At 42.9% G+C, this 287,380-nt stretch overlaps 8 protein-coding genes and 1 long non-coding RNA gene across 21 annotated transcripts; 2 read left to right on the top strand and 7 right to left on the bottom strand.

Annotated features, from left to right (window-relative positions):
• Window positions 1-14,432: 14,432 nt before the first annotated feature.
• Window positions 14,433-40,750, bottom strand: CDH17 (cadherin 17). 3 transcript variants are annotated; one of them, XM_083824776.1, is made up of 18 exons: window positions 40,045-40,750; window positions 37,247-37,316; window positions 34,624-34,722; window positions 33,924-34,058; window positions 32,514-32,652; window positions 31,142-31,300; window positions 30,366-30,565; window positions 28,995-29,126; window positions 28,061-28,211; window positions 27,119-27,334; window positions 25,632-25,708; window positions 24,198-24,389; window positions 22,791-23,035; window positions 20,781-20,911; window positions 19,341-19,577; window positions 18,457-18,573; window positions 18,220-18,336; window positions 14,433-15,282 (listed from the first exon to the last, which is right to left on the bottom strand). In XM_083824776.1, the coding sequence occupies exons 2-18, from the start codon at window positions 37,289-37,291 to the stop codon at window positions 15,170-15,172; spliced, it is 2,505 nt and encodes an 834-aa protein (XP_083680902.1). In that variant the 5' UTR covers window positions 37,292-37,316; window positions 40,045-40,750; the 3' UTR covers window positions 14,433-15,169. The 3 variants fall into 3 exon arrangements, with proteins under 3 accessions (XP_083680902.1, XP_083680903.1, XP_083680901.1); XM_083824777.1 differs by lacking the exon at window positions 40,045-40,750 and adding an exon at window positions 37,451-38,882; XM_083824775.1 differs by lacking the exons at window positions 37,247-37,316; window positions 40,045-40,750 and having other exon boundaries at window positions 34,624-35,866.
• Window positions 40,751-59,540: 18,790 nt separating this feature from the next.
• Window positions 59,541-68,424, bottom strand: GEM (GTP binding protein overexpressed in skeletal muscle). Its single transcript, XM_083821811.1, has 5 exons — window positions 68,262-68,424; window positions 66,325-66,668; window positions 63,165-63,241; window positions 62,478-62,682; window positions 59,541-60,813 (listed from the first exon to the last, which is right to left on the bottom strand). The coding sequence occupies exons 2-5, from the start codon at window positions 66,656-66,658 to the stop codon at window positions 60,536-60,538; spliced, it is 894 nt and encodes a 297-aa protein (XP_083677937.1). The 5' UTR covers window positions 66,659-66,668; window positions 68,262-68,424; the 3' UTR covers window positions 59,541-60,535.
• A 10,239-nt stretch (window positions 68,425-78,663) lies between these two features.
• LOC310894986 lies at window positions 78,664-89,217 on the bottom strand. Of its 2 annotated transcripts, none has more exons than XR_014580333.1 (3): window positions 88,409-89,217; window positions 82,201-87,059; window positions 78,664-81,263 (listed from the first exon to the last, which is right to left on the bottom strand). It is a non-coding gene; the product is annotated as an uncharacterized lncRNA (long non-coding RNA). The 2 variants fall into 2 exon arrangements; XR_014580334.1 differs by having other exon boundaries at window positions 78,664-85,360; window positions 86,193-87,059.
• Window positions 89,218-89,926: 709 nt separating this feature from the next.
• On the bottom strand, window positions 89,927-164,892 carry RAD54B (RAD54 homolog B). Of its 6 annotated transcripts, none has more exons than XR_014580287.1 (17): window positions 164,671-164,892; window positions 161,734-161,887; window positions 160,891-161,065; window positions 125,480-125,680; window positions 122,587-122,874; window positions 119,448-119,610; window positions 118,544-118,769; window positions 113,096-113,303; window positions 112,406-112,545; window positions 111,516-111,806; window positions 109,962-110,137; window positions 107,463-107,724; window positions 106,060-106,126; window positions 105,552-105,752; window positions 101,748-102,012; window positions 96,517-100,742; window positions 89,927-95,749 (listed from the first exon to the last, which is right to left on the bottom strand). XR_014580287.1 is itself a non-coding variant. In XM_083825596.1 (16 exons), the coding sequence occupies exons 1-15, from the start codon at window positions 164,757-164,759 to the stop codon at window positions 101,792-101,794; spliced, it is 2,862 nt and encodes a 953-aa protein (XP_083681722.1). In that variant the 5' UTR covers window positions 164,760-164,892; the 3' UTR covers window positions 89,927-95,749; window positions 101,748-101,791. The 6 variants fall into 6 exon arrangements, 3 of the variants coding, with proteins under 3 accessions (XP_083681722.1, XP_083681721.1, XP_083681723.1); XR_014580288.1 differs by lacking the exon at window positions 96,517-100,742 and having other exon boundaries at window positions 89,927-93,558; window positions 93,813-95,749; XR_014580289.1 differs by lacking the exon at window positions 96,517-100,742 and having other exon boundaries at window positions 89,927-93,143; window positions 93,813-95,749.
• On the bottom strand, window positions 140,752-160,402 carry FSBP (fibrinogen silencer binding protein). The gene is made up of 2 exons (XM_083825601.1): window positions 146,577-160,402; window positions 140,752-142,261 (listed from the first exon to the last, which is right to left on the bottom strand). The coding sequence occupies exons 1-2, from the start codon at window positions 146,945-146,947 to the stop codon at window positions 141,736-141,738; spliced, it is 897 nt and encodes a 298-aa protein (XP_083681727.1). The 5' UTR covers window positions 146,948-160,402; the 3' UTR covers window positions 140,752-141,735.
• LOC310894924 (RING finger protein 151-like) lies at window positions 164,780-180,768 on the top strand. The gene is made up of 8 exons (XM_083825602.1): window positions 164,780-164,911; window positions 166,501-166,597; window positions 168,402-168,518; window positions 169,535-169,760; window positions 170,815-170,954; window positions 172,780-172,942; window positions 174,286-174,406; window positions 175,378-180,768. Exons 4-8 carry the CDS (start codon window positions 169,555-169,557, stop codon window positions 175,612-175,614), a joined length of 867 nt encoding a protein of 288 aa, XP_083681728.1. The 5' UTR covers window positions 164,780-164,911; window positions 166,501-166,597; window positions 168,402-168,518; window positions 169,535-169,554; the 3' UTR covers window positions 175,615-180,768.
• Window positions 180,769-183,964: 3,196 nt separating this feature from the next.
• VIRMA (vir like m6A methyltransferase associated) lies at window positions 183,965-208,518 on the bottom strand. The gene is made up of 24 exons (XM_083825594.1): window positions 207,815-208,518; window positions 205,256-205,371; window positions 204,929-205,015; window positions 204,501-204,549; window positions 203,674-203,842; window positions 202,674-202,796; window positions 201,857-202,141; window positions 199,984-201,136; window positions 198,519-199,010; window positions 197,633-197,787; window positions 196,142-196,224; window positions 195,133-195,226; window positions 194,442-194,986; window positions 193,627-193,862; window positions 192,612-192,864; window positions 191,123-191,340; window positions 189,422-189,554; window positions 188,451-188,603; window positions 187,901-188,061; window positions 187,543-187,639; window positions 186,302-186,468; window positions 185,808-186,139; window positions 184,758-184,901; window positions 183,965-184,309 (listed from the first exon to the last, which is right to left on the bottom strand). Exons 1-24 carry the CDS (start codon window positions 207,875-207,877, stop codon window positions 184,152-184,154), a joined length of 5,466 nt encoding a protein of 1,821 aa, XP_083681720.1. The 5' UTR covers window positions 207,878-208,518; the 3' UTR covers window positions 183,965-184,151.
• Window positions 208,519-211,162: 2,644 nt separating this feature from the next.
• ESRP1 (epithelial splicing regulatory protein 1) lies at window positions 211,163-244,499 on the top strand. Of its 5 annotated transcripts, none has more exons than XM_083825599.1 (15): window positions 211,165-211,711; window positions 211,933-212,061; window positions 212,888-213,001; window positions 215,533-215,647; window positions 223,151-223,249; window positions 223,354-223,408; window positions 225,170-225,280; window positions 225,367-225,499; window positions 225,588-225,630; window positions 226,977-227,278; window positions 228,850-229,068; window positions 230,887-231,085; window positions 232,945-233,113; window positions 242,280-242,385; window positions 243,878-244,499. In XM_083825599.1, exons 1-14 carry the CDS (start codon window positions 211,580-211,582, stop codon window positions 242,368-242,370), a joined length of 1,911 nt encoding a protein of 636 aa, XP_083681725.1. In that variant the 5' UTR covers window positions 211,165-211,579; the 3' UTR covers window positions 242,371-242,385; window positions 243,878-244,499. The 5 variants fall into 5 exon arrangements, 3 of the variants coding, with proteins under 3 accessions (XP_083681726.1, XP_083681725.1, XP_083681724.1); XR_014580290.1 differs by having other exon boundaries at window positions 211,166-211,711; window positions 232,945-241,854; XM_083825600.1 differs by having other exon boundaries at window positions 211,163-211,711; window positions 230,887-231,073; window positions 242,280-244,499.
• Window positions 244,500-265,656: 21,157 nt separating this feature from the next.
• Window positions 265,657-267,047, bottom strand: LOC310893391 (GSK-3-binding protein-like). Its single transcript, XM_083822325.1, has 2 exons — window positions 266,224-267,047; window positions 265,657-265,973 (listed from the first exon to the last, which is right to left on the bottom strand). The coding sequence occupies exon 1, from the start codon at window positions 266,872-266,874 to the stop codon at window positions 266,299-266,301; it is 576 nt and encodes a 191-aa protein (XP_083678451.1). The 5' UTR covers window positions 266,875-267,047; the 3' UTR covers window positions 265,657-265,973; window positions 266,224-266,298.
• Window positions 267,048-287,380: the final 20,333 nt, after the last annotated feature.

Genomic DNA, 287,380 nt, shown 5'->3' with positions numbered 1-287,380 from the left:
GTATTTTTCTGTGTGCACCGAGGTGTGTTTTAAGTTTAGTCCCTTCTTTGCACAGTTAGCAAGCTACCTTTTGAAATTTCTGTAACTTTGTGCCTTCTTGTTTCTCTTCCCATCGTGGTCCTGTGGGCGAGCACTTGTCACCTCAAAAAATGACACCACCTCCTCCTGTATTCACAAACCTTTGTACCTCTGCTTCCTCTGCTTCTTTTCCCTTCTCCAGCTGCTTTCTCTTTTGATTGCTCTCCAAGCTTTCTTTACCAGTTGCAACTTGCCTGCTTCCCCTCTTGCCCTATGATGTTCTCTCCCACGAGCATTGATTCCCCTCTCTACTCCATCTCCCCCCTTTTTTTTCCCCTAAGTCCTGGGCCCAGTGAATCCCAAGCTGCTCGCATACTTGCAGTGAACAAGAAATTCCCCTCAGCACCCGGTGGTGTGGTGAGAGAAGGCAAAGCCCCGTGGACACATCTCCTGTGCAGTGGGAACGGGGCTGATGTGGGGAAGGGCAGTCCAGGCTGCAGCCAGTTCCTGACACTGTTTCTCCAGGAAAGCCCAGAAAGGCCCCGGTTTTGTCTCAAAGTGAAGTGGAAGAGTTTCAGATTGTGAAGAATATCCACAGCCAGGACCGCAGCTCTCTGATCCCCCCAGCACAGCACCTGACCGTGGGGTCATTGAATTTGCAATGAAGTGATGTGCACTTCATGAGGCTACCTCAAACCCTGAACACCTGACCTGTGACGTCTTGTGCTCTGAACAAGAGAGTAAATCCAGGCTTTTGGACGCACCCACTGCTGTGCAAGACGAGGGATTTGCAGCCAACCCATTCCCCAATTCCCATCCGCATCTTTGCTTAAAAAGGCACAAGAGAGCCGAAATGTTAAGGACAACAGTTACAGAGAAAGAGAGAAAAATGATTGCTTCCTGTGCAGATTAGCTCCATCCAAGCTGGGACTTCAAAAAGATTTTGTAACTTTTAAACAAAGCAGTTCTCCTAATCACGTCTGTGATGGAGTGATGGTAGCACTTAATCCCCTTCATGTTTTGTTTCATTTACTCACCAACTGTAGCTGGTATTTGTTATACATCACCAACTGTACTACTGAAGACTCTTCTTGCTACAAGCAAAATAGATAGCAAAACCTTGCAGCTTATAGCTTTATTATATAATGTGTGGCCTGTGGAAATCTGTTTGTTTTTTTTCTGCAACTTGAACAGAGATAACCTTCCACTGCAAGAAGTCGGTACTGTATAGTCCATGAGGGGATACATGTTTCTGGCAGTCAAGAGTAATGGCAATCCCTTAAAAGGGAGCAGACTATAGGGAATGTGTTGCTCCACTAGTGAATGGTATCAATGGTTCATGACTGGCAGTGATATAGCGTAATTGTATAATGTATATAGTAGTGCATGAAGTGTAACGCCCAGCCTGATGTGGAGAGCTTCTCATTCAAACGGGAGGAATGAATTACACTGCTAAAGCGGAACTGGAGTTAGGCTGGAGGCAGACTCCAGTGTGTGGTCCAACTGCACTGTTGGCTGCAGGAGATCGCAGAACCACAGGATGGTTTGGGTTGGAAGGGATCTTAAAGCCCACCTAGCCCCAGTCCTGCTGCCATGGGCAGGGACACCTCCCACCAGACCAGGTTGCTCAAAGCCCCATCCAGCCTGGCCTTGAACGCTTCCTGGTTGCCTCTTGAACACACAGGCTGCCCAGAGAAGCTGTGGATGCCCCATCCCTGGAGGTGCTCAAGGCCAGGCTGGATGGGGCTTTGGGCAACCTGGGCTGGTGGGAGGTGTCCCTGCCCATGGCAGGGGGCTGGAACTGGGTGGGATTTAGGGTCCCTTCCAACCCAAACCATTCTGTAATTTTATGATTGTATGATAATTCAAGGACAGGGCAGAACCGCAGAGCTCCACCAAAAGCAGGCTACCTGCTCGGACACAGGGACTGCGCAGGAACCGGGCCCTGGCACGCCACCAGAAGCAGGGACCTCCTGCCTCCTCCTGCAGCAGCAGCACATGGGAGCACCAAGCGCAGTCTCCTCCTGCTCATCCCACCCTGGCAGGTGTAGTCCTGCACAGGGATCCTGCTGTACCTTGATACCAGGCAAATTTCCTGTTTCACCGCTTCTCCTGGAAGGCTGCGCTACAGTTTTGCTCTTCTGAGTCATAAAAACCATATTCTATCTTCTATACAAATGCTTTTTGTAGCTAGTTTAGATTCCCATCTTATGCCACTTTCCCTTATATAGCTATTTTTCTTCCACTGGTGTTTACTTCTTCTTGAAGTATTTATAGAAACCCTTTGTATTCCTCCTCTCTCCCCTGCTAGGCAGGCTCAGCTCCCTCCTGCAGGGCAGTGCCCATTCTCCTCATCGCTGTCTCCATCTGCTCCCATTTTAATTAATTTTTCCTGTCGGAGAATGACCGGGGATTTCCACAGTGTTTCAGGTGAGGTCTCACCGTGTCTTGGAGACCTGTGTTCACAGTTTGCTGTCTGCAGTGGAAGTTGTTTCCTCTGATACACGCCGGCCACATATTTGCTTTTCCCACGGCTGTGTTGCAACAGGCTCCTGCCCATCCAACACCGTGGTGATATGCTGCACCTTTCCCCCTGCCACTCCCATCTACTGTTTCAGATACAGCAGATTTTTTTTTGTTCCCCAAGTGATGGCACCCTTCATATTATTAATTTTCAACCCGCTTCTATTACTAATTTCTCAAGATCACCTTTTATTCCTTTGTGATACTCTACTTCTGCACTGTATTGACCATTACTGACTATTTTGTGTCTCTAGCAAATGTCGTTGGTGAAACTACACTTCTTGCTGAAGTCCCACAGGAAAATATTTAATTAGATGAAACCGAGACTGATATTTGACAAACTCTGCTGACAATGTATTTCAGCTCGGCAATTTCTCTTTCAGCATGGTCTGGTTTTGTCTCCCTTCTGTGAAACCCTTGTATGATTTTTAATCATTTCCTATTTGACAGATTATCAAAATATTGGCTGACATTCGGTGGCATTAGATCTGTTCTATTTCTTTTTCAGGGAAAATTCAGTCAGTCTGAAATAATTAAACTTCATAAACCCATGTCGTCTTTTATTCCATTCTGCATTTATTTCCATGTCTTTAATTATTCTTTCTTTTAAACAGTGCTTTTTCTTTAAAGCCATGCCTACTCCTGAAGTCAGAGTACTGGTCCCGGCCTCTATCACTATTGTTTTCTTCCTGAAACAGAGTCCTCATATTTGCTGTTCTCCACTCATAATTGCACCATTTCTGACTAGCTACCAAAAATGTGGCTACCAAAACTGTGTTTGCATGCACTTAATTATTTGAAAATTTAGGGCAAAGAAGCCCTTTATTAGAGTACCTGAAATTTTGTTTATGCCTCAGATGCAATATTTTCCCGTAGCTGCCTTGCTTTTTTCAATGTTTTACTTTTCTTTTCTTCTTTTTTTTAAAGAAGGATGAGGTTTGAATCAAATCTTTCAACCATCTAGTCCTTGCTCTGTTGCAGCTTCACTTTTTTCTCTGTTATTTTCTTCTTTATTATACTATTGATTTATTATTATTATTTTTTAATTTCCCTTGCAGCATCTAAATCTGTTCTGAATTTTGGCCTTTTCTTACTTTACCTCTGCACATCCTAATGTGCAAAACAGTTTTATTCTCTCATAAGAATGTGTTTTCGTTCTTTAAGGACTCTGCTTATTCCTAATATCTGCTTTGAGAGGATACTCAGCTAATTAAGTCCGAAGTGCTTCTCCATAAGTTATTCTCTGTGTACAAATAGATTTTGCATCTTTGAAATAAAGACATTCCAAGATTATTCCTCATCCAGTTCTCTGAGTTCTTCGGTTTGGTTCTTCGGCTTCACCATTTTTATTTTTGTATTTCAATAAAGCTTGTGCTTTAGGACTTTAAAGCTTTGTTTGTAGGCCTATCTTTGACAGTCTTTTCAGAAAACTTAAATTTTGAATGTTATTTCTAAAATTATATTTTATAATCGTGCATTCTATAGTTTCCTCCTAGTTACTGAAGTCCAGTCTAAAAAAGTACCGCTTATTTTTGTTTAGTAACTTTTTGAAGGCATCTTCCACTTAGAACATCTAGGCTCTAGTAGAATTTGTTCTCCAAGTTGAGCTGGGAGAATATGAGTATGTTCACATCATTACACCCGTCTGAGTCATTGTATCCTAAACCTTTATGTTCTGCTGCAGTCTGATGACTAAGATTGTACATGTGGTCTGCTACCAGATCTCAGCCTAACTTCTTGAGATCCTAACAAACACACAGCATGCCTCCCATGTTTGTATCATTGCTGATTTGCATCATTGCTGACGATATTTCAGTCGTTAACAATAGAGATCATTATCCAAATCTAAACTTAATTCTGGAGACCTAAGACATGTTCCCAGCTGTAACCATTTTTTTTTTTAACCCTTCCTGAATGGCTTTCACATTAATAGATTGCTTTATCCCTTCTATGTCTTCTTGTTTCAGTAGTCTCAAACATCACTAGTGCACAATGACATACCTCTGTGTCAGTAATATGCCTTTATTTATACCCTTATTATAAGTGCGTGCCCCTCGATATCCATGATATATTGCCATTTCACCATGCTTCTGCTATATCAGGCTTGATGCCTTACCTGGCTAGGTCAAATTCCTCCAGGCTGTTGTTTGGCTCCTGAGGATCTTATACTATCCCTGTATTTCTTGGTCAAATTAGCCAATCTTCTAATTTTTCTTCCTAAATTATTTTTCACCTTAGAATTACTGGTTTCTTTTTTTTTTTTTTTTTTTTTTTTTATGGCGATCCTTTTACTATTCTTTACTGTTTGTCCTCTGGTACATCTAATTTTATCATCTATTCTCAAACTTGTCATGAAGTGTGCACTTTCTCCCAAACCTTGTAGCTTTTTTTTTAGTTGAAACACTTGTATTTCAGATGCTAGTATTACTTGATACTAGCTACTGAGACAGCATTCGTAATCTTTCCACAAATGTCAGTGATTCAGCGTGTCAAAAGCTTTCTCATAAGCATTCATTTATCAATGACCTGTTACCTTCTTTATCTTCTTGTATCTTTTTATCTTCCTTTATCTTTGGTGGAAATAGGTGCTCTTCTATTAAGTGCAATGATACCCTCTTTATTGCTTTATTTCCTCTCTACTCCAGAATAATTTTGCTCTTTCTCTCTTACTTCCTCGCTGACAGTATTTCTCTCGTTAGGACTAGAGATCATTAGCCAAATCCAAACTGTTGTTTTCTTCTAGTGCTAACACACTTTTCCTGCTCCTCTTCTCACACTGGTGTCTGCCATTTTGCATGTCACCTCCAGGGTCACCACTTGCCATCTGCACTCTGTGCCATGAGCTGCATCAGGTGGGGTTTCACGCGTAAGGAGGTGCTCTCAGGAAACCCCTCAGGTAGCCCCTCCTGCAACTATTGTCATCTTTGTTGTCACATCCATTCCTGGAGTTATCTTCACCTCTGCTCTAAAAGTGATGAGGGTATTCTCTTTGAATTGCTATCATTAAATATTTAAAAGCAGCAGAAGTCTTTAACTTAAAGCTGGCTTTCAGGGAACATACCATCATCTATCAAGGCAGTGAATGGAAGACCATATTCCACATCTGATATGGACATTTTGGTATCTTGAAATACCCAGATGTCTTTAATGTCCAGTAACGTTCCATGATTTTATCCATAAAATTTTAGCATTAGATCTATTTATAGTGACATAACACAATAATCACTTATTTTGCTAGAAACAGAATAATCTTCACATTTCCTGAGCTCTGGGACATTTTTGTCAAGATATTCTGTCTATCTAATCAGAAGAAAGAGACATAGTATTTTTGAGCTGCATAACATCTTCCAAGGGACCATAGACGTTCCTCTTCTGGATCACAGTTACAAAACTGTGCTCTTGGCTACCGCTCCTAATAATTAAAAAATAATTAAATTCCTTGTTGACTTATATTACGGGTCCATCAAAGGCTTTTAAAGTGAGTGACCCCTCTAACTGCACGCTCCAAAATGTGACTGATTCAGTGCTCCAAGCAAACGTGTTTTGCTTTGGAGCAGCTGAAGCAGATGGTCACCTCCTCCCTGTGTGGACACACAGAAACCCAGCAGAGCTCTTCTTTGTGGGGGGCGGACGCCTCGAACCGCAGTTAAGGCTGTGCTATCAAAGCAACGGGCGGCATGGTCCTTGTTCTCCTCGCTGTTTAGATTCCTGTAGCTTGCTTATCAGCCAAGTAATCAAAACAGCAAGGCAAACACCCCGCAAGGGGAAAATGCGAGTTGTACTGTTCTGAGACCTCCCAGTTACCACGCTGAAAAAAATGTACAATTTATAGAAGTCGTTCCATTGGAATTATCCGAGAAAGACAGTTCTAGTAAAAATCCTTGTACAGATCTGCCCCACCTTGACAGACAAAAATAGCTGTCTTGGATTTAAATTAAGATTGCTTTATCATAAAAAGGGGAGATTTCCTTCTGAAGGAACAATTTAGGTTGGAAATACTGGAACAGGGGCAACTTCTGGCAGCCAGACATACAAACCCAGTCCTGGGAACTGGGTGGCTCCGTGCAAGGATCCTCTACTGCCCACTGCTCTGTAGAGCATCTGCTTCCCTGTGGTGTCAGTCAGAGTAATTTCAGGCTGACACATTCATTTCTTAGCACTAAATCCTTAGTCTTCTAAATATGATTTTCAAATTCGTCTACACAGCTCTGTCAGTTAGCCCCCTGCAATGGAAATCCAGTAACAACACTGCCCTCTCGAACTTTCACTGAAGTGATGTGGTGGACACCTAGCCCCTGGCCACACTTGCTCTGGATGATGCCCTCAGTGCTGTCACTTTCTGAGGTGCTTCTTCATCAACTGAGGGTTTCCTCTCTGCCTGCACCCTACTCTCAGTGTACCTGGTGTACCTGTTTGAATCCCCAGGGTGGCAAAGCTGATCGGCCACCATGCCAAGACAGTTTGGCAAGAACTTCTGAACTCCTCCTCCTTGAAAGCTCCTAATTTCCCAGCAGACACATAAGTGTTAGAAGTCCCCAAAGCACAGATGTACTTGCCCATGTTACCTGAACCCATTTTGAGCTAAAGCAGTGAGGCTCATTGTGTTTTCTTGACCAACTCCTGTCACTCTCCTTCAGTCCAGGAAAGACTGTCTTGTTTCACTGCTTAACCCTTTCTCTTTGCTCACACCCTCCTCACTTCCCTCCCCCATTAGTCATTATCCATGGTCATGAAGGGTTAGTAATTAAACCCATCCTGAACCCCGGAAGGTCCTGTCACAAACTCCCACATACACAGACTAGGAAGGCTTATGGCGTTGTGGGCTGTTTCTGGACATGAGCAGAAGACATCCCCTTCCCTGATGTGATGCAGGCCCTCTTCCAGGAGCAAAGGGACAAGAGTGGGCAGGGGGTACCTAATGCAGCTACCACAGGTCTCACTGCAGGGGCTGAGTGCCAGAAAGTCTGGGCTCATGAGGTTCAGCTGCCTAAATGTGATGGTGATTCAATTTCATGTGCCATGCTCAAGGCTCATTGATTTTTCAAATCATGACCAGGCCCTCAACCACAGGCCTTTCCGCCGGACAGACGCTTCCACCCTGGCGTTGAACCCAAACTTCTACTTCCTTTTAATTCTGCTTTCCTCCAGTTTTGGCTGCTCCACCCTACATCGCTGGTAACGCACATCGGTTTCAACACATTTGCCTGCCTTTTCACGTCACCACCCTCTGAAGGCACGGTGGTACACCCTGATAAACAGTAATGCCCCTGGCGGGTTAGTTATAGTAATTCTGCTGTGAGCATCATATAAAGACAAACAAGGGCACAAGTAGAGGTGGCACAGGGAACAGCACGATGCCTGAGAACGGCTTCTTCTCCCATTCATGTCATCTTTTCTTGTAAAAGTGTTTTATGGGAACACTTCTTTGTTAAGGCTAACTCCAGGTAACATTGCTGCATACAAATATATGTGGCTTAAGAGCATCTTCAGAATATATTTGAGTTGTGCTTATACCTCATTTTGTTTCTCCTTGCTGTGCTTTGGTGGCACACTTTTGGAGATGGAAGCCCTGTTTTATACTATACTGTTAGAAAGCGGGACTCCACGGGAGGTGTTGCCAAGGACTCGATTTTCAGGCAGATATTTTGGATGGTTGCAGTGGTGATGGTGGGTGATTTCTGAAGAGAAGCCGTAGCTCGTACTGTGGGAATTTAAAATTCTCTGACCGTGGTAAAAGGCTGGTATGCAGAGCAGAAGAAAACTAGCAGAGTTTGTTTAAGACTCTCAGTGATAGGAAAACTACTGACACTGTTTGAATAGCCACAGGCCCATCTGAGAGGCCTAGAGGCTTTCTAGCAGCAAAGGAAAACACTGCAAAAGGAAATGAATGTGCTTCGTGCGTATGCAGGAATGCACATCAAAGGCAGGCTGGGTCTGGGTTATAGGCCCGTGCAAATTAAACAAGCTCTGGAGGCTGCTGGTATCAATATCAATAATATTTAAATGTCCAGGGTATCTCACGCTCCAAATAGTCTGCGAAAGTGGCTATCGTCACAGCTCTGCTGTGATAACACCTCCCTGGCCTGTGGGAGAGCAGCTTTCCCCAGCTCCCTGCAAACCAAACACCTTCTGCATGGTCACGGAGCTGCTCAGCACCTCGTGGCTCCGGCCAAGCTCCCTCCCCAGCATCATCGCCTCTGCGGGCAGAGCTCTTGGGTGCTCCAGGTCCTCTGCTGTGGGTTGGCCGCCCCTTGGGCCACCCTCGTACCACTTCAGCTCATTGCTGGCTGTGTCTGGAGTTTGCTTGGGCCATGCAGAGTTTGCATCGTTGTCAGAGCTGGGAATATCATCACACAAACAGCGTGAGAGGAGCCTCCTGGGGGCTTCAGCCCAGCAGGTGAGGAGGAGTCGGGGTCTGCAGGTGATGAAACTCCACAGATTGACTTAAAAAACATTTCCCTGCTGGTCTTGCTTTTGCAGGTGGGGCAGAGAAGACACCTGCCTTTGTAACTACATCTTGCAGCTTTCAGGATCTAGGCCTTAAAAAAACACTAAGCAAGCATGTGGACCGATGTGGAAGAGACCTGGGGAGGGGGCATTTTGGCAAGCTCTCACACAGTGGTGTTCAGAGCTCCTCTGCCCCAGGGGTCATCATCGCCCACCCTGTCACAGAGCTCAGGAAATGTAAGAGAGATGAGTCCCTGACCAATCTGCAGGCAACCAGGGAGCTCCTAAAATACACTGTATTTTTAACTAAATGACTTGTGGGTATAAAATGTTTTACTAGTACTTGATCCCACATACCCATAAGCATGAGCTGTCACTGCCTAGTGTTTCCTGTGTGTCCCCTTCTCGTTTCTATCTAATCACAACTAATTAAGCATCATTCAGCTTTCTCCTGGCCTCAGCCCCTCTGATGTAAGCATGTAGGAAGTTGCCCTATCTGTTGCTCATTCACCCTGTCTGCTAGACCACACTGCCAGCCTGGCTTACACAGAAATCACAAGCTGCTCCCAGCCATGCCTCGCTTGGAAGAAGTGCACTGTGCATCGTGGAAAAAAAAAAGAAAGGAGCCCAGCAAAACACTTCATGACTGGGGCCTAAGACAATAAACGTAAGGCTCTAAAAATTAGACTTGGCAAAATGCGTAGCAGATAAAGTCAATAAGAATATATTAACACAAAATATTTCCTGGGGAAATGGAAAAAGTTTCACAAGAGTAGATTTTAACATCAACAGAGTTATCCAAAGGGCAGGAAAAAAAAAATCCATAGCCTTTTAGACGTTGGCCAAAAGTGAAAGAAAACCAGGCCCCTTCCCAGTCAGGTCTGGCAGCAGCAGGCACCAGCGAAAGGAGCTTCAGAGAGGTGGCACTTGGAAATGCCACAGCTCCCGAAGCCACTGCACTTGCTGCCTCTAGCTCTTTGGCAGCCAGCAGACCCCGAAGGATGTATCTGTGTCCTGAAGTTCAGCGACCTCCTTCCAGGTAGGAAAGACAGTGGTGGTTCAGGAAGGACATGTGGTTCAGCTTCACAGCCTTCAGGTGCAGTCACACAAGTCTGCAGCCAAGGCTCTGAGCACACCTCTGCTCTTATTTTTCAGTATACTTTTCTCGGTGCCACCTTCGTGTTTCCTCTTCCACTTGATGTTCCCCCACCATCACCTCTTCTGGTAATCCTTCACTAGACTGAACAGTGTGGCACAACCCAGTGCCAGCTATACCAGTGCCTAGCAGTTGTTAGTCTGCTCAGCTGGCTGGGAGAAGAAGGTTATTGCTCTTACAAACTCACTGAGAAGTTTTCTTGAGTTGTAACTCAGGTGATGTCCCAGACCTACACTTCCCTAGAGTACTTGCAAGTTAGATGTTAGTCCTGAGGAACAATGTGCTGGAATAGGAAGTTGTGGAAATGCATTTGTTGGCTGTATTCCCTTTTCAGCATTGACATGGGTCTTATGGAATGGCTTAGGAATGGTGAGAGGAGTCCACTTAGGATACTCAGACCATAACTGAATGAGCTGGATGTACGCATACATGCAGCTCATAGCAGTAATAGTTGTCATCTCCCCAGCTGCAAATGCATGAGATTTCATCTCCTTGTGTTCATCTATGGCATGACATCCTTCTGCAACTGTACTCGTGGCCTATCTCTGGCCCCCAAGCTGTAAACAGAGCAGGCTCAGCTAGTTCATCTCCCTGCGCTGTACGATCTTCTGCTATCAGCGGAGGAACATACTGTTCAGCAGGGAGTTCAAAGTTCTGCTGCTGTTTTCCTTTTAATCTTCTGTTTAGCTTTTGGAATATGTAATTAAAAATCTGGAAGTGTTTTTCCTGGCTTAGGGTCCTTGACACTATACTGTTGTCCATTTTTTCTGAATGTTTTTCTTTTATTTCTCCTGCACTGATGGATGCTCATGTACATCATTGTAGCCCTTTGGTCAAAAGCTCTGGTGCCTCCCTTTTCTGAGCTCCATCCCCAGAGGATGTTCCCCTGCTGTGGCAGTGACCTGTAGCTCTGGGACATTGTCTTGCAGTTTAAGCTGCACATTTCCTCTGCTCAAAGCCCCAGGTCAACCAACAGGAAAGGAAGACATGTCTGGAAGGTAAATGTCATTGGAATAATGTTTTGAGACTGTACAAGATCTCTGGTGTTTAGAAGGAGCGGTAACTATGAATTTTGTGGTTTCTTGTTCTTGTTTGCACAAGCAATTCCCTAATTTCAGCTCCCAGTTCTGGTAAATCTGGAGGAAATAACACCAGAATAAAGGCATGTTTTTTTCTGTTAATGTAAAGTCTTCTCAAACTCCTGGAGAGGTTCATATCTCAGCCTACCTGCGCCACAGAGAGCACGGGAGAGCCTCCAGCCTCCTTCAGCCAAAGCCAGCTCCCTTCACATGTCAGCTTCCTAGCTCCACCTAAATGTCCTCTGTGCTATCCACATGACAATTGCCTTTCTAACAGTCCAGCTCACTACAGAGCTGTTTTACAAGCAAAAAGACACGCTTCTCCTTGCATTTCTCATATACTGATGTGCCACAGGGTCTGTCTCTCCACTAGCGCCAGTGGCTCACTGGGGGCTGCCCTATCTTCAGCCCCACTGATAGGCACCGCAGTAGCTGCGTGGGGTGGATTCACCCCAGTTTGATCGTGTGAGCAGAACTGATGAACTGTTCTTCAAAACATGGATTTAAAACAGCTTTTTTTTTTTTTTGAGTATATTTTTTTCCCAAGAGTTGCTGCTCTGTGGCATTCATTCTGTAAATCCAGATAAAATTCCTCTTTGTACTTTTCAAGTTTGTGTTTACCAAAGGGTTGAAAAATAGGCCTAACGACAGTTTAATTAATGTATGCCATTAAGCCTGGAGATAATCAAAACCCTGATAAGTCTCTAATCTTGTAGAAAAGAATTAGAATGCATTGAAACATCTCTTCCTATCTTTGAACCCTGTAATGAGATGTTGCATACTTAAAGGAGGAGCCATGGGAAGGAACAGTGCCAGAAGACATGTTCTCAGCAGATTTCATCACTGGACTTCTTGTGTGATATTGTTCTTGGCAGGAGGGTTGTAACTGAAGTCCAAAGTGATCAAAATGTGTTCTTCTGCTATCAATGTATAAAGTTGTCCTAATAATTTGTGGATATGAAGTAAGAGAGCTTTAGCTTCTCTACTGTTTTCTTTCAAGTATCACACATTTAAACTGATCCAGTTTTGATGCTTGCAGAATTTACAAGTTTCTTTGTAGTGGATCTTATATTTGTGCAAGTCATGGAGGGATGTTATACATATTATTCAAGCATTAAAAATAAATGTAGGCCAATATTTCAAAGTTGTTTTTAAAAATAAAAAAAAAAAAAAGAATGTGGCCAACTTCAGAAAACTATCCTTTAGAGGTTTGTCCTAAATTTTGTTTTCTGTGCTGTCTGCATCTTTACATATTTACACGTAAAGTACAGCTTATGTGTTGTTAATCCTTACTGAGTGGATTCAGTGAAATTGTAGTTTGGAGGATGCAGTGACCAACAGCCATTGACAGGAACTTGAGGAACTCAGAAAGAAGTTCTTGTCCCTTAAATCTTGAGTTAAGAGCAAACTGTAATCCACAAGGGCAAAGCACCCCAGTATATGCTGCTCCTGCAGGGACTTGGGAACCAGCTGGGGCTGGTGGAGAAGCATGGTGGGAAGGAACAGTAACAAACATTGCTTCTCTCCCTCTCCAGAGACCCAAAGAAAACTGAATTTGTCCCCTGGAAAGGAGGCCAGGGACAGCAGCCTACTGCAGGGGAAGGTTAAGGCTGGGTGAGAGCTTTTGTCTGGCTCCCAAAAGAGACTGAAAAATGGAGGAGCCAGAGCAGGAGTGGGTTAAATAAACCCTCAGAGGACTGGGAATGAAGTCCTGGCAGGCAGGCAGGGTGAAGGAAATGAGACTACTTGGGCACAGCTGGAAATTTTTTTCTTTTTGTTGTTTGTTTTTTTGTTTGAGGGTAGGGCTAATATGTGCTACAAGAAGCACTAAGAAGTGCCCTGTGCCCCCTGCCCCAGCTACAGGCTAGCAAGCTGTCACAGCAGTCAGCTGGTGCCCCTGCAAGCATGGATGTGACACGTCCCTTGGCGGCAGGGGGCTTCAGGTGCAGGTTGGTGGTGGGGTGAGGTGGCCAGGACGGTGTGGGGCCCAGCTGTGCTCTGCTGCAGGCAGAAAAAAGTACACCAAAGCCTTCAGGACTGAAGGTGTGGTCAAGATCCTGAGGAAAGGGGACTTTTCTGTTTGTCCTGGAAGCTCTGCTGTCCATGGATCTTGGGGCAAAGGCTATGGGGATTTACCCCCTGAGATACGGAAACTGCTGCAATGCCTCCATAGGCTAAGGGCAGGGGTGAGGTCCTGCAATAAATTTCTTGCCTGATTTACCTGCATTCCTTTCACCATCCCACAGTGATGTGTTTCGGTGACAGGAATGCAGGTAAGTTAGGCAAGAGATTTTCTGACTATTTATCAGAAAAGAAACTGATGAAAATAGGAGGTTCTGTTTGGTAAAATAAGCAAACGGGACAGGTCAGGGAAATAAAACAAAGAGGAAAGCTGCACATTTTCCCCATCTTCAGATAAAGCCGTATTGATATACACAAGTACAATGGTTCCTGAACTTTGGCTCCTTTATTTATAAAACAATATACTAATCCCAGTCCCTGGACACACTGACGTAATTGAATGTCATACTTTCCAAATATAATGGATTGCATTCCCATCATAAAATAAATACATTCCAGCAGCGAGCCCCACAGCAAATAACAGAGCTCTGACAGCTGGGGAAGCTGGGGTAAGAGATACAACAATTGGGTTGTGTCGCTGAAGCCCAAAAGCACAGTTTTTGCTGGCAGCATTCTAGGAAAACCTATTATAATGCAATGCTACCAAAAAAGCGCTCTTTTCTTTCTAGTTCTGTGCTGCATGCAAAAGTTATTAAAAAAACCAACAAACTGCATAAACAAGCATACTCTTTTCCATATGACCTTTTCTACAATGCTTTCAAAAGTATATTGTCTTTTCAGTTTAGCACAATATTTGTCAGCTTTTATTTATAGCTTAAAAGAAAAGTCTCCCTCAAATTGTCACCAGAAATGCCCTTCTATAGGCATGCTGTCAGGAGGAAGGCTTTCCTTCCCTGAGTGTCATCCTGGGCCCAAATACATTTACTAAAACCAATATACACGTGCCTCCAGCAATCATTGCATCTAGAATCAGACAGCCATATACCACTCCGGCCTGAGAGCCATTTTGCATCTGTATGATGTGAAAGTAAAGGTTAAATACAATAGATAATCAAGCAGCCACGGTTTGCTCTCATGCACTGTCTCTCTCTCTCTTCTTAAAAATAAATAGACTCTAAAACCTTTAAAGAAGATTTTTATTCTTATCAAGTATGTAGGGGGCAAGCAAAATATTGGCAGCAGTACGATAAAACAGCACATCACCCAATTTCCACAAGTCAACATGTGTTTTTTAACCTCAAAACTGTAATGACAAGCCATGGCACTTCACAGGTTATCCAGGTTATACTCTGGATATCATAGCTGAAATGTCACATTGCTAGTGAATATTGCTAGCAAAAAGTCACCAGAATAACGTAAGCAGGCGTTACCCAGGGCAGATTACAGACTACAATGCTTGGGAGCAACTTTGCTGACAGTCAGAGACTCTTGTCACTTCATGGGACATCTTCAAATGTAGCACAGGACCTTATTCCCTGTTCTGCTATTCAGTTACTTACTGAGATATAAAGAGCCATAGATATGCAGTCAGATAAAGTGTAGTCCTCTGGAAAGCCCATGCTTACTTTAGCTGCCGAACAAAGACTGGTTCCATGCATTTGATCCTTGCAGGAGCTCAGCATTTGGTGGTGTCATGAGTTAGCACTTGTCAAAGCTGATGAGTAATGGCTGCTGCTGAAGTGTATCTTTGGTTTTGGTTATGTGACTGAATAGTATTACTTATGAAAGTGAGGACCAAACCCTGGGAGCCTGCTTTTGCATGCTTGTATCCTCAGTGGATGATAACACACTTCAAGGCTTTGGGAGATACAAAGGCCACTTCTTCCCAACCCAAAGGGCATTTTTCTCTTGATGAAACATACAGTCATTTATTCAGTACTTCACATTCAGTCTGATCCTTTACATCTTTCTGTTGGCTCTTCTTTTCATTTTTCTGTTTGTACTTCATGTGAAAAAATACCCCCCCTATAACAGCACCTAGAAAAAAAGAGAGCACTCATCAGTAAAGCAAAGAACATTCTGAGAAGGTATTTCAACAAAGGGTCTGACACTCATACTGTAATATACACACTGCTTTACATCCTGAATGGAACCAAATGGCTCTGGACAATGACCACGTAGTGTTGGGTCAACAGCACGTTCAGGGACCTGAGGCACTGGTGAGGAAAATGAGATGCCTCAGCACTCAGGAGACTTCCCCTGGAGGAGAACTTCTCCTCTGGTACCTGACCAGATGTTTCTTTCAGCCTCCCTTCCTTTGAGCAGCGATTTGTTGTCATGAATCGTAGTCCCTGTTTGTTTGTTTGTTTGTTTTTTCCCCCAATGGAATGGCAATTCTGTTACAGCAAAGCTAAGACTACTGACAGTGAAATTTCTCTCCTTAAGGAACGCTTTTATATCTCTTAATAATAACTGATGGATCTCAGAGATCTCTTCACCTATGGCTGAGAATGAGTGGGATTTGCTTCTGGCCTGAATTAGAAGTATTTATACCCTTTATCATCACTTGTCATATCCAATCTAAGGTGTCTGTGAATGTCTTCATTAATCATATATATGTGTGTGTATATATGCACAGAAAATATGCATATTATGTACATAATACATATATATATTTGATCCTTTTAAAATCAAAATGAACTCGTTGCACTGAACGTAAATTTATCTCCTCTTTATCAGTCTTAGATTATCTTTCACTTTCAACATCCCGTTTGTCCTGTACTGAATTATGGAGAAGTGCCCTGCTGCTCCCCTTCCCCCCCTTCATTGCTCTGAATATCTCTTCTGTAGTTGTTCATATTTGTATATTGTAGTATCTGAGCAGTCGATCAAAGAACACACCTAGTTTCTGCCGAGTTGGATGTGGTCCCGGGCACAGGACCCTGTGCTGTAGGTGTCTCTGCTTGAGCAGGGGGTTGGACCAGATGACCTCCTGAGGTCCCTTCCAACCTCAACAATTCTGTAATTCTGTCATTCTCCCACCATCTTCTCAAAGGGAGAAACGCCTTCCAAGAGCAAGGAATTTTGTTTTAATGAAAGTCCCATCAGACTGGATTGGCTGAGGGTTTGTGGTTCATTTTTTGGTTTGTTGTATCTTGGTTTCCAATGTCTATGCTTTGTGTTTCTTTTAAAGAAAGTAAAACTACAGAGGATCCTTGTGCATGTCACAACAGGTGCTGAGGTCTGAGACAACCTTCAGCTCATGCAAGAATTCATTCTTGTGTCAGACAGGCCTCCAAGATATGATTGTTTTTACAGTCATATCTTCTGAGCTTCAAGGTCAAACTCAACATTTGTAATATCCCCGGGTTTCAAAAAGTTTTTAGATACCTCCTTCATTCTTTTCTCTTTGCCCATATCTGATCCCAGATCCCTGTTAAGTCCACCCCAGAGACTATCATCTGATTTTGCTTTTAAAGTGGAAAAATTTATGTTGAAAAATAAACCCTGTATACTCATTTCAGGAATTCTTTTAAAAATCCTTTATGAGCTACATACACTGCATTTTTCTTTCTTAGTTACAATGCAGAAAAAATTTTCAATGTGCTCTTTAAAGCTGGCCAGCTCTCTTGCAATGAAAATAACTTTAGTCAATTACCCAACATAATTTTCACTATTATATGACTCCATGCTAAGCAAGGGATCAGACTAAGGCATTGTGAGAAAACAAGTGATTTGAGAAGCTTGAACAGAAATGATAAAGATGCATATTGAGGGTTTTCTCTGTCAATTGCTTGGTCTGCGAATGGCTTCTTCTGTTTTAGGTTCTTTGAATCAATTTTTTTCTCCTTTTATCTTCCAAAGATGAACACATATCAAATATGCATGAGCACCTTCCCTGGCTTTAGGGGTTTATGTATTACAAAAGAAAAGTTAGCACAGAGGTTTGTCTTTGTCTTTTTAGGTGTTGAATAGGAACTTGTTCTCAGGGACTCATTCTCTTTTCTTCTCAAACTGGATTAATTATTATTTACATAAGTTATTGGGGTTTTTGTTTTTTTTTGTTTGTTCCCCTTTATGCTCTAATTTCACCCTACTCTTTTGAATATGAGGTCTGTAAAGTGTTTAATTTCTTTGCTTTGATTTTCTCCATGGGTCTTTCACACTCCCTTCCCTCTCCACGGCTCATTGTCAGTCCCCCAGTCTAGAGCTTGTGATCTTCACAGTCAAAAATCACATGGCATTATGCACTGAATTCTTTTTGCTTTTCATTTCCTAGGGAACTGGATCCCATCAACAGTGCTCACTACTTTTGCACATATGTTCATAAAAAGAATACCAAAAAGAGATTTTGTCTTGTTTTGGAAAAAAGTTTTAAACCTTTTGTCAAAGTTGTATCAGCTCATGCCTATAAGAACATAACACTGTTCGGTACTGCTTAACAATATAATCGTACTTTGTTAACGTAAATGCCAGTTTCCCACAGCTCAAAGCAATTCTCCCACTGGCATGTGTAAACCTGCAAAGCTGAAGTAGGTGAAAGAAAGCATAATTATAAGCTATGGGTAGCAATTGATTGGAAATCTACAGACAGTAAATAGCATGACATTCTTGGATGCTTTGCTATTTTCATGATACTCTGAAAGCCCACGATGGGGTTCCAATCCATTCTCTGACAGGAAAAAGGTGGTACTTAGCAGTGAAATCACAGTGTACTACAAGTGCAGCATTTTCTTTTGTCTTTTTGTTATAACTGCTTGCTGTTATATGCAGAAGCAAAGTCCAAAGAAAGGTATCCCTATGACCAAAACCTTTGAAGTTTGCACCAATCGTGATCTCAGATATGAGATCTTTGCTTTTTTGCTCATTCTGCAACATTCACAAAATCTGTTCACCGAAGGAGTGAATCAGTGTCAGAAAAGCAGCAGCACCATCTCAGAGACCTGGCTTCATACCAGCTAAGAAGTCACCTACCAATAATTAGCAGGACACCAAGAAGAATCCCAACTGCCTGGCCGACGCTTGGCTTGGAGTTCTCATGCTCTAGTTTTATAAAACATGACTTTTCACTTGAACACTGGCAGACTTTTACTGCAAAAAGAAATGCCATGAAGTTAACAAGAAGTTTAGTAGTGCAGCTTGGTTGTTTTTATGTATTACAGTTGTCTTGAAATAATATTTTGCATATTGAAATAGCTGTGCATAGCATACCTTCAAGATTCACTTTGTTTTCCAAAGGTGGTTTTCCATTGTCATTAATTATCACTGGAACAATGTACACCTTCTCTTCAAAGTTACTATGTTTTGGAGAGAGGTGAGCGTATGTATCTGTAAGTAAAAAATGGGATATTTGTGTCAGCTCAAGCACAAAATTTAGGTCGACATTCATTACAGCTGCAAGTGTTCTTTCTTAAGGCTGCTTTCCTCTCGATGGTAGTTCCTTGTTTCCCTCCTTGTCTTCTGAGATCTCACTGGTTTGCAGACTTCAAGTCAAAACGGACTGCCTGAATGCTTAGTCTAGCCTTCTGTGTCATATGCTCAAAGAATTTCCTGTTTAATTTCTGGAGTGGGCCAAATCTAATCTTGGGCAGTACTACAGTGGTATGATCACATCTAAACCAAGAGAATCATCACATACTTTTATAAGCCATAACCAACTTAAACTGTTCCCAAGATAGTTTAGTAGGAGAGACCACTTTTCTAGTGCGCTTATACCACATCTAAGATGCTTTAAAACTTGGAAATGTAAGAGTATAACATCCATTGGGGTCAGTCCAAAGGTCCCTTTAAGCCAGCATCTTGTATTCTTTTAAGCATGCAGTACATTTCATTCTTACATCTTTCTTCTCTCCTAAGTACTAGAAAAATTTTAGCTTGCAGCATACTAAATGTTATCTCTTGAAGAAAAAAAATGACTTAAGTGTTCCAATAAATACATGCTAAAATGTATGGAATTTCTTAATAACTTACATTTTTTTCTACCTGAAATATTAGATATGCAAAAGTATGAATAGAAAGGAATTCAACATTTCTATGGGTTTCCCAGATTACGTAGAGAATCCCATATCATTACAAGAATAGCTTTATTAACTTACAATTGACTTTTGAGATTTCCCAATTATTTCTTGTATCCATATCATCCCCGAGAGAAAAAGTAATTCTGGGGGTATATAAATATTCATCAACATCAGTAGCTTGAATTAGTGCTTTCTCTCCTCCATGAAGCGGGTGGCAAAAGAAAGTAGGATAATCCGTAACTAGCTGCGGAGGGTTGTCATTCACATCCTTTAAGTGTAATACGAAGGGTATTTTGGATCTCTGAGCAGCATTATCTGTAGAGTTTAACAGAATGCAAAGTTAAAAGTCACAGGTTGGACTTACAGGCTGGATTGTGGCATTTGCAGCTATCGTATATGTATCACCTATATGATACACCATCGTATCGCTTGGTACACCATCGGGCAGGGGTGGGAGGTGGTATTTTTTCTGCAGGACACAGAAGTAAGGTCTCAGGAGGTCCTGAGAGACTCCTGTTAGCTACTTCCACTTTCTAAAAAGTATGGTTTATTTTTCCCCAGCTATCTACAGAACAGTAGCAAGCAAAAGGAGACAGCTAGACTATCATATCTGGTAAGTGGTCATATCCAAGGTCCGAGCATTCACTCTTTGGAACACTTTTTTAAGAGTGAAACTCCAAAAGTTTCCCATCTCTCTTCTGTATATAGGAAATTCAAGTCAATATTCTGCCCCAGGGCCATGACAAGAGACCCAAGAGAAGCTCTCAGAGCCCTGTCATTTCTCCTGCCCATTCCTGCAGGACCAGCCCCACACCAGCTCAATGTTTGAGGAAACATGCCTTCTTCCTGACATACAGTATCTGCATCTTTACCCAGGTCCCTCAAAACAGTGGCCAGCATTACTGTTTATCTGTATTTAGTAAGGGAAACCAATATTTACACCTCATTCAGTCAAATGTAGTCCAGACTTTTAGCCCCTATTTTATGTAAAATACACAATGAAATCTCCCCAGGTGGACTGTATGAAATATCCAAATGGCTGGAACCAGGAGCCTTAATGTATTTCAGACTAACTAAGGTATTAGATTTGTTTATAATAAAAGGTTACAAATTACTCTTCATATATATTTTCAGGAAGCCTAAACATACCTACAAGAAAGATTAAATCTTTATATGTGTAGAGGAAAAAATGGTAAAAAACTGTTGATGCTGAAAACACTGAAGAAATTAAGGCCTTCACCTTATGCCATGTTGCTCAAGCAAATATAATGGCATATGATAGCTAACTGCATGAAAGCTGTTTTAATCTTCATTATCTGCAAGACCAAAATGTCTTTTAAGAAAGTGAAATTCTTAAGGAATGTATCTTCTAAAGATACATCACATATTCCTCTACTTTCCATGCACTCAGTTTTGCTGCCCTGTCCTCCTGAAGTCATGGGAAGTATAATAATTCCTCAAAAAGAAGTAAGGGCAGAGGATTCCTCTGTGTGTGTGTGTAGCCATTGCATTACTTACTTGTCTCTGATGCAACAACATCAACTTTGTACACTTCTTTGTATTCTCGATCCAAAGTGGAAGCAGTGTATATATTCCCAGTGGTTGAATCAATCTTCAGCCATTTCTTCACGTCACCTTCTAAAGAGTATCTTTGGAAGGAAATAGGAAAAAATCACATATATTATTCCAAACCAGGAAAAAATGTTGACAAAGCATATACTTTATTGATTATATGCAAGTAGCTAGATTGCTATTGTACTTGAAGAGAGGGTTCTTGGAAGAGTCCTAATAGTACAGCCACCCAGGAGGGACAGACAGAAGAAGGGAGGCCAAACCCATCAATTTCTGGTGGGGATTAAGTTCAGACACTAGAGGGTGAGAGCAGAACTATGGGAATGCCACGGCTCCTCCAGCTTATATATGCTACATCTCTACCTGCCTTGTAACTGCAAAACCCATGGCATTCCTGAGCTGTTGGTCCAGAGGGATGCTCTGTCCTAACCCTGTGTCTCACCCTCCCCATCACGTCTGCCATGCCTTGGTTTTGATGGGGATACAAGCCAAAGTGTGTGGGGTGGGAGGAGCAGTGCAGCCAGGCACCCTTTTTTGCATAAATGAGGGACCAAGCACCCTGAGATAGACTGCAGAGGTCACCTGCTGCCAGTCTGGAGCAGACTGTGATTACCATAGGAACTTGGGAGTGTTTTAAACATCACCACATAATTGCCTGTATATTATTGTTTAAAAAATATAAAAATAAAAAGGCAGAAAAAGCACAGGGTCTGTGGGTATTTACTTATACAAATTTAACCATGAACATATGACCCAGTTAAAACAAAGCCATTTATTGACTATATGTGACCTTTTTCATTCTTTTGCTCTTTCAGTACCCATTGCATTAAAACAGCATGCTGACATGCTTGTAAATTTTTACTTTTTATAATTTTTATTATACTTCTTTTAACCTATTTTTTAGCATAGATGTGGTTTATGTAAACATGAATTTCTGTCATCTGTCTCTGTCATCATCTCCCAGAGCTTCTGGACTATGTGGCTCACTGTTTAACCAGCTTGACAGAAGGCCAAACATGCTAAGTTCCCAAAAGTTAGGGGGAAGTAGATGAGAAACCTCTGGGAATAAAAATCCACAGGCGGCCTAATGGTCATATTCTGCAACTCCATTAACTACTTGGTGTTTTGTTGAATTTTAGTTAAATCTCAAGGACGGTTTGCTTTGGATTGATCTGTTCAGCATTCTAGCTGGGAATCATGCAGCAAGAACCACAAACAATTCTGTCTGACACTACTGGGAAAGATACATTTATACCATGCTGCACAACTTCCTGCATGGATCAGTGCTCTGGCAGAGGCTCATGGTGACCTTATGACAAAGTGTTGGTCCACCTAATGAGCCAGTTTGAGGTTTTGTATCCCGCTCACAAGCACATGAGTTGGCTTGCACAGCGCTTTGCATCCATGGTGGAGGTAGACCTTTAGTCTCTGACAGAAAAGTAACTGAATGAATTATCTGTCACGAACTTGAGCTTCGCTATTAGTTGTGTGTTTTGGTGGATAAAAGCCCTTTGCGGTGTCCTGAATGATGTGAAAGTTGGCTACTGCTCTATTGGTTCCTGAGAGCATTTCAGTACATGCTTAATTTCTTAAAGGCATTTGGTAAGATGTATTTGGAAACCTTGTTATTCTCAAACCTGCTCTGACTTTTTCCTGGAGACATACATTGGGCTTTCTCACTTTTAGATTCCTTGTTCAAGGGCCCCACTGGTGATGCTTGTCACGACACAGACAGAAAGATGATTAGAAAGGCACTGCCCAGCAGTCGGCTGTGGGTAAGTCACCAGCCACCACCCAACCACACCAGATTTTCTACCAGAAGTTGAGTATAGGCAAGCTTTTCTAAAAAAAACTTTTCCTCTATGCCAAATATTGTGTACGTTTTCCTTGTACCCCTATTAGGAAAAAATTCTAAATCTTAAATACAATAAATAAATCTTGGTCACTCTCTTTTACCTTACATTATTCCCCTCAGGATCATAGGCCTCCACTTTTACTAGCAGAGTGTTTACAGGAATGTCTTCAGATGCGTTTGCTGTGTAAACTTGCTTTTGAAAGACAGGTGGCTCATCCTCGTTGGTTACAAAAACTTTGAAGAGGGTACGGGAGCTGGCATTGTACTGCACTCCTGACACCAGAGGCTCGGGGTTTGTGGCGTTGATCACCAGGTTATGCACTTCAGCTGTTTCAAAATCAAGAGCCTGGGTAAATCAGAAAAAAAAAAAAAAAAGAAAGAAAAAAAAAAGTGTTTTAAGCAATGGTACCGCTGTCTGCTTCAGCAAGCACCAGGCAGATGTGAGGGTGTTCTCATTTCCCATCTGTAGCCCACCTGAGCGTGCCTGACCCGTGATGGGGCAGCAACCCACAGGCAGAGACCCCAGTGTCCCTGCTGGATGGCAGAGGAGAGCATCCCTGCCTTTCTGGCCATGAGAAATGGCAAAATCCTCTTCTTCCCAAGGAAGATATAGAGGAAATAGGAGAGAGCTGTCAAGAGTAAAATGACACTGAGAACAGTCAGTGTAAGTGAAACCATATGCCCATTTGGAGGCTTCCTCAGCAACTGCATTTCCTAATAATGTTGCCACCTGCCTAAGTTTAATAACTATATCCTGTTTACAGCAATAGTATTTATAGTTCTGTACTAGAAGGCCTTGGATGATCTCTGGCTGACAGAATTGCTTGCAAGGCTTGTTACACCACGGAGTTTCTCACAATTGCATCTTCAGGAAAAAATGATGTTGAGGTTGAGCCCAAAGATAATCCACTGATCACTACCCATGGCCTGGCTAGTGGCACGTGAACTTGATGCAAACTATGTGTAACTCCTTGGAAAATGAGTGATCATTTTTCCAGACCCATAGTTCACGTGCCTCCAAGAATGCTAATTTCAAAGGGAGGACCCTTTTTATACTGAAACGCATGGATGCAACGGAAAACGTTCCTTGTGTTTCTGATTCCAACGCTCAGCATGTGGGATTTGTCACCCACCTCAGCACACATTGACCTTGGCTTTGTCACAGTCAATGTTGGCCTCAGCAGGAACAAACTTCCTCACTGTGCTGGCACTGAGACAAGTTAGTTTCACTTGCACTTGGTGGCAAAAACCACCAGTGGCCCAGATCACCAGCAGGAAGGAAAATCTACATCACTCAAGTAAAACTCAGTAATGCCATTTTTCCCCATGGTGCATAAAGAGCTCCTTCATCGGCCGGAGCCCAGAGCAGGGGCCAGCAGCAGAAGGCAGGTGGGGGACAACAAAGGCAGGAGGATAGGTGTGCCTGAGCACTGCACCAATGAAGTACTGTATATGGCAAATTATGTACATGTAGAGGGAGAGAGAAGAGAATAAACCCATCTACTCACCTTGTTAATCTTGACAAACCCTCGGTTTGTTCCAGGGTCTGTCTCTATGATGAACTTGTTGTCTGGATCTCCTTCCTCCACTTGGTAAATGATGTAGGAGCTCCCTGTGGCAGGCTCATCCATATCAGTAGCTTGAATTTCTAATATCACTGTTCCTACTGGGATACTTTCTGCAACAGTCACATTGTGATACTGAGGAGAGAGAGATCATTGAAACATAACACACCTAGCACCATCTGCAGATAAAAAGCTGAGTGCTACAAGCTCAGCAGTAGAGGCGAGCTACCTCGCTGCACGGGGGAACCTAGAGCTGCAAGAAGGGCACTAGAGCAAAACTATATCCCCTTTCTTAGCTGTACATTTAGCGAAGGTGACAGGATCTCTGTCAGTGGGTAAGCTACTAGTACAGCAGCAGTCACAGACCATTTGGAGCAGCTTTTACCTCTTCTGGTGGAACCACTCCATGTACGTGCAATGCTCACAGCAGCAGGGACAGCACAGAGGTCACCTCTGTCCCCACCGAGCACCCCAGGCACTGAGACTCTTAAATATCTAATTGCTCCATGCACTGTGGGATATTGCCATATTAGCAGACCTAATTTACGCTATTTGATGTATGCCTTAACCCAGCAATCTCATTTTGAGACCAGGTCCTGAACTGAGACCTTCTGATGAGAAAGTCAACAGCCCCAAAACCAATACAGCTTCCCCAAGAGGCCACCTACGCCTGACGGGCTGGACAGCTTTTCTGAGCTCAGTGGGAGCTTAAGCACCTAAATGTAGGCATGACAGCCGCTGCAGTGAGATTTGGGCCAGCTGACAGAAGTCAGGGAGGGTCTGCAGATCTCTGCCAGGCTTCAGCACCTACACCAGAGCAGGAGGCAAGAGCCTGACACCTGCTCTTGAACCAAGGGCTAGCAGGTCTGTGTTTGGGCATGGATGGCTGGACAACTGTTTCTGGTTAAAGAAAATACTGTTATATTTCCATTCAGCTAAAAGTACATTTCATCTTTGGGGTTTTCTGGGTGCATTAGTACTATAATTGGAAGTGAACTTGGGAGTTGTTAGCTTTTGCCCATTTAGCTATTTTAATTAATTTTAAACCTCTTCTTTCCCCTTTTCCCTCCAGAATGTACACTTCTGGAATAAACTGCTTTAACAGAATAATTTATTTCTATACACGTCGTTTTTTGCACAGCAAATTATCTTGCATTTCATAATTAACTTTGAATTAATCCCACTGTTTATTGTCTAGACAGAACTCATAAGCAGGCTTTCCAGCAATACCTTGCCCTTAGTTTCACTAGCGGTTTGCTCTGTTACCTGTTCTGTAAATGGTTAGTTTTCCATTGACTTCTGTAGACATTGAGTGCATGCTCAAACATTTGTCAAAAGTTTGTTAGGAACATCAAAGACAGTGTTAAAAATACTCACATCTGATTTTTCAAAGATGGGAATCTGGTCGTTGATGTCAATGACATGTACTTGCACTTCACAGATTGTCTGGAAATCTGCATGGTAAAAGAACAAGCAATGTCACAGCAGCCCTTCTGCCAAAAATAACTTTGCTTCAGAAGGGTTCACTATGTGCAAAAGTGAGCCCTGTCAAATTGCTTGAATCAAGCAAAGCCCTGCTACTGTAAGAATGACTCAATTTCCAGTATCTTGTAACCAGTGAAAAGCTCACTCTCTCTTACTATTCACTTTCCCAGTTTTCTGAACATTGAACCATCCTCTTTCGTTTCATTTCCCTCACTTTTTTTTAACCACATCCTGGCTATGAACTGTGTTATCTTTCTCAACATCACTTTTACGTATAAAAACTAACACTCTGGATGTTACTCTACTGTGTCCTCTCAGTGGGCCATCAGACAGCACCTTCATTTTCATTGTAGCCAAACTTAAACCTCAGATCTGCATAAATCTATTCACTCCCTGAGCAGGGGCACCATAGCAAGGGAATTGTGATTTTGAAACCATACTCTCTCTGTCTGTGTGATATTGCAATGTAGATGGATTTTAGTGTTTTAGTTTTAGTGTTTTCCATGTGTGCTCCATAAGCTGAAAGTTAAAAACATTTGGATGGAATTCAAACAAGCATCCCAAACAATTCACTGGCTTCTCCCCCAGCGAGGTTTTCATATCTAAGTGATGCTGTTTCATTAAGGGATACATCACACTGCTTTATGTACTAGCAAGTTCCTCCAAGCACAAATTTTGCCTGACTGAGGACTCCAGCACAAAGCTCTAAGCTTTAATAAGGAGTTTGATTTCCTTTCCATTCAGTGAACGACAAAGGACTCCTGGGAACTTGCCTAATGGACAAGACTGTTTTTTGAAGATAAAGTTCAGCTCTTAATCTTTTTAAATGCATCATCTAGACTCTCTAGGCAGCTGCGTTTAATAACTTCAGCTATTTCAGTGAGTCTCTTTGAGAGATTTTAGGGGGGAAAATGCAATATCTAAACAATCAATCATATGATCTCTTTATTTTTTCCCCTGTGAAAGGAAATATCTTACCAGAGAGATCTGCTTGTTAACGAACAAGCCCAGTTGAACCATGCACTGCCCTAGAGCTGGTTTCCTTCCATACTTGCATTATGAATCACAATTAATGTCTCTGCACCTTGAGAACAAGGAAGGGCAATTCTAGAACAAGCCAGATCCCTGTGCTGCTTCCAGTGAATTCACAGAATCACAGAATTGTAGGGGTTGGAAGGGACCTCAGGAGATCATCAGGTCCAACCCCCCTGACAAAGCACATTCCCTAGAGCAGGTTGCCCAGGTAAGCGTCCAGACGGGCCTTGAATATCTCCAGATACTAGAATTCCCTAGGACTCCTCTTGTCCCTTGGACACTGAGCATCAGAGATGTCAGCATGAACAAAACTACTTCAACATATAACTTCAGGCATTACGTACCTGCATCTGTCACCATCACCTTCAAGGAATAGTTGGCTGCAATTCGCTTGTTTAACGAATGACCCCTTAACTGCAAAATCCCAGTGTCTTGCTGAACAAAGAACATATTACTTGCAGGAACAGCAGGAACCTGACTCTCAATATTGAACTTCAGGCGAGAATTAAGGGTGTCCTTCTCATCCATGTCTGTAGCATGCAGGGTGCCAATAGTACTGCCTGTGGCAGAGGAGAAATCAGAGTCAGCCGGATAATGCAGGGTACCCATTTATTTCTCCACAGAGGTGCACAGTGATGACAGTGACACCGATGCAAGTAGGGTGGTGATTAGAACACAGCTGTGTGGAAAGCACTGTGATGGACACAATCATTTGACTTCTTAGAGTTTTTTCCTTTAACATCCCAAACAGATGGTTTGGACTTGGGGCAGTGCAAGAGGACTGTGCTTTTGAAGAAGGCACTTTCATCTTTGAAACCAAATAACTGATGTGAAGACATAGGGATAGGTTTCAGTAATGGCCGACTGAAGTCAAAGGCGTTACACTGGAGAAGCACGGGCATGGGTAGAAAAGGGCTCAAGCCACTTTTAGAATGGTATTTCTTGAAATGATAGCAACTGAAATGATAATAAAAGTTTTTTTTTGTTTGTTTGTTTTTTTTACATTCTAAGCATTAGTCCAATTACGGGAAAATGCAAATCTATGTTTTAAATTGAACACCATTTTATTAAATACTGGTTTGGGGTCTGTCCTCCTCAGTTTACTGATATCATTTCCACATGAATTCTCAGAACAAAAACAACAGGGCTGTTGGCACAGAAGAATGTTCCTCCAGGATAGCTGTATTTTACCCTTTGGGTTAAGAAATTCTAGCTGTTTGCACCCAGCTGGAAACAGTAAGAGGACTAGAATGATGTGTATAAATGAGTAGAAGCTGTTTTCTTACCTCCACCTTCATTTTCTTGAACTTCAATTATAGTAAGGGCATTCTCGCACACAGGGGGATTGTCATTAATGTCTGTCACAATAACGTGAATTTGCAGAGGCTTGTCCACCAGTTCTCCCACTGTATCTTTTGTGACCGCAAAGAATGAATACTGCAAAGAGGGTAGCAAGATTAGGTGTGTTGAATGTCCACAGTGACATTTTTGCATTTAAATGGATAACCATGGGAGCCTTCCATGCAAATGAAATATTCTCATTCGTCTGCTCAGTATTTTCCCTCTGTTTATGTCAGAGATTTTCCATGATGCCTTTGTGCCTGAGGTCTGAGTTCTCAAAAGAACTGAAAAGTCCTGAACAAACCTCTGTCCTGTGAACTTACTCTCTCAAAACATCACGAAAAGCAGGAACATTTCATTTTTGTCACTTTGCAAACGAATCTGTCACATACAAAGATGCGATTCCTCCAGCATAGCTGATTCTTGGCCTTCCTGTCCCCAAATTTCCTCCAAGAAAAAAACGACAGAGGGTTTTCTGCATAGAAGCCCCCAGCATGGAGGGCTTCAATGTAACTTTAAAATTCCAGCTGCAACTTGAACTCCTCCTCTGCCGCAGTCCCTGGGATCTGAACTAGGTTTAAAATGTGCAAAGTTCCTGCCCTCTGCTTATGCACCTACAACCCCGGCACGGTGTGTTCTGTGTTGCACGTTATGCATAACATTATGGGTGGTGATTGCTACACCAGACCCGTGGAGAAATATTTTAGGGTAGCAAACTGAAAACTGTTTACATTTATGAATGTACTTTCATATCTATTAAGAAACAAAACTTTTCTTTTTTCCCCCCCTCTATCCTCTATAGCTTTCTTGTGTTTACTCCCACAGCAGTAATCAGCTGGCTGCTCCCTCCCATCGGTTAGGGTGTACATGTTTACTTACAGCATCCTTTTCTTCCCTGTCCAATGGCTCAGTCACATAAATAACCCCATTCTGATCAATGGAAAATGGGAATCTGGCCAGCTTTTCTTTTTCAAGAAGCTCATAAATTACATCTGCCTCATTTGAGTGCACCTAAAAAACACAAAAATAAGTCAGGATAGGAAGTCACAAGTGTGGACTGAGATTTAACAGGGATCATTTCTGGGCCACAAACAGAAAAGACTGCATTCCTGTTAGCTTCATAAACCAGAAAATTAACAGTTTGGCAGACTCTTGGGATAAACCTCAGAAAACCAGACCAATAATCCATCCCTGCTCTCTGAACCGTTGTGGTGAAGCCGTTTTATCTCAGTTTCTCCAGCTGTCAAGGATGGGCTATTATGCCTATCTTTTTGTGGAAGGGTTTTGTGAAGGTAAATGGTGGTAAAGGAGAAGGAATTACTATTTGAATGTCCTGACACTAACTTATTCCATCTCCTTACACTGCCTATCCCTCTTTTCTTTTTTTCTTTATCTAATTCTGTGATGTGGAACAGCAAAACAAAAATCCAGAACCTATGTGCACATATATGTGTGGAAGCTCTTTATATGCCCCAAAGTCTGTGACAGGGAATCTTCAGTGGGATACTTGAGACATAAAATTAAGTGTAGTACAGGCTGCCGAATTAATGAAGGAACCCCGCCATGCTCAGGGGATCACAGCACTGGGGGTGCCAGTGCCAAGGTGGTTTTCAAAGTCAAACATTTCTGAAAGGCTGTTGGCCTGTTGGTTAATATTTACTGGTACATACATCACTCCCACTCTGCAGTTACAGGCAAAACGTTTCGTGTTTGCCCAATGAAATAACAGAGGAAGAGAAATACCATGGGAAAGCAGGAAGCTGCAGGAGGCTATTCAAATCTTTCCTAGGTACTTTTGACATGACAGGTTCACTGTGCCACACAAAACTGGCCACAGAAGATGTTTCTGAGTAAGGGGAGCTACTCACAACAGGGTTGCAGTGGAGCTGGACACCTGACAAGCTCTTCTGTAGACAGAAGAAGCTAACCTAAATGACCTTTTCCAAAATTTCCTCTGTCCATGGAATATTATTGTACACAGGTGATGCCACCAGCCTCTCCAAACTGAAAGGCAAAGTCTAGTCACTCTATGCTTATATTGGCTCAATCTATTCCCGTCAAACTGTTTATTTCATCCTAACAATATGTTAATGAGGCCTGTCCTAAAAATCATTTCCCAAGGATACCATACGGAAAATAACTGGGAGGTGCCAAAGTCCTTCTGGAGAATCCATTGCTGAATGCCGTGAGAAAAGAGAAAATAACTGCGGCACTGAGGAGCATTGCAGGGACTGTGGCCAAGGGCCCTACCTGGCTGATGTTCACAGGGTGGGTTTTGGTCGAGTTTTCCTGAATGTAGACAGTGGCGGGAGCCTTCCACAGGCTCTCCTTCACATTGATGATCACATCGGCGCTGCTGGTGAAAGCGTTTGTTGTCATCCCTGCCATATCCTTCACGGTGACAACAAGTGTGAAGGTGTCCTGCTTTTGGGGGTCTAAGTAATAGGAGCCTAGAGACAGAGCAAAGAGCTGTGAGAAAATGAAGCAGAGCCTGGGGAGATGTTTCACCTGCCCATTGCCTCCTACATGTATCTTGCTTCTACATCTGCTCCGGGATCACTCCTTAGATAGACCTCTGTGCCAAATCTCAACAATCTGGTTTCTCTGAACAATGCAGCACAACATAGTAGGCCTAGCAGAAGCTATATATATATATTTTTAAAATTATTGCAGTTTATGTGGGATTATGCAGCTGGCTGACCTTTCTCTATGTTTTTCACATTAATGCTTCTGGTTTTCTAGATTTCAAGGAAGAGAACTAACCCCAGGATCTAACTCAGTGTAGTCCAGAGCGTCAGAGGATCTATCTGTCTTCTCAACATATTTTCAGATCCTGGTCTCCATTTCTTCTAACTCCTCTTGAATTTGATGGGAAACATAAAGAAACTTCACCAAAACCAGGGTCTCTGTGGAGTATGTCCCACTGACTGAGTTTATTTAGGATTTAACATCAGAGTTGTTGTTTCTTTCTTATGTATACCCCCAAACTCATGTTTGTTTTTTGACAGATGAGTAATTTGACTTACCTGTCCTACTTGGTGAGATTGCTCCAGTTACACTATCAATCTGGAAAAGCATTTCTGGATAAGGGTTGGGAAAATGGTGGAGAATGCTGTATGTCAGCTGTGCGTGGGGGGTTGTAGGATCATCTAGGTCAGTGGCGTGGACATACATGAAGGGTTTGCCTGTTTGGATTAGAGAAGAAACAGTTGTAAGAAATGACTGAAACCTCAACACATAGCCCATTTGAGCAGAGCTCACAAGCAGGGAAGTCATCTTACAGTGAGCTGCTGTTGTTTCATAACACAGCTCTTGTGGTAAGACATACTTGTGCAAAGGGGTTACATAGCCTGTGTGCCATCCCACGGGTCCATTTTCTCTGTTTAATAGGATCACAATAGGGGTGAAAAACAGTAGATGCAGGAGTGGCAGAGCTAACTCAGAGAGCAGCTACCTACTAGCCAGACTGCCCACACCTGGTGTTTCTTACTACTTTAAAGACACTTCACAGTCCTTATACAAGGCAGTTCAACACAGAGCACCTTGAGAAAAATGCACAGTTGTGGCACACTTGTAAATAAAGGAACAGTCACACAATGAAAAAAAAAAATAGAGATGCACGGTAAAATAACCACATTTTTGTCTTTTCAGCACCCATGCAACATTCAAAATCTTTTCAACTTGGATGCATTTGAAGTACATGGCAAAATATTGCAGAATGATTTTCTGGCCTCAAGGAGCCTTATATGCACATTTTTTAGTGAAAGTTTCTTCTTGATTCCATGGTCACAGTGATAACATCTGGCTGAGTTCTTCATTTCACTTCCAAGATGTAGGTCTCAAACTGCTTTTTGATACTTCCTTATGTCTGGAATGGATTACTGCGATCCATAACCCAGGCCTCTCTGGTAAATACTAATGTTCACCCCAGGTTCTGAGAACCATCGGTCATAAACACATAGCCCACTTATGCACTGGCTTTTTATTTCACTGATGTGCAAGGACTTACATGTTCTTGATATTGTCTGTCTGTATTATCTTTGGCAACCTTTAAATTTTAAACTTCTTCAAGCATGTTTTTTTTTTTTGTTTGTTTGTTTGTTGTTTTCTGTGCAATGGAGAGGGCAGCTATATTTCTCTATTAAGCAGTACTTCCTAAGCAAGAAGTACTATGAAATATTTCTAAATATAGTCATCCCTTTACACCACACAGTGGTCACCTGTTTGCACTTTCATTTCTGTTGTACATGTTTGTACCTTTATTTAGAACAATCCTGTGGGAGGGAAAACTGTTCTTTTTTTTCAGCTTGTTGAAGTATAGCATCCAATTTATCTTACTGTTTAACTAATCTATCTAACTTCCTGTTAACTAAAGAATTTAATTATTGCAATGATTACCTGCACGGGAGTTTTGCCTCACCACTCCAGTGTAAGTTGGCTGGTCAAATTTTGGTGGGTTGTCATTGATATCCTCAACATATATTGTCACAGTATACGGACCTTTCACTACGTCTCCATTTTCATCCAGACATTCCACCTTGATTTGAAAAAAGAAGGAACAACAAATAATTATTTTCTCATAGATAAATTTGAGATGTAAAGACCTAAATGAAAATGACAATCAAATAATTGTCAAGTACAAAGTAATTTCTACTGTCATACAAATCTGGTGAGAGCCATCACTGGGTGGCTCCATCTACAAGAACAAATTTACCACAGTAGCTCACTGATGATGATTCACCATAGTATGTAACGTCAACAAAGCAGAATAACCTATTCCTGCATTTACTGACATTTTTCAGAGGGCAATTTCTAACTTCCAGCCTCAGCAGACTACCTGTACTCTTGCACAGCTTAGGCCTCAAGATCTCCTTTAAATAGAAATAGATACTTTCTAAAGAAAAAGGAGAAAACCCGACATGATATAGAGGACTCAAGCGTACTGTTGTTAACATCAACCAGAAGAGCAGGCTGATCCAAAGGTTTGTTAATAAAACTTAATCCTTAGTTCTGATGACATTTTTGTTCCGAATAATGAGACTTCTCATTTTTCAGTTGATTGACTTTAAAGCATCAAGTATATACTATGTCTGTTGGACTTTCTTTAGTTTGCACACAATAGATCAAATCATGATTATTTATGCCTAACCAAGGATCATTTTTCAGTTCTGTCATTGTTTCTTCTTGTCTGTAAAGGACTCACAAGTTTAGAGTTAACTTCTGGGGCTAGGAAATTGTCCTCTCTAATACTTCACCAATCCAAGTGTGTTTTAGAGCTGAGAACGTGAAACTACTAAACCTGAAGCGCTAGACATCTTGTTCTTTAGAAAGATAACTAAGGCTAACTAAAACATTATCGTGTCCTTTGTCTGTTCAGACACTGATCCTCTCATGATCATTTCCTTCTCAGTTGGTGGTGCCTCAGAAAAAAAGGCAATGCCGTTCTTGACATAGAAGAAGAGCACAAGGCTGTACTGAGGCAAAAATACTGCGTACCTGCTGTCCCACTCCCAGCAGTGCTCATGCTAAGATCTTCATTGAAAGAATATAGTAACAGGACAAGCACATAGTCCCTGATATCTCCAAACAGCTTTCTGCTGCTATCTAACAGAGGCTAGGTCTGTACTTCTGTGTCTAAATGTCATCTAGTTACATCATTTGTCACTAAATAGATTATAACCTTTCTAAATAGATGACAATAGTTTATTTTCACATTCTAGCCATGGAATTCACCCTACCAGTCTTCAGGAATAACTAGCAAGATGAATATGAAAAACCTTTCCTTTCTATTCACCGTTGAGTTTTTACCTGCAGCCTGTGCACAGCTTTAGTCTCCCAGTCCAGAGATCCATTGAGATACAGCATTCCTGTCTTTGGCACAATGTCAATTATTCCATCTTTTTCACCAGTTGCTCTGAAAATCACAGGTGACTCAGATATGAACTAGTATAGGGAAAAATCAGAGGGAAAAATCATTATTTTTTTTTTCAGCATTATCACCATAATCTAAAGAATTTTTTTGCTTTTGTGTCTTTTAAAGCCTGTTGCCAACAGTGCATTTGGCTGGAGGAATGATATTGCAAGAGCCTGCTGAAACAATTCTGCTGTCTTCTGATCTGCAACAGAGAACTTTTCACATTATTTCCTGAATGCTGCAGGAAATCCCAACTGCGGTTTCTTTCCAAAGAAAACGTCTGCTTAGGACAAGACTTTGTCTGAGCATGGGAACGGAAAAAAAATGACACACATCCTCCATTTGCCTAGGAGCTGGATCTGTCCTTCTGTGGTTAAGGTTTTGGGAAGAAAACCTCAGAGACTAAGGAAAATGATGACACAAGTTGCATGGAAACCCATTCTCAAGGAATGCTGTTATTAATCTCTGTTTTACCCCTAAACTATTAATCTCTGTTTTGCCCCTAAACTGTGTTTGAGAGATGGGCTTGTCTCCTGTTTTTCGCATGTAGAGACTTGAATTTGAATGGAGTGGATACCAAGAGATGCTGATTACCTGGTAAATGGGGCGTACTCCTGCACCTTCTGGAATAGAGAAATTCATGTCTTTCAGAGGCCCAGCTAAATTCAGGTCCCCAAGATTCTGGCACATAGCCTGTGAGAGAGGAAGAGAGAGAACAGTGGAGAAGAGCAGCTGAGAAATGTCTGTTGTCATCACACACACAGAGCAACTCTCCATCAGTGAGCCTCTTGCAAGTTATTTTGCTCTGGTGTAACGGTAGAGGCACTTGCACTGAACATCTCATAGTTCTTTAACATGCATCCATTTTTAAAGGCAGTGTTATTTTTAGGTTAATTTAAAAAAAACACATTTGTGTCCTGCCCTTTTCTAACCACTATGTTTTGATCTACTTTCAAGAGCAGACAGACACACCGAAGAGCTGAAGGTAGACTAAGAGCAAGAGGAAATTCACAGAAGCGTTTCTGGACCACTCCCACATCCCATCCAGGAGCTGTGCAATCCTGTGGCCACCAGTGGGACACCCAGCACCCCACCTGGAGAAGGGGAGGACTTGCAGATGCACCCCTTGTAATTTCTACTACTGTCCTACTGATCTCCAGCTGGCACTGCCTTCACAGGCTGTTTTTTCTGGCAAATTTTTCATGTGTTTTATAGCCAACCCCTCCCTAGGGCCCGAAGACCTCCAGACACACTCTTAAAAGCCCTGGTGTTTCAGGGCAGTTCTTGCTTCCAAATGAAAAAAGAAAGGCAAAAATAAGTTTCCTAGAGCAGCTCTTGCATACAAGACAATTCAGCCTACAGTTCAAACAATCTGCCTGCTTCTGAAACGGCAAAACCAAAATCCCTCAAACATCTACTGTTCTCTCCTGGTCCCTGATGTCTTGGAAATGCTGAAGAGCCACCTGCCAGAATTAGGGCTCCGTCATTAGGCAGCAGAGATAAAACCCTCTGCTGAGAGTCTTACAGGGTTTTCCTCCCTTTCTTCCAGAGGAAAAATGAGTTTATTCTGCTGTATGGATCCCGAGAGCCATTGTCACACTGTCCACTACTCTATGGAGTCAGGCTCTGGAAGTGCCTGTTCTCTGCTGCATGACTTTTCCCCTGGATTTGGTCCTGCTGCTGCTGAGACAGTTATTTGGCCTCTCGCAGAAAAGCACAGCTTACATATCACCAAGGGAAAACTTAATTCCAGCTATGACAAAAACATAGCTAAGTTCAGCACAATTTACCCTAAAGCACTGCTCTGTGTGTGTGTGTGTGTCACAAGCTGCGTTTGAATAATGCCAGATTTTGCTTATTAATAGCCAGAGATTTTGCCCTCTTCGCCTGCAAGGGTTTGTGATTCTTTCTGCAAACGGGAAAACTAGAACATTGTGAGAACTGGGGAAAGAGCTGCAAGGGGAGGGGGAAGGATGCTAGTGAATGCTAATGACAGTAGAAGCATACCCCCAAAAGCCCTGTAATAGCTATGCGTACCAGAAAAGTGTACTTTATGGCTACCCTTTGCTTTTTCGCTAAATGTTGACAGCTCATCTCTGCCAGGGTCAAGATACAAGGTTAGCAGGACCCTGGATCTGACCCACGTGGCACTGGTGGGCACAGCCTGGCTCCTGGAGGAGGACAAATCTCCTGGAGTTTTTTCCCAGGGCCATTTTGTGGAGAGGTTTTTCTTGGTCATGTTTGACAGGGGGAGTTGCCCCGCCATGGAGGAACAAAGGCTGACACCGTAAAACCAGGTTCAAAGTGCAGGCTGTGAAGCAAGTAAAAGATATCTCTTCCTGTCAATTAAAATTACTTTATGTGGACCATAAATATTTCCAAACGTATGTCTACAGCATGAATCACTCCTCAGGGGCCTGAAGGGGAATTAAGGTTTACTCCTTGGCCTGTATCTGGCTGACAGCTCAGTTGAAGACAGCTGTAATGGCTGTGGTGTGGCTTCATGGGGACTGGCACTGCCAGGCACGGAGGTGCTCGCTGCTGCCCATCAGCCCCAGTCCCAGCTCCTCTGTATTTTAAGGCATTCTTTCCATAGAATTGAATTTGACTCATTTTTTATCTTTGCTGTTGATTTCAATTATAAAGCAGGAGCTGTCACTGAAGCCTTTAGAAACATCTGTAAATCTACTGAATTTAATAGACGAGGTCCATAAATAGCATAATTAATACATTCCAGTTTGAGAAAATCCTCTGAGAAGGGATTCACATACATGGAATAATGAGGTTAAATAATTAATATGCATGGTTTAAGCCATATGCCATTATATGTTCTAGAATGTATTTAATATGGCAGCACATGTATGGATCATAAAGCAGAACAATGCACTAGGATGATGCAGATGTCCTCATTTTTTGGTGATTTGTTGCATTATTTTAAAATTTTAACTGGCGTGAAACATATCTATTGAAAAAAAGTAGTGTCTAAGGAGGGACTACAGGAGTCAAAATAGATAAATTGGTTTCTTCTTATTTTTTTTTCTAATGATTGACATGGCTGCCTAACTTTTGGCCGTGGGACCATGCACATGGCTGGGATGTCCTCCTGCACCCAGGGTTACAGCCGCTTTGCCAGGCACCTTCAAGGTTGGAGCTCAGAGGCTCCTGGGCAACCTTTGCTGTTTGCTCCTAGATAAATGAAGGAAAAACTGCAACTTACCCACTGAATGACAAGCAGAAACTGAAGTCCACGCAGCTTGAACATACTGGAATATGCTTTGCTTTAGCACCTGCAAAGAAGATGTGAAAGTCAAGTTAACCCTTATAGAGTTGGCCAACTCCATGCGCAGAGGTTACAGCTAAATTTTCCCAAAATTGGAGAACCGGCTGCCCTTTGCTAGGGCAGCAGGAGTGGGCACAGAACTGGCGTCCTGGGTGGCTGTGCCCATCAGGCCTGTCCCCTAGGCTGCCAGAGGTCCCGTGAGAGCCTCAGCTGCTGTCAAAAAGAAGTTAAAGCCGGCACGAAACTTCAAGTCATGCGGCCTCGCTGCTTAGCTGACCAGTGTCACACAAGCCCTGCTTTCATTTCTGCTTTACTGAAAGCAACGACACTTTCACAGGGAACATTATAACCACAGGAAGCTGAAGGTCTTGTGGAAGCCATCCTGAAGCCCCCATCTTCTGATTATGAAAAATATCCCTTCTGTGAGGCTTGCAGAGGCAGAGGGAGTAGGCCTCTGCACCCCTTACAACAATCCAGCTACTGGAAATGAAATTTCCAAGTCCAAGGGGCACTGCCTACCTCAAGGGAACCTGATTTTCAGAAAAAAAAAAAAAAGGCTAAGCACACAGTGCAGTGACTGATATTGCATCCTCCTGCAAACAAAATGGGTTCCTCAGAAATTAAGTCTTGCTTTCTCGTTACTTCTATATTTTAACAAAAAGGTTGAGGCAGGTTCTGGAGAGAGGTGAGGTTGGTGTACAGTGCTGATGTCTTCCATGGTGCTCCGTGCTAGCTGGCTCACACCTACAGGTATCCTTCAGCCACCAAAGCCCCTGGAGCCCATGGAGGCACTCACAGAGAAAAAAAACAACAGTGTGAACAGTGTGGAGGCACAGCTCTCTCTAGATGCCCACCTGCTTGGGCTTTCCAGCATATCTTTTCTTTTTAACTTTTCTTTCCTCAATGGCTGACCAAAAATAGGACCTGCAAATATAAAAAAATGTTGCCCATATTGCTGTTTTCTCTAGCACTCGTTTTAGTATGTGACACGGGACCTTCTCTTGCAAATCCCATTCCGAGCAGGTCTTCATCAAGGGCAATCAAGCCCTTTGAAATTACATGGGCAGCAGCTACCTGAGTGGGTACCGGAGGAAAATAAAATGGCACTCCTTTGAAACCAGCGGGGATGAGGAAGATTGTTATATTTGTCTGGACAGTAGGGCTGAAGGGGAAATCCTTGCATTTGCCTGGCACTGCTGCTGTTGGTCAGGTCCCTCACCACCCTGCCTGCAGCCAGAGGAACTGGGATCTGGCAGAAACAGGACTGAGAGGTAGAGAAGACATTTTGAACCACCTGAGATGACACTTTGAACTGTTGCTGATATTGAAGTTAGATAGCGTATGGAGGTTTGTTCTTTTCCTGTCTGTCTCACAACCTCCCCTCTCCTCCTGGCACCTTCTGAATACATTGGCCAGTTTCAACTACCTTTGATAGCGGGCAGAAACCTTGAAAAACTAATTCTTTGTTGATCTGGGGTGGCAGGTGGGACAGAAGACCCAAAGCCATGCCTTCTTTGCGTAAGGCTGCAGTATGCACCCAGAGATTAGCTGAGTAGTTTCATCTGACCCTCTGGGAGATACATATCCATATGTGCCCCTTGGCCAGCTAGCAGTGGTGGGACACATGGGAATTGAGAGTAGTGGGGGAAGAAGGGCAAGAGGCTAGCAAAAAGGGTATGGGGAGGTCTGGGGATACCATAGTCCAGATTTCGGGAAAACAGGAGCAGTAAGACCTACTGTGGTTAGGAGAAAATTTATAGATGGGACATGTCCGGCCCTAGTGCAGGGGACAGAAAATGTTGGAAAATGCACTCCTTCATGTGGCTGTCCATCTGTGCTGTGTCTTGGCCAGGAGTCTCCGCCCAAAACTGACTACAAAGCGCAGCAGTGGAAATACAGCCATTTCTTGGGTTGTGGGTGAAGTGCCTTTACAGTTCCACTTTGAATATAAATATCATGCCCTAATATTGTGCCCTTTACAGTGCCTATTGTATGGCCATGATGAGTGGCTTGATCAGCCCTTGAGCTGAACCCCAAATGTCTGGGGTGTTTTCAGTGCCCACTGCTGTACGGCTGGAAGCTTCCACCGAGTCATGGCACTGCCAAGGACCAGAGCCCTGAACTGCATACTCCTCCGTCACTCAGAATAGAGTTTCAGTATATATAAACTCATACAAAAGTTTTCAACAATAGAGAGTTTCAGGATTAGAATAGGCTTCACTTAACTAAAAGCAGCCTGAGATCTGGCTGAGGACGGGACCCATATTTTCCCCTTCATCTCTCTGTTTCATTTCACTGCTATATCCCAATAATCCCTTCTGATTCCTCTGCCTGAACAGAAATCTCTAGCATAGCCAGCATACACATATCCCAGCGACTTTCAATAATAAATTTTCAGAGAACAAAGAATATTCCCAGAGGTTGAAGATCAGGAACAATCAAAAGTATTTGGTTCCATGGGAAAAAAAAAAAAAAGAAAAAAAAAAGTAAAAAAAAAAAGTAAAAAAAAAAAGTTAATTTTCTTTAAATGATTGATTTCAGATGTTAAAATTCAGTAAAGCGAAAACAGAGGAAATTGATCCAAATGAAATACAAACCAGACTAAGCCTTAGCACAGCAGTCATCCATTTTACAAGGACAGCTGAGTTTCTAACATTGCCAGCAAAGCCTTCAGCAAACCCCTTGCTTCAGCTTTTACAATTTTGCAGTGAAATGACAGCTAGATCATCCCTTACCTGTAACACGAAAAGCTTGTTTTGGTCTAAAAAATACTTCTTTCTTTCATCTGTGGGGTTCACCTTTGTGCAGGTTGGCAGTGTCTGTCTGTGCTTCTCCACACAGTTTATAGTTTCTGAGACTCGCCCTAGAGGTTCAGTGGCTCAAACATTAACAGCATGGAGAATTATTGATTCTTAATGACTAGGTGTGGTATGAAATGGCAGCCACGGAAGGAAGCAGTGTAGCTCTGAGATAATTTACAGCCTTCAGTATTTTTTACGTCCTTTGGGGTTTTCTCTCTGAATCCAGTTTTTCAGCGGGGTTTCAAGGAACAAACACGCAGGGTGCAGGTTGGAGCCGCAGGGCGAAAGTTGTCCTTTTGGACAGGAGGTGGCAAGGAGACGGCATGGGCCTCAGGTGGAGATGTCTGCTGCTTGCCAGTCACAGGGATAGTTTGCATGTGGAAGACAAGGTTTTGGACATAAACGTGACTTGTTTTCACAGCAGACCTGTGCGTGGGGAGGACTCGGCCTGTTTGTAAGAATAATTCTTCAGTCGTGGTCTCAGAGAGCTCAAATTCTGCCTGAGCTCTGCAGCAAATCTACTTTAGGTAACTTTGGGCAAATCACTCTGTTTTCCCATTTCCAGATGCTCCTCTATTAAGGATGTAATAATACCTTTCCCTCGTGTGTCATCTTTCATGTCTGTTTAGGTTTTCAGCCCTTCAGGGTAACCAATGCCTGCTACTCTGTGCATTACAGTACCTATAGTAAGGGGAACTGAAATCAATTGGATTGTAAAGGGCTATGGTAAAAATTAAATTAAATTAAATTAAATTAAATTAAAATAAAATAAATAAAATACATTACACTTAAATCATATTTGGAAATAAATAGAAGTTTTTTAAAAATAGTAATCCTTATGATGCTTTGCTTTCTACTAACTCACTTTGTAATATCATGCTTATTTCAAATGCTTTGAACAGACCTATTCTCTCATCAAATGTTAATTTTTATCCAGGTTCTAACTTCTGCCTTCAATTTCCTAAGTATGTTAAATTACTCTTGAACATTGTTTAATTATCTGTGCAGTGCATTAAGCGTTTTCTGGATTATGCATCCAAAGAAAGAAGCGGTTAGAGTCAATTACAGCTGGAAGGTGTAAATTCTGGGAAGGGTGAGCTTTCTGTTTCTACTACAGATCACACTTTTCTGTTGAAAACAGTATTTGTTTCTGTAGGAAAAAAAAAAAAAAACAAAACATCTAGACAGTGCTTTCAGCATGCTTTCAAACACAACTGTTCTCCATTTGCTCACGTACTCAGAGTGATTCAGACATTCTCAAAAGCTGCCTGAAAGCAGTGAGTTATCTTTGGAGCACAGCTCAAAAACAACAGTTTCCATTAAAGCAGTAGAAGTCATTGTTAATGATTTCAAAGCAAATATAATAAGTGGGAGGGAATTGGACTTTCTTGGAAATATGTTGACTATAAGTGACTTACATGCAGATTAATTGTATATTATTTGAACATGAATGACCAATCATTTCAAAATTAAGCCTAAAGTAAAAAAAAATCACATAAACAGGTTCTGAACATCATTTTTAGCCCTCTTTTTCATTAAAAAATGCTGAGTCAAGTCACATATATTAAGTCAGAGTCACATAAACAAGTTTAACGTTTGTCTTTAAAATGTTAGAGTCTACTTGGATGTGCTGTTATTGAGAAGTGCAGTGAGGTACTTTAAATACAGATTTAAGATACCTAATATGCTTAATTGAATGCATACATTTTTTAAAGCTCCTGGAAGAGGTGAGCCTGCTCTCCCTGAGCATCCTTCTCTGGGTGAAATAATTTCCCAGCTGCGGAGCAACTGCTTACAGGTTGTAGCCACACAGAAAAGAAAAATCTCCTATGTCAAAAGCATTACAAAGTCCAGAAGCACTTAAGGCTTTACAACAGTCATAACATGGTGCCACAGATAAAATCACAAGAAGAAACTGAGCACTGAGATTGGTTCCTTGAGCCAGCTGCTTCTCTGAGTAAATCTGATGAAAAGAAGGCAAGTGTCCAGGTGTTTATTGTGTGAATCATTGTTCAACGAGTCAGTTTTTCCAGAAACAACTCTTCCCATTTCATTAGTCACATCCTTTTTACTCTTCCCATTTATCAGCATTGACATCCCTCCTTCTTTCCTTTTTCATTTTGCCTTCCTTTTACTTTTACTCTTTGTTTTGATTCACCTCATGTCTCTCCATGTACTTCAGTTTCCAAAACGAGAACTCCCTGACCTCAGCTGCTTTCCCTTCCTGCTTGTTTAGAAAATGTGTGGTTTTTTTATTAATCTTTTAGGGCATGATAATTTCACATCATCATCAATACGTGTCAAAATGCACTAGTGTAGGAAAAAGAAGTGTAGAAAAATAATGCTTGAAAGGATCTCAAGTTTCTAGTCATCTAGTTCCTTCACTTCTCTAGAAGCAGAACCAGCTACACCCAGAACCTCCCTGATTGTAAAAAATGCAAACAATAGCCACGCCTAGTCTCTATAGGTAATCCACTGAGGCACTTCCAGATATCTGCTTATGCATATCATTGTCCTCTGCTCAATCCTCTCCACCTTTCCTGATGAGCTGTGCCCCAGATTGTCCAGGCAAGACTTCCCGATGCTGCTGAGGACAGGCTCCTACAAACAATATTCCCTGAGCAATGCAACTCTCACCGAAGCACTTATGTTTTGGTTATAACACTTTTAATGGTATATTCACTGCACTGGTAGTTGCACCTCAGTAATTCCAATTTTGCCTGCATTTGCTTGTGCTATCTGCTCACTTTTAGTAGTGTAACCTTCTTATGACTGTCTTTGTGCTTCCTTTGAGAGCTTGAGGTCACTGAAGATCTCTGGTTTAACCGAGTAGGTTATTCTTACTTCCCTTCCTAATACTATTTCTTCTTTGGAACATATTATGCCCTTTATTTCATTTATACAGAGACATAGTCATTCCTACTAATGCTCTTCATAGACTTGTTTCCTATGAAATCCTTCTTATCAATAATCTTATTTTATAGAAATCTTATTTTTTCAAGTTCATTGTTATTTTTTCCTGTTCCCTCTCTCCGTTTACAAGGATTGTGGACTCTCATCATGTTATAATTACCAGACACTTACATCACCCCTATCTTCTGTACTCTGGACTTCAAAATAAATATATTCATCCCCATGAACATTTCACTTCTTTTCCTAACAGTTCTTTCTGAAGCACTTTACCCTTCTATACAAACAGTCCAGTCTCATATTATTCAGCCAAGTCTCCATGCTTTTCATAATCCTCAGAACATATTAAGAGTTCCGGGGCTGTGCATTACTTGCATTTAAGATGCTCTTCAGGCCTTCCTTTTATATCCCTCACTCTGTTTGCACAGCCTTGCCCTTTCTACTGTTTAGATCCCTGTCTACATAGTGATAATTTATGTTTATAAGATGGTACAGGATACAACGCTGAGGAAAGGGAACTTGGACAAAAAACACTAACTGGGAAGATCAGATGGACAGTATTGTAAGCAATGAGCTAAGTCATCCGCAGAATCACACAGCATCACCGAATGGTTTGGGTTGGAAGGGACCTTAAAGCCCACCCAGTTCCAGCCCCCTGCCATGGGCAGGGACACCTCCCACCAGACCAGGTTGCCCAAAGCCCCATCCAGCCTGGCCTTGAGCACCTCCAGGGATGGGGCATCCACAGCTTCTCTGGGCAGCCTGTGCCAGGGCCTCACCACCCTCTGAGTGAGACTTTTCTAACATCTAATCTCTAACAAGAGGCAACATGGTAAAGGAAATAAGGGGGGCTAACTATGTAGGCACATGTCGGGATAGGAACAAAGGACAGCACTGACTGTTCAGCAAGTTTTCAGTGTAGTTTTTGTACTGTGAGGTTTCACTATCACCTCAGTTTCATCCTAGTTTAAGTTCTTCTTGCTAGCTTAGCCAACAAAAACACAGAAATATGTATTTATTGAGATTTTCAACTGCAGTTTATGAGTAACTTGATCTAATGTACTAGTAAAAGGTTCAGTATACACTATGAAAAATGTCACATGAGATTCACAGTTACAAAGTACTTGATAACTGAGAAAGAGACTGCTGACTTGATTTAAGTGATAAAGTATGCCTTTCAGCAAACTGCAAATTACTGAATAAACATTTTTTAAAAAATCCTGCAATGTTCTCATCAGTTGAGGATGCTTTCCATAAACTTTTTCAATTTAGAATTTCAGAGAGTGTGTAGTAACCACTTTTCACTGAAATGAATGAAAAGAACCAAAACGACAGGCCGTGTAGGTATATCCTTCTGACTAGCCCTTGAATAATGCCTGTGCCTCAGATGATGAAAACCTTACCTGGATCATCCCTATTCCCTGAAGTCAGTAGTCAGTTCTGAACTGCGCCCCGTAGCTCTTGGCCAGACCCTTAGTGCCTGTTTGGGACAGCTGGTAACCGACCACCTGGAGCTCAGGTGAGGTACCTAAAAGGGTCGTGTCCCCACCCCTCCAAGCCCTCCCATCTCAGAAACAGAGATGTCTTCTGCTTTCCTTCTTCTTTGGAGCTGTCTACGTGAATTGCCCATCTTCTGGGAAATGTAGGCTTTGTCCTTCCTTCATAAGGGAGCTGGCAGCCTGTTTCTACCACACTGAGGGGCTTGTTCTGTCCTCGCTGATGCTGCTGTATGTCTCCAACACCTTCATTTGCCTGTCCTTGGAGGACTCCATGGCTGCTACTTTGGTTAAATTCTCCTGGCCACCATTGTGTCTCAGCCTAACCACCTCCTCCTGCAGCCCTTCACCCATGCAGTGTCTTGTTCCCAGCTCACCCTGATACTGATGATACACTGCAGTTGAGTAAATCCCAGCCATGACATGGGTGGAGATATCTGAAGCTGGTTTCATTTATAAGTACATGTGGCCACCAATAAAGTAGGTGGAAGCCGAATCAGCAGCATGCCCGTCTCTGATGAGGCAGCACATCCCCACCTTTGTTCCTGGAGTGTCCCCTTGAAGGTATCAGTCAGCCCAAGCTCTGCAGCTGTTGCCCCGGACGTGTTGTGATCCCAGCTACATCCCCACCTCACCAGGCACAGATGTCTGACCTCTCCCTCAGCACACAGACCGAGCACATGAGCTTGACATCTTCACCGCTAACAGGGGGCCCATTGTGAAATTCTGTTTGTTGCTGTCAGGCCCTGGCCCCTGTTAGTTGCTGAGCTAATGCTGTTAAACTCCTGGGCTATTAAACTTGCCCAGGTCAAGATGATAGATTTTAGTTTCCCTTTTTCTTCATGCAAGCAATGACATAATGGAACCAAATAGCTCTTCTGGAATAAACAATGCATATTCTAGAGATTACTTGTGTTTACACTACTCATTGCAAGACCTCCAAAGGAGTTTAAAACTTGCACTCCATACTGAAGCACAGGGAAATTCATGTTTTTCCAGAATGATGGTGTCCTCTTTCAAGGGGACTTGGAGTGGCATGTACATTCGAAGTTATGACCTGCATTTTTCAAAATTAGATTTTTTTGCTATAAATGTTGAAGAAAGAATTTTTAAAAAAATCTTTTGGTCATTACTCAATACATACAAAGACACATCCACAATTTGCAAGGCTCAAAATGTAATACAAAGCATAACATTGTGTCAAAAACAAGTAGGAAACCAGAGTCCTTTCTCAGCTATACTCTGTTTAGAAAACAGCAAGACAATATTATGACAAGAAACAACCACTAAACTGGCAGGCTGACAAAATTTTTTGCTTATTCAAACACATATGTGAATGCAGGTGGCCTTAGGACCCATGAAGCAGAAGGTCTGAGAGCACTCAGTCACCTGAATGAATATGCCCACCTGTAGGACACTGAAATGAGCACGATAAAACAATCTAGTCTCTAGGGCTGTGTTTATCACTGTGATCACATACACTGCTGTCTGGATGTTACAGATAGCAACCACTTCATAAAAAACAGAAATAAATCCGGGAGCAGAGCCCAGATGCCAAGACTCCACTCTGCAAACTGAAGCAGGACCTAGGTGCTCTTCAGCTCCCTTTTCAGGTCCTCAGAAATGTTATGTCTGGTTCTCAACCTCTTGAAAAAACCACTATCACCATATCCTGTGCTGACTGATGTACGAAGCTAAACCAAACCGAAATACACTCTACTACACACACACGTCTGCAGTGGCCGGACAGCCACATGTTCCACAGCTCATCTGGAAGCCTGAAAACCTGTCCTTTGAATGAAAACATCTTTCAAACACCAGCACAAGCAACCGGGCCCTGGTTCTGCAGCTGGAAGCTGATGTCGTTTTTCTCTCTTTCCTCCACCTGCACACCCTTGAATACAAAATGAGTTTCTGCCTCCCAGACTTCACAGATTCTCACCTTGCCCAGGCTGTATAAGCAGCAAGGGGATCAGTCCGACACCCTCACCTCAAGTTTGATGGGTCATCTAACTGGTGGGTTTTATTGTTGCCATGCTAATACAAATGTAAGAAACTGACTGTTTGACCAGTGAAAACAGAACTGCTTCAGCTTTATTCTTTATAACCAGCTTTGTTCTTCTGGGATGGGTTAAAAAAATCACACTCTTTCCCTAAACATGGATCAGGTAATCCTGGCTCATTTTCCCTTGGTTTTAGCCCTTCTTTCCTCTGTGTATGCAGTATTCAGAAAGACACTGCTTTACATTACTGGGTGGGACTTTTACAGCCTGATAAGATGCTAGTTGGTACCTTGAGCACAGTATCTCTCATACATATTAGTACCAGCAACTGTAACAGGGAGAAAAGCAGCAAACTTCAGCTCATCAAGAGCTAGTGATGTTGAGCTCCCAGAGTATGTTTCCCTAAATAATATCAGCATTTCTAATGCTAAATTGGCTTCCATAAAGACTTTGAAAAGAGCAGGAGTTTGTAGCTAGGGATTGAATATTTGCATTGATTTTGAGTAGCAGTGAAGGTACGTTATGTCTAAATTCAAGGTTCATTTTAGTGCACATCTCTCAGTAGGAATTGCCAGATGGGCATAAATGTAATTCCTGCTGGAAAAAATGCCACAAATAAGTTCTTTTACTCTCATTTCAGCAGGACCACAAGGTCTAGCCGCATCAGTGCCTTCCACTAAAAGTATTATGAACTCCCAAAAAGGTGCTAGAAGGAGACGAGCCTTTTAGGGATCTGACAATTTCATTTCAGAGTCAAAATATATGGCACAGATCACCAACCTGAATCAATGCTGAAACTCGCTTGTATCCATTGGAAATTTTACATGCATTAGAGGCCAAGCCAAACATACATAATCTCATTTATTTCAGTTGCCTACTTTTGTGATCAAGGCCAAGTCACATGGATGAGCCACCAGAAGATAAGGCCTACTGTCTGCAAAAGAGGACCGTGCACATTTTGTGTTGCAGCCACCTACGATGAACATTATTTAAAGTACTAATTCCTCTGCTTAGAATAGAAAATGCCATAAATACCACATAATTTTTACTTCTGCCAGCAGTGGATAACTAGCTTTCCTTGGCACGCCATACGCAAGCTGGGACCCCAGGGGACTACTTCTGTGACTAAATAGCTGCGGTATTGGGCTATCAGTTTATGTACTTCATGTTCAGTTCTTCCATAATTTTGAAGATTGCAGTGCAACCATTTTAGCTCTTTCCCTACCTCATTTGTGACTTATATGGAAATGCCTCCCTGAATATACACCTCTGCTTGCTTGACTCTTCTACGAAATAGTATGACTTAATGCTCTTCCCCAGTCTCAAACTTGCACGTCTCATTAACTTTCAAGTTAAAAGGGCAGTCAGTAGGATAAATCCATGAGTTTAGAGCTATATCTGGCTTTATTGCATCTCAAGCTTAGCACAGCCACACGATAAACCATACTTTTAACATTGCAATGCGTGTGAGCAGAGTTGAAATGGTGCTGGCCTAGGGTGCCAGTGTCAACATACAACCCAGACCACAGCAATACAGGACCACCAAAGCTGCAAAGAATGAAATGTTCTGCATTCAGGGGTTAATTTCATGGTCAAAGACAAAAGAAAGGCAACTCAGACTTCTTTCAAAGGAGCCAAGCCACAGGGTTAAAAGTTTCAATGAAGAAACAAAAGTGCAAAGCTGTTTCCTTTAACCCAAAGGCTCCAGCAAAGTGTTGCAATCAGCTCAGGTCACAGCATCATCTCTCGTCTGTTTCAGATTTGCATTTCCTTTCTATACAGCTACTTCCCACAGCACAGGTACAGGAGGGTAGGGCTGAACAAACAAGTGCCCGGCGCCTAGCAAGCTCACTGCCGTGGCGTGTAATCTCCTCCCAGTCCAAAGGGAGACCAGCACACTTCAGCAGCACTTCAATAAAACAAAGTTGCTGAGGAATAGTTTGCCTGAGAGGAATAGTTTGCCACTTTGAACTTCTTGTTTTCTATGTATCGCCTGTAAATGCTGAGTGGACACAACAGTTCTTGGAATACTGGTGAAATTATATCAGTTAATGGTTAGTAGTACATTCACATTTAGATTATGCATTTTAGGAGTTCCAAGCATGTTGCAGACTTGGATTAATATATCTTTAAGAAAAGTGATCTCCCTTTCACAAATTCCAGGAATTCAAAAAATTTAATTCAGGTCCAAAATACAATGATAGGTTTAAAAAGGTCTTAATAAGAACAACACGAATGAGTGTCTTTGTATTCTCCTTTTGCTGTGTAATGCATAAGGTGTCTTTACAGTTATGAAGTTTAAAATTTTTTGAACAAAAGGAAACTTCACATATTCATAGAATTGTAGGAGCTGTAAAACAAAAAGTAAGATTGTTTCAACACAGTGTGCTGAAAGAAAAAAATACAGCTTTGTCTGAACTGTCCATGTATTCTTCAAATGAATTAGCATACTGATTGGAACTACAGAGCTGCTATTTTTAGGTAATCTAAAGGATAAAAAAATGTTATCAGTCTAAGGACTTTGAGTTGCATTCATGAAACAGTAGTACCAGTAGTAAATTTTTATGAATCAATTTTGTTGCTAAATTAAAGAGCAGAGTGAACATCTAATGTAGAAAGAGAAGCAATGCACGTCCAGCTTTGATACTTGTGCAATCTACTGTGACAAGATCACAGAGAGGAAAGGTGGAAGGAGTATAGGGCATTGCTCTATGTGGTAGCTGGTTGTTTCTTTTTTTTTAAAAAAGTTGGGAGTGGTGGTTCTTTGTTGCCCAAACTATGTTTAACTATATTTCTATTTATTCTGGAAACATTTTGTTTGTTCATTACCTGTGCAAATGTCTCTAACAAATATTTTACTTCCCATATTTAGAAATTGAGAAAAGCTGACTAGGAGGAATGCCCCATCACGTCTGGGTAGTGTTTTAGGGAGTCACTCCCAGGTGAGTGCCTGTGTGCACCCTCCTCATCTCAGCTAGCTGCGCTGGAGGCAGGGTGTTCCCTTTAAGCCTCAGCTGCTTTAAGGGCAAACACTGTCATTTTATGTACATGTCAACTTCATTTACAGCACTATGCAGCATTTTGTGCCACACAGTCTGAGACATTTGGACATGTTCCCTGTGCTCTGCTGTGAAGAGAGCAATTACCAGTGGAGTGGGCAGCTGAGGAGGAATCCTTTCTGAAACTGCAACAGCGTCAACTGAGAGACCACCTTTGTCAGACACTGACACTTTTATTAATTCTATCTTGATTTATAACTTTATTTTTTTTATTTTTTAAATAAGAATGGAATTATCTTTACTTTAAAAATGCAAATTAGGTAATTTTAAATCCCCATTAAGTAAGAGCCCTTTTGCTTCCAGAAACATCTTAACTTGAAAAGCAATATGCGAACATGAGACATTCATAGTATTTTATATTCTGGTTATGTATTGAAAACAGGCATACCAAAAGAAGCAGGTTTTGAGAATGCTATAGCATTTTAGGTGAATATAAAAGCTAGACTTCTGAGTTATATACAAGTTTGACTATAACAGAATTTTTGTAGTTAATTCCTGCAAAGTACTATTTATTCTTACCTCATATCACTGAAATTTTTTATTAAATTAACCTTAATGAGGATGAGACAAGCAAATTTATTTTCCTTATTTAGTTTTTGTTCTTTATTTTTTGGCTGATAATGGAATCCAGTTTGAAATATGCCACATTTGCAGACTTTCTGCCGTACTCCAAGAATGAAGGTCAACTTTGATGTTTTTAGGTTTGTTTTTCTTTGCTTTTAATATTTAGCTACTATGGAAGTTATGTGTGTATATTTTTATGTAGACATCCTCCGGGTTATTTGCAGAATAGAAAGCAGTTTGTTGAGCAATCACAAGTATTTGACATAATAGAAATGCTGTGACTGACACATGAGAGGGAGTGCTACGGAAATGTTAAATAACTTCTATTTAAATAGCATACCTTTATTGTCTTTGTTATAAATAGTCAAGGTCTTTGTATAATGTGTAAGTGCAAGGGATCTTAATCTATTTGTGTTAGTTCTCTATATGGTTAATATCAACACTTTACTTCTTATCTTTAACAAAATTCAATACGTGTAGGGTAGTGTTCTAAATTTTTGTTGTTAATTTTTACCCAATCTAAGAAAGAGCACAACAAAGCTTTTATCATAAGTTCCCCAGAAATATATTTTCACAGCATTGGGAATTTCTGTAGCTGACTTTTGTTTCTGTATTTAGACAACGGTGACTATTATGTGAGGATCTGCGCAAAAGCATGAATTTCCATGAAGCCCAAGCAGATTACAACTGCTATCAAGACTTATGGTGGTTTCTTCTGATTGTTGAAAGCTGGAGTTTAGTTGATCATTGGGGATGTTCTCTTGGTTGGTACAATCAAAAACATGGCAGGTTTTTTTTGAATAATAAAGCTATTTAAGAGGAGGAAAAAACTTTCTGGATACATGACTGATACATTATTTTATGAGAAAGAGAATTTAGCTGTGAGGACAAGAGGGCTTTGAGGAGGAACATGAGGGACCAGCCGTATGGGTGGGATCCTGGGCACTGTTGTCACCCACAGGAGCCAGCATGGCCGAGCTAAGCGGGTTTCTGGCATGGAGCAAGTCTGCTGTCCCCTTCATCTGCTGCTGCTGCCATATAATTTCTGAGCCAGATGCTGGCCCTGTGTGTTGCTACTAATTCAAATAATTTATATCACTTCTATCATTGTGTTACTATTGTTATAGGCATAAAGGAAAATTTCTGACTGGGTACTTCAGGGTTCCAAGACACATCTGTCATTTACATGCACTCAGAAAGGGAAGACTCACAAGAGAAAGGCAAGAAAAGGCAAAAGCAAAAGAAAGGAAAGAAAATACAAAGTTCTCAAGGGCTTTAATTATACTGGCTTGGGAGAATTCAAAGCCAACAGGTCGCTGGCTCACTCCTTCATTTTTCTTTCCAAACACAGCAGTACATCTTGTATGCCCTCAAGATCCTTGCTTGCTCACCAGTTTGACAAGGAGACTGTAATCATTTACTTATATGCCCTGCTCACTGAGCAGGCAGGGACCAGCAGGGAGCATCTTCCAGCTGACCATTACAGTTGCCATTAGACCATTAGGGCTGGCATCAGGCCACCTAGGTGGTGGCCTGGCAGCCGGGCAGCACCTTTGGCTGCATGTTCTTTGCCGATAACTTGATGCAAAGTCCTGTTGCAAAATAGCAAAGACCACAACGGAGGGAGAAGCAATAGGAAGGGAGAGGCATTGGTGTTACTTACACACCTCAGGGAGGCAAGAGCTCACCAGGCAGAGCTGGGTGGTGGCTGTGGGTTGTGTCCTCAGGGGTTGTCAAAGGTGCTGTGCAGGGATGCTTCTGCTGTTTGCTCCTATGCTAAAACCCTTGCAGATCTATGAACAGTCCTTTTAAAACACTATTTTTTTCTTAGTTAGATTTGAAGTTGTTTCACTTTCTATAGGTGGACTGTTTTTTTATGATTGACATTAGCTCATGCGTCAATAGCTGACTATAATATTCTACTTCTGTAAATGTGGTTAATATTTTTGTAACTGCTTTAAATACACATTGCATGCAGTCAATGATGTGGCTTCTGTAGACATGCAATTTCAGGGGTCAAAATTCTCAATTCTATATATGTATGTATCTTAAATACAATGGCCTGCAGTCATGCAAACTTTTTTTAATTAAAGAAGGAAGAGATCATTTGTTAGTTTACTTGTATTTCAGTAAACTTTGGCAAAGACTTTGCCAAACATAGCCAAAATCACTGTGGTAAATGGACAATGATGGAGCCTGAACAGTGTCTGAGGCTGTAGTTCTGCCAAAGTGTTTCCTCTCTATATATGTGATACATCAGTCTAGACTATTGTAACAAAAATTTTCTGATTCCCACAGCAGGCCTTGAAATATGCATCTTTCCTCTCCAGGTTACCACTCTAGAAAGCAAAAACATGTCATTATTATCTTGTATTTGCAGCAGGTGCCATCTATCAGGGATGCAGATGTTCCACACAGTCTGTATTGTACTCCCAGCAAATCCCACCTTCTAGAGCCAAGTATTTATAGCCAGCAAGAGTCCCTTTATGCATTTGAAGCACTATGTCCATTTCTCTCTTCTACTTAAATAGAAGTGCTCAATCACCATGCTGATGAAATTCTGCAGGTAGGAGCTATTGAAGTAGTGCCCTTTGGATATGGAGCTGGACCATGGGCAAGTTTTTTTGGATCTCTCCCAGCTGGTAGACCCAGAAGTTCTCAGCCTCCCTGTTACAGAGCCCATGTTTTTTATCATCCTTCAGTTCCTGGAGAGCAGGGGCACTGTGCTGCATAGGGGGGCTGGCAGGGCCGGAGACCACCTACTGCTTCTGCCAAAAGGCAGCAGGTAGCACCGAGTCCTGCAAAGACATTCGAAATGACATCTTTCAACCATATAGGTTAGAAATTAAAGCAATATTTCTAATATTGCTCTCTGCAGAGAGCAAACTTAGATACATGTTTCTGTGGCCTGGCTATAATTGGATCTGAAGGAAAGGATAGGATCAGGAATAAAATTAAGATGTCGTCCTTAACCCTGAGGTCACTGTAGCCTCAGGCAGACCTCTTTCCAACCAAACTCTGTGCATGAAATTATTCTTTCAAAGCAAATGTGAGTCGACTAGCATATCTGCATGCTATTTAATGGCTTCTAGGCATTTTAAATAGCTTTTTGTAATCTGGACAGTAAGCTATTGCTGAGAAGAGATTGCCCATACAACCTGAATGGAAAATTATACTTGCACATGTAATTTTTTCTCCATCCAACATGTTTCCAGCTATGAGCCGTTTAGAGAGAAGTCTGTGTTTCATTTCAATACAATATCTTGTTTCAGCGTGCGCCAAAGTGCAGAGCATTTCCAGGTCCCACCCAACAGAGATAAGAGTACACGTAATGAAAGTATCTGATGAACCATGTGAAACCATGACATATTTCCTATTCCTGTGGGAGAATGACATAACATTTTACTCACACATGTGAAACAACAGATCCTGTCCCTGAAAGGACACAGTCTAGTTTTCTGGATACCACTAGTGTGAGTTACATCAGCTGGACTACTTGCTTAAGCAAACATTGCAAACACTAGCTGCAGGCATCCCTCTTTATGCTCCATGTATGACATAATGCCAGACGCTAGTAGGACTGAAAGAGCTGTCTTTTACCAACTTGACAATTCTTTTCAGGTTTCCATATAAGATTTTTATCTGCAAGAAGGTTTTGATCCAATAATCCTTATGAACACAAGTTTTATTTTACCTAGAATACAGGAGTTGTATCCTGCAACCAAACATATATATATTTAGGTCTCTGGTTAGGACAAGAACTGTACAGTACAAATTGCCTAGTTGTTTTCAAAGTAATACATGAAAGAACTGCACAGTACATTTAAATAAAGCATAATTTACATTAAAACTATTTTTTGTGATGAAGGATTTTGAAAAATCTAAGTCAGTGGGCAAAAAGATGTTAGATGACACATCATCATTGACTGAAATAATTGTCTCTGTATAAAACAACAGCCCAAAATGAAAAAAAAAAAACAAAAACAACAAAAAAAACACCTTGGGGTCTAATCAGAAAGGGTACTGAAAGCAGGAAATAAAAAGATCTTTTGTCGCTATCTAAAACCTAGTGTCTTGAGTAGCACATACTACCGTGGCCTTTGCTTCTGAGGTGGGATACTGTTAAAGAAGGGACAGAGAAAGGCAAAAAATCATGGGTAAGGGGCTGGAGCAGCTGGCCTAGGGAAGACATTAAAAGTTTGGGACACTAGTACCAGTGGTGGCAAAAATGCTGCCATGAGCACTAAGGAAGCATCCCAGCACCAGCAGCAAGTGGAGAGAAGCAGATGCAGTTGTTCATGCTACAAGATTGCATCAAGGGAGGAGGAAAATCTGATAGCACAGAAGACCAAAAATATAAGCAAAAAAGTGACTAAAATGATATGGTGGCAAGGCTTGCAAATATCCAACTGGGCATCACTCAGTGATGGAACAGTGTTTAGAGGGGGAATATATCCCTAGCACCTTCAGAGCAAAACTGTGGGGAAAATATGCACACTGCATTGAAAGTCACGTTGGACACGAGGAATTTAGACAAAAATATCATCCTGGCCATGTGAAAACTATTGGGAGGTCACTTATGACTTCAGTGGAAGTCAAACTATTAATACAGCAAAAATCATACAGTGTCGGAGCTCAGTGCAGCTGGAGGTCCTACCTCCACAGAGGCAGCCACTGAGCTCCCTTCACACTGCATTGGAGCACTGCAGAAATGAGAAAATCATTTGATTGTAAAATTACTCAGGCATAATTTTCAAAACTTAGAGGAAGTGTGCTACACTAACCATTTTCTCAGCAAATTATTAACCAGGTGACGAGACAGTGCTGGCGCAGCAAAGCAAGCTACACAGGACTGGTGTGCTGTCATGTGGGTGCATTGTCCTTCAGCTGTCTGACAGCTAAAATCACAATTAATACACTGAATTTCAATGTCTCTAGGTTTTCTGGAACATAGTGAAGGACGTAATATGCCTGTTTTAACTGGAGGAGGCCACATTTACAAGCCTAAAGGTCAACGTGTAAATATCCCACAGAGTCTCCCACATTTAAAAGTGCTTCTGGAGCATGGCCAGCACTGCGATATTTAGCATAACTTTAACACAGGATGCCACATGTGGTGCTACTACACACTTAATACCGCCTGGGTCCAACGAGTAGACAACCACCAAAGAAACCATGTTATGTCCTGTCCTGTGCTATCCCACTGAACTAGAACAGAGGGGGACTGCGGGCAAGGTGGACTAGTCTTATTAAATATTATTTTGTGCATGTGGAAGGCCAACCTGTTGAGCTCCAGCAGTGTGCTGAACACCACCCAACCTGAAGCTCCTGACTGAGCAATGATCTCTGGTGAGTCCAGAAAAGACCCAGAGAAGAAGCAGCTGTGCAGCTCTCACTGACTCTTATCTCCTGTGTAAGTGAAAACATTTGTGGGTCAGATGTGGGAATGATTTATGTCATATGTTCAGCTATGCAGTCTTCAGAGATGTTGCAAGGAATGCGTGCAGGGTGCACTTTTGGAGATCCAAGAATTTATTAGTCTGGGGAACTTGCCATTAAAACAATATTAGTGCTCATAGAATCACAGAATCATTTAAGTTGGAAAAGACCAACCATCAACTTGACCTACCGAGTTCCACCACTCAACCATGTCCCTCAGTGCCACATCCACACGTTTCTTAAATAACTCCAGGGATGGAGACTCCACTACTTCCCTGGGCAGCCCATTCCAGTGCTTGACCACCCTCTCTGTGAAGAAATTATTCCTGATAACCAATCTAAACCTCCCCTGGCACAACTTGATACCTTTTCCTCGTGTCCTATCGCTTGTCACCTGAGAAAAGAGACCGACACCCTCCTCACAGCTCAGGTGGTTGCAGAGAGTGAAGAAGTCTCCCCTCAGCCTCCTCTTCTCCAAAGTGAACAGTCCCAGTTCCCTCAGCCATTCCTCATATGTCTTGTTTCTAGTTCCTTCACCAGCTTTGTTGCTCTCCTCTGAACACCCCCAAGCAACTCAATATTTTTTTTATTTATTTTTTTTTTTGTAGTGAGGGGCCCAAAACTGAACACAGTGCTCTCGGTACGGTCTCACTGGTGCCACACACAAAGTGGCAATCACTTCCCGGGTCCTGCTGGCCACACTCTTTCTGATATAAGCCAGGAAGCTGTTGGCCTTCTTGGCCATCTGGGCATGCCGCTGGTTCATGTCCAGCTGGCCATCAACCAGCACTCCCAGGTCCTTTCTTCTGGGCAGCTTTCCAGCCACTTCCTCAAGCCTACACCACTGCATGGGGCTGTCATGACCCAAGCGCAGCACCCGGCACTTACCCTCCTTACCATCTTATCTCTTCCCTGGGTGCTTTCTCCAGGAAGTCTTTCCAGAGAGAAAGAAGGGCTGTAGCTGATCCTAGAGGTAATAGTGCATAGAAATAACCTGCTTCCTTCCTCTGCTGCAGCCCTCTGTAGATCCCATCATCATCATCATCACCAGGACTGCTGCTGTCAGGAGCCCTTTCTCCCAGTTATATCTACGATCCATAGCAGCCCAAGTGAGCTAACTCTGGTTAATGCCTTCCAAGGAACTGATGTTGAAAAACTTGTGTATGTGAAGGTTAAATTCACACTGTATCTGTTGATTTTATTGAAAACATTGTTCTTGTACTTGACAAAATTTTGTCAATAATTCTCCCAAATCTGAATGCACATAGCACCCTGCAAATACATATAGTGTTGTAATAATCACAGAATCACAGAATCGTCTAGGTTGGAAGAGACCTCCAAGATCACCTAGTCCAACCTCTGACCTAACACTAACAAGTCCTCCACTAAACCATATCACTAAGTTCAACATCTAAACGTCTCTTAAAGACCTCCAGGGATGGTGACTCAACCACTTCCCTGGGCAGCCCATTCCAATGTCTAACAACCCTTTCAGTAAAGAAGTTCTTCCTAATATCCAACCTAAATCTCCCCTGGTGCAACTTCAGCCCATTCTGTCACCAGGCACGTGGGAGAATAGACAACCCCTACCTTGCTACAGCCTCCTTTAAGGTACCTATAGAGAGCGATAAGGTCGCCCCTGAGCCTCCTCTTCTCCAGGCTGAACAATCCCATCTCCCTCAGCCGCTCCTTGTAAGACTTGTAAATAATAATAATAGTTCCTTAGTGTAGTTTTGTACCAAAGCACAAGCAAACCTTTCTTCTTGCAGTAAATCTGTCATGATTAAATTAATTAAAGCTGGACATGCTCCTTGCTTCCTCTTGCTGATCAGGTCCGTCTTCCTAAAAAGAGCTTTTTATAAGAGCTATTACACTATAATTGGTATTTCTCGTGTTCTTAGTCTTAGACTTTTTTTTTCTCTCTCTCTATTTGTTTTATGCTGTTTGGACTCTCTGAGTTTTGCCATTTTGGCCTTGGTGCACTCACTGCTGTGACTCACGTATTCCACAGCTACTGCCAGATCTCTGAGGCCGACATTGTAATTATCACGTTAGGACCTGTCATTGCAGCTCCGACTTAATAAATAGAGCAGTGATTAGAATCACTGATTGATCCGTTCCATGGTTTTGGACACTCACATCTGAGATGAACAGATGGCCTGTGGATATTTAGGGTTTGAAATGTCAGCATTACAGATTAAATTAGTATTAATTAGCCATTCCATGTACACTGGCTATTATATAGAGTGAGTATTTCTGTATGTGATAATCTGGTGATTATCAGCTAAAACTGTAAATCAAATTCATCTCCTACACTGCAGAAGAAAGCCCTGACCCTTCCCCCCTGCCCACCTCACAGGTGACAGGGGTCCCTTTCAGGTGAAACACATGGTGTCTTTCATGCAGCTAAGGCATCGCAGTCCCAGGTGGGCATTTGGTCCACAGGACCAGACTAGGCCTGATCCATAGCAAGAAAAGCCCTGAAGTGTGCAGAGTGTGGATGCTCAGCACCATCCCTCTCGCTCCACATCCCAAGGTCAGGCACTAACATACCCCGATGGTGTCTGAGCAAGCTGAAGGAACAGCTCCCTGGAGGGGATGCTGCTTCTGGTGGTTCTTTACCCCACAGCTTCCCCCATGCTCAGAAACTCTTCCCAAAAATTTAGGACAATCCAGGAGCCTACAGGTTTTAAAAAGAAATTTCATTATTGTGGGTCAGAGACAAGGCCATGAAAACTTACTAGGTAACTCCAAATTTTTATGGATACCTGCTATGCATGAAGCAATGCTGTGAACATGAGTGGTTATATGATCAACGTGGACATTTTATATTTCTTCAAAACCTGCTTGATTTAGAACTGTAGGGTCCATAGGCTGACAGATACAGAACAGGCTAAGGAATTGTCCTCCTTGTGTTCAGCTACACTTTCAGTTCTTGAAAATACATCTGTTTAATTTGTGCCATTTTATTTCTGTTCATGAACAGGCAACAAGTTTTGATAGCTAAAAAGTTCTGAAATCTTGTACTGGAGAGCCCTGCATTCTCCAGACTGCTCTGGATTGACCTGAAGTTGCATGCTGACAACTCAGAAGTGCTCAATCAACATCCAATAACAGGAAACTTGTCTATGCAGTATTCAAAATATTGCTTTCTGTTATTTATTCTAGATCAGGAATTCGCTTCCAGAGAGATCTGAATGCTGCACATGCATAGAGCCACCCTGCAATGTGATATTTTACCCCTGGAGAACTCCTAAAGCTCTTTTTCTACCCCTAAAACTCTTTTCCTGCCCCTTTAATCATCCTCTCGGCAGAGGCAGTTTTGGGCAAACACTCAACAAGCTCATTCCTTTCCAGAGTGTTTGGTAGATAAAAGCTGCACAGTCAGAGATGTGGAAGGCAGTTCTTGTCTTAAAGTGTCTCCTGTTCTCACATTCATCAGCAAGGAAGACAAGCTGCCCGGCTGGAGGTTTGCTTTTTCTAAGCTATCTGTTGGCAAAATGAAATGACTCTACATTTACCTGGAACTCTGAGATGTGCCCACATAAACCAATATAGTCAGGAGGAAAATCTATGCTAACATCATTATTTCCAACATAAATTGAGGTTTAGGGCATGCCGTGCCAGCTGATGTTTTCTGTCCTTGAACATAACATTTCACTTCATTTTGTCTCCAAAATAGGGACAATGGTACTTAACTACATTTCTGACGTGTTTTCAGACTCAGGGCCAGATACCTTTTTTAAGAATGACTTATTTTTATCTCAATTGCTCATAAGGGACACCGTACACAAATCACTTTCAGGCTGTGGGTGATTCTTGCTTTATGATTTAGGTTGCTAAGTAGCCTCTGTGTTCAGAGACACAAGGAATCCTCCTGGTAGTTGTGGTGCAGCTATCTTCACAAGCATCCAAAATATTTTCTCAAGTTGAAAAAATTCTCAGGGATTTCCTGCTGAGGCTCAAAGGCAGTCATATATTTTATTTATTTTATACCAAGGCATGTAAGTAAAAACTTGCATATCTGAAAAAAAAAGATACTAGATAGAAAACAGTAATAAAATTAACATTATTGTTTTAAGAAACTTGGTAATAAATACATTTCCCCTCAACATTAAAATGCTTGTTATTTTGCACGACAATAAATACAGCATAGCTCTAGCATAGAGAAAAGCCAAGACTAGGTACAAGAAGTCCATGTGGTTTCTTAAAAAAGCTCAGGTGATTTATAAAGGTTTGGCATCTTGCATTTGATGTACTTTGATACAACTTGTGCTTTAATTTTATCTTTACCATGGTTTTTAAACAGTCCCATAATATGGAAATATGAGAGGAAAATTTGTTTGATTACAGGATTTTGCCTTTAAATATTTTCAAAGTAAGAGATGTGTAAACTCATTGAAACCAATCCTTGAAATAATAAAAACAAGTGTCTTGGTGGCTATTCTACAGAAATGCAAATTTTTTAGCTGTGGGTGCTCAAACCTGACCAGCCAATTGGCAGAGGACCAATTCCTGGTCAGTTCCTCAACTCTTTACACAATTTAAAAAAAAAAAAAAAGAGAGAGAAAGAAAGAAAAGAATAACGACAGTGAGAAAGAGTAAAGAAAGCAGTATTTACTTCCCAAGTGATGACAGCTTGAGGTTCTTAAGCTATTATACAAAGCCAAGAGGAGAAGCAATAGGTATATTCCAGAACACTTCCCAGCATAACTTTGGGTCGTTCTGGTCTATACTTTTAAAACTACCAACAAAAAAACAACAACAAAAAAAAAAAAAGAAAGAGAGATATTTCCATGCACTGTGCTGTTCTTATGCCAGCACATATCATCACAATCACAACTGTGAATCTAAGTCATTTTCATAGCCCAATCTAATATAGATTGATTATTCCCCACAACATCGTTAGATAATGTCCACAAAATGCCACAAGCTCTGGCAGAGTCCAATGTTCTTAAAGTACCGATAGGTCGTGGCAAGACTTGGACTTGAGTTTGAAGGCCATATTCTTGTTGTTCTTGGCAACTATTTTGCCCCAGAACCGCCTGGCTTTCTTCGGGATGCTCTCCCTCCGCTTCTGGTAAGCCAGTCGCTTCTCGTTCTTTTCCTTGCTGTCCCTCCGGAGCCGGACTTGCCTCACGATGCCTTCAAAGAGCTCCTTCACGTTGTGCTGCACAGCTGCCGAGGTCTCGATGAACTTGCAGTCGAACACAACGGCGCATGCTCGGCCCTCTGCAAAATCGCAACAGGGACATGTCATGAGATGTCACGAGCCTGGGAGGGAGACAACACAGCTGCGGGCTGCCACGTGCGGGGAGCCAGCACCACCGGGGGAATTCCTCAAGCCTAATATAGCCGGGGATAAGTCTTTAATCATCTAATGCTGCCTGGTAGGCCATGATTCATCTGGTCTGTGTCACACTCCCTTCGCAGCGAGGGGGGTCAGTCTCCCCCTGGAGAAGCCCGGCCCTTGTCATCGGCTGTGAAGGGAGAGAGCTGGGGCTAACTGACACGCTGAGACATCGAGGGGGAAGAGCTCAGCCATGACTCAAAATCACCTGGTCACCTCGTGTGCAGACCGCCCCAGGTCACCTTAAAGGATGGTGGCAGTGCTGTTCGTGTGTACAGCACATCTCTTGTTACCACAGGGGGCAGGACCCTATCCCCTCCACAGGTTGTGTGTATAAACCAGGGTCTTCAGACGGTATCAGTTTTGGTGTGAGCATGTACAAAAGTCCTTAAATAAAGGCAAAACTATGCCCATAAATTCAGAGGTACATATGAAATCACAGTCCTTATCCTTAACATAAGAGAACACACACTAACCCTAGCAGCTGTCTTTCACATGCAAGTCAATTTACGCTGTCTTCTGACTTGCTGTGAACTCATCGCCAGGATGACTAAAATGACATGAATCCATCTGCCGTCTTTCAAAGGATTTTTCAAGTGGGCCAGAGAGGCATGAGAAGGAAAACAGTCACCTCTGGGCTCCCAAAGACCTACCTCAGCTCAAACTCTTCACTTAGAGCAATTGTGACAGGGGCTAGAGTGCATATCCCCAGTGAAACAAAAGCCTAGTTCAACTGGGAAATAAAAAAGTGGAACAGCTGCAGAGAGAAGAATGCTGAGCTGAGGAACCCATGTTTCTTGTTGGCTCTGGCCAAGACGAGATTATCTAATGCACTGCTATGTGTTAAGCCACCTAAACCTCAGGGAGGACTGTCTAAGAAGAGATTTTACTGACTGAAGAGCTTGAGGGTTGGCAGCAGCTTTCCAGGTGGTCTCTCTGTTCCTTTTTATGGGCTTAGGACTCCCCGTGCTTTGGGTGCAGGGCACAGGCTGTTTATTTATCCCCCTACATGCAGCAGAAGGAGGGCTGCTGTAGCATCCCAGAGCAAGGCACCAAGGAGGCTGTGCAATACCTGCCCAGGTTAGTGAAATGAAAGGTGAGAGGGAATTTTAATTCATCTGGAAGTAAAATGTCAGAGAGGATAAGGAACTCCTTAAACAAAGAGAGGATATTTGGCAGCAGAAAAAAAGGGTTTTTGCATAAATATGTATTGGAAACCCAAAGGGTTCCTAGCTACCAGAGCAATCTCATTTTGCAGTGGTTTTATGCTAGGAGCTGGAAGGGAAAAAAATCAAGCTGCTTGTATGATGGAACTTAAATTTCGGAAAGGGATTATCCAACATGTAACACCGTTGACCAATGGAGGCTGAAAAAAATGGCAGACCCTCCCCAGTCCTCTGTCCGCTGTTCCAGCCCTCTGTTGCTTTATTGCTCTTACTGCCTAGTCCTGATCACAGTGTACGCAGCCAGAGCTCCCTATGTTGTTCAAAAGCTCTTATGTGACTCTTAAATTTTACATAGTTTTTACCCTCATTGTTCTCCTTACCTGCCACTGAAACTTCGCGGCACCTGACAAGGTCGCTTTTGTTGCCAACCAAAATAATGGGAATATCTTCTTTCTGGCGAGCTCTGCGGAGCTCTATTCTGAGTTCAGAGGCCTTCTCAAAGCTTGCTCGGTCTGTGATGGAGTAGACAATCAAGTATGCATCTCCCACTTTCATGCAGTGGTCTCGAATCCATTCTCCTTCACGCTGTTCGAACAAAATGGTCAGACATTGTTATGCCCTGAACAGGTTTTACTTAGAAAATATAATGTTAGCGAATCCAAACACATTCCTGCTGTAGCTGCACTGGGTATGGTTTGAATCACAGTTGTACTAAAAGCCATTCCAAAGTGGTGACCATATGAATACTTCATCATAAAGGAGGGTAAAACTTGCCCCAGATAATTCATTGTGCTGGATTTAGGCTGGAATGAACATGGTCTGGAAAATGGCTTGAATGTTTTGTTTTATCATTAAAAAAATAAAGGCTTGTTCTTCTCAGGCTCACACTACAGAGCTATTAGGCATGCTTGGCTTGGTTCAGGGAGGGAATTTATCCTGTATTTTCCCTGATGCTGAATTATGGAAAACACCTACTTTTTTTAGGAAAAGATACCTATTTTTTCTATTAACACATTTATATGCAATTCTTCTTTTAGCATGTGATTGGCATACATAAATAAAAGTACCTTATTATCCCACATGTCGAGCAGTATAATGGTTGCACTCTCCCCATCCACCATCAGGGTTCTTTCATACGTGTCTTCTGGAAAGAAAATCAGAAATGTTGGTAATATATTATTTTGTGGCATCATGTACATTACAAAAAACAAATAGTTGACTATGTATAATTTGTCCACAGTTCAAGTTATTGAGCCAAGTTTTGTGCTGGCTCACATTCAGTCCTTTCCTCATTTCCATCAGCATTAAACCTGCCCTCTGCTCATTACTGGTTGTCTAACTTTCCATGATATATGAAGGAGACAGAAAGATCAGGAAACGAAATGTTCATTATTTAGGTCGATATTCTCTTTATCTTATGTGGGAGAGAGAAAATAGAACCAGTGGAAGAAATAACCAAAGGCTGAACATTTGCCCCATGGGAGCAGCGGAGTCCAGTGAGGCTGAGTAATGGAAAATATTTGCTTTCTCTTTAGCAGGGACAGTTTACGGGTGAACAGTCACTGCTGCTGAGAGCAATACAGTTAACAGCCTACCAAGCAAAGAGGACAGGGGGTTGTGAGACAGGAGCTGTTGAGTTTTAGGGAGACTGAAATGACTGCTGCGTCCCATTTCTTTCCTATTTCACAGTTTCCCACATTACCTTTGATGTCAAAAAGCAAAGGAGTCAACAAACCACAGAAGATAATTATTTTGTGCCGAAACCACAAAAACTCATATCTAGATTATAAACACCACATGACTAAGTTCTGCTTAGATCATTGTTTGTGTGTGTGTGTGTGTGGCTGTTCCCACTCAATCACGATCAATCCGTGATGTTAAATCTCAGTCTAGCTTCTGCTTCAAATACTGATCTTCCTTCTTCTCCCCCAAATCCAGGGACATTTCGATGAGCAGTATGGGGTTTGGACCTATCCTGAGTCCTGTGTTGCTGGTCAGTGAAAAATGTTTGGCTTAGGGTTTCTGAGCATACCACACCTTTCATGGCACTGTGTCAGGGATCTGTCCCAACCACGTTTGTAGATAGAACCATGTCTTAACTCTTGCCTCATAAAAATTCTGCTGGGTATTAGCAGAGTGAACTTTCCCCTAAATTGTAATCACAGGCTTTCCTCAAAGCCAGGAATCTACATCCATGCAGAAGAATCAGCCAAAAATATTCCACATTTAAAATAAAATCAAACTTTGTAAACAAGAGCACAGGTTTGGCACAGCTTAAAGTGGAGGGATTCAAAATACAAAGCTAATCAAGGGGAGCCCTTTCCATTGTAGGCCAAGAGCATGACACTTGTGTTTGTGAGTTTGATTAATCTCGCTGCCAGTAGCAAAACTACTCCACAAAAGCAGCTGTATTCCCTCTGTGAATTGGCTGTCCTGAAACCGTCAACTCTTGTAATAATATTTCCAGTTTGCAAGCTAAAGTTTGGAGTTTCTTCAACTGATCAAACATCTGCATGGGAACAAACTCCATATGCACCAGAGGACAACATTTAGAGGACTACTTCTCTGTTCTGTGACACAAGGAGAGGCTACAAATATGTAACCACAGTACTTGAAAATGTTGTGCCCCAAATGGTCATACTCAGCAGTGATTTGCACCTCGGACAATCCTAAGGAACTTCTATAGGATATAAAACACACTGAAAGTGAACAATTAGTTCATCTCATACTTATTTTGAAGCTGACACTAAAAAAAAAAAGGAGAAATACAACAACAGCAAGTTGTCTGATACCTCCAATGAGCTGACCTTGAAAATCTGTCATGGCTACACTCCAAGCAATAGTTCTGGGAGTGCAAGTGAAGGAGGAAACCACACTGCTTTGCATGGAGGAGAAGGAAACCATCTGACAAGTGTGCAAAGTAAATCAGCTGTGTTTTCTGAATGATTGCCCAAGGGTCCTAACCAGGTCACTGGAGCAGCACTAGGAAAGGTTTTATCAGAGATATTCCAGGCTGAGAAGCTGATGGATTTTCAGAAAAAGTCAGTGGAAGGTGAAGGCAAAGCCTGCTTTTAGTGACCCAGGGTCACTGCACTGTGGGGAGCTTCGGATTCCCCAAAGGCACAAAGATCTGTACCTCCAGTCTGCGAGAGCAAGCAAGAAGGTGGCTCCTACCTTCCTAGCCCTGGGCTATATTAAATCCCAACTGTGTTAAGTCCTAGCATAAAGACAAAAAAAGCAGTGCGTTTTTGCTCCACTGAAGACTGGAAGAGAAGCCCAGAAACTCTCTGTGCTAGCACAGGCACTGACACACCAGGAAAGGATACAGGAGAGAAGAGAAAACTCCAATGTGTTGACCAGCAAAACCACCCAGCAATTTGCAAGTCCTCCCAAGGTGACAGCACCTGTGTCTTTAGGGCCACAGCAGACTTCTGTCATGGCACAACCCTTCTCCCACCACATCCCCTACACAGTATGCCTTACAGCTGGGTGCCATGACCCCTCTTTCTGCATTAGCTGCTCTTTGGGACTAAGGAAGGTTTCACAATCCTCACCAACACAGAGGAGAATAGCAAGGGGGAAGCATTAAAAAAAACCCTACAGCTTCTGACTTTTCCCCTGGTTTGGGCAACAGGAATTTCCCTACAGTGCTGAAGCATCTTTATTTATTTTTTCCTGGGGGAACCCAACCTGTGCGAGGAGCATGAAGGAGGGGTGGGCATATTTACTCAAACTCCATACAGCCTACACTGAGGCAACACATTTATACATAAGACTGAGATGACTTCTAATGGCAAATGTTTTCAAGGTGATTAAAAGACTGGGCAGGTTTTTTATTTTTATTTTGCATTACGTATTATTTCTAAGCACTGCACTCTCATAGACCATGGGGACTTCCAATGGCTTTCTCTGGCCTATAGAAAGCTGAAGACGACCCCATGGAGCCTGTGATGACACAAGGGTTGGACCAGCATGAAAGCTGAACGCCTTCCAACAGGTATTTTGAAACTAAAGAGCATGAGAATCTGTACTGTTCTCTTTCAGAGGCTTTAGAGTGCTGTTGGAGAGCATCTTACTCTGTGTAGCTTGATCTACTTTTTGACAATTAGATTCAAACATTCGCTGCATCAATTTTAGTTTAAATGGCCTCTCTGATTTTCTGTGCCAATTTCTGGCGACAGGACCAATTGCAAGCAAACCCAAACACCCCAGAGCACAATGACCTACCTCCCAGCACCTCGCAGTCGCTGTCGATGCTGTCGTGTACCCCCGCGAAGATGTTGGCCAGCGACGACTTGCCTACGCCGTGCTCCCCGATCAGCACCACCCGGTAGCAATTGCTGCCGGACTCAGAGGAGATGACGGAGTCGGACGACTCCGAGGACCAGCTCCTTCTGTAGTACTCGTCGGGGCTGATGGTGTATCGCTTCTGTGCGTTGTACTCGTTGGAGTCCTTCTGGACCAGCAGGTTCTTGCCGTCAGCGGGGATGCTCCACCGCTGCTGCTGCTGCTGCAGGCTGCTGGTGTGGGTGCGACGCATGGTAACGTTGTTGAGGGTCATTTTTTTACCCCTGGTGAGAAATACGGAAATCACACTTGTTACCCACAAAACAGTTGCAAATGCACTAGCACCCTCGTATTAACTCAAGGCAGCGCGTCCTGCTCTTGTATCCAGTATACAACAGAAGAAAATTGAGGCTTTGCACTCTTTCGCAGTTGCTGGTATGCAAAGAAATATTTGTAGTTAGTGAGTCAGAGGCTTTTTCCTAGGGATGATGCCACCCTCACATGCTAAATCCTATCCTTTACAAGCTCACTGCCATGCTAGGTGCAGCCCAGCCCGGGGGAGGCATGGGGAGGGCCAGAGCACGCACACTGCTGTATCCCTGCTGGGACAGCCCTGCAGGCACCGGTCCCTACCCTGCGTGGTCGCCTGGCATCAAACAGAGGGACCAGTCCCAGCTGCCTCCAGCCCACAAACTTAGACAACACTCTTAAGAAAAGAAAGCCAAGCAAGCAAGCCTTGCTGTGATGGGGTGGGTTTGGGTCTCCCCTACGGCAGGACAATGGCTGCTTCAGGTGGTGGCTTTCTGGCTGCTAAAAGGAGGGACACAGCCAAGCCCAATGGCTTTTCTGAGGAGGTACAGGTTTGAGCTACTACAGGAGGTAGCACTGGGAGAGAAGCTCATAAATTTAAAGATATTAAATCAACAACTTCATTTACTGCACAATTGGCTAAATAGGTTAGCTCTTCCTGTCTAAGCATGGCTCTTAATTACATTTTATTTAGCAAACTCTATTTTGCCTTGGTTGGAGTCAGAGGACAGTGATGTCATTCTCACTGGCCAACAGCTTCCATTTTTAGGAAAGTTACTTTGATGCATTCCAGTTCCCAAAGTGACAGTTATTTAGACATTTTTCTGTGTTTTTTTTTTTGTTTGTGTGTGTGTGTGTGTTTTATTTTTTTATATCTGAAGTTTCTCAGCTCTCTTCTCCGTATTAGTAGGCAGGATAACTGCCCATAAAATTCACTAGATCATTTCCAAACTTGAATAATAAATGGTGAATGAAAAAAAAAAGTACAGCAACACATCAAAACGACATGTACAAGTCACTAGTCCGCTTCACACAACACTATCTGAAAACTTCTTAGAAAAAACACACGGCAGGTCAGAGAACAAACCAACAAAAAGCAAACTCTATCTGAACTTATTACAACACATGCGATATTTTCTCTGCGATGCACAGTGCTTAGAGGCAAAATTAGATCTAACTGGAGACCAGGCAGCAAGCAAAGACTGCTTCACAAATGAAGGGAAATATTAACCACAATTTAAATTTTTTTTTTCTTGGAGTTTCCCCATTTAAAAGATCAGATGAGAAAAGCCAGCTCCAATTCAAACTACAGCGCCTAAAGATAACCTTCAATAAACAATCCCCGAACAGCCTCGCTCACGAACATCTAATGATTTCTCCTCCAGCAAACTATCATCCCTTGCTAAGCAAATCCTAGCGAGACCAAGGCTTATAAGGCACGACTGCACATCGCGGTCCGAGTGCAGGCTGGTTTTGGTGCCACAAGCTGCTCGTAGCTGTTGGGATCTATCAAAGCAGCCACCACACACTGCACGAGACCCAGGGCACCTCGTCCAACAGTGTCTTACTTGCGCCTGGCTCCTGCTCGCAGTCGGGTCCGCGGCTCGCGCTGCCCTCCTCTCCCCGTAGACCGTGCTACACCGCGCTGCTCTGCCCAAGTAAATCCTCTCCCGCTTACGGGCTGCCTCTTTAATTCCCTCTCGGCAAACCTGGTTTATATTAAGCCCATCTGATCAGAGACAGGGCTTTTCCGTGACGTGGCTGGCCTTTCCATACAACAGCCAGCCCCCAGCTGGGAGGAAGCAGACATGCAGAAAAGCAAAAACTTACAAACAGGCTCAAAAGACTTACTTGAAATCATATGATTGGCTTAGCATTGCCAGTAAAACAAACACATTTGGGTCGTACAAGATGAAAACAGGAAAGTGGAAAAACACATAATAATAAGTGCCCTTCCACCTCAGTTTTTCAAGCAAATGCTATTAGAATCGATGATGTTTTAAAAATGACACATCTCATTAATGCATAAAATGCTGTAAATGTATGATGTTCTCTGTCTGCAAAATGCAGCTGACTCCCTGCTGGACAAAATGATTCTTTGGAATAAGATATCCGAATGTTATTTTACAATTGCATCACAAGTAAGAATATTACTGTTGTTGTTTTTCAAATCTAATTTATACAATCCTGTTTTTCTCTGTCAGCTTCCAAGTCACTGCACTCAGTTTTCTGAACTGCACAACTAGCTCCCATTTCTGCTGTACCCCTTCAGTAACGAGGGCTTGACTCCTGTTTCTGCTCCTATTCCTTTTCACTAGCAAGGGCTTGCCAAAACACCTGGCCACACGCTGAGTGTTGCTCCAGCAGCATGCTGTCACTGGAAAAGATGTATGAGCACTAGCGGGCACAAAGTCTGGGCAGTGTAGTGCTGATTCTGCCCGTAGTTTATTAGGAGAGATGAATATATGGTGTATGTGCCATAAAACAAGTGCCTGCTCCTTAAATTTTTATCATCTCATAAGTCCTTGGCAGAAGAAAAAAAGAGTAAATCCAAAGCCGTAATGTATGCCCCTGGGTGACGCTTCTAACAAATGTGGAAATTACTTCTTGATTAACAGAGAAAGAATAATAAACATCTACAAACTACTCGGTAGGCATAGCACCAGTTACATAGAAGATTATGGAAAATGCCTACAGTTTTCCCTTATTTTAACAAACTCCTTGTTATTCTACTGCCCCCTCCTTTTTCCCCTCTTCCCCCCCAAAATGAACTGGTGACTGTCCCTCGCCTTGCACTTAGGAAGTCTGAAAAATTTCACTTCTGGGCAGAGGAAAGAGCATTTTGCTTCACAGTGCCATTCTCCTCTGTTCCACGTGATCAAGCTGCAGAGGGGAAGAACCTCTGGTTGCTGCCCAGCACTTACGGTGCAGACCTCTACATTTTTATGCCTCGATTAAACCCTGTCTAGTGGATAGATAGTGGACCTGTATGAAATTCTTCCATTGAAATATGCCCGCTTTCTTCCCCCTTTGGCTTTGTTGTCCCCTTGCATCTTTCATGAGGATTTTCAGGGACCTCCTGAGCCCACCCTCAAAGAGCCAGGAGCATTTCCCAAAGTCATGCACATTCATCAGTGCACGTGGAAATTACTCAGAGGTACCGAGGGGAGACCTGAATGCAAACAAGCCCTGATTTTGCATCACCCGGCTCGCCAGCAGCTGCCCGGCCCCCCGACCCTGCATCCCCACGTGGAGCGGCGTGTCCCTTTGCTGTTTGTGCTCACTGTGCGTGGCAAAACACAGCAAAAACTCCATCAGGGAAAGATTATGGCGTGGCCAGTGGAATTCGACACGGAACACTTTGCTCTTGTGCTGCCGGTACACTCAGCTCTGCAGTTGCTTTTATTTTTTTTTTTTTTGTGAAACATTGGAAGTGATGTAGGTGAGTGGGTGTCTGGAGAAGCGTGTGCTGCACCCGGGGTTCACTGAGCTCTCTTTACATTGCCTTCATTTGTCACCACGTGTGACAAAAGCAAAACCTGTCCGCCACGGGGCTGGAGGTATTTGTGGCCAGATCGCTGCCAGCAGAACTGTAGGCTCTAGCATCTCATCCAAATGTTTAACTTATATCATGGCAGAAAGCACAGGCAGTGGATATAAAACACGGTCAGAAAAGCCTTCGTGTTTAGCTGTGGTTAGTGTTAGATCAGGAATCGTTGGACATCGTCTTGTGTACTGTCCTCGTAGAACGCAAGGCAGACGCAGAAAACACGGCTCTCCAGCAATCCCTCGATATATCCCTGTGATAAAGCTGTCCGTTTGGACTGTCCCAGCTGTGGCACACAGCACTTGTACTGGGGAAACTTTCACACATGTTTGCCTTTGCACTTTTCCTTCTGAGCTTATCCTAGTTTTGCCAACTTGACAATTAACCCTGCAGCCCCCATTCTGGATAGGGTCTGCACGTGACAGAGAGCTCTTGTTCCTCAGGTAATGCCATCAGACCTCATGAATCTGTCATTATAACTGCGGGGAAAACATTTTCATTCCTTTAAAAAAAAAAAGTTAGGGAGAATTGCAACATTTTCAGTCTTCTGCTACTTGCTTACGAGGGATAAGAGCAGATTGATTAATGAATCATGAACTGAGCCCTTCCCAAGAGGGCTGACTATCGACTTGCACTTCCAAATACAGCTCCGTAGACTGATGGGTGGTTCTGTGGTCCTGGACTGCTCTGTCCTCTTGCACTCTTTGCCGGTCAGCACTTCTGCAACAAAAACCGCCTGAAACAAAGGTACAAGAAGAGAAAAAACATAAGGCCAAGTGCTGTCGTAACACACACAAGGGCTTGGATGCTGCTGGCTGGTGCAATACTAAACACAGAGTGATTGCTTTTTGCCCATCTTATCCGTTGTGTGCTTCAATAGTCGCATCTTAGAGGAATGTTCCCTGCAGCCAGGACGAAATAAACACCGCAGAGCAACTGCTCTGCAATCTCTCTCTGGCCAGTTACAGTTACACCAGGTGATGCCCAGAGCAATTAGGCAGAAATTTTCCATTGGATATAAAACAGGAGCGCGTTTTAGGCTGGCACTTTATTAGCTGTTTTGTATTTATGTATATGAAGGCAAAAGTAGTTCCTCAAATTGCCATCTAGCACGAAGGTCATGCTAGAGAGGGTCTGAATCAGCTTGGAGGTGGAGGGAAATGCAAGGGAAAAACAATGACAACGACGATAAAACCAAGGAGAGTAAAACTCAGATTTATTTTGCTCGAAATTGAACGCTGTGTCTGAAAGTACACTTGCTCCCTGCACATTCAGCAGAAGAGTATATCTTTGGTTTTCCCTGTAAATGACCTACTTTAGCAGACTGTGTTCCCAGCAGTTAGTTGCCTGCAAAGGCAGTGAATCCAGTCCACCACCCTTCTTCCCTCCACACCATACCAGCATTTTACGTTTTTTTCCACTTCCCACATCCATCAGTGTTGGCTGGCCACATGGAAACTCTCCGTCCCCCTGTAGCATTAGGTTATCAGCTTGCCAGCGGACAGAAATGTGTTTGGGGGACAGGCATGAAGCTGGGCAGAACAGTGCGGACCCACTGCTATGGGGCAGGCAAATGAAGGATCGTGTGCTTGGGGAGAACTACTGAGGGTCTTAAGTGGGGATAGGGAGAGAAGGAGACTCAGAAACTAAGGAATAATAAAGTTTTGATCTATTTTACTGGGAAGAGAGTCAAAAAATGCTCCTGAAAGTGCTTCCCTATCTAAAAATGTTTAATAAATGAGCCAGTGCTCCCCTCAGAGGGGCAGATTTGGTTGCCTCTTCTTCCAGCAATTGCTTACAAATGGTACTGACATTGTTCTACCACCTTCTTTTCTCCCACACCACAGCAGCATTTTACAATTCTTTACTTGAACAGTAAAAGCAGGAGATGATCTTCTGGTGGTGGAGCACAAGGACAGGGGAGAAGCATTGATCTGTTCTTCCTCTGTGCAAGACAGCAGGAAAAGCTGGCATTAGAGCTCTGAGGGAATAGGATTGTCTTTAATCAGCTGCCTCATTAGGGAACCCCTCATTAGTCTATTACTGGCAGATAATCTGGATTCTGATGTACCAAAAGGAAGGTGTGCTCCACATTTGAGCTTTGCAGAGCCCTTGTAGTTGTGATGAGTGTCCAAAAAGTATTTTCCCCATTAATACAGTAAGGTGTCAAAGACGAATATTAAGTAGAGGGTGAAAAATGAGCAGCCAAAGGAAGCTATGCAGTCAAGTTCATAATAAATTACAAAGTTACAAGTTTCTTTTTAGTTTATTTAAACGAAAAAAAATAAAACTGGTATCAGATGTGGGGGGAAAAAAAAACACACAACAATAACAAAAAGCAAATGGAAGAAGTGAATAATTTCAGTAAGAGTTAGAAAAAGGAGGGCCTATTTCCCACCCTTGCATTGAATGACATTAAAGAATTCTGCTGATAGTTGCCCAGAGAACAGGATTAAATCATGCATGACTTAAATAAATGTACTTTTCAAGTAGAATCGATGTAAATTAAAAAAAAATAAATCATAATATTCTAATAATAGTAGGATGTGAGTTAGCCATAAATGTTCTTTGAATACAGAGCTAAAAAAGCCTTTAGAGAAATGGTAGCAGCGTAGACCATTTTCTGCAGCTGGGATTTTTGCAGCACGTCACAGTCCTCGGTGGAGTCTGGTTCGTGAGTCACAGTCTCCTTTTCAACTTGGGGTCGTGACTTTCCAAAACAAATCCCACTTGCTTTTATAGTAGAAAGCCATGGTGGTATTTAATGATAAGCAACCTCTGCATCAGCAAAACATAGGTTGGAAATTTCAGCAGAATATCCCGGGTCTCTGATCTTCAGAAGTACTAAGGAGAAATCCAGAAAAAGGTCTTTTGATCCAACCACAAATTCTCCTTCCTCCCTGCGATACCCAAAGCTGTCACACAAAGGGTAACCAACAATCATTGCCAGGATTTCGGGGTGCTGGGTCACAAAAACCTGCCTATACTTCAAAAACTTCCCAACATTTGACAGAAAGCAGAGATATATCATCAGAGGCTTCCCGGCAAGTCGTCCCACAGTCTCCAGGGAGGTTTGCTCCAGCTATCATCGCTGCCTGTCAGTTTTTATTGCCATTTTCTCCAACTCTCCATGCACGGACACACATTCGCCAACTAGCACCCACCAGTTTGCGCTCCGATTGCATTTATCTCTGTGATAAACCTGTCTAGGGTGGGAAGAGAGCGCCTCATTTCCCGTGCACGCCGCTTCGCTCTGCAACCCACGTAAGCATCGGATTGTGAAACTCCTTCTGGTTTCACATCAGCTGGGGCCTGTTATCTGCATGGAGGAGTCCCTGCCATGTGGGCTGGGAGCAGGCGGATGGCGTGCCAATGCCTGGGCAGGGTCGCTGGTGGTCCCAGGGGGCTGCAAGGGGGTCCTGGGCCTGGGGGTGGGCAGGCATGGGCAAGGCTGTGGGTACCCTCAGGGTCTGACACCCACTTGGTGTACTTCTCTGTGCCTTTTGCATAGGAGACATCTTTTCAGCAGTCAGAAAGAGGGAGGCTGGGTCACATCCTCTGCCACTGCAAGCCCATGGCATCCTAAGATGCTGCCTAAGGGCTTGGGTCCATCCTGCACTCACAGGAGTTTTGGCCTGAGAAAAGGTGGTGGCCCTTGGTTCGGGTTTAGCTGAGGCACAGCTGAATGCAGCCTGTCTGGACGAGAAGCCCTGGGCACAAACTGGCCCCCAGGAGGCTCCCCCTGAGCACCAGGAGCACTTCTGTGCTGTGCGGGTGACGGAGCCCTGGCACAGGCTGCCCAGAGGCTGTGGGGTCTCCTCCTTGGAGCCCTTCAGAAGCCGCCTGGATGTGGGGCGGGACCAGGAACAGGTGTGGGACCAGGTGGCATCCTGAGGTCCCTGCCAGCCTCAGCCACTCTGGGATTCTGTTTCAATCAAAATTATTCCTAGACTGTTGTTGATATCTGCACCGGGAGGAAGGTGATGTGTAAAAATGCTCAACAAGTGTTGGATCATGATGGCTAAACCAGCTACTCTCGTCACGCAAAGCAAGATCAAGCCGTAGCTGTAACACAGTGTCTGGCTATCTTACCCCTCCCCTGTGCTCTTTTTACTGTATAGAAGATCAGCAGCAACCAAACCACAGCTAAATATGGTCTGCTGTGAGGGATGCATGGCTCTCTTCTCTCCCCGTTTACAGTATTGTCTCACCAGTGCCACCGGTTCAGCGCAGCCGTGCGCTCGCTGCTGGCTGCACCAGCACCTAGCGAAGCGATGCTCCATGTGATGGCTCGGTGATTCACCGCCTTGTTTGGATTTTCTGGCTCCCGGGCTTGTGTTGAGCAGCAAAACACACACGCTCCCCAGCGTCAGAATGTAAGCGGGTTGGAGCCGTGCAGAATGCCTTTTAGGAAGATGCTGTATATGGTCAGGCGTCATTAATATCTGTTTAATTGAACGACAGCATATCTTTTATTTACACGGCTTTATTCTGCTGTCTTTCAGCATGCACTTTGCATTTGTCCAAAAGGAAAGAAATAAAGTGAACACAGAAGTGAAAATACGTTTGTTGTTTTCTCTTTGAAGATCGAATTCTTTGTCTCTGTTACACCGTTATCACGCCAGGACAACCAAGTGCCGGGTCCTCGGGCAGTGTTCTTCTCACCTCCTTTACATTAGTTGCCTTGGTCCCCAAAGAGAACCGAGCGAGGTCAGACAGGCGCCTCCAGGGTGGTCATCCCACAGAGGCGGCATGAATCACCCCTGGAGATGCGTCTGTCCCCGGTGAGATGCATCACTGGGGAGATGAGTCTCCCTGCGCTAACACGAGCCTTGAACTTCCCTGCCGGGAGATCTGAGAGTCAAGTGAAATGAGCCAATATCTGACAGCTTTACAGGCTGATCGTTACCTTTTCAGATGTGCAACAGGTGAGACAGGGCTTACAATACGGTCATTACATACGCAACACTGAATAAAGTATGCCGCTGTGGTGCAGGCGGCGCAGAGATGCACAGGCAACCTGGCCACAAAGCTGGGGAAACTGCTACGTGTGTCATGGTCAGCATGGATGGCAGCAGGGGTCTTCTCCCAGTAGCCACTGGGATGATTCTGCATCACTTCTGATGCCATCCACATGCAGTGATCACCAGCTGATGATGTTCTTTACATCCCCTGACATACAGCAGCATGGCTCAGTGACCGAGAGCTTTCTGCCCTGCTTCTGCAGGCCAGCGCATGCTGTCGCTGTGTGCCACCGCATCCCTCCACACCAAGCCCTTGCTGGTGCCCAGCAGCAGCAGAAGGCGCTCAGCAGACGAAGCTTCACAAGAAGTCCTAGCTGAAATATGAGAACGGGAGCTGTGCACAGAGTACACGGCGCAAATCCCTGCCCCTGGAGGAAAGGAGGATCCCAGCCAGCGCATTTTACAGGGAACGTGCTCAGTACAATACCAGCAGTTACAGGGCTGTCACCTTCAATATTGCTTCCCAACACCAGTTCCTTGGCACTGAAGGCTCTTGCGTTCCTGCAGGAGCCAGCAAGGGATGGCGCAGCTGCAGCAGGATCTTCTCAAGTCCCCTAGCTGGGAAACACACACTTGGCCATGCTCAGGCTGCTGGGAGCCCTCCTACAGCTGCCAATTGCTTGTCTTTTGCCTTCTCTCTGTTGTTTTCACAAAATCTATTCATTTTGATAGAAGACAGTAAATAGAGGAGCTGGGCATGATTAAAAAAAAAAAAAAAGCCACCTCTAATAACTAAAAACAACACTTTTGATGGGTAGCAGAACCTTTAATACTTTCACTGCATTTTCCTCCAGTGCATCTTATGCGTTTGTAAAATGTGTGCCTGTGTGATAAGGTGTGGGACAACACCACCTTTTAGAAGAAGTGAACTGCAGTCTATCACACACATTTTTTCTTCTTTATGGTAATTAGCACATCCTTTAATGTCTCCTGAGCATTTTCTACAATGAAAGGTATTAAAGTTTCATAGTACTAGGGGATGGTCTGTTCTTGTGAAGCCAAGGATGTTGAGTATGCTACTGACTCTAAGGCGTGGGTATCTAGAATTGCAGACCCACAGAATAGTTTGGATTGGAAGGGACCTTAAAGCCCACCCAGTCCCACCCCCCTGCCATGGGCAGGGACACCTCCCACCAGCCCAGGTTGCCCAAAGCCCCATCCAGCCTGGCCTTGAGCACCTCCAGGGATGGGGCATCCACAGCTTCTCTGGGCAGCCTGCGCCAGGGCCTCACCACCCTCTGAGTGAAGAACTTCTTTCTAATATCTAATCTAAATCTCCCCTCTTTTAGCTTAAAGCCATTCCCCTTGTCCTATCACTACACCCCCTGACAAAGAGTCCCTCCCCAGCTTTCCTGTAGCCCCCTTTAGGCACTGGAAGGCCGCTGTAAGGTCTGCCCGGGGCCTTCTCTTCTCCAGGCTGAACAACCCCAGCTCCCTCAGCCTGTCAGAGGAGAGGTGCCCAGCCCCTTGGTCATCTTCATGGCCTTCCTCTGGACTCTCTCCAGCAGACCCATGTTCTCCTTGTGCTGGGGGTCCCAGAGCTGAACGCAGGCTCCAGGTGGGGTCTCACAAGAGCAGAGCAGAGGGGGACAGTCACCTCCCTCGCCCTGCTGGCCACGCTGCTTTTGGTGCAGCCCAGGATATGGTTGGCTTTCTGGGCTGCAGGCACACATTGCTGGCTCGTGTTGAGCTTCTCATCAACCAGGCTTCCCATGTTCTTCTCTTCAGGGCTGCCCTCAACCCATTCCCCACCCAGCCTGTATTTGTGCTTGGGATTGCCCTGGCCCAGATGCAGGACCTCACACTCGGCCTTGTTGAACCTCACGAGGCTCACACAGGCCCACCTCTCAGGCCTGCCCAGGTCCCTCTGGATGGCAGCCCTTCCCTCCGGCGTGTCAGCTGCACCACACAGCTTGGTGTCATCAGGAAACTTGCTGAGGGTGCACTCAATTTCACTGTCCATGTCACTGACAAGGGTGTTAAATAGTGGTGGTCCCAGTTCTGACCCCAGAGGAACACCACTCATTACTGGTCTCTACCTGGACACTGAGCCATTGACCACAACTCTGAGTGCGACCATCCAGCCAGTTCCTTACCACCAAGTGGTCCGTCCGTCACATCCATGTCTCTCCAATTTAGAGACAAGAATATCACGGGAGACAGTGTCAAGTGCTTTGCACAAGTCCAGGTAGATGAAAAGGCAATATCTACCCAACGCTCAAGCAGCACATTTGTCAGGTGAGCTGCTCTGAGGTGGGGTACCTCATGTTCATTGTTCCTGTGAATCAGAAAATTAGAGAAATCAAAAAATTAGAGAAAAAGCTTTGACTCCTTGAGCCTGAGGAAGTAGCTACAGTCCTGGTTTTCATAAATCCTCTGTGTTGCTGGAGGTTTAATCAGTGGCCAGGCAGGCAGATTTAGAAGCTAAGAGAAAAATAGATAATTCAAAGTCACAAGCTCAAGGAATGTGATTCTGGCATGACTCATAAACTAGATCTGATTTTTGGTTCTCTGCAAAACTCTTTTCTATGTAGCCCACAATTTGGTCATTTGAGCAATGGGTCTGACCCCTTGAATCACAGCCTCCTCCCCCTTATTGCCCTGCATGCTTTTGAACTGCGCTTTGATGAATTTTAAACAATTCCGTCATGTTGTAAAGTAAGGCCCAACATACCACAAACATGAATGAAGATGATAAAACGTATCTCAGCAAACAGAGACATGCGGGGGAACAATACGGACACATCCCATTACTAAGGGCAGCGAAAATATTTTGATCTCCTAGTTACCAGCCCACTTCTCTTTGACTTCTGACCTAAGACTACGCTGCCAGCAATTACGTCCCCGCAGCTGGGCAGCATAACACTGCTGCCAAGAGCTCTTTGCCTCATCAGCAGGGTGCTCAGAGGGGCAGCTTTGGCTGGGTGAGTCAGGGCAGGGAAATGGGCTCCTCCAGCAGCGAGGGCAGAGCAGCCAGGACAGGCTTCTGGGCTGCACTGCCTTCCGTGCTCTTCCTCACTCGCAGCTTAAGAAAATATGAAGCTAAAACAAGCAGCACCCTAAAGAGAAAAATATACTTTAATTATAGGATCACATGGCAGAGTCTGACTGCTTACCTAAATACCTTCAAATATCTGCTCTCATGAAATCCCTTCTTCTCCTCATACACTGATATATATCAGAAGTCACCCTTAAAATAAGTTAAAACCAAACGTAATTGAGGTTAAAAAGCATGTCCAAAGTACCTGAAGGGAAAACAGCAAGGAAGGTCCATGTGTTCTGAGGAGGATGAACACCTTGTAACCCATACACTGCACATGTCCAGCAAAATCTGTACAAAACATGTGCCTGGATACTTCTTACACTTCACACAAAGGACAGACCATCTCCACTGCCTTAGCTACCCCGTGTCCTGCCTGCACAAGGGATAAAGTCCCTTGCCGTCTGCCCTCACATTGCAGAAGACCTTCAACTGCACCTTTAGGTTGTCTTCTGATTAAGCACACGGTTAATATTGTCCCTATATGTTGCTTATATGCAACGTGTTAACCTAGCTGAATAAAAAGGAAAGCAGAGAAAAAGTGAGAAGGAGAGGGAGTGAGGGCAAGAGAGAGAGGGAGAGAGGCCCTGCCCTCAGAACAGCCTTCCTGGGATCATGATGATTCAAGCACTGTCCCCTGTTTGGGATGCTGCATCACTTGCAGAGTGTCATTCCCAGTTATTCTTTTGCTGGCATCCCAGGAAAGTACTCTCTGTGGAAGCCTGTAGGCTTCCAGCTGCCAGCATCTCAGTCTCATATTGCTTGCAGCAACATGACTACATTGAGGATCTAGGCCTCTTCAGCCCAAAATGACTAGGACAGACCCTGCCACCTGAGAGCTCCACCACTTCGGCTTTCCAAGCACTCCTCAGCCATCACTAACATTATGGTGCTCACCATGGATTTTTAATTAACCTGCAGGCAGGGGTGGTCTTTCTCCAACTTCGTGAGGAAACAGAGGTTTCTCCATGGGTGTCTGGCTGCAAAATATTTGTAGTGCTGCCTGAAGGGAGTGTTAGCCACCTTGCTCATGGTGGGAGCCATGGAGCAAAAACACAAACTCATGAGCAGCCCTTGTTCAAATTCAGCAGGAAAGGGAACCTGCACCTTTGATGAATTTCTGCTTCTGTAGATCAGGGGGAAAGCTATGATGTGGAGGTGAGGGCAGTTTGCATGAAGAACCTTTCATCAGTGATGAGAGATGACACGAGACAAGATGGGATTAAATTACTTTTTCCCCAGCCAGGCAGCAGTTAAGTTCTGGAGGGATCAGACATGAAATGTGACTTTCTGTGGAGGACCTACCTGGCTTGCAAGCAGCTGGTTTTCAGATCATTTTATCTTCCATTTCTAACCAGGAAAGACTTTACACAGTAAGGGGGGAAAGTCCCTAAATTTTAGAAAAATGCAATAAAAAGTCATGAAAGTGACTTAAATTTTGAAGTTACAATATGTGGTTAGTGACTGACTTCATGGGTTGTTCCACACCTTCAATGTACTTGGAGGTACCCTGCTGTTGGCCCCACAACTCTAATTTTACCTCCAGACCATGCTAGTGGTTTCTCCATGGTGGCTGCCCGCAGCAGCTCCCTGATGCTGATGGTGCTCTGTCTTCTCCAGCTTAGCACCAGCACTGGGAGAAACTCAGCTGCCTGGCCCTGCCTTGGTCTAGAAGCAATGGAAGTAGCAAACACATGCATCTAACCTTAAACAAACAAACAAACAGACAAACATAACAGTGGCAAACACAGCTCTGGACAAAGCCTGGCAGCCTCAGCAGCTCTCTGTGCTCTGTGTCAAAGGAAAAGGCAGAATAATGCCAAGTTCAGATGCGAGCAGGTGAGATATAGTGCCTTGCAGAGTCAAAAGCAACACGCTGTCTCTAGTATTAATAGTTAATTTCATTAGAGCTGCACAAATCACCTGGTAGTAACCTTTTTGTTTATAGCTCTTGCAGGGGCACGCTGTTAAGTCTGCGTCACTCTTTTAGTTATTGCCTTTCCATGATGCACTTGTGGAGCATGTACTTCCTTGCAAAGCGAGTGCCAGTTCCCGAAACCCACCTGCTCAAATGCACAAACCCTGCCTCCTGCATCTGGGGGAAAACAGATTTATTAACCACCAACATCCACGGAGTAACAGAAACCTCCTGCTTGCTGTCTCTGTGCCAAGAGCAGCGGAGAGAAGGAGCTGCCACGATCCACACTGCACTGAAACATTCACAGCTGCCACAAAAGCTGGGTCCTGCAGGGCTCGGGAATGCCAGTGACTTGAGCCACCACCCCAGAGCTGGAAATTTGGGGTCACTGTATTGTTACATACTCAAGCCTGTGTGGCCGTAAGTGACAGCAAGCATTAAAAAGCTTAGCCAAAGCTTTTATTTAACACAGCAGGTCTGAACATCTTAACGATATAAATAGGCACCATTAATACTTAGTGTTACCCAATTGCTGAAGTAGGTTATAGTATTTTTTAGTTTAATTAGGGATAGCCCAATATATAAATAGGTTGTGGTTATGTTTAGCTGGGTACAAGGATTAGAGACCAGCTTAATACAGAAGTAGATCCCGATAGACCACTTAGGAAATAGAAAGAGATTAACTTGACGGTAATAGTAGGGCCCAGGCACAATGACGAACCCATGAGTAGTGGGTTTTGCTAAATAGGGATGGATGTTTATCGATGACAGCAGCCTGATGCCCGTGAAGCTTATGTCATTTCCTATGCTGAGACAAGGGCATCCCTTACGTATTCTGAGACAAGTAACTACTCCACGGGAATAACATTAAAGATTAAATTATCGCTGACACTGAGGGCAGGTGTCACACCAGGCACGTGCTGTGATCCTCGTCCTGCCTCCCCACATCACTGGCACCTGGTTTTTGGAAGTTGTGCTGCGTGGGTTTTGTTCAGACATCTGGAGCAGATCTCCAGGGTCCTCAGGTCTTAGGCTTTACATCTGTAAAATGATACGTGCATAACACAGTTCTTGTGAGGAATATTGGAAAAAGCACTGAGACAGTTAGAAGAAATCATAAGTGATGTGGAAAATACTCCAAAAATAACAATTTTGTTTCTAACTATTTAAAAGAGTAGTTCTGAAGTGCTTACCAAGCTGGGGATTGAAAGAACTGGGAGCAACATCATTATTATTTGACATACACAGTCAGAGACGAGGCTCCTCCATGCCAAGCATTATACAAACGTACATCAAAAATATTGCCCTTGCACCAGGCAGCTGTCAGCCTTGTTATTAAACCCAAGACATGGAAAATGGGAGGAAACAAAGAGACAGCACTGCTCAACAGGACAGGCAATGGCCAGGGCGAGTCAGCATCAAAACAGACATCAAAGCATTTGCAGAATAAGCAAAGAAGACTTTTATGAAGAATTTAACAGAGAAGGAAATAGCTCTGGGGTCCTTTGGGATCTTCTAGGCCCAAGGGGCAGCACAGGAAAGAGTATGGAGGAGTGGAAACTGCTGTTCAATTCTCCTTCATTACTGCGGAAAAGAATGGGATTTTCTTTGGAACATGGTTGAGTATATTTCCTCACTACACAGCCCCACAGCTTTTTGCATGGCTTTGTGCTGCCTATAGATTTATCATCCAGTCTGAGGCCATGCTCATGATCTATGCCACAATACGACATTTGGCCTAAGACAGTCTCTTTGTCTGAGCCCCACTTGGTTTTCCCAAAAACAGAAATCACAGAACATAATTAACTTGCCCATATTTAAGTTTTCTCATTTTTACATTTTAAAAATGCTTAGAACATCTTAGGCTAAATTTCCAGAAGTTAGCGTTAATTTCTTGCTGCCTTGGTGCCTTAATACTTTCTTTATTTCCTTTCTTTAACCTTGCACTGTAAAAAGTGTCTGAAAACTAGTTTCTTACCAAGCCTGTTGAGTTGGGCATGAAAACCTGTGCCTGGAAATGCAGAATCCTTTATGTTAAAAGACCAAAGGCTCGCCTGTGTGAGAACATAATGAAATAAGAAAATAACCACAATGGAAAAAGCCGAATAGATTTACAGTTTTAAAATAGCACACATGATACAAAAGTTCATGGGTCTATTTAAATTTCAACAGCAAAGATCGTGGTTTTTTTCATTAATGAAAAATGCATTCATTGCGGCTTTTAAGCGCCTCAATTTAGAAGTTGAAGGCAGTTTTTATTAATAGCACATGTAATCCCTGTGCAGGAGACTCTTGTGGCAGATCCATTTGCTCCTTAAGTAGGCAGATGGAGCAGGGGGTGCTTGGCCGGGGGGCCCTTGGCCATGGTGGCGGTGCCTTGGCCCCGCAGATGGTGAGGACGAGGCATGAAGGTCAGGACAAGGCTTCTCTGGAAGGAAATGTGGGTACAGACGGGTACGAGCCACGCTAGGACCTGGGTCTGAACACCTGGGGATGAGGACAATGAGATGGGCTACGTGGCTGCATCATGGCCATCGGGAGGGGAGCCAACATGATGCTCCGGGGAGCACAGGGCAGGACGGGCCACCTTCCTGGCTGTCACTGCCAGAGCTGACAGCTCTTTTCTCTTTCACACTCTTTATTCCGAGAAGTCCTCTGACATACAGAGAAAGCTGGCAGATTGGGGCTGACACCATCGCTGCAGTCTTCCTGGTTACTATGTGTGGATGCACGTCAACATTTTCATGGAAATAGTTCACGTGAGCCAAGCAAGCAGAACAATTGCGCTCTTCTCCCCTTTCTGAGAAGGCAAATATCTAAGGGAAAACCCTCCTTCCAGTACATCTTGATGCTGCAGTAAGGAGTAATCACAATAAATGTCCCAGAACCCACACTACCAGGATCCCCAGGGGACACCGCGTTTCCGAAATGGCAGATGCCCAATCTCCCCCTCCCTGGAGGAAGACGCCCTCCTCCACGTGTCCCACCAGTGCCACCAAAGCAGGAGGCCACCTCTTGGGAACGGCAGCAGGCAGTCTGAAAACCCTCAGCTAAAGTCTTCATAAAGGCAAAAAAAGAGACAAAAAGCAAGGAGGAGGTTTTAAGGAGGGCGTCATGCAATAGCAGAGCAGTGGGGAAAAGAGCCCAGGGCTACGACATGTCTGTCCCTCTGGTTGCCCTTTGAAGGAATTTGAGGAATGCCCAGAGCTGGTCTGAATACCATACACAATGCTTATTTTTTCCTGCTTGTTATAAATTCAATGCTGGACTGATTTCTGGCCCTACCAGAGGAATTCCAGCCCATCTTGCAGGTAGAAGGATGAGATCCTTCATTACTGGTAGAGTCTCTCAAATGAGCTACGGAAAGATGAAGATCAGTAAATGATAATTTCCAGCTGCCAATGCTTCCAGTACACAGAACAGAGCTGCCACGCATGAGCTGTGACAGCTCTCTGGAGAGGGGAGAGAGATGCCATAATTGCAGAATCCCTTTACATTAATCATTTTATATAAAGTTTCCAGTGGAAACATTTTGGCACATCTTGCACTTGAAAAGCACATGAAAAAAAAATATATATATATACGAAATATGTTTCTGCTTTTCAAACTTTCCCTTGTGTATTCCCCTAACAGCCCAATATTTGGCATCAGGTAGCCCCCAAGGCAATTCTGGTGGCTCACAAAATGCGAGCAGGGGAAGCGTGGGAGCTGCAATGCCTCCTTGCACCCACCGGGCAGCGAGGATGCTGTCTCACAGCTCTGCCTGCACGGTAACTCCCCAGCTATGCACTTTGTCTTGGGAGAAGTTGTGCAACGCCACGAACATTTATCTGGTGCTGAAATCACAGCACTGAGAGAGAATTCGAGGTGACTAGTCCCTGGTGGGGAGCTGACGTGTCTGAGTTAATGGGAAATCCCTTGCCGATGCTCGCCTGCAGGGCGGTCCCACCCTGCAGCTTCTGGCACCCCGTGAGCCTGGCTGTCTGTCCTCTGCACTTGCATCACTCCCAGGAGCACCGTTACCTTCTCTGGTCATTGCACACATTGGCACAGGTGGGTTTTATTCCTAGGAGGTAATTCTCAAAACGTGGTTCGGAGAAGCTGAGGGCACAGGAGATGCTGGTGATGGGGGAAGCTCAGGGAGAGGTCACCCCTCAGCTGGGTCTGCAGCGACAGCATCAGAGACGGGGAAGCTGTGAGGGCACAGGGAGCCCCAGGGCCCAGCCTGGTCATCAGGGAGATGAAAAGAAAGAAGAAAACAGCTCATGAATAAGACACCTGGCCCAACCTGAGCAATCCCTCCCAGCTGTGCCACCTGGTTCTCCAGCATCGCATAGCCCCAGGGCGGTTTGTCCCTACTGAATGCAGCACCAGGGGTGGTTCTGCAGTCAGTGCACCCAGCAGGAATGTTAAAAACATGATAAATGCTTGATACATGTGTTTTTACTGTAACCCACCACTGCGGTAGAGATAAGGGCTGCCAGTCCCTAAAAAACCCGCAGTGTTGTGTGCATTATGCTATACCAAATGTATGTATTGTTCCCCAAGACCTTTCAAAAAATGACAAATGATCTCAAATGCAGATATTTCTTTATGTATTATTCCCCTTTCATACCTCTGCTTCTTCTCTCACAGGCATTTTCTGGCACTTAAGTAAACAATTCAGTAGATTTCAGATCTGTCAAAGGCCCAGGTGGTTGGCATGATAATAGATAATAACTACTTGTGCATCCCTTACACAGACAGTCCTCATGGAGCTGGCTGCTGATACGAGTATGAGTAAGGATTACTGCACAACAACACTAACTGCAAAAGGAAGAAACAAAAGGGGATGACAGAAGGTCAGAATAATTTAAGTGAAATATCAGTAAACTGTCAAAACAGAATCAAAGCATTCTTTCCTCCTTTCTCTGTTCTTTTTTTTTAAACTATTATTATTTTTATTTTGTTTTTAGCAAACATCCTTACATGCAGTGCGGTGCTGCATCCCTCAGCTGATGCTTGTACACAAGGGCTTTGAATGAACTTACACAGGTGGCGGTGAGCATGCAAAACTGCAGATCTACAGAAACTCAGCTCAAAGGCTTTGTTTGGAAAAGGTTTTTTCTTCGGTGTTAAAAGACCACAAACAGGAGAATCTGCTGGCATCACAAAAAGTGCAGGTGAGCTCACAGATCCAAGAACCACACATTATGGGCCATATACTGAAATGTATGAAAAATATTTGTGTATGCATAGGTACAGTGTTAAGTTTTCCATTATAGCTCATTTTTTGTCAAAAAACAAAGAATTTCAACCAACTGTATGGTCATTTAAATAACTGCGTGCTTTATAACATCTCCATTTTGTGTGGTCTTGCTTCCTATATTTTGAGCACGCTGTTTACCATCTCCTGTTGCCAATGGTTTGGGTTCCCCTTCTAGGAGCTTTCTGTTTGTTCATTTTTTCATTAATTTCTGGTCGTTCATTGCTGCATCAGGCACAAACAGCAGTGCTGGCTGCAGCAGCATGTACGTTCCAGTCCTGATTTGCTATTTTTGGTTCCTAGGAGTATACACGATCCTAATCAAATTCATCTGTAAGCAAGTCAAGTGTGCTTGATTAATTCTAATGAGGAAAATCTGAGGGCATATAATTTCTGTTTCATTTGAGCGATGCTGAAAACTGGAAACCCATGTAGGAACGAAACGCATTTCTAAAACGCTGACTATACTTTCCTTTCTGCATGTTAGCTCTAAGCATTTACAGGTTAGGAGCAGGGTTTCTCCATTGCTGCTGCAATGGGGTTGCATATTTGTGCCTAGCTTTGCAGACATATCACGGTTTGTCTCTGAGGCCATGACATCCCACGTTCTGATAACTATTTAGACATCTCATCTCACTGATTTCAGTAACAGCAGCCTAAATATCTTGCAGGATCAGGGCCACGATCACTCACCCCAGGGACACAAAGAACAAACCCGTTTGTACCTGGCTGCAGGAGAGGTGCCAGCACCAGCGGGCCAGCGCGATGCTCCCCAGCAGCAAATATTCCTTTGCTGGCAGCGCCCGGGGATTCCTCTGCCTGCTTTGCTGCAGAGGCACCGCCTGCACAGCAAATCCATTGGCTGCTGTCTCCCGGTGTTTCGGTAATCCCGCTCATCATAAACAGCAGATGGTTGTCACTGCAGGCTGCAAAACAACTTAGGGCGCGAGCAACGCTGTGCTGCTTCGGTGCTGCAGAGCAGGAAATCCACAGGAGCGAGGATGCTGCAGTGCCTGGGCTCGGACCCCGGGAGGAAACATGGGGGAAAAGCGGGCAGCATGAGAGGGCAGTGGGTGCAGTCATGTCCAGCATCTGTGCAGGGAACAGCTTGGTTTGGTACCTATGTGTTGCTGTGAGTACAGAAAAGACAGTGCCTGTACTGTTCTCACATCTAGCACTTATGCAAGGGGCACAAGGGAGGGAAAGTGCGTTAGACTTGGTACAAAAACAAGTGCACAAGTTCTTCCAGTGCAGTGCAGGAGGAATTTGGGAGATTAACTCCAGCACAGTAACCTACAAAGCCCACCTAGCCCAACATGAGTGGATATAGGCACACAGGATTTTGCCAGCCTGTGTTCTGAGGTGCTCCCAATTGCGCGCTGTCCTCGTCCTTGAGTGCCACTGCTGTGTCCATGATTATTGTAACTCTCCTGAGATTCACCAGCTGCTCACTTTGGTGCCTGCACTGTCGTGACAGGCTGGGCCCTTAGGGATTTCCAGCATACATCTGAAGTATTCAGCAAGACCCCTGTAGCAGGGGCTGTTGTGCAAAAGGTTGTCCTTACCTTCTGTGCAGGCCCCTCTGTCAAAGGCTAAGAGAGAGAGAAAGAGAAAATAAATAGCTTGCATGTGCACGTGGGGTTAGGTGTGAGCTGTAGCTTGCTCTGTAAGGTCAGTTCTCACCCCCACCCGCATGGCACTTGAAGATCTCGTGCACTGCGAGTCCCGTGCCCTCTGAACCACAGTGGTGGGGGCTCTGAGCCCATCCTTACATGGATCTTACACCAGTGAGGAAGTGAGCTGGTCCCAGGGGACACAGGATTAGGGCATCCATTCCTGGCTCATGCTGCATTGAATACCTGAGCCCTGAGGCCACTTGTTTTAAAGTCATTGGCACAGTGTCTCCAAGTTAAGGGCTTTTGGGAATTCGGACATCACGCCTGCCTTCCATCTACAGACTCCCCGAATTGCTGAGGAAATACCTGACTTCAGCTGAGGGAAAACTAAATGATTTTGTTTGGACAGTACCTCCAAGGGAACGGATGGTCGGAGCCAACTAGCAGCAAGTTCACTTGTCCAACCAGTTTAATATCTAAGAGCATTTGAAAACCGTGTGGCTTTAATCCTGTGTGTGTAGTGCAATGAAGACTGCGCTGTGTCTACTACACATCGCCATTGAGTTGAAGAGACTGCTCCAAACTCCGCTAGGTTTCATCACCTTCTTCACGGCCCTTCTGTTTTGCCTGCTGAGTTGCTGTTATCCCATCTACTAACCCACCTTTTGGGCTGAATTTAGAGTTTACTGACAGAAATACATCCCTTGGGCAACTCAACTGGTGACAGTAAGGGGGCTGCACCCTGTGGCAGCATTTTCTGCTCTTGCAAGGGGCAAGCCAAATCTCTTACTTGTTTGTTAAGAAAGCTTAGCTTGCTGTTTCAAAACCCGACCAAAAAACTCTGAGCTATATATCGACCTCTTTTCCCCATTTCATGGAAGAAGAAAATCTTTTGTACTGGCTGACTTTCTGTGTCGCTGCTGCCTGTAATGGCACGGACAGAGGAGAAGTTTGTGCAGAGCCGACAGAGCCTGAGCACCTCTCGTGGGCCTCACGTCTGAGATGTTTTTCCGTGCAGTGTTTTGTAACGACTGCCATTTGCCATAAATGCATTCACAGTGTGCGTTTCTATATGTAAAGCTGTCAGCCCAACAGGAGTCCATCACAATGTTCAGCTTTGGAAACCTCTCTGTTATATCAGCAGTGATAGCAAACAGAAGGCACAACCATCCTGATTAATTAAACCCCATACAGCACCTCCTAGCAACCAAAGGCTGTTTTTCTAACACTTCGAGCTGGGACTTGCAAGAGCATAACTTAACCACATGGGAATGCACTATCTCACTCTCATGAGCTCAGAAGTCTTTAAAGGAAACATTACCTACCCAAATGCTTTCTCGGAGATGCCATCAGTGGCCGGACACACAGCAGGACCAACAGACGAGACGGACAAGTCACAGCAGGCCAGACGAAAAGGTCTGATGCCAGCTTGTGTATTTACAGTTATCAACTCTTCTGTTTTCCTGAAAGGCTAACGAAGCCACCCGGTCAGACCTTGGCTCCAAATGTGTCCGCCATGGCAAATCGTAAGGAGTTTTAGAGTAAGAGGTTTTGTGTTCCTGCACAAAAATCGGTACCTTTCTGGAAGCCATAAGAAATACTGAATTTCTGTCACTGAGTCTGGACAGCATAAAGCGTTGATAAACAACCCGAGACGTGCCCATCCGGGAAATTCCCAGCTTTCACAAGCTTTTGACTGACATCCTGACGTACACTGTCTATACAAGAGCAGCCTGCAGTACCCACATTACAGTACATTACTGTAGCCTCCAGCAATAAGTTTCCCAATTCTACTAGCAAGTGCAGCGTGGCATCCCACCCTTAAATCTGCTTTCAGCAAACCTACACTAAATCTCTCTGCTTGACTTGGCACTGGCAGGTTGTTATGGTATTACTTCAGTATGCCTGCAACCTTGTGTTTTTAAGATGCATCTTTTGCTAAAAAAATCTCAGCTAAGGAAAGCTACCAGAGAGTGATCTCAGGCATCCAGAAGTGCAAGGAAGAAAGGAGCCGACTTCCATTATTTACACTTGAGACAAACCAGGAGGCTCTGCAATCAATGTAATTGATTTACCTAGAGGAACTGATTTGCATTTAAATGTGTACCCACCTGCTGCGCTTTACCAGCTACAGGAGGTCAGTCTGCATGCTCTTTGCTGAAATTAATTAACGTGAGGAGGAGAAATTGATATCATAATTAATTTTCAACACTTTATGTTACAGGGAGGCCAGCAGAGTGTGTTTATGACCAGTAGGTCTCCAGGAATTAGGACTATACACACCTGGAGACCATTCAGGCCCCTGTCTGGAGTCAGATACTTGAGCATGAAGATGCACAGGGTGGGCTGGGCTGACAAAGGACCGCAGATTAATTCTCTTAGCCCTGAATGCACAGAGGGGGGTCTCTGGAGACTTCATCGAAGTTTCCAGAGATTATAAAACCATGTTTCCGTTCTAACACTTGTAACTGATTTTTTGAATTCTAGATTTTTTTTTTTAATTCTGCATTTTAGAATAATAAAATGCATCTTATTGACATTGAACCCTTCTCTGGTATTGAAGGGAATGTCAACATGACCTGGGAAATGCTGCCACTCCTCACTCAGGTCAACGTTGCATTATCCACTTATGATGCTGGGGATTCCTCATCGGACTTTTCTCTGCTGCACAGCCTGACAGTAACCAGTTTCCCTAGTTTCTGCCAGTTTCTCTACATCCCTCCTCTCATATACACTTCCAGCACCACAACTGTGCAACTCCTCTCCTAAAAAGGACAGACAGACCGTTAACTGGTGATAACCTGCCAAACCATCACTGAAAGTTGTTCCTCCTCAAAACCAACCACTCACAGACTCCCAGGGTGGCTGAGGCCGGCAGGGCCCTCTGGAGCCACCCGGTGCCACCCGTGCCCAAGCAGGGACACCCAGAGCAGGGTGCCCAGCACCACGTCCAGGCGGCTTCTGAAGGGCTCCAAGGAGGAGACCCCACAGCCTCTGGGCAGCCTGTGCCGGGGCTCCGTCACCCGCACAGCACAGAAGGGCTCCTGGTGCTCAGGGGGAGCCTCCTGGGGGCCAGTTTGTGCCCAGGGCCTCCTGTCCTGGCACTGGGCACCACTGAGCACAGCCTGGCTCCGTCCTCCCTGCTCCCTCCCCTCAGGGATTTACAGACAGTGATGAGATCCCCCTGGGCCTCCTCTTCTCCAGGCTGAGCAGTCCCAGCTCTCAGCTTCTCCTCAAAGGAGAGCTGCTCCAGGCCCTTCACCATCTTCATGGCCCTTTGCTGGATTCTCTCCAGCAAGGGCACACATTCGCCTGGCTTGGGAGGTTGTCAGAGAGCAGCAGCCCACTGCACATGGCAGCGAATGAGCCACCACGTCTGGACGGGGTCCCTCTGGCAGCATCCCCACCCAGGCACCCTGGGGACAGGCGGCAGGCTGGGGCTGAGGCCTTGTGGCCTGGTCCCCAGCCACAGCCACGGTGCCCCAGGACAAACCTCGGGAGCTGGGCTCTGGGACACGAGAGAGCTGCCTGCTCTCCAAGGCAGCACAAGGATCAGAGCTTCTTATCAGCACGACTGACCGGCACAACTGTTGTTTGTTACAAATCACGTAGCAAACCCTTTGAATCGGAAGCCGTAATAACAAAGGGCCATATGTTTCCTGGCTTTGCAGGTTATGTGGGGAGCTGGGGGAGGGTGGAGAAATGGCTCGGAATATCATATGGTTGAATAAAAGCCATTACTCTGCACCGAGGGGCTGGTGTGGGTCCCCATGGTGGACCCCTGGCCTGGATCCAGCCCCTCACTGGCCATGGCTGCAACCGGAGAGGTGCTCCCATGGAGAAAAGGAATTGAGGAGTGTCAGAGGAGATCAGCACTGACAGCGTGAAAATCTGCAGAGAGACCACATGGGGAACAACCGAGTCCAACATGCAGACAAGTCGGTGGGAATGGAGGCTCCAGGTCAGCTCCAGAGCTCAGGTTCGGAAGGACTTTGTTCAATTCCAGCTGGCAGCACAACCACCCTCAGCCGCCCCAAAACAGGACCTGCTGCTGACAACCGCTGGTAGCAGCCAGGGGCCGGACATTGGGCAATTAGTTTGAACTTGTCATTAAACCTGCCTGCGCATCAGGGCCTTTGGCAGAGACTGCTTCAAAGCTGCCTTCTTTCAACACGAGCTCTCACCAGTCCCATCTCCAGACAGCTCAGTAGGCTTTCATGGGGCTGGGAAAAGCAGAACACAAAGCGGCTGATAATAAACAACCTCTACAGGGAATTCATGGTCACCAGAAGTTGTCTGCCTGGATATTGCAGAATGAAGTGGAAGCTGCACCCATTTTTATATCAGTGATACAGGCAAATGTTTCCTCCTATTTCTCCAGATTTCTCCCCATGACCTTCCTCAGATGCTGCTGTCCTGGTTCTTAGAAATGCCCTTCAGATTCCACCAACCTGGAATCAACCCAGCCGGGTTTGGCTTGGATGCTGTAACAGATATATCTTCATGGGATGTATACTGAGCACATGGAGAGCACCCAGAGATTGAGTGCAAGCAGTCACACACGAAGAGTGAAAAATGGACAGCTCTGGGGAAAGACAAACAACATCTCAGATACCTTCCTTAGCAGATCAGCCCTCTGGATCTTTAACTTTCAATTCTCAGCAGAGTGCAGCTGAGCACTCTGAAGGGATGATGGCTCATAGGCATGAGGGGGAATGCCAGTCTTGCTTGAACTGGCTCTGATGATTTGGAAAAAAAAAAAAAAAAGTGCCAAACTTAAAGCATTGTTGCTCTCCTATTCAGCTCTTACTCAAGGATTTCAGGAGAAGTGTAGCCTGAAAGAAGTTTTGTGTGTGGTCTCAAGATTTTATTGCCTAATTGCAATGCAGCAAGATTTAATTCTGTCCCCCGGGACTCTGGCCCTCCCAAACGAAACACCATGATCCTGGATCCTGATACAATGACGCAAACTGGCCAAATTCGGTAATGGATAGAGCTGGGACCTTCCATGGTCTTAACCACCACTGAAGCACGTCTGAAGGTTTATAATGGATTATAATGGAGCAACCTCTTTGAACTATTACCAGGCATTGTAATTTAGAGAAGCCCTCAGGCTGCCTTAAGTTACTTATGAGATCCTACTGTCTTCTGCTGGCCCTGGAAATTAAAAGAACAGAGCAGTTTTATGCAGTCATTTCTGCTTTTCCCTCTTGGCTCATGATCAGGCCTTGGCGGAGGGTGCCAGCATCAGCTGGAGTTGCAGAGACACAGGTGCTTTGAGACTCAGCGGTGCAGCATCCAGCTTTGGGGTGCCTTGCCTGCATTCAGTATCCACAGCCCTGAGTTAGGTGCACACCTGGGGAGAGGGGGGGGTACCTAAAAAAGAATCCACAGGTACCTACAGCACTAGAAGAAAGACATGAGGGCTCTCCCTGCATGGTGACAAATCTTTGGCAGTGAAACACAGACCTGAGATTACCCCCAGGGACGTTAATGGATTGTGTAGGTGTTTAGAGACTTGAGATATTTTGCAGATCAGCCTGCAGCTGCGGGATGGTTTTAGGACGGCAGGTTTTCGGGTGCTTACAGCGGCACTCGGACAGCACTGAGGTAGCAAGCTCCTGCTGACGGAGCTGCAGTGCCCGCGCTCGGCTCTCCTGTGGGCAGCACGACCGTGCCTTTTACATCAGCTCTAAACACGCTCGGTGTGCCCTCTCTGCCAAAAGGTATGACCACATCGTAACTCACCGACGACAGAGCTCGCTGCTTTTAGCACAGAACATGGGCAGCGTGCCTCTTTTCTGTCTGGAAGCAGTTTCACAGGGGGTGTCCTTCGCAGCGGAGCCTCCCTGCTGGTCACAGGCGCTGCTGATGCAGGACAGGGCAGTGGTCCTCTGTCACCTCACCCCAAAGGAGCCCTGGCGAAGGGCTTTGCAGTCCCCTTGCATGCTGGTGGGCAGCCAGCGCTGCGCGACCCGCACCGGCACTACTGCGGGCGGCTGCTGCCACCCTCAGGTCACCCCTCGGAAAAGCTCAGCCTGCCTCTGGTGGATGCTGTCTCTGAAACAAATGATGAAAAGCAAGCTCCGCAAAGGCACCGGCCAGTACGATTCTCGCACTCGCTTGGCACGACAGAGTTGCTTGCCAAGGCCGGCTCGAGTTTTTTTTAACCTCAAGGCTCTGCGTAAGAGCTGGGACGGCTCTGACATGGACGGAGCCGACGCAAGATGGTCACGTCGTGTGCCCAAGTTGTTCCCTTGAGCTGTTTCGGGTCCAGAACTGGGACTGTGGCAAGGACCCGCCGCCAGGAAGAAGCACGGATTGCCTCAGCCCTGCTACCCCAATGCCCGCGGGCCGGCGCAGGTGGGCAGCAGGCCAGCCAGCTGCAGCGGGCGTGCGGGAACACGGGGCTGCGAACGAGCTGTGCTTCTCCGGGGAACGTGCCGCTGCAAGGGCTGGAACAGCCAGAAGGAGCCTGGGAACCAGAGCCAAAAAATAAATAAAAGGGGTGGCCTGAAGTCACCTTTACTTTCCCAATTCCGAAGTCCCAGGTAAATAGCTAGGTTTAGCCACCCTCCTCTTCCCATCATTAGCAGTGCGTCTGCACCCAGACCCACAGCTGTGGCAAAGCTTGGCCAAGGGCCCTGTGTCAAGCAATCCTAATAGTTCTCTCACAAGTGTTTTGGTTGCATTTGTACCACCACACACCTTGACTGCATCAACACGTACCAGCTGAGGGGCATAGGTCTCAACACCCTCGGGATGAGATAGCAATGGAAAAAATAAAAAGCATCGGGAGGTTCGGTGTTGCTCTGAAGGCTCTGCAGTAGGAGGGATGAGTTCAGATGAGCAAACTTTGCTTCTGCCCAGTCATTTGTAGCCAGGAGGTGGCTTTTATGGCTTTCCTGGAAGCTTCTTTCCAGAGGTTGCCTGCACGCTGAAGAAGAGACTAAGTCCAAATTGTTTTCCAAAAAAATTATGCTCATAAGAGTTTCATCTCAGCAGCATCAGCGATATTTTTGTCCCCAGCTTGTTCTTCCCTCCCAATACTAGTCTGTTGGATTCTAACACCATCATAGCGGGTAGGGAAAAAAACAAAAGTTTTCTGAGCTTTTGCTGAGATCAAGGTTGAGATTTTAGATCAACTTCTTAAAGACCTTTGCAACACCTTTGGAGAATGGGGGAGATACATATTACGATTACAATTGCTTTGGGGTTGTGCCTTTTTTAATTTTATGGTCATGCAAAACAGCATACAGAAAGACTCAATGACTAGGCAAAGAGTAGAACCATTGCTAAAAGCAACTTGAGGAAAGTGTTACTTGGTGTTTCAAGTTCAAGTGGCTTCAGGTGTAGGCAAGCTTCCACTGCTCTCCGCATGCCCAAGAGCACTTGGTTAACACTGGCTTCAGGGAGCTGCCGACATGCTGTCAGTAAAAGATCTCACAACCCTTTCCAGGCTGCTTTCATAGTGCCTGGTATTAAGTTTCCCACCACAAAAGATAATTCCTGTATTCTTTTATCATATCAGGTCTTTAAATCTCATTGTCCCTGATCAGATTCTATTGTTTCACATCCATTGCAGATTTTAGATCCCAATGAACAATGGAAGATGATAGCCAGTGGCTGCTTTCCCTCGCAGATCTATACTTTCTCCATACTCCTAACAGAATCCAGGAGATCACTGAATGACAGAATGATGTACATTGGAAGGAACATTTAGAGGCTATATAGTCCATCCCTCTACTCAAAGCAGGGCCAACTTCAAAGTTAGATCAGGTTGCTCAGGCTTTGTTCATCATTGTTGGTTTGGGGGTTTGGTTTTATTTATATATTTATTTTTGGTGGACCATAAAGGCACACAAAAACTAAGTCAGAAACATTCACGAATGTGGAATTTCCCACGTGAGATAAATGGTACCAGATTTCCATATGGGTAGAAAGTGCAAATTCTGTGTGCATCAGTTGCAATGCATCTGCCTGTCAGACTGAAAGGTATCAGAAAACATGACAATGTTAAGTAGCAATTTTCTTACCTAACTTTGGCTTAAGACACTTGCCCAGATGTACATCCAGGAAGAAACAGCAACCTAACTGGTCTGCAGTTAACCGCCTTAACCTGTTACCCTTTTTCCTCTTTTTGCAGCTCCTTGCTTTGTTCATCACATACCTGCAGGCTGTAGCAACAACCATTTTATGATAACTTTCTTTATTACAAAAATTCAGCTTATTCAGATCACTGTCCATCCTCTTAGCTGTACGAGTCAAGGAAAAGGAATATGTGCTTTTGTGCTGTCTATGTAAAAAAGGCTGTTAAAAGTCCACCAGGCAAGTTTAATCCTGAACACCTGCAGCTTCCAAAACGCTATCAGTATTTTTTTGAGAGTTTGCACTGCCATAAAGGTTACAAACATTTCCATCTGGATCATACTTTCAGATTTGCAGTGATTCACAAACCAATAGCAAAGAGAATTCAATGGCTCTGTAAAAGCTTAGAGACGTCAGCCAAGAGGAAACAAAAGTTTTGCCAGTGTCTTCATGGGCGTTTGCCAAGAGCAGGAGAAGGGTGAGACCCAGGAATCCCAGCATCCATTACAGAATATGGGGGACAGCATTCTCCCTCCTTTGACCAAATGTGGTGCATTTTTTCTTTTCGGTAGTGATATCTGGGTGGGACAGAGAACAACCAGAAGCAAGAATTACAAGAAGAATCCAGAACAACTCCAGAATCACAGGCAAAACCTATGAGGGAATGCCACTTGCTCCAACTGGTCAAATTTACCAGTTCTGAGCCTCACACAAGCCTGGTATAGAAGGAATCGGGAGATATTTTAGCTGCTCAAAACAAAGAAGTCTTTACTGTATATATATTCCTAGTGCATTTTCTTGCAAATATTTATAAATTGGTGCAGAATCTAAGGGGAACAGTGAAAACACGTTAATATGGAAGTCTTGCCTTTTCCTCCCATCTATTTCCATCTCTCTTTTAATTCCTAATTCAAACTAGGAAGGCAAGGAGGCATTTCAGCAGAAGGGTTTCCAATTCCAGAATATGGACAAAACAAGCTGTTTTCTCCTACCCAGTCTTAGCAGTACACTAGCCATTTTTGTGGAAGCTTTCAACCCAACACAAAAATAAATTGACACCAGAAAATTGATGGGAGAAATGTTAGCCCAAACAGGAAAAGGGAAAGGTTTCAAAGTAACAAGAGAATGGGAAAAGTGCCCTGTAGTAGGAAATCCCTGCAAGCTTTAGTGTTAGGAAAGACTGCTTACCCCTTTTACACTCGTAGGATATATATTAAATATTTCATTAGCATGAGCGACCCACAAAGGTTCATCTACTTAACTCAGTGCCTTGGGCATCTAATCCAGATCCCAAGTCTGTGAGGTTTATGGGTCAGCCTTGACTCGTGCCCAGAACTCTGCTGACCTGATGAGGCTGTGCAGGTCCCTGCATCCACACCGGTTACGGGACAGGACAAAAACCCCACCAGAGTCAACCCGTTCCAGCTGGAGGGAGGAAAATTCAGGCTGCTGCACTTTTATTGTTCAGCAAACTCCATCCATCAGGATGAGCCTTGAAAAGCCAAGGGTCGTGAAGGAGCTTACTCACGCTCTAGAAAACTAAAGCCTGGGCCAAGACAGTCATAATGAAGAAAGGAAAAAGACCTTCAGCTAATTGACAGAAAATACCAAAAAACTAGCTTGCAGGGGCACAGGCTTTTGTCAGAGTGACTGACATCTTGCCTATTTGGAAGGAAATTAATTAAAGGAGAATGAGGAGCATATGTTGTCAAGTGGGTGTAAATCAAACTAAGCAAACAAAGGAGCACGGGGAGAACTCAGGCTGGCATCAAGGCTGCAAGAAAAGAGAACAGGCTGGAGGAAGCAAAGGCTGCAGATGTCTTTAGACACATTTCCTTCGCATCAGCTTAGATTTCAACAAGCTGATGAAAAGCTGGGTGAAAGACAGCAGCAACCAATACATCTAAGCTCGGAAGTTTCCAGCGAATACTCGCAAGTCGGTTTCAGCGTTCAGTATTACTTCTCTGGGTCCTGATTCACAGAATCAGTGGTGCTTGTGCAGACGTGGTGGTGCTTATCCCCTCCTGAGTGGACAATGCATCACACACTGCAGGTCCTGCGAGTGTCTCTGTCTGCACTTCTATGAGGGCAGCCTTGCTTTTGGTGCAAAGGAGGCTCTGTTAAAAACAGATTTCGGCTCAGCTTATCCTTCAGTTATGCTGTAAAGCCAAAAGTGGTTTTCCTCATTGTTCTTTATAGCCTTCCCAGATCTTCCAGCCACAAACACATCATTTGTTTAAGCCACACATAAACAAGCATTTTCATTCAATGGAAAGCACATGAAAGAACTACTTTCCTTCTGTGTGTTTCTTGCCTGCAAGGGCTGGAGTCTGTCTTTGCAAATTCCTGGTGCTAACCCCAAGCAGTTGTCAAAGCTTGTTCCATATTTGGCATTTTAAGAAATTCCTGAGTTTATTCCATTACAAAATCGTTCGGTCATTATTTAGCACCCGTTTGTAGCAGACGACGAGTCAAAGAACTTCAAGATCTCTAAAAAAGGCAAACCCTTGACTGGACTTGATGTCAACCTGCTGTCAGAATTCATCACAGACCTACTGCAGTTGTGATACAAACTTGTCATACATTTCCTTGGCAAGAAGTGAATAGAGTTGCCATTCAGACTGCTAATGAAAAATGATATAGGGTCACTATCTAAATCACCAAAAAAAAAAAAAAAAGTGAGCCAAGATGGCTAAAAACTGAATCAACAAAAATAGTCATATGAAACCAGTTTAAAAAAATGTTGCAATATAAAGCAATAAATAAAAAAACATCCTTCTGCTTTTTGAAATCTGCGCTGGTCCCAACCAAGAACATGCAGTACGTTTGTGTCTTTGGCACTGTGCCCTCTACCAGAAGTAAAAGAATTTCTCCCAAATCCCCTCCTCCCAGCTAAGGGCTGGCAACAAACATAATATTGATTGCTGCATCTGCGGGTTGGCTGACAGCGCTCCCCCCCGGTGTGATTCAGAGCCCCGCAGAAGCCATTCTAAGGTTAGCAGACCATTCCCTAAGAACACCTGCCTTTGTGACTCATCCTGCCCTGCTGTCTGCGCCCACTGGTGCAAACCCGCTCCCATCGGTGTCCGTGAGAGCACCCTAAGACATCTGTCAGCTCAGACAGAACAATAACCTGATAGTCCTCGATATCTCACTCATAGCAGCACCGGGACTTCTGGCAAGCCCTGTGCTTGCCACTGGCTGCCTCATGCATACCTCTACACACTATGTATTTTTCCTACTTTTGCTAAAATACAAAGACTATCTGGCAATCTTTGCTTAGTATTGTTGAAAAAAATAAGCTGCTTTGCCACAGAAACCTGTGGTTTCTGCTCCTCTTGTTTTTCATGTTGCAATCAAGAAGCCACTGTTTGAGACCTATTCTAGGCAGACCCGCCTTAGTCTTTGGAGTGGATCTATGCGAAACACAAGGTGGATGAACGTTTGCATCCTTCAAACACTGGAACAGAGAGCCGAGGGCGTTAATCAGCACCTTATGTTTCAAGCATGGCACTAGAACACAACCATGGCTTCAACAGTCCTTGCCGCTCCCTCTCTGCAGAGCAAGTCTTGGGTCTAGGAGACTAGTACTGCTTGGTGGGACCTTGCAACAAAGGCTGCTTAGTGCTCTACAGCTGGTGTCGCTGGCAGTAAATCCAGAAGCCACATCTGAGCCCATCTGCTAGGACCTGACAACTCGTCTTTCAGCACCAGCCACCTTCTCCATCCTCTAGAATTTCACATTTGTTAAGAAAAGGGGCAACACGACCCTGTGGAAACTTGAAATCCTCAATATACCTTATCAGTCAACAATCACATCACGGTAAGATCACCATGGGGCCTTTTCCTTGTAGACATTTTTCACCTATGGGTGAAGAAATTCACATGTCTACGTGCTGCACTTTGTATGAAAATATTGATTATGATACCATGATTATTTGAGCAGGATGGGCTAATCTCATTTGGGGATTTTTGCAGACTACTGTGGGAGAATTACAGATGGCATGCTGAATTAGTCCGTATTCATGCTCCCTGTATTTTCCACAACCTGTTCTTCCAGTGAGAACTGTAGTTTTCTAGGAGACATCAAATTTCTGAATCAGAGTTTCAATCTGTATCACGTGTAATGCCCTATTCAACCTGTAATTTGGGTAGTGTTGTCTTACCCAAACAACCAAGTAGCACACACGTTCTTCACGCTCAGAGATGTGAGGGGTTAAAGAGGGGCGTCCGTCTGGCTGGTTGGGTGCATGCTGGAGGAGCCTTGCGCTGACCATCACCATGCAGCTGCCACGGCCAGAGACCTGGCATAGCAGGGCACAGCTCACGTTTGTATAGGCTGCTTTGGGCTTCTTAACCTTGAAGCAACATTACTTAGTGTTATAGCCCACCTGCCAGAAATCCTTCCCAGAGCAGCGATCTGAGCCTGGATCACCTTTACACACAGAGCTGTGCGTCCAAGCTCTCATCACCTCCAGCCTCCTGAGAGCTCCACGGTGTTCCGGCATCAGCTTTTCATTTATTTATTTAAAACCTGCCAAAATACAACTCCCCTGCAGGCCAAACAATGCAAGGTTTCTTTGCCAGACGTGTGTCCTGCCAGCATGCAGCTGCCGTTTTATTGTGTGGAGTGGTGCGTGGTGTGACAGCGAGCAGGGCTGCCCGAGGGCAGGGACTCAACACGTGAGGTCAGAAGGCTTGCTGAGATAACCCTGAGGGACTGCCTTCGTCAGAGAAGATGAAACGTGACATGGTGTGGATCCTGGAGCAAACTTCCTTCTATTATATACCCAGTTTCCTCAGGCGTTGCCAGCTGACTTGCTCCAAACCAGAGTGCACTCGTGTGTATTCAGTGGAGAGATGACCCAGGTCCCACAAACAGCAGTGGAACCAAACAGGCAACTACTTTTTCATGCAGATACACAAAACCACATTTGAGACCAGCAACAGCAGAGAACAGAGAAGTTGGCATCCTTCCTACAGACAGACAGGGGCACAACTTACAAACTTAAGGGCAACACAGATCTAGTATCTTCACTGTCAGATAACTGTTAATTACAATAATCATTATTGCACAGAATAGCTAAAATCTTTCTTGAGTTACAAAGGTGCAGGCAAATCTTGGCCTTGCTAATTAAAATAAGTTGTGGGTGCCGTAAGATATAAGACAGCTTTTGTCTAGCAGACAATGGGCACCACAACAGCAAAACACCTGGATAAACATGATCACCACCATGCTCCACCACAGGCAGGGTGAGGAACAGGCTCTTTAAAGACAGCCTAAAATATTAAAAAATTAAACTCTGTTTACTAACATCATTCTAATTGTACCAAGGAACAAAATTTGCATGGCAAAAAATGTTCATAATTGATGTCTTTCTCCATCATTCCCTCACTTTGTTTTTCATTATTTTCTTGTGCAATTCAGCCATCAAACTCAAAAACCTTTCTGAAATAGATGTCTGTGTTGGAGACAAGTCAGTGCATCTGATTTTCAGTTCCCAAACTGCATCAAAATGTAAGGAAAATGCTTGATGATGGGTTAGGATGGACTGTGAACTCCACGACAATCTAGGGGGAGGGAGAGCACTGTTATAACATGTAGAACAAACCAATCGATTGTTTTCTGAAAGCTGGTTGGGCTTTTTAATGAGCCACTGCTATCACAACAGGTTCCAAATATCAAAAGGTCATGCAAAATGTGGCACTAAATGCAGCCCTATTCTTGCTCGAGGTCTTTCAAATTCTGTAAGTTTGCAGGCTTTCTGAAAATTATCCAATCTTCTGTTATTCTGGGCCCTTTGAAGTACTTCACTTAAAAGCTGTAATCTGATTTCTAGCTTTTGTGCCTTCAGAGAAGAAGGAAAATATAGTTATAAGAAAAATATACAGTGAAAATGTGTGCAGTACTCCAGTGTTTGACGAAAGGTGTCCTCAAAGGTAGTTAGCTAGAAATTAGATAAGCCTGTACTCTGCATGCCTGAGAAATGAAGTTTGTTTATTTTTCCAAGTAAAAGCAATAGGTGAATTTCATAACATTTTGACACAATAAGCCATGGCCTCAGACTTTAAGACCTCAGTGGCTATAGCTTCTACTATAATTAAACTGTAAATTCAAGGGAACAAACACCTCCCCTTGTTGTAAAGACAATTATACAGATTCATAACTTTTCGTTGTCAAAACAAAAATCCAGCCAGACTCTTGTAAACAGCATATGTATGTATATAGCATTGCCTAATCTCACAAAATGTGGCTGATGGCTTGCCAGCCTTACAAGTAATAAATCATTATGATCCAATGAAAACCATATAACAAAGTAGACATACCTAAGAATGCATATAAAAATAATCTTACTAATTATGATATCAAAGGAACAGAAGACTTGAAAGCAAAGTTAGATTTAAAAACCTGTATTACAATTATTGCAATTATGATTAACTTAGTAATAACTGTAACTTTTTATAAACCTCAGGAATCGTATAATCACATTTATCCAGAAACCTCATCATAAACACCTGAAACAGAATTTGGCAAAAAGAACAAAAGGTAAATGTACATTGGTTGTTTTACCATACCTGTGAGGAGGAGGATGCAAGTGGTAGGGAAAGACACTCAAGTTTTATTGGGCGGGGGAAGTTGGACTCGTTACATTCTGGAAAATGAAAGAAACTTTCTCTTTGATCCTTTCAAGGAAAGGATCAGCTAGAGCCTGATGCTGCCCGGAGAAATGTTTCCATTGCATCAGCTGTGACATAGAGAGTGGTTTCTTTGAATTAGGCTTCCCCTGGTCTTGTCCAAGCTGGCAACTTCTAGATGCAGAAGGCTTTTCTGAGGAAGGATCTGAAAAAATGATGCAAAAAATTAATCAGAGAAAACTGAGACAGAGAATTTCAGTCTGAATCAATAAGCCAGTTGGTGATAGTAAATGAGAGAAAATAGAACATCATACAGAATTGTTCTATGTCAATGAAAACCAAATGGATGTATCCACAGTACGAGGGGAAAGGTTCTCTTTTTTGCTCTTTGATCAAATTTATCAAAATCATCATCTGCTAGCACAAAGATGAATTTTCTCACAAATAGATGGGAAAGGAAATATCCTATCTGGCAATTTCCTTTCTTTTGTCTTCCCATTTAGGTGACATTTGGGTTGCTCCCATTCTTTAATTCTGAATGTAGAAGTATGTTGCAGCAAAACTCAAGCTAATTTCTATTTCCTCTCAAAGGAGTCATTCCAACCAGTTCGGAACAGTTTGAATAGCTATTTCATTGACTCAGCACACTAGAGGTGGATCTCTAGTGCACTCTGTACATTCTGTGGTGGTTTTACCAGCTGGGCAGCTGAGTTCCACCACAACTGCTCTTTCATTCCCCCTCCTCAAAGGGGAGAAAATACGATGGAAAGGGCTCAAGAGTTGAGATAAGGATGGGGAGATCATTCAACAATTATCGTCACAGGCAAAACAGACTCAGAGTAGGGAGGTTAGTAAAATTTATTGCCTATTACTAAAAGCTAGAGCAGTGAGAAACTAAAAGCAAGCTATAAACACCTTCCCCATATTCACCCTCTTCTACCTCCTTCCCCCGTGCAGCACAGGGGAATGGGGAATGGGGGCTGTGGTCAGTCCCTGACACTTCGTCTCCGCTGCTCTTTCACGGTCACTCTGCCCCTGCTCCCCGTGGGGTCCCTCCCACGGGATGCCGTCCTTCCCGAACTGAGCCTGCGGGGGCTGCCCACAGGCAGCAGCTCTTCAAGAACTGCTCCCACACGGCTCCGTACCACGGGGTCCATCCCCCAGGAGCAAACTGCTCCAGCACGGGTCCCCCACGGGCGGCAGCTCCCCCCAGACCCCTGCTCCTGCGTGGGCTCCTCTCCACGGGCTGCAGCTCCGGCCCGGGGCCTGCTCCTGCGGGGGCTCTCCATGGGCCGCAGCCTCCTCCAGGCCACATCCACCTGCTCCACCATGGTTTTGGAGCCGTCTGGAGCTGGCTCTGATCTGACACGGGGCAGCTGCTGGGCTCTGCTCACAGAGGCCACCCCTGCAGCCCCCCGCTACAAAAACCTCACCGTGTAAACCACCGTGTAAATACACATTCACATTATGCCAAGTGGTTCAATATATGTTATATTGTATACTGTATATTACAGTAAGGAAAAGACAATTCCCTGTGAAGCACAAGGTGAGGAATTCACTTTGAACAAAGCATCCTAGAGTGCTAAACAAGAGCAGGTCATCGCAAGGTATGTCACTTATTGCTGACTTCACAATTCATCTGATGCATGTGATAAATGAAGAGATCAGTTTGGATGAAAAAAAAACCACATCACTGCTGCTATTGGTTTAAAACATCATCAAATATTTTCACATCAGCGCTACGTGCTCCTTAAGAAAGACAAGTGATATGAGCAGCACGATGACTCCGAGTACTCTTGAGATTTTTAAGCTTTTGGAGAAACCGTAAAGACTCCCATAAGCAAGACTCTCCTTTTTATTGACTTATGATACACATTTGCACTAGACATAAAACATATTCTTTTACTGTCCAGGAGAAAATTTAGACTAGATGCTCTTCTCAAGTCCTTACAGATTCTGCATTCCTAACTCCATAGATAAAACAGTCATCAAGTAAAATAATAGGCTTACACCTTTGCAGCTGATCTGAAAGCCAGTACAATAGCAGGCAACCCATCTGCACAATCCACACAAAGTTAATTGCTTCCCTTCAAGACTCCTGTGGCTTGCTAAAGATGGCCCCAGTGTGAATGGACAACAGGAGCTTGGTCAAGAACATCCAGTCTCACTGGTAGATATAATGCAGATCATTATGAAAAGTTTATATGTTTTGAAATCTGCATTACATTGTTTGGCTCTTATATAGTTCATTTTTTTGAATCATACTTGCTAGAAATGGAGGAGACAAATCAGTAAAGGTTTTGGCCTTTTCTCTGTGACAACATGTATTCCTAGTGACCTGGAAGCTGGTTCCACAGTAAAGTAATTCGATGTATTTCTGGAAAGGAAAAATTCCAGAGAGGAATTTTTAGGAAAGGCAAAGAGACCAACAAATGGTAGTTGCATTCTGGGGTGATCAGACATGAGATCATGGTTTACAATTTGACCAAAGAACTGATGAGCTAGTTTTTCCTGTGCTCTTTAGGAAGCCAAACCTTCCCCTGCTCATTCTATCATTTCCAACATTAAAGTTTAAGAATGACCTTCAGGGTTTCTCTTGATTTACCACCACAAAGGTTCTATTCACTGGGACCAACATACGATTACCCTTGATGGAGTCCTGGTTACATTCTCTGCCCTGAGATCTAAGAGACTGATGCTGTGGTTGCATAGACGGAACCAATGTGCATTCAAAGCATAAGATAAGCAGTGAAGAGTGTTAAGACAATTGCAAAATCCTAAATAAAACTATATGCACCAGTGGTCAGCACTGAAGTAAAAGAAAATTTCTTTGGATCTCTGAACCTGCATCATTGCACACCAGCGGGAAAAAAAAAAAAAGAAAAAAAAAAGACTGGTTAAGATTTAACACTACAGCTGCGTTTTCTACACAACTCCAGTAACAGTGCTTAAGTGGAGGCTGGCATAATTTGAACATCACTTACTTACTCATACAAGAACAGAAGGTCTAATTTTTCAATCATTAAAGAAAGATATAAAGACAATGAAATCAATAGGTGGAGCAAAAATAAGGAAAAACCTCACATTGTCATGGTTACAGAGGCATTGTGCTTTCACTAACCAAGTCCTCCCCATTTTGGACAGAATGAGTTGAGAGAGGAATACAGCTCTAGCCTATCGCACAGAGACTTGAAAACCATCAAGCAAAATAATCACATCAGGTCTCTATTAATTAATTACTTGCTTATGTCTGTTTAGAACATGTGCCTTTGTAGCCATTCCTTTGGCTCTTTTTATTGTGATATCTGTTAATACTACATATACATATTTTATACCAAAAGGAAAGCAATGTACTAGGGCAGTAGACTCTCTTTCCTTTAAGAAATTGGAAATTGAATTTATCATTCCTGTCCTTGAATATTTAGAAACAAAACACCACATTTGGCACAATGGCATTTGATTATAATGAATCACTAATTCAGCTGGCCATAGATAATTCAAGGAATTAAAAGGCATGATATAGGAATTGGTTGTTAGGGTAAGGAATGAATCTTTTCTCTTCTTCATCTTGTTAGGGGCTCCTATGAATCAGAAAAATCAGGCAATATGTGGCAGATCCCGTAATGAAACTCATTATTTCAGTCCTGTTTTTCTGAGCATTGAGTTTTCTCCAGTGACAGACTGTATATTCAAAATGGAGGTATTTCCTCATCAATGTCCAGAGATAATGGAAAAGAAACTCACTTTGATGGTCTTTGTTTCCCATACAATCGCACTCCAGCAAGTCATGGGTAACACAGCTGGAATCTTCATGAAGTGTGAAGAGATTTTTGAGCTCTTCGACAGAAAAATGGATGTGTTCGGAAGTCTTGGAAAGGTCTACAACTGCCCCAGAAAGATCTTGTTTGCTGATCTGTCTTTGATAAATCTTTTCTTCTATTGAGCCTGGATTGAAAAAACAACAGATACACTGGGATAATTTTTGACTAGTACTTGCCAAGAAGAAAAGTCAAATCCATTTCTTCACAACAATATTCACAGGAAATGCTGAACCACTATTTTGAACTACTAAAAAAAGAGCAAGGAAAAGGTAAATGAGTCAATGTGATGTCGCTATTTTAACTGATTTCAGAACAAATTATTTATATTTTAAAAGAATAAATAATTTCCAAAAACATTCTCTCTCTTTCTTCTACTGGCAAAATCTCAATAGCTGTCTTAGTCTGGAGTATATTTGAGCACCATCTCTGACCTGTGGTTAGCAGTCTGTAAATATGTACAGTATGTTTTTGACCATCTCTCCACACTCTGGCCATTGCCTGAAGAAAGAAAAAAAAGATGAAAAGTATTAACAGCATACGATACGGTAGAATTTCAGCTAAAACTTAGCATCTGCTGATCAAATTACCAGATCTGCTAGCTCATTCAAAAAGATGTTGTCCAAAGAAAGCATTCTTCAGTAGCTGTCTTTGACTATTTTTATAAAAATATTCTGGTATTAACTATAAATTACTTTGAAAATATAATTTACTTTCTTTCTGCTATTTATGTTTCTCTTTGTGTGTATTATACTAGGAAAGCGGGGGTTTCATATCCCTCCTGCCAGCAATTTTTTACATTTTCTTTTATTTTCTCTTTACATTTCTTTTCTAAGCATTAGCAACAGTTTAATATTTCAGGAATACTTGTCATTCTCCCCCATCTCCAATTCTTTTTTTACCATAATACATCTTTATAAATGACTATGCCATTTTTTTAAGATTGTAGTTTCACATATAATTCTTAAACAAGCAAACAAAAAAAGGTAAGTGAGTGCTACTACGTGATTCTTGTCAAAAATGTTAGGGTTACATGTACATATTAGGTACAAGTACTCATAAATGGTTTGCAGTATTTGGCAAGCTGTAGCAATTTTGAGTGATATAACAGTGTTTAAAGCAACATGACAAGTGACCACATGGGGGTACTAATTCACAGTTGGAACAGGAGCAGGGGCAAGAACTGGAGCTTCTTTCAGGTAGGTATTAAGAACTTTGTATTAATCTATAATCAGAAGTCTTTTCATGTGCTTATAAAAAGATTTTTTTTAATTGCTATTATAAAGGACTATTTTAACTGAACACTGTTATGCCAACTAAATAATCCCTTAGGGCCATGTGCACTGTTACAAGAATAGCATGGTACTAGCTTTGTTTTCTTTCTTTTAACGTCACTGCCACATTATTTTCTCATTCTCTTAATTCTGATCAGGACCTCTCCCTTTTTCTTATGTACAGCAAATCAACAGCAACACTTGCTACACAGTCTAATCATAATTTTATTTTCTTTTTAGAAACACAGCAACTTTCCAGTTAAAAAGTGGTCAGAAGACAAAGGGAATACACGACTCACTCCTCCAAAGTAACCAGAATCTACTCTTTTCATTTTTTTACTGACAAGGTCCTTCTAATGATGTATATATATATATATACACGTATGCACATAGATAAATGTTTCTTCTTTTCTTCTCAGAAAGATTTTCCTCTGGTATTGTACTTACCCAGATATAATGTGATAGCGAGGTAGCAATAAGACGCGTAAAGCCAGACATTTCAAAATCAATCAAGAACTCATTTGATGCCCATCCCAACCTACACATACACAGTTGTATCAGACCTGAATATCTGTAGCTGGATTCCAGTCGATATCATACAGGATCAAGTGAGATGCTCCAACCAGATTCAGTCCTACTCCGCCAGCTTTTGAACTCAGCAAGAAGATGAAAGCTGGACTGAATTTACTGTTAAAACTATCAACTATATGTTGCCTCTGGGAGACAGGTGTATGTCCATCAAGTCTCGTATAAGAGTATCCATAACTTTTGCATGTCTCCTGCAATATGTTCAATGTCTGAGTGTAATTGGATACTAGTACGACTCTGTCAAGCAGAAAAAAAAAATATCATCTTAGACCTTGTCAAAGTTAAAGCACAACAACAAATTATTGAAGACAACTAAAAAAATAAAATCACAAGTCAAGCAAAAATTAAACATCAATATGAGGTTACTCACATTTCCTAAGACACTTTTAATATTATTTGAAGCACATACTAGATTTGGATGCATTAAGTCTTATCATCAAGCATTTGAATGTTAAATTATTAATGTTCTCCTTCACAACAGAATTTGGCCCAATTCACAGATTACAGGGATCCAGAGTAAACCACATATATATATATAATATAAAATAGCTGCTCTTAAGGCAGCATTTGCAGAGGATGTTGTAGCAGCTAATTAAAAATACATACGACTCTACTTATTGAAAAAGCTACTGTGAACTTCTATAGATAGCCTAGAAAAAGAATAATAAATAAAATCATGAAATTCAGTCAGATAAGAAAGCAATGACTCTTGCTTACACTGGATGACTGAAAAGAAATGGACTGAGGCATGATGAAAGATATCACAAAAAATATAGTCTGGATTTTTTTAAAACAAGTAAGTCTCCTGGTTCATTACACTAATGACTCTTATTATGTCAGTGTTATTTCTCTTACATTTTGAGTAAATAAGTTTCAAAGATCTGAAAATCTTGAATTTCTATCCTCAAAGTTAGTGAGGATGACACTACTGAGAGGACAAAGAAAGATCTTTTTAATTTAAGCCATAAAAAATAATCACAGTTAGGGCATTTTCTGATATATCTTGCTTAGAGGTCTAAACAAAGGTCTAAACAAAATTCCACCAAACAATCCATTTTTTTAATTTTTAATTTTTTTTTTTAATAATTTTTTTTACTAAACACAAATACTGAAGAACTCTACAAACAATTTCAGGGAAAATTTTGCAAATTAACATTTAAAAATTGTTTTATATTATTATTGTTGTTATTATTATTGTTGTTGTTATTATCACAGTTGCCTCTACAATCAAACTAAAACCAAGACGTGTTTGTAAAGACTTTGCAAGATAGACTTTTTGTCAATCAACCTGAAATTCACATCTTTTTGTTCACTTAAAAATAGAAACACAAACTTTAAAAGAGGACTGGAATTGGCTCTGTATATTGAAAAAACTATTTAATGCTAATGAGAGCAGATAAGAAGAAAAAGAAACATGAATAGCACTGAATTAAAAAAGTAAAAAAGTTCTTGAAGTTGTACAATAATGCCACAACATGAACTGTAACTCAGCAACTCCCATAGCACTGACACAGGGAAAGGTGTTTTTCCTTCACACCCCTGATTCTTTTGACTTACATGAAAAAAGGCTAGCGCGTTTAGATATTTAGCTGTCATTGGTTTCATTGGATGCTAGGCATATAAACTCCCATGACAGGCTCAGATTTCTGATTTGTAAGAAGAGAGCATCAGGAAGAAACAAATTCCATTGCATCAGTGCCAAGAGATCTGCTGTTACTTCACACTACTGAATTACAGCATGCCCTATTTAAGCATCAATTAAAATAAAAGTTAAAAGCTAAATACTTTCGAAATGGCTGGGCTGTAAGGTATGAGTACATAAAAAAGTTATCATGAGACACAAGGTCATGTTGAGATTTCCATGAATCAGCAATTCCACAATAACCAGCCATGTGCATCCTATTACCCCACGATAAACAGAGGTTTTCCTACATGTCAGTGACATTTACCATGGGGGAAATACGCAGTTGTTGTGCAAGTTCACCTGTTAAGACTTGTTGCCCTGGACAGAAAAGGCAGCAAGCACTGAGCAGTTTAGCATGATTAAAGGGGAAAGAACTCATAATCCAGTCATTAAAAATATTTTAGTGCAATTTCAAACATTTTAATACATTAAATAATTGCCTCAAGGAGATACAAAGTGTTGGGAAGTCTTTGTAGGTAAAGATAATTTGTCATAGCACAGGAGCTGTAGCAAACTCTAACCTAGTCGCTAGAACTCAGTATGAAAAATACAATTATCTTTGCCTGGAAATAATATGAAGAGCAACTTTGAAAACTATGTCAGCTGCAAATCATAGGTTAGTAATTTAACAAGGAAGAAACAGAAGTAAAATGCATAAATATGCTTGACACCTCTGCAAACAGTTGCAAAGGTTTTATTTTGAATATTATGTCCCTACACATTTGAAAAGCAAAACCATAGCCAGAAGGTCACTCTTATTATCTCCCTTTTACCTTTCTTTCACACTTACCTTTCAGAAGAGTTGAGCTCATGGATTGCTGCTAACAACTTCACCAGCACCTGCAATTTTCCTGAATCAGTTTCAGAGAAAGTGTCAGAAGAATAACCTTGTGGAAAGACATCTGTTAGACCTTCGTAGAGACTGGACTCATCATGTTCATCATTCATCGGATCACAGCTTTTTTCCTATCGAAAATAAAAGGATTCAAGTTTCATATCCCCACTAAAATGTTTTCTGGTTTTTTTTATTTTTAAAACTTTGCTATATTTTTTATTACAAAGACAAAAGGAGGCATCGAAAGCTGCCACAAAGCAGTGTATCATGTGAGCATGACAACCTCCCGATACTGGATTGAAAACATAGTTTCAAAATACTGATAGCATTTACTGTGGCTTACACCCTCTAATCCAAAATGTTGTTTACACCTGAGTAGAGAGCAAGTTGAAATACTGAAAAGTGAAAAATGCATTTGACTACTTCTTCTCTACTTCAACAACCAAACAGATATACAGCCATAACTAAAGCTTGGGAAAAAAAATCAATATTCTGTTTATTCTTTCTAAATCCTGTAATAGCTTACTATGGAACTCCAAAATCATTGACTTTTGGGGGAAAAGATATTGTCATTAGGATTCAGTTATGCAAAGGGAAGTGAAGAAAAGCTAACAAGTAATAACAATAAAATAGAAGAAATACAGGTAATATCTTGCTGTAATTTGAAAATCGATGTTTCACGAGGAGGAAAAAGCCAAACTAATAAAACCTCACAACAGTAATAAATGACTTGCACATACAGTCCTTTGTTCATCCACATAGTTTCTAAAGGTTTATGCTTTCACTTACAAAAAAAATCAAATGCTTATACAATTAATTAAAAGCAACAAACTTTACTTGACAGTGTTGTCAGTTACAGGGATGTCTCCTGTGGACATTCCTACAGAGTCACGAAGAACCTCTTTGAAGGAACATTTACATTTCCACTCACCTTACTTGGACTTCGACTAGTGTCCAAAGAAGTTACTATTACTAAGCTCTATCACAGTTAACCTATAGGAATGAGAACATTTCTGTAGAAATAATAAGGTGTACAGCATGATAGGATTCCAGGAGAACTGAAAATTGAGACGTCTAGTACCAATGACATGTGGAACCTGCAGTTCCTGGTATCATTGAACGCAAGAATGTATGGGCAGGGAAATTTCAGGGGAACCAGCAGACAGAGTATACAGAATAATCTCTAGCTAAGTGTTCTTTGTAAAATTCACATTTATATCTGTATCTACAAATACTCAAAGACAAAGTAGGAGGGAAAATACATGAAGGCAACAAAGAACAAGAAAATACCCTAAAGCCACAGGAAGGTGTAGAGATACCTTCCCTGAGTATGTTTAGATTTCCTAACATTTACATTTTTGCAAGCAGATCTCCTAAAGCAAGTCGGATGTGAAAAGAGAGCATGGAAATGACCTTAACTAACATGCACATTGACCATAACGCATTTTTAGTGACCTTTGTCCACTGAAATGACTAATTGCAGGCACCCACCCCCATGCAAATAGATACCTTTACGGCTTTAAACAGAAGACACGGGTGATTGCAAAGTTTTTTCAAAGCTCCTATACATATTAGGTGAGGACTATTTTCTAGCCTGCCTTGTAAACAGGATCTAATAACTTGAGAACTAAGCAGTTTCCGATACAGTTCAAGTTGCAGTGCTGTTGGTCGGCAGAAGATTATGCTCTCCTTTTTGGGGGGGAGAAATTTGTTTATAACCTCCTGTGTTCTCCTAAGAATAAAGAGTCCAGTGAGGCGCGTGAGTTCTGCTGCTCTTTTTTCTCCTAATTCCTTTTCCTCCTAAAAGAACAAAGCACAAAATTAATGCTCATCTTGCATTCCGTCAAAATAATTTTCTATATGATTTTAATTAGGCAGCTAATGAACATTTTAAATGTATGATACCACTTTCAGCATGTGAATGTAATGATCAGTTCTACAATGAGTACCACTGCATCAGCTTAGTTCTAGGTTTGGTTTCTGAAGTCTTAAACAAAGGAGGGTAATATCTCAAAAGACATCCAAGGCTCAAATTATATTCCAGAATTTCTGTATGCAGTACAGATGAAGTAAAATCATGCAGATATTGCAGTATTGTGGAGAAACTGAGAATTAATAGAGTATAATCATACTAAAATTTACATGGCATTATCAGGAATGCATGATGTTGGAAGAATATATTTTGCCTGATAATGAAAATGCAGCTGAAATGCCATGATCTCAACACACACATATTCCACCACCGCCCTTTGAAAAACAACTGAACTTATTCACATAGGAAGCTGAAAAGCTTTTGCTACCATTAGTAGTCCCAAGCTTCATTTTATTCCACAGAAAGCAAATTTCACATTGCTCTCTATTAATTTCCTTCTATAACTGCATGTTTTTTAATAATATACCTTTGTTGCCGAAGGTTCTCTGGATCTGACAATCGGCTCCTCATATATCTTTCTATATGTGGATAAAGAACCAAGTACTCCCGGATTTACAAACTCTATTAATGCATAAAATTCTTGCAAGTCATTTTGGATTGGAGTACCTGGAAAGAGAGAAACGTAATTATGCATTTGGTAACTATTTATTGAAACAGACAGAAGTAAGATTGTTGAATGCAGAATTTAACGTTGAGAATGCATCCTGAGGACAGAAGTTTTGTTTCAGTATGAATTACTCAGAGTACTGAATTAATCTAGAACAGTGATTGATAAACTACTGTCTCCCTAACTGAACAGACTGCATATCTAGTTGTTTTAACAAAGGAATTCAAAAAGTCAATTTCTAAATCGGTTTTATTAAATAACTACAAAAGAAAATAAAGAGTGTATATAAACAGAGTCCTGATTCCCTTACAGAATTTTTCAGGCTCCTTGCCTGTCCTTTAAGTTAGACAAATTTTGCATTTATTAAAAAAAAAAAAAAAAAAAAGATTAATGAAATAATCTGTTTTAAGAAGACTCTAGATTTGTCTGTTTAATACCCATTGCCAAAATTTATATTGTACTCCTGTCACATTTACAATATCTTTTCCCTTTATCCCAAGCTGGCACTTTTAGCATAGCAAAATATTACAAGTAACTATAAATACTAACCAGTAAGGATAATTCTCCTCTCACAAGACAGACTAGTAAGGGCTGTAGTTGTCTTAATGGAGCTATTTTTCAGACGATGTCCTTCATCACAGATCAGGAGGTTAAATTCTATTGCCTGAATTTGTTCCAAAGATCGTAGCAGCATCTCATAACTGATTATCATAACTGAATAAAGTGGAGAACTGATGAATTCTTCTACTTTGTGGTCCTACAGGCATAAAGAAAATATATCATACAACTATTTCTTTGAAGATCACTCATCACACTATTTAAACATCTAGTGTCTAAAGAAATTTTCCAGCATGACACAAAACATTTACTATCTCCTCCAAGAATTGGATTATTGATTCCTTCCTAATTAGCAAAGGAAATAAGGGAGCTGATACAGCATTTTTTAGCTTTATTTTATCACCTCATTAATAGACAACTTATTATTCTTTTAGACCTTCAGATCCTCTGAAACACATTATCATGAAGATGAAAAGCACAGATTCCCTGTAACAGCTTCCCGGTCCTGGCACTTAGGTAAGCTTCAAATAGATGATTAAAAACAAGATAACAAACAGGCATAAGTAGCTGCCTATACATTCACTTCGGGACCTCAATCTGCAGTGTCCAGTTAGAAGTTACCACGTTCTGCCAACCTAAAATTCCACTTGTAGTTTTAAATTGGATATGATACTCACTTTGTTAAAAGTCCTTAAGATTGATGGGTTGGCTAAAAGCAGCCTAGGACTCACAGTTAAGCCTATAAATAGTCCCAGAAAACATGCCTGTCTATTGGTAATTAAATGCAATTGATCTCTAAACCCTGCATTAGTGGTCAGAAGGTGTCTTCAACCCCTTTTCCTTCAATGGACATTAAGACTTTTCTTTCTAAACTCCAAAATAAAACAACCAGAACAAAGTTTATTTATTATCAAATGTGACAATGAGGAAACCAACAACAGCTGTCCATGTTAGATCATTCAAGTCTGAACCAGAATCAAAGTTGTACAGTTCTAGACCCTACAGACAGAACTAGCTTAAAAAAAAAAAAAAACACACAAAAACAAAACAAAAAAAACCCCACAACACTAAATTAACAAGCCACTGTAATGTTTAAGGCAGTTTCTTAAAAACAAAACAAAACAAAACAAAACAACAACAACAACAAAAAACTCCTAGAAATAGTTATTGGACTCGATGATCCTTGTGGGTCCCTTCCAACTCGGGATGTTCTATGATTCTCTGATTCTGCGTATTGGAATTCCTTCTTTACATGACTTTTTGATTCTCTGATTCTATGATTATTTGTTTACATATTTACAGACCTGTGAATGTACTGGGATTGCTTACCTGTCTTGTAATTACATATAAAAATGAAAAATTCTTCTGTTGGCACATCCCTTGCCTTTCCACTTAGCTCCAGATACTAATTCCTTGCATACTCTTTCCTGTTTCCTAACAGTGTTCACTTCCCAAGCAGGCAATGGTGCCAGCTGACAAGCTGAACTATCTCTTTAATTTTGAAGCAGACCAACCTAGAGCCTCAAAAGGTATTTCTATTTCCAAACAAGATCAGTTACCAAAGACAGACAACTAAGTCTGCAGCCAGATGGTGTAATGCACTGAAAGAGTAATACCACTTAATTACCACAATCTTTAGAGCTTTCAAGTAGGTGATTCAGGTGAATCCACGGGCCAAATCTGGCAAGTTAATCCCACAAAGTACCTTGTGGTAGATGAATCCCCACACCTTGCTCATGAAGAGGCCCAGCACATGATGGAGGAAGAAAGAAGCAGTGAAGACTAGGTTAACAAGGGCACGCATCGATTTCCCCCAGGTGTCTGAACTGGACCACGGCATTCCTGTTGCTTCCAAGACGGCAGTTAAGTGCCTGTTTTCTGCCCAGTATTTTTACTGCCATTTTGGAAAGAGGAGCAGAAAATTTCCTTCACCCTCCATCCCCAACACGGGAGCAGAGGAGCCCTGCTGGCAACACCCAGTGCTGTCCCTACCCAGCGTTCAGGCTCCATACTGCAGCCCTGAGGACAGATGCAATGCCCCCTGATCTTTTCTTGGGGTGGTCAAGCATCAAAAGATGAGCAGGGTTTGGAAATCATTTTGTTTTTCTGCATTTTCTGAGCAACTTCCCTCCCCTGGCTACTCATTTTGAGTGCTTGAATCCCTTAAAAAGAAGGAGAGTCCTGACATATAACCCCCCTGCAGCCAAATATAATATATTCACAGCTGTATATAATAACTTTACAAGTCATTTTCAAACAATTAATTTATCCTCTTAACTAGCTGCAAGAATTGTATGTATTACAGCCTCCGTTTTCAGTTACCCAGAGTGACTTGACAGGTTTAAGCGAGGTGCCTGGAGCTTCGTATGGAGCAATTGTCAGTCAGTATTAGAGCTCCATAATGTCCCACGCTTACTCTTTGAACAGACCTTGCTTTGCGCTAGTCCGAATCTAACGTAGCCAGTGAAGCGTAAATTAAAAAATGCTGAATCCTGAACCTTGCCTTAATTCATTCTCCAGACTCTTCAGCTCGAAAACCAACCAACACAACCTCTGTGGAAGTGATGCTCTGCAAACAGGTCATGGGAGTTATTCTCTGAAACACATCTCAAACACTGATAGTGTGGATTAATGAGACCTAAATGCAATTTTTGTGAGGAAACCTTCATTTTAAAAGCAATGTCCTCTACCTGACTGTTGCATTTTAACTGTAATTCCTCTGTAAACTACAATCACATTTTAAAAGCAAATAATGTCCTGGTTTTTTTTTTTAAAGTTTGTTACTGAAGGGTTAGGATCAGTTCTCAGTGCTTCAGTGTGAAAATGAGGAAAACACACCTAACACATTTTGAAAAGTCTGCTAGTTCTTTGAGTGTATTCCTTATAGGCAAGAATAGAAAAAAAATAAAAATAAACTTTGAGACAAGCTCTTCTTTTTAAGTTATACTGAAGAAATAACAGTAGGATAATTGCTGTTTTTCTACAGAAGATAGACAGTAAATTATTTTTAAATACCTCCTTCTACCCCAGGCAAGTCATACTGCATCTTGCCTTTGCAAGACAATGTATTTGTTGCTATTTGGGAACACAATCTTAAAAGCTGCTGAGCGTCCTCAATCCAAATGGCTCCAATGAAATGAGTAGGAATATTAAAGTTATTTAAATTAAAAGACAAATAAAAGCTACTGTCAATTTGGGTCACGGTAACTGTCAGCAAAGTCAGATTTTTTTTCTTCCCAACATAATTTGTAAAAACTGAAAGAAAACATTTAATTATTTCTAATTACCTTTGTCAGGCAAAAATGTTGCATATTATATTTTGCCTTGTATCCACTTCCTTTAGAAACTTCTATATTTCTCAAGCCTTCAACCTATACAGCTCCTGACAAGTCAGTCTGCTTCGTTTCCACATCTTGAAACAAGTTAGTAAGGAAAAAAAAGTGATGCAAAGAGCACCTATTACTGAAACAGACATGTAGATTGGCCCCAGTGGAAGATGAGTAGGTTCAGTAATTTCAGGGTTTTGACAGTAATAAGAGTGGTATTCAAATAAATAATTACTTTTACAAAATCTCATACGTTCTATAAAATTTACGTTTAAAATAGTTTGAAAACTTCCATTTTGTCTGAAATATCTGCTGTTTCATATAGACAGCAAAAATATTACAAGAAACTAAAAGCAGATTATGTTAAAATTAGGTTATCTTTAAAATGAAGTATTTTTTTTTCCTTCGATGTAATTGTATGGAACCTATAGATTAAAAAATAACTGTGGAAAATGAATATCTCTATCTTTGATGTAAACACCAGTGTAAACACTACACATTTACCATTTGTGTTTTCTATTCTTCTTGTTTAGTACAACCAAAGCTGTCAAGTCAGCTTCTATTCCATTTCATCTGGTGTTCTCAGTGAGAAACAGTCCTGGCCAGCAAACACTGGGAAATTAGTGCTTGTTTACTTTAAAAAACGATAAGTTATTTACCTCCTAGTTCTCTAAGAGGCATGGTCTGGAACACATTTAACTGTTGGGGTACGCTGCCTCCTGAATGCTTCATTCAGACATGTTAAGCGTCTGTGTCCCCATCCTGGTGCCTCCCATACTCCTCTAATGTTTTACAGGCACAGACCTCCTGTGTCTCCACTTCCTCCCATGGGCACAATCCAAACAGTAAGGACCAAGGAAGAAGTAAGGGTATGGTAGATTGTTGAGTGTACGAGCAGAAAACACAGTTTGTGTGTTTGCTCAGTAACTTCCCTTTTCTTTCTGTTATGAATGCCCACTCCAAATGGACATGGGAAGCAGAAGGCTTAGGAAAATTAATAGTGGATGGCAAATTACAAACAACAGAGCTTGAATTTAAAAGCTTTGGAAGTGTTAATAAAGGCATGAGAGAGCCTCCTGTTCAGAGCATCACAAATGTCAGTCTGAGGGGAGCCATGCTTAAAGGGAAGCACGACAAGAAAGCCTTTCTGAATAACCACAGCAAGATATGGATCTCCTCCAGAGAAAGCCCTGTCAATGAGAGTACACCCTCACTCCTTGAACTCCTTTCTCTTTTACTTGTCTTTACCAGGTGCTTTCCTGACTGTTGTGGTCAGTAAAGATCAGTGAAGCACAGAGCCCATGCTAGAACATTGAGTCTTTGCAGTTAGACGTAGAGAGAGATCTGTGTTCCAAAAATGAGGCAAGATCCTAGAGGTATACCAAGGAGATTAAAAGATGAGATCCCTCAGCACATGGGATTCATCTAGGCAATACAGGAACTTGGGAGTGTCATTACCAGCAGGAACAGCTCCACAATAAGAGGGACAGGGGTCAGCGTCAGCCAGCTTCTTCATTGAGATTTGTACCTGTCTGCTTTCTTCCAGAGAGAAGAGATATTCACATTATGTAACACCGAGCCTCTAGGTTTGGCATAAGACTAAATCATCCTTACAGAAACCTAACTCTTGACAGTGACAGTAAAGGGAATAAACTTCTAAAGTGACCTGAAGCAGACGGCTGAAACGAGGATGAAAAAGTTTTCAGTGCAGAACAAGAGGAACTACCAAAGAAAATGAGTACAAGTCAGTCAAGCTAGAAGTGGTGTTATATAAAGCAAGGAAGGTATGCACTTTGATATACAACAGAAAGCTCTTCCTTAAACCAAACCAAATTGGGACGAGGAAGAGCATGCTACCTTTTATATCTGCAAAGGTGAAGCCTGAGGGAAGATACGACAGATGCAGGCAGGTGAGCTTGAGCTATAACCTGGTTACTGACAGCTAAATGCACATTTGGACAACTACGTGAAGGAGAAATTAAGTATTCCAAATAAATATTAATAGAGGATTACTAGTTTAGGTCTCTGGTTAAAAATAATAATAAAAAAATAATTACAAGTCCTATATTCTGAGCCAGATGTGACCTAATCCCCTTTTGGAAATAAATCTTACCTGATCAACTGTAAAGACTTTGATCCTTTCACTTCCCAACCATTTCTGAAATTCTTTTTTCCAGTTTTTTACCAGACTCCCAGGGGTCACAATTAGTGCTCGCTTTAGTACAGGTTTGCATCCATAGACCCCTTGACGCAGGAGAGTCCAGACAAGTGAAATGCATTGCAAAGTTTTTCCTAAGCCCATTTCATCAGCAAGAATAGCTCCAAATCTGCCACTAACTCTGTAAGATACAATGATAACATTTTAAAAGATATATCTGTTATTGTCTACAACTGTTTTAGGGAATTGTTTCTCAAGGTTGTTTTCTGAAGTATAAAGAACCTATTTATACTTATGCTCTGCTGTAGGTTTTCATTCAGGAAGGACAAGAAGTCCTTAGAGAGAAACTCCTCATTTTCTACATTAATGCACTAGCCCTCCAAAACCAAATAGTTACATCTTCATTTAGAATTTAAAATATTATATAATGTGTACTCTTTTTAACACTTGCATGTCTTCTCTGTACCTTCACTGTACATACTTTCTTCAGTTTCTCTATCCCAAATGACTGAATTATAAATTATATCAATAATTATGAATTATATGAATTATAAAGTCCAGAAATCAGTGTGCGTTAGCATGGGTCAGATTTTATCTATGTTTTCAAGACATGGTAATTTCAGCAGAACTGACAGGCCCTTTGCTGCACTTATCATATCTGGCAAAGTTACAGCAAGCACAATGATACATACAGGTCAGAAAAGAAAACACTGTGCAACCTTTACTAGGAGAAAATTATTAATATTATTAATATTAATTAACTGAACAACTTCTCAAATTTTCCCCTTCCAATTCTTTATTTTCTAACATGGACATGAAAATATTGTATGTATTGAAATCCAGAAGAATATGTTCTTACCTCATTCCCATTACACATTCGTATAGAAATACAATTCCTTCTTTCTGATGTGGTCGGAGATTATTTGCAATGTAAGGATCCACAACTACATCCACCACAGGTAAACCAGCCTTATTGAACATCCACTGATGGCTTGCATTTGGTCTCGGCATAACTAGAGAATCTTGAAGTAGAAAACATATGGAAATGTTGCACTTCTTTTTTTTTGGCTGTTAGCATAGGTTATTATTTATTTAAATCATCTACAGAAAAAAAAGTCAGTGATCTGATGGCTGCTAAATATACTGTTTAATATATGGACCATTCTCAGTCAGAAAATGCACTTACCAACAAAACTTTTAGATAGCCTTTGAAATAAAAATCTCTTTGCAGAGGTTTCCAGAATAGTTTGCACTTTTCTCCAACGTAAAAGTGACAAACTGAGAAGTTTTATTTTATGAAGTGAAACTGCCTACCTAATAAATTTTGCATGATGACTTTGAATACTTAAATCAGAAGAAGGTCTAAAAGGTTTCTAAAAGGAAAGTCTAAGAACACAAACAATGACACACAGAAAGACTGGGATTTCAAGGGGATATTCTTGTAGATGATGGGAAAGACTTCTCTTCTTGAGAAACAGAGATAAGACAATGATTTGCCAGAAAAGAGAGAAAGAATGAGAGTGAGCTGACAAAGGCTGCCACAGTGCGTGAATACAAGAATTTGACAAGTTTGAAGACATACAGAGGCAAAGAGAGACTGGGATATGTCCTTTGGCTACATCTGTATAGCAGTCTTGCTTGCCATCATTTGTTTATAAACTCTGATGTCATTATTTTGCTGGACAGTGTCCATATAAGGTTGCTTATATTGATGATACACAACCTCACTGAAAAGCGGTATTGTCAGAAGACAGAAAGAGAAAGCAATTCACAGCTTCTGATATTTTTATGTTCCTAGAATAGATCTATATTGATAATTTATTCATGGAAATAGGTCAGTTGAAGGCTTGTATCACTCAGAGGGATTTTGTTTCCTACTGACAAAGGGCTGAGTTCTGATGGATTACATCAAATTGCATCTGGGTATACATAAAAGGCGGCGGTGACAAAAATAACACTTTTCTAACAAAATTTTGCAGTATCAGAGATGGGGAAGAGCGCAGTTTAAATGAGTTTTGAACTAAAAGCTTAGAAATCATATCTGGAAGACAAGGGTTTCCATCTTTGTCACTGTGCTCAGTTCTGTTGAGCACACAGATAAACAACATTCCATTTTGAAAAAGCTGCATTTTAATCAATGATTGTCACAGACCTCAGCATGAAAACCTGTGAATGCTCCAATACCAAGGTCCTGGTCTAGGAAAATATCTCCATTACTTCTGAAAGAAATTATGCAGCAAGACATTAAATAAGCTATGGGATCCGCCTGAGTTAAACAACACTAATCATAGAACCACAGAATGGTTTGGGTTGGAAGGGACCTTAAAGCCCACCCAGTTCCAGCCCCCTGCCATGGGCAGGGACACCTCCCACCACACCAGGCTGCCCAAAGCCCCATCCAGCCTGGCCTTGAGCACCTCCAGGGATGGGGCATCCACAGCTTCTCTGGGCAGCCTGTGCCACGGCCTCACCGCCCTCTGAGCAAACAATTTCTTCCCACCTGATCTAAATCTGCCCTCTTTTAGTTTAAAGCCATTCCCCCTTGTCCTATCTCTACACCCCCAGACAAAGAGTCCCTCCCCAGCTTTCCTGTAGCCCCCTTTAGGCACTGGAAGGGCTCTGTAAGGTCTCCCTGGAGCCTTCTCTTCTCCAGGCTGAACAACCCCAGCTCCATCTGAGGGAGTACTTGATCCCGCTGTCCATGTCACCAACAAAGATATTAATGAGTGATAGTCCAACCTACGGATGTGTTGAGGGCTTTCCATATCAGGCAGTTTGGGGAAGTGTCACAGGAGGTGCTCAAATTCACCAGAAGAAAAGTTACAGAAGGCAAAGATCTAGAATAAAACTTAGTTTTTTGACAGAGTATTGCTTAAGCAACAAAGAAGTTCATTTGGGTATAGAATATATCATCTCTTTGCCAGATTTTAGGTTAGAAAGCTAATGCAGAATCATCATGAAAACACAGGAAGCTGCATTACTAGAAACAACATAAACAAGCTGAATTGAGACTAGAAGTTGTTGCTAATGAAAGTGCTCTTACAAAAGTGCAAATTATATCATTAATTGCTAGGTGATGAGGATTTCATTGTTTATTTACATAGCAGTCAAGCATTGAAAAGCTTTGACAAGCCTTACACTATCAAGATACGAGGTAAGAAGTTGGATGGAGGTAAAACTATAGTAAGAATCCAGAACAACCTTTCTTTAAAAAAAAAATAAGGATTGTCTATTTAATAATATTTCTTTAAAATTGTTTCTATCTTCCATCTGAAAGACAAAGCCATCAGCAGAATATAGTTCTTAACCAGCAGGTTGTATGACTGGTTTGTTATTCATAGACAGAAAAGCACTTCTTGTTTAGATAAGCAATGCCACTTCCTGCAATTATTAAATGTTTACAGGATCCCTCTTATACAACTGCTTAACCAGTTTGTTTCCACGTGAATTCTCGTGGCTCTTCAGCACAGGGTAGTTCTCGTATTACAAATCAAAACTTTTATCCCAAAATATATCCTGTTGAGTTTTGGGCAGTGAAGTTACACTCACCGCCTGGGAAGAATCAGGCACCATCAGGAACAATTCTCTGAATCTGGCTTATCTGGTCTATTACTGATCCTTCACAGCAATTATAGTGCTGCCATATTCTGTTAGTGCTTCACTGACCCCCAGCGGGAAGCCGGAACTCATCTAGAACTTTTAGGGTATGTTAGACTGTTTCTCTGATCAACATACATATTCTTCTTGGCAAAACTCTCAGAAACCACTCTAACCTGTTTCTACAGCCATCTGTAACAACTATGAGAAACTTGCACTGCAGAGCATTTCACTTGTTAGAAACACATGATAAAATCCTAAAATGGTACTGATAGAAAGACGACTACTGTATTTCAGAAATACTACACTAATACATAGGGGAACGTGAATATTTTGGTTACACCCTCAACTTTTTTGAGAGACAGGGGATGCTTAAATAACCTTAAAAATTTGAACCTTACTTGAAGCATTTGGATCATGGCGAGGTTTGCAGCTTTGAGAATTGTTGAGAACATTCTCTTTAGTGTTGGGTTGACAGACATTTTTGAACGGTTTACAGAATCGTTTCATAGTAGCTTGAGGTAAAGCAGTTGGGACTGTGTCATGAGTCGCTATTCCAGTCTGAAAACACCTGCCACTGCTGAAGTCATCTGCTGAAATTACACCCATCACTTCAATTTCTTTTCCTCCAATCATCAGTGTTTGACCTTCATCAAGACTGTCTAACTCTTTAGGTTTATATCCAGTACCTAAAAGAGTATAAAAATTTATGAATTAGGACAACACAGCAAATTATACTTCTTTAAAACCAGTACTCATTTGCAGGAAGGAAAAATAAAACTGTCAACAGGTATTTGGTTCTTAAGCATTTGAATTGTTAAACATGTGAACATATAAAGTCTTTTCCTCCTTAACAGACTTGACATTTCAGTGGTAATGTTCAGAATTAGATACCAGAATATGTGAGCAAACATTCTACCATCCTCATCCATAAGCTCTATTGAATGTCAAGTACTCGTTTAAGGGAAATTTACAAAAATCACAATACCATATCATAAAAAATGGCAGCTTGACTTAGTTTTAAACTTGTGTAAAACTAATAACCATTCTAGGTCCTTTTCCCTTCTTTTGTACCCCAGCACGAACACGACTAGCCCCTCTTGCTGTTGATCTAGACAAAATATTCTTCTTCTGAAACCGTTCTCTAAAGTAGCTTTTCACAACTGGGAATATATGCTCTGATTTTTGCCAGGATTTATACTTTGCTCATATATATTATATATTGCTCATATATATATTTTATACTCAATACTTTGCTCATTCCAAAACCCATAAGGAAGCTCGTGCATTTTTCTCTGCCCTCCTAGAGACTCTGTCGGGTGAACATTCCCAGAGCAGCTACCGGTCAGTCTGATTAAAAAGTAAAGATGTAGTTCCACTTCTTTTTAATATAAAGATGTAGGAAAGAGTTGTGGTTCCTTCTTTTAAACAGTATTCTAGTTGTTAAAACTCTCACATAAGAAATGGGAGGCTTACCTGTAATTTGTTTTCTTAACTCAGGGAGGTCAAAGACGCCTCTCTCTCAGAATTAGAAGGAGGCACTTTTTTTTTTTTTTTTTTTTACCCCAATTGTTGGATATATGCCACTCTGGATAAACAGGCTCGGATTCTTGGTTGGGTCAGAAAAATAAAAGGCACGACTATGTTGACCAACAGTTAAAGCACTCACCTGTGAAAGAGCCAAATCCCCCCAAAGTTTTACACATATGGTGTCCAGCAGATAGTACATATAAAGAATGCTGGGAGCTGTTTGCAAAGCTCAGGTCTCCCATTTCTAGGAATGTGTCCTTCCGAAAAGGTTGGAAGGTGAAGATCTGGATGTGAATTCCTTTAAGAGCAGAAATTTACTGAGCTGTTTCAAAGTCTAAGCAAGTGTTGAAAAATAGTCAAGCCAAAAGGCAAAGGGAGGCCTTTTTCTACCGCTCTAAATGCATGCAAAAATGCACAGTACTCCTTGTTTGATTCTTGAAAGAAAAGTATCTGCTTTCAGGAAAGAGCTGAAGATGCCAGGACATAAGAGAAGGGATGTGCCTTTCTAGTCGAGGTGCTTGTAGAGAGTAGTTATGACCTACCCTTTGCTAATTTATATTTAAAATTTACACTGCTTACATTGCCGAATTTATGATTTTCTTAGAAACCACGAGCATTGGAAACAACTCTAAATGAGCAAGTTAGACCGATGGCATTGGTATCATTGTGCTACCTGACACAATCAAACATAGCCAAAAAAATTTTACCGGAGACAATGAGAATACTCAATTTTCTATTGTGTTTTCTGCTAATTCAAGAAGACAGGACTAGAAAAAAATACAAGAACAACAGGGTGGTGGCTGATGCATTCCATACATTACTCTCTTTCTCTCTGCCTTTTTCAAACTCAAGCAAGTCTGTACATATATTGCTTTGCTATAAATGATTTTGAATTAATTTTTAAGTCACAGACTGATCTGCAAATTACAACTGCTTGGTCCTAGCAAGGTTCACAATGTCATGATTGTAACAAAAGAGCTGAGAAGCCACCTCGGCCCCAGTATTAATCAAATTATGTTTTGTAGCAACATTGTCCAATCCTACTTCCTCCTCAAATATTTTTGGCATAGTTAGCAAAGTTAATTCTTTTTTTTTTTTTCGCTAAAAAAATACTGCTCCAAGTTGACTGCAGCCTATACTTTGCAAGTCTTATTTTTAACTCTGATAACAACCCAAACTGTGTCTTACAGCAGCAGCTGCTGCTAAAACTGCAAGACTAAAAATTGCTACACAGTTGACTTTGGCTTGGCTGGAAACCGTTGCTATTGCTTGTCTTTCTGACAAAGATAATATTTTTAGCTGTTTGGCTGAAAAGTACAGATCCAATCTCAGACACTCCCAGTTACCATACTACTGACTGGAATATCTACAAGCAACTTACCTGTATACGTTCCTTGAATTCTTACACCTTCAATGCAGTATATGAGCAACCAAAATCAACTACTTCTTCCTCATTTGGCATCTCAGCTGCGTTAGTACTGCCGCTCATTTCCAGATCCTCTCCTTGGACTAGCATTTGGTGTTTTTGTGAATAATGTTATTCAGCCTGCTCCAGCCTCCCCCATACATCTGCCTTATACGTAAGAAACATAAAGCCGTCTTTCCATCTCCCCCCACCGCAAAAAAAGACTACTGTGTTTTCATCAAGTGTTCAACTTTGGTATTGAGAACTCTGAAATATCTAAAGAACCTTTTCTCTGTTATTCAAAGCACATTAATTTTAAGCCAATTGTTCAGTTATACAAACGTGCAAATCTACAGTACCTCTTCCAATGTCTTTGCCTTCCATATCTTTCAATATTACCGACTTTCCTTTTGTAACAAGAACAGCATCACCTTCCCACTTCTTGTGCTTTTTCTTTGATGCCTTACACCACACAACACTGAAATATTTTGTAAGGCAGTCAGGTTCTTCCTGCACTGCTTCTTCCTTTGCCATTCCTGATGTTGGCAAATACGTTGCATCTAAAAGGGAAATAAAATACCAAAGAATATCTCAAGTTCTCTTGATGAAGCATACAGTCATTTTCATTTCAAACAAATCAAGGACAATCTATGCATTTCATCTTATATAAACAAAGTGGCATATTTCCTCTCCTGGGCTGTTTATGTTAAGTTTGGACTGAGATAGAAAAGCACATAAGGACTCATCCTGAAATAGGAACCATTAAATTGTTTTTGGAAAGTATGTACTTTCAGGAAAAGGACTTTTAGAGAAAAAGGACAAAGTACATTAATCAGAGAACTCCTGACTTGACATAACAGATGAGGAATGTGTAGAAAGAATAAAAGGAATGGCTGGAGAAAACAGACAGGGAAACAAGCATATGAGAAAATGAGAAGTCCTGGTCAGATGGTGCTGGGCAATGTTCTGGAAGCAAGGACGGGAATACAGAACTCCAGAAAGGGAGCAAAGGAGGCCAGTAAAGAGGTCTGAAGCTAAAGTCATTAGTCCTAAGTTGCAAAATAGCTATAACTGTAATAATGCAAAAGATTACTTCAACTGTTTTCCTCGTGGCCTTTAGAAATAAGTAATTACGCAAACATTGAAACAGATCATCTCTTGAGCTTGCAGCCATTCAAATGATGCCACCAGGCTTAGACTGATTTAGATTTGTCAGCAGTTAGCTCATTATAAGTAACACAAATATAAATGCTAATACAAAATGTTTAGGTTAATAAGGTTAAGAAATCATAATAGAACAGACAGCTGTTGATTATAATATCGATTAAGAATAAACGCATGCTTCCCAGAGTTAGCAATCTCACATGAGTCAAGTAATGGCAGATAAGTCCTCAGCATTATCTAAAGGAATATCTGTAGCATTCCTTTTCAGCACATGCACAGCTTCAAAGAGAGAATCAGACTAATTTTCATTAAAATACCCTTGCATGCTGGTTAAAGGCTTAAATCGGTTTGCTCCTTTGATTCCATCTGGGATTCAACACTACACAAATCTGTTACAAAAAAGCGCTTATGCCACAGACTAACCTTTCCAAAATTTCCAAGTGTGCTGGTATTTAAAGGAGAAGCAGCAAGAGTAGAAGAAGGTTGCTCACAGTAATGGTGAGGCAACTTTATAATAATATCAGGCAACTTCACAATAAATAAAGAGGCAACTTTATTGCTTGTACATCAAGTCTACATTTTCTTAAAACTGCAAAAGACTAGTAAGTTACTTACATAAAATGAGTGTAATTTTTCGGACTAGTATATACTGAAGAAGTATTATCTAAACAAAAATGCTACATTTATTGAAAATAATTTTCTTCCCAAAGCTGTCTGCAAGTTTTCGTGTCTGGATAGGACTTTATGCTAACACAGTGCTTGATGTTTATCTTTTTTCAGGGCACTGGCCGACAACTGTAGTGCCCCCATCCCCAAGGGGTAACAGAACAGCTACTGAGCACAGGCACACCACACGAGGATCAGCAAACAGACCAGATGACCTCCTTTTGAAATGTAGAGAATTCTACATAGATGAAACCTGGAAAATGAGCCAGAGAGCAAGAATAAATCCTTACAGTTTTGCAAAAAGGTACAAGGGCTCTATTGGATCTTCAGTAATCACAAGTAATAAGATTTGGAGGAGCAAAGTAGAGAGAGAAACCCCCTACGTTGCTAAAAATACAAGCCTGATTTGATTCTATTCTGAGTTTTGAAATGCAAATTGATCCAAAAAAATACATACAAGATTGTTTTCGCTTTTTCAACTGGTTCTCACATTTTAATCAGCAACTGCTACCTCTTTCTTCATTTTAAGATTTTAAAAAAGTTACTGCAAAAATGAGAGATTTTGTTGCAGAATGTTCTCCTTGTCTCCTGAAGGATGCTTGTCCATAAAAAAATGACCACCTCCTTATCTCCTCCATTGACCTCCCACATGAGTTTGGTGACCCCTGAGATCTGTTTTATGGTCATTGCTCTTTTATCCAGGGAGTCCCGCTTGGTGTTATTTGAATCACCAGTGGATTAACTTTCAAGTCAATAACAATTCTTCAAACTCCTCTAATCCCCACTTCAGTTAAAAATAATAAAATAAACAATAATTTAGAAACAATGCTGGAAACTGCAAGCATCGTATAACAGTGAATTTTGAAGAGAAGGATTTCTAAAGCAAACTGCCCCCAGTGAGCAGCAAACTGGCTACCGGTATTCCCCATATAACAGTGTCATGTTCCTATGGGAAAACTAAAAATTAGCAGACTCTGCAATGCTCAGATTTCTTCCCTCAGTTTGTCTTCTGTATTATCATAATTTCTGATTATAAAAATATCCATTAGTGATTTGCTTCAATGCTAGAATACATAATAAATACGTAAGAATACATAATGTATTCTCCTTTTACCTACAACTACAGTAGAATTTCAGATAAAAGTGTAATTTTTCTTTCTTTAATCATTTTTATATAAAGATAACTAAATGTTTTCAAGTTGATCTTCTACAGAATTCCCTGGAATAAAAATCTAAACCTGTTCACCAGCAACTCTGATCAGGTACTGGCGTTCACCCTTCTCGTTATGATACGCTCCTCTTGTTGTTTGTTTCTACTTGGGATCACACCTCTTTGACATCGAAGATTTATTCCAGTGCAATAGCAGAATAAACAAATTTTGTCAATACACTGCCAGGATTTTTTCGTGAATCAAAACAAGACTGGGGCGGTATGTATAGTAGCTAAGTTCAGTATTTGATATAGTGGTATGGAGAGCAATGACTTCTACAGTAAAAACCCTTGCTGCCCTTACACAGAGCTGGTTTTGCCAAGATCCCGAACTGCAGGTGGAGATCCTGGGCTCCGCTGTTAATCAGTTGGGACTACAAATAATAAGTAACAGGAGCTATGTGAGCACCAGAGTAAGAGAAAGATCAGGAAATCATGCCCACTCATCTCTCTCCTAAATGGTCTACTGCCTCGCCTGGGTGCAGTTTCCTTAACCATGAAGAAACCATGGCAAGTGACATATCTTTCCTCCCAGAAGGAAGGGCTTGGGAATCTTAAAAATGTGGGTAATGAGGCTTTAAATGCTTCCACAAACAGAAACGTACCTGGCTGAGAGAGCAAGGGCTTAAGTTTCAAGATATAAACCATCGCTTGCTTGATGTGAGGAAAAGCTCCAGCAACCTTCCTGGAGGTGATGATTTACAGAAAACGGGACGGGATCCAGGAAAGGGGATGGGGGGAGCGTCCCAATGGCAAACCAGCTTAACCAGTTTCTGCTGAGCGGGGTTTGGAGAAAACACATCGATGAAATGTGCTCGGCTACTCCCAACACGCTGAGAAAGCTGGACTATGAAAGACCACAAAACATAAAGCGCGTGTGCATTTTCAGCAGCCTCTGCAGTGTAACCGTGCACGTTCGTGAGGAGAAGTCAGGCTCCAGCGAGCAGGGCCGCGGGCACCTCAGGCCGAGGTGGGGTTTAATGGATGGCTTAACCCCGTCTAACTGCGGGCCGCTGCCAAAACCCCTGAGCTCCCTTCTCCTTCTTGCTCCCCCACCGCCGTTCCTCCGGCGGCTTTAGTGGCTGAGCAGCCAGGGCAAGGCCGATCGATGAATCACACGAGCAACCGAGGGCCAAACGAGGAAGGGGAACAAGGAGACCGTCCCTTCCCTTTCCGCGCAGCAGCCCCCGGTAGGTCGGAGGGGGTTTGAAGCTGTGGGTCTGTCAGGCTGCTTAACAGCTCTGTGCCTGGACTTCACGTTGTAAGCGGGTTCCAAATCCCCTAAACAAAAAAGCATTGCCAAAATGCACAAACTGCAGTTTACAGAAAACAACTTCGATTCCAGTTGTGCTCTGTGGTAAAAAGAGTAAGAGAGAGAGAGAGAGAGAAAGGTAGGCTGAGCCAAAAATCTGGACTGAGATAGAGATAAAAAGAGATTTGGACTCTGAGTGAATCACAGCCGAAACTCGGTGGCGGTGTTTTCCGTAGCCTCTGCAGCCACTTCTGCACACATGTACCATCTCTGCCCTGCAGAGCCAGCGTCGTCCCCGTCTTCTGAGTAGAGATTTTCCATGAAGCTCCCCTCCGCAGTCCTCAGAAAATTCCTTAATCAAATCACAACGTTCAGAGAACTGAGGTGTACTTAGCAGTTAGGTGTCGTGTTCTGTATGAAACCCCTGTATGTTAAACACTTCCCAGGAATATTTAAAGAAATGCGAGACAGAGATAGCATCATCGTTCGTTTGCAAAGCAATTTCAGTCTAATAATAAATTTAATACTAAGCTAACATGTCAATGTGTATTATTGTGCCTTCAAAATGGAAAAATATGTAATAACTCTCCTCACAGCACTTCTGTGGGACTTTTTATGAGGAGTGCAACCACGAAGAGTTGAACTGACTTGCCTACAACTATAGGAATCAATGACAGATGGGACTACAACTGAGTTGCTCAATTACAATTCAGTGCTTCGTACCCCTCTTTTAAACACAAAATGTATAATAAATGTATAATGAACACATCAATATTGCAGCCAAAATGCAACCAGCATTATTAGCAGGGGAGGTCTATAGTCCTATCAGTACCTCAGTTATGGACATGACCTATAGAGACTTCACATCCTGACAGAGAAAAGCCTAATTTGAACAATTTTATTGGTGCCCAAGTCTGTAGGGCATTTTTGTTTTAAGATTAAGTTTTTTTTAAAAGCAAAAGCAAGGTGTTTTGTTTTGTTTTGTTTTTTTCCTTCTTTCATTTCACACTAGGTGGATGTGCTTATTGAATGTGAAAATTAATTCATCTAAAGACTGATATTTCAAGCAGGAATATTTTTTTTAAAAAAAATAAATTGTTTTACAAACTTCTTTTAAACAAAACCACAAATGATCAAATATTGATCATCAACATCTTTTTTATGAGAACAAAAATCATTGATGAATGCAGTTTTAGTCTCAATAAGCTATTATTCCTTGTAGAAGCTCTAATAACTCAGTGCTGTGGAGAATCTAGAAATCTGGGGAGGAGGTAGCGCTTCTTTTTCCTTTTGGCCTGGGTAAAACTTTTTCCATTCCTGAGAGCTAAAAGCTCTTGGAAATAAATGCAGTTTGCACATTCTCTGCAGCTTAATTTCCTGAGGATTACACAGTGGACATGCTCTAACCGAGGCCGAGAATAGCTTTCTCTGTAGTCACAGCTCTCGCTGCTTGGACCAAAGCTGGTTCCCCTCCAAGCATGCCAGCGGGAAATTTTTCTCTTTGTCCCTCTCATTCAGAGACAATGTCTCCACTCCTGATGCCGAACAGGAAAAGATGGCAAAGGGGACACGGAGCAGCTACGTGGAAGAGTTCATTGTGAGGAGAAGCCTGAAAAGAGGCTACGATGGGAAAGGCAGGCTGATGTTAAAACAGTAAAAAAAAATGATGACTGGTAAGAGACTATCAGTCGGACCTGGAAGCTAAGCACACAGGAAAGGCTAGAAAACAGTAAGGGAATAAAAAGGATAAGGAGACAACAGTCTATATTAGAAGGAGGAATGGAGATGAAGACAGAGGCGGACTGGGATTGGAGTCTCGGGTAAGAGTCATGCAGCAGAGAGAGCTGGGGTTTTAGGAGCAAGAATGGGAGCAAGAAAAGCTTGCTGCACCTCAACTCTGTCCTTCAAAATTCAAGGTCCAGTAAAAATGTATGGCTTGCTGGAAGCCACCAAGGGAAATCCAAGGAAGACCAGGGAGAAGGAAATGAGAACAGGAGCTGATTAGGCACTGACAGGGAAACTAAAGAGAAAAGCAACAGGGGAGAGAACAGCAAAGGACAATAGGGCATTGCAGCATAAAAGATGGCAAGCAGGTGAGTCCAGAACAGAAATGGCTGTACAAAGACATAAGGGCACTCAGACCAATTCACCCTCCCAATAAATAGGGCCCACTCCACTTTGCTCATCCTTCTAGTTTCACTTTTCTCCTAATTCAATTTTTAAGACTACCAAGGTTAAAAATAGCATAAAATTACTATGATTTTTAATCTCTTCCACTGCACAGACTCAGGTTCAGCAGTTGCCCTCCATGTGGGTAGGGCCAGAGGAGGAGAGCAAGGGGAGGCTTAGGTACAACGTATGAGATGGCAGCAATTAAGCTTTTGAACTGGCTCCATTTGACCATGCAAGACAAATTAATTCTGAGTTTAGGACTGGTGGAGGACCCAGAGTCAGGCAAACAATTTGTAATGGACAAGTTGGTGTAGACAAATGAGGAGCTAAAGCTTGGGTGATCTTGCTGTTATACCCCAAGTCCCTTTGGTAATTTCTGCTCTTCAGTATGAAATATCTTCAGTCTTTCAGTTTGTTTGCTGTCAGCAAATGTGCAAAACTCACTGATCAAAACACTGCATGCCACTGTATTAATGGTCTACACTGAATGCAGCAGCCTCCTAATGCAGTCATTTGGTTTGTTACCTCAAAGGGTAAAGATCAGAGTTTCAACCTTGTCTGTCTTACACAAATGAAAACATTAAATTATAGGGAATAATCTATTTAGAAATGTTAATTTACTCTACAAGCCAAAAGAATAATATCTACAAACCTGTGGTACCAAACCACCTTACCCCTACGCACTCTCAAAAACCAGCCTATTTAAAGTAAATTAATTTTAAGGTTGTGAAGTTGAGCAAAGTTTGGAAACGTCAAAATAAGACTGTTCCAGTGACTTGATCTGCCCCATTGACCATATGCATTAACGGTAAGTCTTTACAGAAAACATGCTGCACTGCATTTCCTTGGGACCTTTCTCGTATGCGCGCATGGAATTACACTGCTCTGCAGCTGCAGCAAAAAGAGGCTGCGATGTACAAGGCCTCCAAGCTGCTCTGATGCAGCTGCTCTGATGGGAGGCCAAGAGTGCAAGGACAGAAAGTCTACTCTCATGTTTAGAAAAGTAGTGCCTTTGAGAACTGGATGTTATTTGCATTTTTTCTAGTGTTCCTTTGTGGTGTAAGGAAAGTCATTTAACCCAAACTTTTCAGCAGTACAGATTTGTCCGAGTGCCTGATTTGAGAATCAGTCTCATTTGTAGTAATACTGAACACTCGCAGGTGCAACTGGAAGGTGTAGTCTGAACACATTAACTGTAGAATGACAGAATGGTTTGGCTTGGAAGGGACCTTAAAGCCCACCCAGTTCCAGCCCCCTGCCAGGTCCACGTCCTTCTTGTGCTGGGGGCCCTGGAGCTGAACGCAGGCTCCAGGTGGGGTCTCACGAGAGCAGAGCAGAGGGGGACAATCACCTCCCTCGCCCTGCTGGCCACGCTGCTTTTGGTGCAGCCCAGGACACGGTTGGCTTTCTGGGCTGCAGGCACACATTGCTGGCTCGTGTTGAGCTTCTCATCAACCAACACCCCCAGGTCCTTCTCCTCAGGGCTGCTCTCCATCCACCCGTTCCCGCACAGAACACTGAAGCACTGAGATAACGCAGTCCTAGTTGATTTAATCTACACCTTCAGTGTTAATGGAGCTTACTCTCCCTGTGCCTCAGCTCCCAGTTTCTCTCCTTGAAAGTGGAGATTATACCAACCTGTCATCTCACAAGGACGTTGCGGAATGCAATTATATTTGTGAAGTGCTCAGCTACTACCGTGATGGACATCAGAGGAAAAAAAAAAACGTCAGGAAATTAATTCAAGATAGTTTGAATGCTGAGAAGAAATCAAGGCAGAAGTCTGTAGCTGAGCAAAAAAGAGGAAAGGAAATACTGAATAGTTGTTGACTGAGTAGATGCAGTACGTTCTGTGAACTGAAACTGGCGAGGAAGCCTACCGAAGCAGAACACATGATTGTGCAATTAAGGACTGCACCGCAATGCATGAGAAAGCTGGAAACAGGCTGCGTGCATTTGCAAGATTTTTGGGTACCTGCATTTGTAACCTGAATTTTCTTTTCAAATAGGAACCTTCTGTATACAATAAAAGAGATGATAGATGCACTTAATTTGAACAATGAGGAACATTCTCCTCATCACCATTTAATGAAACTTTTAGCTCTTACGGGTATCAGCAACAGAGGAGGGAGGAAAGCTTTTACTTTTCTATCTCCATGGTAGAAAACTATTCTTCTTAAACCTCTCAGCTGTCTAAAAATCCAACTGACTCCAGCTTCCACTTTAAAATTTAATGAACTGAGCTGAAAGCTTCTGTCAAGTCCACAGAAATAGAGGTGCAAGTCCTATTATCAAAGGAAAAAGCAGCATCATTGAGGATTCTGAAACGCTGCAGGCATCATACGGTGCAGCAAGCCAGATCAGCGTGATAAAATATTGGAACCATTCAAATGCCATCCGAGTTGACTGTTTACCACTCCTCTTAGTGTTGCCATCCATGCTGAAAGTTGTTTTGATTAATTTGTCAATTAAAGGCTCTTTTCCTTCAAAAAAAAAATGCAAAAAGTAGTATCAGAAAGCAACATTTGTACTTGGGCTCTGTAAATATTGAATGTTATTGTGATAAATGATAGCCTAAATGGGATAAGTGGAAAAATTCCAAATATTTAATTTACTGAAAAATCCAAATTACTAAGAAGTATGGAAGCAAAGCAGTTATTAGACTGTTAAACAATCACAGGTTAATCAGAGCCATCTCAAAAAGCAGCCAATTTCTGAAGCAGCTTGCAGAGATTTAAATATGCATTCTTTTGTGCTTGAATGTTAATGGAAGGTACACAGCTAAACGCATATGTGGGACCTTCAAAATATACAGTTTCGGATTCTCTAAACATTTGCTATTGCTTCTACTGTTTCCTTTTTAATTAAAAATAAAACTTTGTTATCTACAAAATCTTATTTATAAAATCTGAAGACTTTTAGATTGTAGGAAACAGCACGCAGGCAGAAAGGGATGTATTAAGATTATGTATACTTCGTATTTACATCTGTTTTAGCACATATTAGAAAGTAAAACATTTTCATGTACTGGTTTTGCTTGTTAATTTCTAATTATCTTTAATTTCTCTGGATTATAATAAAGAGTATTTAAAATAATCAATAGAACTTATGTCCACTGTCATAAGCATGGAACACAATATATTTCTATCTAAATTATTTAAACAGGACTGTTTAAAATTTATGACATTACCCTGGAAAGAGGCACACAAAGGATGAGTCATATTTTTGAGAGTTTTCATGTGTTATGCAGCAATGATTACTTACAGGGTGGCTGACGAAATCTTTGGAAAGGGAACGAGTAATCTTTCCAAATCAAGTTACATAACATTGATTTACATAAATGTAATCCATTCAATAGGCCAAGCAGAAAAGTAATATTTATGGCCAAGGCATAAAAACCTAGGGCTTTAGTTGCAATTCTCACAAGAAAAGCAAAACTAACACGGAAGATGAGAGAGGAGGGAAGAGGAGAAATTTACCTTTGTGCAGTTATGGGGTGCTTACTGTGCTGCCTTTGCTGCTTCTTGAGAGAAGAAAATTGAACGTGGTTTAAACTGCATAAAAATTCCAACGCAAATTAATAACGTTATTCCATGCGAGGAGCCATAAAGTCAGAATACCTTTGGCAGAGCCTACTTTGTGTCAAGCCTGCCTGGTTTTGATCCTGAACTGAGTACTTAGGAAACACTGAAAGCCATGGTGATGTGGCAGCTTTACTCAACACAGACCGGGTCCCTCTTGCTGCTCCCAAGGGACTGCTTTGACCCTCGATGTCACCTGCAAGGTGTTCAGCCAGCTTCTGCAGCACGCACAGCTTTGGCTCTTACCGAACTAGCATAAGCAGATCTCATTGGGTATGTATATGTGTATAGGTACACATGCACGCTCGTCAGGAAAGGATGAGATATGAAAGGAACAAAATTTATCTGTCAGAAATAATTATAAGAAACAACAATGGCTAAATTCCCCAAGCAAGGTTAATTCAGCCCTCTTCTGCGTGCACGACGCTCAGCCCTCTGAACCACCCAAATACAGACTATATTTTCCAGGTTATTGCTGGTCCTGAACTTCCCACGGAAGAGCTGAGCCATTAGCTGCTCAGCTGCATAGTTCAATCGCTTTGAAACTATCCTGAAAGAAGGGCAAGTGCTCGAGATCCTTGCTGTCACATCATCTTCTCTGGATCTAAACCAAGTGGCTTCCACACCGAGGCCACCAGGCCTGCCAGTGGCGAGCCCAGAGACAAATTGTCTTGCTTTCATTCAAGGAGTGCCCAGCAAAGAAATCGCTGTACAGCTCTCAGCAACTCAATGTGCCCAGTTTGGACAGATTCTCCTAAGAATTCAGTTATTAGGGACGATAACAGAAGTATAACAAACTTACTGCAAACAAACTGCACGTTCTGTGCTTGCCAATGAGTTATGAAGTAGCCAAATGTGAGACAGCTTTTACAGCAATGACCAAAGGGCATCTCGATGCCAAGTGTCAAGGACTTTTTCAAAAGCTCAGGGAAGCTAGAACACTACAAAGGAAAGATCATCAAAATTCAATACATACAAAACAATACAAGGTATTCTCCCCTCAACCTGGTTCACAGAAAATAAAAGGCGAGCTGCTTTGAAAAAGCATAAATACAAGCATCTAACAGCATAAATGGTTTGGCCAAACTGATAGCTGATGCTACCGGTGTCACATGGAAATCCATCTTGACAGACAACCCGCTGTCAGAGCTTATTTACAATGCAAAACAATGCAAACATCACCCAGATGAAACTTGTAGAGTTTGCAAGTCAAAAATATATATATATATTTTTGGCTTACGCATGCAACCCAAAGTCAATGCCATAAGATGATACGTCATTTTTTAATTCTACCATCCAACTTTATTCCAATATCCATATGGATGTATGGATTCTGGATATGTGCCCGATTTTAATTCTGTGTTTCTGATACAAACCGTACATAAATGTTCCTAGACTCCACACAGAGTTGTATTAACAGTAGCAACAAGTGGGCTAAGCGAAATTTACCTGCAAACTGCTGCGGAGTTATGAAAAATTACTTTCTTTCACATGATACCTTCAGTGATTAATAATAGGTACAGCTTGAGATTACTGCAACAGATCTTATCTATACATAACACAGAGAAAAAACATAAACGTTGCAGTAACTAACTAGAAAAAGTACAAAATCCCTCCTGCCCCATCCCCAAAGCTAGATAAAGGTTTTGTCCTCTTGTTTCCCTGTTAAATTAAATCTGAAGTATAACTGGCAATTTATAAACCCACTTATTTCAAGCACACAATGTTCTGAACTTTTAAAGCAGACGTATTTTGAGACAGCAGTATCAGTACAGACAAGGATCACACAAAGACATGCAAAGAGAGCAAAAGGCAACTCTCAGAGTACTGTAAACAAAATGACTGAAATTTAACCAAACTAGGCCTTGGCATCAGCCGCATATGGAGGGGCATCATAATCCAGATAAATTGGTTTTTTTGACTGCATTTACGTTAAATTATGCTTGTTATTGTGATTATGCTAACTACAGATGAAAATCAGCAAGAAGCGGTCAGGAAATAATGAATTAGTTTTTTTTAATTCTGCTCACATACTTAAAATATAAAAAAATGAAGTATGATTTTCAAGTCTGCGTTTTTCCTAAAGAGCAAACCGAGATTATAAATAACACGGAACAACTGCTGATTAAGTATGCAAAGAGAATCGTACAATATTTCTCTCGTGTGAGTAATATAGTCTGACAACGTGCTGTGCTCACTCAAATATTTGGATACATCAACAAATCACTGTGCAATCACTAGGATAAAATGGTATGCAATCCCACAGCACTCAGAAAACACAAGGACCCCGGAGAATGTCAGGGCTTGCAGACTGCTGAGTTTCCCAATGGGTTCCCCGTCCCTTATCCGTCCCTGCTTATGCACAGATCACAACCGAGGTTTTCAACTACTTTAGTACTGAAAATTGTAGGTTTCAGAAGCAAGGCTTTTATCTTAAAACTTTTAAAACACCATAATTGAAAGTCTGAATGTCCTGGGCTAGATGTATGTAAAGTTCTGTTAGGCTTAACCTTTCTATAATGCAGTGTGGAGCAAAAATAATTTTCAAGAAAAAGGGGAAAAAAAAACACAAAAAACTAATTATTTTTCCAATCTCTCTCTCTACCCTTGGGCAATACTATGAACTTCATCAACACGAGATTAAATCGCCTTGTGAAAATGTTTTATATTTGAACTGTGGAAAGACAGCTTCTCCAGCAAACCTGAGCATCAGAATTCACCACTTCTTCCTCCCACTTAGAAGCAATTCTCTCATAATTATAAGCACAGTTACGGCTTTGCCTGTTGGCGATCCATGGGATGCAAAGTGTGTAGGCTCTAGTTTACGCATTTTCATTCCCTGGGGAAAAAAGTCCCAAGCAAGAAAATACATGGAAACACAAAGGAAAGAAAGCATTCAAAAGTAGAAGAATGCTAGAAAAGGAGTATGACAAGCAAGATTAGTAAGTAATATTTCCTGGTCTTGGAGTAGGTCTCTCTTCCACGATTTTTACCTGATAATTCTGACAGAAGGCAAGCACAGCCAACAAGATGATAACAAAGGAGTGGAGAGCTTACGGGGAGAAAAAGGAAAAGATAATTAGGGAGCATTTGACAAAAGTATAGACCAATAATTAGACAGTTACTCACATAGATGAAGTTACGCAAGATGTTATCACAATGATCACAAAGTTATCAAAGTTATAGTTTTTTTACTCTAATCCTAAAATGAAAATAATACATTAGAAACTGGGAATTAAATTACTGCTAGAGCCTGTTTATTTCGGTTATCTTAGTAGGAGGACGTGAACATATGGTAGAAATTTGCCCTTGCCTAAAATTACTCTGCTTGTACACAGTACATTGTAAACATGCAGACAGGGAACGGCACTGCCAGGTACAGTGAAGAGAACAGGAGGATTAGGATGGGGGTGAAGGAGTGAAGGGCTTCCTGCCATTGCTTTCACACATGCTAATGAAATATAATTTGCTGGAACGGTAAAAATTCATAGTACTTGAAGGTCCAGAAGGACTAGCCGCAGCTGTGCGTGCATGTGCCCACATTAGGAATACATGAAAAAAAAAAACGAGAACAGGCACCGAGAAGTGAGAAGTCTGATGCAGACCGATAACCTGACACTGAAAAGCAGATGTGGGGTGAGAAAGATCCGCCAGCATGGACAGGCATAACATAGTCAGCACCATGCTGCACTGATGTCACTGAAAGAAGAAACATATCCGTAGTGAAAGAAGATAAATGTCATGTCGCAAGTAAAGAAACAAGCCAGCTACGCGGGGATTCAAGAGGGTCCCCTCCCCACCACCAAAAAAAACCATAAAAACCCACACCAGAGAACAAAGGAAACCAGAAGAGAGATCTCCAAACTAGAGATGCTGCCTGCAAGTAAAAATGAAAGGCCTTCCACCAACAAATGAGACAGTGCCAGAACAACCAAACGTCCTGATTACAGGGAGACATTTCTGAGCAGACCCCTGTATTGCATTATTTCTTACTCATTTGTATCCTTCCCCCTCCAATATCAGGACTATAACAGGCAGTCTGCTCTACCCAGAGTCTGAGCTTTGTATCTGCCTTGCCTCTCAGTTCAGAAAAGACTACAAGCTTTTGAACATTGGAAATTCCTCTGGTTCTACTCCTTGAAATAAAAATGCCGTGCCAACAGAGACCCTGGAGGTCACCTCCTGACGTAGCCCAAGGAGAATGGAGAATTCAACAGAAAATATTCTGGAGTCTCTGAAGAGCATTTTAGTGGCCAAAATAAGGTTAGCTATAATTCAAAACCACCGCCACACAATAAGCCAGTTGGGAATTATCTTCTGGACTAGTAAAAAGGTATCCATTTGCATAGTATGTAAGGACACGAACAACAAATTGGAATTCCTTGAAATTGGAAAACAAAATTCTGATTTTCAACTGAAAGGATAAAATCATTTTTTTCAAAATTATGAGTGCAGGGAATTTCGTGCTGTTACCCAATTTCTGAGCAGCCACATTTCACACAGCAAAGTAGAACAAATAAAATCTGTATTTATTTATTAAAGCCAAGACTCTGACTCTTGTAAACTCAGGGAAGAGCGTATCTCATTGAAGTGTTCCTGGCTATATAAAAAGAGATCAATGTCCTTGAACCGCAAAAAAGACAGAAGGCAAGGTCTGAACAGAAACCAAGGCCACTCATTCAGACATCATCATCAGTGCACGCAAACAGTCCCAAAAGAACAAGTGCTTGAAAAGCTCTCTTCTCTACAATACCACTGGAAGAAGAAGAGTAGGGGGCAATTCCATATTGCTGACATCTGTTTTCATTGACTGTATTTTTCCTCGGATTGTAAACCAAAGATTTATTTCCTCTACCCTCCCCACCTGTAACCCGTTAAAGGTGTCCTGGGCACTGACAGTCGAGATGATTTCTCTCTCATCGCTGTCATAAAATTTTAACTACAATGCTTTAAGCTCGACTGGTCCCTCAGCTAAACTTATATGCTTCCAGCCTTCAGGTTTTAATAAGCACTTATCCCCGTGGTTACAAAGGTAACCTGATTCACTCAGAAGACTGGCAAGAAGTAGCAAGGCTTACCTCATTTAAAGAGTCTGCTGATGCAGACCAGTGCCCCATTCACACAAGCTGAGGTTCTGTGGGAATGGAGAAAGAAGCAAATTTGGGGAAAAACAGTGACAGAAGCAACAGTAACAAGCAGACACAGGAAAAAAACGTTCTCCTTCCTATTGCTTTTGTCCTTTCTGTTGTTGGGGCCCTCTGAGATAGGAGACCAGGGTGGAATTACACCTCCTTTGTTCTCTCTTTTTCCTTGAGTCCGTGCTTCCTTTCCTTTTCCTATGCTAGAAGTTAGAGGAAGGAGAAAGTATTGTTACATGGAATAAGGAGCCAGAGCTCTAAGGCAGGTGTGGATCTATTCATAACAAGCAGAAGACCAAGAATTATGGAGAAATCAATTGTCTGGGACTTACGCTTTCCTGTTGTTGTGGGTTGGTTTTTTTTGTTTGCTTTGTTTTGTTTTCCAGTTATTAGTGTTGATCATAACTGCAGAGGAAAGTGCTGCTACTAGGACAGACAGAAGAATCAATTTCTTTTTCATTTTGGGCTTTTTATTTAAAACTAATCAAAAGACCAGAACAACAGCAGTTATAAAAGGTACGCGGAATAACAAAGAATCTTCTGTTGACTTCAAGTCACATTACTTACACACAGCAACTATCTCATTTTGGTAGCTTATAGTCATATTGATCAATCAAAGGCACCTGCAACTGTCTTGGTTGCACATGCACAGTAGTAATTATGCATGCAAATGAGCAAATTAGACACTTCTGTGGTTGATCACCAGTATAATTACTCTAACTGAATATACGATCATGGTAACTGTACACACAAATTACGCACACATGCAGTTTTAATGATGAAGTATTGCATTCCTTGTCTCTATTTTGATAATGTCCTATGGAAACGCTCATCCACCGAAAACAATAAAAAGTGTTAACTCTTTAAAAAAATGTACATTTATGCAACTGTCTACTGAACATTAAAAAAATATAACAATCCAGTAATTTTGTTTTCCAAGTTGATATATCAGCAAAATTTCACCACTGCCGTAAGATTTACCAACTTGAAAAGAAGAGCATATTTAAACATCGCCTCTTACTCCTCCTTTTAATGCATATTTACGAACCTGTAACTTCATTAAGATTATGAAGCAGAGGTACTTATTTGAAGAAATAATGCATATGATCAAATTTTTAGAAAGAATTGAGCTAAATTGCTGTTAGGTCATCACATTTCTATTAGAGAGAAGTGGAAATATTTAAGAAGTTGGGATTTTTAACATCCTAACCACTTAAATCTACAGGATTTGATTATAGTTCAGAAGAGGTGGTGCACTCAAACGCATACAAGGTATTTTTATTAAGGTACATAAACAACAACATGGAAAATATGCTCTCATCTTTCAAGAGAACATTTTGATCCATCCATATTAACATAAGGAACAACTTTGCTAGGGTAAAAGTATTTATTATTAAGTACTTCACGGGATATGACAGAAGTAATAAAATATTTAGATACTGCTGTATTCTGGCAGATCACGGCGTAATCGTATTGCCTTCAGCTTCTCTACTTTGATTTTTGTTCGCAACAGTTCTTCCTCCAGCTGCTGCTTTCTTTTCAAACCATCCCTTTTTTCTTGGACATAAAGCCCAATTTTTCTTTGATTTTCTAATATTATCTGGTGCTCTTCTTTCAGCATTTGCAGCATCTGTGGGTCAGACCCACACATTGGTCTAAAGCGTTCTCCAACCTCAAGCCTAAAAAACTCATCTCTTCTCGGTACAGGAGAGGGAGACATCATAACTCTCATGTCAACCGAAGACACCGATGTTGAAGGAGACCTTTCCATAATATGCACCAGCTGGTGTTCTTCCTCTTGTTCTAAGCTCTCACTTTGCTGTGAGTCTATAATCAAAGAAGGAGGAGGTTTGACATCCTCTTCTGACTGCAACTCCATCATGACTGTCGCAGGATGGTGATCCAACATTGCCTGTGGTGAACTGGTACCAGCAATTGTTTCTTTATCGATACCAGCACTAGAACACACAAAATCAGATGTAAATCATCCATTAAAAACTATTTTAAAAAGACACAGATGTAAGTAACCAAAGCTTCATTTGAAATACTACTCTTTGCTAGCTACGCCTGGAACTCTACTTCATTACATGAACACCGTGTGCATCCCTCCTTCTTTCCACCACATGTATACAGCCTTGTCTTATTCAGATGCTACTGCTACCACGAAGTGTAGCCTAGGAAGAGCAATCCTGGTTGGCCCTTCCTCTGCAACAGGACAAACAGGCATTAGTGATAAATGATAGTGATAAATGAGAATAAAAACAAAGAAGTAGAAGTTGATGCACGTGACAGAGGAAATGGTTTATATAACCTAGAAAGTGATTATAAAAGGGCATAAACTCAGATTGAGCGGACTATGGCAGAAATGTTTCCATCTCCCAAACTTACTCATCTCCTCCTGTCCCAATGTGTTCCCTGTTTCTGACTCACGCACCTAAATGTTTGTTTTGTGTGCCTTTTTCCATGTAAAACAATCGCTGAATAAAATTACACAAAGTGCCTGGGGAGAAGAAACCACAGCCCAGATGATGACCCTGCCCGTAGATTAGGGAATCAAGCTAATCCTTGCTCCTTCCCTATGAATCAATGATCTCACTATTTTTCTGAAGCTTCATGAGAAGATGTGGAAGCGCTGCCACTCAGAACAGCTCTGCGCTGCATTTTTCCCCCTTTTCTGAAGTACAACACCCACCTGACTCATCTGCCTTTGTGCGAAGCCCTGAGTCAGCAGCACCTCCAGTCACGATCTGACATTACGCTGGCTTTGATGCTAATAACGGCCCCAGCTGCGCCTGCCGACTTCTCCACCACTTGTTTGAAACCCCAGAGCTCTGCACATCACTCCTTTATTCAGGCAATACTTTTTCTTTTTTTTTTTTTAAGCCAGATCAGCTTCTTGAACTATTGTACAGTACGGATCTACAAAGAATACCTCCAGCATGACTTGGGAGGCAGTTCGGTTAATATGCGAATGGGAATACATAAAGCTGGTACTGGCAGCAAAGACAGTGCACCATCATGGCCAGGACTCCTTAAAACAGAGGCTCTAACTAGAGGATGAAGACATGAGACAGTCCCCATCCCATGAAGAACTGAGCTGCTGCTAGCAGCTAAAGGCAGCGAGTGGATCCACGATGAACAAAACATGCACAGATGCTCCCCAGCCCTGGAGGACCTGAGTTGCTGCCTATTAAAGGGGTAGGGCGTGTGTCTGTGTTTGCACTGGCTTTTTAAAAACTCCTTTTGAGCTCTACAATCCACAGTTTGAGGAACACTGATTATTAAAACACTGCCCGTGAGCAGCAGATGTGGGTTCGCATTCCCAGAAGTACAGGAGAAATTTAATTTGTACATCCTACTTTTTGTGGAAGTGCACAAACTCCTTAGGGAGACACCAAAAGAAAGCATTATCTCCCCTGCATCTCCCATGGTCTGCAAAACTCTTGGTTCAAAAGAAATAAGCAGCCATGGGTGCAATTTCCAAAGGACCCTGAACTAGCCCACCATCTACTAAGATCCAAGTGCAATTTCTAGAATAAAAGCACGGAAACTTCTAAATACTCAGTTATAAGAACGAGCAAGAGGGTCAGAGAAATGTATTTCACAAAAATTAGTTCTGCCAATCACCCACACTATTTTAAATAAAGCTTTCAAGAAGAAAAAGTCCATCTGAAGGAGGCTTTTGGAAACAGAACTTTCATTTATCCCTAAGAAAACATCGGGATAATCGTAATTCTGTCCACCGTCACCTGAGCTGCCTATAAAGTATCGATTATATCACCTTACTCCCTCTCTTCCTCATGCCACAAAGCTTCACCTTCTTCTATGCACCTCTTTCTCACATCCCTTCCCCTCCTTTTCCTTGAGCATCAGGCGTTATTTTCCCGCATACAAATGTCCTCTGTGCCTCCCCAGGGCTGGCCGTAGCGCCGGGTTTCCCCCTCTTCACCACCTCAGCCTCTAGCACGGGCTCGCCTCGGTCGGGGTTGCTGGCTCCCGGCCAGCGTCTCGCCTGCGAATGGTGGAAACAACTAGCAGGAGAAGCAGGTCATTGTGACAAAAGGAAACGGAGAGGGAGAGAGCAGAAAGAGAAAGTGAGAGAGGTTAAAGAGAAAGAAAAAATAGGTACGATTCAGGCTAACAGCCTCCAAACGGTGACCATTTCATCTCGTGCAGTGTATTTCACAGGAAACTTGACAATTACCAAACCTTCAGGTAGCTCAGCCGGGGCTTTTTTTCCCCCTTTTGGAGTCAGCCTCCTAAGAGGAAAACAATTAGACGGGGAAGAGAGAAAGAAGGAATTGGGAAACAAAAGGAACGCCTGTATGGTGGTTACTAATGTTGTTTCTGACAACTTGACTGAAAGAAAGACAAACAACAGTTACCACAACTGGGGGATGGTATTTATAACCCTGGAGGCACCCATGATTCACTAGGTTTTGTTTAATCACCGTGAGCTAGAAATTGCTTAAAGGTGCAATTAAGAATTTGGATTCATTATAAGTTGTATTTCCTTCCCAAAAAGCTAAGCCATATCCTAGTGAGTTAAAACCCAGCGCAGGGTTTTCAAAATCAGGGGAAAATGCAACTCGGAGTTAAAATTAGAACTATCAAATAATGATGTAATTAGGCAGAAAAAAAAATATTTAAATGATAATCCTTCCCTTCGACACACAGTGCATTGGCTGTTCCTAGAACAACCATTTTGGGTAAGCAGCAATCAAGTCAACGTTCCCAGAGCCATAAAAGCCTGCAAAAAATGCCTAAATTATAGGAGACAAACTATGGAGATCATTAGCTCTTAATCATTCATGAAAAGCGTCACCGCTTTTTATAAGTCGATCTACAAACCAAAGTTCTCACACTATTTTTTTTTTTTCTTCCTCCTTACAAAAGTTGGTAGCCAAGACACTGCAACCTTTATTAGCGCAATTAAAAGCCTCGTTTTGTTCCAGGGAATTCTTTGGAACTGTTCCTCCAGGGGCATTCACCAGGAGCAGCAGCAGCAGCACAGCCCAGTTGCTTCAGACTTCTTTACGCCGAGGACCCACAACAGCATATTTTTAGAGCATCTGGCATGTTGGGATTTAGACAATTGTTACCATTCAGTTCAACCAGTGGCACCACGAATCAAATTCGCCCTGTGCGCGCATGCCAGCTTTTCTTAGAGCCTTTAGCTGTTGCACCAACTAGCAGTGTGTCCGATTAAAATATGGAAAGTTCACTTCCCATTAATCTGTTTGTTAAAAAGAGGGAAGAAAAAAAAAATCAGAGCTTTCTCAAGATTTCTGAGAGTTATTTGGCTTTTTTTCCCCTCCTCCCTACCTTGCTTTTTGTATCTGGAGGAACCAAAACCTGACCCAGGCATTTTTTGATCCCTCAAGGACCAATACAGAACCAGCAGAGTGTTGCAAGTCAGATATGAGGGGCATTAGCCAGCTGTGTGAGAAAGCCTGCATGCTGCCTGCCTGTATTATGTCTGGCTCAAATCTAGACAGTGTGTCTCACTTTACTGAGCAGTGTAGGAAAAAAAAAACTACCAAAAAAAACAAAACTTCTATAGCTGTACCTCTCAGTTTCTCTCTGTGTGCATTTAAACTACCTACCGTACGATGCAGAACTGCTTGGAGTTTAGACTGCAATTAGCTTTGCTCCAGTTTCAGAAAATCACTGTCAATGCAATAAAAGTATTTAAAAAAACACACTTGCACTCACAAAGGCACTGTGGTGCAGGCAGTCGATTTTTTTAAAGGGTTGGGATCAGTTAAAACGTAATATGCAAACAGCAGAGCAAATGAGAGAAGAAAGCTCCAGGAACAAGGTTCCTTAGCTCTGTGAAGTAACTTTATTAAAAATCTTATATAAACTGCTAAGAGTTCCATATGTTGCAAAATGACTGCAGTATTACCTTAAATGGAGGAGAATAGCCATCACTTTGCCAATGTTTGAATAATCTGCCTATTAAAAGGTAGGGGAGGGGTAGAGGTTGGAGCTACTATTTCTCTTTGATTCTCCCTTAACCCTCACTTTCCAGAGTATGACAAAGACTGAAACAGGCTTTGAAAGAGCTGAAAAATGAATGCAGTGCTAAGTCACCATCAAGCTTCCCATAAAACAAAAGCAATATTATTTAGTCATTGTTCCCAATTTGGGGATTTTTCTCTTACGAACGTTTTCTTTAGGACACTGAACACGAGAAACGCGTCACAGAGCAGATAGGAGGCGCCATAATTTTCATTCAGAAACAAAATGAAAAAAAAAAAATTCTCTCACCTTTGTACACCGCTCCTGTCTCTTAAACACACATTGGAAATCTGTGGAATCATCTCCACAACTTTCTTGGTTGGCTCGGAAATGCTGCTTTTACAATCGGAGTGCGTCTCCTTTTGCTGCAATAGCTCCTGTTTGGCATATTCTTTGAGCCTCTTGTACAGCGTGCGCAGGCCCTGTGCGGTACGAGGCGGGCGATCTACTCCGATGGCATTGTAGTTATCAGCTATGATATCCCAGCATTTGTTTTTTTCCACTATGACTGAATGCTTATTGGTGTGTTCTTCGAGAATTTTAACGTACGGCTTCACGAGTTTTAGCAAATCGAGCTTTTCAGATAAGGTGAAATTAGAAGATCTGGCCTTCCCGACCATTGTTAGCTCGGAATTAAGGAAGCCGTTCCTGAAGCCACCATGCAGTCCCTAGCTCTGCTCGGCTCTTTTTCACAAACAGAAAAAGATCAGGCTTAACTAGGCTAGTCTCATTTAGGCCCACGCCTACAAGGGAGGGTTTATTAAAATTCCTTCAGCTTAAGCTGACGCAGGTTCAGGAAATCTGCTTAAGCCAAGCCTGACCTACATAAGGCTTCAGACTGAAGAAGACGAGAAGAAACAAGCAAAATACACTTTTGTATGAAGAGACCAGACACACGCAGGATTTAAAGACATAAAGGTTTAAAGATTAGCACGTTACCCAGCTAAAAATTACCTAATTTAGCCGGAGTAACAAGCTCTGACACATATCCCTAGCTCTCTCGCACATATCGCAAACTGAAACCGCACTCGGGATTTCGCACGCAACGGGCGGCCGAAAAAAGGGAGGGAAAAAAAAAAAAGAAAAAAAAAAGCAACAATTGTTTTTGGGGGGCGATTTATTGACTGTTACACCGAGCGGGAGGCGAGGCGGAAAGCTCCAGCCAGATAAGCGCGGCGTGTGTAGGGAGCTCCCTCAGAGAGCCCCCGGTCGGCCGCCGCGCTCTCCGGCGGTATTTGCATAATGCTAGTCCTGCTGTCAATCAGCTATTGCATATCCTCCAGCTGGTTAGGTTACACTCGGCCTTCCAGCAAAGCTAAGCTTCTCCTGCATTTTGCAGCCTGCTCCTGCTACCTACACAGAGGCTTCTTAAAGAGGCAGCCGCTATTCGCGGCCCGGCGTTTGACGGCGGAGAAAGCGACAAAAAAAAAAATCCTGGTGGAAAAAAAAAAAACAAACAAACGCGGCGGCGTGAGAGCTGAATCGGCTTTTTATCCGGCTTTTTCTCGTGGCTGCAGCCTGCAGCTGTGCCCTGCTGGAACATGCCTGCCTCTCGGAGCGTGTGGCATCGCCGTGCAGCCCGTGGTGGCTGCGAAACGGCCTGACCTGCCTCTCGGGATGCCTGCGAGAAAGGTTACGGCTCAATCCCAAATTACTGGGTCTGCCATCACGAGTGGAAGCTGGGGTTTTCCTAACAACCACCGGGAAACATGCTACTTGCGTGATAATACTTCCAGGCATTCCTTCTGGGTGAAAACCTGACTTTTAGGAGCAAGATGTGCGTGCTGCGTTGGTGCATCTCCGCTGTTTGCTCCAAAATGCATCACCTTGAGCCAAGCCTTAACACAAAAACGCAGGCGAGGTTTGAAATTTCTCCGGTCTAAACTCGATTAACAAAGCGGAGGAACCTGCAGATGAAAGGGAAGGTGCCCATAAATACAAGAAGCAACAACTAAGTTTGAAAAAATCGCGTATGTCACTGCAAGAGTCCAAAGGGTGGAAACAAACACAATTTGAGATGGTGGCAACAGCTTCTCAAGCTTAACATGTTCAGCCTTGAAAAAAAGGGAGCCTAGAAGGAGGGGGTAAGGGCAAGAGAAATCTAATTATAGCTTGAAATATCTATCTGCAGGCAATAAAGATCTAGGTATAAACTTGCTTGCTCAAAGGGGAAAAATCCCCAAGCAGACGCAAGCCGCAATCAAAACAAAAAGCCTGAAACTAAACGAAAGGAGACTTTCACTGCTAAAAATCAGCCAGCGTTTACAATAACAAGCGTGTTTGGAACAACTTCCCGAGGCTTGGCTTGCCCACGCCACCTAACAAAATTGTGACTGGTCCACTTTGCTGGAATTGCTTTCAAGCCAGGATTAAATAAAGCATTTTATAGTCTGAAGCCCATTTCGGGAGACTTTGAGAAACAAAATACTTCTGTGGTTAGAAACACCGCGTGAAAACCATTACTTTTAAACACCTAATCCTTCCCTATTTCCCCACACTTTGCTCTTAATATTACTAAAGAGTGGTGTACCAGTGGTTAAAAAAAAAAAAAGGAATATGCCTAATGTATTTTAGGCTTCTGGGAGTACAGGAATCGAGGAGCCACAGAAAAGCCCACCTTGTGCCCTCGGATGTTTAAGGAGCTGTGCAGGCCCCAGTCTCTTGACTTTTAGTGACAAAACTCAGGGCTAGGCTGTGTGAGTAAAGGCTCCTCCCCACAAACACAGAGCAGGTGAACATCACCAGGAGGAGGAACCCCAATAACCCCAAGGAAAGAAGGGGGGCCCTCGACATGGCTGCTCCAACAGAAACACGAGCGGCGCCACAGCCCAGGAGTGGGACCGTGACAGGAGAGTCGACGGGTGAGGCCCCCCCGCTCACTTTGCAGCCCACCGGGGTATGGCAGTCATTACGAGATGCCAGCAAGTGTATTTTGGGATTGGACAAGGCTTAGGACGGGGTATTTCAAGGAGGGAACAAGGGCAAGTAAAGGAGCGGATGAAAGTGCTTTGGGAAGGAACAGGCACAGGGAAATGGGGTGTGAGGAGCCCAGATGCATGTCCAGCCATCCCCTAGCCCTGATCACTGGAGTTTGTCCCATCTTCTTACTAAACTACACTTGTAACTATTTTCCTGGGTGAGAGAAGCGTTTATTCCGATCACAGATCAGAGGGACCCACGTGCTTGGGGTACCGGCAAGCAGAGGCCAAACCCATGCTATCACCTCGGCCCGTATGGCAGCACACGGTCGCTGGCAAGCACCAAACCATAAAGAGACAGCAGATATGGGACTGGGAGCCAAGACCTGGCCTCCATGAGCCTGGGCCACATTCTGGAGCGACCAGAGGGTCTGTGAGATGGCTGCGGGAGGGACCAGCACCTCTGCGGGCTGGCTGCTGGTCAGGCCAGAAATGCAGACCAGTGCAGGGTTGTGTCCGTGTGGCTGAGGCAACCGGGACAGACCAGGGGATTAGGGACCAGCCAGTGAGGAGAGTAACTCCCCAAAATGCTGCAGCAGCCATCTCTGTGCCGGGCTGCAGCAAATCTTAATAAACCTACCCGAACTCGTGTTACTTCATCACCTTCCTGCTTAACAGAGACCCGGTTTCCACACTAATGCAATTACAGCAAAACACCGCTACAATGATTTCTTCTGAGCAAGCGCCTGAAGGAATCAGTCTGAATTACATATTGTTCTGCAGGAGTGTAAAATAACCCTTGTAAAAAATGAAGCCGGCTGCCAAACAAGATTTTTTTTTTCCTATTTCTTTTTTTGTTGTTGTTGTTTTTAAATAGTTCTGCTCATCAGCCTAAGGTCATGTCAGTACTTGGATGAGAAATCACAGAAGGTGAAAGGCTGCGTATTAACATCACACGAAGGCTTCTTTGAGCTACCAAAGGTGTAGCTCCAAGACAGTTGAAAAAAAAACCTGTTCTCCCCCAGCCCTGTTGTGCTTCTGCCCCTCCCCTGTGCTGATATTAGCACTCACAAAGCAATTTTTTCCCCCCATTTGCTTGATTCTTTCTTTTCAAGAAGCCAGATGCTTCCCAATTTAAATGTTAGCATTTAAAACCCCAGTTTTCAAGTGGATGAAATCTTCATATTTGGAAATTGATGAAAAATGGGAGCTGTGAGAGTAGATCAGAATATTAAGAGAATGGAAAACCATCACAATTACTCAAGGACTGAGCAACAGGCCCTTGCTAAGGATGAAGAACTTAAATAGTTGGGAAATAAGACTCGAAACTACAGGTAATAGGTAAGTTCAGGGCTTTGCAGTTGAAAATTCTAGAATAAATACAAAAAAAAATACAAATAGTGCTTCCTGGAGAGCTATCAAGAGATGAATGAATCACAGATAGAAGAGAGGCAGGGATTAAAGTAGCCAAGCTACTATGAGATGAATTGTTGAAAAAGTTCAATGGGCCCAAATTTTAGAAGCCAAGTGACACATTTGGACCGTAGTCAATCACTGCACCAAGTGGCCCATGTATATTTTGATATATATGAGAGAACACCCTACAAAGGCTGGTTTCTTAAACTGGGGAGAGAAGAGGGAGAAGAAGGATCCTTTGTCAAACAAACTGAGGAAGAATATCTCCATGACAAGCTTTTATTCTTGAAGAAAAAAAAAAAAAAAGAGGGAGGATCTCTACAGGGTACACACACAGAGATAATTAAGGAGGAGACCCTAAAAAAGAATGTCATGAAAGATGAAGTTCGGAGCAGACTTGAATGAAGTGAATTACACTGGTCCAGGCTGGGACCTTTCAATGCAAATAATAATAAGTCAATAAAGGGCTGCTGAACTCTGTGAGGGCGCTCTGCCCACAGAAGGGTAGCCTCAGAGTAAGTCTAAAAGAGATCAATTTTTCTTTTATTTAATGTGTAAGCAAACCAGCTCTGGGTAGACCTGGGTTTGGCATTTGCATTCAGTAGAAGCCTGAGAATCTTAAGAACAAGAAAATGACTGCAAGATCTGATCCAAAATCTGAAGTGAAACCCTGATACCCCTGTGCTTATTAGAAACCGTAAGAGGATTGAGCAGCTACGGCTACGTTACACATCTCTGAATATATTGGGGTATACTGGCAGCAAAAACATTTGGCAAGCACTGAGGCAGTTGCTCACTCGTGCAAATGGATTTGGCAGCTGCAGAAGATGGCTTGAGAGGGTCTATAGGTAGCAAGGGCTGCAAAAGTTCCATTAGGTCATCGCACAGCCTTCTTCACTGACACACCAGCAAGATGGTGCCAAGTCATTCGATCCGTCTTGAGAGCCGGCTGCGGCAAAGGGTGGGTGAGAAAGTTTTCAGCTCCAAAGGTCTCCCGTAGAGACAGCTGTTTCGTGGGTAATCTCCCAAATTAAGGGTTGCAGGCATTATTCATTATGGAGAGAGCTGAGGGTGGCAAAGAATTGAGAGACAAAAGTTGCAGAAAAACTTCACCTGGAAGCTACTGCGCTTAGATAGATTCTCTCCAGACTCTGAGAATTATTATAAGAGCATTTAATATGTATTTCAAATAGCTTTCTCATTTCATTCTTCTTTTTTCCTGTTTCACCATCAACTTTACACTTTCTTCTTCCTACCCTTACCATACCTGAACCCCTCAGACCACTCTTTTCCCTTCTCCTTGCACAAATATTTCTAAACTTTTCTAAACCTCTGCCCAGCATTTGGGGTAGGGTGGGCAGGAACGGGAAAAACAAAGAGAAGCTTTAATTCTTTCTTCTGCATCTATTTCTGTCATCACCATTTACCACGTATTAACGCCTGATGTCTAGCTAATAATTCTTGCAGCTTCTGGGCACTTATATCTCGGGACAAGCCCAGAAACTCCAGAAGTTAACAGTGTAATTATTACCTTTGCACTGCTCTCCTGAAGCTAGCCTGAATTATGCACTCCAGAGCTCTCATGTCCTCTAAAATTCCAGGCGTAAAAGCTAATTATTCATCCATCCCCTCTGCTGATGCTAAGTGTTGTCTCAACATCTAGCCCACTGAAATGGGAAATATTCAAATTAGATAATTACACTGGCCTTCTCCATGCCAAATTTTAAGGATTTATCTTCATCTCAATCTGACATTCCAGCCCACACATTCAGATCTGTAATCATCCTTCAAACAAGTTTGGCTTAAAGCTACAGAACTCCAAATTATCCTACTAAGTGCCTATAGCACCATAAATAAGCTCTTCGCTTTGTAAGTAAGAAAAGGGAACAGCATCGTTCTTTACGAATTCAGAAGTGCCTCCGGTTCCTAATACACTCTTGCACCTTCTCTGATCCTGTTTTTCAACAAGCTTTTTGATGACTGACCAGAAGCAGCCAAGAAATACAGGAAGATTTCAAAGTATGGTTTTCTCAGGATATTTATATTCTTAAATCCCCATTAGCGAGATAGCCTCTAGAAGAAAAGAAAGAATGTAAGAAAAGTCAAGTTTCTGCAATTCTCCCATCTTTTGGATATTATTCTTTAATAGTAACCTCAAAATACTTCCCCACCCACTACTTCGTGCATTTGACATAGGAGCAGCTTTCTCCATTCTTCTGATGTGCTCAGAGCAGCTATTTTGAGGACCCTGAGATAACAAACCGTCTTACCGCTATCCTGTTGGCTTTAGGAAAGTCGTATTGTGACAAAGCTTCTGTTCGGGGGGAAGCCTAAGGCCCAAAGCCAGAAGCTGGGGCTGAACTCTAGTTATGCTGGCATGGCAACAAAGGGGATCCAAACAATGAGCAGAGCTACAGAAAGATTTGGCGACTATCTTTGAAGGGATCCGGGCCAAGTCTGTAACAGTGCTCATTATAACTCAAAAAACCCTTCCACTTCACTTGAATAAGGCATTTCTTGTCCTTTACCTGGTACTTACATTCTCTCCCATCTTCCTTTAAATCCAGCTTTGTATCTGTTGGAAACGGGAGGGTGCTGGGGGGAGCAAAACCACATCCCACCCCCACACCCCCAAAACAGGGCTTTCTGAAGGGTGGGAGTGGAAAATATCCGAGAAATTTAGAGTTGCAGTGATTTTCCTCTTTTGTCCATCTTCACTCCTTACACACACACACGCGGCCTGATAATAAATTTTGATAATGAAGGAGAAATTAAGAAGAAATTATATGGACAGTTTCCCCCAGAATGAATGAAGAAACTGAAACTATCTTTACTGCTAAACCTAAATTGTTAAAAATAGTCTCTAGACAAAGCATCTCCTAAGTTCCTTATTTCAAAATTACAGTGTTAGGTAATTTCATTTTCTACATATTGCAGACTATATATCATATATTTGCATGCAATTGCCAAGGAGCTAAATAATAATAAATATATTGGCTTAATCAGTTCATTTCCCAGGCCCACTCCCACCCTGGAAAAGGGAGTTTCCTTTTTATCTGCAGTTTCAACATTAGGTCTCTGTGTCTGCACTAAAAAGAGCGTTTAAGTCTTTTTTTTTTCTTGTTTACAAATTCTGTTTTTTCAATAATTTATGATAAAAACAAAGGGATAAAGCATAAAAGATTATTATCTTTATGTGCAGCATAGCTCTCTTCAATAGTGAGTATATCTATCACTATTTAAAAAGTAAAGAAACTAGCAATTTGTGCTGTTTCACTGCAAAGAAGCAAATACCATTCAGTTTAATAGGCAAGTTTCCACTGAAAAGCTTCCACATTAATCCTTGCAACTTTTTGGGAAGCGTTGGGTATCTTTCATCTAAAACAACTCTGATGTGCGTTTCCTTTTCTGACCAAGTAATACCCTTCTGATTTCTAGTTTCCTTCCTCTCTCCTTCATTATCTCCATTAGTTCAAATGCACGTATCAGAGCACATCTAACTAGGACAGATGAAAAGTGTATTTCGCTGCCATTTCACTGCCCTTTTCTCAAACGTGTGAATATCCTGGTTATGTCACCTATCATTACCTAAAGCCTCGTTATTCACACAACAGCTATACACGATCATATCAAATTATAGGTTGTGTTGGACTAACCGTGGAAATATCGCCTGAGAAAGGCAGGGTTTGTTTTACAGCAGCCCATTATAGCGCATCACAGGTGGCTACCCAGCCCAGGACAGCAGCTTTGCACTTGGTGAATGTTATACGACACGCTGCCTTTGGTGGTGGAGCTGGAATAGTTTCCTTCCACCCGCCTCATACTTGCTTGTTTTTTCCTACTCACGGTGAATCTTACTGCTCAAACTGGTGGGCAGTCCAAATTCAAGGTAAGTAACACTGGTTAGAGATGTGAACTTCCTCAGCAGGCCAGTGTATCCCAGAAGCACACTATGCTGTTTTGCTTGCTTTCAGTCTGTGGCGATGACCCTGAGTTAAGGGATTACCGCTACAATTCAGTAACGGTTTCTCCGCTGCAGACCTTAAAACTGCAGAAGCAGGGAAGTCACGGCTGCTGCATTTGGTGCTTCTGAGCACAGGAATAGAAACCCTAAGGACAGGGTTCTGTTCTAACCACGACCATAAAGCAGGTGAGGAATCTATAGCAAGAGTAAGGCAAAAAAAAAAAAAAAAAATTGAAGAGTCATGAGAAAAAGCAACGGCAGATAAGGGTGAAGAATATCTTAATTTTTTTTTTTGAACACTAAGATTACAGTAGTAAAGTTACTTTGCTAAAATGCTGTTTCCTGCTTTGTTACCATACCATTTCCATGCATAACTAAAAACAATGCATGACCTCAGCAAGGGGGAAATCTGAGTGCATGTAACTAGCCGGGGAAATACCAGAGAAGGTCAGACACCAGCAGCAAAGTAAAGGACATCACCTCACATCCCAAGGAAGAGCACCAAGCAAAAGGAATCATCCTGAGGAGGTGTCAGAGCCCCAAAGCTGCAGCCCAGAGAACAATGTAAGCCATGTAGGACTACACCACAGAAGGCTCATCGAGAAGTCTGCCAGTACCACGTCGACTGCTGGCCAGTGGGGTACTTGGCCAACGGGTGACAATCTGCAGCTACACCTACCGTGGCTGATGGATAAATGAACGCTTCTGGTTCATTTATCAAATGAACATCACAAAACTGTCTCTGAATGGTGTCGGATGAGAGAGACAGTTAATTTATTTCCAATACATTTACTTTAACATCAGTCTAATTTTCTTAACCAATCCCCATCTCCTGAGGTGAACTCGAACAGGTACAGGTGACACCCACACAGAATAAAAACAATCTTGAATTTAGCGACAGCTGTCTGTTCGCTATTACTGGCTATTCTGTCCATCACACTGCAAGGAGAAGCAGTTTACTTTAAATCAGAAAGAAGCTAGCAGCGATACCATTTTGATAAAAAAAACATCTACACACTTTAAATCTAACTTGCAAGTAATGCAACAATAACTTATTTGAGCTCAGGCATCAAATAACAGATGTACTAAGGCACGCTTAGTTGTTATTAAGAGCTACACACGGTTATGCAGTATCTTTTACCCAAAGAGTTAACTGCTTTACCAACTGTTTATGAAAACACGTGAGGGGCCCACTGAACTGCAGCTCCACCACTAATACAGGCAGATGGTAAAAATACTCAACGGGAATATCTTTTCCAGTTCAATTTGTAAAGTGCAATAATGGAAATGAAAGAAATAATAGAAATTACAATTAATACTTGCAAAGATATTTAAGTAATTCTAGCAACAGGATGTTTCATTATAAGATGTCAGGACTGAATGTCTTTGGTTGTGTTATCTAGAAACTGAAAATAGACAGGCTGAAATTGCACAGTATGAAAAAAACCAACTCCAAATAGCATTTTTTTTAATCCTCTGATTAGCAGTGATAGGGAATTGATTGGTGCTGTCATGATTTACTGAAAAGCAAATTTTCTCATATAGCATTCATATTAATTAAGAGGGTTTTGTATTCGTATCAAGTGAGAAGAAACCAGGCTAACCTGTAACAATGCTCGAGAAAGCTGAAGGAGCCAAACAATCCCATTATGAAAATAAAGATGACTTAACTGAGGAAAGAGTTTAAACTTTATAGGCCACAAACTCAGCAAACATTAGCATCCCAGGGAAAATATGGAAAATATATTCACAACTACATGCAAATAACAAATACGGTTAACATCATAAGCATGAAAAACATTCTGTCATCATAGGGCAAACACTTTAATCCTGTTCTGAAATACAGTTACAATCTGTCTGCATTGCTAGTTCAAAGGTAATCTCTGAGTATGACTTCTGACAAAGTTTCTCTCAGAAGAAGAATTAAGAGATGTTAATGACGGATGAAAGACAAGGTATTCCTCAACCGAAAACTAAACAGGAGGGGAGATGGAAGAAAGTGACAGACTCGGTATGCAGCTTTTCTGTTCACCTACATCAGGTTCAAATAATGAAGTCCGAGCCCAACTATGTCCATACGAGCCCAATGCTATGTCCAAGTACGCAGGTGAAAGAGCTATTTGTCTCCACATGCGATGTAGCAAACCCAGAGGAGAAACAAGTCAAGGTTCTCCTAGATTAAAAATGCCAACAGAAAGTAAACTGTAAACTCAGATAATAAGCATAAATTAAATTTGTTACATATATATTTACATATAAAATGTTAAGTTGAAGAAGGTAGTGCAGGTGAGAACCCCGGTTCTGGCCAATCCTACTTACTAACACCATATCTGAATTCATCATCTTGCAGAGCATAAATCCAAAAATGTAATCCAGACGGAGAAGTAAGACACCGAGGAGATATTAACTACAGTTCAGAGATTTGCCTGTCTGCAGATTCTTCAAACAAATTATTTGTGTTTGTTTTGTACTCGGTTATAGGACCTCAGAATGGAATGAGGACAAGTAGAAGCCAAGGAGTTTTAAGAGCTGCGATAATAGTCCAGACGTATAATTTTCGATTTCTGTTAAGTATTTCTGGAATGGTAAAGTAACTTTCACTTTTAAAGACATACAGACTTATCCAGTACAGGCATATAAGAAAAATAAATGACCTCCCCATACCACACCTGTTGGCAGTGCCGATGAATATTATGTTCTGAATGTGAAAAAAACGTACCAAAATGATTGCCACACCGTTTTCCTCTTGAAACAAACAAACAAATGAACCCAGGCTGATTCATAAAGCAGTAGTAAAGTTTATTTTCCTACAAAGATATGTATTTATGAAGAAGCATCATTTTCCAGTGTTCAGCACTCACCATAATCACAATTAGTAATCTGCTTGTTGAACACCATAAACTTGCACCTGAAATAGCTTCGAGCCCAAACCCTGCTACCACCACCACAGCTTTCTTCAAATTACATCGGTAGGTTTCACTCTACAACAGTTGCTACAATCTTATTAAAACCACTTTAGAGGTTTTTATCTCATCTTACAGAATTTCAGCGTCCTTTTCATTTTACTTTTATTAGTGAAATTTTAGGAAAAAAAAAAGCTCATTTTGAGAAGAAGGCTAGAAAAGCAAGTATTTTTTTAAGCTAGATATGCTGTAATTTTTAGATTGATGGTATCTGATCAAATCCTTACTTGTCTACTCCCGGAAAAGGACACCGTGTGTCAGAGAGCAAGTTTTATTGAAAGAATGCGCAGCATTTTCAGGGCTGGGTTTCAGAAAGATAAGCTCAATGAACAGTGCAGTTGTCCAGTCGTCCACAGGTGTTTCATAAGAATTTCAATGGAAGCTGGGGTATTTATTTACACATTCCACTACTGCACTGGCAACCCAAACACAGCAGCTTTCAGCGTGATATAAAGTTAACAAACAGCTTATCATGCACATTAAATGATATTGAGACAATGAACCAAAATAATGCACGCACACTGACTTTAAATCCTGAAATTGTCTTAACACCCCTTTAAAAGAGAAGCCTTGTTTGGCTGAAGAGACCGACAGTCAGATATAATTCCGTTAGGACAAAAATAAATAAAGAAATAAATAGTGACTCTGGTTTTCACAACTGGTTTCCATTACTTTCGAATTTCACACCAGCAACAGCTTTGACAAACCAAGTTAATTCACACTACAAAGGAGGTTCTGGTTCACACAGTCTACGTCTTAGAGAATCTAAGTCATCAAGAAATTGCTTAAGATTTAATGAAGCCTCCAAGCAAGACTGTTTTCACAGCGCATGTATCACCAGTGAGCCTGATGACCATAACTAGCATTTACTTTTAAAATCCTTATTTTATACCACATTTTATCAGAGCTTTATGAAGAGTTGCAAGATTAGCCCCGTTCTACAGACACAGGAAGGCTTTGGCATGAAATGATTTGGTCAGTCACTCAGCTAGGAGCGCAACATCAACAGAAACAGGTCACCCCATCACAATTTATTTTTTTCCTAAACTCATCACAGAGAACCCATACCAACTGCACCTGGAGCACATGATACCAGAAAACATTGAGTATCTTTTCCATTTCACAACTTTTGTTGTTGTTGGGAAGACTGACAATTTTCCCTGCAGGCCACAGGAAGGTTATTTTGGAAATAAATCCACTAGCTATCTTTCAAATGCACTGTCAGACAGAACCAGCAGACGCAAATTTTCACAGATGTATCGACAGGGAAGCACTACCACTCAAACAACTTGTCCCATACACACTGAAAGGTCTCTGCATGTATGGGCATCACGAGAAGAACTGGGAGTTACAGCACACTGCAGATAAACACAAAACCCAAAAGACCAGGCATTAAGATGGCTGAATTTTCCCACATTATCCCTGCCAAAGAGAGCACCTGATGGAATTGGTCCCCCACCACAGGGGACCAACCAACCCCATTTTCTGAGGGTGAAAGCCAACAAGAAGAGTCCAACAGGAAAGGCTCTCCAGAGCACCCGATGGAATGAGGGGGGTCGTTGCCTACCTGGGTATGGAACTTAGAAGATGCTAGAAAGAGCACTGGGGATTGCACAAGGCTTATAATGAGATTTTTAGAGGAAAAAACAAAGATGGGCAAGGGGGAAAGATGAAGGTGGTTCAGGGAGGAACAAAAGGAAGAAAGGAGCCAGCTTTAAACAGGTGACTGGTCAGTATGCTTGCCCACCTGTGCTCTTTCTTTTCACAAGCTGTCCCTTCTTGTTATGGAACTACATGTCAAAACACTTTCTGGGTGAAGGGGCTCTCTCTATCCTGTGTGCACAAGTGCCCATGGAGTTGTACAAGCCAGAAGGTGGAGCTGGACCGCACACATCACAGGGCCCAGGCACCCGAAGTGCCAGCAACTGGAGAGTCCGTGCATACTGCCTGGTTGTGGCCATCAGCGGGTGATCGCTAGCAAACATCGAGCCGGACTAACTGGAAAATAGGAAAAGAGGTTTGGGAGCCAGGTTTTGGAGCAGCCATGAATCTGGGTTACATACTGCAGAGACCAGAGGGTCTGCAAGTTGCCTACTGGAGTCACTGGGAAGTCGAAACGAGTTACTGGAGAGATCAGCACATCTTGGGGGTTGGCTACCAGTAAGTCTGGCCCAGCTCTAACAGCAAGACGTGTTGGTATCCACGCATCTCTTGTGCACTAGGCCTCTGGCAGACCAGGGGAGCCAGAAGTCAGGCTACTAAGTAGACCAAGCGTCTAAGGCCAATTCCTGGGGGGATCCATAAAGTGTTTACCTGTGGGAGTGCAGGAAAACCAGCACCTGAGAACCAGCAACGAGACCGGGGGCCTTCATGGTTCACATGCCCAGGTAGGCCGAGTGCATCAGAGCAGTTACTGCGTGTGGGAGGGGAGCGTGGAGAGCTATTCTAATTATCAGTGTAATTAATTGTGAGGAGAGAGCAGTGAATTATCTGTTAGGCAGGCATTAGGATGCTTGAGCTGGCTCCAAGAAAACTGATTTTCATCCAGCAATGTGAGCAGCCCGGTTAAAGTACCCACATCCGTACAAGGTGGGATGTCCCTGCACTGCATCTGTGGTCAGGGCACACGAAGAGAAGAAAATGAAGACACTCAACCGCAGAGAGTCATTCAGGTCCATCAAAGTGCATTTGCTACCTTTCAGGTGCTTCACTATCTTCGCAGTGCTTGCTACTTAGCTTTTCTGAGTAATGTTCATTACCGGGTAGAAAATTAATGAATGGCACACATGAGAGAGCAGAGCCAGCCCTGCTCTGGTGACACGGAGGTTAACAACCCCCTTGAGCCTGAATACCCACCAGATACGCCGAAGAAAACTGCTCAGGTCTTGCATTGAAGAAAGTCTCGGAAAAATGTGAATTCCCTCAGTACGGTTAGCATTCTCTGCATGAGGCCAACAACGTATCCAAATCACAACACTTTTTATTAGTTAAGGTATCCCAACTTTCTTTGTGACGTTACCCTGGGTAAGAGCAAGTTGATTATAAGTACTCTTCTGGAAGACGCACACCTGAATAGCAGCACTACCAACTGCCACTTAAAATGTCAACTTTTTTAGTTTGTTTTCCATTTAAGAGAATCATTTAGTGTCTGTTCCTGTCACACTCTACCAATTAGAACACCAAATAACGGTCCCATTGCACAACATGTTAGTATTTCATAAAAGTTTAGGAAGTAGCACGTCACTCGCAAGCTTTTAAATTCTCTCACGTTACACAGCAGTAAGTAAGAAAGAGCATCTTACCAGCTTTGGGCGTACTTAGCATTTTCATTTCCAACCTGCTGCACTTATTACCGCTGTTACACGCTGTTGTTGTCTTTACTTTTCCAGTTGAGTCCACAGACTGTGTAAAATTTACATTTTGATTCTGGCGGTATATTTTAGAAAGCCCTGAAGCGCTTCCCTGTTGCTCATTTACCTGCAAAAGAGCAACAAGATCAAGATAGAATTTCCTTCAAGCAGTTGAAGAGAAATGTAAAAAAGAGCAACAAGAAGGGATTTTAATAGATGTGTGATCCTCACTATCAAACTATCTAGATAAACATATACATCCCTACACAAATATACGCATCCCAATGTTCAGAACAGTAAGTGCAGGAACAAAATACCAAACACCAGTTGTGCAAGTAGTTTATGACTTAATAGAAGTCTTCTACAGATAAAATTAATAAAAACTGTGGTGCTCTTTCTGGACAATACTAAAGGTTTCAGAGGAAGTTTCTTTTAGCAAATCTGCAACCCAATGTATTGGCATTTCATTAGTAAGTATCGTGTTTTCTGAAACTGCTTTTGTCACAGCATTCCAAACATTTGAATTCAAAGTCCAGGCCAACGTGCCTCATCTGCACTGAGAACTGTATTTGGGCTCAATACTAATTACCTTTATTTATTCTAAGGACATTTTTCTGCATGCATTTCAGAGTGAGAGAAACCTACCCAAGATGCAAGATCAAATCTTGTAAGAGCAAAGGTATCAAAGTCTATTTGAAACAGACTAAGCTGGAATTGTCTGTGCTGAGCTCAATGCTACCTTTTACTAACAACGGTGTTCAAACAGATATAATTTTTAGTGCACTGTTCACTTACCTCCTTTAATTTCATGTCTTGGTCCACCTCCTTAGTTTCAGTCTTGGGATGAAGTGCATTACTTTTTCCTGGAGGTATAAACCTCGGCTTTTTGGCTACATTTCCTAGCACTTGACTTGGAGCTGCCGATCGCCTCATATTTGGTTGTACTGCTCTGGAAGGAACGAAGCAGATAGGACAACTGCAGTCAGAACAGGCTTTATATATATATAAATATATCCATAGGGGACACTATAAACACACTTTTAAAAACAACAATAAACAAACAAACATAAACTTGCATAGCATAAAAGATCTTGGAGGTCTTTTCCAACCTTTATGATTCTGTGATTTTCAAATAACAATTTTAATTCATAAACATAACACAACATATGAAAAAGAAATATAATTGTAATGCCTTGTTTAAGTACTAAGATAAACTACAGCAATTTCTGAAGTTGAACATTTCCTTTTTTGTTTGAAAAGTCAGAACAGCATGTTCTCAAGAGCAAGAAACGCTCTGGAGATGAATGGTATAGAACTTCTTATCAACTGCCATGTCATCTTTCTAATCATTGACTGAGGTAGCAGAACTAACTATTCTAAAAACTTAAAACATAATTTTGAAAAAAACAGTATTAGTAAACAACAAACAAGGAATGGTTAAGTTACATATTTCTGGAAGTAGCATTTTGCATCAGACAGCCAATTATATAGAATCATAGAGTGGTTTGAATTGAAAAAAACTTTAATTGAAAATCAAACTGCTCTGCAGCAAAAAGAGGCTGCGATGTACAAGGCCTCTGAGCTGCTCTGATGCAAAAGACAAAAGGTGGGTGGAGAAGGAGGCCAAGAGTGCAAGGACAGAAAGTCTACTCTCATGTTTAGAAAAGTAGTCCCCTTTGAGAACTGGATGTTGCTTGCATTTTTTCTAGTGTTCCTTTGTGGTGTAAGGAAAGTCATTTAACCCAAACTTTTCGGCAGCAGAGATTTGTCCGAGTGCCTGATTTGAGAATCAGTCTCATTTGTAGTAATACTGAACACTCGCAGGTGCAACTGGAAGGTGTAGTCTGAACACATTAACTGTAGAATGACAGAATGGTTTGGGTTGGAAGGGACCTTAAAGCCCACCCAGCTCCAACCCCCTGCCATGGGCAGGGACACCTCCCACCAGACCAGGTTGCCCAAAGCCCCATCCAGCCTGGCCTTGAGCACCTCCAGGGATGGGGCATCCACAGCTTCTCTGGGCAGCTTGTGCCAGAGCCTCACGACTTCTTCCTAATGTCTAATCAAAATCTCTGATTAGATTTGGATATTGGTCATTCCAGTATCTATTTAGAATTCAGCAAAGAACGATCTCAAAATTACAGCTGACATTATCACTCTGAACTATGTGCACTTGAACAGTGGAAGGAATGTACTAGGTGTTTTCCACTGAAATAGAAGACCATTATTCCCCCAACCAACCTCAGAATAAAACCAAACATACACTAAAGTTAATATGGCAAAGTATACCTGCAACCATTTGAATAAAAAGCAACAATCTTAATACTTAAAACAAGAAAAAAATAAACCAGTAAAGTAACCCAGAAGCTCAAATGACAAAGATAAGCATGGCACAGCAATTTATAAACATACTTTTACCAACTGCAGATACAATCACGTCTACCATCCTCAAAGTATTATTTGCATCCTGTTCCAAGAAGCACTGTGCTTATTTTTTTCTTTTACACTATTCTGCACTCCAGTGGCCTACCAGGGCACAACAACCTTTCTTTCCCAGGTTTGCACAGAACTAGTAACGGAGCACTATTAAAACACTTTGCAGACATGCAGACACTATCTACACTGCTGATGGTACTGCTCTCTCTGTTACATCTGCACATATTTGCATGATTTGCACATATATGATGCTGTTTCTAGATGTAAATCTTGATGACAAAGCAGCCTCCTATAACTGCTATTACTTCTACTGTGGCTGTGCTGTTAAAAAAAACAAGGAAAGAAGAGGCCTCTGTCAACAGTTCTGGCAGTTCACACAAATTAGGCCTTCTGAACAGCACCGTTAGCACATGTGCTTCAGCTAACGGGATAAGGGAGTAGCTCTGTCATGGTAACAGGAGGGTGGTCAAGAAATGGGCCTTCTCTACCCAGCCCTGTAGGTGACGGTGACACTTGGTCTTTTAGATAGGATGGAAGCAGGCGTAGCTGGGTCAAGGAATAGCTCCGCATTCCAGCTAATTCGACTGACAACCAAATGTGCCCTTTGTAAGGAGTGCCACCAACTGGAATCATCCCATTCCTTCAACTCATTGGGGTTGGTTCCAGGGAAACTGCTGGAGGCAATGATAAAAGCACTGCTTTTATTAGTGACCCAGCCAGACCAGAATAAGCGTACCATGAAACCACAGCCTAAAACGCCTCCCGAATGCACCTGTTTTTGCAAGCAATGTACTCGGTGGTGTTTTTCCTCTCTTAACATCTGCATTAAAAGGAAACACATACGCAGAAAGTACTTCAAAACTGCACACGTTCAGCTCAACGCCGTGCAGCACCCCGCTACAGGCTGCGAGGTCAGCCATTTTAGCACCAACCTAAGGGGCTGCTCCCTCCAACGCTGGAGGTTCCTGGCACACCTGAGCAGGCTGAATGCTTTCTGGACGCGGTCAGGAAGCTGTAACACGGGACTAACTTTTAGTTATTTTTTTGCAGGCAGCGAGCTGTCCCCTTGTGTATCGGGATTACTTGGAGGTGACTCGAAATGAGTAGTAACTGCAAGGATTTGGGCACAAAATCGCCGCGATTGCTGCTAGCCACCCACAAACGTAACTAAAAGAACTAATTAGGGAAGCTGCCTCCCACAGGAGGCACGCAGGAGACCCACACCGAGCCCCGTGAGGGCTGGAGCCGCCCGAACAGCCCCCCCGCCGTGCTCCCCGCCCGCCGCCCCTGCCGTACCTCAGGCCCAGCCGCTCAATTCGCCCGCCGCCGCCACCCGCCGGCCGCGCCGCGCATGCGCCGGACATCTCGCCTCGGCGAGCGCGCATGGCCCGGAGGCAGGGAGCTGCCCTGCGCCACACACAAGATGGCGGCCGGGCCGCGCTGGGGCGGGAAGGGCGACGCGCTGCTGTCAAGCGGCGCTGCCGCAAAAGGGCCGTGTTTGCGGCGGGCGGGGCCGTGAGGCGAGCGTCGGCGGCAGGTGGGTGCTCGCTGTGTGCCCTAAATTCTCTGTAATGGGCGTTAGAGGGGCTTTTATGGCAGAAATCAGCCCCCCTCCGCCCCGCGAAGGGGCGTTGGTGGCCCCTCCGGTCCCGCTGCCTTGCCCTGGTTCCCCTCACGGCTCTGCTGAGCCGCCTGCGGGCAGGGCAGGGCAGGGCAGGGCAGCGGGTGCTGCTGTGGGGAAGGGCCGAGGGAGGGGAGCCGGGGGGTACATCGGGGGGCAGCTCGGCTTAGGCTGCTGTGGGAACCGTGTTGAGGTGAAAACTTGTAGGGCTTGTGGCAATTCGCTCTTAAAAGCAGTTAGTGCCCTGCTATACGCCAAGTGGCTGTAGAAATAGCATGTGTTGGTACAGTTGAAGGGGTTAGTCTGCTTCTTCAGGCATTAACGGTGTCTTAAACTGGCTTATAGTGACTGTGGTGTTGCCATAAGACACCCTAAAATGTCATTTTTGTGTTGTGGTGTGTTTGTGAAAATAGGAGCTGAAGCCGTAGCATGTTAATGGCACCCCAGTGCTGGGCCCTGCACAAATTGTTTGTTCTTCCACTCAGGGCTTTTGGAAATGTGTCTTAGTGATGCACATTTAGTGCCATCGTGATTCTAACAGCCTTTAGTTTGTCGCATAAAAAGAAACATTTTTTAAAAAAATTCAGGAACTACCTTAGAAGAAAAAAATGCAGGTCGCTAATATATCACAGTCCTGATTTTACAACGGAATGGCTTTGACGAGTGCTAGGTATTTGGCAAGCTGTTCCACTACATTGGTGGGACCTGCCTACCACCTGTATTTTCCCTACTTTTATACCCACAAAAAAATCCCTGGAGGCAGAGCAGACCGTACATAGCTTAGGGCTGCCTTCAAGTGTGTGTCTGCCTGGCAAACGTGGGCTGACAGCTGCTGAAAAAGGATTTAATATCGGCGCTGGTTGGTCTGGGATGGAGTTAATGTTCCTCATGGTAGCTGTTACGGTGCTGTGCGTTGGATTTGTGATGAAAACAGCGTTGATAACACACCAGTGCTTTAGCTGGTGCTGAGCAGTGCTGATACACAGTCAAAATCTCTTCATTTCCATGCTGCCCTGCCAGCAGGGAGCCTGGGGGTGCCGCAGCAGCTGGGAGGGAACACAGCCTGGCCAGCTGGCCCAAACAGACCGAAGGGATATCCCGTGCCATGTGAGGTTGTGCTCAGCAATAAAGCCAGGGGGAAGTTTGCCAGGGCTGCTGTTGCTCAGAAGCTGGCTGGGAATCAGTTTGCTGGTGTTGAGCAGTTCCGTTTTACATTGCTTGTTTTCCTTGGGTTTGTTTCTCTTTGTGTTTTTTCCTTGTTGTTTTATTTTTTTACTTGTTAAATTGTCTTTATCTAAACCCCCAAATTTTCTCACTTTTACCCTTCTGATTCTCTCCCCCATCCTGCTGTGGGGTGAGCGAGCAGCTGCGTGGTGCTTAGCTGTCTACTAGGGTTAAGCCACAACACTGGGAGAGATCGTTGCATGTCATGGGGAAGAAAAAAAACATTTGAAACAATGGAAAAGTGAATAGCATGCGATAGCTTCTGGTTTCTTGCCTTCCAGGTTTGGCATCTGCAAATTCCAGATTTCCTCAGGGACAGCACTGCTGGCAACGGCGAGGTGATGGGCAGAGTTCTGGACCAGAGAAACCAAAGGCAAAGTAAGGTTTGGAACTGTTAGTGGAGTGTGAGAAGGCAGTGACACCTGGTGTAGTTTCAAAGTCAGGAAAGGAGAAATTACTGGGAGGGAGCAGAAGTTGAAAATGATATAATTCTGCGGTGAAAGCACTGAGCAAAGTGATCTGTACTGCAAGAGTGTATGGCATCTAGCTGATGTTCTCCCTCCACTTGTATCTTAACTAAGTACATCTCTTGAAGGGAAGGCTGTCTGTGGTCTCAGACTAAAAATGCTCCTTGACCCATAGTACAAGCAGCAAGGATTGTGGTGTTATGTAGGGATGTTGCTGCTCCAGCATCAGTCCTTAAAACATACTGACCTTCTCATCAGAAACCCCATTGATTGTATTGTTTGCCTCAGAGTTCTCATCCACTCTCCATCTGAACTTTGGGCACACTCTCAGCTCTTTAGGTTGAGGCTTTTTGTATATATAAATACGCGTGGGTGTGCATGTATATGTATTTTTATATATATATATATATATTTATATGTACACACATTTGTCGCACTCGTTTTTCTGTCAAGCACGAAGGAAGTTTTGGTTTCCCGCTCAATAAAATTGCTCTTTTGTGCATTCTGATACTCTTGAAACTTGCCGAAATAAGCTAAACAGTGCCTTGAAGATTTAGTGTTTGGGGATCAACAGAGTGTGTGCAAGCTGTAGCTTACAGCGTCCCCAATTCCCATGGAAAAGAAACCCTGGAACAGCAGAAATACAGAGTTTTGCTGATACTTCTTATGTCTCTGTGAAAGTTTCCCAAAAGCTGAATCCTCTGGGATCCGCCAAGCCAAATCAAAACCTTAGGCTTGCAATTCAAATGATAGAATGTCGTGGGCCATTTAACACTCCTCCAGCACAAACGTGCTGTATGGTTCAGTGCTTTCATCAGTACTGGGGGCTGGTACTTAACTTCACGTTTTGTTACTAATAGCTTTGCTCTCCACTTCTTAAACTTCCCCCTGTGTTCCCTGCTGCTCTTGCAATGACAGCTCTGTGCAAACATACTGCTTGTTTTGTTTACCCTCAACTAGCAAACTCCTGAATTTCCTGTCTTTGCAGGAGACCTGTATAAACATACAACATACAAGGAAACAGTGGTATGAAAAGGATTATTGTCTTTATAATACAGTATTTGCTTGAGCAGGCTCTTCTAAAACACAAAACGTCTGTGCTGTCACCACAGGAATAGCATATCCAAGAGACCTGTGCGTTTAGGTGGCCTGTACTGTTGATGAGAACATCATCACAGAGCTAAATGCAGACTGTGAAATCTACCTGAGACCTTGTCAGGATTCTGGATTGTCTGTCTGAGCTAGCACAGATTATCTTTGAATGTTATATTGCAATTACTAAATATTGTCCTAGGGGATTTAAGTGATGAATTCCTTTCTAATTTTTTTTAAGTATGCAACCTGAGTTATGCTATTTACCAATGAACTTGACTGTGATAGTTTTATTTTAAGAATGGACTGTGTAGCGTCCATTAAAACTAGGTTAGTTAAGAAACATCATTTTAAGGAATAGGATTTTAACAGTTTTCAGTTGCTACTTTTCAATAATACTGAGTTCTGTTGTCAAAGAGAGACTGATGATTTTTTTTTTCCCCTAGTCTAGTCAGATGTCTTGTGTTGAATTACAGGTTTTACAGTGACGTACTTTTAAAAGCTTTGTTTTAATGTTTTAATGCTGTTAGGGCAGCTTTCCATACAACAGCTGGCTGGTTAGCATAGGACTCACCAACTTAGGAAACACAACTGAGCCTTTTTCTTTCTAATTTTTCTTACAGACATAGTAAAGCAGTGAAGAGAAACTGAAGGAAAGAAGTACTGCATGTGTTAAAGATCAGAAAACTGTTTCTGAAGTATTTGGGCAAACAAGTATATAAGTAGTAAAATTTAAAAAGGTAAGACATTTTCCTTTTTGTTTGTTTCTTTTATTTAGAAAATCTCGTAACTAATTAACCTGTAAACCCTGAGTGGGTTTACAGAAGTGATTTTGTACATTAAGGAGGAAAGCAAAATCTAAAACACTTTTTTTTTTTTTAAGGGAATTCTGAGTTTTACCAAATTTTAATAGGCTTTTCCTGATAGGATTTTGTTGAAGGTAGAATGCTTCTTAGTTTTTCTTCACAAAACTTTCAAATCAATTTAAAAGGTACTCAGTTTTATAAAATAGATCCTGTAGGAGAAGACGGTAGCTCGTCATGATTTCAGGGCTATCATGAGGATAAATTTTGGCTTTTTTTTCTTTTTTATCATAAGTTTGGGCTTTTTTCTCCTCCCAGATGTTAAGTATTTCTCTAGGCATGTGGAGATTTCATGCTCTTCCCTCTGGAATGGAAGTCAACAATGAGTAGAGAATCTTAGGTGGTTTTTGTTTGTTTGTTTTGTTTATTTTTTTGTTCCCTCCAGTATGAAAGCAACACAAAGGTATACGTAGTTCATAAATACAAAGTCTGCTGGCTGATACTACCACAGCTACTGGCTGTAAGGATCCTGTTTTGTAAGTTTGTTAGGCATTATATAAAAGGCATGAAAATGGAAAGCAAACACTTTTGAACTTTTTTGCCAATTCTGCTTCAGGTAGGATTCAAGTAGAAACTATGTGTATCCCAGCACCTGCTAGAGCTGTGTTTGGTAGCAGATACATTCCCAACTGTTAAAATCTTTGCTTTCAAAATGCAGAGAATCTTGATATAAAATTGGGATGCTGTCCTCCAGCAGTACAATCCTCACATTCTCAGTTAATTCTTGAAGTCTCCAAAGTATGCAAGTGCTTGTGTTTTCACAGGTAAAGTTCTATATTCGGCTTAAGTTCTCTATGTTTCTAGGTTTTGCTTCCAGGCCTTTTGTGGATCTGGCCGTAGATAAAGGATGAAGAGGACGAAGGCTGCTTTATTTCTCTTTGTTGTTTTAATAGGTTAAAAGTGTGTGGGAAGCATGGGTTATGATATCGAGCGTTTTGTTGGCTACGTTAACGAAGGGCTCTTATGCTCCATCTGCCGTGATGTGTTAGAAGATCCGCTACAGGCTCCTTGTGAACACGCTTTCTGTACTGCTTGTATACACGGGTGGCTCGTTCATCACAGTAACTGCCCTGAAGACAGACAAGTGGTTGATGTGTCTATGCTACGACCTCTGTACAGGTATACAATGATCTCACTGTATGTTAAAATGGCATGAATTCAGAGTTTTTCATCTCTTGTCATTTATTTTCACCCATTTTCTGTCTATGGCAGAAACTGATGACTTGCATGCAAGCATTAGCATTTTGTATTCATTATAACCACCTACCTTTGGAGGTATGAAGGTTTCAAAATGGAAAGAACACTTTTGTTCTCCACCTTTTTATATCTTGAGTGCTGATTATAGATGTGTGCCTGGATATTACTCTGAATGTCTTCTACAGCAGCAAAACTTCCCCATATCTTTTCAGAGAAAAGTGAGCAATGCAGTTCTTGAGAACGAACTGAACACTGTATATCTGTTGTTTTTCTTTTCAGTCTTACAATTAGTTCTCTTTTTTGTAATTCCTGCTATCATTGATACTGAGCTTCATCAGTAGACACTGCTTGGTGTTTAACCCTTGCATTGTCTGATCTTGCTCAGATTAACAGTTACATTTAAAATCTTCAGCTGCATGCATTAAATTAACTCCATTAGTACTCCCATTATTTTTCTCACTAATGAGAGTTCACTGTATTGAAAGTTGAAATATAATGTAGACAGTTCCATTTATACATTGTTCAATTTACACATTGAACAAAAAACACTACATTGTTCAATTTTAGAGTTCAATTTATACATTGTTTAGTCTGTACTCACTGTGGCCAGTCTGCTTTGGCATGTTTATAAACACAAGCTAAAACTTAAATGACGAATGATTAGCCGAAGTGTTTGGTGATATCTGCAGAACTAATGAAAAGGCACAGTTGAATTCTTTACTTCTGAATTATTATTTTTATATTTGCACATTTGATTGTGGAGACTGAGTTTTCCATTAACATTCAATTGTTTATTTTAAGCCTGTTCTTTTCCAATATTGTCACTTGAATGCTTAAAAATAAATAAATATGGAAACTGATTATTCACAAGTGTTTCTAATCAAAATTTGAATTTTAGTTTCTCTTCCCAAAGTAGAAAATTCATTTTTTTCAATAATGATCACAGATTTAAGAACAACTCTTCTTTTGTATGTAGATATATGAAAAATGATTTAAATCGTCTTCAGCTACACTGCAAAAACAGAGAGTATGGCTGTGAAATGGTTTGTTCTCTAGAGTCTATCGACCGGCACGAACGGGAGTGTGAATACAGTCAGATACCGTGCTCCAATGCTGGTGAGTAACATTCAAAATCAAATCCTCTATATTCAGGAAAACATGTAATTGTCATCTTTCTGTCAACAGGGTGGCAATAATGTCCATTCATTTCTAAACATATTCAAAACTTTAGCATGATCTACTCTTTGCAGCGGTATTTTTAAAGAAAATTTATTACCCATTTATGGCCGTCATGATCATTAGCAGCGAATTCTTACCCAAGAACTAACCAAAATGAATGAGAATAATTTAGACATCTCAAACTCTCAAAATTGAAAGACAAACACATACATTCACAGAAAGCGAAATAAATACAATACTATAATAATACTAAGTTTGAATTCCATTGATGTAATAGCACCTGCAGAAGTCAAATGTGTATAGGTCATAATTTATTAACAAAACAGCTAGTTGTCTGGTGCATGTGCAGCCACTCACTGTCTCTTGGTTTTAACAAAAAAGTATTTTGGAAATGAGGATTTTTAACTAAATTTTTATTAGAATTGATATGTTGGTGTTAAGGTCTTTAAAACAAACTGAAGCTTCCCAAGGAAGAAATATATTATTAAAAAGAAATGTACTGTTAAATTTTCCCAGCTTATTCTATTCACAATGTTGCATGCTCCTAGAAAGACTTAATTTCTAATTAGTGATGTTAAGGGCATAGTTAAGTCTGCCACTGTAATTAATTATGAGAAGATTAAGTTGCTAGTGTTGCTCCACTGGAAGTTACAACTTCTCTCAGTGACTATTGCAGATGCTTCAGATTAGAGACACAGTAAGAGTTACAACATCTTGTCGCTGCTATATGGCATTCAAGGTGTGAGCGTTCTTAAATCTCGTGAATTCCTTTCTCAAGAGGGCATGAGAGTATATTTTGAGTACCTCAATTACAAATCATTACAGTTTTATTAATAAAGCTCTTCTAGAGGGCTCTCTTTTGCAGTTTTCTGGTATGGTTTGTTGGCAAGTTTCAGTACTCTATTGTTTCAGTTTTCCTCTGTATATTTTTATCCTTGAATTAAATGAGAGGAACTATAATATATACTACAGCACACAGTGCCTCACAGATTGAAAGCTAAGACCTGAGTTTCAAAGTTTACTGTTAAATGTAGCAAAAATTAATGTAGTGTTTATTTCTGCTTCTCCACACTTTTAATTACTACCAATTTGCAAGGTTTATATCCTGCCATTTCTGTGAAAATGTTTCTAGTTTTGCAACAGATATTAAATGTTCAGACATGATTGCTCTTGGTTTATGTGGCCTAGTATGTCATTCACAGGACCAACCAACTGGGAAAACAGTCTCACCCACTGTTTCACTACCTGTTCTAGGACCCTTTTTTTGAAAATTTGATACATTTAAAAAGAAAAGAAAAGAAAAACACTGGAAAAAAAAACCAGAAAAAAATAAAAAGAAAACATTTGCATTCTTCAATTCCAAACATTACAAGCTGCTAGTGTCTTAACTTGGCATCAGTGTTGTCATTGCTGAAGTTGGTTTAATGCCAGACCAGTGGCAGAAAACTTTACAAAAAAAAAATCACCTCTTAATCAACATTTTCAAGTAATTGTTAAATGTTTTAATAAGAGTTTTTGAGAGTGTGTATTAATTCTACTATGTGTGTTATAACTATTGAACTTAGTATTCTAAAGAACTTGCTTTTCTTCGCTTCTTAACAGATTCACAGTTGCTTATCTCAGGTTACTGCAGCTTGCTTACTTACTTGAGTGGTTATGTTATTAAAATTATTATTATATGTTATTAAAATTATTGTTATTATAAATTATTAAAATGCTTGTGTTGTAAGTGGTTGACTTCATCTTATTGTTCCCTGTTCAGGCTGTACAGTTCAGGTTGAGCGACGTAACCTTGATGTTCACTTGGCAGTGTGTGAATATCGGAGCCGTGAATGCCCCAATGGCTGTGGTTACACCATTCTCAGCGCAGAAGACACGCAGCATAACTGTGTAGCAGAGCTAAGAACCGAGCTAGAACTACTTCGGTACAAATCTGCTGTTTCTTTGGTGTTTGTGTTAGTCTGGGCCTAAAATCACTGCATAAAGCGCTTCAAATACTAGCACTGGATGCTGGTATGTGTTAAATAGTCTGTTCATTAGTTGATACTGGTGGGCCAGGGTATTATTGTTTGTCCATGCAGACTTTAAGTCCTTACTGTTTTGATTTTCTTTTGTTGTTATTTCTTGTCCAAGTTATTACAAATCCCAAAACACCATTGATTGCAGTTGAACACAGCTGTGAGCTGACTAAATAAAACAACAAAATACCTACCAAGAACCAGACTGAAGTTAAAAACTTTATTTTTCCGCTGGCCTGATATAGACCCAAGGTCACATTATTAAATAATTTAGTTTATAAATTTACAAATCCTCCCGAATATAAAAATCTCTGATTATTTTGGTTGGTATGGTCTGGTAGATTAAACCTCAAAGAGTCTAATTTTCAATTTTGATAAAATCGTGGCTTACCATTTGGTAAATATGCATCTTCTTACCAGCATTTTCTTATTTCCTCTTATATACAATAAGATATATATGCTTATATATGTGTGTATTTGTGTGCGTGTGTGTGTGTTTCTGTAGCTTTTCCTTTCCATGATATTCCTATTGGGTTGTATTTTGGTTTTGTGTGTTTGTTTTCCACGTTCTTTCCTGTTTTTTATCTTTCCGCTATGTCTTGTGTTCTTGAACGTTGTTGTGAAATCTGGCTCAAATCTGTTTTAAATGCCTTGAGGCACGAGGAATTCAGATATCTTGTTACTGAACCAAACAAGGTTACTGTAGTAACAGCTAGTTTTTGGCTGTGAGTCTGTGTGAGCGATTAGGTTATGCTAGTTTTATTGCTGTCGTTTAGTATCTTCCATAAAAGTGACAAGTTGACATGTTTAGCAATCCAGTAATATTCACACGTTATCCTGACTACATGTGCTTAGTAATATTAAGCAAGCATATACTATAGTAAAAGGCAGTAAATAATTTAAAGTCATAAATACATGGTCATAGAATTATTTCAGAAATACGATGCATTTTTTCCCTGTGTAGGCTGTCCAAGGTCAATGTGGTGCCCTCTGAGCAGAATACACTGTTTTTTTATGCTAGTCTTTCTTCACCAGGCCATTCCATCAGAAAAAAGGAATAACACTAAACACTGCACGATAAGCAGCACTGGGAAAAATTTATTGATAATACTGTCGTGCCTCCAGAGAGGCATCCTCTAGAGCATGATGGGAATCAGATCAGGCTATCTGGCTGCAAGAAGGCTTTTGGGAATTTGATTATTTTTTTTTCTGTGTTAACAAGACTTAAAAAAGGATAAATACTTTTTTAGGTCAGAAATGATCTGCAGAGTGGAGGAGGCAAAGCATGAGATGGAGTCAAGGTTAGATTCACAGAGAAGGCATATGGTCCAGAAAGAGAGCATTCTGCAGAATGAGATTGAAGAACTAAAGGTAAATATGATTCCCCCCACCCCAACAGTCTAAAGTTTTGCTCTTCCAGTAGCAGTCTTTTCTTTTGTAAATGTGGAGTCCCAGATAGATGCAAGTTAAATCAAGGATGGGAAGAGAAAAACAGATGTTAGCCAAACGCTTTGCCTGGGCTAATCAGCTCTGAGAAGCAGACTGAGTGTTGCTTTCATGCAGTTTATCTACTTCAAATTCATTTGGAGCTGGCTTGGATACCTCTGTACAAGGACTGCATTGTTCTTTGTGCATGTAACACGTCAGCAAATCAGTCTAAACCTATTTTCAGAGTCTAAACATAGCTCATACATCACAAATCAAATGTAATTAAATATCCAGCCCCCTTTTTAGTGATGTTCAAAGTGACTTAATCCAGTGCTGTGCTGAGACAGAGCCCTACTGCAGACATTGGTATTTATACTATCAGCTGTGGTCAAAAGGTTGCAAAGTTGCACTGTAAATTAAATCAAATAACAAGCAAAGCCATGTTATTTTTTCACACATCCAGTTCTTATTATATCATCAAATAACAATTATAGTAAAGCAATGGAGATGCTTCAGATTATACGCTCTTCTTTTTTAATGGATTTGAGTTTTAAATCCTTGAAGAGTATATCTGAATGTAACCAATACCTTACTTTGGTAGGGGTCTTGAAATGTGAAATTTAAGCAGAAACCCGATAAATCCACTCCCAGTTTAAAATATTTTATGAGAAAACTTTTGCACTTGTCGGAAAACTGGTTTGGAATTAAAAAAAAAAAAAGACCATCCAAGAAGGTCAATGCTGGACTGTGTCTTAAATCGTTTACGTTTTTTCTGCTATCAAAACCAGTAGATCACATCAGTGTTGCTTTTTCTTTATAATCCATCTCCCTTACACGCGTGACCAGTTCAGCCTCTTAATGCCATCAGTGGAAGAGAGTTTGTTTATTGCACTAAGCTTGTACTTGCGTTTCAGAGTCAGATGTCCCGAATGATGTCAGATGTACGTTCCCTGATGGCTGCAGAGAGGCAGCATCGTCAGGAGCTGGAGCAAGCAGAGCTGGAAAAACGGGAATTAATGGAGCTGCTGAGGGGGCTGCAGAAGGACTGTCGGTTAAGTACCACAGAGGGAAGCAGGAAGTCAACAAATTTCCGCCCGCTGACACGACTAGAGAGCGCAAAACGGAAACCCAGGGAAGTTACAGTTATCTAAACAGAAGTAAGCTCAAAAAGCATTTTTTTTTCTTGATTTCTGTGACCATCTGAGAAATTTTTTTTACTCTCCGTGAATGATTGGTAAACTTCACATCATTTCTGATTTGCTTGCTTTCTTTTTTAAACCTGGATTACAACTTTCTGTCCTCCTGGGCCATAAAAACAAATGGGAGAGTTTTCTCTTACAGAACACTGGGTATTAAACCTGGTAATTTTCAAAGATGTTTGTAGCTCATGTTTTCCTAAAAAGAGGGAAGAAAACTTGATTTCTGTCTCTTCAGTGTGTCATTTACAGACCTCTTTGTACCATAAAAACTGGAATCTTTTAAAGTCAAGGATACTTAATGGGTTTTTTTTTTCTTTCCTGGTCCATTAGAGTCTGTTTCAGTCCAGTTTATGCTTATACTTGAAACAGGAAAAAAAAGAAAATGCGATTATATCTGTAATGACATTTGGGATGTACTTAATTTGGGGAAAGTCAGTAATAGAAATTAATAGATTTTGTTTGTATCATCTGTAGGAGGTATATCTCAAAGGTGAAAAGAAAGCACTTTAAATTCTAAATCTACTGCTATGTAACAGCTTCAGGTGAGCTTGACTTACTTTAGAGCTTCTCTTAACTTCCCAGGCTGACACACACTGAAGAGATAGGTACCAGAGCCCAAGGTAATAGTGTTACCCAAAACCTGTTACACAGATCTGTGTGTAACTTAGAGTTTGTGGGAGAGGATCTTGCATTTTATTAAATAACTTGGGCTTTTCTGTGTGAAAATATTAGCTTTCTATAGGGTCCTTAAAGCCTAACTTCAGCCCATTCAGTATTCAATATTAAAAAAAAAAAAAAAAAACACAATATATAAATACTTTGAGTGGGGTGGTTTTAACCTGCTGGGCAGCTGAACGCCACCACAACCACTCTCTCACTCCCCCTCCTCAAAAGAAGAGGGGGAGAAGAAAGTATGAATGAAAGAAAAAGGCTCACATGTTGAGATAAGGATAATTTAATTAAAGGGGAAAGAAAGTGGGGGGAGGGAAACAAGCAAAGGCCACGTGGAAGCAAAGAGGGAGGGAAAAAAACACCACAATGCTCATTGATGGGAAGTAGAGAAGAAATGTTCGGCCACATCCTGGGAAGCAGGGCCTCTGCATGTGGTTGTTTGGGACGTCTTCCTAAGGAGAGCCCCACCCTCTGCTTCCTTCCCCATTCCCAGCTTTTACTGCTGAGTGCGATGTCATATGGCAGGGGATGTCCCTTCGGGCCCCCTGCCCTGCCTGTGTCCCTTCCCCACCTCTTGCCCTCCTGGTCTGGGGGTGTTGGAGGGAGCCCTGGTGCCGTGCCAGTGCTGCTCAGCAACAGGCGAAGCAGCGGTGCGGTATGGGGGCTGTTCTCCCGGCAAGTGCAGAGCTACGAGTAGCTCTGGTTTTCTTCTGGCATGTTTAAGGCTATTTGAGCATTAATGTCCACAGCAGAGGAATATTTGCACAGGGGCTTGGACTTCGAGTGTCTTAGTTCTCAAGTCTGCAGCCGTATCAGAGCTAGAATTTTGTAGCAGACTGACAAATACTGGACTGAGGGGACGTATCCCTGTAAGGACTGGAGTATGAGTGAGAAATCTGTACAGCTCAAAGACTTTTATCCAAACTTCTCACAAAGCCTGTTTGCGTTGTTTTCGGAGCTATAACTAAGCCATATTCTGTCCTCTGGCGCAGCCCTTCAGTGGAATAGCTAGGGGAGAACCTGGCCTCCTGTTTACTGACTGTGCTAAATCGGTTTTGACCTTTCAGGAAAGATGTGTGCAGGTGCAACGGTCTTAATAAACCAATTCTCTAGCTTCGAAAGCAAATACGATACTGTGCGTGCTTTGCTGTCACTCAGAGCCATGCTTTTATGGCTAACACCGTAACCAAAGAGAGAGACAGCAGCCTTCTTTAGCACATACACTACATTAGAAAAACTTGTGGCCAGCGTTCTCTTCATTTCAGGCATTAATAAATCCTTATAACCTGTTCCTTCAGTAACACTGAAACAAACGCGCACACGTTCAGTTGTTGTATGCTGAAAATCTAACACAAATAACTCTCCTGTAACGTCCCTTTGTTTTTCTGAAAGAAAACATTCACAGGAAGAGCTATGACCAAATATTTATTTGGTTTTCACTTCACACTGTGTATATTCTAGATTAAACTACGCTCACTGACAGCGTTTAGGGCATTATAGCAGTCTCTTCCAATTCACGACATAGCACATCTCTTCAGCAGCCATCTGTAACGAAGTGGGACAGTAGCGCAGTCGCTATGATTTGGGAATAATCCCCTTCATTCCCAGCAGGCACTCAGTGGTCATTTCACGTACATCTGTGTGCATACTAAAGCTGTAGGTAGAGACTTAGAAAGCTTTGATCATCTCATGTTCTCTGTGATTTTTGTGACCGTTTCAGGTTTCCCCCTGATTTTTGAAGCTTCTTAGCCCCACCAGATTTCATGCTAGTAGAATCAGGATGTTTTCAGGATGTTTTTCTGTGTTCTATAACCGTGTGGTTCTGTGATGTGATTTTAATCTACCTTGGTTAATGTGAAAGAAGAAAATTCCTTCAAAATCCTACGGAACTCAGATGAGCCGGAGCATCCGTCCCAAACTGGAGGGCAGTAATGATCACCCGATCTTTTCTGATCAGAAAAAAAGCAAGTAATTAGCTGTGCTTTTTCTATAACAGGATCTCTATTTGTTTTTAAGGATTTCACCCACTGATTTTATGACTGAATTCTTTCTAATATAAGAAGTAGGGTTTATTTAGTATTTACCTAGCACTTGGCCTGCTCTCTGTCCCCTAAGCGACACGCAGGGAGGGAGCTGTGTGAGAAAACACGCCGTAGGTGGTGCAATCTGTGCAGCTTCCATTTGCCAGCTCTGGAGAGTCTCAGCTTCCAGTGTTGAAGTGGGGCAGTGCCTTGGGCCCCCTTGCTGCTGGAAGGACCTGTCAGCTGCGTCTCCTTTAGCAGAAAACAAGCTCACACCCATCTCTTGAACGGGGGATAGATACACTGGCTGATGGCATCTGTTTCTTCCATTTCAAGCTTGAGCCCGTTCCTCAGCGACAACTGTTCTGCGCTCAGCTTTTCCCCTACGACTGAACCACTCACAGGGCAGCGTACGCTTAACCAAGGTCATCATTTTACCTATTTCTTAAAATTAACTGGACTGAAATAGCCTATTAAAATAATGCTTTACCTGGTTTTAGCTTTTCCACTTTCATGTATTACACAGCTCTTAACAACAGGTAGCAGAGGGCTTTCTTTATTCCTTTCAAATAGTTTTTATAAAAAGGATTAACAGACTAAGGGTCCAAATACTGTAGTAGACTTGGGATAGGTGAAGGCACTCACTTGAAGTGCTACTTCCCAATCATCAGTTTAGGATTAGATGGAAGACTGCTAAAAGTGCATTTCCTAATTTCATTATGCGCATTCCAGCACTGAATTACTGGCAGGAATTACGCTAAATATTCTTATACTACATCACACTCTAATGGATTCTGTTCCCTCACAATTGGACCCTAGTTCCTAAGATATATAAAAATGGTTAATCTTGTAAATTGAACAAGTACTCCAGTGGACCAGGAGCCATGCAAACAGTCGCATTTAGCAGCTAGAACAGGGAGGAGGACTGGGAGAACGACTGACTGCAGCATACCCTGTGTCTTCCCTCAGCCTGAGAGCAACGATGCAGCTGTGCCAGCTGGCTTACCAGTACGAACTGCTGGCTTGGGGCATCACAATTAACACAGCATTAGAAATAAAACGAGAATAAGTCCTTGTCCACAACTGAGTACTAAACGTAATAGTACCAAACCTGCAACATCCTCAAACAAAACACACAGAGAGACGGTTGTAAAGTACCGGAGATTACAAGGCGTTACAATGAGTTGAGCAAATCCTTATCCTATGTTAAATTGAGTGAAAAATAAGAAGGGTGTGTTTAAAGAAATTAACACTTTAAAGTGAGGGGTAAGTTTGTATTTGAAAGAAAACCAACATTTACATATTTATTCTGAAAAGGCTGGTTAAAAATACCTTTAAATTAATTCCCTTAAACAGACTTCTCAACTCGAGAGGTCAAATTCAAAATACTGCTCTCTCTGCTTCCTTTAGTATTAAAGCTACATTCCCTGTTTTCCTGCTGTCTTCCCAAAGCAAAAATTTGTCAGAAGCCTCAGCCAGGGTGGACCTGTGCTGCTCAGATTATTTGGAAAGGGAAGGATGAGTTGGGAGTGCTTCTAGTAGGGTTAGCTGAGATTTGACAGAAGTGAGACTTGAGACCCCTGCATCTGAGTCAGCTGCAAGACAGAATTTCACCAGCCTTGCTCATTAAGATGACAGTTCTTAGTTAGTATTAGATTAACAGGCCTGTATGAGGTTAATTTAACAGCACAGAATGGGCGAGGTTGGCAGGACCAACAAGCTGACCAAGCAAAACGTTGACCTCAGGAGGCCAGCTGGCCCAACACCCCTGCTCAAGCAGGGCCAAGGGGAGGTTGCCCAGCACCACGGCCAGGTGGCAAATACATACACCAGAGTTTCTTGTTAGGGTAGAAGGGAATGGAAGCAGATATTCAAGCAAAAAGCCTAATACAGTGATGTATTTTGACTGGAAAAAAGTGTTTTTATCTCAACTGTTAAGTGTTTTTAAGAAATGCAATGCATTAATAGACCCTAGTTCCTAAGATATATAAAACAGTCTTGCAAATTAAGTTTTCCAGATGCTGTCCTCTCAGATGTTTCTGGCATGGTGCTTTTCTACAGCTGTTTTCCTTACAAGTGCTGGATAGTATTTAAAAGGAGCAGTACCAGCCTTTCCTTTCTCACGTACTGCTGAGCGGATGAGGTACGGTAGGTCAGGGAGATTTTACCACATTGATAGATGCCTTTACAGAGACCTACGATTCTATGCAACTTTGTATTAACAAATAACCATTGACTTGTCTTCCAGCATTATGGTTCACTGCCAGCCTAGCTACGTTTTCTACCTTTATATATACGTGGATAAAACAGTGCTTAACAGACCTTGATCTCTCGTCTGTACAAGAAACAGTATTTGTATCACTTTGAAGTACACTTTGTATAAAAGTTGAACTAATAAAGGATTATACTGTAATTAATGCAATTTGGGCCATTTCTTTCTGTTACGAAAGTTTGAGTCTCCCAGTTGCTCGGCTGAAATAGTCGACTTCAGGCCTGCTGACTGCAGCGTGCAGGAGGTCCCGAATAAACAACGCTATCGGGTCAGTGCACTAAAGCAGTTAAGGCATTATTACCAGTTGCGCATCATTTTGCCAAACAGAGTAAATGCACAGCGCTGAACAAAGCGAGCATTAGATCAAGCAGTACCCCCTTCTCATGGATTTTTCTCCTGCCTGAATTCAGAGTTCCTGAATAGGCTAAGCAGCCATTTTTGAAGGAGGGAAGAGCTAGCAAAAGTTGACAACTCCTAGACTGCAAGAATACAATGGTCCAGTCCTGCACAGACAGCATGAAAATAAACTGACACAAAGGGGAAAAAAATCAATTCACCATTCATCAAAGAGATCTCATCGTTAATGCCAGTTTTTCACACACTCTGTAAGAATATATATGGACACATAAGAATAGGAAAACAGCATGGTACTCTAGAATTTTCACTTCAGAAGGTGTATTTTTGAGATGCATTACTGGTTAGGATACAGGGCACTCTAGAGCATGACTTAGTTGCCTACAGTACTCTGCATTAACTGTCCCAAGCGTATTCTTTTACCTGATAGGAAGTAGTCAGGAGGGGAAGGCTGAAAGCTTGCATGTGATAACTACGGACAGTAGCACAGATCGTTGCAGACAACTTGCTTAGTATTTGGCCTTCAGAGGGTAGAGAACAGAGACTGGAACATGCAGAAATACTGCATAGCTGCTAGAACATTTTGGAAATAAAGTGTACACAACTTGTCTCACCATTATCCCATAAACTGCATTTGTCTGTGCTTGACTGTGACGTTAACTGAACCAAGGCAATTCTTGCCCTTTCAGCCAGAACAGCCTTTATTGACCATCTTCTTTCCCTACCACGCACTCGCTGGCACCAGATCTGGGTACTCAGCCCCAGGACTGTAGGAGGAAGAATTGTATCACACGGTGGATGGGTTCTACGTTACTTGCTCTTCCCAAGTGTTTTGCTCATTGGGTAAGCGTAAGGTTCACTAAACAGTAGTTTGGTATTGTTATTAGCTTCCAGCACTCCATTTAGGAAACAGAACTTGATCATTTCTTTTTGGACATGGTATGAAAAGCAAAATTTAATGCTTAGAATGTTACTTAATCATGGAAGGATTCCAGTTTTAAGAGTCAAACCAAAGAACTCAGTTTTAAACAGCATTATTTCAAGTTGAATTTATCCAGGAAAAGAACCGCTTTGCAGTGAAGGGCTACAGAACTAAATGCATTAAGACACATACTTCTTTTTCCAGTTTGACTAAATTTACAGATTGCATACATCTTAAACAACTTAAGCAACCCTTTACTTCCTCCTAGTTTGAAAATGATTAGTGTGACATGCCATATATTTTAAACTTTCAAGAACAAATACTATATATTTACATATTTATTCCATGCCTGACACTTTTCATTTCAAATTCCCTGACAGAAAACAAATGATTCATATCCCTGCTAGTTTCAAACACAGTAAAGTTTCCAAAAAGAATTAAAGAACCTTAAACACATGGTCTAAAGGTTAAACACATGGTCTAAAGGAGCAAGTTAGCTTGAAAAATATTTATGCAGTGCTCCTTAAAAAAATAGCATTAATACCTGTAATGTCTGAGAGCTCCACCCATTTTAGTCATTACAATTGCATTATTAGTGAAATTACATCTTTGTGTTATTTTTAGAATTTTAGAAATTTGATTTTTGTTCATGTCATTTTAAACAGCGTTAAAATACATACCTTTGTGAACCAGCATTATTCCCTTTCACTGCACCCAGTCCATCAGCAGAAGCTTACCACGTTCATAGGCTACGCCAACTGCCTGTGCACAGCTCTCAAACTGGGGGACGTTATGCCCCAGAGTCTCCTCAGAGAAAGCATGCACAAAACGGTTCCAATAGAACACATCTTTATTTAGCCAACCAGCAAAAAGCTAAAAAAAATCCGATCTGAAGTATGATCGTATTTTAGAAACACTTGAAATAGGTTGTTAAAGTTTATGATACTAAGCAGGCTAGCTGCCCAAGAGTAAGTTAAGATTAAGGACACTATAACTGGGCCTTATTTAAGCAGAAGACAACCCCTTTATAGCACTTTCATAATGTCAAGAAACCAAAGCATAAGTGAAAATCAAGCTCAGCTAACAGCGGAGCTTGTAAAAAAATCAAAATAAAAATGGTGTATGGCCTTCAGTAAGAACTACCACTCCTCACCCCATCCAAAAATGCAGTAAAAGGTGATTGAGAACTGGTTACTTCTAAGAAATCCCACGGAGCTCAAAGGAACACAAGTATAACATGAAAGTAAATTTAGAGCTGGATCTACTGGTAACATCTCTTCATGAATTCCTGCTTCTCAGAAGTTTTTCCTCTTTGCAATGCATCTAAACATTACAGAAACAAAAATCCAAACCATCTATTTAAAGGGAAAGTTTAGCTTTACTGCTTCGCTACATGGTCGGTTGGCTTTCCATGTCTGTGCCCTCTCCTCAACTACTTCAGTCAGCAGATAGGCAGGCAGCCATCATTAACTGCAGACTCTCAGAGGATGGGTATCTCACCGTTTTAACCTCAAAGCATACATAATCTGTTTTCCAACACAATGACACGCTCCTAATGCATGACCTGGAGTTGTAAAGCAAGTACTAGAACGTTCTCTTATTCTCACTGAGGTCAATGACAGATTTTCTACAAATTTTAACAGGAGCAAGATCTTATCCAAGCGTCTAATCATGTTACCAAAAACATACAACAAACCCCATATAAATTACAATTATGTTTGCGTTCTTTCACAGATTAATTCGTTTCAGTCAATCTTCTATCACCTGCTACTTCAACTGCTCTCAGATGTACCTCAACCATTAACAACTGAGATTGGCTAAAAAAAGGGCTAGTGGCTCTAAACCTGAGAGAAAAAAAATAGAATTGCCTTACATATATATATTTTTAATCTTCTTGCAGTAATAAGTCACACACAAAACACGTGTACCTTTCTTTTGGCACAATGAATTTTTTTTTAAAAGTCCTTCAAGTCAACTCAACGAGGTTCTTTACTGAATGTTGTCTACTGTCCACGAAAAAATTAAAACATCCTTTCAAAAGGAACAAAAAATATACAATTGTACACAAAAAGTCTTGAATTTTATTGAAATTTCAAGTCTTGTATCAAACAAAAACTTTTCTTCAGACAAAAATATTCTCTTGGTGTCCTCCAGATCCCACCAACTCTGAATTGGTCCTTTAGTGCCTCCGTTTTCTTTGTCATCTCACAGAAGTCCACAAGGTTGGGCTGTTCCGTTAGGTCTCATTTTATCGCGTGAAGGAACGTACATGACGACCTCTTCCACTGCCTCCACTAACAAACTTTCCTCTTGAGCCACCACTGCTACTACTATTAGCACTTGTCCAAGATGGTCCAATTCCTCCCCGGCCTCTGGAAGCACGATCGCGAGGACTCGGTCGGTAGCCTTAAAGCAAAGAAAAGTATACTCAGTTGGAAAAAAAAAAAAAGCCTAGGCGTAGCAGGTGCTGTGAAAGCATGAGAAACAAAATCAAGACGAGACACGAACCGGGTCTGTTTTCTCCTCTTAATTTTCACCTTTCTTTTAGGCAAGCACTTTTGTTTTGATTGGCTCTATAACTACTGCGTAGTTACGAAGACAACTGAACCGCAAAAAACCGATTGCAAAATTAAGGTTCTGCGCTCAAGCGTTCAATTCAGCAAGTCTTATGGATTACAGGACAGTTCTTAGGAAAGTACGGATTTGACAGTCTCAGTGACAACTGTTCATATATGCTTAAAGCATTTGCTGAATTTCAAGGTGTCTGCAGCATCCTTGCACGGTTTCATTTGTAAAGCAAAAATGAAATTCAAGGAATTTTCTATAGTTCGATGCCCATATGAATACCATGTACCTGCTGAACTTAATGGTCTCAGTGGTGGCAGTGGACCCCTGTTAAAATTGCTTTGACCACCTCTACTGTCATTGTAGGTTCCTCTGGGCGTACTCTGGGCGCTCCAACTTGAGCCTCGAGCGCCTTCACGGCGACTGTAATTTCCTAGATATGGGGAGAGAAAAAACGCACGCTCTTGAGCAAATCTCTCATTTTCTTCATTTTAATCTTTCACGATACTCAGGGTGGGTAAACAATATTTACATAATTCAGACAGATAAAACTACTCTGCATCAACATACCATCAGTATTTTAACTCAAAGTGTAAGGTATTTTCTGTGCATAGTACAATATCTACTTTTCAGACATGATCTCAAGTTTAAAAAAGAATCACATTATCTAGTGTACTAAGATAGACCCCTATACTTTAAGGTAAATAATCCTACACTTTACCTTAAAGTATCCATAGCACTGTTTGTAGTAAAGTAAATCCTACTATTTATAACTTTTCTAAATTAAAATATTTTGTTTCCACTGTGCAGACTTGTCTTAATTGCCAGATGGAAAGGAAAGGAATGCAGCCTTCTCTGTATATGAAAGAACTTGACACTCTGTAGCTAGAATCTCCAGGTTCAATCAAACTGCGCCTTGCTCTTGTCAGAATCTTCCATCCGTTTATTCAAGCCCCATTTAAATCCAGAGATGTATTTTGAGGTTTGATTTCAGGAACTACCCCATCAAAAATGTGAGAAAGGGCTTTGTATTTTTCTGACTGCATCTCTGAAACACTCCAACAGTTGCTATACACAGGACCATGACATCAGAAAGGAAACAGCTCTTTTTGTAAGAGAGAAGGGGAGAGGAGAGTTTAGTTCAATTCCACAGCACATGAGCACATGAGAGAACCTTTTTTTTTTTTTTTTTAAGCACCAAACAACTTCTTTCCTTCCCAGATACACTGGGTCAAAAACATCACATGCTGGGGTGATTAATTGCTGGAAGATTGGGCTAGCATTACTGAAGCATTTTAAGCATTCATTTACTACAACTCTAATAAAAGAGCAAACATACCTTTTGAAGCGGGTGGGGTAAAGAACCTGTTCTGACTGTGAAAAGCTCCCCGTCCTCCACGATTCCCTGAGAACCCACCACGTGAAGAAATTTTCTGTGACACTTTGGGTGGCCTTTTGGCTGGTGGTATCCCATCTGGAGTGACGACTTCTTTGCTCTCCGCAGCAACAAAATCATCCACGTGCATGGAGGGTGGTCTGCTGGTGTTCTGCTTCCTCTGACGGAAGATATCATGTGGTCGAATCCCTTGTCCAAATCCTCCCCTGCCTCTTCCTCTCGGTGGCGGCACGACATGAGCTCTCTTTGCAGGCTCTATGTATTCAGATTTTCCACTGCCGTGACAAACAATGTTTTTTTTTAGTTAACAGAAAAAAATATTCTTACTGAAAATCAAATATTCTTCATATTGGAAACGTCATTTAAAAGGTATTCAATGTTTTGAGAATACACAAAACAGTGCTGAACATACTATTTACTCATTGAACTCATCTTACCTTGAAGTTATGAAGGTCTCATGCTTGTGCTTGCCAAGTTTGAAACCTTTTGTGGTTTTTGTCCGACCAGGGGATGATGGTTCTGACAAAAATGACCTCTCCAACTCAGCTTGCAAGTCAAAGTCACTGCAGCCCTTCTCTGACAGCTCGATTAAGTCAACTTTCACCTGCAGTAATAGAGGGTGGTTTTATCACAACAATCATCACTAGCACCTCTGAAGAAGAAAACATGCTGCACCAGGATGGATGAGATTCAGCGAGGGTCCCAAACCTACTCTGGAGGTCCTTCTGCTAGAGCATCCTCTCCCTTTTAATGCAGTAGCGTGGCTCAAAAAAAGCAGCAGAAATAAAACAAAAAGAGCAGCAGAACTGCAGCAAAATTGTCTTAAAGGTTCTAAGTTAAGGGCTAAACTTTCAAGTTTGAATGCCCGTCTTGTCACTAAATGACTTACAGTAGAGCACTCTTAAGCTACAGTCCCAAAAATTTATCAGTGCTGCTTTTATATGGGAATGAACAGTTTGGGTTTTGCTTAAAAAATAAAATACAAGTGTCTTCGGAAGTGAATATTAAAAAGTAAAACTAAAAAAGAAGGAAGGCAATGAAGTCAACAGAAAGTAACCATTCCCCACATAAGAAGCTAAGCCATTAACGACAGCTTAGTTTATAAAGAGTTATTTTTAGTTGTTGTATATTTTTCAAAGTTACATTTAAAGTTCATATTACAAAAATTATGTTTCAAGTACTGCGAAGACTCCTTGTGTATATAGTTTCTTCCATTTACTACTGTCTTTTTTTCCCCACTTTTGTCACATCAGAGCAAAGATTTTGAAACAAAGTATAGCTATCAGGCTGGTTGAACATCACTGCAAGGACAGAAGGTAAGCAAGAAAAAGAGAAGGTAAATCAGATTCCTTGTTTAAGCTTAACGCAAATTACTGAAAAGACCCAGCAGCAACACAAAAGCAGGTTAGGACTGATGCAGCAACTGCTCCTCTGATGGAGACGACTGCCTCCTATGTCAGGACACTGTGGAAGGTGCCAATTCTTTGTCCACTTCCATGTGAACTTGAAGGCGTTTGATGACAACCTTTAACAAATGCCAGCCCCCCTGTGTCTATGTCAATTTACAGGGGTGAGCAAAGGAAGCCAACCCACTCGGCCACATGAATCTCTGACGCTACTAGCTCAGGTTAACCCTGATTTTTAAATCCCCTTCAATAACATTAATGAAGGCCCTTACCATATCCAGATCAGTCTCTATTTCTTCAGCCTGAAAGGGTGAGAACCACATGGGCTTCAGCTGGTCGTCCATCACATCTGCCAACACGTACGTAGTCCTGCAATAAGACAGATGTCTGATGTCTGATGCCTACTGGATTATGAACTACGACCAAATGCAAGCATGTGCAGCACCACAGAAATACAGTGAAATATTGCTGCCTTATCCTTGATAGTTTTATGAAATTAAATACACTGGGACTAGTAGGGAGTAGCAACAGCTCTTCTATTGAGATCCTGTTTGTAATATAAAATGCATAAATTATTGCATTCTATTAAATAAATTACAGGCTGTACGCCCACACATTTATCTGCTTTACCTGTTGTTAAACAAATTCTGAAGAGAGTCTGGTGCAGAAAGAATAGGCTCCACATCTTGGTCGCTCAGTGGACAAGAATCACCCGCCGATTCCAACATTTGCCTGACTCCAACGATGTTGTCCAGCAAGGATTCAAGGCCATCGTCTTCCTTAGAACGATCCTAAGTCAACATATCAAGACAAAATTTGTTCCTCTCCTCAAACATATATTTTTTGTTAATTATTTAAAAAATACTACATGAAACAGGATTCCTTGTGCTTTATTACATTAACAACCTTCTCAGCAGTAGCCAGTGCTCTCTTGTGTGCATTTGCTGCCTTTTCTCACACAATTAGTTGTCTATGCTTTTATGGTGTGTAAATACTCTCAGCACAAGGGGATCCCAACCCTACCTGAAACTTCTTAAAACAGCAACAGCTATTACCAATTCTGCAAAGTATGCTACAGAAATGTGCATCCTTCTCATTAGGAAGTGATGGTCTATATTGTTCTAAAATCAGAGTCAGATACCAGATTGCAACATGAACCTGATTATCCAAATCTTTTTACCATAACATGTTTCTCCAGATCAAGCAATAGGTTCTCTGGGGTTTCCTCTTTGCTCTGCAGTAGATGTTTTAACTCCGCAGTGGTCAGACCCAGCGTTCTGCCTGGATGAGATCCATCTACTTCCATAAGGCTTCCGTCATCTCCACAGCATCCCTGGAAAACATGAGGGGTGGGAAACAAGTATAGTTAAATATTTATTATACTTCTGGATGGCAGACACCTTAGAGTTCAAATTTATATTAGAGAAATCGAACAAAGCAAGAGTAATTTCTTCTGATTATTCTGCATATAACGCAAAACATTTTTAAATTAAGTACACTTCCACAGGCTAGTTCAAATGCTGCATCAAGATGAATCCAATCCTTTCCCATATAAGCTGAGGTTCGTATCAGAGAACTAACAATTATTTTAAACTTCTTTCTGTACTACTTGTTAGTAGTTTTTATATACTACTGCATTATGTTTGGCATATTTTCCATGCTACATGTTGATACAGCTACTCTCTAACACATCCGCATCAAATCAGAACCTGGATGCAACAGCACACTATTCCCCTAGGAAAGCCAGTACAACTAATTCACAGTTTCACCAATTACATAGATATATTTTCTGCACAGAGCTAGCACTTGAAATGCTTGCTAGGGCCTTTTTTTTTTTATTGCCAGCGTGACTTCTTGAAATACTTCATTTGTAGCTTGAAAATAAATAACTGCACTTTTCTCCTAAAGAATCAATATGCCATTTTTTCCTACTGAAAGGAAGCTCTTATTTATTAAACATATGTTCTGCCCAGCTTTCACAGATTTCATTACAAAATGAAGATGGCACTAACACTACTGATAGAAAAGCCATACGCAGCAATCTAAACAGTCATCTGCTTTTTGATATCGTAGTTCCCAAATGCATCTCACCCTGCAATTTCAGAGAAATGCAGCTGAATTTGTCTAAGTATTCAATACATACTCACTCACCAGTGTATCCGAGTTTAGAAGCTGTCGCATAAAATCCAAGAAAGAAGAGGCTAGTTCACCTGTGTCTTTGCTGAAACTGGTGATTACTCGCTTTAATACAGTGTACAGAGCACTGCTGTGTTTTCTTAGGGAGCTGTTTTATCATAAATAGAGAAAAAACACTTTTAGTGCATACATTGTGACCACCCCGCTGTAACTTATCATAAGAAAACAACATACATTGCAAAATAAATTTGGTACATTTGATAATTATCAAGTTGGGTCTTGATTACAAAGCTGGAGCTCTCTCTCTATCCCACTGTTGTTCTCTCCAGGGCTGTGCGCAGGTATTTCAGCCTGCATGTACACAGCTACACACACTACAGCAGTATCTTGAAAACCTGCCTGAAATGGCATTTCCATCTTGTGAGGGAAAAGGCATAGGAGTACAGAAGCTTTTGCTCACACAAGTGCCTTATATATAAAGCAGGATTGTGCTTGCAGTTTCACTGCATCCCATGATGCCTAACTGCAGGAGCAAAACTAGAAACAATCAAAAACAAAAACCAGCACGGCCATGCACTGAAGCTGACAGATAGGCATTTGGGAGGCATAGAAACGACAGCATCTTTAACCTACTTATTTTTCATTTACAGGCTGTGTACCTTGTTCAAGTCTGAGCAGCAGAGCTCTGTAACATCCCTTAGAAGACTGTTTTGAGCAGCTTTTTATTGGCAAGGCTCCAGGTGCTACCTTTTTATTTTCAGGAACCTCACACCCTTCTTGCCTCTCTGCACCTCACTTTTGATAGGCAGAAACGGGTCCAAATATAGGACAGGGAAAAAAGTGTAAAAAAAAACATAGTACTGTCCCTTGTATGTATACACTCTGTTCAAAAAAGAGAGGACTTAATAGAAGTCAAAAAAAATCCCCATTTCAAAAGCCCTGGTGGTCAAGACATTCCAGAGAAGGGCAAACTGAATTCCCTTAAAATAGAGGAAAAGATATACAACGCTTCAGTGCTTCAGACGATAGCTGTATCTATTGCTTTACTGAAAAGGAAAGGACACAAGCACTGTATCTCATTCTAATCCATTTCCCCCCATCTCAAGGTTGGAGGAAGACAAGCCTTTTTTCAATACTTATTTGCTTCTTAAAAGAAAGTGCTCCTGTGTGCCCACTACAGAAATGATGGGTAAATCTCAAGTGAAAAAGATAAAAAAAACACATGAAAAATACACCTGAGTAAAACACTGAAGCTTCAAAAGAGAAGTGAAAGTTCAGGTGCCTTGTCTTCAGCATTTCCTGCTAAATACAGCGATCCCCCACTCAGTGTGCTGCATGCAACAGACTCCACTAAAAGATACTTATACTTTTTGTAGGGGAAGTGAAAAGAGCTTCAGCACTTTTTCTTCACAGTGACCAAGGAGTGAACTCAGTGTTTAGAAACTCTTTTATACCAGAAATATGATCACTTGGTTATTAAAAGTAAGCGTTCTTCCCAATGTTATTTTTCTGCATTTTTAAACAGTGAAGTCTTAAGGATTCTCACTAAACGTTGTCATTCTAGCACACTATTTTATATTCCCATATTATACCTGAGACTCCTAGACAGAGAAGCAAGACATTTATAAGACTTCTAAATCTTTCTAGACATCTGATTTCCCATTGCAGAAGTTTTTAACACCTTTAAGCTGTCAGAGATATCTTAAGATACCGTACCTCTTTAAGTGATAGAAGCCATAGTCGTGCTCTGTAAGGAACATCATTGTTCGGATACATGTCAGCAGACAACTGTAACTGCTCTCAGAATTGGTTAATGTTTCCATTAAGCAGTCACAAATTAAGGGCATCAGATCCTTGTTTGGTAAGGAATTGGAAAGCTGCTCTAATTCAGACACAGAGCCTTCTGATGAACTTGGCAAAATGAGGGCAATATCCTACAAAAAGTAATTATTACACACAGTAAAATACACATAGCTGCGTTTGACATACCAGCAATAAGCATAAACCATACATTATGTCAGCAACACTAGGTTCTTTCACTACCCCTTTATCAGCTTATTCAAGCAGTTGACATTATTACTGCGCAGCAAAACACTAATCCAGTGTATCCTTTTTAATTTGGTTCTGTCAAGGGTTACAAACCGTTACTGATTTTTAAAAACATAAAAGCTTCAAAGGGTGAGAGGTGATGGCAAAGACAACTAAATGCCACAGAGTAACTGAATAGTATCTTAGCTTTGCATTCAGCTTCTTGCTTACTGAGTCAAACTGTCCCTCGATCTCAAAACATTCATCCAAATTCAGAGGTTTTAAGCAATACCTAGGAAGTTTAAGCTCTACTATCCCCTTCATATTTTATGTGGCATAAAACAAGATCGACTTTCACAATGCATTTGCATAGGCAAAGAGCTCTTGTTTATATGCAAATGGCTGTTTATATGCAAATGGCAAATGGCTGACTGATCTCTACCGACCAACAGCACTCAGCCATCATTTGTATGATGATGTATAAATGCACTAAACCAAAAAAATACATGCAAGCACTAAGACAGATAATGACATGCAAATATATGCATACAACTAACAAGAATACACCTGGGCTAGTCCATGAATCAGTTTTCAGGTAATATTTCTTACTCTGTTCTAGTAGACTGTGTGTTTTGTTGTAGTTTTCTTGTGTGATTTGTTGTGGGTTTTTTGGGTTTTTTTTTTGTTGTTGTTTTTTTAACAGTGTCAGCAGCCTATCATACATATCTTCAGATTTGCAACATATGTTTAAGAGGTTTCAGACAGCTAAAACACAGATACTTATTCAACTAAGTAAGAGGTGAATAGTGACAGCACACGTTTTGCCAGTGGCCCACGTTCTAGAATTTCCCCGTGAGGAGAAATAACATCCCTCAGCTAAGAGGACGGCCAGTCTGCGTGCCAGTCAGCTCTTGGTCTCTAATGAGCTACCAGAATAGCGCGCACGGTGCAAAAGAGATGTCAAATTAAAAGATTTACGTTCAAGAACAAAAAGCCTGGCAACAAGTCTGTCAAAGCAGCCAACTATACACAAATTTTTACTTTTTGTATTTCAAAAATGTTGATGGATTTTTCCCCCTCAGGAAACAAACAACCAACCACAGGCACCTAAGAATAACCTGCTTTAATGTTTCTCCCAAAAGTGTCAACACACATTATGCATTAATGTATAAAATACCTGATCGCAGAGGGACTGCAGAAGAGAGGTTACATATTCAGCACTCTGTTGGTGAGTGACGTTGTCTCCAGCTGACCGCATTAGAGCCAGGAGCTCCTGGAAAACTTCTGCATACTTTTCATCACCTTTAGTAGTTCCGTTGATAAGATGCAAAATAGCCAATTTACAGGCTTTGTTTGAAGCCAGGGCATCCAATAAAGCAAGCAATCGAGTGGTTTGTCCAGTGTATTGTTTCTCTTTATCTTCTGTGTTGCTGAAAGGGTATCAATGCATGTTGAATACATAGGAAAAGCTGCTCAAAAATGATCTAAAAAAGCTATAAAAATACTCATTACAGGAGTCATAATTCCACATTTTAAACAAACACCTAATGTATATAAACTTACACTTTCATGTACTTTTTAAAAGCTGTTTAACTTTCACTAAACGTCTTTCAGTTGCATCACAAATTAACTATGCATATAACACACCATAGCATCTAACTATATGTAGATAAATATGCTTTTACACAGTTATCTAATTATATGCAAATAAACAGGATTTTAAATAAACAGTACTCATTGCTTCAATGCTCTCCGACATGGTAGTCTTCAACTTCCTCCAGCTTACAGGTATCTACGTGTTTTCCTGTTCCTATTTGATCAGGATTTTACGGCAAATCCCAGTAAAATAAATTTTACCTCTACTGATAACACATCTACTTTTATTATTTATTTCAAACAAGTCGTGTAGAAGTTCACTGAATAGATAAGGCTTTGTAGGGACAACCTGAAAAAAGCCTTCCTAAAATATTTTCCATTCACATAATGTGAAACTGAATACCCGTATGACATGGTTTGTTGGCCACATAAAGCAGTATCAGAACATGGCATATAGAACTGGACTGCGAATTCAGAAATACTACTTATGTTATGAACAGAATGAAAGTGTTTTTCTCCTGCTAAATCTACTGCACAGAACCTGGTCGAATTTAGTAGTCCATTAAAGAAATCTTTGCAATGGAAAGCCAAAATACCTTTGCAGGTCTTCTACAATCAGGTCCAATACAGTCCTCATGATAAGAAGAGCGGTAGGCGAAGCCAAGTCACACAGCTGAACACAAATACGTCTCAACATATGCTGAATAGGCTGGCAAGATGAACCAGAGAAGGATCTAACTATCTCTTGGATCAGTTTGGCTTGAACGTGAAGGTGCATGCTCCACAGCTTCCTGGTGTTAAGTGCCACTGAAATATCATGTGGCTCGATTACCTGCAGGAACAGAAGAACAGGAGGTTTTTCCTCTCAACTTTTATCATAAAAATTGAATTGTACCACAAGGTATAAAAAAATACTAAGCACTAATATTGCCCTCATCATAAACATGCAATGCCATTTTCATTAGTATCACTAAATGACAGGGCACAGTTCCACAAATTAGGTATTCCTAACTCCTTTGGGAGCATGGGTTGTGACATCTTTTACACTTAAAGATCACAAATTCGAGATCCATGCCTTAATAAACTGAATTTGGCATTCAGGGTTAAATTCAGAGGTTTCCTAGCCAACCATTTAAGTAATACAACGTAAATCTAGATAATCTGACAAGGGACAGAACAACAACATATAGCTTAACTTAAAAAAAATCCTCCAAATAAGAATATTTGTGGTTTTTTTTCCCCCATTAGAAACATATCTCCAAAGAATCTATGTTAATATAAATGCTTTAGAAAAATTTTAATCCACCCTTTCATGTATCTGTTCTTTCTACAGCTAAGAAAATGGTGAAAAATGGTCTAAAGGTTATGCATAATAAGAATTTTTCAAAAAGTAAATAAATCTAAGTTATACCTGAGTTGTCTGCATGGGCAGTGGAAGAGGCAACAGTTCTGAAAGAAGTATGAGTCCAGAGAAAAAACCCTCAGGAATTCTCAAAATTGAGGAGAGAACTTCCTTTAGCATTAAAGACCAAGTATTGTTTGCCAAAGTTTCTTCTGAAATTGTAAGTTTTTCATTAACGCCCTGCGTAAAAGTCAGTAAGATGTCAACAATGTCATTCTGAATTTTCTGCTCATCGCTATCTAAGCGGCCCGAGAGGGGGATAGAACACAGGAGCATGTGTAAAGAAACGAGCGCCGACGGAACGCGCATGTCCTTAAACTCAAACGATCCGCCCCGCAAGAGTTCTGTTAGCATGGTTTTAAGGAGTGTCAGCGTACAGCGGGCCATGGAAATAGTTGTAACTCTGTGAAGCGTGGTGCCCATGTTGACGTGGAGTCGCCAAGGCTGAATGAGGATGCTGTTCAGCTTCTGCAGGACCCGAATGAAGGTGTCCATTCCCTCGGAAGAGAAGAGCTGAATAACTGCAAGATTCCATTTCAGGTCTTTCTGTTGACCTGTACAGGAAAAAAAAAAAAAAAAAAACCATCTCTGTATGCCTAATTCCTCCTGGGAAATCACAGTTACACTTGGGACATTTTTAAGTAAGAAACTCAGAAAATTAAGATTTCTGTGTTGAACGGTACAAACACATTTACCATACCTTCTACCATAGGTGGTGGACATGCTACGTGACACAGAACACGAAGGGCTGTAGGAAGGCCAACTCCATCCGGGGTCATCAAACTGTCAATATTCTTAAAAACAAAATTTAAAAAATGAACATGTATTACAAGGAAGGACTTTATGACAAATATATTACTAGCTTAATATTCTGACTAGAATGAAAGAACAGCTATCAGATTGTTATATGAACAAAGATGCTTAACTACACAGACAAGCAAATTTAACATGACTTCCAGAAGACACATCTTAATGCCATTCTTTTTCCACTTTTTTGAAAACAGGTCTGCTACACACTAATTCTGATAATCTGCAGCTATACAAAGAGCTCTAAAGAGACTACAGGACCAATGTATCAACAAGTCCACTAGAACAAGCCTTGGAAAATTAGTTACGGACAAAACACAATTAGTGTTTAAAATTTATAAATATATTATATACCTACAAACATAAACACACACATTTATACCTTTATCATTCACTGACTAATATCAGCCTCTATTGAAGGGAATGGAAGTATTTCAGTGGTATCTATTGAAGCAAAGAAGTATCCTCTGGGAGCTAACTTCAGGAGAAAACAGCTGGAAGCCCCTTTCAGATGTTCTGTTGAAAAAGTATCCTGTATTCGGCCTTGCTGCCTGCTCAATACAGTTGGAAGAGCAACTTGTCTCTGCCTGAAGAATTACTCCCCAGGATCTGGCAGCTGAGAACTCAAGCTCCTACGCTGATCCCTCTTCAGGCTAATAATCTCTTGGCCCTAGGTTCCCAGGGGGTTCCGCTAGGTTTTGTACTCAGTTACCTGCAGGTTTTTTTTCAACATATATAACTGAGAGCAAGAGCTGGCTTAGATTGTAAGCTTTAATAAAAACATGTATTTTACATAATACTTTTAAATGTTAGTACGTACGTAATATAAAATATCAAATGACAAAAAAGCATAAGCCTACAGAGCACAACTAAAAGATAGCATCTATCTGTATTTTACTAACCTGTTTGATATATTCAATGAGATTTGGAATACAATTTATTTCAAATCTAAGATTTTTCAAAGGTTCAAGCCACTTGCTGAGCTCTGCAGGGAGAAAAAAAGATTACCTATAGTTAATCAAATAACTTGTCAGGGCATCTATGAACATAAAACCTTAAGCACTTAATTTACACAAAGGGTACTAAGTCCAAGTGTGAAATCCATGAGGCAAACATCGTACCTGTAGCCAGTTGAAAATCATCAACAAAAGCAAGACTTTAGAACAGTTATGTATATGGACAAAATTTTGCTCAACTCAACTTGAACTCTCAATTTTCAGCTTATTATGTGTGTTATTTATAATTAAACATTTTCTAAAAGACAGTAAGGGCCCCACCGTCAGATAAATAAAAAGCCATTAAGAACAAGGACGCATTCCCTTAAGGTTATACGTAGTAGGTTATTACAAACTGAAAATGAACATCCTATTAAATGCCCAAACGTAGCCAGTATCTGCACCAGTAAGACTTATCCTCTCTGGAAGTCTTTAGACATTAACAAATTCTCTCTCAGTCCAGAATAATCTGAATGTCCCAATCCTTGGGAGAAGAGATTTCAAGTTTCAAAACCCATTATTTCTGAAAATAGGTAGAATAATCAGAAGGTTCAAAGGTTGAATGGCTACGAATTGACTACTGTTCTCAGATTGATTTCATGATCTGTTTTAATAAACTAGTTCCCCTTCTCATGGAATAGTCTGATCAGATAAGATGAAAAGATATAAAAGAATGACAGAAGGAGAAATTAAACTAAATTTTTGAAGAATTCTGATTTCTGTTGGAGCGTTAAAGTTTTGGGAGAAATTGCTGGCACACGTACACACATCAGTTAAGCAGTGCAGAGCACAACCCTGCAGCTTCAGGCTCAGGTGCCAGAATGGTCTCCAGCAGGCTCTCTCCGATCTCCTCCATTCCAAATGATCTGGGTCTGACATGCGAGTCAACACAAACGAAGGAATATCCCAAGGCACAATTTGGAAGTCAAAAGATTTACTAACAGAGACCTGACCATTCCATGCCAGTTGGCCCAGCTGCCAAAAAACAGTCCCAGGAATATTTATTAGTATATATACACATAAGCCTACATCACCAAGAAAAAGAAAAGAAAAGAGTCTGCTCGCTAACTAGTTAGCCCATTTTTACTGAAATTTGCTCTCCTAAGTTATTTTCAACACAGAAATAATTTCAAACTTCCTGTAATTATCCAAAATTCATGGTAGTTATTATTGCTTGAAAAATAGTTTAACTATACAGAATTTCCTACTTAACTCTCATTAACAGGGGGAAAAAAATTACACATCATCTCTGTGACTCAACTAATCAGATGCAGCTGGAAAAGGAATTTCATTATATACATTATCCAAACCAGATGATTGTGAAGTACCAATTACCCACATATAAAAGGTTTCTTCCATACATTCAAACAATTCAGTTGATAATGACACACGCTGTACCTTGCAATTTGGTGTTATTTTCGTCTGCCTTACAAAGCTTCAGCAAAGGCGCCGAGTGCTGCTCCAGCATTTGGACATCACTAGAAGACTGAACCACCAGCAAAACAAGGATGCAGGCATAATTGTAAGCAACTGACTTCTTAGACTTCGAGTCTCTGGAACAACGATAAGAGCTTCCTTTAGATCTCAGCTAATGCAACTGGGTATTTCTTACATTTTCTTTCTCTGACCCCTAAAAATCTACCTACAGAACTTTAACCTTCAGTAAGGCTTTCTCCATATGATTATTAAAAAAAAAATCTCCCGTGCTTTGTGAAAAGAGAAAGCTTTCATTTACGTTTACTTTATCATCCACAAAAGAGACCTGAGAATACTGACTAGAGTCAACTAGACAACAGATCTTTTTCCCATAACTTTGTTTCCATTTTTAAAATCTTGTTTTAAAAGCACTGCTATCTGAAACAGTAAGACTGCTCATCCAGAAAAAAAATAATGTTTTTAAACACATATAAGAACTTCGTAAACTGAGAGATTCCCACCTCTGAGGAGAGTGCAGAATCCGGTTTCCCCAGCCAAATCTTCTGCTCTTTTCAAGGTGAAATCTTACACTTCAATGAAAAATGCCTACCAACTGATTTTTTTTTTTCATATAAACCAATGTCTGACCTATATCACAACACCTTTGTGGACGACCCCCCCAAATTCTGGGCATTAAGTAGTTGATCACAACTGACAGGCCTGATTTTCAATAACATTGTCCTACTCAAGATATTTTCAAAAAGATCATGGTCTAAAAGAACACAAACTCTTTTAGATATACTGAATCATTTTTTAAAAGGTAGATACTTTTAAATGTAAGAACCTAAAGAATGCAAATATAAATTACCCTAAAGCTTCTTTGGAATAGTACTCCATTAAAGTAATAAGACTTTGGAGGTTTTTCTCCAGACTGAAGACATGAGCCACAGCAGATCTTCCCACAGGGTTAAAGGTGATCAAGTAAAGGTTGTGAAGTGTTCCCAACAGATCTGAATGGTCGGTTTCCTCGCTGGCTGTGCACCGCTGAAAGTGGCAAAACAATTCTGAAATGCACTGTAACGTCTGCGTCGAATGCAGGAGCCACAGGGCAAAGGTGTCCTCGTTTGCACCATCTGACTGGAGACCTTCCTCTTGATCCGGATCGGAAAACTGACAAAGTGCTCTTATCAACAAGTTCGTCGCTTCGTACTCGGAAATAAAGAAGAGGAGACCCTTCTGGGACTGCGCCAGGAAACGCAAGAGGTCTCGGATAGCTTGGAGCACACCCGGATGCACACCTGTCACTGGAATAGACAGTAGCAAAGTGATGCATTCCAAGAAATGGTGACTGTGAAGATACCTGAAAAAAAGTACATGAAAATAATCAGTAATATTACAATCATCTGCCATAACAGTACAATAATAGAATATAAAATTAACTCAGTACTTACTGCTCTGTGGATGATGAGAAATGACTAATTATGAAGTAGTACAAAACTTTAAGCATACATAACACAGTTGCTGGAATATTTACAGGAAATAAATCCCTAAATATAAAGTACTGATTACCAAAACCAAGTATCTGCCCCACAAAAACCACACCCTATCTCTTATTAAATTTGCTGCATTTGAACCATCATTAAGAGAGCATTTAAAACATTTAATGCAGTAAGAAACTAATCATTACCACATATGTAGGAGGCGATTTGAAGACTCCTTACAGATACTTCCGTGTAGCTGTGACCGTACACTGTTACTATCAAAGAAAACTGTTAGCATTTAGAGAAACACTTTCTAGCCTGAAACTTGCTAACAGAGAAATAACCCAGGGAATCCTTTAAATGGCTGAACGAAGACAGGCCTCAACTCGTCTGCCCACGTTCTGGCACACTGAGCTCGCTGACAGAACAGCACGCTGGCTTGTCTTTTGCCAGCTCAGCACATAGAGGTAATTCCAGACTCCTTTCATCCTTATGCATTGACACGTTCCTAGACGATAAAGGGAAGACGCTTTACATCCATAACAGCTTTCAAATACACACTTGTGCAGCACCCAGCACAACCATCCAGGTCTACAAATGCAACTGAGGAGCTAGCACACTACCAGCAGCGGCAAGAGGTTAACTTTTTGTTACGCACCTGGTAGGCGTGACCAGAAGCTAACAATATAGCAAGTATATTAACTATCAAACTCTCTCAAAACAATCCAGAAACTTCCAACAAATACAGAGTAAAACATCTAGAAAAGCATCAGTCAACAATGCCATCCCTAAAAATATCTGTATTGAGCTGTAGGAAATACATTCTGAGACGTGAGCGTGCAAGAACCATACCTAAACAGGACAGGGTAAGGATCATCCCTTTCTGGAGGGCCTGTAATGCGTGCCATCGTTGGGAAAGATTTCACGGGTGGCTGAATCATTGTATGAGGAGCAGTTTCCATCAAATGGAAGATTTCTTCAAGAAGACTAACAAGTTTTTCCACCTCTCCTTCGCTTATATTAGAAGATTCCAAAAGGTGATCCATATCCATAGGAGCCTCCACATCGTTCTCATATTCTTGGTTGGTTCTGTCAAGTCCTGCCAAGTCCTGGTCCTGTTCTGTCTCCGTGTGATTAGGAAGAGGAGGAGTGCTCTCGGCTAACTGATCGACCACCTTTTTAATATCCGACAGAATCTCATAGAAGTGACATTTCTGGAGGATTGCAGAGCCAGCAGTGACTACTCTCACCGTCTGGTCTAACAGAATGAGTTCAAGGAGTTTCTGATAACCACTTTTTTCATGTACGTCTACGCCACCTCTTAGAAACATTTCCATTCCCTCAGTCGTACTAATAACACTATCCAAAGCTTTAAAAGCATTAAGCTTAAGGGAGGACGATACGTGGTCTGCAAACAACAGTTCAAACAATACATTAATAACTCCCGCCTGCAAGAGTGCCATTATTCCTTGAGTCCCACATTCTCCTAATGATGATACCAGTTTTGTCCCAGCTTTGAGTTGCCGGACATTCAAAGCGATGGGCTGCTTGAGAGCTACCTGAAGGTTTAAAGCTTGCAGGGTCCAGTCTACCAGCTGAGTAATATAGTCCTGCTTTGTGTCTTTAACCTGCAGATAGCTCAATCCTTTTACTATTAAACTCGGAATTTCTTCTAATGCAGTCACCCACTTTGCACCCCTTTCCTCTTGATACAATTCCAGCAGTTCAGTTAATTTAACGGAGGCTTCCACTGCCCCTGAATTTTCTTTTTCTGGGTCTTGGTCCTTTATTTTTGCAACTTCATTCTCAAATACAGTCTTGTAAGGGCAGCTGAAGTACAAAAGAGGTCCAAGCTCCCTTTCAAAAGGTTCATATGTCACAGGAGGCACAGATGCCAGATCCTCAGGAGTGTACTCAATATCAAAGCTTGGATACTTAAATGTTTCACGTTCCAGATCAGCAATTCCATCTTCATCACTTGAAATCTGCTCATATCCATCATCTCCTAAAAAGGAAAGGATTCGGTTATGGAATAAAATTAATTACGGATAATCCAGTTCATAAATGCTGAGAGGCTGCTCAAACTAAATAAAAAAACTATTTAATACAAATATTATTGGTTAGAAAACAATCATACGCTACCATCCAAAAGCCTTTCTCTCCCCAGCTCTAAGTGAAAGCCCCAGCCAACAGAATATTTTTTGTGACAGGGGAGACACTTAGAAAAACGAAAACATTAAAATATATAAAACAAAACGTTACTATAAAAATATTGTCCAGTTTTCTTCTTATGATTGTATCTATCATTGAACATCTAGCTTGAGATTTTGCACAGGCATCAGCAGGAACTTTGAATAATTCAAGATGGCAACTACTGACATTATTACACAAACAATTCTGTTAACTAATAATTTGCTTCACAGCTTTCCTACTTCTTTAAATAATCAGATAACAAGATCCAATGTTCATTCTTACCTATAAGATCTGTGTTTTCCTGTTTTTTATAGAAAGCGACAGGAAGATTTACTATAAGGGAATAAATATTCCTCAGCAAAATACTGTTCTCCTCAAGAGATGTCAGAAGTATATATAAGGAACACAATGGTGCAGTGACCATTGCAGAATGAGACCCAATTCTCTACACTCCTAGTCACTGTAATAGTACTGCCATCAAAATTTTAAAAAGTAAATGGTTTTTTCCTCAGCTTTTTGTAACTTCACTTACCTTCACCTTCCTCCTCCTCTTCGCCATCTTCTTCATCTTCGTCTTCATCTTCTTCTTCCTCTTCCTCATCAGGAATGCTCTCTACTGTATGCCCATCGTCTTCTTCCTCATCCTCCTCCTCCTCAACATCCACATCTTCTTCATCATCTCCTTCCTCTGGTTGATCTTCTTCCACTTCTCCCTCATCAGAATACTGGCTTTCTTGATGAATGGATGTTCTATCAGGAGAAATGGGCTCGAAGTAATCCTCCCTGTGGTCCACATCATCTTCTTTTTCTCCAACCACTAAAAAACAATATACAGAGTTTAAGAAATTAGAGTACTTCTGTGAAACTGAATGCTCAGTAACGTTTTAGAATTTTGCATTACACTTTGTGGAGGTGCAAAAGAACATCTTGAAGAAAATCTTCAAATGTTTTGGCAGAACACAAGCAACAATCACTTAGTTCAGCAAGACCATATAGAATTCTGTAAAGAGTTCTCAGTGCTTTATAGATTCCAGAGGACTCAGCAGAAACTGCAAACAGTGATGGAGGGGAAGGACCACACATAACAGAGGCAACAAAAATTTTATAAAATACGAGCAGTATGATCAAGCAGCGTAATGATCAATGTTAACTGAATATATAGATTAATTACTGATATTCTTAAACCTACTAATTTTTAAATTGATACAATTTAACATATCCAACATATTTTCTTTCAAATCCCTTCCCTAAAATAGAATCTGTCCAGCAGAGTAACAGCAGACAGGAAACTTCACAATTCTGACTCCACTAAGCAGTGGTGCAGCAGATGAAACACAGCCTGGTTCTACCTGACACTGGCATAGGTTCATCCTCATCATCATCAGGAGGCGGCGGCCCTGGAGGTGTCCTTGGTCCCCTAGGTTGTGGTCTTGGAGGACTGCCATTAAACTGGTCTTCTTTCTCTCCATCAGCTTTGTTTATTAAGAAAATAAAAGCTTGCATTTAATAGAATTGCAGGAATAGAAACAATACATTTTAGGTTTTTAGTGCTATAACACCTTCTTTTCCCAGCTGTTATTTAATCTGTATTTTACCTCTGCAGTACATGAGGCTGTTTTCTGAAATCACTTTTGATGTAAACAATAGCCTTGCTTATTGATGTAGTTCTTAACACTACAGATGTTTTTAAACATAATAATGATTAAAATTAACATGGTTAATTGCCATTTTTTTGGCTCTAATGCTATGTAACAAGACTGTTCCATTATCAGTAACAACAGAAGCTACTTTAAAAAAAGGAGGGGGGATTATATTTTAATCTACTACTCTCTTGTACAATAAAAACCATTCAACTTTTGTAGCACAATACCTGTACCTTGAAAAACTTTAAATCTAAACCCGTAAGTCAGGTAGAAATCTGCTCATGAATTCCATTCATGGCTATTCTAATACCAAGGCAAAGCAAACACTTTTCTGCAGTGTACTGTTACATACAAGCCACAGAAGGAAAGCTAATTACAGCTGTGAATTTTTCTTTTTATTAATACTTTTCTAACCTTATTTTTTGTATTATAATCATATAAAATTAATGAGTTCATACAGGTCACTGAACTTTGGCGATCCTAAGTAATTTGCAATAGAACAATTAATCTACTCTCAAAAAAGCACTAGAAAAGAATCTACTCAAAATCATTCAGCATAAATCTAAAAGAAAATACAAGAATATGGACACAAACAAAGCTAGAAAAATAAGGCCAGTGAAATCTCAAACGTTAAAGAACTGTCTTTTCAAATGCCATAATGTAATTTTGATTTAAAAAAAAAAAAACTACATCTCACAAGGCTTACCATGTTTTGGGTTTCTTTTCAAACCAGGCTGTTGCTGGGGAGGAGGCGGCGGAGGTGGAGGCGGAGGAGGTGATTCTCTGTCATGACTGATTACTCTGTCAACTGAGCCATATATTGCCAAAGTCAGACAGTTGTACCATCCTCTTAGAACCAATCCATCTGTGTTGACCTGTGTTTTTTTTTTTAAAGGAAAGAAAAAGCACTTAAAAACAACACGAGAAAACTTCAAAATAGTTATTTTTATATCGTTGTATCAGTATGTGCATAAAGGCAAGAATGGAGAACTGAACATTGAAGTATCCTTCTTAGTTTTCAAAACGCAGGTTAGAAAACTTTAAATATCAAATCATTACAATCAATAAGTAATCTTTCTCTAAAGAGTATTCAATTACTTGCAGTATGTCGCCTAACTAATACAGCTTACATGCTTATATTATACACCCAGTTAGTGAACAAAAACATTACCATAGGTCACAATCATTTGATCATACTGATCAGAATGAAATAAACCTAAACAGAACTGAAGAGGATGTGCTTCGTTGTGGCCTGCAGCCGTAACATTCTGATTCATCTTTGCTCATAAGTAATGGATACTTCTGGCAATCTCAATTAGAATTGTAAAGCAATCAAGTCTCCCACAACTCATGTAATTTATATAGCGTCTATAACGCAGACTCTAAAGTCGTATGTATCTGAACTACACGCAGATTTCAGAGTAAGAAATTAAACAATAAACGTTTTACTCAGTTCCAACACACCACACATTACCATGCTTATACACAAGTGACAGACATGTAGAAAAGGAGGTTTAAATGGTATTGCATTACCTTTGCGTTGGGTCTGAAAATAATTGAAGTATTTTCATCATATTCGAGGCTGTTAAGTAAAATACACAAAATTATTTTACATTAATATAAAACATGTTTACAGAAACTGCCAATAATAAAATACTGAACAAATACACACTCCTAAAAACAAGAGTGAAGAACCACTTCTTTTCACGTTTCCTCAATACATTCGGGCTCTGTAAGCCTAAAAATAACAGAATTGTCTCATCTTTGAGGCACAAACCTCTGTCCTCCCATACAAACTGGAGCAAAAGGGCAAGGAGAACACAAACTAGCAAAAGGCAGACCAAACGAGAAAAGTACAAGAGATACAGATTTTCTATTGTACATGTTCTGCATTCAAAACTTCTCAAGAAGAAAAAGAAAGGTAGCTAATGAAGCCAAGAAGTAATTGTGAAAGTACTTACCTCCCCAGCCTATCAAAAACCGGGGCACTTGGCTTGCTGACATTGTTGAAAAACAAGTCCAGTTGAAATGTATGTGGGGATGTCTCTCTGGAAACAGAACAAAGGCAAAAATTAAACCCATCAAGCTCCTTGTCAGAGTAAGTATGCCTAACAAGGAAAGAGCTCTAAATTTTACTGTTTAAATGGTTCCCCAAAATAATTACAAGAGCAGCAGACACACAAATGCATTTTACCTTTTTAGACAGGAAGTTCTATGGAAATACACAAGCTGAAGGAAAACTAATAGGAAGGTGTTCCTGAATCAGGCACCCCGTATCTTTCACTTACCCATAAGCCCTACTGTCAGGCAAACTTGTGTGAGCTCTCACTCCAGGAGGAATGACACGTACTTCATTTATGTAAACCACGCACGGAAAACGAACTACATCTATATTGGTACTTTGCTACAAAACAAAGAAGAAAGAAAAACGATGAAATGTAAAATGGAAGCAACGTAACATACTCGTATATTCTTTATTAAGCAAACTAAGGCTGCAATCATAATAATTATAGAATTCAATTCTGCAAAATGTTAAACACTGTTAAACAGAAGAGATTTTTAAATGATCTTCTGGCAGTTATTTAAATATTTGACACTTTTTTATAGGCAACATTACAGGTTTATTTACATAATCAGTTATTTATGAGAATCTTTTAAACAGAAACAGTTTTTCTTCAACAGAAGGTAAAAGAGAAAAACTGAAACTTAAATTATTAAAAGAAAGACTAAGTATACAGTTCCCTTTTAAATAAACCATATCAAGTTTATTATGTAAAAAAACACGCGTGTTCTAATGTTAAAGATATGGGAATGTTAAATTTCAAACCTAGTATTAGTAATAATTGTGATACTACAAATCTGTTTTGCTAAACCTGTACAAAAAAAAACGTGACATTTATATACCAATTCTGCAACATTTGAAAACCTTTTGAAACTGAGATTTCTGTTTAAAACACAGAAACAGCAAATGTAAAGACATCTTATGCTTCAGCACTCCTAAAAGCCTGAGCAAACTAGGAAGTAATCACAAGATCACTGTGACTTCCTGTGTAGTAACCACCAAACAATTAATGCTGAAAGTCTCCTCTCACTAAATTCATTTTATTAGGTATATAACGTATATGTCCAACCTTAAACATAAAGACTTTCTCAAACAGAAGCTCAGAATCACGCTTCTCAGCTTCCAGCCAGCAAATTGGATTAGCAAAGACTGCACTAGCAAAACAGCAACAACAAAAAAAAAAAACCCGTCTACCAACATAAGTAAAAAATGAAAATTAAAGAAGTTATCTTCAGTAAAAAGTTACATAACCTTCACCGCGATTACGAAGCAAAAGAAACTCCAAAGTTACCAGCACGAAGCAAGAAGGTACTAAGATTTTTAGAAAGCTAACAACTTAAGAAATAGTCACAAGTAAAGTTTTAAGAGGAACATGTAAGCCTGTGCTCTATGACACATATTGCTATAATTTACAAAAAAATATCTGTGCCTGCATCTTTTAGTGCACAAATACAGTATCTTGTCCCAGGGGCTGAGGCGTCCAGTCAGGAAGGCAGAACAAAAGGAGCCTGTGACAGGAGGCACAACTTCATTAAAGGAATGGGGTGACTGTAACCCCTGCGGAGCGATGGCTGTGGGAGCTCTCTGCTGTGCCTTTTACAAACGTACACAGCCTGTAGGACTCAAACTTCGAAGGAAGGCTGCTGCTAAGGAGGCTGTGCCCCAGCAGCACAGCCCAGGGACAGACTTGTGGTTAAAGGATCCTGGACTATGCCTTGTCTGCCACGCAGCAACCTCATCACAACACAACTGAATCCAATTTCCTTTTTCTCCAGATCATCTTTATATAAAAAAAAAAGTATGGTGGAACTGCCCAACCGACATTAAACTATACAGCTAAGCCAAACAAATAATTTTATTAGAAAACTAAGCGGTACGTCTCAAGAAGTGCAAGTTCCAAAGCAAGACTCACGATCCATTTAGCTGGAGAATTATTCTAACGTGAAGGTGGCTTTTCTGCCATACGTAAACTGTTTTGTTTTTAATAAAAACTCAGTGTGGTTCTGGTTATGAAAAAGTCATCGGCAAGACTGAAAGTGCCAGAAAACAGCCTACAGAGTTAAAAAGTGTCCAATAAAAGCATGCACTGTGCTGGAGAAGATGAGGAAGGGCTACTGTGTCCTACCCAGTGCTGTCTTAAACTGCAGAAGTAAAAATACATTTAGTGATCCATGAATGTGGCACTAGAAAGGACTCCAGAATAACTTCTGGTTTGTTTTTAATCATAGCATTAGCTCCAAATACTTTGTTTTCATCCTTGTACCTGTCCATGCATGGAGCTTCCTTCACGTTATGCTATACTTTACATTTCCCACCTTCATAGTCCCCTTTCTCCCTTCTGAAGGGGGAGGAGGACCAGGCCTCGGGCAACCCCGTTTAACACAGCATCTTCAAGGATGCTCATGCTCCCTGTAGCAAAGTATTTACTCGCTTTGAATATTAGTTATTGAGCCTCACTCAAAGTGAAGTATTTGTAAAACCTCCCATTGCTGAACCTAGGTCGAAACACTCGTTTTGCTTCCTATGCATAAAGCTCAGGGGTCCCCAAACGCTCCATAAAGCTCCGGGAAGCAGCAGCAGCTCCTCCCGGCTCCTTCTCCCGCAGCCCCAGCACACGGAGCCCCCCGGACCCCCGTCCCCTTCCCCTCTCCTCCCTTACCCCCAGTCCCGAGCCGCCGGCCGGGAGGAGGCTGAGGAACCCCCCGCTCGGCGGGACCCTACCCCGGGGCCGCTCCTTCGCCCCCTCCCTCTCTGCCAAGCGGGCGGCCGGGCCCCGCCGCCTTACCTCGGCGCTCTGGTGCTTGAAGGTATCGAGGAAGAGGAGCTCGGTGGCGGTGTCCACCGCCATCTTAGCTGCGGCGGGCGGGGAGCGCTTCCGGCGGCCGGGCGAGCGCTTCCCAGGGCAGGGGCCGCCGGGGCCGGGGCCGGTAGGGCCGTCATGGCCGTGACACGGCAGCTGCAGCCCCACGGGGAAAGAGCTGGGTGTCTGAAGTGTAGCCCCGGCTCCGCAGCAGCTGAAGCCCTCAGTGTGTCCCCTCACAAGTCCCCACCGTTCCCCGGAGCTGCTCTCAGCGAGCTGCGTGGGGCTGCACGAGTTTGGTGTTTAACAGCAAAGACCCGTGGTCTTTTAGGGGGAGTCTAGGAAATGCAGCATCTCCGAACTGCCACCATGTTTCCCTCAGTGGTGCTAATCATGCCTCATTAGCTCTGCCTTGTGTTTGGAACAGCTTCTTGACGAAATAAGCCTTCTTGTGTGCACACCAAGAACTGACAAGTCTCTTTACTTTAGTAACTAAGCTTGCTGCTCTCTCGGCACCCCACAGTTTCACTTGGCACTGGAGGTTGCAGGCCTCTAGGTCGGACCTCATACGAAAACATTGCATCAGTTCAAGCAAGGGTGTGGTTCTGTGTCTCCCATTTTCCACGCTGAAACTAGTTCAGGAAGGTTGGTCCCCACGCCACGTGCTGGGAGCTGGGTCACGACACGCAGCTCCACAACCAGTTCTGTTGGTACCGCTGGAGACGGGGCTTGTGGCACTGCTGAATCCATTGAAATCGTACTACTGCCTCCCCATACTACTTCAACAGGTGTGCTTAAAATACTGCAAATCCTTTTGCAGAAACATCACAGAATTTGAGGATCAAGGGCTCTCATACACAATACTGGCAGAAGGTTGGCCAGCTTTCAATCTTGCCCTGAGCTGGGACCCTCCCTTGCCCTGATGGACAAACAGATATAAACTCCTAAAGTGAAATAAAACATTCTCATATGCGTATAAAAACAAAAACCTGAGTTTGTATATATTTTGCTGAAGTAATGCAATGCCTCACAGATGCTCATGACACTTGCCACGGCTTATTTTGGTTATGTTTATAGGCCCTGTTTAGACTTTTACACATGAAGATGTTTCGTAGGTGTACTCCAAGCATGGCACTGTGGTCCATACCACAGTCAGGTGGCTTCTCCGGGACAGCCTGGGTCAGTATCACAAAACCCAAGAGTGATACAGGAAGCCATGGTGGGAGATCCAGCACACAGAGTCCCACGGAAAGGATACCAGAGTTGCAGGTGGTCTTATGAACTGAAGACCCTCCTGTTGAGTAATAGAGCAGAGTAGGATGTACAGAACTCACTGGGTTGTAGGAAAGCCTTGGAGAAAGTGGGATGTGCAGATTAACAAAAGAAACTAGGAAGAAGGGGATCAATGGGTGAGAGGGAAGAAGCTTTGGGAACACAGGTAATAAAAAAGTGGGTAGATAGGTAGGTCTCTTGCTGCGATCAGGGAGGCGGAGTTAAACCCAGCTTCTCAGCAGGAAGGAAGATGTGAATAGTTTCAGAAATGCCTTGAAACAGAAAGTGGTACATAGCAACGTCCGGGGGGAAACAGAACTAATACAGAAAGGGTAAATCAGGGAGATCAGCAAAGGGGCTGAAAGTGAGACAGATGGTGGGAAGACAGACAACAGAAGGCATACGAGAGGAGAGAAATACAGCAGCAAGGTGCTGGGAGGAACATTAGGAGGTCGTCGTGCCCCAAAGCATCCTAGTACATTCCTGTAGGTAATAACACTGATGTCGTCTGGAGGATGACACTTCATGCATGGACTATGCTTAACCAGGCCTGGGGATAACGCACAGCCAGGGAGAAGCAACCAGAATGCCAGGAGCCCGGGCAGCAAAACATGGGAACCCGACCGACTGGTGCATGCTGTCAGACCGGATACTGAAGGCATAAAAGAGGCAGGGTGGAACGGGAACCGTGGCTGGGAAACAGGCATTTTAGGGAATGCGTTACCCAAGAAAAATAAAAAGAAAGGGTAATGCCACTACAGGAGCAATTAGTGGTAAGTGGCTTCAAAAATTAACAAATAAATAAAATACTGATTAATCAAGAACCCAGAAGACATAATGGGAAATAAAAATACTTTTAGGGTATCCTATAAAAAGGTTACTGTATGCAGTGGTAGCCTGCTGTAACAGTAAGACGAGGAGTCTGAGGTTTCTAGATGGAAAGCTGAAAGACAAATCCACAGAGAAAATGGGGGGCTCCGACCCTCCTGCAGCTGGGGCACCATCACCTCACGTCCCTGATGTCAGATTAGCACAGCACATTTCTGCCACCTCTTTTAAACCCATAGGAATTTGTTTCAGTGACTGCCATTATCCAAATCTTACACCAAAAAGGTCCAAAATGATTCCAGCCAGCTTTCCACCACACAGAGGTTGTTTAGTGAAGCCCATAAACCGTGGAGCAGGGCCCTGGTGACAGTCCCTGCAAGGAGCACGCGCCACAGCCCCACAAAGTGCATCAGGATCAGGCCACCCAGCTGTGCCTGAACATTTGGGGGCTGCCAGGATCCCAAACCCCGGGGTGCTTCTGAAATATGTCCTGAGCCCTGCTGCCAAAGCAACAAACATGCACGGGGTAGTAGGAGATGGTGCGGGCTGCAGACCTGCACCACAGCAGGAGCAGCGATGAAGAAAAGGATGATGTGAGCTATCATCTCGGTAAATATTTTGGGAAGGGGCATCACAACGAAGCTGGAAACACAAAACTAGGATGTTAAAGAAGTAGGGGATTTCACTGAGGAAAGTTAGCGTTACTTGTTTACCCTACATTCGGGGACCTTGTCATAATGGAAAATCGCTTTCTGATCAACACGCGCTTAAAACATAAATTTCACAGTGAAAAAAAAAAAAAAAGAAGAAAAAAGGAAAAGAGGAGGTTGTCACAAGGAACAAAACCACCTCTGCCCAAGTACGGTGGAGGGAAGGCTGCGTGAGGGAAGGCTGCGTGAGGGAAGGCTGCGTGACCATGACAAACCCGCTCGGGGCTCCCCTGGGGAGCTGCTCCCGGCTTTATGTGGTGCCACGGGGGGGTCCCCGCTCGGGTATGGGGTCGTGGGGTTGCGGGGCAGGGGAGCTGCGGGGTCGTGAGGCAGGGGGTCCCTCCAGGAGCCAGCAGCCCCCCCGCCGCCCCGGCAGCGAGGCGCAGCACTCCGACGGCGGCACGAGCAGGACGAGCACCCCACGGCGAACCCGGGGCTGCCGTTTCGGGAGCGGGGGGTTGCTCCCCAGGGCCCCCCCGCCCCCCCCCGGCGGAGAAGCGAGGCCCCGAGCGCCGCGCGGCCCCGCCCGCCATGGGCGCTGCCCGCCCGGCCGCCACGTCCCGGGGCGGGCGGCGCCAGGTGAGCGCTCCCCGTACCTGCGCCACGTGGGGGGCGGGCAGGTAGCGCCGCGGCCCCAAACTTGCAAAAAGCCCGCAGCCATTTGCCAGCTTCCCAGGGGTGCAGCCGGCGTGGGAGCGGCGGCCTCCCGCCCCCGGGGAGAAAACAACAAAATATATATATATATATATATATCTAACAAAGATAATAAAGGGGGGAGGGAAGGAAAGGGGTTGCCCGTGCGCCTCCCCTGCGCCAGGGCTGCAGGTGGGGGATCTGCCGCTTGGGTCCTGCTTGGAAGTGACCTGAAGAGGGAAAGTTTCTGGCCTCTTCTCTTCCCCCTTTCTTTTTTTTCCCCCCTTTCCACTTGCCTGGCGGCACCATGACGGCGTCTCCCGACTACCTGGTGATCCTCTTTGTGACCACGGCGGGCACCAACGGGGCCAGGCTGGGCTCGGATGAGCGGGAGCTGCTCCAGCTCCTGTGGAAAGTGGTCGACCTGAGGACTAAGGAGGTATTTTCCCCCGAGGGAGGAGGAGGAGGAGGAGGGAGCATCCCGAGCTGCTTCTGCTGCTCCCCTTGCCCCTGCTGGGCTGGGTGCCCCAGGAGCTGGAGGGGCTGGCTGTGGGTGCCCCAGGCTTGGAGCAGGTCGTGGTGGAGGGCAGGGCTGTGGGGCTGCAGGCGGGGGAGCTCATGGCCGGGTGCTGACTCGCCCCTCCTCTGCTTTCCCTGGAGCTGGGGCACCCGCACGACGTGCTGGTCAGGCCCGACCACCCGGAGCTGACTGCCGAGTGCCAGGAGGTCACCAAGGTGGACGTGGAGAGCCTGGCGCTGGCTCCGCCGCTGGAGCAGGCGTTGAGACAGGTGACACCCCGTAACCAGCAGCTGGGGGCTGGAGTCTCTTGGTGGGAGGTGGAAGCCACCTTAGCATCCGTTTGCCCTCCTTCCCCACCCACTATTGGGGCAGCAGAGCCTGGCACGGGCACCAGAGTCACACGTGGGCCAGGCAGCCTGGTCTGTGTCGGCCTTTGTGGGGTTTTCTCTCTTGCCTTGTGCTCTTTCACCTTGGGAGGTGGGCTTGAACCCTGAGAGGAAGATGAAGGTTAGGCATTGCCCTGCTCTCATCTCCTGCCCTGCTGGGCTCTGAGTTGCAGCTGTGGCTGGGTCGTCCTCAGTGTAGGAGGAAGCCAAGTGGAGGTGCCCCTCAAAAAAGCTGGGTTTATGGTGACTTATCTCTTCTGGAAAGAAGGAGACAGCATAGAAACCTCTAAATAAACAGGGAGGTGTGTGTGGCTCTCATTGAGGACAGGGCTGAAAGTCTTTCTCCCTTCCAACATGCTCTGTCTGTGAGGTTTTTCTGCCCAGGTGCTCCCCCACCTCTCTGCAAACAGCTTTACGTCGCCTTGCAGAGCTCTTGCAAGTGAAAAAAGAATTATTTTTGTGGTGTGGGCTGTGTGTATGGCCACATCGTGGTAGAAGGGGAAAAGGGGCAATTTCCCTATGAAGTTAATTACCATGAGAGTAATCATGTGCTTAGCTAGTAAGAAACAAATATACAAAAGGCTTGCTCAAAAAGAAATTCCAGCCCTATGATCCTGCTGACCAGGTTTAATACTGCCAATTGATGACACTTCCTCCTGCAGCAACTCTGATCTCTTACATGCATGTCTTTTGTTGTTCCTGCTTTCAGTTTAACCAGTCCGTGAGCAATGAGCTGAACATTGGTGTAGGTACTTCCTTCTGTTTCTGTACTGATGGGCAGTTGCACATTAGACAGGTTCTGCATCCTGAAGCTTCCAAAAAGGTATGTAGCAGTTGACTGAAGTTCAACTCTTGGTGTGCTCTGTATATTTTTCTGGCGAAACTGATCAACTTTTCTTTAAAATGCACAGTATGAGGGGACCTCCACAGGTCTGTAATTCAATCGCTGCTCATCAGTCAATATACTGACCAGACTACGAGCCTGTCCATGTGGATGGCATAGGCTACGTCTAATGCCTGTGCTGCCCTGAGAGAGGCTTTTAGAAGTGAAATCAGAAGAATAACTGTGAATTAAGTGTTTGAGAAAGGAGCAATGCGCTGAGAGGTTACTCTAAGTCTGACACTCGTACTGCTGTGTGAGCTACAATGGGTTTAAAAATGAAAATTTGGAAATGTTGCCAAATAGTTCATGATTAAGGTGGCTGACTGCCTTTTGAAATTTTACATTCACCTTTAGCAGCTTTCGGTCTCTGTGCATTCAGTTGACTCTGCGAGGGCGGTGCTTGTATGTGTAAGGAGCTGAGCAGTGGTATGAGGCAGGCTGAGAGTGATGACTAGTCCCATAGTCTAGAGATTTCTATAACTTCAGAGTTGCCAAATTGCTAACACTGTTACGAGATCCTGCCTAATTTTCATTAGTGATAGGGTTGCAGCAGTATGCTGAGTCTTCAGGCCTGAATTAACTGCCTCAATATTAATAAAATCTTGTTTTGTGGTTTGCTATGAACATGCGTTGCTCAGTAGCAGAGCTGTTCTGGTATCCCCACCGGCTACTGATCTCTGCACCTATCATTTTGCTGCTTGGCCTTTGAAGGAGCAGTGCTGCAAGTCTGTGCTGTTACAAAACTGATATTGGATGTTTGTTTCCTAATACTTGTTGGTGCCGTAAGTATTTACACCTTTAAAGCTTGAGCAGAGAAGCCATGAGCATGATTCATAATGAACAGACCTGTGTATGTGTAACTTTGTGTTAGAGTATAACGTGGCTGGGAGAAAAGAGGCTTTTAACAAACTTTGTCACTTAAAATGGGTATTTGTTTTTATACAGTTGTGTTTTTTTTCTGTGCAGCTAAATGATGTAGGTAAAAGAAGGGAGTACCCCTACAATTATTCTTATTTAAGTTCATTTGGTGCCAGTGACGGGGATCCTTTTTTTTCTGTATGTATCTTCAGTCTCAGTGACAGGAATCAAATTGTCATCAAAATCTTCTGTTGCTGTTTTGTTACAAATTATTCATCTGAAATTTGCTCAGTGCTGCCTATAGATCAAGTAAATCAGATGCTTATGAGACCTGTAGTAGTTTTCTGGTAAATACCAAATGCTGAGGTTGGTGGCATGTATATCATGAAAATCCAGGTGTATTCAAAAGCCTTGTGATTTCTGCCTGTCTTTGTTCTAAGACGCCCAGTCTCAACCAGCCTAGTAGCTCGTGGTGTTCAGACAGTAAATTGGTATCAACTGTTTCAAGTGAAACTCAGTTAAGTACAGAACTCGGTCTCTCATGGAAGCAGAAAAATAGCCGTGCTAAAACTAGAGCAGGAAATCTTGGCAAGCACGCCTGCATTTTCATAAGTTTGTCTTTAAAGGATGTCGTTTGCCTAATGCACCTGTCTATATGCTAAGATAAGCTCTGCTGTTTTCAAAGCAGAACTTGTTACAGAGCCTAAACTTCTTTCTTCTGGCTTTTTAAGCGTACATCCACATATGCTGTCATTCTGTTACAAAGCCAAGATGCTAACTAGCCGTTCTAGACAGAAAGTAAGGGCTTTCTGTGACTTAGAGGCGCTGCAGGCAGCCAAGTAGAACACAAGCACCGAGGCTGTGAGGAAGTCTGGAGGAGAGGGGGGGGGATTGTGTTAGTTGAAATAACTTCCCTGCTTCTTCTCTTCCTCATCCTGAAACAAATGAACAAAATAAAGCATGTGATAGATGTCGTTGTGGGGCAAAAAGGGTTTTATTGACACTTTCAATGGCCTTGCTCCTGGCTTTGTGCACTGCAATTAAAGCAGTTACCAAGCGTAGGCTGATAACCTCTACACCATATCAAACCTTCGTCTGCTCCATTTTTTTTTTTTAAGGGAATAAATATTTGAAGTGTGACTGTTCTCTGAAAACTCAGCCTTGTCTGCAAACCAAGACATCTTCTGCTAGTCTTGCAAAATTTGCTTGGCTCTATAAACTGAACCGAGTGCCCTCTGGCTTTTCACAGTAAAAGCTGGAACCAGGAATTGATGATAAATGTTGCAATAGCACGCGTTTGCTCTCCTACGTATATATTGGATTTGAGGCACTGGTAATAACAGCAAACTCTTCTCTGGCAGTGAAAAAGCACATTTTTTTCTTAAATCACAGAGAGGAAGTTGCTTAAGCAAAAAAATAAAATAAATCGATAAACATACTTTGAGGAGCTATATGAGCTTCTCTGCAGCAAAGGTGTTTTGGTTTGATATTTTGTTGTCTTTTTATTTTTTCCCCCCTACCCATTATAAGGAAATAGTTGGAAAGTTTAGTATGTAAAGACAAAGTAGAAGATGCTTGCCCCAGCTGACAGTAGCTACCTTGTCCTTTTACAGAATATCTTGCTGCCTGAATGCTTCTACTCCTTTTTTGACTTGCGGAAAGAGTTCAAGAAGTGTTGCCCTGGCTCACCTGATATTAGCAAGCTTGATGTTGCGGCCATGACAGAATGTATCCTTTTGACAAGGACGGTGTCAGCTACTGTTACGGCTTTGGCTGAATTTTAGGACAAAGATGCGTGAGTAATGCTTGCAACACGTTTAGAGGTGGTATAACTTTAATGAGTGACTCGGCGCTGTACAGAGCTTTCTCACAAAGATAAAAACGTACGAGGGTGCGTGATGCCATGGGGGAAAAATCCTGTTTCTTCTTGATTTCTGTATGCTTTCTTTACTACCTTTATAGTTGTCCTTTAAACTTCACAGCTAAGTGTAACTGACATACTTATTCAAATCCTTGATGTGAATCCTGAGTTTAAAGTTGTGAGCTTGCTCGCTGCATCGGTTAATTAAATTTTTAGTTTTTTTAGGTAAATGTTGGGAGACCTCTTCATCTTAATTGTTAGGAGGGGGAGTGGTTACTCTTGATGTGAACGGGTAGTTAGCCTTTAATTCAGGACCGAACCAAGGGCAGGGAGGGATGCTGCTGGTGCACGTGGTGTCCAGCCTCAGAGCTGTGGAAATTGCGTGCTACACCTAGCAACACAAGGCTGTGCTGGCAGTGAGATGCAGTCTGCATCGTGTTTCTGTTCTCAGTCTAAAACTACATTTGGAGTATTCTGAAGTAATCCATAACCTAGCCCTGCCTCAGCTCGGTTTTGTTGGTGTGCTGTGTACAATTCCCAGAGCTGAAGCTGGTGCTGTAAGTGAGCTGGCTCTGCCCTTCTCCCTGCTGGCAGCCCCCCTCCTGCTGCAGGCTCCAGTCCTCATCTCAAACTTGCTCTCAGGAATGGAAAACTCTCGACTTCCCTGGTGACCTATTGAAATAATGACCACAAAAGCAAGAAGAGATAAAGGATCTTGAGAATTTTAAGTTGCTATTAATAACTTCTTTGACTAGCTTATTGCACCTGTAGAGTGATTGCCAGTAAGAACTGGCGTTTTTCAGACTCAAAATTGCATGACATCTGAATCCTACTAGCCTTCCTCTGTAGGACCAGCATCACCAGGGTTTTGTACCTGTAGTGAGAGGGGCATAAAATATCTATGTGAGTGTGTTCTGTTAGTTTGTGGCTTTATTTTTTTGTGCATGTGTTTAATTATAAGGTTGAATGTTGGAGGCTGTCTGCTCTGCTTTGCCATCTGCAAATTAAGATGCACGTCTTCTAGCAACGGGGCAGAAATCACTTTTTTTTCCCCCTACTATCTGAAGCAAAGTGGTATATTTAAGTGGAAGAGTATGGACTTTTATCTTGCTTTTTCTACATAAGTGTTTGCATAGTCTAGAAACCAGATGATGGAGGCTTCTTAAATTGTTAAAAGCTTAATACATTGCTTGGGGATGCTCTGACAGAAAACACGAGCTGGAGAAATTAAAGGCAGTGAGCTACTTCAGCTGTTTCGGAGAGATGTCTTCACTCTCTCCCTGTGTGAGAGTCTGGCTTATATCCTGCTGCTGTGGAAACACTTCTGTGACCACAGACACCTGAAGGGTCACTAGTCAGTTAAGGTACGATGACTGACTGTGCACTCCCTGTGTGCTGGGAGAGGGGAGCAGACCCCACTGCCAGTACCATCTGGGTGCTGGTTGCCAACTGCAGGAAGTTTTTCCTCCAAGGTCCTGGAGGTTTGGATGGTCTGAGTGGTCTCAGCTTGAGTCTCAATTCTAGGTCCGATATGCTTCTCATCAGGTGTGTGTATAAGTTTATTCTGTTTTTACCTTCGTGGTTTGTCTTGTTTTGTAACTGCTGATGCATTATTTGTAAACTTGCTCTGTTTATGCAACATGGCTGGAATCAACTGTCTCTACCCCGCGCTGTTTGGGAGTCTTTGCAGGGGTTTGGGAAAAGAAGGGTGCAGAGCCAAAAGAGTGAAATACTTGTTTTCCTTTTATTGCCCAATATGATAATTTTCTTTCCCCTCACCTTGCTGAAGTGTACCAATTTACACACCTCCTGACACCGAGGAGATTAACTTAATTGCACCTGGAGAGTCTGTACATGTGTGTAATGCTTGCGATAAAAGTTTTTGTTGAAGCAGGTGATTAAGTCTGAGGATTAGTCCAAACAACTTTGTGCCTAGTGGGTTTTTTCCCCTCAAGTGAGACAGCTGCCTTCTTTCTAAGACAGTTAGGTAGCAAAGAGAAGGCTGATGGGAAAGTATCATATCTGAGGTGGGGATGGGGAGGGTGGATGGAGAAAGGGAGGTGGATGGATGAAGAAAATAAAAGCTGATGGACTAGGTTGAAAGGAAGCTGCAGGTTAGTGCCAGAACCTGACCAATCTCTTGTTACTCTCGCAGGAAGCGAGTTGCAGCTCTTCCACCCCATAGTTAGAGGGGCTGCACGATGAGACTGCTTTGTAGCCTGCAGAGTGCGCTGGGCCAGGTTTGTTAGCGTTTGGTTTAGGGGTTGAGCACAGAGCAGAGATGCAGAAGATCTGCGTTCACAAATTGGTGGGAGCAGAAGAATGAGTTCGGGCAAGTCCCTTCACGTGCTTGTATCTCTGACCCAGGCAGAAGACGGTTGTGATCAATGGGAGGAAACGTGTCTGATGTGAAAGAGTTATGGGAAAGCTGACCATTGGTATGCGGTCACTTAAATCGTTAGCAGGCTTTCAGATGCTTTTATTTTGGTTGGTAGTATTTGATTAAACAACAAATTACAGGCTAGTGGAGAATGTGCTCTATGGTTCCCAGCAATCAGAGGGAATAATTTCCTGCTGCAGTCATTCAGGAGGCATATTCCGGGGTGTCAAACACTGGGTAGTTGGTGCTTGGCTGTATGCTTAGTGCTTGCCTTCTTTGCATGATCTTGAAAAGGAACACAGAGACATTAAACTGAATAACCTGCTGACTTATTTTTCCTTTAAAAATTTTTTTGGGGACTTAATCCTTCAGCAAATTACTTGTGTATACTTAATTTGTGTGTACTTAATTGTGTATAGCAATGAAACCATTCTAAATCTTAAGAGTTCAGGTGAAAACTTTACGTTGTGCCCCCTGCTCCCAAAGGAAGTGTGAATTCTGTGTCCAAATGGCCACTGATTTCTTTTAATGCAAGGTAAGGCAGTCTTTAAAATGCCATCGAATTTGGGAGACTGAGGAAGAACTGAGATGAGTTTAACTGCTGTCTCTGCTACAACCTTAAGGTCTCCCAACAGGTTTTTGGTGCAGGAGACAGTCTTGTGGCAGACAGTCTTCTGCTGCTCTTACACAACACTGACTAAAGCAGGACGATTATGAGAAATTTTGAGTAACAAAAAACTTGGGAGAAACGATCGTGTTCTGGCAAAGAAAAGAACTTGGTGCTGTTGAAATCTCTCTAAGCGTGTGTAAGGATACAAAAGAAGCAGGGCTGTTCTTGCACCTTCTGTACCTCCCATACTTGCTGCACTTCTTGATTTGCAAAGCTTGCTGAGCCAGTTTTCACTGCTGTGAGTGCCTCCAGGGTGGAGTGAACAAAGCTTGCATGACTGTTCGTAACTCGGTCTGCAGAAGACTCATCCTTTGCCTCAAGATTGGGCGTGCAGAAGTCATTAAATGGCAAATAGCTATTGCTTCCTCCAGTGTATGGTTTGCTCCACTTGCTTCTGAACTGGGATTGTGGGGATAGCTCCTTACCAGCAGTACCGGCTGGGTGTTGTCAGTAGAGAAACAGCAGGGCTTCAGAGCAGTCTGCTTAATGCTCTGGATAAGATCTGGGCACTATAATACTGAAACTTGTTTTTTGACCTGGATGTTTTGAAAACCACAGTGTAGAGCACAGCTAAAACCAACAGTACTTAGCCCTGGCTACGAAAAGCCCATTAATGGGTATTACCTGCGAATCTTGTGCATTGCTATTTGTATATCCTGTGGTAGCACCCAGGAACCAGGTAATATCAGATTACTTTAATCAAAACAGTGTTTAAAAAGATTTAAGTCTCCTCAAGCAGAAGATTACAGTCAGAATAAAGGGGGAAAAGCACCGGTGCAGAACATAACTGTAACAGTAGTTCATGTCATCTCGGCTAAGTGAGCTTTAGTTGTAATTTTGCCATGGCTAAGAAAGGAGTTGAGACCCTGGAAGAGACAGCATGAAGGGAGAAGGCTTGGAGGACACTTGGAGTAGGCGAAGCTACAGCAGAATCAGGGGAAATGGTTTAAAACGTCTCCCGCACTATGCAGACGAGCCTGACATAGGATGTGCCACCCCTCAGTGTGTTGAGTGTTACAGAGAGGCGGTACCACAGCTGCATGGCAAGATCAGGAAAATCCTTGTTCCCTATCCTGTCTTGGTTTTTGAGTACATCTTTTGCCCTCTGTCCTTTTCACTTGGATTGCGTGTACCTGTTATTGCCTATAGTAGCTTTAGACAGGCAAGTCCATTTTTCTAATGCTTTAAATGTGAGCTTAGATTTATCCACTGAATTCAACAGTTGTTTTTTTGCTAATTGCCTAGGATGGACAAGCTTTAAATATCAGTGTATGCATGTGTGGTCTCGTATACCTTCATAGAACAAGTGGTAGCTCTTTTTTAAAGGCTATTCCACTAACAGCTTTTTTTTAAGCATCCTTTATTTCCAGTGCCTCAGACCAGAGGTCTATCTGCCTGTGGACAGACATGTTTATTAAAATGCAGGTTTTCACTTAGTTGATGCTGTTATAAACGTGCTCCTTCACATGTGCAGAAAGCAATCAGTTTTATTCTCCAATCTTGCCTAAAAGCCTTGCTTCTAGCTAATCGCAGGCAGAGGTGTGAGCAATTTCTCTCTCCTCTCACTCCTACTAATGTTGATGAATTTCTCCCTCCCCTCCCACTGTGTTTATATTAATCTGGAAGGTTTTTTGCACAACTGTCTCCCTGCTTCTGAACACCCGGCAGCAATTTCTGTAGGCATTGGGGCATTTTTAGAAACTACCTCCTGTTCAGTATTTTCAATGAAAAGTTATCCGAGGAAAATATAAACAGGGAGGAGGAATTTGTTGTTTTTCCCTTGTGCAATGGCCTCGCTTCAGTGTCCTCCCCTTTCACACTGCTGCGTTCCCATCTTCTGCAGCTGATTGCTGGTAGGGATCTTTGGCTCTGCAAACGGGAAGTATTAAAGTGTCTCCTCGTTGTGACAGCACGGTCTAACAGCCAGGCTATTGCATGTGTGTACACGTACACATGTCCCTTGTCCCAGTGGCTGTTGAAACTACTGCCTGATTTCTCTTCCTCTCTGACATTGGAAAAATGCCACAATTCACAATTTCTAGAATAATCATTAAAAAAAAAAAAAGATCAGACAAGACCAGATTTCTAATTCCTGCGTTTTCAGCAACTTCTCCTTCCTCACAAGGGTGGCAGAGGCTCTGCACGAGCACAGCACGGGGCTGCCAGGTGCTGCAAGGGGACGGTGTCAGGCGAAGGAGGAGAAGCGCTCCTCTGTTTTGATACGTGAGGTGCCCAGAAACATCTGCGTGCTGCTGATTAGACACTGTGAGAGGGATGAAGGCAGTCTGTTTGTGGATTATTTTTCTCTTCAGCACTCCCCACACACACCAGCTTTCCCCAGGCAGCTGTGGGGGGAGACAAGCTTAGGTGTATGGCTTAGGAAGAGAGTGCAATGAAAATGTTCCTTGCTGCCATGATTACTGGCGATAGTCTCTTAAACCATGTTGTGGGGTTGTTTCATGTGGCTTGTTTAGGATTTTTAGCTTGGTTTTAAGAAAGCCATTTACTGTTTTTACTAGTTTACTCCAAAGATGCTGGGAAGGGAAGGCGATGGCAATGGCTGGCAGACGGTATTCAGTGGAGCAGTTGGCAGGACAGATCACTGGTTTACCTGTGTTTGGTTTTTTAAATATAAGTCACTTCTTACAAGAACATTTGAAGCTGATTGAGCACAATTCTCTTGCCTTCCATACTCAGTGCATGCTTAAAACCAGCAAAGTCTCAAAATCAAATTAGTCTCAAAATTTTAGTGCTGCATCTTTCCTTTCCCTGCTGTGGAAGAAGAGTTTGGTTCAGTTAAAATTATTTTTTAAATTGTTCTGAGCATTAACTGATGGCTCGTCCTGAGATTTAAAAATATAAATAAAAATCAGTGTTGTCAGAAGGATTTGCAGTCATCCCACAAGTAATGGGAAGACGATGACACTTTTACCCTCACCCCTGAGATGATGCACTGGATTTGGTGTGCATTGTCTCTTTCTAGCAGAAGCTGTTCCTCTGCTGTTTGTCCCTCATGTAGGCATCTGCCAGCTCAAATGGGTTCAACTCTAGATGTGGAAAACCTTTTGAGGAGCGTTGCCATCTAGGTGTTCAAAAGTTGTTCTTCAGTCCAAAATGCAGAACTTTCTGAACATTTGAAATGCATCTTGTGTAGTTTTGTGGAAACGTGGGTGAATAACTGGTGCGTTTGTCTGTTTCGAATGCCTTGCATTGCTGTACAGCCATGCCAAGATAGGTCTCGTTGTTTAGGAAACACGTACATTTTTTGCTCTGATATCATGTTGTGCAGGGATAAGGCACAAAAACAAAATGAGTCCCACTTCAAACTGCATTGTGGCTGACTTCTTGTTTTGTTTGTTTCTTAGACATTCTCTCTTCAAAGAAGGAGATGAGGATGGAAAAGACCATTGGAAAAGCCAATACAAATTGGCTTCATAAATGGAGTTAAAAGCATTCTTACTGTTCTGCAGTTTGGTGCTACGGGGAGGGGCAAATACAAGAGGAAAATGGGGAGGGAGATACCTTAGTGAACTTTAAAAAATTTGTGAAAAAATGATACTTGTAACTTAAATCAGTCTCCCTCAAGCACAGATTTGTATCTGGTCAGTCTACAGACTGAGACAACATTTTCTGCTCTGTGTTGACAGCAGAGCTTTTCCTTGCTGTCATCTTCCAACACCCTTCAGATCAGAAAATATGTGGGCTGTGGGACTCTGCATTGTCTCTTGGATTTTCACAGTGATGAACTCTAAACCTGATTCTCCTAATGCTGCATGAGAGCACAAAGCTCAGGTTGTACCTTCTAACAGGCAAGATTTAGACCAGGTGCTGCTTGTGAATTTTAGCAAAGTGGTAAGATAGCTACTCTACTTTGGGATTTACCTGTTTAGAAAATGTGTGGCATATCCTCTTATTTTTAGTTTGTAGTTGATGGTTTGGTTCTCCTCCTTCCCCAGATCTTCCTCTAGAGATTAAAGATCTTAATTAAAGAGGACAGGACTCCAGTCTCTCCTGCATGCAGGATTGTTTCTGTCTTATGCTCATGCATTTTGTATGTCTGAATTAAATATGTATGTCCTTATTATGGGGTCTCATGTCCCCAGACGCTTTCTGGAGTGACCTCACACTCCCGCAGGTGGCAGTAGTTAGAGGCTAAGGCAGCAGCTAACCCGGAGCAGCTGATGCATCTCGGCAGGAAAATGGATTAAATCTTCCCCTGAGAAGCGGCTTACCATTAAGGATAACATGAAAGCTCGTTGCTCTAGTAGGAGACCAATTAGAAATCTATCCAGTGATGATTGACTTAACTCCAGCATAAAGATTTAAATCTTGACAAGAACAGTTCAGCGCTTCCCTATGGAGCCTCTCAAGTTGAAGATATGGGGAACATTATTTTAACACTAATATCTGAACCATACAGTAAGTGACTGTGATGAACTACTCTTCTATGTTGCTTGTTTGTTTTTTGTCTGCCTGTCTTGTATGCTGAGGAAAAAGGAAATAACTTGTACTGTGTTTCATAGATCACAAGTTTTCAGATCCAGAAAGAGTGAACTACAAATTTGAAAGTGGGCCTTGGTATGTATCATCTTGCTCTTCTTTTCTTTTTTTTTCTAAAGGCACTGCTTAGATAAACTGTACTTCTGCAAATAGATGTTGCCATTATTTTTATTTATCTTGCCACTGCTGTGGAAGTAAATTAGATGTTTTAAGTGGGGGAAAAAGGGTAGAAAACTGTATCAGATGCAGGACTGAAGCCTAGCAAGGAAACTGTAGCCTGCTAGGTGCTGTTAGTTCTGGATTCTCCTAATAAGTGTATGTAATGGATGTTGAGTGGGCTCTTCTGTGAACAAAGAACTTCTGCATTTTTGCAGAAGTAACCGTTTTAGTATTAACTCTTAAGCTTTTCCTTCAGTTTGTTTCACAGTGAATATACATCATGATGATTTTTTTTCTTGCAAAGGAAAGATGCATTTCCATAAAGATACAGTGCCAAACAAAAGGCTGCTACCAGTAAATTGCTTGAGCTATGATGATTGTCTTCTTCCCAAACATGTTTTAAACATAAAGCTTCATCTATGCTTGATGACTTCTTAAAATGTAATCTTGCTTTTCCATGGATGAATACAGATTTTTCCTCGCTTTACTTAGTCCTTTCTTGCACAAGCACTTACTTCCCTCTTCCAGATTAATGAACTTTCATAATGGTAGATGATATTGGCAAGAGATGATTCTGAGTGAAAAGAGGCAAGAAAAAAAATGCAACAGTAGTGGCAGAAAGTATTCAGTGAGATTAGTTCAGGCAGCTATTTGTTTTAGCATTGTTCTAAGATTTTTCCCATTTCGATAATGAAATGTTGTGATGAGGTAAAAGATTCCCATCTCATTTGTGATAATAAGTGGAATTTGATGGGTTTTGTTTCAACTGTTTTAATAGAGGTATGTCATCAGGGAAGATAACACTGTCTTATTTGCACAGGCACATGCACCAATTGCTTATTTTATTAAGGCAAAGTATTAAAGTACACGACTGGGATAGGGAGGAGCAGTTCTGGACAGATTCCTACAGGAAAGGCCACCTGAGAACTGAAAACACAACCAAAACCATGACCCTCCTACAGCAGGGCAAAGCGCAGCCCTTGTATGAGGGGAGGCAGCTGCTTAATCAATCCCATGGTCTCTGTGCAACAACCTGGCCTTCCAATAGCCATAAAAGCAGCCGTGGGTAGCTGTTGTCAGTGTTTTGTTCTTCATGGCGTTTTTAACATGCAGGAGAACAAAAGAGACGGTGGTAATGACCAATTAAATCTGGCTCTCTGTGGCTGAGCCATTCCCATGCTAAGCAGTTGACGTAGCCTGTAGCTATATTAGTCTCCAGTAGCGCAGTAATGGCCTCAACATGAAACATTCAGGCTAGACTCCTTGGGTGAAGTAAAATCTGAAACAAATCTGGTCTTAGCTTGTGACTGGCCCTTGCATGCTGTCACAGCTCTGCTTCAATTTCTACTTACCCGAGGAGAGAAGAGCAAGTATTTCATTGCAGTGCAGTAACCCTGTTCACACAACAGGGAAGCACAGAACATTGGTGTGTCAGGAGGGGAGAGCAAAGTGGGAGCGTGCTCAAGAAGAGGAGAGCTCAAGGGGCAAATGTGGTGCAGAGCAGGGTGAAGCTGGGAAAGGGGCAGCTCAGCAGAGCTTGCCATTTGCTGTGACTTTGGTCACGGGTCTCAGGAAGCCCTGGCAGTACCTTCCCCCTTGCCTAGCAGAGGGGGAGCATGGGGAGAAGCTTGTCACAGAAGTGTGGGTGACGAGCATTGTTTCCTCTTTTGGTGCCTGCAGCAGCAAGATGGAACTTGTGGACGACAATGCTGTCATTCGAGCAAGAGGACTACCTTGGCAGTCGTCTGACCAGGACATAGCGAGGTTCTTCAAAGGCTTAAACATTGCCAAGTTAGTAGCAAAGAACTTATCTCTGCCTCTAGTGCTTCTGCTGTGCCAGTCACAGAGTTTTTATCTCTCTGACTTAAATCTTTTAGGGGAGGTGCTGCACTCTGCCTCAATGCCCAGGGTCGGAGGAATGGGGAGGCTCTTGTGAGGTTTGTAAGTGAAGAGCATAGAGACCTAGCGCTGCAGAGACACAAGCATCACATGGGAAATCGATACATTGAGGTGTGTGACACTGGCCTTGAGGTCCTCTTCTCAACAGGAGTGCAAATTGCATGTCAGTCACGTGTTCTCTTTTCTTCCCTTTCATTAGGTATACAAGGCAACAGGTGAAGACTTCCTTAAAATTGCAGGAGGTAATTTTTAGGGGATGAGAAGGGGAGGGTTTGTTCCATCATTATCTGCAACTAACTTGGGGTTCTAAACGGCTCCTCTTGGATGCGGTCTTTCATTTTTCTTTCCGTGAACGAGTAGGTAACTGGTGGGTGATAATTAGGTAGTCTGCAGGCAGTCCAAGCTGTTCCATGACTTCTGTCCACCTTTGTTTCTTCCACCATTTCCTCACCATTTCATGGGAATTTCATTCCTCACCATTTTCAAGCAGCCTATTAAGTAAGGATTTGATCAGACAAGGTGATCTCACTTATGAACAAAATTCATAAGGTAATCCTCCCTAAATGAGGGGACCTAAATGTTATTGATTGGAAAAACTGCTCAGGTTGTTTTTCTCTGCAAAACAATGCTGTTGCTGTGGAGACTTGCACATAAAAGCAAACAGATATCACAGTGTAAATAACAAGGGATTTATGGAACTGATTTTTCTTTAAATGAAATCTTCGATTCTGACTAAAGGGGGAAATTTAGATGAAATACTTTATTTTAAGGGGACTATTCCCAAACCTTGAATTGAAAGACCGCAAAACTTGTTCTACTAATCTTCCCACAGACTACCACTCTTCCTTTATGACTGCAAGCATACAGAATTTGAGTTAAGATCCAATAAGCTGTTATGTACCTACAATACTGGCTTAAAATCCTTCTTGGTTCCTAACATAAATTTGTTCTGGGGGTTGTAGATGACTAACTGAACGTCTAAAGTTAAGGTTTTGGAGTGGGAGAGGCTATTAGGTTGTTGAATAGATGGCTAACTGATAGGTTTGGTAATAGTTGCACCATTCAAAGTAAAAACACTGCTTGTTAATGCTGGAAAAAATGTAGGTCTGACGCTATCAGACTTGTTTTGTGTATCAGCTTGGCAAAATAAGCTAGCTGTAAGTGAAAGGACTGTGCTAAGGTGCAAAATTGGTTAGCAGGTAGATCTGGATAGGGTAGTGTAGGCTTATAACTATGAGCATAATGGTCTTCTAAAGATGCTGGAAGTATAATTGTCAGACTTTGACAGTTTCCTCAGGATAGGATGAAATTCCTGAGCTGTCTTCAACATGCCCTTCTAGCTTTCTTTCTGAGCATAATGGTCTGGGAACTTGATTGCTATATATTGTGGCTTCAAAGCACGCCAAAAGTATAAGTTAAAAAGGTGAGGTGAACAGTAGTGGAGACAGTACTCAGGCAGAAAGGATTCTGCTCAGAAATGGTCTTAAAATGGTCTTAGGAGGGGGAGGAGAAGTTAGCTATGCCAAACTTGCTTGGGGTTTTATGTGGCTGCCTAAATTTGAGTGCTTCTGTACTTCTTTTGCTAAAGGCACTTCCAATGAGGTTGCACAGTTCTTATCGAAAGAAAACCAAGTGATTGTCAGGATGCGAGGCCTTCCTTTCAATGTGACAACGGAAGAAGTGCTGACGTTCTTTGGCCAGCACTGCCCTGTAACAGGAGGGAAGGAGGGAGTCCTATTCGTCACATACCCTGACAGCCGGCCAACGGGGGATGCCTTTGTGTTGTTTGCTTGCGAGGAATATGCGCAGAATGCACTGAAAAAGCATAAGGACTTGCTGGGAAAAAGGTACATTGAACTCTTCAGGAGCACTGCAGCAGAAGTTCAGCAGGTGGGTGGAAAGCTTGCAAACGTGCTTCTTGCAGTCCAGGTTCCTGTATTGGCATTAAGTAGTGTCAGCAAGTACTGATTGGCCATGACTGAAAGTTTTTCTTCTTTTGAAAAGAAAAACTTTTCTTTTCTTCTTTTTTTTTTTGACAACTGTTGCTGGAAAGAGTACTGTCCAAACTTCTGTAAGGTTTTGCTCCCTCTGCATGTAGGATCTTAAGGTATGTGGATGTTCTTAATCACACACGCACATGCAAAATATGCATACATAAGTGTGTATAAAAGAATCTTTGAATTTTTTGTCTTCTGATATTCTTGCAAACAGTAGTTATAGATAATAACAGTATCTGTAGTGTAAAGTAGTAGACCAACATACATTTTCTGTGAATTCCACTGAATTCACTGATTAGCTCTATTCAAGAGGAGTGCTAGCAACAAATCTGATCTAAAAGGCATCCTTAGTCACTGACACGGAAAACAGAGCCTTTTTATCTAGTTGGCGTCTTCAGAGCAGCATATCAGAAGAGCCTTACAAAGTGCCTCTAATGATAGTTGTCAGCCATCTTCTGACAGCACTGGTTACCTAGCAGAGGATGGTAAAACTTAGCGGAACTGGGCTTGAGAAGTAACCCCTCTTGCATGAGCTTGATAGAGCGTTGATTGCAGGTACGCTGTCAAGGGAATGAATTAGGACTGAGAGGACTATGTATCTGTGTCTCCAAAGACCTGTAGAGCTTGGGCTGATGTCACTAACTTCTACACACGATTCTAGAAGGTCCTGTCCATGATGCAAGTTATGGCCTACTATAGCCATTTCACTGTAACCAAGCAACAGCACAGCTCTTTCCCTCAAATATGCAGAGATTTTGGTGCCTCATTTGAAGGGTGACAGTAAGTGAGAAAACATAGCTGCAACTTGCTACTCTTGTTGCATTTTCATCAAGTGATCCCGTAACTTCTTTGTTTAGCAAAAACATCTGACACCTGTGTAATTTAATATTGATATTGTTCAGAGATGGTTAAAGGAAAGTGATTAAATAGCTGGTAAACTCTTGACTGGGTGGGGTTTTTACTGTTAAGACTACCAAAATCTCAGAGCATGACTGCCTTATTTCTAATACTGTGACTCAGTGACACCACCCATGTTACATGATGTACTATTGCATGTCAAGGCTGTTTGGTAGTGAAGTATGTTTCTAGTCCATAGGCTCTCCTAATACTTAGTAGAGGAGCCATTTTTTTCAGTAGAAATGGCCCCATGACTATGCAGACAGTAGGATATTTTCATGACAAAATGCTGTAGAAATACAGGTTTCACGTTCTAGATCTTCTGAGAGTTGCATTATGGTTCAAGTGACTTTTTTTTTGGAAAAATATATCAACTTATTTTGGAGAATTTAAAGACTTTCTGTGAAGTGTCTGAATTCTAAGCATTGCTGCTGTGGTTTAAGCCCAGAAACTAGCTCACTGTTTTTTTTCTGAAATGCTGCCCAGACTGAAAATGATGTAACATCAATCCTATGAATTGAAAAATAAGTAAGGAAGCTTTCTGTAACCTCCTTCTGTTTTGCGCAGGTGCTGAACAGGTACTCTTCCACGCCTCTCATTCCTCTCCCAACGCCTCCTATTCTTCCAGTATTACCTCAGCAGTTCGTGCCTCCCACTAATGTCAGAGACTGCATACGTTTGCGTGGCCTTCCCTATGCTGCCACTATTGAGGATATCCTGGAGTTCTTGGGGGAGTTCTCTACAGATATTCGGACCCATGGCGTCCACATGGTACTGAATCACCAGGTTGGTAGGCGCCACGTTGCTGGGCACTCTGTGCCAGCTGCATGTATGTGTTACAGGCTCCTCCTGATGATATCATCACCAGTAGGGAAGCACCTTTGGGATTGACACTAATGACATGAATTGGCCTCCAGCGCTCCTCTAAAAATGTACTGATAATAGATGGGCTTACTGGAACCACACTATAACAGCTGCTGCATCTGCTGTAGAGTGGTCTCTGTCGCTGAGACCCATGTGCCTAAAGCTAAGCCACAATCTCTAGAGGTGTTCCTATAGCACCAGCTGTCATCCTGTGCTGCTTGAACTGAAGAGTCCTGCTCAACAGCTTTAATAATTCCTCTTATGTGAGGCATATCTTCAAAAAAAAAAGTGCGGTCATCATTAACTCACAAAGGAGCGTTTTGCCCCTGCTTTGCTGAACGATATGCCTCAGGTGTATTTGAGGCCATATGACTGCAGCCTTTTTGAGATGGAAGGATTTCCTATGGCACAAGTCTAAATCTACAGCTGAAGTTTCAAGTCTCCTGAACTGTGGTGCTACTTCCCTTGAATGGCTATGGCTAAGCATGTGAATTAGTGGCTCACTGACATGTGTAGATAGTTTCATCTTTGCCATTGTTTCCTGGAGGTAGTTTCTACCAAAACCTTTCAGACAAAGGCACATGTTGTGACCTCCTTGTTTATCTGCATAGTTTTGTGACTTTAAGGGGAGGAGAGGGCAGCTCCTCATTCTCTGTGGAGATGATTTGAGTGGCTCTGCTGATTACTGTGGTGTAAAAATGTTTTTTCTAAAACTGTTTTGAGTGATGCTAAGCCTATGTTGCAGCTGCAAACTAGTTCCTTTTTCCAGAGTAAAGCTGCTGTGCTTGAGGAACGTGGGAAGAGAGAAGGGACTAGAGTTTCTGCAGCACCTCTCTAAAGATTTCTGTGTCTGTGAGGACCTGACCTAGCCATAGCCGAGCCAGGGCTGAAAAATGATGAGGAATGTGCAGGTCTGGGAGAGACAAATAAAACGATGCAGATGTTAAAGCACAAGTAATGGTTCATGCTAGCGTCAGCCCTCGTCAGCAGTAATGAAAGAACCCGAAGGAAGCGTGTGTGTGTGTAGTCCTGAGAGCTATCAGCCATCCCTGCCCAAAGCTGTCACCTTTCTTTTAGGTACTGCTTTGCCCAGCTATTTGACTTTTATCTCTTTGAATATTTTAGCTACTCCCACCATTCCTGTTTCCAACCCTCTAATCATAAACAAGTGTGTAAAGGATGGTGCTATGGTTTTCTTCCCTCAGAAACTAGAAGAACTGGCTCAGAACTTAACTTAGAGCTGGTTTCAGATCTCTACCTCCAGTTTTGGCTACTTCAAGCCAACAGCTTTATGTGGCTAAAGTGACTCTTCCTAGTTCTGTATCCCACCCACTTACAACTGTATACAAGGATCTAATTTTTCTTCTTTGCATGCTCACACCAAGCCTATCTACATGATTAGCCTTTGGCTAGTGACATTTTAAAATATTCCAGCCCATATTGGCATTAACAAAATAAAAAGGCTTTTGACTGTATTTCTTTTCTCAGTTAAGTTAGCACAAGTTGGAAGGATGCCCATGAGATGCAACAGGTAGATTATGACTCCCCAGCAATAGTGGGGAAACTTCAGGGAGAGTTTAAACATGCTGATAGTTGCAAGAGTCTGTAGGGATGACTGGCTGCACTTTACTTTGGAGATAAATATTTTCATGGCTGAAGATTGTTTTTAACAGCACAAGTCATTATTGTGCTGCTACTTTGTGGGAGCTCCAGAAACACTTCTGTTTGTCTTGTTTGTAGGGACGTCCGTCAGGAGATGCTTTCATTCAGATGAAATCTGCAGACCGAGCTTTTCTGGCTGCACAGAAGTGTCACAAGAAGACTATGAAGGATAGATACGTTGAAGTCTTTCAATGTTCTGCTGAGGAGATGAACTTTGTATTAATGGGGGGCACTTTAAATCGAAATGGCTTGTCCCCACCACCATGTAAGTTACCATGTAAGTTTTGCATGGGTTTTGCCAATACTCTACGCTGTGTGCGGGTAGGTGCTGGATCTGCTTTCTTGACTCTGATTCTGGTTCTTGGAAAGGAGTCTCAGATGGGGCTGGTAAAATAAGGCCTTTTCATGATAAATCAGCAGCTTGAAGTCATTATTTTTCCCTTTGGTTGTGAATTATTATGACTGAAATACTACTTTCAAATTCCTCTTGCTTTTCTAATGGCAAACTTCCCCTCCCCTTCTTGAAACTGAACTTGGCCAAGGTGAGCAATGACTTTGAAAAGTAATTTGACTGCCTAAGGCTTAAAGAGCAGTTTCCCACTTAAAACTGATTTGTATGTACACTTTTCATCATGGTGAACGTGTCAAATAAGTCCTTCCACTTTCACTCCCCAAACTTAATTCATGAAACCATTGGAAATGCTCTCCTTTGGAACTTAACCTCAAATGGTCTACCTATTGAACCACTACTGGCTGAACTCTTCCTTTTTGTTGTTTGTGCAAGACCGAATTGCCTCTGTGGGAGTAAAATACACATCCCTTTGGCCTCAGAGAACTGCAGAAACTGTATTTCATGTGCAATAATGCTCCTCAGAGCTGTTAGGATGAGCATGGACTTCTAGACAAATGTTTGGGGAAGATGCTTTAAGAGCTTAAGGGCTGACTTAGTAAACATGCACGCTTGTATAAATCTGAGCCTATGGGAAAAATAATACTTTGCTTCCAAGATAATAAATGGTAAGGCAGTAGAGTAGGAGCTTTCTCTCTCTCTGCACATGTATTATTGTTTACGGTGGCATTTCTAAGAAACATTCTCTAAACCCTACTCAGAGCTCCCAATCTGACAGTGAATTTCTTGGGTGTGGTTCCTCCTGAGCTGTGAGTAGACCTTCAGCTAATCTTTAGGAGCTAAGCTTTCCAGATGACTGGCACTTCTTGCAATGCAAGATTCATCCAAGCGGGGATCTGCAGTATGTGGTCCTACGTGTGACGTATCCCAGACAGGAGCTCCTGAGAGCTCCTAGGACAGGTTCTTGAGTAGAAGTCCCAAAGTTTGGGATTTCTTAGGTGGCAGTGTTCCTATTTGTAAATACAAATGCAAATGATGTATTCCTCAGATAAGCCCTTCCTCCTCTGTCACTGCCCCATCCCACAATGCAGTGAGATGCTGACTGTTGCTTTAAAGTAAGCTTCTGTGTCATTTATTCAGGGCTATTTAAAACTTTCATATGTTCACTGTTACGGTACTAGAGAAGAAAAGTGGGAAGGAAAGGAAAGGGAAAGGAGGCAGTTTAACTCTGTTTCATCAAGAGGTGAGGCCTTATGAGGCCCTCACAGCTAAGTGCAGTGTGTTGTTTTTCTGGTTTTTTTTGAAACTGAATGTTAATGTGAGAAGCTGCAAAGTTTTTGTCCACTCTGCTCTTGGTCAATTGAACACAGCAGTTTGGGGGATAGGGAGTATCAAGATGGAAAGGCGTCCTCTGCCCTGCAGAAAGTTAGGCAGATCTAGGGCACTGAAGTTTCCTTTAATGGAGAAGTATCTTAATGCGCCTAGACAAGAAATAATATTGTCCTCATCAGAAAGAGACCCTGTTCCCAGAGTAAGTGGTGGTTACTGACTTTTGTGTTACTGACCTTTGCTTTTGACTGGGGGGTAGAAGGACACACTTTAGTCTTGCAGTCAGGCCCATAGCAGCGCCCCAGCTTTATTTTCTGTGATGAGCAAGCAAATGAGAAGCTTTTGAGAGCTCCTTACTTACTGCAGAGCTGTTCAGCTAATGGAGTTCATATATATGTATATACACACACATGCTGGGATTTCGAAGGTCTTAATCTATTTTCCATTTGTCCCTTTAGGCCTTTCACCCCCTTCCTACTCCTTTCCGGCTCCTGCTGCAGTTGTGCCAACAGAAGCTGCTCTGTACCAGCCATCCATGCTCCTGAACCCACGAACACTCCAGCCCTCCACGGCGTACTACCCTGCTGGGGCTCAGCTCTTCATGAACTACACAGCGTACTACCCCAGGTAAAGCAGAAGAGAAAACCAAGCAGGAACAAAGAAGTCTTCTTGCAGCAAATGCACAAAGCTCACAAAAGAACGTTGTCTGTCATGCTAAAGGCTTGTGCTACAAAGAACAGCTTGTTCAGGGAAACAATTTCAGGATATCTAGGGATTTCCCAAGTTTTAGACTATTTCAGGTAGTGATGATTACTTTTTTTTTAAACAAGTCGCACGGTTACAGTGGGAATTTTGTGGTTTTGTTTTTCTCTCACATGCCTCTTCAACTCGTTAGTTTGCATTGTTGTGCCCTTGGTAGGAATTGATTATGGACACTCCTACCTGGGTCCACAAAGAAACCCTTGGCCCCCTTTCAGAAGGGGTGGATTGGGGTCTTGCCCTTATAACGGTTCCTGAAATTCTGCCTCTTTGTTTTTGTAATAAAGTAACATTTGACCTTTATGGTGAAAATTCTGTTGTTTACTTATTTATGAAAATATTGCATTGAAACATATGTGCATTGAATGCATATGTGAAGCATGTGCCTTGAAGCATACGTTCTCCCTGACCTCATGAACACCTCTTGTGAAAGGCTTTTGGCTCTTCTGCACATACTACCTGCCTTCTGCAGAACAAAGACTCTCGGTACCTCTTGTTCTCTGCAGTCATGAGGCCTTGGAAAGAGCCATGTTCCCTATAAGCCATAAACTGCTCCTCATCTGTCAGGGAACCTGAGAAAAGAACCCCAAGTTTTCAATCAGGTTCAGGCAAGAGCTTTTTATCTCTGGAGAAGGGTCCAAATAGCTACTTATGGAGTTGTTGAGCAGTATGGACTCTGTAGCACCTGTAAGATAACCAAAGTTTTCTAACTACTCAAATTAAACTAAACCAGTATGTCTGTGAGCTGCCTGTTTTTTCATTAAAATGTGTTTTTCACTCAAAGTTAATTTCTATAATGCTTTCATGTGTCTTATGGTTATGACATGTTACCAAACTCAGCCTCTTTAATGTAAGATCAAAAAATAAAAATAAAATTCCAGAACTTGCACTGGCAATATAAAACAAGTTTCTCAATAATAGCTCTTACATCATGAGAACACAGTACCATTAATAGTTTGGTATGACTGGCATATTGGGTGTCTTAATCTGCAGTGGCTAGCCTATAATTATTTTACGCATCGAGCTCGACAGAGACCTCATTGAATGGGATCCCACACGAATCCCATCAATGTCTGCTTGAGCTGTGGACATATGTTGGTTACAGACTGATCAGTCCCAGGTCAAAATATCCTTTTTGTATGCCTATCTAACTGACAGCAATTGTTCCCTAAGAATAGTACAGAATTATGTAGCAATTCTTATAGCAATTACAAGTACCTGTGTTTGGTTTTTTAATGGTAAAATTTCTGGAGTAAACTTGGCTTCTTTCCATTTTATGACATCTGTTTGCTATTTGGATATTGCTTTTATGCCCAATGTAAATGTTTGATCTACAGACAATTTCTACATGACTCCAATAGACATGGTGATCTCTTGTAGCTGATATTTTGTTAGAGAAATGAGTTTTATTTTATCATGCAAGTTCCCATGCTTTGTAAAGAATGCAATGAGCAATTGGGTCCCTTTCACATAACCATCAGAACTTTTAAGTGGAGTTTTCTGGTTCTGAAATTTAATTCAAAAAATGTTAAATGTGCGGTAGGAAAGAGCAGGGTACCCTCTGTACTCGGTGGTGCATTTAAATGCACATACGTGGAAAAGCAAAACTGATCTGGCGGCTAATGATCAGACAATGGCTCATAAATCTATCTAGTGAATATTTATGGCAATAAGGAAAGTTTCTCTGACCTGCTGCCAAAATGTTCTACAGCCCATGTTTTGCAAGGTCGGGTTGCTTTAGAATAGCCAGTTCTTTTTTTTTTTTTTCACACAGTAATTAACCTAGGTGGCAGGGTTGGGGGAAGGATTGTTTTGGTTTTCTTGTGTCTACCAGAAACCCTTTCTTTATATAACTTTTCTTAATACTCTTCTAGCTTTGGTGATGAAATATGAGGACATAATAGCATAGAAGGCATCCATTTCTTTAAGATAGCTTTAGTGAACTACCAATGAAAAGGAGGGAGAGCAAGTTATTCGAGATCTGTCAGTCTTTGATATCTCTGTTCAGCTTGTAATTATTATCTGGCAACGTGTTCTGACAGCAAATCAGTGGTCTCTATCTCTGCCTAGTCCCAGGCTTTTGAGAAAAAGAACAATAGGATTCATGGGAGGGATGGGTTCCTTTCCTTACCTAATCCTGGATAAATAGGTGCACTAGTTGTCATGTGCATGTATGTTGCAAGTAATGAATAGCTGCATTACTTGGCAACTGCTAACAGGTACTATGGAAACTTTAGCATACACAAACTTGAGAGTTACTGCTATGGGGTTTATAGCTTTAAAATAAACTTAATTTAGTGCATTTGCTCAGTTCTAATGCCATTTTAATCAGTTCTGAGCAATGCTTTTAAAACCTCAAGTTTCTGACAAAATCCTGAATTGTAGAAACAGGTTTAATTATTTTTCTTCAATATTTTGATGAGTGAAATGGAAGGAGGAGGCTTGTGTTCAGTGAGTAGTGTGCTGGTGGGACTTGTTGCCAAAAAATGACATGGAAGCTGAAAACTGATGCGGGTTCAAACAGACTGAACAAACTCAAGAGCAGGAAATTCATTGTCAGCTAGTGAATACGCAGAAACCACATCTGGCTCAGGAAGTCCTTGAACCCAAAATAACTGGAAGAATGTTTTTACGCCTGGTGTCCTACGGTAAACGATAGTGTTATTGAACTAAGTTGGGAGGGAAAACTTGTTTGTTAGCATCTTCGGAGTACTGTTTGTCTTGAGAGATTAGTTCTGCTTGTGAACGTGGGTCTCTTCCAAAGAGTGTGGTTTTATTCCACTGTGCTGGTCTAATGGTGGCTAAGTTTGGGTTAAGAAGTTATTTCCCTGTTGTCAATCTATGTACAGCTCTGTTCATTTCAGTAATTTGAGTTTGTCTCTTTATGTGGTAGATAAAAAAAAAAAAACATGATTCTGGCACTTCCTGCATGAGGAAATCCAGGGTAATATGTTAGTGTTATCACCTGTAAGCTTCCACCTCTTTCTGCTATGGATTACTTTTATCTATACACTAATCAACTTGTGAAAGTATTTCTCTATGTGCATATTGTGTGTATACGTATTAATATTCCATATATGCATACGTAGATAAAAAATGACTTTTTCCTCCATAACAACCACCATGGAGAACAAGTGAGGCTTTTTTGTAACCTTGGCCATTGCTTAGATCCATGTTAGAGCACAACTACCAACCAGTTTAAATTAGCACAACTAGGAAGTTGGAACAAGTGGGCCAGATCGGGAGTGCTATCAGCCAGAGCTGCTGCCGGTAGCTTTGTTTGCATCTCTCTCTGGCTAACCAGGATCACTTGACAGAACTAGGTTAGATAACAACCATATGTATATTTGGCTTTGGAGAGCTGTCACAGATGGAGAGTAGTAGTAGCCAGAAACAAAACATCGGCTTAATTGTACTGATAGTAATACTCCAGACCATGGCTCTTACACTGCAGTACTTTTACTTTTTTTTTAATAAGCTTGTCAGGGTGGATTGCAGCTGTAGGGAATGGGCTAGCTGAGGATAAAAGCCTACTGGTCAGTTGCCGAAATGGAGCTCACATGTTTGGATCATGTGGCAGAATCTGGGACTCTTCATTAACTACCCTTGCTCATGGCAAGTCTGTCTCCAAAATCCACAACGGATTTGTCAAAATATCCTGCAGAAGCTGAACTTTCCACTTAGTGGCACAATCTTAGCACTGGAATCATTGCTTCTGGGGACACCTTGATGATTCACTTCTGAAACCAAAGGTAGCTTGTCAAGCATTGGATCAGCAGGGGTGCCTTTCTCTACTTTGGAGAGAGAGTGCATTAGCAGGGAAGATAAATTGTTGCACACCTTCATAGGTTGTCATTATCCCTTCACTTATAGGCTTTAATGAGTCAAACTGTCTTAATATCTGAAAAGTATCAGAATGGTAATATCTTGATATGAAACTACCTGTTGATCAAGGTAACAACATTATTTTAAGAACAAACTTAATAAAAAAACTACCTTTTTTCATAGTTAATAACACTAAAAAAAAAAAAAAAACACCTGCTGCTGATAATGTCCAAGACCTACTTATCCCACCAAACTAACCACCACCATGGATGTCAATGGAGGGTCTTAGAAATCCAAGTTCCTTTTGTTCACTTAGTGCACTGAAATTAGTTGATGTTCAGCCAGAAGGTGACGCTAAGAACTGCTGACTTTTCCTCTGCTATCTAGTAACTCATGTGGATTAGTATGAGCGATTAGTTGATATTACAGTGTTTGTGCAGGCTAGATACAGAGATCAGTTTGGGGGTCGTTCTTGCTTTTGCGTATTTACAGCACCGTTGAGCAGTAGGGAGAGTATCCTGTTGCGCCTCGAGGCGTGCGTGTCATACATGCAGATGTGTTTTCTTAAACTTCACTTGCGATGACAAAGGGATCTCAGGTAATTCAGGGTGCAAAGATACGTTACTAGACGCTTCTCTTTACTCAGCAGCAGCCACCTTACGCCAGGGAGTAAAGTCCCAGCACTGCTCAGGGCAAACTAATGCAGTTTCGGTGGCAGCCAACGCTTCTGGCGTTCCTTTTGCTTGCTGTTGTCGTGCTACTGCTGCCTTGTACGGACGGGATGCCGCACACAGCGGGCAGGCTGGTTAAGTGTGCGTTGAGTTGGCTACTTAAATGTGGGGATGGCATCTGTACCTAAGGAGCTTTTGGTGTTACCAGAGGTTGAGGTGGGTTGATCTTGGCGTAAGGCTCCTTAAAGTTGAAAACTTTGTTCTCAGCAGGCCTCTTTAAACTTTGTGATATTTGTGCATGATTAAATGACAGTCATGGGGATCTCAAAGTTTCTATTTGATGAACAGATGACCTTATGATTTAGCACTCTTTACCTTTGCTATTTGTCAAGTTACATGGGCTTTCTTTAAATATGGATAAACATTCCAGTCTTATAAAATGAATTATTCTGGTTATGTAAATACTTCTGCTAATAGCATGCCTTGTTAGTTTTTGAGAACAAAGTACCAGGTTAAAACTTTCAACTCTGGTAATTACACCGCAAAATTTACTAGTTTTGCCTCTCTGAAACTTTGTGTGAACCACTTCTAAAAAGGCTTTATACTGAAGTTTCATTTCCTCCTGCGTTTGGGCTGCTTTCCAGTAATGAACATTATGGGCATTATGCCGCAGGTCCGTGTATACGTGCGCGTTATACCCACGATCTGTGCCAGCCCAAGGAGTAGCTGAAAATCCCTGTTGGTCTCTGAAAAATATTTCCTGTTTATAGGGCACTGGGGTGATCCATCACATTTCCTTGAGGTTTTCTGATGGCTGCTTGGTATCGTGCAGTTTACACTTCAGGTACAACTGAAGATGAAGAAAGTGAATAAAAAAACCAGACGAGTTCTCCAAGTTGTTTTTCACTGCCCACTTCCCTTTCTTGTCTTTCCCAGGACTTGATCTAGCAGTGTTCCTCTGTGTAGTACGGTGAGGGATATGCAGTAAGGCTAACCTGTAATACAGGCCCTGGCCTACAGCACATAAATTAATGTGAGCTGTCAGTCAGTAGCCTGATGAAAGGGTATCTTCAGTATCTGTTGTCACAGAGCAGAAAATAGCTAACGCTTAACAAACCAAAACCTTTTTCAGGACTACAAAGAACAAAGCTAAGGGAAAAAAAGATCTACGAGGAGGGAGCTGAAAGCTGTAGATGGTGTCTATGCATGTACCTGTTCCCGAAAGCAAGTAGTGCTGGGCATGTCTGTGGTTCTCTCAACTGACCTGCCAAATACTTGGCAGAGACCTGAGAAGTTGCTTGGTTATGTATGCTGACTGCTTCCAACTCTCACCTACTTTTAATATAAATCACAGCTTACTTCTGGATATTAGTATTTATTAAACAACTGCATAGTGTGTGTGTGTAGCTATTAGGAAATCAAATGAGAGACAGTGATCCTCGATGTTTCTTAAGATTTTAGTGATGAATGTTTGGAATCCCTTGAGGCATACAAATGTTGTCTGAATGCCAGTATCAACATGTGAGGACTTGTTCTTGCATCCAAAACTGATTTCTAAAGCTTAATTGTGTTTTATTTTGAGAGTCTTTGGAGAGTACCACAATCTCAGAAATATTGATTTGGAAAAAATCCAGTCTGGCTGTCGATTAGACCCAAGAAGGATCAACTCGTAAGGAGAAAAGGCTGTATTGGGAAATGCTTCATCACATTTGATTTCAAGGACTATATTGATATGAAAAGAGCTAGATCTTGCGCTGCAACATAATATAGTGGTATGCAGCTTTAAGAATGACTGTAGAAATCCTCTCTGACCCAATGTAAAACATGCCAGTATTTGTTCTTGGTTTGTTTAACTAGAGAACTTAGGCTAGAATAGCTATTTATCTTGGACACTTCTCAGTAAGTGTCCCCATCTGCTGCTTTTCCGTCTTGAAGAAGGACTATGTCTTTTGCTGCTGTTCCTCTCAGAGGATGTCGCCTTTCAATTTGGGGGAACACTGAAATGGCTGGGGCAGCTCATGTTGTCTTGTATCAGGAATTAGAGCTGGTAGTGCCCTTAGCCTAACCTGGTGCAGAAGCTGTTCACCTCCAAGCTGGTGTTATAAATTAGCAAGTGCTCAGAGCGTCTTGGTGTAAAGCCAGCAGGGATAGCCTGGATAGCTGGAGCTTTAAAAGGATGTCTGACTTCTGCTATAACAGATAAGGACCCTGAAAAAATAATACAATAAATAATAAGGGGGTTGGAAGGGGGAAGGCTTTCGTGGCTTGGTCCCCCAGCAAGAGTAAGGGAGGCAAGGGTACTTGTGTTCAACACCGATCCTTTCCTAAGGCAAGGGTTGTAGCTTTGCTTTGGGGAGGAAGGTTAGGTTGCCTGAAGTGTGTCTTGTTGTGGGTCTGATTTTTGGTGGTGTTTCATGTTGATTTTTGTTGCTTTTTAGTTTGCTTCACTGTACGGGGTGTGGGGGGGAAATACTCTGCCTTGCCTCTTCTAAATGAGTTAACAGCAGAAAGCTGCATCGTGGTCGGTTTTGTTGTTGGGTTCCTTGATTTTCCTCACCAAGAGTTGACTCTGTTGCAAAGAAAAGTGGGAAAGGTCTCTTTCATTGCTTTTCACATGAGTTTAGAAGTTATAGTGCTGGTTTTGTAAGGATTCTAGAAGAATTTAAACTATTCTACCTAAACTTTTCTCTTATGATGTTCTGTTCTTTTATATCAGATGCACAAATTAGCCTTTTTTTTTTTTTGGCCAGGCAGCTGAAGGAGTATGTATGAAGACATACCAGAGGATTAATGTTAATTATGTTTTTCACAAAGCAATGCAATTGCAAATAGTCTGGGGGGAGCATCTTGTTCAAAGAATCAGAGTAAAATGTATATTTTAAGTGTCATACGTACATGTGTCTAGCAGGAACCGTAAACGTGAATGGATTACCTGCCATTTTAGCAAAAAGACAGTATTTGCTGGAACTGTCAAATAAAAATAAAACAAGGGTCTGTTACCTAGTTCCACTCCTGTGAAAACTTGAATAAAGCTGGAAGACCTGACAAAGAATAACAAAGCTTCTACTGTCTATAAACTATGAGTGTTTCAGATCTTAGAGAAGTGTATTTTTATTAATCATGAATAAATTATATTTAATATCTTGGCATTAATATTTCTTTAAAGGAAGACAAGGGTCTTCCTTTGTGGCAGTAATCTTCAACCTACAGCAGTTACCAATGACCACTAAAGATGATGTGCCTGAAGAGTCCATGAAATAAAAGTAAACAAAAAACAATACTGCCTTGCTGGCATTGCCAGCAGCCGTAGCGTGCTCCTTCATTGGAGGTATCTGGCAGGCATTTAGTGGAGAGCACTGACCTGGAGCTCCCATCAAACAACAGACGGGCACGTCTGCCGTGGGTTCATCTCATTACTGTTTAAATACACCTAAAGCTGTGGTCACGTACAGCATGTTGTGGTACGAAGCTCCAAAGCTGGTGCACTGGGGTCATAAGGTGTCCACTGGATCTTGTGTTTGAGAAGCTGCGCAGTACACAAAATACTAGAACAGTCCATATACTTACTAGAGATTAGTAGGATTATTAGTACTATGGAAGAGGCACACAGGGAACCATTAGTGCTAAGTCTGGTTTTGTGACAAATTTTTGTGATGATGCTACTCTGCAGCACAAAATCTTAACTTCCCATGGCTGTCTTTCTGACAACAGGCTCCTAAGTGATGCAGGTGATTGTGAATGTCGTCTTCTGGCATTAGTATAACTCTGCTACCTCATGGAATGAAGAATTATTCATGAAAAAACAGCCCTCCTAGACATGGACAGCTGTTTACTGTTGAAGTAGTGTTAGACCTTACCTGCATTTGCCTAGTGAAACCCGTTGAAGGCCTTTGTCTGAAGGGAAATCATGAACATCTGTACGTTGTGTCCAGGAATGGCTCTTGTCGGCTGGAGTTGCTTTTTGTCGCCTGCTGTGACTGAGCTATCCCCTCCAGTACTGTGCCGAAGATGACCTGGGGATTTGCAAATAGGGAGAGCTGGGGAAGACAAAGCAGTGATGAGAACCTGTCTGTAGGCAAATGTACCTGCTGAAGGTGCAGAGGAACTGGAGAGGTGAGCTTCAATTTACACAGTCAATACAGGCTAACAGTGTAGGGCTTCTTCCTAACCTTTCCCATGCTACAGAAGACCTGTGGGGAAGGTGACTGTGCAGGAGGCACGTTTGACCCTGCTCTGCAGGAATGCTGCCATGAGACCAGCCAGCCGCGGCTGCCAGAGCCTGGAGCTGGTGGTCTTCAAGATCCTAAGTGTACCCGTGTGTTGTCTTATTAGAGGAGGCTGCTTATCCTAGCGCAGCTTCTGTTGATGAATGACTCTTGATACCATGGTGATGGAGGATTACAGATGTCTGATTATGTAGCCTGAACTTTGATATCTGCCCAGTGCTTTAATAAAGGTTAAAGTAGCGCAGCCAGCTGCTGGCTCTCTCCTGTACTAGTCTGGCTTCTGATTGCTTGTGTCTTAACTTGTGTTTGTAGTATGCAGCAGAGGATGGACTTGTACATGCAAATGATGCGGCCAGGACAGTGTCCAAAGAATGGATTTGCATTTAAAGGTCCCAGCAGTTAGAATTCCTTAGAGAAGGTAAGGATGACAAACCCCAGGAGATGGGTCAGGGGGTATCGTAAGTGCTTGCTTCAGATAAGCACCGTGTTCAGCATCACTTTTCATTTGCTGCCCAGGGAACATGGCTACTCTTTGCTATGTCCAGAATGTTGTACTGATTTGTAAGACCTTGGCTATTAAAGGCACCATTGATCAGATTTTGATTGCTCCAGTCTTGTTGTGGGCTGCTGCTTTGTGTACTTCCAGGGCTCCAAACTCATGCTGCTTCAAGCTTTCAAACTGGGACTGAGAGCCTCCAGAAACATTCAGAGACAGCTCTGAGGAGCAAAGTGTGGAGATGTTACTCTGCTAGCAATGCACTGAGGCTTTTAGAAGCAGGATATAGCATTCATTAGGCAGAATAAGCTACTTTTTTTAGGTAACTGCAAAAATCTAATTTCTAAACCATGGGTTGAGGTAAAATTGCAGTAGTGAAGTAGATTGTGTTCGTATAACTGGCAGCTACTTTCTTGCTTTGTGAGCTTCCTGACCAGACCACTTCAGCCTTTCAAGCTTGGTTTACTTGATCCCCTGTGCAGGACCAGTCAAAGGGTGAAGTCACCCAGAAAGCATTTGTGAAGAAAAATGCAAGTTCAACTGAAAAAGCAGTGTGTTGATGGCTGCACTGTGTGCTTCATCATGTGCAGTAGTCCTAGAGGAGGATATGGAAGTATGCTTACAAAAATGCTTCTGTAACATCTAGTCTTCTAAAAATACCTAGTCCAAGATGTGATAAGACTTCTTTTATACCATTTTCTTTCCTCTACTCCATTTTTCACCTTTTCCCTGAAAAACAACAACAAAGCCCTTTTTTTTCATCCTTCCTCTTTGCTGACACAAAGGCAATGTAGCTCAGGGTAAAATCCACTTTTAGGCAACATCTTCACCTGCAGCTGCCATCTAGTCTAACAGCCCTGCTGAGTGAAGTGCAGCATGTGTAAGGACAAAAGTGGCCATCTCATCTAGTCAGTCAAAAGCTGTTTTTTTGGATGGGTTATAAAGCTTAAACTCTATCCATACAACTGAGGCCATTGTTGGATGCTTGGTAGCATCCCGACTTAAACTGTGCTACGCTGCTTCTCCTCCACACCTTGCCGCTTGTTTCTGCACCTGCACTGTACCATGGTGACCTGGGTCAGGGAAGCTGCACCCATGGAGGAAAGGGTTCATCCTTCAGGCCGTTTTCAACCGTTCTGGGTTGCTGAGTGGGAGGGAGGAGGATAGTATTACCAGCTTGAAGCCGATGGTAAAACTTCACCTTGAAAACTAAAGGCTTGTGGAACAGTGAATGTAGTCTGGTTTGCTCCTAAGAAAAACACTGTTTCCCTAACAGAGTCATTGAAATTCTCCGTATGTAATGTGAAAATCAATGCTTTTGATATTTCAGTAATGATTTGATTGGTTGGAAATAGAGAAATTAAGATTTGCTTTCATGGTGGGGTTCAGTGACATGCACAACTCTTTCATGCAGATTCCTCCAAGCTTTCTGGTGTTTTGAACAAATGCAGCAAACCTAGATGGGCATCTTGATCATATTCTCAGATTTACCAATTCTCAAAGGAATTGTGCTGAAGAGAAATCATCAGAGCTTTGGAACTATGGACCTCTAGCTTTTTAAGTTAACGCACAATGAACACACACTGTCATCAGACCACTCAGCCCTTCACTGAGAGCACAGATACTGAAATCATGCAATGCCTCGAGGGTTTATTGTTGTTTGTTTTTTAAGTATTAAGCTGCTCTTAAAATAGAAATAGTTTAGCCAGCACCTACAACCTCTAATACTATACCCTTTGGAGTATGAAAAAAAAAAAGCTTTCTTTGCCTAATTTTGCACACACTTCAAACTTTTTTAAAAATGTTTTTAAGGCCTAATTGTGTATTTGATACTTTTATCAAACATTGTTTTCATGTCTTGTACATATTTGTCTGATTGTTCTGTGCAAAAGAAGCCTGTGTATTTCATCATATCAGTTGAACTAGATGTGCCTTACACAGCGCAGAAATGTAAAATTATCTGAAGAAGAAAATTCTGTAACTGTTAAAAAAAAATATATATATACACACATAAATGTGGGATGTTAAATGCTTTGCCTCTGATTCTTACCTTGTACATGTTCTATATCTATTTGTGTACTTACATTGAAAATGGCTTACAGGTGCAGCCATCTCCAAATCTCAGGCATGCTGTTTATTCAGAAACTGACAAGCAGTTAAGGAATACTACAGCATGAGAGAGGTTATTATTTTCTACCCTGCTTAGTATATAGTGATCTCATATTTTCTGTTGTGAGACCCAGCACACAGTCTCCTTTGAGGGAGAGCAGCATCTTTACATACCTACTATACTGTTGTTGGTATTGAAGAATGGAATGGGGGGGATGTTAGGAAAGCGTGTTAGAAATGTCTTGCAAGTACAAAAGTTACTGCCAAGCAAGATGAAGTGTCTGGCAAATCAACCTGTCTCATTATTTAAGAACGCACAAATCCACAACGCTCTGCTTGGTTATACTCTCCCCCATCCACCTCCAGAAGCACGTATACTGGGACGGGTCCTTATTCCGCTTCCCCTGGAAAGCACAGCCCGGGGATGCGCTTGGCTGCTCCTTCCCCTCCCAGAGGCAGGCGCTCAGAGCTGTCTGCATTTTAGGCCAAGGCTCTCTAAAACGTGTGGATGGTCCATGGTGGAGAGGCTGGGAGCTGGGACCAGAGTCTGCTGGAGATGCTGAGCTTCACCTCAGGTTCTTTCTCTTGTTCTCTGTGATGCTGCTTTCACCCCCGGCTGCTGTTTTGCTCACCAGTACCTGTGTGAGTGCCGGCTGGCTGCACCCTTGTGCTCCCTCTTCAGCAGACAGAATGGTAGAATTTTAGCACCCTAACTTGTTTCTGTGACACGTGCTACGGTGCCTGGGAGACCACAGGAAACCTCAACAGTTACGACAATTTTTGTAAAGTGCTCTGGGTAGGGTTTGTATATGTTCCTCTTAAAGCAGTATGTTTACTGGATGCCCAAATGAACAACAGTGCCTTGGTAGCTATGAAAGTACAAGGGAAAAATGGGGGTGCCAAGGCAGAAGACTTCCAGCCAACAGAAGTGATAATGCAAATGAGACTATATCTCATTTTAAAAACTGACATTTTCCCCCCTTCATTTTCTTCCCTTTTCTTGCCTCTGCTCTTTCCTGTGTGCCACCAATCCACGCTTCTACGCTTCTCCTCTCCCCCAAAACCACAGTACAACCCCAGTAATCTAGATTTAAATTTTCTTCTGGGAACCTTCACAATGTTAAGAGTCCGATGTGTTTGACTGGGTATTATTTTAAATCACTGTTCTGTAAATGTGAGTATACTGAGCAGGATTAATCGATGCAAAATATTTTTAAAATGGTATTTCCAGCTTACCTTTCTTGGAAAACAGTTCTGCCTTTGATTTCGGAGCACAATGATAAATTGGCAGTTATGAAGGGAAAAAATTAGCCTACATGAGCCACTCAGGGAATGATGGCAGAACAGTGTGTGTGCAAATTAACTGCCTAGGAGGGCTCCAAGTGTGCAAACACAGACGGTGAATGACTGGATGGGAAGCAGGAGGTCAGAAAACGTTTGGAAGAATATATCACAAACTGAACTCAAGCAATAACAATGAAATGCTTCTGAAAAAAAAAAAAAAGAAAAAACAAAAAACAAAACAGGCGAACATCACACTGGGTTGCACAAATGGGACATTTGCTTGGGATGCCATTGAAGGTTTTCTGGTCTTCTGTGGAGTGCTGATAAAACTTTAGGAAAAAGTCCTCTCTAACAAGTAGTACAAAAATTGCAGAAAGGTGTGGACCAGCTGCCGAGCAAAGAGAAGGGACCTGGAAACAGCTCCCAGGGCCTTGTTGAAGCTCTTGGGATTGCTTAAGTTGGCAAAAAGGAGACAGAGGATAGCTATGGTAACGGTATATTAAAAAAATTGCTATGAAGAGAAAAGGAATAAGTTCTTCCCTTTGTGGATAGGACCAGGAGAGCTGGATTGAGTTACAGGCAGGGGATTAAGGGAGGTGGAACAAACCTTCCCATGCTGGCAATAGTTAGGTACGGATGTAGGCTGCCTGGGGAGGCTGCTCGGTCTCCACCACCTGACACTGGCTGGCCGAACACCAACATCAGAGATGATGCTGGTGCAGCTGATCCCGCTTTCAGTCATGATGTGGACGTGAGATGCCTTCTTCCCATCCCCTCCAGTCTTGTTTTTGTACTGGGTTTACGTTGCAAGGTTTTGGTAGTGGGGGGGCTGTAAGGGGTGGCTTCTGTGAGAATCCAGAAGCTGTCCCATGTCAGATAAGGGGCCCACCACTGGCCAGAGCTGAGACAATAAGCGAGGTTGTTTGCGCCTCTGTGAGAGCAGATTTAAGAAAGGGAAAAAAAAAAATCTGCTGCACACAGCAGCTGGGAGAATGAGCAGTGAGAAGCAGCCCTGCAGCCCCCCAGGTCAGTGCAGCAGGAGGGCAGGAGGTGCTCCAGGCACACAGCAGCAGTTCCCCTGCGGCCTGTGGAGAGGCCCCTGGTGGAGCAGGCTGTCCCCCTGCAGCCCACGGGTCCCACACGGAGCAGATCTCCACGCTGCAGCCCGTGGAGGAGCCCCCGGTGGAGCAGGTGGATGTGGCCTGGAGGAGGCTGCGGCCCATGGAGAGCCCCCGCAGGAGCAGGCCCCGGGCCGGAGCTGCAGCCCGTGGAGAGGAGCCCACGCAGGAGCAGGGGTCTGGGGGGAGCTGCCGCCCGTGGGGGACCCGTGCTGGAGCAGTTTGCTCCTGGGGGATGGACCCCGTGGTACGGAGCCGTGTGGGAGCAGTTCCTGAAGAGCTGCTGCCTGTGGGAAGCCCCCGCAGGCTCAGTTCGGGAAGACTGACCGCAACCCCTATTTCCCTGTTCCCCTGCGCCACTAGGGGGGAGGAGGTGGAAGAGGGTGGATGGAGGGAAGGTTTTTTTGGTTTCTTTGTTTCTCACTGCTCTAGCTTGTTAGTAATAGGCAATAAATTTTACTAATCTCCTTACTCTGAGTCTGTTTTGCCTGTGATGATAATTGTTGAGTGATCTCCCTGTCCTTATCTCAACCCTTGAGCCCTCTGCATCGTATTTTCTCCCTCTTTCCCCTTGAGGAGGAGGAGTGAGAGTGGTTGTGGTGGAGCTCGGCTGCCCACCTGAGTAAAACCACCACGATTTTCTATGATGATTCCACTTTCTTAGGGCCCTGACCTCAGATTTTATAAAGTCAGATGCACATTTTAATGTACCTGACCTGAGTTGTGTTTTGTGTTATTTTTCACAAGCTCATATTTCGTATTTGAGATTCTTTTTATAAAGTTCAAAACTGGATCTTTTTAATCCTTTTCCAAGAAGTCAGTCTGTTTTAATTGACTACAACAACGTTAAATTCTATTTAACCTAAAGCTGAGTAGTATACCATGCCCCCGTTTTAATGGTTGTATGTTTTAGAAATCAAATAACCTAGAAATGACATGATTCCTACAAAAGAGAAAAATGTGTGTATAGTCAGCTTTCTTTTGCAAGACTAATTGGCAAATCTCACCGCTTTGATATCGTTGAATATCTTGGTTACCTCAGTTAGGAACAGGATCTCAGCTGGAGGCAATTTTATTTATTTAAGCAGGAAAGCCTGAGACTCCATCAGGAAAGATGAAAGTCCAGGTCTAGCTTTCTATGGGGTAAGGACTATCAATTGATCTTGAGACGTGAATCTGTCACTCATGTTTTGAGATGTGTAAATAGTATGTTGTATGAAATAACTAGAATTAATCTGAAAAACGGGTTATGAAAATATATCATGCTTTCTTAAAGACTGTATTTAAAATCGTATTACATGCAGGAAATTCATCTTATGAACTTATGATCTTATGTCTTAATAAATAGCGATAATGATCTTATGTCCTAATAAAACCTGGTTTTAAATCTAGTGTGTTTATATGTTTAAAACAAAATCTAAACTACAGGAGTATACCATAACTTCCACAAACCTGGATAAGCTAATGAATGGCAACTGTTTACCATGATGATAGAAGTGTGTCTAGTATACAGGCTGTTATGTCTTCTTCCTGTTTCTCTCTCTCTCTCTCTTTTTTGTTTATAACAGTCTTAGCAGTCACGTTGTCTTGAATTTTACAATTCCAAACTTAAAAATCGAAAACCAAATGTTTATATACTTCCTTTAGTATAAAGGAAGTATATTCCTTGCCACGTTTAAGCCTACACAAGTTCCTAAAACTCCCACCTTAAATTTTTATTCTTCTGTTGGCACTTTTGCAAGACGAGTGATGTAAGGAGGGATAATCTCACCGTAACATCTTGTTCTGGCAAAAGCTTTTTTAGGATAGTGAAAAGGCTGCCTGGGCACCGCCAGCATGCCCCATGCTGCAGCAAGGGCCTGGGGAAACTTCCCCTTCGGCTTTAATGAGATCTGGCGCCGCCTGTGTGAAACTCTTGGGTTTTTCTGAAAAGTAGAGAGAGCCTCCTTATCGCGGGAAGACTTCTTGGCAGCCACCTGAAAAAGCGTTGATATCAGTGCCTATCTGGCCAGGTCTGATAAGAGTAAAGTTTCTTATCCCAAGTTTCCTATGATGCAGCCTGAGCCACCAAAACCAAACCATTTTTAAATTATGGGATACTTCAAGCATTTAGTTATATTGTGGTCTGTGGTTTTGGGTTGTTTTCTTCTTGAACGCTGCAAGCTGAAAATAAATACACATCCATTAAAACAACTTGCAAATGAGCACCCCAAGTCTGTGAAAGCTAAGTGTTTTCAGCACGTAATTAGCAACTTGGTAAGGAGAACTGTGTCTGTTCTGGGATCCCCACATCCCTGTGTGGGCATGGGCTCAGCTCCCTGCGTCCTCACCCACTGAGGGAGCCAGAAGCTTCCTTCTAAGCCGGCAGGTCTCAGCTGCAAGCACAGCAGGGCGTTCAGAGCAAGAGGGGCCTGCTTCCTTCTGTGCACCTTCACCACCTCTGGTTTGAGAAGCCGATGGGTGATGGTGTGGAGCTGGATGGCAAAGCCGCTGAAAAGACCCGATGGCAAAGCACAGGCTGTGGACCTGAGCCAGAAATCAGCTATCAAGAAACACCAGGGCCGCGCTGAGAAAAGTGATTAAATATTGATCAAATGTATTATTAAAGTAATTAAATATCAAACGAATATCATTTATTTCTGTGAGAGATGTGGGCTGTGCGTGTCGGTCTGGCTGGGCAAGATTTAGCAGCCATAACGGAGCGGCCCCCACGTGAGCATCAGTAAGCCTGCCCCTGACTGGCTGTGGCTGCCTATGAGATGTCTGAAACGCTGAAATACTAAACCCAAAGAAGGGTCTGGAAAACCAAACCTTGTTTTCATTCGAGTTTATGGCTCTGGTTGTCACCACCTCCGCCTACAAATTGTGTCCCCATTCATCCCCTGGGGCCACGGTTTCACAGAGAGGGAGCGACCCCAGCAGAAGGTCCCTTCCTCCTCCTCCCTGCCATGCCTGGGCCCAGCCCTCTGCCACCACACACCGCCTGGGTCCTGGGCACGGCTCTGGAGGCCCAAAGGCACCCTTGGGCATAGAGAAGCAACAGATATTTTTAACCACTCTAATGGTTCCCTGCTACTGGAAACCTCATGAAGTTCAGCAAGGGGACGTGCGGAGTCCTGCACCTGGGCCCGAACAACCCCAGGCACCAGCACATGGCGGGGGCTGCCCAGCTGGGAAGCAGCTCTGCCGAAAGGAGCTGGGGGTCCTGGTGGGCACCAAGCTGAACACAAGCCAGCGGTGTGCTCTGGGTGCTAAAAAGGCTGGTATTACCCTGGGCTGTGTTAAGCAATGTATTGCCTGCAGGTGGAGGGAAGTGATCCTCGGCTCAGCAGTTGTGGGGCCACACCTGGAGCACTGTGTCCAGTACAAGAGAGACCTGGACATACTGGAGAGAATCCAGCAAAGGGCCATAAAGATGATGAAGTGTCTGGAGCAGCTCTCCTAGAAGGAAAGGGGCTGGGACTGCTCAGCCTGGAGAAGAGGAGGCCCAGGGGATCTCATCACTGCCTGTAAATCCCTGAGGGGAGGGTGCAGGGAGGACGGAGCCAGGCTGTGTCCGGTGGTGCCCAGTGCCAGGACAGGAGGCCCTGGGCACAAACTGGCCCCCAGGAGGCTCCCCCTGAGCACCAGGAGCCCTTCTGTGCTGTGCGGGTGACGGAGCCCTGGCACAGGCTGCCCAGAGGCTGTGGGGTCTCCTCCTTGGAGCCCTTCAGAAGCCGCCTGGACGTGGTGCTGGGCACCCTGCTCTGGGTGTCCCTGCTTGGGCACGGCTGGCACCGGGTGGCTCCAGAGGGCCCTGCCGGCCTCAGTCACTCTGGGATTTAGTGGTACTGACCCCAGCTTGGATCTGAATAACCAGCAGTGCTTGCACAGACGAGGGGAGCCCAAGTACAGAGCCAGGGATGTGTGCAAGCAGCACTGCCATCAACACTGCACGCTGGTGATCGGGGTTGTCGCTAGGCAATCACAGGCAGCTAAAATGGCCTGAAAAGACCCAGATGACATTGAAAGAAGGCCAGCTGGAGACAGGGTGCTGTACAGTCACCCTGACAATAGCACAAGGACATCAAGTCACCTCACAAGCTGATTTCACCAATGCTTCCAGTGATGGGTGAGCAAGTAGAAGTGTATCACACTTCCATGTGATATCCATCCCTGCAACTGGCAACAAATCTCTTACTGATTTGTGAGCCTGAATAGCAATAAAAAGCTGTCCCTGGCTCTATATATAACCTATAACATGTGCTAGCTCTGTATCACTCAAGGGACTTCACATAAGCCTGGTCATTCAGCTGCTTCCATGCGACCTACAGGTCGAGTGCGACCACTCTCAGACATGCTCCCAGCTGCCACCCCTCGTCCTTCAGGCGATGCCCAAGTGGGACCCAAGCAGGAACAACCCACCCCACGCCACGCAGAGCACCTCTGAGCACGGGGAATTTGGGGAGAGGCTGAAGATGTGCCAGCCCCGCTCTCTGCGTGGCCAGTGCCCTGACGGGGAGAGAGGACGTCCCCGCTTACACTGCTGCAGTTACACTCAAGGGCACTGAGTGGCAGACCAAAATAAGAATGCACACAGACGAGTGCAGAGACAATTAATGGTGGCCTAGATTAATCAGCACGCCTGGTTTGCTTTTTAGATGACTGTTATTTGTTGGCACCTGTAGAGAGGATCTATCACTGTATAAAGAAGCATCAGCAGCAAAAATGCAATTTTGTGAGTGTTTGCTCTGAGGTCTCCAACACCAAATCCCACCTTCGGCATTCACCCAAGCAGGGGGGCTGTCCTGCAGGCTGCTGCGCTCGGTCCTGGCCCTGCTTTGCTTCCAGTCCCAGCCCCTGTAACAGAGCTGGAGTGAAGGATGGAGAAAGTCATCTCCGCTGAGAGCCCCAGCAGCCAGCAGAGACAGCTTTCGGCAGGCAGAGGCAGCACCCGGCCCCGGCAGGCTGTCGGAGCAGCCCAGCATCACTTCGCCTGCTTCCCTCAGGAGTCTGGGGGCAACCCTGGGTGAGATGCTCTCCAAACAGAGAACAAAGCAGCCCATTTGTTAAAAAGTTTCAGCTCATGTGAATCTGCTTGCAAGGGGAAGAGGGAAGGGATGCTGCTTGTAATAAATGCTTCTTATAAACAATCATAAATAAGCACAAAGCTATGAAGAGACATTTCTAGGGCACCCCAGAGCCAGTCCTGGTTAGAAGACCCTCGTCACTACTATGATACAAATCACAGATGAGCTATTTTTACCAACCAAAATCTCAGATGGAAAATACAGTTCCAAACAGATGGAAAAATCTAGTGACAGAGAGCTGATAGATGGGTTTTAACACTTGATTCATTTTCAGAAAGCGACTGCAAAAACAGCACAATGGACTCGCACACCCATTATTGCTCTGTGACTTCAGATAAAAAGGCATGCTGTGCTGGTGGAGACAAACTGCAGCCAAGGTTTCAAACCCAGCCTGGTGCCCAAGTCTCAGGCAGGCTGGGTCTCCTTTCCAGGCACTCGTGGCAAGGGGAAGAGCATTTGGGAAGAGAGAGGAGCTTTGGCAACACCACCCCATCTTCTGGGCATGTTCAGGGGTGGGCAGCAGCCTGGGTGCAAATCGGAGCTGCTCCCAAAGTAAAGAACTGCCTTGGGAGCGTTCTCTTGGCCACAATAGGTCTGGAAATAAATGCCGCTTCTGGTCCATTGTGCAGGTGATTTTTTTCCCCCTCCCAACTCGTTATAAAACCCATGAGCTGTGACCGGCTTTCTGGAGCCTACACAATGGCAGTTCTGCTGCTGGAGCATCCTTGCTGCGGCACGGTACGTAGCAGAGAGAGCCGGCATCGTGTTGGGCCGCAGCGTGCACTGCTCAGCCTGGGGAAGATGAAAGCTGTTGGGTGAAAATTGCAAAAAAAAAAAAAAAAAAAAAAGGCATCATCTCCCAAATCTGCCTATATATGTGCAGTGAAAATTTGGAATAAACGTATAGTGGCTGAACCAACTGGAGGGAAGGGAAATTCTCGTTTAATTAAATGAACAGACTGAGCAACCAGATGGTCTTTCCTTTTTTTTTTTTTTTTTTCTTTAATTTGTTTTATCTTTTAGAATTATAAAATGTTTTGGGGCCGTTGACAGGAATTCTAATGGAAATACACGACGCAGTCCTGGTCAGCTCTGAAGGCAATCTCTGGAGCAGAGAAGCAGCCGTCGCCGTGAGGCAGCTTCGCCCCGTGATGCTCTGTTTGGTTCCCCTTTGCCCAGGGAGCAGCACCGCCACACGCAGGACCAGCATCAGAGGTGACTGTGCATGGAAAGGGGAAATGCCCCCCTCCTGACGGCAGATTGTGGCTCTCCCCACAGCATACGCTGGGCACACCTGAAAAATCCCGGGCTAATGCCGCACAACATGCGCTGGATGCTGACAGCTTTACAGAAAGCTGCTTAAGGCGGAAGGCGTCTGCGTGCAAGATGGACGAGGCACTTGCACGTCTGCATTTCACTGTGTTTGACACACACACACACGAGCGCCACTTTAAAAGCACCCTGCAGATTAGGTTGGCCAAGAGCTTCTTAAAGCGCAGACAATGAAAGTGCCTTCGGACTAAAAAGACGGCGTTGCTCATGCCAGTGTATAACAGCTATCGTGTTTAATCTAGGAGGAATCCACTCCATTAAGCACATCCCTTTGCAACTGCTTGCACCTGGGAACAGAGTCCGTGTTTCTGGGTCATCCTTTCAGATCCCAGTTTGTCAGACTAAAAGGGACTTCTCTGAGCCTCCTCCACCTAAACCGGAATGGCCCTCGGTGTGACCCACTCCAGTAAACCTCGCAGCCATCAACAGTGCAGCAAAAATACAAGCTTCCCGTTTGCGGGCAGCTGGTGCGGGAGTTGATGCCCGTGATTTAATAGGTCCTGAAAGCGGTCTCAGGCACCCCGTTTCAAGGCAGTTGGTGCGGAATGGTTCCTGCTGCCGAATTCTTGCTGTTTCGGTACTGAAGGTAACCAACGCTGCCTGTTCTGCACAGCTTGTTCCCACCTTCTGCAGAGCGGGGAGCCTGGTGGCAGCAGAGCCTGAGAAAGCCCTGGGCTCAGGGGACCTGCGTGTCACCTTACGCTTTGTCAGCCAAGCAGGCCAACTTCCCTTTGTTTTGGCACCCGATGGCTAATGAGCGTTATCTCTAAGTGGGAGAAAGTACAAGCAGCTTTTATCTCGAAGAAACCAGGCGGCGTACCCCACCAGCTTGGAGCCAACCGCATCTATCTGCACGGTTAAAAACCGACAGCCCCTTATCTGCACAACCTCTTGCAACACGGAGACCTGAGCTATCTGGCTTTCTGGCTATCAAGACAAAGACCAAGGCTCGGGGCTGCACTTTCAAGTTTCCTTCAAGTCGTTTTGCCAATCGGGAGCTCGCAGGGGCTGGTGCATGCTGTCCGCAGCCAAAGAGCCACGCCAGCGGCCCCGCCGTTATCGTCAAAGTGAAACCTATTTAAACTGCCGTGCTGCTATCGAGCATCCCAGTCCTGCTGCAGACGAGGGGAAGCAGGTAGTCAGTTCGAGGGCTGTTTGATAAATGTCGATGACGAGGAGCAGGGAGCACTGCCACGCTGCAAAAGGTCCTTAAAAATGCTCCGAGGGTGAAAACTGCCAGCACTGTTGTGATTTCGAAGCTCAAATAATAAATGATTCAACAACTGTACAGTTACCATGGGGATGAATTCTCATTGAGCCTAAAATTACCAAGCTGCTGACACGGACCTATTTTTAGTATCAGCAGATGTGTATCTTTAAAAACATCAGCACAAACCTACTACTGTGTGTTTGTGTATGCATGCGTGCGCGCGCGTAATTGAGTTTGCTGATGCTTAAACAACAAAAGCAGAAATAAGGAGATGTCTGATCGCAGCAGCAGACAATGCAGCGATTCAGGCTGGTGGCAGTAAGTGGAAGTCGCAATTAATACCTGATAGGTAAAGCACGAAAAGTGGACAGATTGCCAGCGTGTAACTGAACTAGCGAGCAGACCCCTGTCATTACTGTCAGCTAACGTGCTACAGTGGTGGAGCGTCTATTTTCGGTGTCTGTGAGTACCTAATGGGAAGTGCCTGTCTGCGCTGTCACAGCCTCACTGCACGGGAAGACGAAGGCTCAAAGCTGCCGCAGGCTGCTGGCACAAATCCTGAATCTCTGCGCTCGACGACTCAGTTCGTCGGCGATCCCCCGTCTACTTCACACGCGAGGGAGGTGCAAGGAGAGCCCCCGAGGAAGCACGCGGAGCAGGCAAGGCGTCGATGCAGCCCACGAGGCGACACACCGGCATCCTGTGCCGCTGCCGGGAGGCGGAGGGCTTGCCTGCCACCGGCCGACTTACCGCACGCGTGCTGACTCAGCACCACGCAGACAGTGATGAAATTTGTTTAAGAAAGGCCCCTGCACCGCCGACTTGGACCGGCTTTTTCTCATTAATAGGGCAGGATGGAGGCCGACGTTTTTTTATAGGCTAGTTTTGCTGAGGGAGAGGCCAGAGGGTGGCTGTAATGACTTCTTATTTGGGGATAAAAGGATGGGTCTGGTTTTGCCAAGCACATAGCCAGAGAGACATATCTCTGCTAGCCTCTTGGCGTGCGACTGCAGTACGGATACATGCAAACTGGGCTCGCTAGCGAACCAGCCAAGCAAAAATCAAAAGCAGTGTGTTACAGCAGAGAGGAATAATAGGGCATTGCAGGAGACGGTTCAGCAGTTTTGTTCGGAAGCAAACAAGCTGTGTGAGTTTCGTAGAGGCAGGGATGGAGACAACTGAGAGTGCTGCAGCGTTTAATAGCAGTCAGCAGCACGCCCCGTCTGCACTGCTGCGTGAGGTGCTGGTCATGCCTCACGCAAAGAGCGATGGAAAAATAATGGCAGTTCAGATAAGAGAGAGAAGAATTAAGGATCTAGAAAAGCCCTTGTGCTAGACACATTTGGAAAAAAAAAAAAAAAAAAAGAAGGTTTGAATGATCTTCTGTCCCAGAGCAAATGAGGTGAAGGGGCCTGATTAAACCATCCATCATTTTCCATTTCTGAGATTTAATTAGGAAAGGTCGGTTAGAGTTGGCTCTTCAAAAATGTGCTGGCCATATATACTATGCTCTCGAGGTACGTGCCCCTATTACAAATGTCTCTCTCAGCTAAGAAATACCATAGTGGTCCACTGCTGTGGAATTTATTTCTTTCTTTATTTGTATAACCAGGCTTGTAAGATGTGGGGCTGGGGGGGAGTTTTGTGTTCCTTAGAAGAAGCTGTCCCCGTGGAAGCCAGCCAACCGATATTCCCGGTGAGCTGCTCCCATTCACAAAGACTGTCGGAGCGACTTGGCCACGTTACTGGAGACTGAACAGGGAGCGTCGGGAGATCTGGGCAGCTGAATTGCCTGGGCTAGCCCTGCCCTGCTAAGCCCACGCCATGTGGGCTCTCAGCTGAATGTCCTAGTGCCCTTGCCAAAAGAAGGACGGGCTGGTACGCGCTGGAGGCTGAGGCACCGGGAGCATACACACGTCTGAGAGGGGGCCTCGGGCTTGTGGCTTGCCTGAAGCAAAGGATGTGACTTTAATTTTGTAGCAAGCAGAAAGCAGACCTCACATTCAGTTCTCAGTTTGAACTGAAAAATGGACAAAAATTGTAGTTTTTTTTTGTCCAGTCACAGTGATCTGAAAACTCCCTACCTGGACACTGGGTTGAAACGTTTTCTGGTAAGTCACAGGTTCACAACGAGCAGGTTCCTGATACAGAGGGTGTTGTCAGCTCTTGTCAAGTCCCAGGGCACTAGATTTACTGAGACAAGACCTGCCATTATGAGCACAATCCTCACAACACCAGGGATGGGCTCCTTCAGATCTGGAGGAGGGCTTTCTTCTTCTTCTTTTAGGAATTAAAAATAGCCCTTACCCTTGGGCACACATCAAATTGGCACCGGTTTGTTCCCTCTTAAGTCCAAAGGTAACAACAGGAGATCCAGATGTGAGCTGTGGAGAATGCTGAGTACCTGAATCATGAAAATGATACCTGGTCCTTTCTGCCTGCCCTTTCCTGTGCACAGATTTCAGTGAGGAAGGGCAGAACCTAGATCTCAAGGAAACCAAGGAGAATGGCTGTGAACCACAGGGCCATACATGAGCGTGCTACTCAAGATAAATTGGAGTGAATGAAGCCATAGCAGGATAAAGTCTTGAAAGGACACACTTGCTAAGGGGCATATAGGTTACCGTCATATAGCCTGGATTCCTTATTACTAGGATTTAAGTATTTAAGGAAGTACTAGGTGAATTTCGTCCACTGCATCAGAAAGGAATATTTTGCTTTAAGTGGATGTGCCAGCTTTGCAGGATAATTCAGGCTGAAAGGATCTCAGGAGGTCTCTAGTCCATCCCCCTGCTCAGAGCAGGGACTGCTCTGAGGTCAGATCCCGATGCTCAGTGCTTTATCCAGTCTGATCTTAGACCGCCACCAAGGACAGAGACCGTGCAACCCCCCAGCAACCTGCTCCCATGCCTGACTCTCCTCATGGGGAAGAGCTTTCTCCTTATATCCGGGATGTAAATGCGTGGCAAAGTCTTTAATCAGATCCTCTGTGCCTCAGGAACACCATCAGACACAGTGAGAGTGGTAACCAGCGGACAGCAGCAGTCATTCAAGGGAAGCAGTTGATGCCAGGATCACCCAGTGCCGTGAATCTCAGCGCGTGCGGAATTGCAGTGGTAGCCCCTGCTGACAGCACAGGTACCGAGGTCTTCGGTATTGACAAAAGCTTTGTCATCCTTGCTGAATGCACAGCCAGGAGAACAGCAAGACAATAATAGAGACTGTTTGTACTTAATTTTGCTCGCTGTCACACGGGTTGAAGCCCGGCAGCAACTAACTTACCTAAACAAAGAGAAAGGTAGCTGAGAGAGGAAGGTATAGCTGCTGGAGCTTCGCCGCTTTCAAAGTCATCAGCTCTTTGAATAAACAGGCAGCACACGCCTCCCAGTTCTGTTCCATCGCCGCAGCTGTGGAAATAAGAGCCAGGCAGTGCTGTACTTCCCCCTCTCACGAGGGCAGATGGAGGAAGATGAGGCAGCATTACACAGGAGATTCGGATCTCGAGTGCTGGGGCATCGAGGAGCACTGATAGGGGAATAAATATGGCCAAGCCCCCAGACAACTTCTGTTCTGCCAGTACAGACCCACAGGCCTGGAGGCGATCAGCAAAAGCAACAGGGAAAAATCCCAGAGTGATCCAGGCAGGTGATGAAGCTGAGAACTCACTGAAAAAGAGGAAGGGGCTGGGTGGGCACCTCCTGAGGTCGGTCTCTACTTGCTGGGACTCTTTGGTACCAGGTCGGGGAAAGCTGCTGTGAGCCCCCCTGAGCTCCCTCTGCCACACCACTGCTCTTCCTCATCAGGAAGCCTGTTTGTGCCTACAGCTCTCCAGACGGGCCTTTAATAGCCTCTTCCCTCTCGCAGTGGGGCTCCATAATCTGCTCTCAAAGCTTTAGTGATCGCCCTCGCTAGGAGTCAGTGAGGGGCAGCGAGCCTTGTGCACACCTCAGTGTCGGTAGGTTGGCCTCAAGTGTCTGAAGCCATTCTTTTCCCTTCAGAATCCTTCTCTTCCTTGTGTTGCTTCAAACCTCACCTCTCTGGGGACCATTGGTCATCTTGGTCATCTTCTGTTTCTCATCCTGGCCAGCTCCGACGTTCCCAGAGGAATCATTTCTTAAGGAGCCCAGCGCCCAGTGCCGCACGCCCCTCTGGGGGCAGCTTCCCCCTGCAGCACCCATTCCTGCTGCTTCATCGTTAGCCCAGAAGCCAAGGCAGCCCCCAGGCGTGCCCGAGGCGGCTCCTCTGACCATCCCCACCACCTTCCCACTGCCTCCACCAGCTGCCCACAGCAGGCCAGCTCTCCCGGCTCTGAAGGCACCGCGTCACCCACACCACCGTGCACAGCTATCAAGAAAATCAGCTGCAGCCCTAACTAGAGGTCTAAAACCAACAGCGTGGGAGGGATATTAAGCTATACGAGCCAGGGGAAGCCCAACTGGTAGAGGCCAGGAGGAGAGCTGACCGGCTGACCGTGAAGCAGCTGACCAGCATCCCAGATACTGAGCTGCCTACCAGTATGACAGTTCCCGGAGCCCTCAGGAGTTGATTACGTGAAACTGTCACTTCTGAAAGATCACCTCTGGTGTCAATCCATTAACCTCCTCTGCTGCTGAGTCACAGGTGTGCAAACAGATTGGCGTGGGCTACTCCTGAAGTTGAAATCAGCCACTCTTCGGTGAGTGATCTTTGCTCTTTCTATTGAGTTTTAACATTCGTGATAACCTCCCTTCCCCGATTTAAAACTTTCTGAAATTTAGGTACTTAAACGTGGTGCCTCCAGGATAACACAATTTCATGTTCTAGGTGGTTGTGCCAGTTGTACTTAAAGGTGAAGATCAGTTTGTAATATAATCTTCCCAAGCAGATACAATCTAAAAACATAAAACGTTTATCACAATTCAATTTTAAGCAGAAATTTTCTTATCTTTTTTTCTCCTCAACCTGAAGGAAAACTTCTCTGACTCTAGAAAATACAAGAAAAATCTTCACTCTTGTGAATGAGAAAAAACATTTCAACCAAGTTTTAAGATACTGGAGCCAAAAGAACTGGGACTTATAACAGTAGATCAGTTAAAAACATTATGATCCTAAGTCAGAGCTGGATTAGGCTGGCTGCAAACTTCAAGTCACTCCTGCACGAAGCCATGCTTGGAAGGGTCATTCCACGTGGATATACATCTCCCTAACGATGAGGATTTTTGCTTTGTTTAGGAAGAGCAGATGAAACAAAATCCATTTGAAATTCTATTTCTAGCAATAATTTAATAGATTCTGATGGGGTCTGATCTGCTTTCACTAAGATAAAACCCGTCCAGGAGCAGCTATCAAGACAGTGCACACACCAGACACAAGCGGTATTAAACTGAAAAAACCTTTGCCTTTAACTTACACAATGAGACAGAAAACATAATGGTAGGCTTCCATATTTTTGCTGCATCCTATTTTTTTTCCCTAAAAGTCTAATTTTAAAGCTATTTAATAGCAAATGCCCCTTGTGTAGGGCCATTCTTAGTGTCAATAGTACAGCTGCAAAGTGCAAGTACAGTTTCAGTGGCTCACACCTGAACCCACGTTTGTGTGTGTGGTTATCCCTAGGACTCGAGCATCTCTGTCTTAGCACAGTCTGAAGAACAGGAGTGTCACAAAACAAGTGTGCTGTGGAGGGGTCTCCAGCAAATTAACAGGAAAAGGGAAAAAACGGGACTCTGGATCACTTCCACGTCCCTGCTGAGGGAGGCAATTTGACATTCAGAGGTGCTTGACATAGAACCACAGAATTATTTAGGTTGGAAAAGAAACTCGGATTATAAACTCCAACCATAGATCATCAAGTCCAACATCTGTAGCCCCTATTAAAGGGGGAAGAAGAAGGGGGAAAAACAGATCTACACAAATGCAGAGGTGGGAATTTCTGTTACTTCTATTCTGCTACTGGTCTGGCACACTTCAGGCTGACATATTCCTTATCTTCTTCTTATTATTATTTATTTATTTTTTTTAGTGGGAATAAGATTTCCTTGTCCTGTGACTCAGCAGAAGGGACCTAGACCTTCCCAAGAACTGAGCTGAGTGGCAGAGGAGGTTTGTGTTGGAGGAGAGCAGCAACATGAAAACCTCACGATTTTTTACCTTCCAACCTGATGTACAGATGACATAGCACATCAGCAGGGCGTACCTGTACACAGACTGACAGCGGGGCATTGCCAGAATACCAGCTGTTAAAGCTGCCTTCTAACACCAGGAGAGGATTAAACATCCCCTTGGTTTTCATCCTTCTGGAGAACCTGGGATGTGCGTACACGTGCTCTGTCATCTGCTTCAGCACCGTTTGGTTTCCTGTAGAAAACCACTAGTCTTTGAAAAGGCTTTGCTATGTAGATTTAGGAGCACTAATAACCCAAATTTTCACCTTAACTTAGAGCCCATGCTTCTGCAGGTTTAAGCCTTTAAACTAGGGCAATTGTGATACAGACAGAGTAAGTCTCGACCTCTTGTGGCAAAATGCTTAGAGCAGCAAATACTTAGCATTAAGCCAGCCAGCATCCATTTCCTCTAATTAAAACTTTTTCATCCCGGTGCTGTTTCATCACATAATACCAGATGAAAAATGTATTTCTTTCATTCAGTCCTGCTCCTAAAAACGATGCCATCGAGCTGTACGACTAAAACCTCTCCGGACTGCAAAATCAGCCAGGGCTCGCCTTCGGAGTGGCGGCTGATGGAGCAAGCCCCGTGACATGCAGGGGAGCTGCAACGCCCCTCCAAAAGCCAAAAGCAAGTCTCTTTATTCTCTAACTTACCCCTTGGCTTCCAACTGTAAAAGCTCCAGCAGTTTTTGCAGTTTTTTTTTTCCTTGCCTTTACAATTGTTGCTGCTCTAAAACCTGTACTTGGGGCTGGAATTGAAGGTATTGATAAACTTCTTCACATAGCTCAGGAGCTTGCAGCCTTTCTTTAACTCCTCTTCACAAAAATCCTGCCAAGTCAGTGACTGCCAGGTGTCCCCAGAGACAAGTTTTTATGGTTTCTTTTGATTACCGATGTCCTCGTGCCTACAGCAGTGAAGGGCACCTCCTAAGTGCATTACTCCACCAGACACCGCCAGATTAGATCACGGGAGGCAAAAATAATATGATTTAGATCCAGGATATTGCAGAGGGAACAGCTGATTCTGGGTGCCTCTGAACTGATGAAGCCTCGTTTCCTGTAGCCGCCTCTGCTGTGGATCCTACAGTGTCTGCTAACGTGGCTGGTGCAGCCTCTCTCCCTCCCAGGGCACTGACTCCTTCTTTTCTAGCAGGCTGCCTTTTGCCACAGGACTTGCAGAATGAGAACCCCACAGGTCTGACAAATCTGAAGTCAGCCACACAGCTAAAGCGTCATTTTTGGAAGGGTGGTGAGAGAAAGCAAACAAACTGCATTTTCTCGGGAAAAAAAAAAAAAGCCAACGTCATTTTTGCGTTGCTGCAAAGGTATTGATGTAGGTATCAGCACGGTGAGTGGTGTTTTCCTGCTACTTATATAAAATACAGGAATACAGGAAGACATTCCCACAGAAGTGGCGAGGAGTTTTTCTGTTAACTTCATCTGCTCATTTCACCGCAGCTGGGATTTCACTTCCCATTTCTGCCCTATATGATACAAACTGAGCACAAAAGATATTTGCAACTTGCCCTCCAACTAACATAGCACAAAGTTTCTAAGAAATAAAACAGGTCTGGGCTACCACGAAGTGACTGAGCTACAATTTTTGAAGCCAAATGGAGATGCAAGTCAAAAAGTACGTGCCAAAAAAGCAACCGAGGAGAATAAACCTACTTAATATTTAGGAACAGCAATGCCATGGAAAATGGCACGACAAAAATAAATGTAAAAGTGAAAGATTACAACCACAGAATGATGGGCTGGGTGAGAGGAGAATCGTGGGGCCAGGGAATAGGTGGGGATGAGGGATGCTCTTTAGATGGTCAGGGAGAAGACGCTGACATGGAGAGCCAGCCTACATCCATATCCCTCATGCCTTCCGCGAGATGCACTCGCTATCTTCTTCAAAATCTTCTTTAAAATCAGATTTTAAGGGCATAGGGCAGAGTGTCCACTCTCCTGCCATGTTTATTATGCCAAGTACTACAGCAACCTAATTCTTCCAGGAGTCTCCAAGTGCTGCTGCAACTGAGTTTTGGGCAAGGGCTCACGAAAACGCTTGTTCAGCCATACAGAGAAAACTCCGGAGGAATTAGGTTATGATGCAGACAACTGACGAAAAAGCTGCAGCAGCCTCGTGCCGTACTAACGTAACACCACCGAGAGGCGCACGGAAATATGAGATTGTTCAGTCTTTTGTGCGTTTGCTTACAAAAATATTCAAAACCAGGTCTACCCCAAAATTATATCCCCCCCCCAATATGATAAACATCTTCCCAAATGCATGGCCATATCATTCCTTGCAAATATCTAAGGGTGTTATTTTTCAGCCTCAGCTCCTATGTGACCTGCCGTAAAATCTTGTGTTTTAACATTTTTTTTTCCTCACGAGATGGAAAAAACAAAGGTGGTGATAAATCTTAGCTGAATGCCTATTATGAAAATAAAATTTTATTCCCCATTTAAAGCTGAAGTAAACTGTATTTTCACTTACTAACGAAGATAATCTAAGCATACTGTGAAGGCCACATGTAGCAGTACCCAAATTTGCTTTTTGCTTCTCCACAAACCAAGCACTTGGCATGTGAGGACCAGAACAGACTAAATGTATTAAGGAAATAATACCTTTACAACATAAACGTTTAAAGCTCACAAAAACGCCGGCTCTGCTGTTTAACCCCTTTAATTCTACCTGGGCAACAAAGTAGGTGATGACTTTGATATCAAAGTTCATTTTTGTTGCTCTGCTCGCACAGCGCGGCACACGGCCGCACAACAGTATTTGGGAAACAGAATTTGCAGTCAATCAGTGGAAACCTCACGGCAATATTTCAATCGGTCCAGCATCTTGTAAAACTTGGCTTCCACAACCGAAATAAGCCCCATGTGATCCGTTTCCTCGCGCAGAGGTGACACGCGCTCTGTTTTGAATACGACAATTTTCAAGACTCGTCAGGAGGATGGGATGGGGAAGGTTCCTGGCGCGAGCTGGGGGTGTCCGCATTGCAAGCGATGACGGCGCACCAGTGAGTTATGCAAGTTAGATCTGAAAGGAGTGCCAAAAATCCTTTTACCAAATCATCGCACACTCTACATAACACTTAGCTCACTATAACCCTTTTCATATATACATCTCCCAGCCCCTCACAAAGGAGAAAGTAAAAGCTATTTTAGAAGTAATTTAGGAAGCTTAAAAAACAGCCAGTCACTGTGAAATTTATTAGCATCTTTTCTAAGCCTCACTTCAACTGCCAGTTTATTGAAAAGTGTTATTCTAGTAAAATCCTTAAAAGGAATGTCTCAGGGCTTTCAATGACTACAAAGGACACTTGTAAAGTTAGCTGTTCTCATTAGTATACAGGGGCTAGGATTTGTCGAGGGGGGAAGGAGAGGGGGGAAAAAAAGGGGGAATGCAGAACCGATGCATAATTATTGGTGGTAAAAAATTCGAGCCAACCACGGTAGCTTTCATAATTTCAGCTGACAGCCGCACATACTCATCTACCCGTAGTTGTGTAACTACTCGGGCTCCATCAGCAGCGCTCGGTTTTTAGCTTATTTCCTCCAGCTCTTTCAGTGAAGATAATTAAACCGCTCATCCTAGAGTTCAAATTCACCCTTGGCACAGCGAGAACGCCTATCTGCTCGAGCATCTAAAGGACAAATACGAGAACAACTAGTTTTTTAGTTGTTGTTGGCTAGTGGTTATATCTGAGGCTAAGATGTGTTTTTACTTTCTCTTGAACTTTTTTTTTTTTCCTGGAGTAAGAAGGAAACAACAAAATTTCATATAAAAACTCCTTTGAAGCAAGGACAACCTACACGTTGCGTTATTGTATTTGAGGATAAGAACTAATGACAAACCTAAACCCATTCCAAGCCGTGCAAAATGCCACAAGAGCAGCATAAGTTATGAGAAAAAGGACTTCAGATGTTAGTAATTAAGGAGGCTGTAAAATGCGCTGAACTTCTTCCTTTGCATCTTACATGCTTTGATATGGAAAAACTGCATTCTACTTATAAATTAGTCAAGATAAAGCTAATAATAACACCCCGTACTTTTCCTAGTGCACGAGGAATTCGGTGAAACACTGTAAAATCCTTCAGCGTCAGTTTTTATCAGGAGCTGGTCGGAGAGAAAGAAATCTAAAATATCTTGTGGATTTAGTGCATTTGTCAGAAAACTAATTGCACAAGTAAACGTAGCTGCTCGCATTGCTCTCTTGGACAAAGGCAAACATCTTCCATTTTCTTTCATGTGGGATTGCTACCTTCTTCAAAGGAGAAGCTTTTACCTCAAATTGAGTGGGGGCTGGGAGATTGTTATGCTCCGGTCTGTCTGATGTGTTCAGTTCAGGTCTTGAAGCTCGTTCTTTGACTTGTAAAAAACCTAATGCAGGGTTTCACCAAGGAAGCGATTCAGCACGGGTACTGTGACCTAATCAACATCAGCATCCAATTCTATCAACATATTTTTAATAATTTGCTCTTATTGATGTGTGACTGCCTAGACCTCCCTCCCCTTTTTTTCTCCCTCTCCTCTCCCTGAAGAAATAAAAAACAAATAGGTAACAAACCCGAGCTCTGCTCCTTCCCCAGCACAAGGTACTTAATTTTGGTCTCAGAGCGATCTGACTTACAAATTCCGACAGCCACATTCTCGGCTGCTCGAAGGGGCGTCTCACAGCTTACAAATGAACGCTGCTGGCAAACAAAGGGGCTCAGTTGCATCTCCGTGCATTAATAACCGGTGTCCCACTGCATCAGACTATGCGGATTGTCGTGGGGGATTTTCTGTCTGCAAAATGGAGATCTCACAACTGAAAGGAGATCAAGGGGAACGTTCCTACCGGAGCATCACCCACGTAGTTTTGTTCACACGAACCGAAATTCACTTCCCCCTTAACAATGAGACACAGACCCCAAAATAAAAACAAGACCACGTTTATTCAATACAGACAGGTTAATTAAGACAGTAAGTCCTGTAAATCAGGAACACATTTCAAACGCTCCGGTACGAAGTGCATATATTTAATCAACAGCCGCATCTTGTAGTTGAGCCATTGAGTTTGTTGGGGAGGGGTGGATTTGTTTTCTGAGGTTTTTTTTTCTTCTTTTTTTGTAGAAAAAAAACTTGTTTCGGCTACCTTATGCGAACAATGCATCTCTGGCTCCATTCACTCCTCAGGCGTTACAATTATAAGTCCAGCTGCCTTCCAGCTTCGATATTCACATTTTTTCAAAACTGCTTCATACAGTCACGATGGGAGAGAGAGAAGGGGGGGGGGGGGGGAGGAGGGAAATAATAGAACATTTAAAATAAAATTAAAAAAAAATAACACCGCCACCCGGCCAACCCTGCGGGGAGGGGGCCGGGCACCCCCCAGGGCCACCACCACACGGGATTATTGCAGATGGCTCCGGCCGGAGCGGGACCGCGGGCGAGGGAGGAAGAGGAGGAAGAGGAGGAGGAGGCAGGGGGGTTAGGTCCTCACCCCAAGCCCCCCAAGCCCCCGCTGGCGGCTTCTCCTTCAGCCCAGCTCGCCCGGAGGAGGGGGGGAAGGGGGGTGCTACTGCAGGGCCCGCAGCGCCTCGCCGTCCCCGCCGCTGGCCGCCGAGGAAGAGGAGGCTGAGGAGGAGGCGGAGGAGGCGGAGGAGGCCGCCACGGCCAGCTGCAGCCGCCGCACGGCCTCCTTGATGAGGTTCCCGGAGAGGATGAGCTGCTGCAGGAGCCGGTGCGGGTCGTCGTCGTCCTCCTCGTCCGCCGCCGGCCCGTCCGCCGCCCGCTGCCGCCGCTGCTGCTGCTGCCGCTGCCGCTGCTCCTTCCTCCGTCGGGCGGCGCTCCGCAGCCAGCCGCGGCCGCACAGCTGCTTGGCGACCCGCGGCGGCGGCGGCTGAGCCGGGGCCCCGCAGCCTCCTCCGACGCCGGCCGCCGAGGGGCAGCGCGGCGAGTAAGGGGCGGCGCGGTCCCGGGCGCTGCCCGGCCCCGGGTGCTTGGCGGCTCCGCGGGGAGCCCGCTGCTGAGCGCTGAGCTGCAGCACCTCGCCCAGCTTGGCCACCAGCGCGTCCACCTCCTCGGGGCCCGCCTGCGGGGCGGCCGCCGGCCGCTCGAGCAGCACGAAGCGCTCGCCCGGCCGGCACGGCATCGCGGCCCGGGGAGGGGAAGGGGGGGACCGGGGGGAGGGCGGCCGGGGAGGGGAAGGGGGGCGGGGGGGCGCCCGGCAGCACGCGCGGCTCCGGCGGCCGCGGCCGAGGCTGGAGCTCAGCCCCGCTGCGCTCCGTTTGTAAACAATGGGTGACGCGGGAGCTGCGGCGCCTCCCACCGAGAGCGAGCGGGGGGGGGGTTACGGCGGGGAGAGCGAGGGGAGAGCCGCCCGCGGAGCCGCCCGCCTCCCGCCCGCGGAGCCGCCGTTATGCCGTGAGGGGGGCGATGGGGAGGGCGGAGGGGGGGGGGCGGGCGGGGGTCGCTCGGCGGATCCGCTTTGGGTCGTTTTAGCGCTCGCCCTCCTCCCCCCCCCCCCCCCGGTCCGTGTGGAGCGGCCCGCGTTCAAACCCCGCAGCTCGGCACGGGGCGGGGCCGCGGGGATTGGCAGCGGAGGGCGGGGAGCGGCTGAGGCAGAGGGGGGCGGCGGGGCCGGGCCGGGGGGGGGCCGCCGGTCGCCTCAGGACAAGGGGCCGGGCAGGGCGAGGGGCGGCTGGGAGCCGGCGGCGTGGTGGTCTGGGTTGTAGTCCTCCAGCAGAGAGAAAGGCCGCTGGGACCTCATTTTGCATTATCCGAATTAAAATCACGCAGTCATTAGGGTTGGAAAAGCCCTTCGAGATCACCTGGTCCAACCATCCCCCTGCCACCAATGTCTCCCACTGAACCGTGTCCCCAAGCACCACGTCCAACCTCTCCTTGAACACCCCCAGGGACGGTGACTCCACCACCTCCCTGGGCAACCCGTCCCAGTGCCTGACTGCTCTTTCTGAGAGGAAATGTCTCCTCATTTCCAGCCTGAACCTTCCTTGGCACAACTTGAGGCCATTCCCTCTAGTCCTATCACTAGTTACCTGTGAGAAGAGGCCGACCCCCAGCTCCCCACACCTCCTTTCAGGTAGTTGTAGAGAGCGTTTACCAGAAGTGAAGCAAGGCTACGCTGCCGCCACCCTGCCAGGCTTCTACCCATGGTTTGTCTGACACCCCAGACCAACACCCGCTCCGTCCCGGGCCATCCTCTTCCCATCCCAGCCTGCTTCCCCCCTCAGCTTGCCACGGTCACATTCAAGCCAGTGCCGAGGTCTCCGTGACGAGCCTCAAATAGCATTTTCTGGATTTCAAAACATTACGAGCGTGGGCCAGGATGCGCTCATTCATGTGTCTGTGCGTGTGGTAGGAGCGGCCTTGAAACCAGCGGAATTGCCGGGATGATGGAAATAGCTCACACACATAACTGTTATCAGCACCGGGTCCCTGGTTAATAAGTAAACACTTGGCAGAGGAGAAGGAATGTCCTTTGATCTGTTTGTCGATGCTTTTCGGAGCTACTTTCACTTGCTGTACAAAATGAAAGGGACTCTGTGTGTGTGTGCACGTGTCTATGAAGGGTGTCTGTCATGTGAAAGTGTTACTGGTCGCTTCAGCTTAGATGTCCAGCTCCGTTACTACACGTCCAGGCTGGATTTATGTGAGCCGGGCACAAAACATGTTTATTCATATGTATTTAACGCACTGGTACTTGCTTATTTTCAGCACCCTCTTGGTAACAGGCAGTTAAAGCTGATCGCATTGTTCCACAGTTAATAAGAAAGTGGGATCTTGTTTCCCCACGTCCAAAGTGTTTTAAGCAAACGCTTCTACCATTATTCACTAACTCTGCTGTATCTTTTCAAGTGGAATAAAGAAAGGCCTACACAGATGCAGTAGAGGGATCGACTTCAGTTCCAAGGGAGATCTATATTCAGAGCACTTCTGAGAAGGTAATCTGGTATTCTGTACGAGCAAAACTGCAATAAGCCGGCACAGCTTATTCCAGCCTTTTCTTCTCCTCCCACAAAGCAAAGTAAGCCATCCCAGCAAAAGCTCAGTGTTGCTCGTGATTACATCTACACCTGGGGCTTTCATGAGCCCGGCAATGATAATCACAAATCGCACATCATTGCATCCCCAACCAACTGCAGTGCTGGGAAAAGTTTGCAGTATGGAAGAGATCATTGCCCAGATAGGGAGATCAGAGCGCAGTCAGTAACTGAATCCCGGTGTCCTCAGATCTTTTTTCATGCTAAACTTCTGCGAAGACTGATTGACAATCGACTGAGTACGTATCTGCTGAGGAGTTCAGGCTGAACCCCCTGAAAATATTTACACTGAATACTACTAATCAGGGCTAATAGTTTTCCCACCTCAACAAAGCGAGTGTTGTAAATTTGCATATTTTAAGGAGTTACCAGAAGAAGGGCGTCGCAGTTTGCATTCTCCTAGAGGAATTCACCAACCTCAGCCTTTATTTTGGAATTCTAACTGCTCTCTGCAAGTCAGGGTGAAAGGCAGGAGGAGAGCTTAAATGCTGGAGAATACAATGTGTCCCGTGTCGGAGCCCAAGTTCCCCTGGCTGGTGTGCTTACATGAGAAACCTGTGCCAAAGTGGGCTCAGTAGGACTTCACATTGTGCTTCCTTCTGCTGAGTGGATCTCTGCACCCAGCAACCTTTCTGGGGTTAAACCCAAACCAATTCCAGGAGCAAGGTCTAAGCTGTCAGCTGCCGTGATCAGATGTTGGTGGCAGAAATCACTACGGTGGTTTATTAACCGCGAGCTGTTTGCTCGTGCCTCTCAGCCCGTGGAAATGGGAACGACATAAACAGTGGGTTCTGCTGTAAAGCAGCTGTCGTGCATGTATGTGCCCTGATGCAGACTTTGTGAGAGTAAGTAACAGGGCTAGCTGCCAGGTAGAGGATGGGGCTTCCTAAACTACAAACTAACTAAAAAAAAAAAAAAAAAGGGTAAGAGCAGGTTCTTTCAAAAATAAAAAGGTGAAAACAGTTGACAAATGGTTGACAACATTTTTCTGACCACTATGACTTTTTTTAAGCAGTAGTTGGAACATTACTGGTATTCTGCATTTTACTTTATTTTATTTTATTTTATTTTATTTTATTTTATTTTATTTTATTTTATTTTATTTTATTTTATTTTATTTTATTATTTTCCTGCGGTTGATACACCTCTCTGTATTGTCTGCTTCTGCTGTGGGACTGCCAAAATTACCACTGCAAACTGTTGTCTAAAAGTCATTCCATTAACAAGACATAACAGTTGCACACAACAACCGGTTCCTTTGCTTCATTACTATTGCTCGTATGTATTCTCCCTTTATGTTTATCCATTCCAATTTTTTAGAAATCGGTCTTTAAGATATTTTTAGAAATACTTGACTTTGAGATATCTCTGGCACAGCTTAGAATCAGCAGGTTTCATAAACAAACGCTAATTGTAGCAATTATGTGGCCACCAAGAATTTTTACATAATTTTGCAGGGTTTCCTGAGGACACGTTCTGCTTCAGAATATAAAGGTCAGTTTTTATATCTTACCTCCTGTACTGATCCTGACAAGGTGGACAGGTGGGTGTGACTTCTGAGCTTTAAACCTATTAAGAACAAACAAAGAAAACCCTTAAATCCTTTGAATCTGCAATCTGGTGTAATTCTGGCTAGGTAAGTAGAAGTCCTTCCACTACATATATGTGTTTGGGATCACGCATATGTTACACAAAACCAACCAGTTACACAAAAACAACAACCCAACCAATGTGAAATGAGAAATAACGCTGAATTTGGGCAGGTGTTTACGCTTCCAAACCTTATGCTGGGGCTGGGCGATCTATGATCTCAGACTTTGGTGTTGTGTGTTAAAATAAATCAGACTGATAAGTTCATGAAAGAGACTGGGGAGTGTTGCATCGTAATGGCAAAGTATTTATAGTGTTGTTTATGAAACAGTAAGAGGGCTTTGAACTCAGTGAACCCGGGGACCAGGAGGTCCCTTCTAGTCCTTTGTTTCCGTGGCCGTTTCTCATGTCTTTTATTTCCAACAGAAACTTCTGTCATATCTATTAAATATGCGGAGCTTCTCTCCGTAACAATAGAGGTAGTGCCTATGAGTGATGCTTGTGCAGAGTAAATTAATTTCCTATGGACACTTTACAATGCAGAACAGGGAGAGGCCCGAATACCTTCCAAATAAGAGGAGTTTAGATTCCCAAATAATCGTTTTGTAACCTGCGTTTATAATACATTTCCAAGAACAAAAGACATTCCTTTAGAAACAGCTGAGGTTGCTAAGTGACACAAATGTATTTACGGTGTCATAACTTGCAAAATCCAAACACATTAGAACAAGGGAGCTAATAAGCAGAAATGTCACGAGCCTTCGAGCCTTACACCGACTCCCAGTAAATATAAATATGTTGGCCAACACTTCTACGTGGTTTTGGATTTCCCGGTCGGAAACCTTGATGGAAACAGAAAACGTTGCTTGTTTTTGAAAACGTAGGCTTTTGTTCTTAGGAAATTCAAATATGCATATTTTGTCACAACACAAGAACCTCAATTCAGACCTACAGAATTTGTTTCTTTCTTGTATTGTTTCTGTTTATCCTCGCTCAGTTGCCTCAGAAGTCTCCTTGAGGGATGCAGCTTACCAGCAGCTGTAGATATAGCCACCTGTGAGGCTGAGTTGCTTCTTTCTGCTGAAGTTTTTTACTGTTTCTTACATCTTTTAGCCACAAAACCATTAGCATCGGGGTGAAAAGCTAAAGCTGGCACCTTCTGCTACCCCCTTGCAGTGCCTGGCAAACCAAGGTGCTGCATCCCAGTTTGTCCACGCACATGGGACAAGCATTTTATCCCCTCTAGGGGGGACCACAGGAGCCTGATCCTTCCCTTTCCCTAAGCTGCAAAACCTCTTCTTCGTCCCCCGATACACACAAGCACCCCTGGGTCCCCTGTGCCCCAGATGTGCAAACGTGCCCGGTGTGCGGGGATTGCTTCAGAGCAGCGCGTTGAGCCACCTGGTTATTATGGGCTGTCAAGTTGCCTTGCACAACAGCCTCTGCTAGTTTAGGAATGAGGCGGCAGGCGTGGGAAAGGAGCCTTCAGACACCTCGGTGATGCACCAAACTGCGGGGCAACCAGGTTCTTTGTTTGTTTATTCAAATAATTGACTCACTTCCAGCTTTCCTAATAACCGGAATGCATTTTTATGGTGACATTATATTACAAGCAATGGGCCGGCGCGGTCTGCTGTGTGGGATCACATAGATTTTCCACATACGCAGTTCCTGTGAATAATTTCCACTTGTGTGATCTTTTCAGATATTAAAATGCATGAAGCAGAGCTGAAAACAAAATATTGAACCAGCCCTGAAGTTCCATGGAAATAGACTTCTGCGACATCTCTCGAAAAATCCCAAGGATTCAAAAGGAAAACCTCATTCACGTTTTCGTCAAAATTCCCTGCACATTTCTGTACTTCCTGACAAAGTGCCCGTGCTTACTGCTATACCTCCAATCCATAACTGTTTGTTAACCAGACACGTCTCTTGACAGCTCTGTTAAAACAAGCCTATCTACGGTGAATACTGAAAAGCCACAATCAATAAACTAGTATATAATGATTACAAGTAATGCGTCTCACTTGGCATGTAGGCCAAAAAAAGAAGAAAAAAAAAAAAAAGCCTCTTGTCTAATTGTGCTTGAAGTAGACTTGTCTAAAATTAAGGGAGCACTTGTCCCACAAGGACGGGAGCCAATTCGGTGGAATCAATGGAACCTGGGTACGCCTGCCAGCTCTCTTCTTTTAAATCCCTCCTTCAAGCACGCTTTGGACGCTAAGGCATTAGAAAAGATGAATGTTATTTAGAAAGAAAAACAGAAAAAGAAAACAAGGCACCACCTGAGATCTGATAACCCCTCGTTGTGTTTTGAGTGTGTAATTCAGGGCCTGAATGTGCTCCTGACAAGCACGATCAGCCCTCAGATGAGAAACATCCTGGGGCAGCTGCTCCGGTCACAGGCACGTTACGTTTCCTCCTTTCTGCTCTCTGGCTACAGCTCATCAAATACCAGCCCTCGTGGTGTTAATAATGTCATCCCGAATTCCTCAGTTTCTGTGCTTGTTCTGGCCAGCACTGTGATGCCCACGCGTGGTACTTACTACGTACGAGTTTTGATCCCTGTCATGTTTCTCGGCAAGAGCTGGTGAGTACCAAAACATTTTTAAAAACACATATCCTTCATATCCTTTTTCCTAAAGCCTTACGAGCCCCTCAGAACCAGACGGGGAGGTCCAGCTTCTTGGAACACCTTCCTTTTTTCCCTCTCAAAAGCAATGTCTCTGACAGCCCAATTCCACTGCAGCACTCCCCTGTTTAGCTAATACAGTCCTTGTGATCTGCTTGTCTTCCTTTTTTTTTTTCCCTTTTTTTTTTCATTAACTCTTAAAAATCCACAAGCATTTGTGAAGCAGTGGCTTATTTCAAGCTTTTGTTTTCACCCTGGCTTCTTATTTTTTTCTTACAGACACCTATTAGGTCAGCCTGGTTTTCCCTTATTAAATCAAGCCAGTGTGTTTAGACAGTGAATTTCCCAACAGCAAAGTCAACAAACAAGATCCATAAATTATTACCCAGTAATATTTTCCATCACATTAGCAACTGTGTTTTCCTCTATATTTTGTTTACAGCCACACTCACCCTCAGCGGATAATGAAAAACAGCCCTTTAGGTTGCAAACCTTTCGGTGTTCAGAGTCCAACCTAATAGATTTCATGAGGTCCTTGGGTGCTATTATACATGCATAATTTAGAGTAAGTAGCACAGGTCATGTCACTTAGATCCTTCGGATGTAGGACTCTCAAGGCTTTGGGGAAAGAAAAAAAAAAACACGCCCTGGCTTACAGTAAGAGGCACGGAGACACTCCTGCCTTGTTCACATTTCCTCTCTGCAGGGTCCTGCTGAACCGCCACAGTCCGCAGCCCAGGGCACCAACGTGAACTGGCCGTGATTTTAATTTTCCTTTATGGCAAACCTAGACCTGCAGCAACTGCGAAGCTGCACGGGAACAGGTTGGGCTGCCCCTGCAGTGGGAAGAGGAGGCAGAGAGAGAGGCTGGAAGCACCACAGCCGTCCCAGACTGGGTATTTCCTTCCCCCCTGGGAATCAGGGCATTGTGCTCTGGTCGAATGGACACCTGGAGGTGAAGCTTTAAGCTACAGGAGCTACCACTTCTAACACGATACCAATTGTTTTCGCTGGACCCTCACTGTTGCTAGCAATCAAATGTCCTTCCCTCTCTTTGAAGACATACAACGTTTTGGAATAATTCCCTGCTCTTCGCTCCTGCTAGCATTGTTTGAATCAAGAGCAGCAAAGCAAAATTTCTGCCAATTGTGAAGGAACTTTTTCAATATTTTACAGCCAGAGAGCAGCAACTTCATTGCATTAGTGTGTGTTTCCTCTTCCCGTCAGCAGCTGGTACAATGCAATGATGGACATTTCGGTTCCTGCACTCCATCCTTTTTGCTGAGAGACACGACTGTACTTCTGGGGTGCGAGTCATGGGGCTTCAAACGCTTTTTTGTTGGGAAAATTGCAACTAACCCTCCCCAGGCTTCTCTCACTCACTTGTTGAACACTGACGACGTTTGTTGGCATTTACAAGTGATCTATTTGCTCCTGGGGTAGCGGCTTCAAAAGTACTTCTATTTCCTTGCTAGGATATAAATGGACACTTGCAGCTTCTGCTGCCAGGAGCATGTCTTTATACCTTCACTTGTGTCTGGTGTGCAGCTTCTGAGTGCAAACTGTTTAGTACTGACACTGCGTTAGGGTTTCTGACCTGCTTCAATGCCCACATTGAAGCCCTTGCTGTTGTGCTGGCAGAACTGCGCTAAGCCACGCAGTGAGCCTGTGAGCTGCTCCTTAAAAATACCTCTTTTTCAGGACTTTAAAAACGATGGATCGGCAGAAATGAGCAATGCCAGGATGGGGGAAGGCAGGGCTGAGGAAGGGTGACGGGACAGGAGCGATTAAAGCCAGTTTTACCTGTAAAAACTTTACACTGTGAAACCCCAGGCTGAGATTTCTGAGAGTCTTCACGACTCTTAGCAGCCCCGTTGCTGCCTGCGCTATTAATTCTGGACCAGGCATCAGCAGGATCCCTCTGGTAACAGGGGAGGGTGCGTGAGGATGCATGGGACAACCAGCAGCATTCAAATGGGGCAAACCTGTGCTCACAGTACCGAGTAGCTGACAAGCTAGGCTCGCTTCGATACCAGCCTGCATCTTCCTGTTAGCCTCACTGCTGCAAATCAAAAGCAACCACAGGCTCCGACTTAATTTTTTATTTTTTTTTTAATGTAGGAAGGATTCCAGTTATAACCGGAATAGGTTATAACTCAGGTTAGCTTTGCTGTGAAATTAAGCCCAAAGAGCTTGTAAACAGAAGGCCCTGACTGCAAAATTGATTTAAAACTTTATAAAGTAGATCTGCTGGCACAATTCTACTCTGAAAATGGAGGCAGGACCCTGAAGGCCAACATTTCTAAGGCAATTTGTCCAAGGAAGAAACACCCTTTTTCAGTTAATGTACCATTTTACAAAGCACTTAATACTATTAACGTTCATTACAATTTTCCTATAAAATACACATTAGATCACCATCTTCAGCTAGGAAGCCATCGCTCAAGTTAGGTATCACCGGTGTTATGAGCTCATTTATTTCAGAAGTTCCCCCCTTTGCTCATTTCACAAGTTTACCCAAATGAGCCATTTTAAACGGTCCCTACTTTAGTTTTGTGTTTCTTACTGAATGTCGAGATTCCAGAGGAAAACTCTCCACCACGTCTCCCAAAATTCATTGTTGTTACAGCCTTGGTGGGTTTTATTGCTTTCCTTTAGCATTCAGTTGACTAAGGTAGTTAGCTGGGCAAACCGGTGATAAAACCAGAAGTTGCAACAAGGTTTGTGAAGAGGCAAACTTATAAATGAGCAACAAAGCTAGGAACGAGGGCAGCGAGGCATAATCCACTTACATGCTCGAAACTAGTTGGTTGGACTTGATGCTCTTATCCAAAGAGGTCTTTTCCAACCTAAGTGATTCTATGAAACTACCTTCCTTTTACCTCAAAATCGTGCCTGACCTGAAACATACCCACACAGCAGAACAAAGATAATTTTAAAATATCAAAAGGAAAAACTCCCATGGCAGTTCCAGCTTTTGATGACTATTTTTTCATCACAGCTATCCTACTCCTCATACTTACGCATATTCTTGTTTACATGGGCATTGCATAGCCCGGTACAGCAAATTGTGGTGCATCGGAGCAGGGATTGCACTGCAGAAAATAAAATGTTAATGATGATGATTGAGGTTTTCCTGGGATTCCCATATGAGCTCTTATTATCACTGCTGCCATCCTTCAGCTGCTGAACTTTCCTTGCTGTGCTCATTGATGCCTCTGCAACTGAAGTGGGTAGAATATTAAACTGAAGACGGCTTTTCTGGAAGCGAATGTGAATCTAAATTGCTCTTTCTTCACAAAATCACTCTGGTATGAAAGAACTGTGCAGTCCCAAAATCCCCAAAGAAAAGCTCTTCTAAGATAAGAAAAGAGGAAGAAAGGCCGCGTTGCTCAATGAGAAACCCTTCGACAACGACAAGCCCCGCTGAGTGACCACAGGGGTGTTTCCCTCCGTGAGGTACCCCAGCTTTCGCGGTGTTGCAAGGTGGCTTGTGCAATTAGTGAGCAGCCTGGCCAGCACCGCGTTGTAGAGGCACCTCTGGGTGATGGCCCAGCTCCTCTGAAACCCCACATCGCAGATTCGGTTTTCTTCACAGAAAATATTCTGCTGGGGGAATGAGTTAAACCAGAGCTATCGCAGCAGAGCCTTGTTGTAGCTAGTTGGTGCTTGTGTATGACACCACGGCTGTACATCTTTCGGTCTTGTGGCATGGACAGGTGCTGTGGAGAGAGCCCCAAGGGCATTGAGGCCTACAGCTGGCACAGGTCTTCCCAGCACGGAGCCGTGCAGCTCTGTTCAGTATCAGCTCCCATCACAGCCTTTCAAAATCCTATGCTTCAGTCATGAATTAGGAATAAACAGAAATCCAATTTCTTCCGTGCTGACAATGAACATTGGTATAGTTATGCCAGGAAAAAAAAGAAGTCCTTGAGAGGACTTATAAGTAGACTTGGGCCAAAGTGCCTGCAGGTGTGGTCTCCACAGCAATCTCAGTGTTCCTCAGGGAGTTTGGGTGCAGACAAGCCTCCAAAAGCAATGCAAGTGATGCAACCACGCGACCTGCAGAACTGGTGTCTGAGGCAAGGGCCAGCTACCACAACCAGCTGAGGCTGGTGTAAGGGAAGAGCGAGGTTTTGGGACCTCTCCTGCAGAGGAAACTTCATCAGACATTTCATTTATAAAGCAGTTTCTGTTTGCAGAATGTGGCAAAGTTCAAACTAATTATTCGCTATTTTGAGTGAACTCTTTCTCCCATCCTTAGAGGTTTTGAGTCGCACAGCTCACAATGAATGCCTTCTGTTACTACAGCTGAGACAAAATGTGTAATGTCTTTTGGCAGATCCCCTACCACCCCTCCCAATTTCTAAAAGAGACTAATACTGCTGGTAAAAAATATATATATATATATATATATATAAAGAAGAACTCCGTGCACATAGTTTCTCATTCTGGTGATAAAGCACACGGGAGTACGATGGAAAGCATTTTCTCTCTGAACTGATTTGTTGTATATATATTGCTGTTTGGAGCAACAAAGAAGCCATTGTAATGTAAAAACGTCAGTCCTCAAGTAAAATTTGTAGTCGCAGTTATCTGATACATAAAAGGAGATGTTGAAGAACTGTAAAACTCCCAAATATTTATTCAGCAAAATGGTTGAACCCCATGCACGCTTCCCAAGCCGTGCACATGTGCACGCTTCTTGTGTGTCACTTAATGTGTGCTGCACTTTATGGCACAGTTTGTGTAATTTGTCACTTTGATTTACTATATGATTTCCTGAGTATAAAACAATCCAGAAATAAGTGTCATTCTGTGGGCAGCAAAGTATTTGAGTGCAGCTCACCACCTCCAACGCGTCAGTGAGATCTATTGCGCCAGTATTAATGGCGTGTTCAGAAGAACTTTTCCTCTCCTATTGAAATTCTTCTAGCGCTGTATTTAGCTTTGGCAAATGCTGCCCACGTGTCTTTGAGTGGCAGTCCATCTTCGGATGTTTATATGTTTGCCATCTGGAGACGTCAGCTTTGCTCTGCAGAAGAGCTATGAAATGGTGAAAGTAAATTTCAAGGAGTTGAAAAGAACATTTTTAAAAGGTTTGCACACAAACGTACCCATAAATAGCATAGGAAAAAATGAAAGTTTTATTCCTGTGTAATGGTATGAACATGTATTTTTGGTAAGTCATTCTACTGTCTGAATTTTTTATTTCATCCTACTGCTACACATAACCCCAAAAGAACTGTAATTAAAGTGTATCACAGGAAGAATAAATACTCTAGTTTTTAGCTTGTACTTTTTATGCATGTGATTGTATGTTCAGTGTGATCAGGCTCACAATTCTTCTGGTGCTCCTTATACTGAGGCAGATTTCATGGTTTGCATGGATTTTCCACCCAACAACTTTCATGGAAAATACTTGAACTAAGGAAATCTACCAGTAAAATATATATATGTGTGTGTATAAAATAATAATAAGCCTGGATTCCTTGTAGAGGAAGATGTGATGATTATGCTTTATTTTTATTGCTGTTACTTTTCATAGCTGCAGAGTCGAATGCAGAATCAGTATTTCCTTGTACTCGGCAACAATTCAAGATAAGCATCAAAGTGATTAAAAGTAGCCATGTAAAGGATGTAACCTCCTGTTACGCTGCTGTAGGTTTATTCTGCCACCAGCTACTGCAGTATAACTGCTAGCATGAAGTCCAGATCTTGGCAGGTAAAACATTTCCAGTCAAACATCATCATTTCCATAACATGGAGTATTTGGAGCTATTGCCACGGTAAGTAGGATGAGGTGCAACTGGTGGTTGTAAGCCACAGAACAATTAAAGCTCAATCCCTAGAAATGTATTAATGCTCTTTCCAGTTATTTAAGCTGTTGAGATAGGCTGGGACATCTACAGTACCCAGAAACGATATGCATTCATCTCTGTTTATACCACTGGGAAAGGCACTGCCATCTGCCTTTCTCCATCTACTCTTTGCTCTTTGTAAGATGAGCCCAGCTCCAGTGTCATATGAAGATCTATTGCTAGCGATCTGCTTCAAGTTGTTTTCTGGTCACCAACAGCTTGTTTGGAATCCCTTTTCTCCTCGCTGTTGGCTGGTGCCACCGTGGGACTTTGGCTTGTCAGAGTTATTTTATACATCATTAGCTCAGCAGTGCAGGGGACGACTCCTTTCCCATAGAAGAGTAATTCTTTCTCAGAAGACACATGTAAATCTTGGCTGTTGAGACAGTGGTTTTTTGCAGATTTCCTTGAAAACTGAATAGTCGGGATTTTATTCCTCACCGCCTCACGTCTTGTGCTATCATTTATAGCCCTGCCAAAAGCGTGCAGAAAACCACAGGGCTGGGGCGCGCTAACCTCTGAGGTTGCTTGCGTTGCCACCCCGGCTCCCTCGTACACTGGTCTCCCTTACTTCTTCTAATGGGATTTCAGCTTCATTTCCTTTAATGATCAAAAGTGGGCGGCACGGTTTAGCCCTGAAAAGGAGCGATCCCACAGCCCCGGCTGCAGCAGGGAGAGGAACTAGGGCAGAGGCCAGCTGGGCTGCGGCCAGGGCTGGCTGCTGCCTTCCCCGGCTGGAGCGCTCCAAGGTGAAATATAACCGGGCACACTAGAAAACTAGAGGCTGTAAATAGAACAAAACAAATAAACGTGTTTAAAAAATAAAAAAAAAAAGGACTGCAAGAGCTGGTCGCTTTTCAAACACTCTTCCTATTTTTTGGAAAAGTCATCACTTCATTTTTTTAGCAATGCGCAGTCCGGTTCTCAGCACTGCCTTTTCCTCAAGGTGAAACAGGGCGGGATCTGCATGGATCCAACACAGATCCCAGTCCAACGTGGGTCAGATTTTCTTTCTTATTCCTCCTCGGGATACAGAGACTCGAGTGTGGTCCTGGTGGAGCCCATGAGTTTATCCAGGTGGGATCAGGACACAGAAATTCTCACTGTGGGTGCCTCAGTGGCTAGCTGCTGGCGTTGGGATGCCTGGGGTCTAATTTTCAGAGGGCAAGAGCTGATCTGCCCTCGGGACCCATGAGATCTCAGTACCTTCAGCACTGCCTTTATGATTCTCCTGCATTAGGGTTAGATGTTTAGAATAATTTCTCCAAAATCTGGTTTGGTTTCTGCTTTGCAGGCGGTCTGGTAACACAGCAGAGCACACGTAGCAGGGAACCTGGGCCTACAGGGAGCCAGCTCTGCTCTAACAGCAGCAAAGTTGTGAGCCTTCCCTCCACACCCCGATTGCTTCAAAGGCGAGGTGGGCCCAAGTGCATGCCAATATTCATTAGCCCAGAGCTCTATCAAGCAAGCTGTCAGCCTGACTCGAAGCATTTTCCATTCAATTTTTGTCTTCACATCCCCCTACTTGTCTCCCTTTCATTTTTTCCCCACGAGCTCTGCCCATCGTTATCAAGAACAACGCTTTCTGGAGTAGCCTAGAAGAACGTCAGCAATTCCTTTCTCTTCCATTATTTCCATTTCTTTTTAATTAAAACACGATTTATTTCAATCTCCCTGCACTGTAGCAATATCAATGAAACAATGCATGTCCCACCCAGATAATGGAGAATGGTTCCCCCTGTTATTAATCCATGCTATTTGTTAAATTCCAATACTGTTTCCTTTATTTAATGGCTGCACAAATTACCTCCTGGGGGATGCTGCAGCGTTATTAAAGCTTATCTCTCTTGGGCCTAATTCTCTCTTGGTTTCTTGTTAGCCATTTATACTCATGCAAAGTGTACATCAAACATTAGGAGGAGTGTATATTCATGATTTGGTAGTGTTTCACCTGCCTCCAAAAAAGCCTACTGAAAGTGATGCTGGCAATAGCATACTTCTGGCCCAAGATCTCTTTTGCTGCTTTTGCACTTGCAGGGCCATGGGGATAAAGGACAGGCTGCAGAAGCACACTGGTGACCCTTCCACCAGCCAGCAGTGCCTTGGCAAGTCACAGCGGAGACTCAAAATCTTTGTCACAGGATCATAAACTCATCCAGGTTGGGAAAGACCTTCAAGATCACCAGTCCAACCATCACCCCGACCCACCAAGTCCCATCACCGAACTCCGTCCCTCAGTGCCACGTCCACACGTCTCTTAAATACCTCCAGGGATGGGGACTGCACCACTTCCCTGGGCAGCCCATTCCAGTGCTTGACCATCCTTTCTGTGAAGAAATGATTCCTATTATCCAGTCTACACCTCCCCTGGCACAACTTGAGACCATTTCCTCGTGTTGACGGAGACCAAGATGGTAAGACCTAGAAGGACGCTTCCAAAAGCGCATTTACACATGTAACAACACTTCCAACAACATTTGCACACCTAAGCTTCTCCAGAGGACTTGTTAGGATGATGTTTCTAAGGGGCAGATAGGCAGTTAGTGGAATTGTCCAGGGAGTCAGTGCTCCTCACAACCAGTGGGTTCCCACCGTGATCATTTTTGTGACGGAGGCAGGTCTCAGGTCATGGCTCCACTGAGGGGAGCATTCGAGGTGATGCTAATTACAGGTGCACCTTCCTCGGACATCTGTCTGCTGCTGCAGGCTGCCCCTTTGCTTTGTCGGTTTAAAAATATAACCCTGGGGGACAAAATGTGCTGACTGCTCAGAGCTGGACCAGTTTCACAATCAGCCCCACAAAGAGCTCTGTTGGCGACCCTGACAGGGCGGTGTATTGGGATTTGGGGACTGGGGACTTGTGGTGAGGGCAGATGGAGGAGGATGGCAGGGGGCTCTGCGGTTTTGCTGCCCGTCTTCTTGGTGGTTACACTGCAGATTTGGAAATATATTCCAGTTGGAGCTGATTTGCTGGGGGGCTCGTGAGAGAATGGCTGTTTTGCAGGCAGCGTGTAAGGGTGAATTACCATACAGAATGCATGGGAACTGTGGAATGAAATATCCGAATGTACGTGAGCCCCTGTTTATGCTTACAAGCACACTCTAGATTATTCCTTCATGAGAGGCTGCAAGAAAGAAGCCAGAACAAAAGGGGGGAAAGAATAAATGAGAATCATTCACAACTCTTGTCAATTAGCCAGTGACGCAGTATGTCAAAAAAAATAAAAAAATAAAATAAAATAGAGGGAGGGGATTTCTAAAACCCACCAGCACACAGCCCCATTTGTGCCCAGTACTGGCCCGTAACTATTGCTATATGCAGAAGGACAGCAAATAATTAACATAAAACTGGTTAGTTATTACTTGGGCCTGGAGCCAAGCCATGTTATAGCTGATTTACCGTAAAGGCTTATCTGCGCCAGCCCTGTTCCCACCCTTGCTCTGGTCCCAGCGCTGCTCCAGCCGCAGTAAGAGCCGCGGAAGCTCGTGTTAGACCGGGTGCAGGCATTTTTACTGCCGGGTGGCCTCCTCGCCTTGTGCAGTCATGTGTGCGCAGCGCCGTGTGTGGATGGATGTTTTACAGCCTCTCCTCAGAAACGGCATTAATGTGCACACCGGCAGCCAGCATCTAAAAATCATTTCCATCGAGTGATTTCAGTGAATAAGGAAGACAGATTACGAGGCTTGTTATTATGCTACTGTGAGGGGCTTTAAAAAGGAAAACGTTTTTCCTGGCGTGGTGTAAATACCTCACCATGACATTGCAGTCACAGGCTGGGAAACCATCACAGCCACACGCGAGAAAGTCAGCGCCACAAAAACACAAAATCTCTCCCTCTCTTTGGTCTTCCCGACCTAACCTTCCTAAAGGAAAACCTATTTACGTCCAAAGGTTTTCGTGTCCGTGGCTTGTTGTTTACCTCAGAAGCTCACGCTTTGTTTACAGCCTGCCCCTCGTCTCTCACTGCTCCAAGGCTACGTACTCACCAGGGGACCCAAAATCAGGTTTGGGTGGCTGAACACACACCGATGTCTCAGGGGGCTCAGAATTAGGGATGGCATTTGGAAATGTAAACCCAAGTCTCTAAAAGTGAGCAACGAGTTAAACAATAAACCATATCAGGTAGCCTGTTTATTACCACATGGCTATTTCCACTCCTGTTCTCCATAAAGTTGTGCCAGCACTTTCATTTTAAACACTGTTTTTCATTAGTTTATATAACACAGCTGTAAATGTTTTTTCAGGCTGAAACTTGGCATTCAAAGTCACGAGGGAGAAGCTAGAAAAAAAAAAAAAAAAGAAAAAAAAAGAAACCACCCCTGGCTAAGCTGTTTTTGGATGATGTAAAAATGAAGCTGCTGGGAGTTTTGCAGGGAACAGGTATGTCCAACTCAATAAAGGCTTTGGATTAAGATGTGGTGGAAACACAAACAGCCTCAGCAGAAGTTCTCCACGAAGCAGCGATCCTGGAAGAGGTCAGCGCACGGGTCTACGTGGTGAGTCTTGAACTGGAATGGAAGAGCTCAATAAACAAAATACCGATACAGTGATGCTGGAGGCACATAATTAGTCACATCGTGGACTTCTCTCTGGTATGTACATTGTAAACGTGGATCGTCTCCATCAAGTATGGAGAGATTCGTGGATGTGAGTGCGTGTCCTTGCATAAGTAGCATGGATCAAGGACCTGACCGCCAGGGCTAGAGCGATACAGGACAGCTGAGCCGCCTCACAGCCTGTTGGGAAACTACCCTCTTTTTTTCTCCAGCTTAGTTTTCTGCCAGGTTAGTGAGCTCAAGCAATTCAGTGAGGCATCCACCAAACGTGAGAGCCGCCACAAGAGAAACAGTGAAGATGCTCCCCCTTTTCACAGCGACACAAGGTGCGCGTGGCCCCTTTTGTCACCAGGCCAGGAGCACCTTCCATGGGGACAACATCTCGGTGGCAGTGTTAAGCAGCAACTTCTCCCCACTCTCCCTGGACCTCGTGCCACCTCTCTGTTGGGCTCGCCCAGTTGTTTGGGGTAAACTATGCCAGCGAACACAAATAGTTTTGCTGGGCTATTTCCTAACCCAGTTTGCTGCACGATTACACAAAGAGGTGGGCTGGTGGAGCTCAGGAGGCCGCAGGGAGGCCTGAGAGAGTAGTTGGTGGGGACAAGGGACATCGGCTGCTGTGGCCAGTAAGCGGTACTGGCACCAGGAGCCACACCACAGGCTGAAGCCACTGCAGATCTTAGCATTAGCTTCAGTGAACAACAGTGAGTGCCCCTGTTCCCAACCCAAATCTCGGCCACAGTGAAATCAGTGAGCATTTTTTTCCCATGACTCCATGGAATTGGGTTTAGAGTAAAAACTCACCCGTGTTTTGACATTGCTTATGAAGCTCCCTTCTGAGGGAATCTGGAGCCGGTACTAAGAGGCCATTTGGGTAGCAACCCATAGGTCTTTTCCCACTTCCCAGCCTATTTGCCAGTTTTATGTGATTACTGGTATTCTACAAGAGCTAGTCTCTTCGCAGTGCCCAGCTACATGCTCCTTGCTTGCGTAGCTCTTGAGTGAATCAATGTGAGCATCTACAGAAACAGGGGGGACTTTTCAGTGAAAAACCTGTGCTAGCTCCACTAAAAGCCAACGTGGGCAGGTCAGTACATCCATTAAAAGCCCGCTTGCACTCAAACAGCGTGGAGAACAACTCTCAAAAAAAAAAAAAACAACACTGAAGGAGCTCCAGCACCTGGGAATTAACAACAGGCCCTTCAGGCATGCAGCTCCTGCTTATGGCAGGATTATTAAAAACTCACTTCTTTTTGGCTTGTTTCGGATCTAGGTGCCAAATATCTATTGCAAGTATGGAAGTTTTGGCCAGGAACTCCCTAGGTGTGGTGATACCAAATGATAATTCCTGCTCAAGCCTGCGAGGGTGTTTAGGTCTTTGAAAGGAGCTCTCAGCACCCCCAGAAGAAATCAGAGGAAACAACGTGTTGGCACCAGGAGGAAGAATTTTTTCGCAGTTCCTATGCCTGAAAAATGTTCGTAATTACATCTAGCCTCACAGAAAAGTTACAAAGCTCAATTAGTGCACGGAAAGCCCATCGGTGTACATGGGGAGCACTGTTGCCCTGGCAAGGGGCTGGACTAGGTGGCCCAATAACTCAGCTATGAGTCAATGAAGTTACATAATCCGGCACAGCTGTGCCGTGCATGGTACCTGCTATAAACAAACTGCATTATCACATATTTACCAGGGAGGGTGAACTGGTTCAGCTAAAATAAGAACAGGAACAACCCTGTGTCCCGCAGCACCTCAGCCTTACCTCTGCTTACGCTCCGGCACAACCTGTCCTAGCTGAAACGAGCTCTCAGAGGATTTTTTTTCCTTGTAATATTAATTACTTAATTGAAAATAAAAACGAGAGGATGGAAATAACCCAGAGAAATGTGTTTTAGTGCCGTGTTTCAACCAAAGTTCCCGAGCTGAAGTACAGCAATAAATGTCAGGGACCAGCTGCTTCCTTTCGTACTTAAGTCCATGCAGAGACCGTGTGATTCCCTCCAGATCCCCCTTTGGGAAACGCTGTCTGAGAGCATTATTTACAGAAGAAATAAAGGATGTTAGCAAACAGAGGTGGACTTTATATTCCCTTCTCATTTTCCCCTTTCCAAATCCACCAACTGCTGTGGCTGCCTTCGGGGGACTCGTAAAACCCCTCGTCCCATGGACACCGCGGTTCCACTCCTCTCTGAGATCACATCCCGCTTCCCACCGCTGTGTGGGAAGGAGAAGGAGGCCAAGTGTGTAAAAGCACAGCAGGCTTTGGGAGTCCCCTCGCCCTGTCCGCAGGGACGTGTTACGTGTCTTGTGGCACGTCACTGCTGCTTGCATGTGGTGTGGGGATGCAAGGACCTCTCCCCCTCGGGAGGATGCTCCAGGCTCCTCAGTGGAGGCGATTGATTGCCAGGGAGAGATGCTTACACGGTGCACAGCTCTAGACATCCTGAGATTGCAGTGCTTGATGTGTTATTTTGACGATTATGTAGCATTTATATTGCAGATGCTCTAGGAATTGCACGCACTGGTAGGAAAATATAGTTTTAGTCACTAGGGGACAGTTTTAAAAGGTAAAGGAGGTGGAGGCTGGGGGAAAAGAAAGCTCTCTGTCTCAAAAACATATAGCAAGTGAGCTCTGGCATGCACTTATAGATCACACGCAGGGAAACACACTGGCAGGAGAGCTGCTAATCGTAGCTTTCCTTCTTGTGGTGCTTCGTTTAGAAATCCAGTTCTGGAGCAAGGGAAGACTTAGCAGAATAGAAATGCTGGAGGGGGGAAAGAGCTAATCAGGATAAGAAAGCTAAGGGAGCTGGGGATAAAAAACGAGTGGAAAAAAAGGTGAGTGCAAAAGGAATGGAAAAACATATAGATGGAGAACACTAACAGGTAACGGTGCAGAGTTAGAAGAGCAGCATAAAGCAGGAATGATGGCATTTGGTAGTTTAGGAAAAGAGTCAGAAATAAATAAAGTTTTAAACATTTGGAAATGTGGGACCTAGGAGCTCTACAGGCATCAGAAGGGAGCTGTGGAGAACTGGAATGAGGCACAGACACCCCAGAGCAGGACAGGCTGAGGGGCTGCAGCCCCCTCCCACGTTGCTTCCATGTTAGCACCATTTCGTTAGGTCTGTTGTAGAGTAACTGCTCACAAGTCTGTTGGTCTCCATCCAACAGCCCTGCACTCTGGTGCTAAGAAATATGCAAAATCCAGCTTCAAATCCATTTGCAGTTGTCCTTCATTTCAGGCAAGCGTCAAACTAAATTTAGGGCCATGTTTGGGTTTTAAGAGGAGCTGATGCCAGGGTTGGTGTTTCTTAGGTGCAGTCTTGCCCATTTACAAAGAAGCCCTTCAGAGTCGTGCCTCCCCGAACACTGCAAGGAAACCACACCTGCCTTCCCAAAAAACACCACACTGACTCTTTGTTTGTTGCCTGCACCAAAGAGGACACATCATCCCTTCCCTTATTTTTATTTTTCCTAATTTCTTTCTGTTTCTCAGGCACTTGCACCCTTAAGTCTGTGGTTGGTCCTAAGAAAGCTGGTGGATACCCAGCCCGATGCCTCCTGCTCCCAGTGCCCTACAACCCCACCAATGCCCCTACACCGTGGCATGGCTGCCACTGTGGTGCCAGCCAGCCAGCAGGATCGGGAAAATGATCCAGGTTTGCAGCAATGCTGTAAACCTGGGAGGAGAAGGGGAGGGAGAGGCAGCGTTATTTTTAACCTGGATCGATTCCCTCAGCCGCTTCACGCTGCAGCCTCGCAGGCGCTTGCACCAGCACAGCGGAGCAGGTGGCGGCAATGAGCTGCTGGCTTGGGAGCATGGAGCTGCTGAATCCTGAATCACCAACGAGAGAAGTGTCCCATAGCCATGCTCTCTGCTCAGCCCCTGAGCTGCTAGCCTTTGCTTTCTGTTGCTATCGCCTCAAAAATGCACCCTCGGTTGCTCCTTCCAC

The sequence above is a fragment of the Anser anser genome (genome assembly GCF_964211835.1).
Source record: "Anser anser genome assembly, chromosome: 2".
In the NCBI taxonomy this organism is placed as follows: domain Eukaryota; kingdom Metazoa; phylum Chordata; class Aves; order Anseriformes; family Anatidae; genus Anser; species Anser anser.
This window is presented reverse-complemented; position numbering and strand designations above follow the sequence as displayed.

Excerpts from the sequence above, each read along its gene's own strand:
- CDH17 (XM_083824775.1), bottom strand. The coding sequence starts at position 34,806 with ATGGAGAGTTGCTCTGTGTGTGTGATGACAACAGACATTTCTCAGCTG. Across the intron at positions 30,566-31,141 it reads AATCTCACCAAGTAGGACAG|GCTCCTATTACTTAGACCCC; the intron begins GTAAGTCAAATT and ends CTCTGTCTCTAG. Across the intron at positions 23,036-24,197 it reads GGTTTGTCAAGATTAACAAG|GCTCTTGATTTTGAAACAGC; the intron begins GTGAGTAGATGG and ends TGATTTACCCAG.
- GEM (XM_083821811.1), bottom strand. The coding sequence starts at position 66,658 with ATGACCCTCAACAACGTTACCATGCGTCGCACCCACACCAGCAGCCTG. Across the intron at positions 63,242-66,324 it reads CGACTGCGAGGTGCTGGGAG|AAGACACGTATGAAAGAACC; the intron begins GTAGGTCATTGT and ends TTTTCTTTCCAG. Across the intron at positions 60,814-62,477 it reads CCGCGAAGTTTCAGTGGCAG|AGGGCCGAGCATGCGCCGTT; the intron begins GTAAGGAGAACA and ends GCGATTTTGCAG.
- FSBP (XM_083825601.1), bottom strand. The coding sequence starts at position 146,947 with ATGGTCGGGAAGGCCAGATCTTCTAATTTCACCTTATCTGAAAAGCTC. Across the intron at positions 142,262-146,576 it reads GACAGGAGCGGTGTACAAAG|TGCTGGTATCGATAAAGAAA; the intron begins GTGAGAGAATTT and ends TGTGTGTTCTAG.
- RAD54B (XM_083825596.1), bottom strand. The coding sequence starts at position 164,759 with ATGCGCGCTCGCCGAGGCGAGATGTCCGGCGCATGCGCGGCGCGGCCG. Across the intron at positions 122,875-125,479 it reads AGGCAAAGACATTGGAAGAG|GTACTGGATATAAACCTAAA; the intron begins GTACTGTAGATT and ends ATACTCTTTTAG. Across the intron at positions 102,013-105,551 it reads GGGAAACAAAGACCATCAAA|ATCCTTCCTCAGAAAAGCCT; the intron begins GTGAGTTTCTTT and ends TCATTTTTTCAG.
- LOC310894924 (XM_083825602.1), top strand. The coding sequence starts at position 169,555 with ATGGGTTATGATATCGAGCGTTTTGTTGGCTACGTTAACGAAGGGCTC. Across the intron at positions 170,955-172,779 it reads GATACCGTGCTCCAATGCTG|GCTGTACAGTTCAGGTTGAG; the intron begins GTGAGTAACATT and ends TTCCCTGTTCAG. Across the intron at positions 172,943-174,285 it reads ACCGAGCTAGAACTACTTCG|GTCAGAAATGATCTGCAGAG; the intron begins GTACAAATCTGC and ends ATACTTTTTTAG.
- VIRMA (XM_083825594.1), bottom strand. The coding sequence starts at position 207,877 with ATGGCGGTGGACACCGCCACCGAGCTCCTCTTCCTCGATACCTTCAAG. Across the intron at positions 191,341-192,611 it reads TGCAGTCCCTCTGCGATCAG|GATATTGCCCTCATTTTGCC; the intron begins GTATTTTATACA and ends TACTTTTTGTAG. Across the intron at positions 189,555-191,122 it reads GGCTTCTATCACTTAAAGAG|CTCCCTAAGAAAACACAGCA; the intron begins GTACGGTATCTT and ends ATGATAAAACAG.
- ESRP1 (XM_083825599.1), top strand. The coding sequence starts at position 211,580 with ATGACGGCGTCTCCCGACTACCTGGTGATCCTCTTTGTGACCACGGCG. Across the intron at positions 225,500-225,587 it reads TGGGAAATCGATACATTGAG|GTATACAAGGCAACAGGTGA; the intron begins GTGTGTGACACT and ends CCCTTTCATTAG. Across the intron at positions 233,114-242,279 it reads TACACAGCGTACTACCCCAG|TATGCAGCAGAGGATGGACT; the intron begins GTAAAGCAGAAG and ends TTGTGTTTGTAG.
- LOC310893391 (XM_083822325.1), bottom strand. The coding sequence starts at position 266,874 with ATGCCGTGCCGGCCGGGCGAGCGCTTCGTGCTGCTCGAGCGGCCGGCG.